The sequence below is a fragment of the Phascolarctos cinereus genome, unplaced genomic scaffold, assembly GCF_003287225.1.
Source record: "Phascolarctos cinereus isolate Bilbo 61053 unplaced genomic scaffold, phaCin_HiC Scaffold_5;HRSCAF=322, whole genome shotgun sequence".
NCBI classification, from domain to species: Eukaryota; Metazoa; Chordata; class Mammalia; order Diprotodontia; family Phascolarctidae; genus Phascolarctos; species Phascolarctos cinereus.
The window spans coordinates 182,450,828-182,739,185 of record NW_027555958.1 but is presented as its reverse complement, the minus strand read 5'-3'; the positions used below and the strand labels follow the sequence as shown (position 1 = coordinate 182,739,185).

The following is a 288,358-nucleotide window of genomic DNA, read 5'->3' as shown; positions in this document are numbered from 1 at the left end:
GCAGGATAGGAATTCTTTACTTGTAGTCCATAGAGGGTCTGCGGCTAGATTTCAAGGGGTTCATGAACATGTTTGTTTATTTATTTATTTAGTATTTTGATAACTGTATATCAATAAATTTTTGTAACCTCATTTTATTTTATGCATTCAAAAATTTGATTCTTAGAAGGGGTTTGTAGGCTTCCCCAGATGGTCAAAAGGGTCCATGACACAAAGAAGGTTGAGAAGCCCTAGTGTAGATGATTACCCCATTGTTGCCCACCCTAACATGCACTAGTCCATCCCATAGGACAGCTGGGTGGTGAAGTGGCCAGAGCATCAGACCTGAAGTCAGGAAGACCTGAGTTCAATTCTGGTGTCAGACACTTACTAGCTATATGACCCTGGGCAAGTCACTTAACTCTGTTTGCCTCAGTTCCTCATTCTGTAAAATGAGCTAGAGAAGGAAATGGCAAACCACTCCAGTGTCTTTGCCAAGAAAACCCCAAATGGGGTCACGAAGACTCAGATGCAACTGAAATGATTGAACAACTACCCCATAAATTCAATGGAGCATAGATTTAGAGGTCATCCAGCCTAATTCTCATTGTACATATAAGATAACAGAGATCCAAGGAGGTCTATTGACCTGCCAAATGTCATATAACTGGTAAATGGCAGATCTGGAATTTTAACCCAGGACATGAGCCTCCACACTCACTGTGGTTTCACCGCCCCAAGGGATGGCCCAGGTTTTTTTCTCTTAGGCTTCCTGCTGCTTCCTCCTTAAAGCACTGCAGACACACAGCAGGTGAGTCAGCATTGCTTGGATTCTGCCCATCTTCGTTTCCGGTGCAGGCTTGTTTATCCGTATTTGCTCAGGTCCTGGGGGATGGTGCAGAGATGCTTCTCCAAACTAGATCAGGAGGAGGTTGTAACTTCTTCTCCTGAGTTTATTTATTTATTTATTTTCCCCCAGCTGGAGGGCCTCCCCGCCTCCTGCCATGGAATCTTGCATGCATAAATCATACTGTTTTAGGGAACCCCAAGTGGCATCCCTTCAGTCCTTGTTGAAGTTTTGAGAGAGAGTGCCTGGTGGGGTGTGGGGTTGGAAAGTGGTTACTTGAATTGAACCACTGATCTATCGGTCCACATAAGCAGTCTGTCCATAGGTGGCATCTATTGTCAGTAGAACAAAAAGGAGCATCATTGGGACAGTGTCTGGCACACTGTGGCACAGAACTGTGGATCAGTACTTGAAGCCAAAGGTTAGTGAGCAACAGCTCTATGAGGCAGAGAGATACAAGCCACAATCTGTGGCTGCCCAAAGAGATGGCCTTTCAAGAGAATCAGAGCTTGATTCTGGATTGTAAGGAATTTCCTCTCCTTGTTTTCTCTTTAGCCGTCCTTGACCACTTTGACATGTTCTGCTATCAGAGGAAAACAGTTCTATTTTGGTCTGAGCCTCTAGCAAGCTCTAGTCTGGACAGAGCCTGAAAATGCTGTCTGCTAATCTATAGGAACACTGGCCAAGTTCAGGAGATGATAATAATAATAGCCTATGTTTATATAGCACTTCAAGCTGTGCAGAGCATGTGCGAATTCATTTGATCCTCACAAAAATCCAATGAGACAAGGTGCTATTGTTATCCCCATTTTACAGATATGGGGAAGGCTAAATGATTTGTCTAGAGTCACATGGCTAGTTAACATCTGAGGGAGCATGTAAGCCTAGGTCTTCCTGATTCAAAGTCCAGCACTCTATTCATTATATCAGCTAGCCAGCTAGGTGCTAATAAATTCCCAATGCCCCTGAACACAAATCATTAGAACACAGATCATTGAGAGCAGGGATGTGTGTGTGTGTGTGTGTGTGTGTGCGCGTGCATTTCTTTTTATTCCCACACATAGCACAGTGCCTGACACAAAGAAGGCACTTGCTTAATAAACACATGTTGACTGACTGACAGGTCATGAAAAAGTCATGGATCTTTCCAGTCTTGGCAGCTACTTCATGAATTCAAGAGTTAGTTGAGCTGGTGGAGGTGGTGTCTGCTACTGTAACACTTCTTGGTTAAGGAGATAACCACTGAATGGATTATCCTGTATCTGAAGGGACTGAAGGGCCAGCCTAGCTGGCCAGAAGTTCCAGACTTTGTGAATTCCTCAGACAGCAGAGGGGTACTAGCTATAACCAATTATCTTCAACACAACACCAAGTCATGTGGATTGGGGAAACAACCAGGAGCTGCCAAGCCATTCCTGTCTTTCAGCAAGGAGCCAGAATACAAGTCCCACTAGAAGGGGGTGGATTGAATGCCAGCTCTATGGGACATACTCTAGTCCAATCATGCTGCTAGAGGAAAATTACATATACACATATATGTATATATAGAGACAGACAGAGACAGAGAGAGACAGAAAGACAGAGATAGACACACAGAGACAGAAAGACAGAGATAGACACACAGAGACAGAGAGACAGGGACAGACACAGAGAGAGAGAGAGAGAGAGAGAGAGAGAGAGAGAGAAACTTTCCCTACAACAACCCTGTGAGACAGGTATAGTTTGAGTATTAATATCTTCATTTTACAGATCGTAGGATCACAGATCTAGAGCTGAAAGGGACCTGAAAGGCCATCTTTTCCAACTCCATTTCCAGATGAAGGAAGTGAAACTCAGAGCAGCGAAGTGACTTACCTAGGGTCATATAGTTAATTGGTGTCTGAGACAGGATGAAACCCAGCTCTTCTGACTCCAGTATAATTTCTCCTACTCTGCCTACCTTTCAGTAGTAGTTTCTTTCCCTCTCTCTCTTTCTTTTTCTCTCCCTCTCCTCTTTCCCTCTCATTCTCTTGCTTCTCTCTTCTCTTCTCTTCCCTTCCCTTCCCTTCTCTTCCCTTCTCTTCTCTTCTCTTCTCTTCTCTTCTCTTCTCTTCTCTTCTCTTCTCTTCTCTTCTCTTCTCTTCTCTTCTCTTCTCTTCTCTTCTCTTCTCTTCTCTTCTCTTCTTTCTCTTCTCTTCTCTTCTCTTCTTCTTCTCTTCTCTTCTCTTCTCTTCTCTTCTCTTCTCTTCTCTTCTCTTCTCTTCTCTTCTCTCTCTTCCTTTCTCCTTCTCTCCTCTCCTCTCCTCTCCTCTCCTCTCCTCTCCTCTCTCTCTTCTCTTCTCCCTCCTCTCCTCTCCTCTCCTCTCCTCTCCTCTCTCCTCTCCTCTCCTCTCCTCTCCTCCTCCTCTCCTCTCCTCTCCTCCCCTCCCTCCCCTCCCCTCCCCTCCCCTCCCCTCCCCTCCCCTCCCCTCCCCTCCCCTGCCCTCCCCTCCCCTCCCCTGCCCTCCCCTCCCTCCCCTCCCTCCCTCCCCTCCCCCCCTCCCTCCCTCCCCTCCCCTCCCCTCCCCTCCCCTCCTCTCCTCTCCTCTCCTCTCCTCTCCTCTCCTCTCCTCTCCTCTCCTCTCCTCTCCTCTCCTCTCCTCTTCTCTTCTCTTTCTCCATATATTATGTAAGTGTGTATGTATGTATGTATGTATGTGTATATACACATACATCCATATGTACTTGTGTATATCTATATCATCTATATCTATATCTATATCTATATCTATATCTATATCTATATCTATATCTATATCTATATCTATATCATCTACATATGTATCTCAGGGGTAGAATTGGTCTATAGGGGCCATTCTAGGAAACACGGGCTTGGAAGTTTTCAAGGGAAATCTGAGCACATGTTCCCTGGAATGTCTCCAATAGTCCAATTCAATCCCTACTACTCTCTTCTCCTGGTTAAATATTTGCCATCCTCTGCAAATCACCTGGGGTTGCATTTTGCACATTTGTCCATATTCCAAATTTTGGAAAGTTGTAGAGGGTCCTGGGGAGGCTTGAGCATTGTACTTTATACTAAAGTCTCAGGGCAGCTAGGTGGCACAGTGGATAGAGCACTGGCCCTGGAGTCAGTAGGACTTGAGTTCAGATGTGACCTCAGATACATAACACTTACTAGCTGTGTGACTCTGGGCAAGTCACTTAACCCCAATTGCCTCACAAAGAGAGAGAGAGAGAGAGAGAGAGAGAGAGAGAGAGAAGAGAGAGAGAGAGAGAGAGAGATACTAAAGTCTTAAACAAGATATGTAGCATAGTTCTTGTTGGTCCCCTAAATGCCACATAAAGAGTCTCACCATTCCATCCAGCACAGTACTTACATACAAGGTTCACAAAAATTACCAGTCTTTAGAAAGTTCCTAGGCCAAACATAACTGGTTTGTCTGGAGATCACAATCACTCCCAAACACGGTTTTGTAAATTTAACAGACAAACATGCTTTCTTGTCAGAATTTATCATTTAATTAATACTTATATAATTTTGTCATTTCTACCTTCATACTATTTCTCCTCTATGTCACCTTTTTTCCATTCACCGAGCTGCCACCTTAGCATAGGACAGAGGTGTCACACATGAGCCCTCAACACCCTCAATTTGGCCTGAACCAAATTAAAACTGAATTGGAAAATATTTAACAAAATTAAAATACAATTAAACATAACATTAATAAGTAATTTTCTAGGTTAACATGTGGCTCTCAGGGACCCTTAGGTACAGTTTGGTGCCCCTCCCCCATATTTTCTATTTGAGTTTAACACCACCCATGTAGGCTGTCATTACCTCCCACCTGGACTTTTGCAATAGCCTTCTTTTTGGTTTGCTTGACCCAAGTCTCTCCCACTCCAGTCCATTCTTTACTTAGGTGCCAAGGGCTCTTTCTAAAATATAGGTCTATCTCACCCCCCTCTCCTAATAATCTTTAGTGGCTCCCTATTGCCTCCAGAATCAAATATAAAATCTTCTGTTTGGCTTTTTTATAATCTGGATCCTTTTAGTCTTCTTATACTTTACGCTCCTCCTTATACCCTACAAATCTACAACAACCCCCCTCCCACCTCAGTATCCCCTTGATGGACATTGGCTCTTCCTTATGCCTGGAATGGTCTCCCTCCTCAACTCTGCCTCAAGGCCTTCCTGCCTTCCCTCTAAGACTCAATTCAATTTCCTTCTTCCGAAGGAGACCTTGTGTTCTCTTCCCCAGGACAACTTTCCTTCTGAGACATCTTCCATCTACTCTGTATAAGTATCGAGTACATACATAGCTGTTTGTAACGTGAGCTCCTAGAGAGCAGGAACTGTGTCTTTGCCTTTTTATGTGGCCCGAAGAAACAGGCTTTGGCCTCTGCGTTTGTTCTCAGTTCTAGGAGAAGGGAGCTGAATCTCCAACCCTGTGAGTTTCAAAGCTCAGAAGCAATCTACCAGTCTAGGTTGGACACCAGACTGAAGTCTGTAGTCAATGCTGGATTGATGCCCCAGAAACAAGAAGTAATTTTTGGAAGTACCTTCTGGACCCAGGCCAGAGAAAACTGAGATGAAGACTCATTTGACAGTAGGGCCATATCTGGACATGAACTTGGGCATCCAAATGCTATGTAGGAACTGGGCTAAGTAATACATATGCCCCCAGATGTTGTGGGAAATGTTTGTATTTGTTATTGCTGTATCTGTAAAATAAATATCCATTTGTAAAGGTAATTGATATTAAATGGAATGGCACTTAACAATAGAGGGAACACAGCTAGTTGATGCTAAAAAGGGATTAAGAAGAAGCTCTATGAATCCAGTAGTGAAAATCCAGACTAATTTTTGCAACCAGGCCGGCATCAATGTCCCAAGGAGCAAGGAGTGGTCTACTGGACCCTTTGTTAAAACTAATTGATGTTAAATGGTTATATGGACCGGGGCCACTGGGAAGATAGCAGCCTATGGGGAGGCTCCAGATGATGGTATTAGAGAAAAGAATGCTCCTAACCCCCTCATGATATGCCAGACACAGATGAGGAACCTGTGATCTCAAGGCCACATGTGGCCTTCTAGGTCCTTGGGTGCGGCCTTTTGACTGAGTCCAAGTTTTACAGAACAAATCCTTTTATTAAGGGGATTTATTTTGTGAAGTTTGAATTGAGTCAAAGGCTGCCCCTGAGGACCTAGAAGGCCACATATGGCCTCCAGGCCACAGGTTCCCCACTCCTGCCCTAGAAGGGTGAAGAGACGTAGCTTGCTTGGCTCTGAGGAGAGTGAGCCAGAGCATATATTCAACACATACACATACAGTCATGGACCTGTGATCTCATACATATCGTGAATTTTCCGGATTGAAAGTCCTTCTGCCTTACCCTTTAGTTACTCAGTCTTAGAAAATTGCCAGGGGCACTGACAAGTGAAATTACTTGTCCAGTCTCTGATCCAAAGTCCTAGGATGTCAGAGGCAAGACCTCAATTTATGTCTTCCATCCATTACACCACACTGCATCTCGCATATGATTTTAAGACTCTTTTTTCAACAGTTCTGTCCTCACTTCAATTCTCTACATTATTATTCCCATTTTATAGATGAGGGTTTTAAGTGGCAAATCACAAATCACACGATTGATACGTTTCGGCATCCATTCCGGATCTCCTGACCCTGAGTCCCACATGGTCCTCAAAGATCCAAGATGAGGATGAAAAGACATGGGAATTTCACTAGAGTGAGGAGGCTCCGAACCTTCCCGGGAGAGCGTTTGACCACCGTGCTCCCCTTGTCGCCCCTAGATCCATCTTCCCTCTCTTCAGAACTGGGGACAGGGTACACCAAGCACTACGGTCTCACTTTGCAGCAAGGCCAGATGCCTCGGAAGTGGAGGGAAAGCCTTTCTGCGAGTTAAGAGTTAAGGATTTGCCAGGGGAGAAAAAAAATGTGCTGTGCGCTTTGTCTAAGTGCAAAGAAGGCAAAACTTATTTAGGACTTGTAGATCTTAGTTTAGTCTCCCGATTCCTCTGAGAGCTTCTACCCCATTCCCCGCCCATCCTTCTTTCCCCACCCCTCTCCCAGGAGAGCCCAAAGGACCCTTTTAATTCATTACTGGACGGCTCCATCCCATCACCCAGGGAAGCGGGCAATCCTGCTGGGAGATGCTGAGACTGAATTCCTAGGACAAGGTCACTTTTTTTTTCTTTTATGCCTTTTAATTCATTCAGGATAGGGCACTCCCCAGAATTTCTGATCCCTCCCTCCCTCTCTTCTTTCAGTCCCCGAAGAATTCTCTCCCCCTGCCCTCCAGATTCCTTTCCCTCTCTCCTTCCCCACCCCTCGTCTCATTTTCCTCTCCTTCCTTTCCAGAGAAAGACCCCTCCCATGTCTCTTCACCCTGAGCTCGCTCCGAAGCCTGGGAGTCATTCACTTTCCCCTTCTATTTCCCTCCTCCCCTTTTTCTCCCCCTCCCCCTTCCCTCCTCCTTACCCTTCTTCTCTGGAAAGAACCTCCCGGCTTCAACTTTGCCTCCTTAGTCTCCTCCAGTGCTGCTTGGTGGTGACTCCAGCTCTTGCCTATGTCCTGGTAGCTCATGGCATTGGATCTCTCCTTTACCCACTAGGCTCCATGACCGAAACAGTAATTAATCCCCTAAACCAAGCTGGGTAGCATCTCTGCAGCCGTCATTCCACTCACATTTCCGGAGCCAACAGGTAGGGAGCAAGCCACCTTTCTCATGATGCATGTGCATGGCTCAGAATACCAGGTTGGGAGTCAGAGGATCTTGATTCAAATCCTGCCTCTTACTGACTTCGGCCAAGTCACTTCACTTCCTTGGCCTCAGTTTCCTCATTTGTAAAATGAAGGGGAGTTGAATTAGATGGTTTCTGAGGTCCCATCAAGTTCAAAGCTGTGATTCTTTGATCCCATGACTCTAATGCATGAGAATTTTTCTCGTTTTTGCTTAACTTACATTCCCATGCTCTCAAAGACCCCGTGAGTACCCATGCAAAAGGGATGTGACTCTTGAGACAGCAGAACTTTTAAGTGCCCCAACGATGAGGACCAAGCTCAGCACCTTCAGAAATTTTCTGTTGGGCAGCTTCTAGTCTGGGCAATAGAGTTGCAGAGAAGTTTTGTGCTACTGCAGATGCTTTAAATATTAAGTGACAGTGTTTCATTTGGAATCCAAATGAAACTCTTTCTAGTTAAGCAGTACCGAAGCATTTGCCTCCCTTTTAATTTATATAATTATTAACAGATGTCATTTTAAGAAAAAGGTGTAAAATCCATTCCTGGAAAGCCTACTCTTCTTGTTGAAAGTATCTTTGGCAGGTTTATAATGGGTGGTTTTCTTTTTCTCTGTTTCCCTTTTTCTATCAACCTAGCTGCACACAGACAAGCAAAAGGGCCCAGAGGGAGCATTCACAAACTCTTGCAGAGACTGGGCTGCCCATCCCCTTCACCACTTCTCCACTAGTGCCTCTGTTGGAGAGGAGACTGTAAGTACAGTCTGGCTTTCTTCCCTATCTTTAATTTCCCCTACAGAGTTCTGAAATAGGAGCTGCCCCTTTTAACCTGATGGCTTTCATTGCTGGGGAACAAGGGGTCCAGGGAATGCACAAATTTGAAAATTCTTGAAAATGACTTTGCCATCTGTATAATCACGTTTGGAATCAAACTGGCTCAACATTTGAGAGAGAGCACAGGAGACGTCACCCACATGAGACACTGAGGCTTGAAAAGTAACCAAGCACTTTACAAGACTTGATTTTGATTAAGAATTGTCAGAGGGTTTCAAGTCAAGCAAGAAGGTAGACTTGGAAGCAATGCTGGCAGTGTGGCATTTGGTTTGGTTATAAATGAATGTTCATAGAAGTGTAGGTTTCAAGCTGGAAAGCATCTTAGAGGCTCACTTAGTCCACTCCCTTCATTTTAAGGATGAGGAACCTGAGACCCAGAGAGGTTGAGTAATTTGTCTCAGAACAACCAGGTAGGGGCAGCTAGGTGGCGAAGTGGATAGAGCACCAGCCCTGTATTCAGGAGGACCTGAGTTCAAATCTGGCCTCAGACACATAACACTTACTAGCTGTGTGACCCTGGGCAAATCACTTAACCCCATTGCCTAGCCAAAAAAAAGAAAAAAGAACAAACAGGTAGTTAAATGATAGGACTAGAATTCAAACCTGGGTCCTCTGCCTCCAAATCCAGGGCTTTTACTTTATCTGTATTTTCTGTGGAAAGTGTTGGGAGGGAGGTGGGGGGGGGTGGAAAAGGTAATAAGTATTGGTTAGCATTGATTTTTTTTCTGATTGAATGAGGTATTTGTTTATTTCAATCTATCTTAGATAACCAAGGCATATTCACTACATTTAAAAGTGGTGTTTACCCACTGTGTGAGCAAATTATCTTTATGAGAAGGGATTTCTTCATCTCTAATATGCAGAGGTCAGAGTAGATGACCTCTGAGGTTCCTTCCAACTTGAAATCCTGTGACACAGAACACAGAATCAATCAATCAATCAACAAGCATGTATTAAGTACCTACTATTTGCTACTATTTGATATACAAAAAGAAAAATGTAAGTTTCTACCCTTAAGCAGCTTACCTTCTATTGGAAATAAAGGACATCATTATTTTATTAAATTCATTTCAATTCAATATGAGCCTACTATGTGTCAGACATTATGCTAGGCGCTGGCAATACAAAGACCAAAATAATAATAATAACAATAATAATAATACCACCAACCCTAAACAGTCCACTACCTCAAGAAGTTTACATTCTATTGCAGTGATTTGTATTTCTAGATTTCATGTTCTATTCCTATTTTGTGTGACTAGTTAAAAGTGATCAGTGTTTAAGTTAAAAAGCATTGTGAATTAAAGTAAATTGAAAAGCCTGGAATATAGCCTACCAACAAGAATTTATGTGTTTTCTGCTTTAAGAAAACCCAGCATGCCAAAACCTAGAGGGCATGCCTTATTCATTTTGATGGGTTTTTTTCCCCTCCTTATTCACTTGGCAGGAATCTTTGTTTTACAGAAGAACTCATTGCAGGATTTCTTTAATGAGTAAGTTCCAGGTTAATAGACCCAAATTTCTTTGAAATTAAGCTTTCTAGAAATGCATCTACTGTGTATAGTGAGACTGTACTGATAAGACTTTGAGGCACCCAAAACAATAGGAAGCATTTAAAGTGAACTGAAATAACCATACTACTGAATCACTGTCAGCTGTTCTCTGCCATCAGCCTTCCTCCCAAACTATTGCAAAATGTCACTGACATTATTTTGTTTCCATTCTTCAAAATACATTTAAAAACAGGCCCACAGACATTCCCAATATCAGTTGGAACAGTCTTTTGCCATTTGTTTTCATAGAGAAGCCAACAAAAAGCTTAGGATTTGTTTATTGATTCAAGTATTCCTAAGTCTGGACATACATGACACGGGGAGTTCCTTCAGCGTGATGAATGGGATGGGCTGTGCAACTTTAGAAGATCCAGCAGGGATCTGGGTCAGGGGAAATCAATTGGCACAACAGTGATGGTTGGCAAACATGTTGACTGCTAATGGATAACATGATCCCTCAGTTCATCAATTCATCCTATGTAGACTACATGGTGAGTTTTCTTAATGTAATACATTCCATGTGTGAGAGGCAAGGGATGGTGGGTTAGACTTGGAAGGCAGGGTTCAAGTCCCACTTCTGACAGTAACTAGTTGTACAGAATCATTTAAACTTTCTGAGACTTTGTATCCTCGTTTGTAAAGTAAGGATAATAGCACTTTCCTTACAGGGTTTGTCATAAGGTTTAAATGAGATAATGTATTATTATATTATAATATCAGTTATTATTATGAAAGCATTTTACTCTACTATGCTGTTAGCCATTTTTGTACTGAATCTTTCAAAGTAAAATATAATTCATAGCTGAGTGAATAATAGGCAGAGGAACAGAGATAGGGGCTACACCTATGATTCATTGATTCATTGATATGGGGAATTATCTAAAAAGGCACCTCCCTCTGCCAATGCAGGTCAGTACCTTGTCTGTACCTTAGCTTGGAAAGCCACCCAGAGCCCATAGAGCAGAGATTTTAAACCTCAGAGCTTCCTGGTTTGGGGCCGTTCTTTATCCACTGTGGCACACTGAATTCAAATTCAAATGAATACAGTAAGACTTAGTTTCCTCTAGTATAAAATGGGAGAGTCAGATTGGATGACCTCTGAATTCTTCCAGCTTGAGAATTCCAAGTCCCTGAATCCAATTGACAAGAATTGTTATGTTCTGTCTGGCTCTGCCACCTAGTGGTCTTGAGGTATAAAGCATGAGAATTTCTAGCTTAGAACCAAAACTTGTGTGTCATGTGCCCGCAAACTGGAAAATCGATGATGTTTCTCATTTAATAAGAAAATCAGAGAATTTTAGAGCTAGAAGGCACGTCGGAGATCACAATAGCTAAAAATGTGTCAGAGAGTTCTTTGTAGGAGGAAGTCTTGATACTGTTTCAATTCTCAATTTCTCTAGCAACAATTAATAAACATTTATTAATCACCTGTTATGTGCTAGGTACTGTGTTAAGCACTAACACCCTACTCCTTACGACTTTGACTTTTTCAGTCATAGAATCATAGTATATAGAGTAAAAAGGGAACTTAAGAGATTATGTAGTCTAACTTCCTCATTTCATAAATGAGGAAACGGCCTAGAGGGTTTTAGTGATTTACCCAAGGTCACACAGATAGTAAGCAGAGCCAGGATTTGAACCTAGATCCTCTGACTCTAAATGCAGTGTCCATGTACCACAATGCCTCCCAAACCACATGCATTTATTAGGCACTTACTATTCCGTATTGCTTAGTCTAGAGTTGTGGTGTGGTGGAAAGAGGGATCAAAGGACTTGGGTTCCAATTATACCTCTGATGCTTACTACCTATGTGACCTTGATCAAATCACTTAACCTTATGGGCCTCATTTTAGAAGGATGTATAAGCTCTAGGCCAATGATCTATAAATCTGAATGCCTCTGGGACAAAGATCATAATCTTAGACATAAAAAATAACTCTCTCCCCTTATAGGTCCTAAGTGTAGCGGTATGCTCCCTATGGAAAACTCAGTGAGGAAGATTTTTTTTTTTTGAGTACAATTACTAGATTTTTCTGGTCTTGGAGCTGATATTTTTAGTCCCCAAGGGCATCAGGGCTTAATTGAGAGCTTTACAAGTGAAGGAGACAAAACCCCTAATGCACTCCTAGGCAATAATTAAGGCACATGGAACCTGGCATAATATTACTGTTGAAGATAGGGGTTAAGAGTTAGGATTCCTTTAAATATGAAGAGGAAAATAGATTACACGTGTGTAACCAATTCCGTATTTTTTTTTTTGCAAGGCAATGGGGTGAAGTGACTTGCCCAGGGTCACACAGCTAGTAACATCAAGTATCTGAGGATAGATTTGAACTCAGGTCTTCCTGAATCCAGGGCCAGTGTTCTATCCACTGAGCCATCTAGCTGCCTCCCAATTATGTATTTTCTATCTGTAAAAAAAAGTTATTGAAATACAAATATCACTTAGCGAATAGGAATCTGATAATCTTTTTAAAATATCCTTGACTAGAAGAGACAAAAAAAGGATTTTAGGGAACATATATTTGTTTACTGACATCACCAATCTGAATTTACAACTGGCTTTAACTTCAGTAAAGTGTGAAAGACAATTCTAAGCTCCTGTGTTTGACCCCAGAGGGTAGAAGTAGGAACAATGGGTAGAAGCTGCAGAGAAACAAATTTAGTAGCATGTAAGCCCCTTGGAGGCTAGTATCGTTTTTCACCTTGCCTTTGTATTCCTAGCACCTTGCACAGTATCTTGCAGCACCATAGGCATTTAATGAATGCTTGTTGGATTGGACTGAATTTCACTTCAGTATAAGGAAAAGGAAAAACTTCCCAACAGAACTATCAGAAGTGGAATGAGCTGTCTTAGATCAGTTGAATCATTGCAGTCTGCTTGTTGTGAATGTTATAGAAGCTAAAGGTTGGGCTAAGAGCACTGGCTTTGGCGTCAGAGGCCCTGGATTCAAATCTCACTTCTCTCATTTATTCCTTTACCTCTATGATATCAAGCAAGTCACTTAATCCCTCTGGGCCTCAGTTCCCCGCTCTGTAAAATTTGGGAATTGGACAAAGTGGTCCCTGGATGTCCCAAGTGCCTCTAAATCTATGATTCTGCAGCCTTTGAGGTCCCTTCCAGCTCTAAGACTCCATGAAACATTTATTTGTTATTTCTAGAGCATTGTGCTGGTACTATTGCTGGAGGAGATAGGAAGATTTAAAAAAGACAACTCTTTCCTTAGTGGAGTTTACAACCTTATAAGGAGGCACAGACACAAATAACTAAAATACAAAATGCTGCATGATATGTTCCCACAAGAAGTAAAAACTAAGTGGTATTTGAGGTCTAAGGGAGGGAAGGATAGTCTGAGAATTATTAAAAGAGGCTTCATGGAGGAGATATCATTTGGAATGGACCTTAAAATTAAAAAAAATTAAATTAAATTAAATTAAAAAAATAAAATATTAACAAGTGGAGGTGGGAGAGAGGGCTTCACAAAAATCTAAGTGTCTATCCATATGGATATCAGAACAGAGGTCATTAAAATAAACCAGTGCTGTCCTCTAACTTCAGTTAATACCAAAACATATTACAAAACTATAAATTTATTCAATGTGTGAATGAAGCAATAGTTATGGGGTTTCAAAAATTAAAAATAAATATTTATAAATTAAATATATATTCAAAAGATAACATCATAATACACTTAGAACTGGAAGGGAACTTGGAGATGATCTAGTCCAATGATGGGGAACCTGCAGCCTCGAGGCCACATGTGGCTCTCTAGGTCCTCCCCCACCCTTTCTTTTTTTTTTTTTTTGCTAGGCAATGGGATTAAGTGACTTGCCCAGGGTCACACAGCTAGTGTCAGGTGTCTGAAGCCAGATTTGAACTCAGGTCCTCCTGACTCCAGGGCTGGGGCTCTATCACCTAGCTATCACCTAGCTGCCCCAAGTGTGGCAGCAATGTGGGGCAATGGATAGAGCACTTGCCCTGGAGTCAGGAGGACCTGAGTTCAAATCTGGCTTCAGACACCTGACACTAGCTGTGTGACCCTGGGCAAGTCACTTAACCCCAATTGCCTAACCCCCCCCCAAACGAAAAACTAATAGGAAGATAAAAATCAAGTATGCAAACAAAATTTAATGCCCCTTTAGAATGAAATTTGGACACTTTTTGGTATTGATAGGTCATGTACAAATGTCATCTCATAGACACATAGTTGTGCCATCACTAACTGATGTCAGACTATAAATATGAGTAATAATAATAATGAATAATAATAGCTCATGTGCATAGTGCTTCCAGGTTTGCAAAGCACTTGTATATGTATATATGCACATATAACTACATATATATTATGTATACATATATATGTGTGTGTGTGTATTTATATATGTGTGTATATATTTTATACATATTTATACTATATATGTGTGTGTGTGTATACATATATATATACATATATATATATATATATGTATTCTCATTTAATTACTGTAAGCCTCTCCCTTTCCCCATGTTCCCATCTGTGATCTGCCCACCCCATAATCAGCTGTGTAGGCTGACTCACAGTAGAGCATGACTGCTCTGACCTCAGCCTTATTATCCAAGGCTGGGGTTTGGAACAGACAGCTCTGGTCCTTTGGAAAGTCAGAATGGAGTACATGGTTACATAGAAGTTTGGACAAAGGAAAGGGAATGGGAGAAGGCAGGGTGCATACACTCGAGCCTTCAGTGTATGCCAGCCCCCACCCCCCAGGATGGGACTACTTTAAAAAATGAATGTCACTTGCAGGCTCTGTGAAGACAGGCTTCAGGGTTGCTTCTTTCATCAGCACCAGCTATCACTGATGCTGCATTTAAATTTCACCACAAGGCAAACTTAGATTTTCCAAAGTAAAGTGTTCTTTAGTGTTCATCCTATTTTAAAATATGCTTAATTATAGGCTAAATTAGAAAGGTTGACCAAACGTATGGTCTCTAATTGCTTTGATTTTGAGGCCACATTGTAAGGCCCTGTCTTTTGCGAGCTGACCATGGTATTTCTAGACTTGGTTTGTGTTATAGTAATATTGGACATACTCAAATATTGTCACATAGCTGGCAAGTGACATTTATTATGGTAATAGCTTTAAAAGACTGAAAGTAATAATCTACGGAGTGGCAAAATTTACTAAGCATTCACTTGAAACTATTTTAAAAAGTCATTCCTTATTAAATATGTTTAGCACTCAAATTTCCAGCTAGTTAAAAAAAAATCAAAACCCAGATTAAATTCAGATGCAATAAAACAACAGGGTGTTGTAATGGAAAGAGCATTAAATTAAAAATTGGGAAACCTGAGTTCTAGTCCTGCATCTGTCTCCAATTAGCTGCATGGCCTTTACCTTTTTAGGTGTGAATTCCTCACTTCTTCAGGAAGACTCATCTTTTTGAGTTCAATTCTGGCCTCAGATACTTACTAACTGTGTGACCCTTGAGAAAGTCACTTAACCCTGTTTGCCTCAGTTTCCTCCTGTATAAAATGAGCTGCAGAAGGAAATGGCAAACCACTCTAGTATCTTTGCCAAGAAAACCCCAAATGGTGTCATGAAGAGTCAGACGTGACTGAAAAACGACTGAGTGACAACATTCCTCACTTATAAGACATTTGGATTAGGTGATTTCTGATGTCTCTTCCAGCTCTAAAATTCTGTAATTCTATAATCAATTTTTTAAATCCAAGTTCACAGAGGGCAAAGAACTGTATTTTATTTACATGCAGCACACGAACCTCTCTTTACATCCAAGCAGAGGGAAGCTATCCTAGGTTAGTGTTCACTCAAACCACAGCTCACATGCTCCCACCCATGGTTTTTTTCCCCTAGACAATCAGAAGATACAGAAGTTGGAAAGGAACGACATTTGGTATAGCCAAATAAATTACAAGAAAGATTCCCCCTACCCCCAAGCACACATAGGTACACTTTCCCACAATTAGCGTCAACTATTTGGGAGAGAGGAAATAGAGGTAATACCTGCGAAGAGGCAGAGAACATAGTATAAGCTAGAGAATGTGAGTGGCCACAGCGACTCACACCTTCAATGCTTCAGAGTCATCAGTGTCTTCTGATGATGCCATCTTAGCTTTGCACAGTGCTTGGCACACAGTAAGTGCTTAATAAATGCCCATTCATTCATCTGTTCATTATGCTGAGGTGATTTGGTCTCTATTAGCCATCTCTGCTGAACTGCTTGCTCTCTGCTGCCACCTTCAGGTCTTCAGTCGGGAAAAAAAAATCTCTTCTCTTAAGACAGAAAGATCACCCAGCTTTTTGGTTTATATACCCCATGGGCTACATTTACTTCTTCAGTCAAGTAGACCCTCGTGAGCAGTACCCACTGAGTTAACTATAAAAGATTTAGTCATTCTTAGATATGTCTTTTGAACTCTTTTTCCCTACTGCTTTCAGTCTAAATATTACCTGAATTCTTATGATCTAAAATTTCTTTGAACTATTATACTACTGGGTCATCAGGGGCCATCTCCAGCCATCCTGATCTATATCTTGCCACTAGAGCCAGATGGCTTCAGAGGAGAAAGTGAGGCTGGTGACTGCACAGCCCTGCCTCACTTAAATCCAATTCCTTTGTAAGTCATGATATTACCTTCCTGATGTCACGGTACTTTTCGAGGACAAAGGAGAAACAACAATAACAACTGGGGCAGCAGTCAGGGTCCCCTTCAACTCATTCTAGGGGCTCCACTTAGCAAATCTGCAAAGGAGCTGAGTGGGGTGAGAGTGAGGAGATTCTTTTCAACCTCCATAATGCCCTTGGTTTCCATGCAAATCAACTCAGGAACAAGACCAGAAAGGGCTAGGTGGACCTAGTGAAGGTGGTGACCTTTTTCTTATTACTCCAGTCTCCCCTCCCTCCCCACAGCAATCAAAATCACTCCATAAACTTTGTCTCCTATGGTGCCTAGCATAGTGCGTTGGTATTAAGCATATTAGGTGCTCAATAAATGTTTGTTGAATTGAATCACCATCCTTTATGTTTTAAAATGATGCGTTAGGCGGTGACTTATTTTTATGTAGAAACAGCTGAAATGATCACTCTTTCCAGAGTAAAGTGTCAGTAAACACTTTTTCCAAAGCAGATGGGCAGTTTTTTACATGTATGCGGCTATTCAGATGAATGAAAGAAAAAGCATTTATTAAATGCTTACTATGTGTAAGGCACTATGCTAAATGCCAGAGATAGAAGTAGAAAAGCTGAGACAGTTCTTACTCTCTAAGAGCCCACAATCTAAAAGAGGGAGGCGACACGTATAAGAAAATTCAGCTTCAAAGTCAGCTGAAAAGTTCAGTGGTCCTTGATGACAAGAAGCAGGCTTAAATTTGATTCTGTACCCCCAAGGGACTGGAATATGCAGGAGTGCGCTGATAAATGTTTACTAGCTGCTTTCTGGGGAAAAAAATGTGCTTACGTCATACTTTTAAGTTCAACCTTCATTTTCTTCATCATTTTATAAAGTCGAGACAATCAGCAAAACAATAAATAAAGCCCTTGTTTGTAGCATTTGCCAATTTCCAACCTGTAAATAGATGCTCACCCCAAAAATTTAGCAGTTGTCTCTCAGGAAATGTTAGAACAGGATCCAGAACACTCCTGGGCATATATACTGGTGCCCAATGTTTTCTTGCTGAATGTTTACATAAAATAGTTTTACTAACAACATTGCTCTACCTGTGACCATAACAGAGCAAACAGTGCAGTTGACTTGTAGGGTAAGGAAGAAAGCAAGAGGGAATCAGCCCTGGGCCTTGCCCATCTAAGCCAGCATCTCTTTGCTTCTGGTTCCAGTGATTTCACCACTGACTACTTAATAATATCCTATCCCCAGCCCCACCCCCCACTTCCTGATCGCTGAACTCCACCTTGAGACAAAATTTCTCCTGAATTCTACTGGTCCTGAAGCTGCTTAGCTCCATGGGTTTGGAGATGTGTACCCAATCCATCATTCCCTTTCCCTTGTTCTCCTGCCACTGTAACTAGATGCCCAATTCTGGCATCTGTTCCCTCTTTCCCTTCTACTCCATTTCCACAAACTCCAGACCACAAGAGTATGTTTTCTAAAGTTTATTTATAAGGGAAAAGAAAATACAGTATACAAATTCAGAAATAATATGCCGCAGCAAGATAATTAGAAGTGAAGATAAAAATAAAACTCTCCATTGTTGGACTGGGTAGTACTTAACTTTTATGCTCTTCTCTATAGCTACTGTCCTTGAATCTAGTTTGCCTTTATGCCCATTGTGATTTTTCACAGTCAGAAGCATCTTTTTCCTCATGGACCCCATGAGCAGTGAACTCTTCTACCCCCAAAATACCACTACCAACACCATCCTGTAGCCAATTTGGAATTGGTCCTTCTGGATGCTCCCTATTAAACTAGTTGATCAAGTCTACAATGCTTGACTCAACTCAGCTAATGAGAACTCCTCTTCTTTGTGTGATAGAGTTTTGGTACACTACACACTTACGGTTATCTAAATTTTTTTTTATTTAATCACTAACCATTTAGATTTCACTTCTTCCTACCAAGAGGAAGACAAAGAAATATACACTGATACCAAATAATCCACTCCCTCCTAAAGTTGGCAGTAGAAGAGAGAAAAACTAGAGAATTATTCACCCTAAATTTGAAGATAGCAGATTTCAAAGGATTCAAAGGAAGGATAGGGAAGATCTATGGACTAAAACTTCTTTAAGGGAAGTCAGCCTAAGTTGAATAGGAAACGTCCAAAGATGAAATTCTGAAGACATTAAGAAAAGTAATTCTAATAAAGAGAAAAAACATGAGTTGTCTGATGAACAAGAAGTGATGTGGCTGTATAGGCAGCTCACCAATGAATTTAGATTTTCTGAAGATATGTACAGAAGATGCAAACAAAGTCAAGTAACAGAGGATGACTACAAAAATGCGGCAATGTAAGAATAATGTTAGAAGCATTAAAGCTCAGAATGAACTGAAACGTGAAAGCTAAGGACATCAAAAAGAGGACATGTTGTTGTTGTTTTTAAGTTAGAAAAGAGAAGGCTCAGGGAAGGAAGAGGACCATGGCTTTTGGGTGGATGGGATGATGATAAATAGCAATAGAGAAGGCAGTGCTGTTCAGTTTTTTTCTTCAGTTTTCTCTGCTAGGAGAATTCCCTTTGGACATTTGGAGGAAAGAACAAGAATGTCTAATGGGGAATTGGTGCTCTGCATGTAAGCAAGGGAGCATCTAACCACCCTTGGTGAATTCAAGTCACCTTGCCTTGATAAACTGTATGCTGAGATACCGAAAGAACTGGTGATTGAAATTGTCAAGCCCCCGTTAGTGATGCTGAGACACCATGGAGGACAGAGAGAGGCACTGGAGGACCAGAAAAGAGCGCATGTTATGATTTTCAAAAAAAGGTTATGGAATAGTCTGAAAACTGGAGTCCACTGTTTGATTTCAATTCCTAATGGAATTATTAAAAGGATGGTTAGTGAAAACCTTGAAAAGCTAACAGTTATCACAAACAGCCATTACTTTATTTAAGAAAAGGTCATTCTAGACTTAGAGATAGGCAGGATAAGATAATCTCTAGTAATCCTTAGAAGACAGCCAGTGTTGTGAAGTCAGGAAATACCTGGGTTCAAATCTTGTGCCTGAAGTTTACTCACTTTGTGACCATAGACGTGTTAGAGCCAGTGTGGCATAGTGTATAGAATGACTGATAGGGAGTCAGGAAAACCTGGATTTAAATCTTAACTCATATACTTATCAACCGATTGATGCTGACTGAGTCACTTAATTTCTTTGAGCCTCAGCCTCCTCATTTGTCAACTGTATATAATAATATCTGTATCCCTTACCTTCTATCATTGTTACGGGCATTGAATGAGATAATTTAAGAATTTAAGTAAGTCTGAGCAATTTTATTTCTTTACCTTTCTAAGCCTTGTTTTCCTCAACTGTAAAATGAGAATTATAATACCTGTGTTTTTATAATTATTTTGCCACTTTATAATTGAAGTGAAAATTTAAAAAAGAATTATAACACTCTACTACACAGGATTGTTGTGTAAAAATGGCTTTGAATACTATAGAAATGGGAGTGAGCAAATTACTAATTATTATTCTACCTCTAACATTCTAGGAGGGTTTCTAGTGAAGATTTCATGTCTCTTTCTTCTTGGCAGGGAGGTATTTGTGCCTTTTGTCCAGTTTCCCAAGGCACTCTTGCCCTGTGATTTAAGCCCCTGTTTGTCCCTTATGGCATGTGATCCTTATACATCTCTATTTAAATATATCTTTTACTTAAGAAATATCTAAATTTCATCCCTTCCTATCAAGAGAAAGACAAGTCTGAAAGACAAAATAGGATTGCTATGGTCTTTGGGGTGAGAAGAACTGTGTTCCAATCCTGGTTCTGCTCTTTACTGCCTGTGTGACCGTGGGCAAATCTATTAGGCCTTCCAGGGCTTAATTTTCTCACCTGTAAAATGAGGAATCTGGACTAAATTATCTCTGTCTTCCCTTCCAAATCTAAGTTCTATGACTGTGTTAACGCTAGCAACCTTCTGTCACTCTCAAATACACTGGCCGTCTTCGGGCGCTGCTGGTACAGAAGCAGCCGTGAGCTTTCTGGTACTGTGACATCCCAATCACACCTCCATGTGTCTGCTACATTGCTTGCCCTTGTGTTAACAGTACTGAGAAGGTCTCCATCCTCTGCCATGGATTCAGTCTGAGGGGAAAGAAACAGGCTTGAGAAGCCAAATCAGCCAGCACTCACTGAATCTCTATCTCATTAGAATGTAAATTCACTGTGAGTTGGGATTATTTGCATCACTGGAGCCTAGCCAAGCGTCTGTCACTACCAAGTACTTAATAAATACTTATTGATTGATTGATGGTGGCATTCACACCACCACTGACTGGTATTGTTTCTGCTGGGATCTTTGGATAGCTCTCCAGGACAGACTCACAATGCCTGCCCAGAAGAACACACCTTACATATGCCCTCTTGCTTGCCTTCCCTGGATGAAAGATGTATCAGCAGAGCACAAAGAATTACATGGAAAAGAAGGCATCTATAGATCTGAAACCACTACAGCAGGGCTGCCTTGCTCTCTTCCTCTCTAATCTACCTCCTATTAATTTTGCATTTTTCCCTATATACACACACATATCTATATATATACATACAGACATACATGCATATATACATATATGTATATAGATATAGTTAGGTAGTATTTTTCATCTGTCTGTCTCTATCTTTCTATCTATCTATCTATCTATCTATCTATCTATCTATCTATCTATCTATCTATCTATCTATGTGTGTGTATGTGTCTACACATGCATATTACCTCACTCTACAGAATAAAAACTCCTCGAGCTCAGGGACTATTTTTTGTCTCTTTTTAAAAATATCTCCAGCACCTGGCAGAGTGCCTGGAATATAGTGGGGGCTTAATAGATGTTTGTTGTTGCTTCATCGGTGATTTCTACAACAAAAGCTCTACTTTGCTTTTTCTCGCCATTCTCATACTCATTCTGCAACGTCAGCAGATGTGTGAGAGGAGTAATCCTCCTCAATGCTTAAGTACATGGATACCCCACTAAAGTCAGTCTCTGCTTTGCTTCCCGGTGTCCCGGCGTGTACCCAAGCTCTTTCCGTCCCTACCAGCTCAGCTTTATTGTTAGACTTATTTTTCTAATAATATCAGAACGTTGGTGATACAGTATGACCCCTGTGTACATCATTATACAATGTATCTCTGCTCCTATAATGCATACAGAAGGACTAAGGTATGGGTATATTTTTTATATTGCTATTTATTAAACATCAACACTGCAAACAAGAGATGGTTTAATTCTGATGAAAAAAAAAATCAAATTTTGCCACCTAGTGGTCATAGAACAACATTGTGGTCTGTGGCTGTTCCAGATCCCTGCACAGGCACTGGAACCTCAAATGCTGATTCATGAGATGTCTTGGGGACCCCAGCAATTTTATTTTTACTCCCCTGGAGCTAGAGCTATAAAAGATCTAGGAAAGTACCTCAGATTACCATTGCTGGGTCCCTGTGCTATGATGTTGGAAGGGGGTTTATGAGTGTTTCTTTGGTGCTTTGGGGCAATCCATGGAAAAGGATAATGCTTTATCTCTAACTTGTAAGTATACTAATTTTCTGGCCAGCAATCAGATAGACAAATAAAAAAATCACTTATAAACTCTCAACATACTTGGAAAGGTGAAAAAGTGGGGTTGCTGCTATCTTTAAGTGAAATTTGATGAGTATCTTTAGACAATAAAAAACTAACCCTTGTCTTTTTCTTTTTGAAGGACTAGCTTGAGTTGTACTATCAAAATGGAAAATCTACTATTCTGGCTGATCTTTTCTACCCCCGCTTGGACCATCATCGGTGGCTCTGAAACAGAACAGGATTTTACCTGGCACTTACAAAAAATACCTCGGGTAGTCAGCGAAAGAACTTTTCATCTTTCCAGCCCCAAATTTGAAGCAGATGCCAAATTGGTGCTAAATGGAATATGTGGTATTGAATGCCAAAAGGAGCTACCAGTGCCAGGCCTTTCTGAGCTGGAGGAGTCCCTCTCCTATGAGACTGTCTTTGAGAATGGCACTCGAACCTTGACCCAAGTCAATGTCCAGGGACTGATGCTTGAGCCTACTCAGAACACGACAAGAAAAATAACATCCAGGAGAAAGCGACAGGTATATGGCATTGATAGTCGCTTCAGTATCTTGGACAAGCGATTCGTAACCAATTTCCCTTTCAGCACAGCGGTGAAGCTCTCCACAGGTTGTAGTGGTATTCTCGTCTCCCCTAACCATGTCTTAACAGCAGCTCACTGTATTCATGATGGACAGGACTATGTCAAAGGGGGCAAAAAACTAAGGGTGGGTCTGCTCAAGATAAGGTCCAAGAGGAATGGCAAGAAACCCAGAGGTTCTAAGAGGAGTCGACGAGAAGCTGAGTATGTAGATCCACCACAGGGTACCCAAGAGGAGCTGAATATGAGATCCAAGGGAAGGAGAAGAAAGAAAGAATCAGGAAAGGGTCAGAGAGGTTCTGAGGGTAATCCCTCTTTCCAGTGGACTAGGGTCAAGGCAACCCACATTCCCAAAGGCTGGGTTAAAGGAGTAAGTGGAAATATTGCTCTGGATTATGACTACGCTGTTCTTGAATTGAAACGGCCCCACAAAAAGAAGTATATGGAGTTGGGCATCAGCCCAACCATCAAGAAGATGCCTGGGAGTATGATTCATTTCTCAGGTTTTGACAGTGATAGATCTGGGCAGCTGGTCTACCGATTTTGTAGCGTGTCAGATGAATCCAATGACCTCTTCTACCAGTACTGTGATGCGGAGCCTGGCTCTACAGGCTCTGGCATCTATCTCCGCCTAAAGGACCCCGACAAGAAGAAGTGGAAGCGCAAGATCATTGCTATCTATTCAGGCCACCAGCAGATGGATGTCAGTGGAGTCCAGAAGGATTATAATGTTGCTGTACGCATCACTCCTCTTAAGTATGCACAGATTTGCCTGTGGATCCATGGAAATGATGCTGATTGTACTCATGGCTAACTGTGCCCACCCCAAAAAGCCACATTCCCAAAACACAGCAAAAACCAATCTCAAGTTACTACAACAGCACCTCATCTCAGGTTATGTTTGACTTTGACATCTATCATCAGCATTTCAGCATTTTGGAAATTATTCCTAAAAGACAATGAGAATATTTTCATAATTTTTTAAAGGAGAATTTTAAGTCGGTATAGCTACTAAAATGGAACAGGTGCTCCAGTGCCAAAGTTTATACTTTTCTTTAAATTGTGGTCATTTTAAATTGTTTGTGAGTCAATGTGTTTCCTTCTGCCTTAAAAATATTAGGCAAATGTTGAAGCCTCAAACTGAAATAATAGGTAGTTTCTCAATAGATATGTTTTTAGGGTTCTGCTCTAGTTAGTATCTAAGGTAATGGACACTCCATAGAACTTGTGGAACTTATCTGCAAAAGCAGGTAAACCATGACGGACAGTATTTAAAATAGGTCAGCTGAGAAATACTGAGAACCCAAGAAGCATAAACACTGTATTAATCTGTATTACTAGGTGCTATTTTTTTCTCAAAGTAGAAATTCCGTTATTCTCCCTCCCCAAGAAACAATTATTTTTTTCTGACAAATATTATTAGCTTTCTGTCACATATGCCAGTTCTTTGGAATCTATTCCATTTTTAATATTCTCTGTCTCTATGTAAAAAACTTCATGTTTTTGAATGAACTGGTCATAATCAGATCATCTCCTTCCTGGGAGTATCCATATTAATTCACCCAAGTTCAATGTTAAGCCAAACACAACCCAGAGTGGGCATGGTCTTGGGACCCATTCTCTCAGAAAGATGAACCAAGTTAAGGATCTCCTAACTAGGAAGCAAATAGCCCAGGTAAGACCTATGGGTTTATGAGCCTTACTTGGCATCTGGAAGATATTGCTATGCTTCCCTCACTCCCCTAACCGGCACCCAATTTATACTCTGCTTAGCATAGAAATATTTTTGTCTTTCCTTCTAAGGAGACCTAGGCATACCTTTATACCATTGCACAAGTTGTATGTTTGATTGGTAATACCAGCTTCCTGAAATGTAGGATTCAGAGGAATCAACTTAAATATAATTCCAGCTCACATTCTTTTGTACTGTGTGTGAACTTGTGCGAAATAATTATATGTGTTTGCTGATTGGTGCTTTATTGCTGGTGCTCCATCAAGTACAAGAATGTATCGTTACGGAGCCAACAACTAATTATCTTTTCTTGGCCATCTTCTATATGATAATAACAGATCTGAAGGAAATAAACATCTTTGTGGTTAGATATATTCCAACTAGGCAAGAGGAAGCTAGGTAGCTGGCCATGTAGTCAGGAAGACCTGAATGCAAGTCTTACCTCCGACACATGCTGGCTGTGTGTCACTGGGTGGGTCATTCAATCTCTCAGTGCAATAGGGAATTTTCTAAGACTACAAATGAAAGACAAGTGTATTGGTAGAGGGTGTTCCTCATTAGGAGCTCCTTACATCTATGAAATCACAGGCCTTACTTACAAAAAAAGGGGGGGGCTGGTACTTAAGGTTAAATGTATTGTATTTACATACATTCGGGCAACTAAGTGGCATAGTGGAGTGTGAAGATTCATCTTCCTGAGTTCAAATCTGGCCTCAGAACTTACTAGTTGTATGACCCTGGGCAAGTCACTTAACCCTGTCTGCCTCAGTTTCTTCATCTGTAAAATGAGCTGGACAAAGAAATGGCAAATCCTGCTTTAGTATCTTTGCCAAGAAAACTCCAAATGGGGTCATGAAATGACTGAACAACAAAAATTTATATATCGCTCTGAGGTCATGCAGTCCACCCTTTTCCTTAACAAGATGCAGCTCCACAAGGCCCGTGTCAGTTGATATCAACCTGGAGAGAGGTCTTGGCTTAAGTGCTACTGGGCTTTTCCCTTGGATCTCTTCTGTTCAATGTTTTTATCAATGATTTTGACAAAAATATAAATCATGCTGTCATAGTTTTAGAGCTGGAAAGGACTTAAGAAGTCATTTATTATATCTTCATTTTGTAGATGCCTCATCTATAAAACAGAGGCCCAGACAGTTCAAGTAACTTGTTCAAGATCACACAAGTAGTAAAATAGGAGAATCGGGACTTGAATTCAGGACCTCTCATTCCAAATCCACCTTTCTTTCCATTCTGCATACCATGGTGGACTCATCAAATTTGTGGATGACACAAAGCCAGGAGGAAGAGCTAATGCACTGGGTGAAAGAACTGGTAAAAATCTAACAAGATGAAATTTAATAGAAGTGAACATAAAGCTTTACATTGGGGTTCAAAATATCAGCGGCATCCATATAGAAATGGCGTGATGGGAAAGAGACATGGATCAACAACAGTTCATAGGAAAAAAACCCCTAGGTTCTTAGTAGACTTCAAGCTCAATATGAGTCAGCAGGGTGACACATTAGCAGGGCCATCTTGGGTTGAATTAATAGATGCATGTGGGGGGGGGGCTGGGGGGGCTGTAATGTATTGTTGGGCTAACTCCATTACCACAGGACAGTCACTTGAACCTGAGTATCAGTGAGCTTGTCTATTTAGGGGTTTAGGTTAATACAGCATGGGATTCAGAATTAGGGAATCAATCAGTTGTACCACTATAATCTGCCTTAATCAGACCACATTTAGAATATTTGGTCCATTTCTAGGTGCTATAATATAGGAAGGACATTTATCAATGTCCTTGATGTTGTCTATTGACACATCCAAAGCTTATCAGCTAGAGTGTATAAAAGTAAAGGTAACCAACATAGTGCACTCACTGTCTTGAAACCATGCTACTTGAAGTTTGGTTGAAGGAACTAGAAATATTTGGCTTAGAGAACAAAAAAAGATTTATAGGAGGCATGCCTGATGACATTAGAAATATTTTTAGGGGATATCACGTATAAGATATAGACTTATTTTGCTTGAAGGAGTAGAATTTACATGGAGGATAATTTCAGTTTGCTATAAGGAAAAATTTCCTAATAATCAGACCTACCTCAGAATGTTACGTAGGCAGCTTGATGTCACAGTGGATAAAGTGCTGGACTTGTAGTCAGGAAGACCTGAGTTCAAATCTTGCGCCAGATGCTTATGAGCTGTATGACCCAGTGCAATTCAGTTGACCCATCTTAGCCTCAGTTTCTTCATCTGTAAAAGGAGGGTAATGATAGCAATCACTTCACAGTTGTTATGAAGATCAAATCAAATAAGGCAACACACACACAAAGTGCTTGGAAAATCTTAAAGTGCTATACAAATGCTAGCTGTTATTGTTGTAGTCTTTGTTGGGACATAGGGAGTTCCCTATCACTACAGATCTTCAAGTAGAGACTCAGGCCTCCCTCGCTTAAAACCTATTGACTTGCAAGTCACGGCATCATCTTTCTGATGTCATGGTCCTCTTTGAGAACTAGGACAAACCACAATCACAGCCACACACACACACACACACACACACACACACACACACACACACACACACACGACACAGAATAGGGAATCCTGGTTAAGTACAAGTTGGACTAGATGACTCCTGAATTTTTGGGTCCCTTGCAACTCTGAGAGCTTTTGATTATATGAATATCCTTTAGAAATTACTTCCCTTTTTACCAATCAGTTCTACCCATTAAGCTACAGCTTAATCCCATCTCTAGTGAAAATGTTTTGGTTACCTTAGTAACCAAGTCAAAGACTATAGCTTGCTTCACTTCTCAAAAGCCTTAGAGCTACTGTGTTAATATAATCGAACGCCTCAAAAAAATTCAGGATAACTTGAATATAGTATTAACCTCAATTTAACACTGAAGCCAGGAACGCTGGTACATACCTGTAATCTTTGCCACTGGGGAGGCTGATGCTGGTGGATGACTGAATTCAGGGGTTCCAAGCTATAATACAGCTAAAACCAGAGCTAAGACTGACACTAACATGATGAGCCCATAAGAGCAGAGGGCTACCAAGCTGCCTGACAAGTGGCAAACCAGCCAGATCAGAAAAATGGAGAAGATTAAAGCTATATGAATTAGTATCGGAACTGGGCCAGTGAGTGGTGACTGCATTTGAGCCTGGTGGAGATAGGGAGGCCCATATGATATGTGTGTGTGTGTATGTATATGTATAATGTGTGTGTATATATATATATATGTGTGTGTGTGTGTGTGTGTGTGTATGTGTGTGTATATATACACACACATACACACACACACACATATATATACGTATACACACATATATAATACAAGATATCACCAAAATCTTACTCTTTAAGCTTAATAGCTTAAAACTACACTAATACTTTTGGGACACCTTGTATATAGAGATCTAACTTTGAAATTAGTGTTACCAGTTGGTCGTAATTCTATAGTAAATTGCTTGATTTATGTGTGGTCACTAAAAATCACACTTTAATTTGGAAAAAAAGCACAGTTAAACATTTTCAATAGCTTTTTATTTAGCTTGAACCTGTCCCTATTTTAATGAATTTCATTAAAGCACCTGAGTTGTATCCTTTTTGGAAACAGACAACTTAGCATTTTGATTTGTATCTTCTCCATGATTAAAAGAGTTGTGATTTCACCAGGCAAGAGACTCCCTCCAACAATGTGAGTTGGGATTCCCCACATGCCATGGGATCACAGGCTCATAGACTTAACAATAAATCAATCAGTCTACAAATGTTCATTAAGTGCTTGCTGGTGCCCCAAGAGCTGTGCTAGATACTGGAGATACAAAGACAGAGGTAAAGCAGTCTTTGCCCTCAAGGAGCTTACATTCTATAGTATATAGTTTCGGTATGAGAACATAGACTTAGGGCTAAAGAGACTTCAGAGGCCATCTAGCATAACCCTCTCACTTTACAGATGGGGCAACTGAGGCCCAAAGGGGAATGTGACTTGTCCGGTGACCCAGGTAAATGTCACAGGCAAATTCCACAGGCAAGACATGAACTCAGGTACCACCCTGCCTCCTACTGTCTAGGGACAGCTTCGTAACATCAGAGGAAAATAAACTCAGGAAATCTCAATCTACCATTCCACCATTCTACCCTTCTCCATTTGCGGCCTTTCACATTGAAGTTCTTAAAACAGCATGTAAATACACACATGAGCTTGAGGAACAAAGCAATTCCCAGCTGAAAGGCAAGTCATTGGGAAAATCAATCAGAAATCCAATTCAATTCAATTAACATATATTAAGTACCTACTACGTGCCAGGCAGGTGCTAAGCTAAGAAATCAATCTCAAAGCTTAAATCCAAACAACTGTTTAAGTATGTAATTCAACCTCGTTCTACTTTAGTTCTGTTTTTCTTTTTCCAAATCATGCAGAGGAATCCCCTGGTTTAGTAAAGAGGGTACTACTTCTGGAATAAGAAGGCCTGTATGAAAATCCTGGCTCGGCCTCTTTACTACCCATTAGATGGTGAGTTCCTCAAGGGCAAACACCATCTTTTGCCTCTCTTTGTATCACCAAGTGCTTAGCTCAGTGCCTGGCACTGCTCGTTGACTGACTAATGGGTTGACCCTACACAAGTTACTTCATCTCACTGGGCCTCAGTTTCTTTATCTGTAAAATGAGAAAATTGGACTGGGTAATCTCTGGGGTCTCTTCCAGTGCCTGCCTCAAGGCCTGGTTCATATATAGTAAGCACTTAATAAATGCTGATTGATTGATTGTGGCTCAAAATTCCACAATTCTGTGAACTCTTTTCTCTCTCTCCCTTGTCCTTGTAGAGATGGTTATGGACACAGTTTCACTATGTTACCCCCACCCCTTCCCCTTCTGATGTATTAAAAAATTTTTTTTTTTATTTTTAGGCAATTGGGATTAAGTGACTTGCCCAGGGTCACACAGGTAGTAAGTGTCAAGTGTTTGGTCTGAGGCCGTATTTGAACTCAGGTCCTCCTGACTTCAGGGCCGGTGCTTTGTCCACTGCGCCACCTAGCTGCTTCTGATGTATTTCTTAAGGTCTCATTTTCTCAATTAAAAAAGAATTGATAATTCTTGTATAATAATTATATAATGCCAGGATTGGGGTTCTTGACACTTCCATGCCCTTATGTACAGTGCTCAATAATATTTTCAAAATGCTTATTTTTGCCTCTAAAATATTATCCAGTTATTAAAAAAGTAAGATAAGAAAAATAGAAATTATATATTGCTAATTTTGTTGTTATATAAATCAATAAGTCTACTCACTGCATGTTTGTTGAGCAATTTTCATTGAAAGCTTTTTGGTTTTTCTGTAGAGTCAGAATTGGCTCACAGAGACTTTTCATGCTTCTTAATGAATGATAGTGGAATTAATTAGATACAGTGTGGTATAGTAAATGGAATGCTGGAGTTCTATTAAAGAAGACATGAGTTCAAATCCCACTTCTGACATTTTCTAGCGATGTAACACATGGACAAGTCATTTAACATCTGAACCTTATAAGTCTTGTAAGAGTTGCCCAATTTTTATAGCTAGGTTATGATCTACCCAGGTGGAGGGAGTTCTCACACTGATGAACTCACAGATCCTTGATACATTGATGAAGGAGCTGAGAGACACTGTTTGATTTTCATATATTCCTGTGAAAGAGAACCTAGAATTGAGACTGTGCATTCCAAGGACAAGAGATATAGTTATTCGGAGTCATCGTTTGATCTCAGAGTTGTTTACATTAAGGCCCAAGAGGTTAAGTGACTTGCCCGGAGATTGAACACCATAGGCCCATAAGGGCTTGCTGATTGATTGCCAGAGACAAAGGCAGTAAGTGGCAGAGCCAGGATTTGCACCCAGATCTGAAGCACTTTCCTTTGCACCACACTGTTATATACTGTTAACTTAGCTCAAGTTAAGAGAATCGATAATTATGAAACTAGAATTCAAGGTGAGAGGGCTAATAAAAAAAGAGTACCCTGCCACCTACAGATATGAAAGCTAATGAAGCATGTAAAATCATCATAGGTCCAGAGAGGAACATTGGAGTTATATTTCATTACCCTTCTCTATTATTTTGGGACCTAGTGGGTAATCCTATATTAAAGCAATACCTTCTACTGTCACTATGGTGCAAAAACTAGTTACTATCCATTAGCCTTTATTTGTTACTCTTTTACTCTTTCCAAAACCTGAATTTCACTAAATTTGTCTGGCTTAAACTTTTACAGATAATCACAGCAACAGATTTTGAAATAAAAGTTGTTCCTCTGCTCACCTCCCTACGCCTACTTCTTAGCCCTCCTCCTCCCCACAACATCATGTTTCTTTTTGTACAAAATGTTGGCTTAACCGTAGGGGTTGGAAAGACCTCAAAGGACACAGTATAATTTGTGGCAAAACCATGTTTGAGTCACCTACTCTTTTTACCTCAAATCCCCTCAGGAGGTTCATATGTATGCTAATGACCACTTTTGGATTTATTAGAGAGAGCAAAAACCCACTACGGTGAGAGGCATGCATTGCATTTAAAAAAATATGTTTAGAGAAAAGAGATCCCACAGTCATCGTCTCCTTTCTCAATGAAGTAGCCCACTGCCTCACCTGTTCAGCTCAGTTGGTTGGAGAATCATGTATTCATGCACACACACATATAAGCATTTATAAATATATACACAAAACACATGTGTGTACTTCTTGCATGTATGTATGTATACACATATATGTTTATGTGTATGTATATATAGTCTTAAAAGTCTCAGTGTAATTTAAAGCTTTAATAGTGCTTAAAATTGTACTAAGAAACAGTATGTATGTATCTAGATGTAAATACATATGTATATAGAGGTGTATATATATACATGTGCATGTATACACAAATACACGTGTATATATACATGTACACACAAAGGCACACACATGATATCTACATACATACATATAATATAAACATATTTGTGCACTTATGCATATATGTATACATATATATGCACACATACATATCCACATACATATAGATACATTTTAGTCATTTGCCTTTTTATAGTAGTTATCTTTTCCCCCCTATAAAACTATAATAGAGAATCATTCATGAGAAAGATAGTGTTTTAGGCAGAGAATGAATCTACACTATGGTCCCAGCTCTCTCACTCCTGAATGTTTCCAGGCTTCATGGATCTTGGTCACATGCTGTAGCTGGGTACGCTGGTGTCCAGGTACATTAAGTCTCCATCCTTCTGGGCCAGTTCTACTGCTACAGAATAGTCTATTGTTCCATTAGACCAAAGCTTTGGTGTGGGGCCAGGCTCTTCGTCAAGACACCACACATGGGATGTTTTCATCTTTTTTGTAAGTCTAGCAAAGCTAGTATAGAACTGAAGATCATTGGAAATCCACAGAGAAGGAAAGCTGCAGGGTAGCTTCCAGTGCTGTCTACCAGCCATCCTGCGATGGGCAGGCTCGCACACATGTGTGTAGGTATGTATGTACACATAGGTATATATGTATGTGTGTATACACACACACACACACACACACACACACACACACATGCACACATGCCCATCTCCCACAAGGGCTTCAGTTCTGGGTTCAGTAGGACCTAGGTTCAATCCTGACCGCAAAAAAGAGTCTTTTCCTCACACTTTTTGCTCATTATGCTCCCATCACAGAGTACTGGAGAAATCTCTTAAATAAAGCTGAAGTTTGGCTCATGTTTATGATCTTCCCAAAGGGTGTTAACAAGGTCCTTCCTAGAAAAGCTACTCATTGTATAAACTAATAGATATCAGGTACAGGGAAGCTATTTATTCTCCTTCCTCCTCCCAAAGCATGCTTAAATCATGAAAGACTTAGATATACATTGATGCGTACTTAAAATGCGTAGTCCATGTCTTCCATTCATCAAGACTAATAAGCAAATATTTCATTCACTTTGGAACTTGACCTTCCAAGCAATAACTCTAGCTCCATATTTTCTTTTAGGCCAGGAATGATGTATGTTTTATCTTGTTCTATGGAAAGGATGTAGTTACAGAGAACACCTTCCACTGAGCATCCAGTACCCAATTCAACGACTCCTTCTACAGGAAGCCTTCCTCAACCCCTCTTAATTCCAGTGTTTCCTCTTTTAATTATTTCCTATTTATCCTGTATATAGCTTGCTTTATTTATATTTGTTTGCATGTTCTGTCCCCCATTGGAGTGTAAGTTTCTTGAGGGCAGGGGCTGTCTTTTGCTTTTTATATCCCCAGCACCTAGCACAGTGCCTGGCACATAGTAGGTGTTTTATAATTATTTATGGTTTGGTTGGAGCTTACAAGGTAGCTGCTAAAGCTGGAAACATCCATCTTGCTGGTTTGCTGTTTAGTAACCTCTGCTCACAGAGAGAAACACACAACAGACAGGGGCTAGATACTTGAGGTCCGCTCTCAATTTCACCCAGGCCCTGTCACATTCCCATTACCATATGTGGATAGTGTCAACCAACAGAGTTAGATCTAAGAAAGACAAATGAATTAGGTTGTCTGCATGTTTATTTTCTTTCAAGATGGCAGCTTGCGGGCAAGCGGAGTAAGGGTCTTGGGGTACCTTACTTAGATCGCCTAAATCTTGGCCAAAGAAGCATCAATTTCCCATCTCTTTTCCTGACAATAGGGAGAATCAACATTTTCTAGACCTGTCTGAGCAAACACAATGAGCAGGAATACACCTGTTAATCCAGACTTAAGTTTCTTCCTCTGTCTGCCCACACTGGTTAGTTTCTGGATAATTGTCCTTTTGGAGGAAATAATGCAAGGAATGCAGTTACATCCAGAATGATGGGTGTTCAGTCTGCCTCCTGATAAGATGATTTTACTTCAGTTCAGCTTCCTCTGGATAGCAAGAAATCTCAAGCCGATCAAGGTGGTTAGTAAGGTCATCAACCATGCCACTTTCACAGTTTCATAATTTTTACAATAGTCATTATAGCTGGGGCTAGACAGGGGAAAATGGAGAGGGGAAAAAAATCCCATTTATGCCCCACTACTACCGACACTGGAAGCCCAAGCTGGTTGAATCCCAAGTGATAAACTTGAAAAGAAGAGAAGCTTTTCTTCTCAATCCCTCATCTAACCTTTGATTTAGCTTCCACCGTTACGGTGACCAAGGAACCAACCAGGAGTCATCCATGTTATTTAGTTAGGGGCTGGGGCTTATGTATCACTAGAAAGACCCAGCTCCATGGGAAGACCTCCGGTCCAATCACCTGCTACACTGATGTATGTTTATGGCATATATATATATATATATATATATATATATATATATATATATATGGGATGTCTTACCCATAGGACATATTAAATCAAAAGAAAAGATATTTAGTCAAATAATATGAGTTGGCTGATCTATTCACGTTTATACCTAAGTCTAGTAAGTACCACCATCCATCACTAAGGGCACATGGATCAATCCAGTCAGATGACCCCAGGCTGTTTGTCCATTATTTTGTCTGCCTGTGTCTAGGGCTGATTCCAAGTCTACTGTCCCAGACAACAGTCTGACAGTGTTAGAAAATTTCTTGTAACGTCCATTTAACCCCTGATGGGGAGTCTAGGCTCCTGAAGCCTGTTTTAGGAAGCTCTGCCAAGACAAAACAACAAAACAAAAATGTTGGAATTGGGTTGGGACTGAGACTACAAAGTCCACTTTGCTTCAAAGATCCTCCCTGAATTGGCATGCAAATGAATCTAAGAAAGCACAAAATCTAAGAAAATAGCTAGCATTTGAAAACAGAGTTTTTTCCCCTCCACTCTCTCGATCCCCACATTCTTTTCTTTATTATGTTATACCTTCTATTAACCACTGTCTCTATACATCATGTCCAAGGTGAGTGAGTTAACAAAATGCACAATTCTCACCTCCCACTAATGAAGGGGAGTTTTGCTTTGTTTGGGAAATTAGTGGTTGGTTGGTGGTTTAATGGATAGAGTGCTAGACCTGGACTCAGAAAGATGTAAGTTCAAATCCCACCTCAGACACTTACTGCGACTCTGGGCAAGTCCCTGAGCTTTTTCTAGCCTCAGTTTCCTCCTCTGTAAAATGATGAAGATTATAGTAGCATCTACCTCACAGGAGTTGTTGTGATAAAGTAATATTAAGTAAGATAGTATGTTAAGTGATTTGCAAACCTTAAAGCACTATACAAAAGCTAGCTAATATTATTATTTTATATCTGTGGCTAATTTGGTTTTTGTTGTTCAGTCTTTTTTAGTCATATCTGACTCTTCATGATCCCATTTGGAGTTTTTTTTCTTTTCTTTTCTTTTTTTCTTTTTTCTTTTGGATAATTAATTAATTAATGTTTAGTTTTCAACATTCACTTCCATAAGATTTTAAGTTTTAAATTTTTCCCCCCTCCCACTGTCCTCCCCCTCCCTCCCCCCCAGGGTGTGCAATCTGATATAGGGTCTATTTATACAATCATAGTAAGCATATTTTCTCATTAGTCATGATGTAAAGAACAATTAGAACTAATGGGAGGAACCATGACAATGAAGCAATAAAACAAAACAACAAAGGAAAAGGAGAGCAAATAGTGTGCTTCCATCAGCATTCAGACTCTATGGTTGTTTCTCTGTGAATAAAATGTGGCTGGGGATGTTGCTTCTGCATATCGATCATCAGGGTGTGGATGCCTATGTGACAGCACACTGGAGAGCATTTAGAGTCAGTTTAAACTGGGTTTGAGGTCTGTGAGAAATTAGTTTTTGTTTCCACAAAAGTCACCTGAAACCTAAAATGCAATCTAAGGGTTAGGTGGAAGTTGAACAAAGGAAGCCGTAAATTAGAATAAGAAAACACTATTGGCAGGTGAATAGATTAACCTGCTGAAAATCTGTTCTGAGGTTAGGTATAGATTAACATGAAAAGGGGTGCTCCCAAATACAAGCAAAATGGTTGGGGCCTGGGTCCCTGAATTGTAGGGAGTGGGAGATGTAATTAAGGGTGGAGACTTAACGTGGGAAAATTAGGTGCTTTCCATAGGCTGTAACCTCTATAGCACCCAAGCCGATGGGGAAACAGGAGAGGGAAATTCCAATGGGGAATAGCGAATAAAAAGGGGTGTATCTGTCTGGGGTGTGTGTGTGTGTGTGTGTGTGTGTGTGTGTGTATGTCTGTCTGTCTGTCTGTCTGTATGTCCACACATGAACACCTGGTCTGGCCAGGTTTGGCCAGGTCATTAATAAAGTTTCTTCCTGGTTCAAACAATGGCTTCATGGAATTCGTGGTAAAGACCTTTTGCTGCTAACAACTGGATGTGGATAGCAATTTCCAGCCTGAGTCTTCTGGAGTTGTCTTAGATTCTTGCATTGCTGTGAAGAGCCAAGTCTATCAAAGTCAGTCATCGCACAGTGTGGCGGTTATTGTGTACAATGTTCTCCTGATTCTGTTCATTTCACTCTGCATCAGTTCATGTAAGTCTTTCCAGGATTTTTTGAGTCTGCCTGCTCATCATTTCTTATACCACAATAGTATTCCATTACATTCATATACCACAACTTGCTCAGCCATTCCCCAATTGATGGGCATCCCCTCAATTTCCAATTCTTTGCCACCACAGAAAGAGCTGCTATAAATATTTTTGTACATGTGGGTCCTTTTCCAGTTTTTATGATGTCTTTGGGATACAGACCTAGAAGTGGTATTGCTGGGTCAAATGGAGTTTTCGTGCCAAAGATACTGGAGTAGTTTTCTACTTCTTCCTTGAGCTCGTTATACAGATGAGGAAACTGAGGCAAACAGGATCAAATGACTTGCCCAGAGTCACACAGCTAGCAAATATCTGAAGCCAGATTTGAACTCAGGAAGACGAGTCTTTTCTACTCCAGGCCCAGCACTCTATCCACTGTGCCACCTAGTTGCCTCATGGCTAATCTACCTCATTGATATAGCATAGCCATAATCCCACTCCATTGAGGTAGCACAGAAGGACTTACTGACTGGGCAATGTTCTGGACAGAACTCACTATCAGCTCCAATCCTGCTTAGCATTAGGGCCTTTCTCCTAATTTACTGTAACACAGTGGCCAGTTAAGTTTTCAGGGAGGAAGGATTCTCCAGACCACTGGCTTCCTTAGGAATTGGCTACTGTGCCCACAAATTGGTTCAAATTAGGAACTGTATATCTGAGTGCAATACGTGGTTAAATAGAAGCGAGAGAATTTGAATGCTCCAGAAAAGCAGCCTTAATTGGAAGATGGTCAAAGAGCTGCTGTTTCATCTAGACTAAACAGTGAATGGCTCAAGTCAAGGCTGTCCACATGGCATCACGCTACCTTTGAGTCACCAGAGATGTGTCTTTAATTTCAATGTGCTAGGTGGGAACCTTGCAATTTTTGCAAAGACTGCCCTGACTGAATTCACTTTCTAAATCTGTTGATGAACCACGTTGGTTAAATACTGCTCTGGATTGAAATGACAAGTATCAAATTGAAGACTTCAGTTAGCATATGCCATTTTCCCAACCACAATGATGGTCTTATTCAGCATATGTTCTAAGTTCAGTGGTAAATTCAAAATTTAGTGTCATCTTCAAAACCAACCTTAATTTGAAGTATTTAATCAGTGCTACTTTTTTCTTGGCAATAGAGCCCTCACATCAAGCAAATCCTGGTTTAAAAAAAAATAAAGCCTGCATAAATGGTTCCAGGAAGAATATGAGATGAAGTAGAAATGACTTTTATCCTCCAAAACTCCTTCCATAAGAGGATGGCTTGAAGGAACTGAGAAGGTTTAGCCTGGAGAAGACAAGACTTAGGGTGGACATTACAGATGCCTTCAGCAGTTTGAAGGGCTGTAACAGGTTTCAAACTAAGCTCCTTAAATTTCAAAACTGCAACCAATTGGTGGAACATTGGTCTGCTTGGACTTCCAGAAGGCAGAACTCGGAGTGATGGGTGTTGATTTTAGCTTTAACTTCCTAAAATTGGAGCTATCCAGAAGAAAAAGAGATTGCCTCAGGAGTTAGGAGGCTCTTCTTCATTGGAAGACTTCAAGCAAAGACTTTTCAGGTAGAGGGGATTCTTCTTCAGGTACTGGGTGACCTCTGAGTTAAATGCCAACTACATGATTCTGTGTGTATCTGCTGAAATGAGTTGAGTCTCACCCAACCACCTCATTTTACAGATCTGAAGACACCAAAGCCCAGAAAAAGAGAGTGATTTGCCCAAGGTCACACAGTTAGTGACAGATCCAGGCACAGAAGCCAAGCCTCTTCACTTCCAGCAAAGCACTCTTTTCCACCATATACCTCTGGAGGAGTGCATCCATCTCACCAGAAATAGTACAAAAACCACACGCATTCCATAATTCTGTGAATTAATTTCAAACCCTGATCTGTTGCCTGTAGGATAGGGGCTGCATTTCTTCTCCAATCCCTTTGTGACAGTATGCATTTCTGTGAGACAGATAGCTAAGGTCAGGAATTTGATCTGGGTCAAGGCAGAGAATTTTTCTCAGTGCAAAACTAAGTGGAGCAAATGGGAAGAATAGAAAAGAAAACAAACCAAGCGCCTATGACTCTGACCCCATTGGCACCGTGAACTACAAGCTCCTTCCTTTATTATTGGAGTATATAACAGGATGATGATTTGTTTTCTTTCTTTCTCTTCCTTCCTTTCTTTCTTCCTTCCTCCCTTCTTCCCTTCCTCCCTCCCTTTCTTTCTTTCTTTCTTTCTTTCTTTCTTTCTTTCTTTCTTTCTTTCTTTCTTTCTTTCTTTCTTTCTTTCTTTCTTTCTTTCTTTCTTTCTCTTTCTTTCTTTCTTTCTTTCTTTCTTTCTTTCTTTCTTTCTTTCTTTCTTTCTCTTTCTTTCTTTCTTTCTTTCTTTCTTTCCTTTCTCTTTCTTTCTTTCTTTCTTTCTTTCTTTCTTTCTTTCTTTCTTTCTTTCTTTTTCTTTCTTTTTTTGAATAAAATCCAGTGAAAACCTTCAACCTCAGCATTAGTTATAGCTATAATTTCTCTCATCCTGGCCACTATCCATTATACTACATGGCATCTGGCTATAAATAAGTTTCTCTTGAGCCACTTCAACCATAAATCTCGTGTTTTCAGGAGTTCTGATATTTCAGTGACTTTTGGTCCAGAATAGTTCTGCATTTGACATGTGTCTGCTGTAGATACCAACTGGTCTAAGAATTTCCTTTGCCCAATTTTTACACTTTGCTAGGTGGCTTACTTAGCTATTAATTGAATCTACTGAGTGATAATCAGTGGGGGCTTAGGGCATGACAGCCTCTAACTCCATCACTGTGTGGGACCTTTTTGGCCTATCTTCATCTCCCCCTTTTATATAACAGCTTAAACTAGGGGAGTAGCCCTCAAGGATATCTATTTCTCTGAGCCGTGCACTGAGCTAGTTCAACCTTTTCATTTTACAGCTGAGGAAATGGAGGGCTAGGAAGGTTTAGTGACTTGCCCAAGATCATAGAGCTACTTAGTGAGAAAGGAGGATTTCAACATCAGTCAGCGATCAGTGTTCATGCAATCAGTGAAGTACCCTACCCTTCCCAATTCCCACAAGCAGAGTTTGGGTCCCTAGAAGGTATGACTACTTCTCAGTGTTCTTGGGTTGACCCTGAGAATTTGGGGATTCTAGTACTGCTGCTCATGAGATCCTATCCAATGTATTTTCTAATAATTATCAGCCAGTAGACTCAATTTTTAAGGGAAAAAACGTATTTACTAATACAGTATCATGAGAATAGTTGGCACAAAAACATCCCCCATCCCCAAACTCTAGAGCACACTCTTCCACAAATATACACTCAGGTCTATGGGAAGATCATGCTCAAACTTGCAGTGAAATGGTGGTGAGGCCAACATAAAAGATAGGATACATACGTAACAAAGAGGTGATTCACAGCTTCAGGTTACTAGAAATTCTTTTCTCCCTTTGCAGAGCCTTCACACATTTTTCCTTAGATAATAATCTCTCTTTTTAGTCCTGAGGATCAGTCAGCGTTCCTTGTAAAGTCTTGAAACTGCCTGCCCTTGCTGTGCTTAGCTTGCTCTTGATGCATCTCAGCTCTCAGGTGGATGTATATCTCCTACTTGTCCAGTCTCTCTAACGTCACGGTCAGTCAGGAAAGTGTTAACGCTCTCTCTGGTCTTACTTCCCCTCTTTTCTGTTGCCCTCTGATACAGGGGCAATGGCTTGCCTTCTCAAGGTGCTCCTGAACCTGGAAGTGTCCAGAGCTTGACTACTTTGTTTTGAATTGCCCAATTCCAAACTGGCTTTCTTTATTATATGTAAGCCCAGGGGTGCATCTGATTTTTCAGCCAATCAAAAAGTATTTCCTGTGTGGTTACTATCTTGCTTTCATCGATGATCAATGCACTTCACTCTTCCCAAACTGAAAAACGACTTGTTCATACATAGCTTTAATTGATTTGTTGATTGATCCAATCAAGAAATCTGAACCTTTTGTTTTTACATTAATCAACTAATTTCACATTAATCAATTAATTTCACCCACCCCCCAACCCTTACAGTAACAAATTGATGAAGTCAGATTTAAATGATGAAAACAAAAGATGGAATGAGAGTCCTTTAAGTAAATGAAAATGCAGAATTGCTTTTTGCAAGAATAATTTCAGGAAGGTTAGAGCTAAGATGTTGAGACTTGTGTAAAAAGCTAAGAACAATGAGAAAGACTTTTCAAAAATATTCAGAGCAAGGAGCAGCTCAGTGACATGGTGGATAAAGCACTGGCCCTGGACTCAGGAGGACCTCAGTTCAAATCTGGCCTTGGACACTTTTTAGTTTCATGAACCCAGGCAAATCACTTAACCCCGTTGCCTCCCCCCAACCCTAAATACTCAGAGCAAGAAGAAGATAGGCTCACTGCTTGGAGGAAGATCAGACAAGGCTAAGAAATTTTAAAAAATGTAGACATTTAATTCCCATTTTGTTTTAGGTTGTTGTTTTGTTTTGCTTTGCCAAAAAGAGTGTTATTCGAACTAGAAACAGTGTAAACATTATGATGATGGATAAAAACTCAAGTTAAGAGTGCTGATAATTATGGAAATTAGAGCTGATAATAAGAGGGCAATCTACCTTCTACAGATGTGGGAGCTAATGAGACATGTAAAATCATCACAGATCAGGGAGAAACACTGGAGTCATCTTCTATTACCCTTACCCATTGTCTTGCGACCTACCTATTAAGCTGTCCTGTATCCTTCAATTAACCAAATTTGGATATGTAAGTTATACATTGACCTCTGCTTTCACTTTTTAGCAGGGTGGTGATAATGATTACTACATAACCATCCATTTAGAGAACATTTGCTGCTAAATATTGAGAGGAGAGACTTGGTACCTCTCTGGCTTCTCAAATTATCTCCTCCAACCTAGGACAGGGAGGGGCAATGTATATAGACTTCTTAATTCCTTCTAAAGTCAACGTCTCTTTGAGTTCAAATTCTTTATAACTGGTCCAAATTGATCATAGCAGGGAAGCTGTCTACAGAGAAATACTTCTCTCTCCCATAATACCTTAGCAACTATAGAATTTTTATGGTTCCTAGTTGGTAATGATTCAATATGCCACATGAAATGGTTTGTCATAAGTAGGATGTTGATTATAAAATTAAAAAAATAATAAAATATGATTAAAATATCATAAACACCAGCTTCTCGAACTTGCTTTTATTTGGATGCTTCAAGGACACATTATGAGCACTTTTCTTTGAACACATAGTGTATGGGGCAACTAGGTGGTACAGTGGATAGAGCACCAGCCCTGAAGTCAGGAGGACCTGAGTTCAAATCTGACCTCAGACCAAACACTTGACACTTACTAGCTGTGTGACCCTGGGCAAGTCGCTTAACCCCAATTGCCTAAAAAAGAAAAAAAAAAGAATACACAGTATACAAGTGACACACCTCTTACTGCCATCTGCTGTCATCTTGTGTCAGAAGATATGGTTTAGCCTCAGTTAAGAACTCTAGAGATGCTGTCATCCAAAATCATCATGTAGTATTTTCATGGCCATAGATGGAAATGCACTGATAGCACAACTGCTTGGTTCCATGTGGAGGAACAATTACAGTGTGGTACAAATCAATTGTTATCTTCTGAATACAGGTTAGCTCTAGTGGGAAGAGGCAACCTGGAAGCATACAGAGTATAAGGAGACCAGTCTGTGATTAAATATTGGTTTCAGGTAAGTTATGAGTGAGAGTTATTCAACTCATCCATCATGAGTTAACTATATGGTCTTGCCTTTATTAGAAAATGTTCCCATTCAGAGTGTTGCTGGAAGAGGATGTATAACTAGCAATCTTACACATTTTACCTTACCCTTCTTTGGGTTACTCCAGGTGCCATTTGGAAGGGTTATTGATGTTCATGCTGGTAGCCAGTATGCTTAATAGATTCTCTCAGGCCCTCAAAAGGAGCCAACCTTTTTCTGTTGGACCACCATGGTGGTCCATTTAGTCTTGGTATTTCCAGACAATTTGTTCCTCCTCCTCCTCCTCCTTCTTCTCCTTCTCCTCTCCTTCTCCTTCTCCTTCTCCTTCTCCTTCTCCTTCTCCTTCTCCTTCTCCTTCTCCTTCTCCTTCTCCTTCTTCTCCTTCTCCTTCTCCTTCTCCATCTCCTCCTCCTCCTCCTTCTTCTTGTGCCACTTAGCTGCCCCCTTGTATTATTTCTTGCATTATGGAGTTCAGGTGTTTTTTTTTTTAATGTGTCCAACAGTTTCTGAAATGGCCCTAAACAGAACTGGAAGAGCTACTTGGAGTTCAGTCTCTGTGTGAATCACCAGGTGGTGCTTAAACTGAGCTACCATCTTGAGTTCTTTTGTGTAGAAACCTACAGGAACTCCTTACCTTATCTAGTTTCTTAACCAGGTTCTGTCTCATATAGTCTAGGGTATGAAAGTATGGAAAAGTATGGAAACTTTTGACCATAATTTATAACATGATTTTCTTGCCTTGTCTCCATTCTCATTAAGATTCTCATGGCCTTCATCAAGTTCAATGTGACCTGAAAGGACCACTCACTTAATCCTTCTACTGGTTGTTGTTCAATTATTTTTCAGTTGTGTCCAACTCTTTATGGCCTCATTTGAGGTTTTCTTGGCAAAGATCCTGCAGTGGTTTGCCGTTTCCTTCTCCAGCTCATTTTACAGATAAGGAAAATGAGGCAAACAGGGTTAAGTGACTTGCCCAGAGTCACACAGCTAGCACATGTCTGAGGCTGGAGTTGAGCCTTCCTGATTCCAAGTCCAGTGCTCTATCCACTGTGCCACCTAACTGCCCAATACTGCTATTAAAACATCAACAAAATTAGCCATATTGGATTTGTTCTAACAACAAATGGAGATGATCTGTTGTTCCTTGTAAGACATGAAATCTCAACTCCCCACCTATGCTTTTGTGCCAGGTGTTTTCACCCACAGACTCTGTTGGTGGAGGGACTAATCCTCAAGCATTTTCAGGCTTAGAAGCCAAAGGATGAGGCATGGAACTACTTTTAGACTCACCACAATAACCTCACACTGTCTCATTGTATGGTGGGTGACATTCATCTGGCCCCAATACCTGCAGGGGTGACACTTGCTTCCTGGTCAATTACCAGGTAAGTCAACTGGTCATTGGTCCAATCATTGGTTCATGGTTAGGATCAGACGACTGGGAGTCATCTTCCAGGGTTGTCACTGGGCCTAGGGGTCCTTAAATCAATTAAACTGGGTACCTGGTCAGTATCAGCTGCAAGTACACCATCTTTTCTCTTGGTCATGTTTCCTATAAAGCATAGAGACCCGATCTTTGTTTTTTACAGTCTCCACATAAAATCACTTTATGCAGCTGCTTTTAGGTCAAAATGACCCAGGCAATTCATCTTCTGGCCCTATATTTTCTGTTCTTTTCTGGTACCTAAAAGCACAGGAAATTACAGAGGAGAAAACCTAAGCTATTTCAAACATGAATTATGCATATGTAGCAAACAATCCATAAACCTGTTAAAATATCATCAAGGTAAATGCTTGACAAGTATTAACTTATCATCATTTTAAATTGGAGTAGACTGGAAGAATGTTATAGTTAAAAGGTCTCAGCTGAGCATGAATAAGAGCTACATAATTGGCACAATGGAGATATTTTCATTTAAAAATTCATTTTCCCCACACTTACATTTTTTAAAAATTCATTTTGAATTTAAATACAAAATGAAAAAGAACATTTCCCCCCACACTTCTGATTAATGCTTTGCTTTATTATGGACTAATGCAAAAATTCTCTATTCACCATTAGCTTGTGTATTTATAATGGTAGGAAAATCAGAAGGAGGAGAGAATGTTTAATAGCTCATAAAATATAGGAAGTTTTTTCCAGAAGCATTTGAGTTGGCTCAGGCCTCCATCAAATGCCACTTTTCTAGTTATTAACTTTGCATAGGAAAGGCAGTGCTACATAGTGGTCAGAATATTGGCTTCTGGAATCAGGAAGACCTGGGTTTAAATCCCTCCTCAGACACTGTGTGATCTTTGGTGTATCACTATGTCACTCCTCTTAGAATCGCTGTTGTCACTGCTCTTAGCCTCAGTTTTCTAATCTATAAAATGGTGAGAATTTCTGCAGTACTTATATCAAAGGGTTGGTGTTACACTCAAATGTGATCATATGTGCAAAAAACTTTGCAAATATTAAATCGTGCTATACATGCCAACTAGTTATTATGTTTATTTTTTCTTTCAAAGGACATTTGATGATTTTTATTAGATGTCAATTAGCCAAGTCCGAGTTTGTTCCAAATCTTCATTTTCGCCACATTGCAAAAATTGTATGAAGAGATAGGTGACAGAGGGAGAAATGAACTCTTTATAGATCCTGTTGGTTTGAACTTGGAAGATTTGAATAATAATCATCATCATCATCATCTTTTATTTTTTCCCCAATTATATGCTAAAACAATTTTTAAAGATTTTTTTTTAAGTTTTGAGTTCCAAATTCTATCACTCTCTCCTTACTTCCCTTCCCCTCCTCCAGATGGTAAGCAGTCAGATATAGGTCATATATGTGCAATCATATAAAACATTTGCATGTTAGTCATTTTGTACAAGAAGTCTTAAAAAAAAAGAAAGAAAGAAAGAAAGAAAGAAAGAAAGAAAGAAAGAAAGAAAGAAAGAAAGAAAGAAAGAAAATGAAAATAGCACGTTTCAGTCTGTGTTCAGACAATATCAGTTCTTTCTCTGGAGACAGATAGCATTTTTCATCATGAGTCCTCTGGGATTGTCTTGGATCATTGTATTGCTGAGAATAGCTAAGTCATTCACAGTTCTTCATTATACAATATTGCTGTTACTGTGTACAACATTCTCCTGGTTCTATTCACTTCACTATGCATCATATATAAGACATATAAGTCTTTCCAGGATTTTCTGAAAATATCCCGCTCCTCCTTTGTTGTAATATTCCATCACAATCATCTAGCAAAACTTGTTCAGTTATTCCTCAATTTATGGGCATGCCTTTGATTTCCAATTCTTAGTTACCACAAAAAGAGCTGCTATGAACATTTTTGTACAAATAAGTTCTTTTCCCTTTTTTTTGATGTCTTTGGGAAATAGACCTAGCAATGGTATTGCTGGATCATAAGTTCTTTTCCCTTTTTTTTTTTTTGATGTCTTTGGGAAATAGACCTAGCAATGGTATTGCTGGATCAAAGAGTAGGCACAGTTTTATAGCTTGGAAGTTTTTCAATGAAGTTGTCAAAGACTCCTTCATGTAGCTGCAGAATATCACAGTCTCTCACCTTCCTGAAACCAGAGAAGGCCAGAATTATCAAAGAAGTAAATGCATGGTCAGCAGGGCTATAGATATAGGGAAACTTTCTTGAAGATGGTATGGATCCAGAAATTAAAAATAAAAGAACTCCTCAAAAACCACAATAACCAAAATAAAGATTAATGTAGCTTTTCAACTAAGATAAACAGTAATTCTGATGTGTATATGATATAGTGGCTCTAAGATGCAGTAATCATTGCTGAACAATCATGCCTCAGTTTTATCCTCTCACAGTCTTGAGCAGTGGGAGGCACCTTAATGATATGAATAGTATTAAGATCGCTATTAAGAGCAGCCAAATGGGGCCCTAGGCCCTTATTTTCAGTTCCCTTCCCTTCTCATTTCCTAGTCCTTTATTCACTTTCATGACTCCCCTACACCTACCAACAACAAAAATCTTGGTCATTTTGCTAAGTTCAGTAAACAACATTGAAAAATCTTCATTTTGCCTTAGGTCCAGTGGGATTTAAACAGACCACAGATGCAATGACCACCCAGAATGGTACGCTAACAGTCGAAACAAATTAACTTAGTTGGCGGTCCTTTTGTAACACTGGCATCAGCAAACTTCTCTACTGACAAAGATGAGATGAATATAAAGACAGAGAGAAGGAGTTTCTAGGTAATTAATAATCAATTTATAATTAGGCTAGCTGATAATAAATTGATGGTCAGTGGTTTCCGTAACCAAAGACAAAACCATGGAGATCACTGAACGGTTAAATACCTTTGGAAAAAGAGGTGTCCCTGACAGGTGAAAATCAACCCTGATTGGTGTACAATTAATAAGAGGGTAGACATATTAATGAGGAAATGGTCTAAAAGTCTTCAGCTCCTCCTGCTGAGAACATGACTTGATCCTGAGACTCAGCTGCCTCCATCTATCTGGACAAAGGGATCCATCCCTACCACTCTGATTGATTTTCTCCTTCACAAGCTGAGCTCCCCTAGACTGCGATTGAGGGGTGCAAGGGCATGGGGCTGAAATGCACCTAGGTTAGATTCTGTAGATCATTCTAAACCGAAATAAGGTCCCCTAGTTGGGTGGGGTCTGCCTAAGTTTGAGGAGCATGTACCCAGAATGACCTGCAAGGGTTGGTCCCTGAATGAGGGTATATGATGGAAAAACCTTAATCCTAATTTGATAATTGGATATTAATATAATAGAAGAATAATCACTTCACTCAAAGAACAAGAGGTATGTTAAGTATTACTTAAAAGGGAGTAGCTAGGTGGCCCAGTGTATAGAGCACCGACCCTAAAGTCAGGAGGAACTGAGTTCAAATCCGGTCTTAGACCAAACACTTGACACTAGCTGTGTGACCCTGGGCAAGTCACTTAACCCCAATTGCCTAAAAATTGGAAAAAAAAAAGGGAGTGTCCCTTAGCAAAACTGTTCTCCAATCTTCTGTAGGATGAGGCCTAAACTAAAATTGTAAGTAAGTCTATACCAATGGGCCAGTTAGAAAACAAAAAAAAAGAGATTTCAGACTATACCTTTATCAACTGGGTCAAGAAACAGTACTGACATCCAGGATTTAAATCAGATGATTTCAGGAGGGATGCTATTTTTACTTAATAAAAAAATCTGATTTTTTTTCCTCCCTATATAGTAAGGCAATGTGGTGCAGTGTATAGAGTTCAGAATTGGGAGCCGGTGAAACTGAGTTTGAATCCTAGCTGAATGTGAGCAAGTTTGTGCTTTGTAAAATGTACTCTGTGGTACTTTGTACTGCTGTAAAATGAGAGCGCTGGATTAGACTATCTTTAGGGGCCTTTCAACTCAAAATCTATGATGCCATAAACTAGTTTACTTCTTTGCTCCTAGTTCTGTGGCAAGTACTGAAAGCCATGGGATTTAATCCCTGGTGGATGCTGCCCTCCCTAGTTATCCCCAGAAACTCTTTCTGTTTGGCAGTTGGAGATTATTAATTCAGGTTAGGATATGATAGACATACCCTGAATCATCCATAGTGAGGAGAACTTAGAAGGTTGGGTTGTTTCTAGGGCTGGTAGTGCAGTTTAGGCCTATTCAGAAGTGAGTTTAGGAATGCTGCCTGCCTTAGCAGGCAGGGGTTGCTCCCCACACCTAGAACGCAAGCACTTTTCATCTCTGGCTTACAGATTCTCTTATTTTCTTTAAGGCAGCTCAAACACCATTTTTCTTCATGAAACCTTTGCTGAAACCTCTTTCACCTCCCCAGCTGCTAGCATCCTCCTTGCAAAAACTACTTTATATTTACTTTTATTTATTCTATATACAGGGGCAGCTAGGTGGTGCAGTAGATAGAGTGCCAAGCTTGAAGCCAGGAAGATTCATCTTCCTCAGTTCAAATCTGGCTTTAGATATTTACTGTCTGTGTGACTCTGTTTGCCTCATTTTTCTCATCTGTTAAATGAGCTGGAGAAGGAAATGGCAAACCACTCCAGTATCTCTGCCAAAAAAACCCTAAATGAGGTCATGAAGAGTCTAACACGACTAAAGAACAGCATTCTTATATACTTGTATACATACATGTTGTCTCCTCTCATAGAATGGAAGCTTCTTCAAGGCAGGGACTGGCTTTGTTTTTGTCTTTTTTTTTTTTTATTCCTAGGGCCTGGAAGTGCCTGGTTCACAAAAGTCACTTAAGAAATAATTATAGATTAATTCTAGATCCATTGTAATAATAATAATAATAATAATAATAATAATAATAATAGCTATAATTTACATAGTGCTCTAAGGTTTGCAAAGTGTTTTACAAATATTAACCCATTTTCTCCCCACAACAACTCCGGAAGATAGGTGCTACTATTATTCCCATTTTACAAATGAAGAAACTGAGGCAGACAGAAGTTAAATGACTTTCCCAGGGTCACACAAGTAGTAAGTGTTTGAGGCTATTTTTGAACTTAGGTCTTCCTGACTCAAGACTCAGAGCTCTATTGCCTGACCCAGTGGCCTTTTATTCAACATGTGGTCAAGAATCAGTCAGACTTTCTGAGAGTCCTTGAGATGAATGGACTGGCATTTTGGTTTTCTTTTTTCCCCTCATCAAATTAGCTAATAGCTTATCTGTTTTGTTGTTGTCGTTCACTTTAAATTTTGTTAAAATCTCTCTTTTGGTTTTCAAGATTTCTATTTCGGTTTGTAATTGGGGGGTTTAAAAGTTTTTGGTTTTCTAGGTTTTTTTTTTTAGTTGCATGCTCAGTTTGTTGATTTACTCTTCCTCTATTTTATTCATGAAAGCATTTAAGGATAGAACATTTCCCCTAAGTACTTTTTCGGCTGCATCCCATAAATTTTGGCATGTTGTCTCATTATTGTAATTATCTTTAATGAAATTATTGATTATTTCTATAATTTGTTCTTTGATCCACTCATTCTTCAGGATTATGTTATTTGGTTTCCAATTAATTTTTATTATTGTTGAATGTAATTTTTATTATTTTATGGCCAGTAAAAGGTACATCTAATATTTCTGCTTTACTGCATTTGTGAGGTTTTATGCCCTGTCTAATACATGGTCAATTTTTGTGAAGGTTCCAAGCATAACTGATAAGACAACACCTCTTGATTATGATCCCTTCTCTCCTCTGACACTGTTTCCATCCTGATATAGACATTCATCACCTCATGCCTGGATTATTGCAATAGCTTTCTGGTTGGCCTCCCTGATTCAAGTCTCTCTCTACTTTGCTCCATCCTCTACTCCACTATCAAATTGATCTTTCTAAAGGGCAAGTCTTACCATGTCACATCCCTATCAATAAACTCCAGTGGCTCCCAATTACTTCCAGGATTGATCCTTGATTTGATCAAATTCCTTCTGTTTAAATTTCATCTTCTGCAAGAGCCCATTCCTGGTCTCCCTCAATGCATTAGCCTTTTCTCTGAAGGTAAACCTTCAATTTACCCTGTATTACCTGGTTGTAGTTTTTTTTTTAATCCTATCTTTCCCCATTAAATTGTGAGCTCCCTGAGGGCCTTTCATTGTATCTCCCTAGTGCTCAGCACAAAAAAGTTCTTAATCAATGCTTGTTTACTTCACTTGCTTGTTCTGAAAGAAAAAGAAAACCTGCTTTATGAACACTGAGAGAGGAGTATATCCATTTAGTTGGCTTACCTGGCAAATATTTTTAACCATATGAATGAGATTAGTCTCTCAATTCAAGGTCCTGAAGTCATTTTATGGATGCCATTGAAAAATGACTAGCTTTTTTTGGCCAAGCTGTCAATATGGAAGACTAGAAGAGCTTAAAACTGTGCTAAGAATTCATTCTATATATGGTAGTTGAAAAAAATCCATTCCTCTTTCTCCCTCTGATTTTCTTCTGATTTCCTCTACTGCATTTGAACAATAAAACACATGCCATTAATGCACTACCACTAATATTACTAATATTAATGCAAAACCACTAATGTTAACCACATTTATGATACCATCATCATCATAGCTAGAATTTACATAGTGTTTTAAGGTTTGCAGTGCACTTTACATGTATTATCTCATTGGCTCTCTTTTGATTTAAGTTTTACATATGTTATCTCATTGGCTCTCCTTTGATTTAAGTTTTACATATATTATCTCATTTGGTCTTCACAACAACCCTGTGAGGTAGGTGTTATTATTATCTTCATTTTGAAATTATTAGTGCACTTGAAGGCACATACACATACATACATATACACACATAAATACACAAACATGAAAAAAACTCTCAGATACAGAAAGCAAACATAACTCCTGTGAGATGAACACTTGGGGAACAGGCCTATGTCTCTTGAAAACAGAGAGACAATGAGAAGAGGGAGAAGAATGAAGAATCACCAGCCTTGGCCTCAGAAGTTTGAAGAGTTTCAGTAAATCCAGCATTAGCTGTGTCTCTGCTATATGGCTCGATTACGGAGTCCCTGTCCTGTAGAACAGTGCTGAGGGTCCCATAGCTCATACTCTCCTTCCACGGGTTCCCCAGGGGCTCTTCTCACTCCCCAGTACAGACAACAATGACGGTAGCTCTGGTTCTGCCTGTCAGGGGCACCATGTACCTGCCTCTTACTACGGCCTGTGTGCCCCTGTGGTGCCGCTTTCCTCTCCACATTGTGACTTTTGCCTTTGTCCTCTGTTAGGAACAGAAGTGGCTTAGTTTGTCAGTCATAATCTGGCCCCAGTCTGTCACAGGGTCAGGGAAGATTGATTAGAGGGATACTAGAGGTTTCTATCCACCAGTAGACATTCTCTAATGTCTTGGTACATTATCAAAATAAAGAAGGAGACATTACACAAACTCTTTATTATTTAAGAAGGCAGAACTAAATTAATTCAATACCCAAAGGAAATGGTGGAGCTTGTGGACTGTGGAAAAAAAGCACTGGTTCTGTAGAGAACCAGGGTTCAAATTTCACCTTTGGTGCTTATTATCTGTGTGACCTTGGGCAAGTCACAACATCCTCATTCCTTAATTTCATCATCTATAAAATTAGGGCATTGGACCAAATATTTTGCTACATTTAACTTTATTTCCTTTCCCCTTTTTATATCAATCTATATACAGGTCTGATTTTGATTTGAGTTACTTCACAAAGGTCTTTCTATAAATTTCTTGCATGCTTCACATTTATATATCCAGCCATTCTTCAAATATTGAAAATAAAAAGTTGCTTTCATTTTAAAAAATTATAATTTTTTTTTTACAAATGGAGCCACTATGAATGTTTTTGTACAGATATTTTTTTTTAGGCAATTGGGGTTAAGTGACTTGCCCAGGGTCACACAGCTAGTAAGTGTCAAGTGTTTGGTCTGAGGCCAGATTTGAACTCAGGTCCTCCTGACTTCAGGGCCAGTGCTCTATCCACTGCACCAACTAGCTGCCTATATATATATATATATATATATATATATATATATATTTTAGGATGTTTTGGAGGAATAAAGTTTTAGAAATGAGAACACTGGGGTGAAAGGCATGATTACTTTTGTGGCTATTATTGAATATTGCTCTACTACTCATCTCTAAAATGTTTACACCAATCTACAGGTCTCCCAACAATGAAGGCACTTCTCCTTGCCAAACTAACCCCTCTAACTTTTGTTCTTTATTCTATTTCTTAATAGGTTTTGCTCCCCTCCCTTTCATTACTTCATTTCTACCTCATCTTCAGTCTCTCCTCATCTACTGCTAGCAAATATATCCAGTTTTGCCCCATTTTTATATTCTCCAGGCTATCCTCAAGATGGCTTTCTGAAAACTATATCTAGGTTTAAAGTACCCATTGGGTCAGCATCTATTCAAAACCACTGCTCATGGATGCCCTTCCCTTTTATCAGACCAACCCATCAGACAAAGAATAGCAAAAATCCTTCCATATACAAGAGCACATTCTCCCACAGATTCCTATGCCACCAGTAAGGGAGGAAATTTTTATAGTCTGAAAAACTCATGTCCTTAAGGTTGCTTCCTAGATTTAGAGACTCCATTTCCAAATCTACTTGTTGCTTTCCCAGAGATGACGATGGTTATCTGCTGGACCGCTTTCTCAGTTGTGCTGCTGCTGCCACCTGTTGATCATCCAATGAATTGCCACTAGGTAGTTTCTTTCATCTGCTATTTTTCCTCCAAATTGCTGCAAGGTTTCTTCTCCCCAAAGAGAGTCAGAGGTGCATAGCTTCAGAGCTATTTCACGACTTCCATGAGAGAGACAGAATCAGTGTCAAGCCCCACCAGTGTGGTAGAATTCCCGAGTTAAGTCTGTCTTTTAAAAAATGACTCCAGTTTCCAATTTAAAAAATGACTTCCAATATCAGCAGATCTCCCCTAGATCAGTTTCATAATTGGCCCGGGACGAATTTCTTTCAGCTCCCATAATGCATTTGGCGGTAGTGTCAGGGGCATGCAGATTAACCCAGTGGTCTTAGGACCCCTTTATACTCTTAAAAATTATTGAAGACCCCCCCCCCCACTTCAAGAGCTTTTGTTTGTGTGGGTTATAGCTATTGATATTTACAATATTAGAAATTAAAATACCTTAGTTTCTTTGTGAAAATAGTTTCGACTTCACAAATTCCCCTAAAGGGTCTCAGGGACCCCCAGATCACAATTTGACCTAAAGCTTCAGTTAGTCATATGGGAGGGATGGATTGAAGGGGGAGGGAAGGAAATAAACATTAAATAGCAGCTACTCTGTGCCAGGCACTGTGCTAAGCATGTTACAAATATCTCATTTGATCCTCACAATAACCTTTCGAGGTGGATGCTGTTATCTCCATTTTACTGGAGAGGAAACTGAGGTTAGGAGATTGTCCAGGGTCATACGTCAGAGGCTGAGTTCCTGACTCCACACGTAGCACTCTGCTACGCCACCTAGCCTGCTGTAGCTGATAATCATTGTGTTGCATGTCTAGAACTAGACTCTAAGTGCTGTTGTCCTTAGATTTCTAAAGCCTTCACTTCATTTACCCTGCCATCCCCTGAAACTAACACCCCTCAAAGCTAGTCTCCCGAAGTCGTTTATACTTATTGCCTTCATTTCCTTGTTTCTCAATACATCACAATTTATTTTCCAACCCCAGCATTCTACTGAAACTGCTCACTCTAAGGTTAACAATAATTTAAATGCTAAATCAATGGTCCATGGTATTTGACCCACCCCTGTGGTTTATTATAATTGTCATTCAACCTCTCTTGGCCTCTTTTCTTGTTTTTTTCTCCTTTCCATCTGTTTGATCACACAGTCTCCTTTGTTGGATCAATATTCCTCTCTTCTCCACCAACTCTGGGTGTCTCACTGAGAATCTATTCTGGGCATTTTTCTTTTTTCTCTGTACACTTTCATAATGATCTATATGATCTCCTGGGTTCAACAGTACACACTTAATTCTCAAACCTGTATGATGTTTTAATCTTTCCTGAACTCCTGTTATGCATATGTAACTGCTGTCTCAAAGCCCATTGGTATGGAATTTTCTCCTTATTGAAGGAGATAAATGCCTGTCTCACAAAGAGGCAGAGTTGGTGAGAGCCCAAAAGAGCTTCAGTTCTCAGCCAGTCTTTGACAGGACTCTGAGATTTGAGTTCCTTCAGGGGCTTCTGGTTTCCAGCTTCAAGAAAGAAGTTGGAAGAAGCCAACCCCTTTTCAGGTTGCTGAAGGAAAATATTCTGGGAAAATATGAGAAGCTCTTCAGCTGGCAGTTTTCATCATGTTCCTACCCTTAGCTTGATATACTAGAGATTTTAGGGAGTTTCCCCCTTGGGTGAGATCAAGGATGCTCTCTTATTCAAGTTCCCAATAGGAGAGCACTTTGTATTATTGTCTGGTATATATTCTCCTACGTATATCTTCTCTGATTTCTGTCTTGCTATGATTTGGATAAATGGTGTTTTTCTTCGCTATTTGCTGTGTTCATTGTGGAACTGGTATTTGGTAGGAAAGGGATCAAGCCTTGGGTATAGAACTTGGGGCCCCATTCTTCCAATAACGATGAAGTAATCAGAAGTTAGATCATACCCACTAGAATAATAATATTTAAGGGAGCTGATAAATATAATTTTAGCCCAGTCTCCCCTCCCTCTCAGGAGAGCAGAGTGCTTCTGCCCCCAACTTCCAGCTCCTTTTCCATGCCAATCTCCCCTGGAGAAGAGGCTAGAGATGGTTATTCGGCCTCCCGTCAAGCCACTCAACTACAAGCCTTGCCACACACGGGCTTTGGTCACCACATGTCGGGTCCACTTTTGTTACATACCAATGGCTTTCTCTCTCTCTCTCCCTACATGGTTCGTTGGTATCTCAAACTCACAACTTCCAAAATGGAACTCATTCTTTTTTCTCCAAATTTCCCTATTTCTACAGAGTAAACCAACATCCTTCTAGTTACCCTGGTTTATAACTTTGGAGTCATTCTTGAATCTTGCCTCTCTTGCACCTCCCCCAACCTCCATGCTCAATCAATTGCCAGTTCAATAGTCACCATGATATGCCTCGCAGTATCTTCCTCTCTACTAAAATACACTACTTTAGTTCAGGTCTTCATCATTTCTCACCTGAACTATTCCAGTAGTCTCTTAATTGGTCAACCTCCTTAAGTCTTTCCTTTCCAATCCATCTTCTACTTGGTTGACAAATTAATATGCTAAAAAAAGAAAAAAGAAATCTTCAGTGGCTCATTATTGCCTGTGATAAAATACTACCTCCTTAGCCTGGCATTAAAGCCATCCACATTACAGATCCCATTTCCATCCTAGACTTATTTCATATTATCTTCCTTCACACATTCTATATTCCAGTCCCCAACCTCAATTCCCACAGCTACAGTTCAATTTGTAACAGTCTTTGCCTATGTCACCTCCCCTGTTCCAATAAAACAAAAGAAACATGAATTCTGTTTGCATTTTCTTTGTTCAAGGTGTTTATTGCATCTCAGAGGGCATACATACATGCACTGGGTTTTTAAACCAAAATACAAAGAAAAGCTGTTTTGAAATTAGCTTCATGTTATTTTTCCCCCATTACAGTGTATGTTATCCCCACAGTAAATTCAGATACAACCACTTGTAAATGGTACCATACATCGATTAAATAATTTGAAAGACTTAGGTGAACATCTTTCCAACCCAATATGCTTTCACAAAGAGCTGCCAAGCTACTTGTAACACTGATCAACAGTGACCTCATTTCTGCATTGAAATCTTCAGCCAAGCCATCAGCACAAACAGTATGAAAAAAGAAAAAACAAAAAAGGGAAAATACAATATGTACAGTGAAAGAGCATATTCATTGAATTAGTTTAAATCCTAATTATAAATGGTACAAAAGAAAAAACCCTACTCAGAGCTCATTTTAGGAATGGAGAAACATCAGTCTATGATACACACAGGCACACACAAAACTACTGAACAGATGTACATAAAAGGTGAAGTAAAAATAACAATCTTTGCAGTAATATTCTGACTACCTACATACCAAAGAGTGCCTCCACAATAACTTTAAATCCCTTATGAAAGAGCACAATTATGGTTGCTTTTTTTCAACTACATGAAGAGAAACTGACCATTTACTTATTCTTCAGTGCTTTTAAGTAAAACTGGATAAATAAGCCAATTTAGATGCAAAACTTGTCAAATATAATTAAAATATATATTTTAAAATATAACAATGATAGATATGGTATTCTTTCCAATATGATTCTTCATTCTTGGTAAGGTAGCTTCAAGGAGAAGTGTTTATTATGGAAGTTAACCTTTATATTCCTTTAAATAATATTTCTCAACATATACAGTGCCACAAAAATAAACATTTCTCACAACAATTGAAATTCCTGTGATTGGAAAAATGTACTCCACACCAAAAAAAGAGTTTTGTATATTTAAGAGTGTTTTCCTGATCATCTTATCATATATGCCTTGTGACAGAGATACAGAAGGAAACAGAACTTATGGAGAAAGTTTTAGGGTTTGTCCAAAAGTTATATACATTGAAACCTTCAAAAAACACAGACACATCGCTCCAAACAGCTCACCACACAACAGCTGCATAATCTGTCCCACGGGAGGTTCAGAAAAGCACTAAAGGCATCAGAAACATACATCCATTGTTTAAATTGTAAAACGCACAGATAACCCCAATACACTAAAAGTGAGAGAGTTGGGATAACAGCTAAGGTAGTACACATTCCTAATTTTCACTTTCACAGCTGGGCTACACATTTTGGAAGAGAAGATATGAAGAAGCACTGGGTGTGGTACTGGTGGCTCACTTTGAAACTCTTCAGCATCAAACTTTTTTGTAGTCTCCAAACTCACTTTCCCCGCCTTGTTCAGTCACAAAAACTGCAGCTGTGGAGACCAAAAAAAAAAAAATACTTCAATTAGAAAGTAGAATGTAATAGTATCTTCTAAAGTACACCTCAGATTTGTTTAGGTTTCCTCAAAGTCTCACATCAATATGGCTAAACCAAAATCTATATTCCTCTGAGATCACCAGTCTAGAGCTGGAAGAAACTTTGGAGGTTACTTAGTTCAACACCTTTCATTTTGTGGATGGGGAAATAAAGCCTGAATTTTCCTTTGAACTTACATATCACTGAAAATTTCTCCCCGTACCTCCCCAAAGCTCAAATAGTATATGTTCTTAATTATAAAAATGAGCAGAAAAACAATTGCAACGAGGATTAAAAAACTTCTTCAGAAAATATAGTGGGGGGGGACAGCTGGTTGGCACAGTAGATAGAGCACTGGCTCTGGAGTCAGGAGGACCTGAGTTCAAATCCGGCCTCTGACACCTAACACTCACTAGCTGTGTGATCCTGTGCAAGTCACTTAACCCCAATTGCCTCACCCAAAAAAAAATACTGGAGAAATATAAGTTATTTGAAAATCTTACATTATTATTTAGCTTAGTTTTGAATGTTTTACTTCTAAAACTCAGTAGAGCTATTAAAAAAGGCTGTGCCATACAACTGCTTCTTCCATTCCATTTAGTTTTATTGTAAAAGGGAGCTATGAACTAAGCCAAGTGACAAAGCAGAGAATACAGTGAGCCACTGCACCAAATCTCAGTGTGATAAAAGGCCTGTCAGAAGTAATGGTGTTAAAAAGGGAGGCAACACAGATCCTGGTGCTCCTCTCCTTAAACCCAGTGTGTCTCGCTTAACCCAGTCCAAACCAGACCACGTGAAAGCAGAGGGAACTGCAGGGAAATGACACCCGGGTTCTCAAAGCAGCAAATTTGGTTATTATTTTGCCAACTGACTGATGAATTTAGGTACAGAGTTGAGACACTAAATAAATATGAGTGCATGAAAACATAAAGCAGGAGCCCCCCAACTCTTGAAAATTTACAACATAGAGTAAACAGATTTTAATAAACATTTTCGAAACAAGGTTTCCCTTAATGCAAATGCCCACCATTAATTTTTTATAAGGTATAACTTTAAAAAATGATATAAACATTCCTGAAGAGATTTAAGGGGGGCAGTTTAAAATGAAAATAAGATTACTCAAAATCCAAATAGTTAAATTAAATACGTTTTTAGAATAAAATGTATTACCTAATTATAATATTGTAAGTTTTAATTGTCTATAATTCCTACGTCAAATGTGTGATCAAACAAGTCATTTTTTTTTTGGTGAGGCAATCCTTGTCCAGGGTCACATAGCTAGTAAATTACTCATATTTTTAAACAACTTGTGGAAAATGGCATTTGTGCTTTAGCTATATAATCTTGGAGCATAAAGTCTGGAGAATAACCCTGTTATTATTTAAATTACAGAAAGTTAAATAATTCATTGATAGCTTTTGTAACATTCTGCTCCATCCTCATCATGGCATAAAGGTGGCTGTGGGTTCTAGAAAGTTATGCTAGCGCACACATGCTTTGTCAGGTCCCGCCAGTGGCAGACTGAGTGCCTATTATTTGAGGACCAATCTTGTTTGGTGCAGAGAGACTCATTACAAATAGATTGGTCATAGAGTGATGAATTTTTTTTATTACAATTGAAAAAACCATCTTCTAAAGCATGGAATAGGTGTGATCTATATAGCTAGAGGGAACTACCACACCAATGAATCATGGATCTTTTGTAGCAGTATAATTACACTATACAAGTGTTCCAAAAGTCTTAGTTCCGTTTTAAGCATTACTAGGTTTCTTAGTAATATTATATGGGTTTCTACACCACTTAAATGTAATGATGTGAATACAAGAAATAGTTAAATACTATGTGATTACTGCAAACAAACCCACAAAAAGGCTCAATATTATATACCTTAAATTGTTTATAAGAAATCCTTGATGTTAAGATCCGCTAGTGGGTCCTTTGTTGGAGGTTTCTTGGGGCTCTGAGTGGCAGGTGTAGGGCTTGGAGAAAGCTAATGAAAGAAAAGCCAAAGAAAACAGGCGTAGAAAGCAAACCGGGATTACAAGCATTAGGTAGAACACAAACTACCATGCAGAACAAACATGCAAAAGATTAGATACCTAAAGTTTACAAAAAACAAAACAAAAAAACAAGAACAACAAAAACCCAAGACCCACAATACTTTGTTCTACTTAGTCAAAATATAATATTTGATTTGAGATTGGAAAAATATAATTTACATAACTTCAAATACCTCTTTTGAAGAAAAATAAAATTTGGGGACTTTGGCAGAACAAGACTTCAGTCATTGTAGGGATGATGTAAACAACTAGTCTTGTCTAGTAAGACATGTACACACACTTATATTAAACATATATAGTCAAAATCCATTTCTCTACATGAAGGAATTTTTATATCAAGATATTAGGATCACTAAGCTAAGAAAATTGAACATATTTTTCCATAGAATGAGTTTGAGGAAAGTTAAGTGATTAGTAAAGTGTACTTAGGATTTCATATTAACAAGTGCTAATCAAAGTTTATTCTCATTGGATAAACTTATCCAGACAAATCTTGTCTCTAAAAGCAATTTACTGTTATCTCTTGGCCAGTTAATTTAATTTTTTTAAGCCTTTAAGACAGAAGAGATTAAAGTTGATTACTAATAGTAAAATAACGTCTCTTAATTATATAGGTAAATATCCATATAGAATTGGAAAGAAAAATCTGGACTCTGTCTTGGTGTAGCTGCCATCTAAGCCATTTTATGATGTGCCTGGACCAGAGATGAGGGCTCAGGAACTTGGCAGTCCTTTGTTTCCTTTTTGCTAAGGGGAATGGGAAAAAACAAAACAAAACAAACTCCTTGTTTATAAAATAAAAATATGCTAAATGACATTTGTGTAGTTTTATAACTTTTGTCATAGGGGACAAGCGAGTTAGATGTGTCTTTTATGTTATATCAAATAACCAAAGCTTCAGAGAAACAAGAAAGGGGATTAATTGAGTGGAAAGAAGATTGTTCAGATACATTATTACAGCCAAGTTTATCTCTCAGTTTACTAATTTTAAAGTAGGAACAATGTCTTATGAAAGGTAGTATAGATCCACAGATAAAAGATCAATCTTAGAATTAGGAAGACTTGAGCTCATGTCTCTGGGGTATACCAGCCAGGTAACTATGGACAAATCACAACTTAATAAATGCATGTTGACTCGTTGGCTCGACAATCTCTTAATACCCCTAGGCAATCCTCTGAGGTTCCAAACGAGAGGATTTGCTAATCTGCATCGGTGGAGGGAGTTTCCATACTCGGACTCCCCCTGCTGATGAAATCGTAGGTTTGGACAACTCAAAACTTTTTACATGAAGATATAAGCTGGGTTTAGAGTGACTTAGACAATAAGGTCTATTGAAATTCAGGTATCATTTTATTATGAACAATTTCAAGTGAGCTGTAATCTTAACAACTGAACTGAATTGGAAAAGAAACCAAAAAAGGACTAATATTGGTGCTGAAAAAGTTGTTAGAAATTATAATAGCTCACATTTGTATAGCACATTAATATTTACAAAGTACTTTCCTCAAAACAACCCTGGGAGGTAGGTATTGAAGCGATTATTATCCCCATTTGACAGATAAGGGAACTGAGGTTCACAGAGGTTACCTTTAATATTAGGGAAGAAGAGGTGGCTTAAAGCTCTGCCTCCAGTCCTGACTGGCTGGTGTGACTATGGGCAAGTCACTTATCTTTTCCTAGCCTTGATTTTCTCATCTGTAAAAAGGGTTAATACTGTAGCACTGATGCTATAGATTTTGGCACTCAAATGAGATAATTTAAACAAAGCACTTAATCTTTTAAGCATTGTATGTTGGCTGTTAGCCGACATATTATTCTCTATCATATTCAGATTTCTGCTCTTTTTAGGATATAGGGAAAACAGTTCTTAAAACAATTCAAAGTTTCCCACGAAACAGGGCAAAACTATAACATAGAAGTTTACTACACAATCACGTTATAAGAAGAATCTTATCAACCTATTTTTTTTTGTTAAATTTGATGGTAGATAAGGAAGCCCTTTCCTTTCTCTTGATTATCATGTAGTGCCTGTTCCAAATCTTCTCTCTGCTTACAAGCCCTTATGTCATCCTTACCCTCCCACCTCTCTTCCTGAAGTACATTTGCTTTTTCCATTATAGAGAAAGTTAAGGTCATTTACGGTAAATGAGTTCCCTCATTTCCTCCTCTCCATCTCAAAATATCCTTTCTGCTTTTGCTGAAGTCAGGTTCTTTCTCCTTGCCAAGACAAATCTATCTGTTTGTACTTCTCATACCAATTCCTCTCATCTCTTGTTGGTCTTTGTCCTGTGATTATTCCTTCTCTCTCCCATCTTGACTTTCTTCCTATTCAATGACTCGTGTTGCCTATGGACAGCCCCAGGTCTTCCCCATCTTTAAAACCCCATCACTTGATCCCTTTTTCCCCTGAAGCTATCATATATTTTTCATATCTCTTCTTCATTTCACTGCCGAGCTCCTAGAAAAGCCATAGCTCTAATGTCTCCACTTTCTCATCACCACTCAGTTCTTGGCTCTTAACAATATAGACTCTAACCCAACCAACCTACTGAAATTGTTCTCTCCAAGATCAGCCATGAGCCCAGCTGCTAAATTCAGTGGCTTTTCTCTTCAGTCCTCAATCTCTTTGAACTTTCTGCCACTTTAGATTCTGCTAAACACTGCCTCTCCTTAGACTCCTCTCTTGGCTTCTGTGACAAGGCTCCCTCTCCCTGCCTGTTTTCTTTGCTGACCCCAATTATGGATGAATTTAATTGCTGATTTTTAACACCACCCTTTGGATTCAAGTATTTTCAATACACAGATGAATCCCATAGGTGTATGTTCAGCCCTAATCATTCTTCTGAGCCCCGGTCCTGAATCAACAACTGCTTGCACGCATCTACACCTGTATGTCCTACTGACATCCCAGGTTCAACATGCCCAAAGCAGAACTCATTATTTCCCCTAAAACCCATCCCTTCTCTAAACTTCCCTATTTATTTTGAGGATTCCATAATCCTAGTCACTCAGTTTCACAACCCTGGAGCTGTCTTTAACTTTTCTTTTTTCCTCATGCCACTGACCTAGTCAGTTGCCAGGTCTTGGAAATGTTACTTTCAGAACACTTCACTCTGTTTGCCAGTTTCCTCAACTGTACAATGAAGATAATAATAGAACTTCTCTCCCGGGTTGTTGTGAAGATCAAATGAAATAATAAGTGTAAAGCGCTTAGCACAGTGCTGGCATATAGTAGGCACTATATAAATACTTGCTATTATTGTTTTTGATATCTCCAAATACATACACCCATATATGTATTTATATATAAACATACCCACATATGCATGCATATATACTTCTGTATATATAGTATACCCCATTAAACTATAAGCTTCTTGAGAGAAGGGACTGTTTTTCTTTTTGTCTTGGCATCTTCAACATCTAGCAAGTGAATTGGCTTGAGAAGTGATGAACTTAATTCTATAAGGCTTACTTACCTCAATCAGCTCTGTTGGATGGAGCATGATGCTAACAAGGGTAAGACTGAGGGTTGTACTAGTTAGCTACATACAAAGAAGATTAAACTTTAGTGTTATTCTTACCCTGGCTCAACATTTTTAAATGTAGAATGTCAGTCATGAAGGAGACAAAAAATTAAGCAGGATCCTCTCTTGAAAAACAGTTTCAAGGTCATGTATTATTCTGTCTTTGTAGATAAAGAGAACATGCCTTGTGAGCTACAAAGAGATGATACTCTTTTCTGTAGGATTATACTAGTGTGTAACCTACAACTTAGCAACCATATTGACCCTTTTAGAAGAATGGGAACTCCAGGTCTGCACCAAGTGCAACTCTGACACTATTTATGCACTTTTCTTCAAGTAGTCTCAAATGTCCTTCTTACCCTTGCTGCCAGGTTGCCCTTATATTTGAAGTTGTAAGAAGAGATCTGGGAACGTAAATGTTTTTTAAACTGTTTGCAATGTCAATTAATATTCTTGCAACTTTATGTTACTATTTCATTAAAAAAATAACAAAAACTTACCTGTGCACCAGGTACAGAGGCAGCTCCAAATGGTGGCCTCATCATAGGTTGTGCAAACATAACTGGCTGCTGTGGCATCATGGGCACACCCGTTCCAGCAGAAGGCTGAAATGTTATTTAAAACTTAAGAACATGAAACTGAATCTATTATACAGAGAAATTTAATTAAGGTGATCTCTTACCATTCCAAATCCTGTTCCTGGCTGTCCAACAGGTGGTGCACCAGCAACAGGAGGAACTGTGCTAGCTCCTTGCTAAAAACATGCAAAATATGCACACAATTTTAAAGCTCATAGAATGATTTCAAACTGAGTGACTTAATAGTACGTGAATTTTATATTTTATCTCTCAGACTTCACAACTAAATATCAGACCTAACCACAACAAAGTTCCTACTTTTATGGTTTGATGGTACATAACATCATGTTACCAGCTGACCTGTAGCATGTCCTCACCAGTTTTTTCTCCCCTCTCATTCTCACATTTATCACTTATGCACAGCTCCTTTCTACCTTATTTTAACCTTTTCACTTTATGTATTTTCCCTATACATGACAATCCTCCCTGTCCCCTCTAGGGATTCAAGAGAGGGAGACAGTACAGAATTGAATTGGTTCACCAAGGGGCCAAGATGGGGAAAAGAAAAAATTTAGAGTAATGTCTGAATTCTCCCAAAGCAATATTTTATTTTCTAGTCTTCAATTGGAAAGACAAATACCCTAACATGTCTCATATATTCTCTCTTATTCTTTTATTAACATAGATTAAATTATTGTATCCAAATTCCTGTTAAGGAGAGTATTTCAGTCTTCTTTTTTTTTTTTTTTTTGGTGAGGCAATTGGGGTTAAGTTACTTGCCCACAATCACACAGCTAGGAAGTATTATGTGTCTGAGGTTGGATTTGAACTCAGGTCCTCCTGACTCCAGGGCCGGTGATCTATCCACTGCGCCACCTAGCTGCCCCAAAGAGTATTTCAGTCTTAAGGAGGATCTCCTAGATTGATCCCCATCTGAAAAGTCATCTTTTATACCATCCTTGACAGGTTATCATTAAGTGTTTGCTTGAACACTTCCTGATGTGTACAGATCACTACCTTACAAGTCTCATTCTATATACATAGAAAGCTATATCTGGGAAAAAGTTCTAAGGAGCTAAAAATTCTTTCTTCCTCTAACTTGAACCCACTGAATCTACAATTCTGACCTCTATGATGAATGACACCAAAGTCCACTCTCCTCTAGGTCACACCATCCTTAAAAAAAACCTTCACTTGACCTTACACCTTGTCAAGCTGTCATTCTATATCTCTTCATTTCATTGCCAAATTCCTAGAAAAAGTTGTCTACTCTCATTACTTCCATTTTCCTTACCTCTCACTAATTTTTAATTGCTTGCAATTTGCATTTTGACCCTGCCATTTGACAATGACCTCTTGAAAGATACATTTTTTTAAATTAGAAACTTAACTGAATTAGTTCTGCCTTTTAAATTATTTTGAATAATCTGAAGTCATTTTCATTTGAATCACTGATAATCAGTAAGGTTTAGAATTTTTATAAATAATTATCAACAATTTGCTTTCTCTTTTGAAAGATCTCATCAGCTCCCATGGATTTAACTATCATCTCTATCTATAAAGATGATTTTCATTATCTGTTTGTCTAACCCTTGCTTCTCTCCTGACCTCTACTTTCAAATCTATGACTGCCTGTGGAAATCTCAAACTGGATGTCTTAGAAATTAACTTAAATTCAACATGTCCCAAAATGAACTCATTATTTTCCCATCCAAACACTCATCTTTGAAATGTCATTATTACTGTTAAGGGCCCTGTCATCTTCTTAGCCACCCAGGCTAACAATCTAGGTGTCACATCCTTGACACTCTCACTTTCTCTCACCCTCCTATCTGATCTCTTGCTAAATCCTGTCAGTTCTGCCTTAACAACCTATCTAGTATATGCCTCCTTCTTTCCTCTTATACTGCCACTGACCTGGTGCAGGTCCTTATCATCTCATACCTAGACTATTTTAACAGCTTGCCACTGGTCTCCCTGCCTCATCTTTCTCTTCTCTAGTCCACCCTCTACTCAGCTGTAAAATTGGTTGCCCTAAAGCAAAGGTCTGATCATCTCATCCTGCCTGCCCACCCCACCTTGCTCTCTCCCTTCCCCCATTGCTTCTAGGATCAGATACAAAACCTCCCATTTGGCTAGTAAAGCCCCCCCTAAGCTAGCCCCCCTCTACCTTTCCAGTCTTTTTACACCTTAACCCCACCACATACTCGGTAACCTAGCAGCACTTGCCTCTTTGATGTTCCTCATACACAAAAACTGATTCCCAACTGAGCATTTTTACTGGCTATCACCCATATCTGGAATTTCATTCTCCATCTCCTTGTATCTTGGCTTCCTTCAAATCTCAGCTAAAGTTCCACATTCTGCAAGAACCCCTTCTCAGTCCTCCTTAATCTTAGTGACTTTTTTTTCAAATGATCTCCAATTTATCCTGTACATATCTTGTTTGTACATAGTTATTTGTATAATCTCCCCCATTAGACTGTGAGGTGCTTGAAACCAGGGACGACTACTTCTACCTCTTTTACTACTACTACTACTACTACTACTACTTCTACTACTACTACTACTACTTCTACTACTTCTTCTTCTTCTTCTTCTTCTTCTTCTTCTTCTTCTTCTTCTTCTTCTTCTTCTTCTTCTTCTTCTTCTTCTTCTTCTTCTTCTTCTTCTTCTTCTACCCTACTTCTACCACTAGTTCTTCTTGTTCTTGTTCTTCCTTTTCCTTATCTCTTCAGAACTTAGCACAGTGCCTGGCCTGGCATATTGTGGACACTTAATAAAGGCTTGTTGACTTGATATCCTTTTATAATTTATCTTCTATGTACTAAGAGTTAGCAGCGACTTTTCCTTATAGAATTTTAGATGTTGAAGTTTGTTCTGTCCCATTTGCCACAAATATTCATACTAGTTACTGATAATGAACTCTGTTGACTTGAACTATCTCTTTCTTGCTCCACTCTGGGACATTACCATTTCCTCTCCACTCACACAGCTACTTTATCAGCTCTTGCCTGGACTATTTTGATAGGTTTCTAATTAATCTCCCTGCCTCAAGTCTTCCTCTCCTCCAATCTATGTCCCCAGTAATTGTCAAAGTGATTATTCTAAAGCTTAGGTCTGACCATACCATATCCTATTTAATAAACCCTAGCGGATCCCTATTATCTCCAGATATTAAAAAATCCTCTATTTGTTATATAAAGTTCTTCACAACTCACTTTTTTTGTTTTTCTTACATTTTATTCCCTCCCACACAATCCAGCCTTTTTGCTATTTTTCTCACATCATAATTCCTCTCCCATCTGTACGTCTTTGCCTGAAATGCTCTCCCTCTTAACCTCTGCTCCATAGAATACCTGGCTTCCTTAAAGACTCAGTTTAAGTGTCATCTATTAGAACCTGGTCCAAGAAGCTGCTAGTACCTTCCCCTCTGTGTGTGTGTGTGTATATGCAAGCACATACATATGTGTGTCATATATACACATCTATCTATCTCTCTATCTACCTATCTCTTTATCTCTCTATCATCTCTCCCATTAGAATGTAAGCTCTTTGAGACCAGGGATTGTCTTTACTTTTTCTTCATATTCCTATTGCTTAGCATGGTGCTTAACCTACAGAAAACACTTAAAAGCTTGCTGATGAACTGAATGATTTCAGACTGCCTTTTCTAGACCACAGCAGCTCACTGGTACGATGTCCTCCACTAGGCAGGTTTAACTAGAACTATGTAGATTTAGAGTTGGAAGGTTCCTTACAGTTAATCTAATCAAATCATAGCATTTTAAAGGTGAGAAAACTATGGCCCAGAGAGGTGAAGAGCTTTGGAGAGAGTCCAGAACAGTAGATAAACAGCTGGACTTGGAGCAGGGAAGACCTAGAGCTGAAACCTACCTCAGACACTGACTAGTTGTGTGACTGTTGGCAAGCTGCCACGTCGCCTAATCTCATTTTGTCTATCTGAAAAATGGTGATAAAAATAAGCATCTACCTTAAAAGGTTGTTGTGAGGTTCTAATAAGGTAATGAATGTAAAGTTCTTTACCAATCTTAAAGCTTTATATAAATGTTACCTATTATTATTGTTGTTGTTGTTGTACTAAGTCATGCAGTGGCAGAACCAGAGCAGAATAATCCAGGTCCCTGTTCCAGTATGTGCTCACCATACCAGGCTGATTTTTAGTGTGGTTGGTGTCCCAAGACGCTAGCTGTGTCTTCCCTTGGCTTTACTCAAGGCCAGAGCCATGGAGAACAAGAGAGATTCACTGATGATGGAATAAGATCCATAGGTCTTAAGGACCTCTCTTATTTTCTTTATATAGACCTCTCCAGTTCTTTGATTCTCAAGAGGAATGGAGAAAGGTTTAAATGTGTTTGTTTCTTTGTACCTTTTCCTCTATTTATACTGACTGCTGGGCTGATTGGGTTGACTAGGCAGGTGTTCTTTCCCATCCTCACTACACCACACATATGCCTTCAAAAGTGAAGCACTTTGTGGAAGAAGCTAACTTTTCCAAATATTAAGCAGTGAGATTTAGTGGTTAATTTCTTTGGAATTGTTATTTCATAAAATAATTCCCATCATCTGTCTACACTAGAGGTATGTTCTTATTGTACTCTCAAGTCTTTTAGGGGAACAATGACTAGTAAATCAAGCCTGTAGTATTTATAACATTATGCTACCACAGAATGACACCAGTAATATATTAAATCTAGCAGCAAAGATGTTATACTCTCAAATTTAGTAAAAAAATTGGTAAGCAGAATTAGTAGGACTTTAAAATGAAAATTCCCTTACATAATAGAAACTTGCCCAACCTTTATGGTAAAAAAAGTTTTAATTACAACTGAGATAGACAAGTAAAAAAATTATATAGTTATAATGAATAAGATATTAAATGAAAACCTACAAAATAATGAATTCTACTAAAATACTTCCAGAAAGTTTTGTCAATATACGGATGTTTTAATGTTTGACTCTATTAAAATATTATATTTAACATAAAGTACTATGCCCACATTATTTTTCCTTGTTAAATAAAAATGTTAATGAAATTAAGATGCTAGTGAATTAAGTCTCTTGTTCACATTTATTCATCTTTCATGGCTGAAAAGTGGTAGAGCGTTGCAAGAAAGAATTTAAGGAGAAGTACAAGAGTCTCTATTTCGGAAATATTCTATTAAATCAGAGGTTTGGATGAGGATATACAGTACTACTTACCAAGGGGCCACTTGGTGGGACACTAGTAGACCATGTTGCTGGTGCTACTTTTGGTTGCCAGTTAGCTCCTCCTGTCAGTTTCCTTTCTCCAGCATTCCACTGAAGATCTCCCCTAAAGTATCATGTATAAGTGAATAAGCTAGTCAGAAAATAATTAAAACTGAAATTTGAAATATGCTAAAACTAGGAGGTAGAAGGATCCTACTTAAGTATCTATTATATATAAGATAATTTAATAGGATTTGAAAGAAAACATACATCATAGGATCTTTATTTCCTATTTCAGAATATTCCAATTTGCCAGTTAATTAAACTACATGGTCACATCTCTTACTGGTTATAAACATGCCAAAACAACTATAGGAAATACTGCATATGCTGTTCAATGGTTAGCAATTAAAATCAATAATCCAAAATGAAACTAAATTTTTAAAATTAATGATAAGTAATACCTCCCAATCATGAAGCCAGATACTTTAAAATACTTCTAAATATGTTTTAGTGATAATTGAAGAGAAATAAATATTTTATTCCCATAGGGTGAACAGTTAATATTTTTCCAATCTTAGGCTTAAAAGGACCTAATTTTAGAATGAATAAACTTCACACTCAACCTAAAAAAGCAATGAACTCCTTCACATTATCACTTAATGTACAAAAAGTAGAAGTTTACTTTGCTGGTTGCCCATAACGGTTTATGTATTTCATAGTAAATAGCTGAATTAATTATAGACTACGGTTATTACAAGAAAAATGCTTTAATACTTTCCTTCCACTCCTAGTTTAGTACAAAACAAAAAAATATGGTTCAGAGTACTTACTTTTTTGATGTGGTACCAGAAATCCCAAGATCTGCAATTAGATAAGAGGATAAAATATTTACAACTTTAAAAAATTTTTTAAATGGAATGATCTCACAACATATAAAACATAGCTTTAGAGACTGTTACTTTGCTCCAAGAAAAAAATTGCTTTCAAATCATCAAAGAAAGAACTGCATTACACAGCATATATACTTGTTTACTTACATGGATGTTTTTTTCCAAGCTTCAGAATTTATTCTCAAAATGTTATTCTGTTTAATTATTGCCAAATAATTAACAATAGTACTAATAACTGACTGTTACTATTACTCTTTGTCAATTCCTGATATTACAAAATAGGATTAGGTGTTTACAACAGCAGTTAAAGAATAATAACTATATAAGTAAATTTGAGACAACTGAGCTTGAAGAGAAAGGCAATTTTGTAATGGTTTAATAGTGTTAGATAATTTCCCCCCTGAATTAATGACAGGGGCTGAGAACCTATGGCCTCAAGGCTACATGTGGCCCTCTAGGTCCTCAAGTGCAGTCCTTTGACTGAATCCAAACTTCACAGAACCAAGCCCCTTAATAAAAGGATTTGTTCTGTAAAACTTGGAGTTGGTCAAAAGGCCGCACCCAAGGACCTAGAAGACCACATGTGACCTCAAGGCCACAGGTTCCCCACCCTGATAGCTGCTCTAATACTCAAAGTATTTATTTATGCTCGTATATAAGAAGTACACTGTGATTTAAGAACTGTCATTCTTAAAAAAATAATCTATTTGTATATACTAGATTACTATAATAATAGTAGACTGGATACCTCTCTTCATTGTATTACTATTCTGATAGCAGATTCATAGTGTCAATATTTGGGCTAAGACAAGTTTCTCCCCAGCCTCTCCACCAAAACATAGCATTAAGAGTTTGCTATACATACACCAAGCACTATGTGTGCTAAGTGTTGGGATACAAAAGTATAATAGTCCTTGCCCTCAAGGATCTCACATTCTAATGCAGGAAATAACATCTAAGAAAACCTAGGTACATACAAGATATATACAGTACAGATGGGAGGTAACCTTTGAGAGAAAGGCACTAGCAGCTGGGAAGACCATGCAAGGTCTCCTCTAGAAGGTGGGGTCTGAGCTGAGACTCCTGCAAGCTGTCTCTTAAAGCATCCCAAGATCACATTAGATTTTATGACTACAATATCAAACTGCTGATTTACAACGAGGCTGTGGTTCACTAAACTCCAGAACTTTTTTTTTGACCAAATGCTGTTTAACTATCTTATATTTATGTATTTTTTTTATCCAAATCTAAGACTTTACGTCTCACCCCATTTAATTTCATCTTATTAGATTCAACCCACTGTTCTAACCTGTCAAGGTCTTTTTGGATCTGGATCTTGTCATCAGGGTGTGTTAGCTAACCTCTCCCTGCTTTTTATCATCAAACATGCTGTGTATGCCTTTATCCAAGTCAAAAATAAAAATATTAAGCAGCACAGGGTCAAGCATAGATCCCTAGGGCATTCTGCTAGAGGCCTTCTGTCACAATGGCATTGAACTATTAATGACTACTCAAGTCCAGCCATCCTACCAGCTCTGAATCTAATTATACTATCATCTAGCTCACATCTCTCCATCATAACCACAAGAATAATAGATGTTTTTTTAAAAAGCTTTCTTACAATCGAGGTAAACTATACCAACAGTATTTCCCTAATCTCCTAGTTTAGTAATCCCATTGAGACAGGAGATGAAGTAAATCTGGCATGCTTGCTCTTGTTGGAGTCATGCTGTCTCTTTGTAATCATTGCTTCCCTTTTTAGATTTTTGCCAACCATCTCTAATAACTTATTCTAGAACTTTCCCAGGAACTAGTCAAACTCAATGGTCTACAGTATTCAGACTCTGCTCTCTTCCTGCTTTTCAAAATGGGAGCATGTAAAACTTTTAAAACACACATAAGTGTTTAGGTTGAGTCTGTTTTCTAGCTGAAATAACTTTGATAATAATAGTAGCTAATAATGGCTAGCGTTTATATAGCATCTTAATGGTTGCAAAGCATATAACACTTTATCTCATTTGACCATCACAATCTTGGAAGGTAGGTGCTATTATTATGGTAATTTAACAGATGAGGAAACTGAGGCACAGAAAGGTTAAGTGCATCAAGGACATGCAGTTAGTGAATGTCTGAGGCAGGATTTGAATACAGGTCTTCTGGACACTAAGTCTAACACTCTTAAGAACAAAGAGGAAAGGATTAATGGGAAGTAGGAAATGTTCCTTATGAGGAAATTGGTAGAAAAGAAAAGTCAGTTTTATAATTTAGCAATAAGCTGATAAAAATAGGCACAAAAAGAAAGATTTGGAAAAAAATTCCGAAATGAAACATGGAAAAGTTTTTTTTTTTAACTATCAGATCAAATTCATTCTTTTTCCCCCAGTAACTCAATTTTATTTTTCAGTTCCAAATTCAGTTCCAAATTCAGTGCCCATTGAGAAGGCAAGAAAACAAAGTCTTATAAATACGTATAATCATCAAAACAAATTCTTGCATTAGCCATGTCCCACTCTCTACTGCCCCCCCAAAAAAAAAAGAAAGAGAAGAAAATACGCTTCAGTCTGTACTTTGAGTCCATTTGTGTGGGCTCTCTCTCTGGAGGTGGATAGTGTTTTATCATGAGTTCTCTGGAACTGTGGTTTCTCGGTCATTGGGCTAGTACTCATTAGTACTATTACATGAGTCATTCAAAATTGATTATCTTTACACTGCTGGTGTTACTGTCCTAGTTTTATCCACTTCATTAGTGAATAGTTCATATGAACATTAGTTCACATAAGTCTTTCTAGGTTTTTCTGAAACTATCTACATTCATCATTTCTCATAGCACAATAGTATTCCATTGCATTCACATATTATAACTTGTTCAGCCATTCCACAATTGATGGGCATCCCCTCCTCTTTCAATTCTTTGCTACCACAAAAAGAGCTGCTATAAATATTTTTGTGGATATTAGCTTTTTTCCTTTTTCTTCGATCTCTTTAGGGTATAGACCTAGTAGTGACATTGCTGGGTCAAAAGATATGCACAGTTTAATAGTTTTGGGGTATAGTTCCAAATTGTCTTCCAGAATGGATGGACTAATTCACAGCTCTACCACTAGTGCATTAGCATACCTGTTTTTTCCCTTTTTGCCATCTTAGCCAATATGATAGGTGTGAGGTAGTACTCTCAGAGTTGTTTTAATTTGTATTCCTCTGATTATTACTGAGTTAGAGCATTTTATCATATAGCTATTGAGAGCTTGGATTTCTTCCTCCGAAAACTTCCTATTCATATCCTTTGACCATTTATCAATTGGGAAATGGCTCTTATTCTTGTAAATTGGACTGAGATTTCTACATATCTTTGAAATGAGACCTTTATCTAAGAAAATTGCTGCACAGGTTTTTTCCCCCAGTTTCCTGATTCTCTTATAGAAAGATGTTATAAAAGGAAAGAAGAACCATGAATCATCTTTAACTCTTTCCATAAGGGATGTATGTATCTCTCCAGATGAAGAAGCCAGAAATTCCCTATTATGCAAAATGAGAAGGATCTACAAATGCTAGTAAGTCCAAGGAAATGTTTTACTAGTTTTAAGAAGGAAAAAAAAAGACATTAATTGAGGTGGTACATAGGTGACTTACTGCTACGGGATGCAGAATCAGCTACAGGTATGGTTGAAAAGACAAGTCAGGAGTTATACTATCTTCCCAGGTAATAACCCAACACTTCATATGAGGATGAATGATACTGGTACAAGAAATCTGGAAAGAATTAAAGCCTAAGAAGGAAACCTAAAAACTCTGGAGTAAAGGTATTCTTTTTAGCATTACTTCCAAATGATACATTATATGTTAGGAAAAATATTAGAAGAACAAGGAGAATTGGGGAAATTAACAGCCCACTAATAAGATGATGTCAGGATTTGTAATTTAGTTTTTTGGACTACGGTTCAAGATGATGGAATGCGGAACTATTGAGTAGGGATGAAATGCATCTAAGAAGAAGCAGGAAAAAGATATTCTGGAGACTTGCTGATCTGACTAAGAGGTCTTTAAATTGGAGGCAGAGCCAAGACGACCAAGTAAAAGCAGTGACTTGCTTGAGCTCTTCCCCAAACCCTTCCAAATACTTGTAAAAAATGGCTTTAAAGAAATTCTAAAGCAGCAGAACCCACAAAAAGACAGAGTGAAACAAATTTCCAGCCCAAGACAACTGGATTGTTGATCAGAAAGGTATATTGTGCTGGGTGGAGAGAGGAGGGCAGTTTGGTGTGGGTGTGCAGGCAAAACAGGCCTTAGCAAACCTGGAGTAGCCCTCAGAGGGCTGAATCAAGGGCAGCTGTGGCAGTTTCCAGACTTCTCAACTCACGAATGCCAAAGACAACTTAAAAGGTCAGTAGGAAAAGTCTGTGACTGAGGTGAGAGAAAAGCTCAGTCCCAGCCCCAATCCTGGGGTGGAGGAGGGCTGTTGCTTCTGGAGCTTCTGGCCCACTGACCAAGGGGGAATCGATTGGCTGATCAGAGGGATATTGCAGGGATCTCTTTGCTGGTGCTGGGGCCATATTCTCTTGCTTTACCAGTGCTTGGATCTGAGTCACAGCTCTGGGTGGCAGTCTTATGGTGAGGAGGAGTGCTGGCATGGTGGAACTTGTAGAGGTGATAGACAGTAAATCCTTCTCACAGTTCCAAGGCAGAAAAGAGTGCTTGTGGTCACTCATAGACCAGGTGCCTAGAAGTATCTCTGAAAACCGATGCACAAAACCCCCGAAGCTTGGGACAGTACATTCTCCACATTGGAAGCAGACCCCTGCCTTAAGAAAGAGTTTATAACTTAACTAGTTGGTTGGGATCATGACCAAACCTCGAAAAAAAAGTCAGACCATAAAACCTTTCTTTGGTAACAAAGAAGATCTAAACATACAACCAGAAGAAGACAACAAAGTCAAAGCTCCTACATCCAAAGCCTCCCAGAAAAATATGAATTGGTCCCAGGTTATGGGAGAATTCAAAAAGGATTTTGAGAAGCAAGTAAGAGAAGTACAGGAAAAACTGGGAAGAGAAATGAGAGTGATGGAAGAAAATCATGAAAAACAAGTCAACAGCTTGTTAAAGGAGACCCCCAAAAATATTAAGAAAATAACACCTTAAAAAATAGCCTAACCCAAATACCAAAAGAGGTCCAAAAAGCTAATGAGGAGAAGAATGCCTTAAAAAGCAAAATAGGCCAAATGGAAAAGGAAGTCCAAAAACTTACTGAAGAAAATACTTCCTTAAAAATTAGAATGGAGCAAATGGAAGCTAGTGACTTTATGAGAAATCAAGACACAGTAAAACAAATCCAAAAGAATGAAAAAGTAGAAAACAATGTGAAATATCTCATTGGAAAAACAACTGACCTGGAAAATAGATCCAGGAGAGATAATTTAAAAATTATTGGACTATCTGAAAGCTATGATCAAAAAAAGAGCCTAGACATCATTTTCCAAGAAATTATCAAGGAAAACTGCCCTGGTGTTCTAGAACCAGAGGGTAAAACAGAAATTGAAAGAATCCACCGATCACCTCCTGAAAGAGATGCCCAAAAGAAAACTCCTAGGAATATTGTGGCCAAATTCCAGAGTTCCCAAATCAAGGAGAAAATATTGCAAGTAGCCAGAAAGAAAAAATTCAAGTATAGTGGAGCCACATTCAGGATAACATAAAATTTAGCAGCTTCGACATTAAAGGACTGGAGGGCTTGGAATATAATATTATGGAGGGCAAAGGAGACAGGATTACAACCAAGAATCACCTACCTAGCAAAACTGAGTATAATCCTTCAGGGGAAAAAATAGAGGACTTTCAAGCATTCTTGATGAAAAGACCAGAGCTGAATAGAAAATATGACTTTCAAATACAAGACTCAAGAGAAGCACAAAGAAGTAAACAGGAAAGAGAAATCATAAGAGACTTATTAAGGTTGGACTGTTTACATTCCTGCATGAATACATGATATTTGTAACTCATGAGACCTTTGTCAGTATTAGGGTAGTTGGAGGGAAAAAATTATATGTATGTGTATATCTATATCTATCTATCTATCTATCTATCTATCTCTATATATATATGTATGTATATATATAAATAGAGGGCACAGGATGAGTTGAAGATAAAGGGGTGATATCTGGAGAATAAAATTAAGGGGTGAGAGAGGATTATACTGGGAGAAAGAGAAAGGGAGAGGTAGAATGCGGTAAATTATCTCACATAAAACAGACAAGAAAAGGCTTTTACAGTGGAGGGGAAATGAGGGAAGGTGACAGGAAATGAGTGAATTTTATTGTCATTGGATTTGGCTTAAGGAGGGAATAACATACACACTCAATTGGGTATGGAAATCTATCTTACCCTACAGGGAAATGGGGTGAGGGGAAGGAGACAAGAGAGAACAAGAGGATGATAGAGGGGAGGGCAGATTGGGGGAGGGGGTAATCAGAAGCAAACACTTCTAAGGAGGAACAGGGTCAAAAGACAGAACAGAATAAATGGGGGGTGGGACAGGATTAAGGGAAATATAGTTAGTTTTTCACATGACTACTATGGAAGTGTTTTGCATGACTACACACGTATAACCTGTACCGAGTTGCTTGCCTTCTCAATGATGGTGGGTGGGGAGGGAGGAAGGGAGAAAATTTGGAACCCAAAGTTTTAAAAACAAATGTTTAAAAAAAATTGTTTTCACATGCAACTGGGAAATAAGATATACAGGAAATGGGGTATAGAAATCTATCTGCCCTATAGGAAAATTGAAGGGGAAGGGGATGAGAGAAGGTGGGGAGAGACAGAAGGGAGGGCAGATTAAGGGAAGGGATATTCAGAATGCATGCCATCTTGGGATGGGGGGAGGGATGATATGGGGAGAAAATTTGGAACTCAAAATCTTGTGTAAGTGAATGTTGAAAACTAAAATAAATAAATTAATAAGAAATAGGCCTTTAAATTGAAAATGATAGAGCTGGAGCTCTATCCACTGTGCCACCTAGCTGCCCCTATTGATGTCTTTTGTAAAAAAAAAAATTATCATAGTTATCCCCATTATTCCCCTCTCTCCTATCCAGACAGCCACCCCATATGGCAAATAGTATTTTTAAAGACAAAAAAGAAAAATAAGAGGAAAGAAATCAGTAAACTGATAAATATATTGGAAAATATCTGAAAATGCATGCATATGTAACACCTGTGAACTTACCACCTCCACCAAAGGGTGCGTTGGATGTGTTCTCTCCTAATACTTCAATCCAGTTATGCTTGATCTTTATAGTTTTGCTACATTTACATCTGGGATGTGTGGGTGAGTGCGTGTGTGTATGTGTAGGTTCTTTTTTCCATTTACATTGTTGTAATTATGGTGTATACTGTTTTCATGGCTCTGCTTATTTTTACTCTGTGTAAGTTCACATAGATATTTTCATGCTTGTCTATATTCAGCACATATATAATTTCTTACAACACAGTAATATTCCATTGCATTCACGTATTGCAAAGTATTTCAATGTATTTGTTTAGCACTACCCAATTAATGGGCATCTACTTCATTTCTAATTCTTTGTTATCACGAAAGTGCTGCTATAAATATTTTGGTATATATGGAGACTTTCTTCTTACCAGTGGCTTCCTTGGGGTATAAAGACCAGTATCTGTTTATATGTGAAGGACATGTTCATTTCCTTTAGTTATGAACTATTTGTTCATATCCATTCTTATCTATTGGGAACAGGCTATTATATTTACACACACACACACACACACACACACACACACACACACGCTTATTAATTGTTTCTATATCTTGGATACCAAATCCTTATCAGAGAAATTTGATGCAAAGATGTTTTCTTATCCTAGGTGCATCAATTTTGTCTGTGGAAAAGTATTCCAGTTTCAAGTAATTAAAGTTATCTATTTTATTTTTTGTAATTGCCTCTATCTCTTATTTGGTTAAGACTATATCCCCTACCCAGAGCTGTGAGAGGTCCATAATCTGCTTTTCTTCAATTTTTTAATAGTATGATCTTTAATATTAAAGTCAGGTATCAATTTGGACTGTATTGTAAAATGTAGCATTATATGTTGGCTTAAGCATAAGTTCTACCAGACTGCATTCTAGTTTTCCCCAACAGTATTTATTAAAAAAGGAGGTTTCTTCCCCTTCTGGGTAATTTATATTTTCTACTTTGTTAAACACTGGATTATTGAGTTGCACTGTTTCTGATTCTCCCTTGTCTAGTCTGTTCTACTGGTTTATCTCTACATTTTTAAACCAATACCAGATGGTTTAGCTCAGTTTTGCTTTATGATAGTCTGAAGTTTGGAAGTGCTAATTCCTTTTCATCCTTACTTCTTTTCATCATTTCCTCTAATCTGTGTGTGCGTGAGAATATTACATATACATACACACACACACACACACACACACACACACACACACACACATCCTGTTTTCTCCAAGAGCATTTTGTTATTTTATCAAGTTCTATAGAGTATGCCCTGGTAATTTGATTAGAGTAACATTAAAGGTATAAATCAATTTAAGCAGTATTGTCATTTTTATTATATTGGTATGATCTAGCCTTGAGCACTGAATATTCCTCCAGTTAAATTAATATTCTAAATGAATATTTATTTAGAATATTTAGAAGACACCTTAAATCTTTTAACTTTCGTTTCTCCAGTGATTCGTTCAGTTCCATATTTTCCTGTTTTTCTGTTAGATTTTTACAGAGAGAAGGATATTGAAGCCTCCTGTCATTATTGTGCTACTGTTTTCCTGTAGCTCAGTTAATGAATATTTCCTTTGTGAATTTAGATGCTAAGGCATTTGGAGTAAATAAGTTTGTTACCGATATTGGTTGTTGTCCATGGTTCCTTTCAGTATGTTGCAGTTTCCTTGTTTTTAGAATGTTTGCTTTTGCTTTGTCAGATAGCATGACTGCAATGCTTGCTTTTTTGGATTCACATGATGTGTAGTGAATTATTTTTCGATCTTCTCAGTTTTATTTTGCGTATGTCTTTGGTTCTTTGCATATGTTTCTTGTTAAGCAACAGATTGTTATATAGTTTAAATCATTCATATTTAAAGTTATGAGAGTTAACTCTATATTTTCCTCTGTTGTCTTTAACATTATTTTTTCTCCAAAGTATTTTTCCTCTTCTTCTGTTGTAAACATAGTGCGATGTGTCTTCAGTTATTTTAGCTTAGTGGTGGCCCTGTTCCCACGAGCTCTGTTCCCTGTAGCCCTGGTCCTCTCTCCAATTTGTTAATCCTTTCTTTTGGAGCTTTCCTTATTAATTCCTAGGAAGAATATGAGAGGTCTAAGAGTCTGATGTGGGTGCTGTAAAAGTTCTAAAATGATCTGAGATTTTAACAGGTCATAGACCAAAGATAGAAGCCAGGGCAGGTAACTCAGGAAAAAAAAAAAAACCAAGGGAGGGTCATGATCCCATAAGAATAAACACAGGAAAGCTAAAGCTTAGAATAAGTTGAGGCTCCTGAAAACTGTTAAAGACAACAGAAATAGCTGGGTGTGTGTGTGTGTGTTGTTTTTAAGCTTTGTTGAGAGCCAAGAACAATAAAAGAATAGGTCTGCTGTTTGGGTGGATAAGGTTAAGGTCAAGGAGAAGCCTGTTCAAATGGCTAAGAGGTAATTGAAACCAGTAATGAGCTAATAAGAAAATGAAATAGTAAAAAAGAAAACAACAACAAACCTTCCTGCCCTAAATGAGTTCAAGTTACCTGGTAGAGATCAGTTACTACTCATACACTAAAATAATTTGCAAAAATGACCATGGAACCAATATCTTATCTTTTCAGAATCATGGAGAATGAGAGAAGATACAGAAGATTGTAGACAATGATCCAGTTTTTAAAAAGGACAAGGTAGATTTTTGCTAGCTATTAATTGATGGCCCAATACCCATTTATGGAAAAATCTAGAATGGATTATTAAAGAAACTGTGTGTGAGCATTTAGGAAAGGAAATAGTCATCACTAGAGCCAGTATGGGCTCAATAATAATTAATTCCAGACTATTTCTTTTTCTTTATGGACAGGGAAGCTAAACTAGATCAAGAAAATAACACAGATATGGAGTAGCTGATTTTTAGTAAGGCATTAAGCAAAGTCCCATCATAGCCTGGTGACAAAACAGAGATACAGGCTAGAATATAATAGCACAGACAGTATAATCAGACTTAGTTGAATGACTAGACCTACAGAGTGTCAAACTTTGTTGAATTAGAGGAAGGTCTTTAGTGGCGTGCAACAAAATGCAGTCTTTGGCCCTGAACTGGTGAAAATTTTTTATCAATGACTTGTGTGAAGACATAAGAGTGATATTAACAAAATTTGGTGATAATGAAGAGCTGTGAGGGACAGCAAATACGTCATCTCAAAAGAGCTTGACAGGAAAAATGTGATCTATTAAGATGAACTTTTTATAGAGCTAACATGAAATCCTACACTTGGGTTAAAAAACTCAATGAATAATTATGGAATAGGGGAGACATAACTAGATAGCAGCTATAATAGATGGAGAAGTACAGTTTTTTTCGTGTTCTACACTTGTCAGACCAAATCTGGATTATATGTTCAATTAGGAAGCACACAGGCAATCTAGAAAGGCATTCCCTTTCTAGCCAAGGGAAATCATGACAGATACTGAGATCACTAAAAACCATAAGAACATCAGATGAAGAAACTGGGACTATTCCTCAGAGAAGATTTTGGGAAGACATGATTGCTGGCACAGAATAGGTAAAGACTTATTAAGTGAGAGTGGAATTAAGCTACTCTATTTCACTCTAGTAGGGATGGGTGGGTGGGGAACTAAGACAATTAGATAAAAGTTATAGAGAAACAGATTTTTTTAAAATTAAAGAAAAAACCTTCCTAATAATTTTAGTGCAACCTCTGAAATAAAATTGGCCACTTTTGGAAGCCATTAGCTCCTCATCAGTCTTAGAGGTCCTCAAGTGGAGGCTGGATGACTGCTTGCTATAGAGATATATCACATTTCAGACACAGACCAGATTCGATGATCACTAAACTCTCTTCCAATTCCGAGATCCTATGAGATAGTGTGTGCATATTTTGGTACCACATTTATTCTCTACTATTAAAAATGGAAAATATATGACTGAATGCCAGTGACTGAAAAGAGGTGTCATTGTTTGGGGGAGCTGAGTAAGTTTAACAAGGCAACATGGAAGAACACTTACTCATGAAGAAGAAAAATGGGATTGCAAGTAAAACAGAATGGAGAGCAGTCCCCAAGGAAGAGTGCAAGAACAGGAGCTACTATAATCTTAGCAGAAGGCAGAGGCTGAGGGCAAGTCTATGCATTATAGGCAGCCATTTTATTTTTCAAGAACACAATGAAAATAGCAATGTCTCTTGATGTGGGTTAGCATGGGAAGTGTGAATACCTTCCCTCCTGTTCTCCCATGCAGACACATACTTCAGAAGAAGGCCTCCTCAGTACAGGTGCAGTAGTAGCCAATTAGTCACTCTCCATCATTACTCTTCTGAAGGAGCTATTTAAGGTAACAGAGCCACACCTGATATCGGTGATTACACTTGCACGCTACTTTTCTGGAATAACTGCATTAGGCCAGGCCAGTAGATTTACAGCTTAGATAGATAAAGGGAGTTTTTCCACATTGTAGTTGTAATCCCTTCCTCTGTTCACAGCTGCAAATTGTTTAGTTTCCAAAGGCTTTGGCATCCAGGGGATTTGTCCTCTGTTACCAGGGAACAAGGACCCTGAGGGCAAGGACCTTTTCTGTCTCTTCTGTTCACAGGGCTGTGCAAACAATCCAGGTCTTTTTCTGGTCACAGGTGAGAAACCAGTCTCTGATAGAAACAGCCTTAGGCTCTACCAACTAACATGATTAAATTTACTAGACTAAGAAAGACTTTACTAGCTACTACCACCCTAAGTGACAGTGTTTGTTAGTACTTCCCTTCACCCACTCAAACAGCCCCTCCATGACCTTGTACTTACTTTGTATATATTTTGCATTTATAAATAAGTGTGTATACATATGTGCATATTGTATGTGTATGTACACACACATATTTCATACTAAAAAGCAGAGATATCACCCTGTTGTCCTTATAGTCAAAGGGATGGTTTCTCCAATAGCAATGTATGGATGTGAGAGTTGGACTATAAAGAAAGCTGAACGCCACAGAATTGACATTTTCCAAATGTGCTGGAGAAGGCTTTTGAGAGTCCTTTGGACAGCAAGGAGATCAAATTGGTCAATACTTAAAGAAATTAGTTCAAACTATTCACTAGAAGTCAAATACTGAAGTTTAATTGGTCACATAATGAGAAGATGTGGGGACTCCTTGTAAAAGATATTGATGTTGGGAAAGACTGAAGGCAAAAGGAAGGGGACAGCAGAGGATGAGATGGATAGATAGTACCATGGGAACAATGAAAATGAACTTGGACAGATTTCGAGAGATAGTGGAGGATAGTGGGGACAGCATGTTGTGGTCCATGGGGTCACACAGGTCGGACACAACTGAAAAACAAAAATCAGTGTATATGTAGTTTTCTCCTAGTAGAATGTAAGCTTCTTGAGGACAGGTGCTGTTTTCACAGAATTGAAGATTTAGAGCTGGAAGGGATGTTGGAGTGCAACCCTCCTCTTTTTACAGATGAGAAAACTGAGACTGAGAAAGTTTAAGTAATTTATCCAGGGGTCACATAGCTATTATATAAGGCACATCTTTTGGACTCCAGCGGTCTATCCCCTGTGCCTCCTAGCTGCCTCATTTTTATCTTTGCCTCTCTGGTACCTAGCACAATGCCTGGTACACAGAATGTATTTGATAAAAGCTTGTTGAATTGAAGGAAATCAGTCTTGAAGACTGAGATAAAAGCATATGAAGAGAGACTGAAGGCTGTTGGTGGTTTACTAGTGCTTAGTAAATGTTATTGCTATGGACCTATATTAGGAAAAACATTTATACCCATTAATAGATAATCCTACTTGCTCTTGGTCTTATAAGTATACACATCAGAAGATGAATACTGGAAACAAAAATAACTTTCATCAAATAATTTTACTTAATTTTATTTAATTTAAAAGGCAATTATGTTACTTACTGCCTACTAAATTTGCAAGAGATGAATCAAGATCACTTCCAAGGGCTTTGCTTGCTGCCATAGCAGGACCAGGTGTTACAGCCGAAATAGGTGCAGGCTGACCAGCAGGGATCATAGTTGGCATAAGAAGATCCCCTAGACCATCAAACACTGGAATTCAAAAAGACCAGGTTCAGAATATATATTTTAAAAATAACAATAGAATTGAGTTGCTTCTTTTATTTCTTTCTTGGAGTGGGTAGGGGTGAGCGTGGGAGTTGGAGCTTTGATTTCATAGGTGTACAGAGCTCCTAGTTAGGAAACTCCCTTTACCAATGCAGATGGACAACTCTCCCGCCTTTTAAAGACTTCAGAGAGAGTTTCTTGTAATTGAAATTACCTTTATTAAAATTGTGGGTGCAAGTAAATAATATACTTTTACAAAAAAGTAAAAGTATTTTACTGTTGGCAAGAAGATAATTTGAGAGTTAACTCATACTTTTTCAAGTATGGAAACACAGACCTCTCAAAGCTGAAATAAATTTAATGAACACCTAAACAATCACTGAAATGCTTTGTGTGTAACCTAGGAACGCAAATGCAAGTCAGAACTCTTTATTCTGAAACAACAACAACAACAACAAATTCCAAATACAGATTCACAGTAGGATTTGTTGATACTATGTCCATAGGTTCTAGAAAACCATATTGCTAAAATCCAATACAAGTAATATTTGCTAGACATCTATCATAAATACTGCAATACTAATTTAAAATGAGGGAAAACATAGCATTCAATTACGCACTAGCTACAGAAGCAACTGAATCATCAGGCGAGGAATATAATTACGGTGCTTTTTAAACTCACTTAATTGCCAAAAACTCACCAATTGTAAATTTGTAGTAAGGACCCAGCATAGGAAGAGTAGAATGGAAGAGAATACAAACAAAATGACAGCAGGGATGAAAGGTTAAAGGCAGGCAAAGAACACTCTGTATTTGTATCTCAACTTTGAAAAACTGAATGCCATGCAAGCTGGCATGCTCTCTCTGCCAAGAGCAGTGAGAGTACACATTCAGATACTGACTACCTGGCACAAAGAATTTGTTTTCTCTTAAATTCTAAAACTCATGCAAAGATAAGCACATGCAAAGAGATGATGTGCATGTTAAATTAGATTTCTGCTAAAAATTAAAAAGAGATTCAGAGAGGGTTTGTGGGTCATTCATAATGCTACCCACAAATGTACTAATGGCAAGTAACTATTAAAATTAGTACTTCAAAAATACAGAACAAGAGGTAAGTTTGAGATGATAAGGTTCTCAACACCCAATATTTGTTAATTTCTTGATAATTTAAAGAATGAATAAGCTAAGTTATTTTTCCAATGAATTCAAATAAATTAAAAGTCCAATTAATTTCCTCACCTGATGGATCAAAGGAGCTGCTGCTAGTAGTTGATGGTGATGTTCCAAAAGCTGCTTCAAAATTAGGCTGCAATAGGTTGTTCTGAGCTGGTGTCACTGGTGATGGAGAGGGTGCAATGAAAGAACCTCCAAAACCTGGAAAAACAGGTGAAAAGGGAAAAAAATATTTAAAGCAATATTATATACAAACACTGTGGTAAATAGGAGTTAGAGGAGTATAGATACAAAAAAAATGTGATTTCAATTTAAGAATGGATAAAAAGTCACAAAAACCTAGTAAATTGATTGTTTTGAGTTTTTCAAAGATCACTGCCTAATACAGAAGTTAAATTACAATAAGAGAACTGGGGAAATACAATATAAGATTAATAGTTTTATTGAAAACAAGGAAGAACTAGCCTATGATCATTGATGCTTTATGTTTTAAAGAAAATTCAGGCAATAACTTTATTCTGTACACTTAAGTTTCATTTCTTTACCTACCAATCAAACAAGTATTTATTATACACTTATTGTGTTCCAGACACTGGGCAATGTTCTGGGGATACAAAGATAGAAACAAAAATTTCTGCCCTCAAGGGACTTAAATTCTTGGAGAAAGGATACAGAATCTCAACAACGTGCATATATGCAAGTAAACACATGTTAATTTCAGGAGGGAGGCTAGTGCAGTTTGTTGTGTAGCTGGGGGGATTAGGAAAAGCCTCGTGTAAGAGGTGGTCCTTGAGCTGAGCTTTGTAGGGACTCTGTGACATGGAGGTAAGGAGGAAGCATAAGTGGAATGTGTGTATGATGATCAACCAGCTGGCCAATTTGGGCTGGCCTCAAAAGTGAATGAAGTGGAGCAAAGGCAGGCTGGAAACTCTGAGGTTTTACGTGCCCAATAGAGAAATTTGGATTTGATTAAAGATGCAATAGAAGGACAGGAAATGACAGAATCAGACTTGATTTCAAGAGCATCACTTGAGCATCTGTGTGTAAGATAAACTGGAGAGGGATGAAACTTGAAGCTGAGAGATCAACTAGTAAGTTACTGAGCTAGTCCAGGAGATAACTGATGAGGGCCTGAAAGAGGGTGGTACATGTGTGAGTAGAAAGAAGAAGAGAGATGCAAAAAATATTCAGGATTACAAAAAAGTTAGAAATTGCTTATTAAGTACAGAATGGAAAAAAATAGCATTCAACTAAGACCAAATGAGTAGTATTTTTTCTTTTTTAAAAATCTGATTTTTATTGATACCTTCTGTTTTCATATTGCTTTAATTTCTGAATATATCCCTTATTTACCTAACGAGCCATCCTTCAAAACCAAGATTGAAAATGAGGGGTTATGGGTATATAATTCAGCAAAAACAAACACATCAACCATGTCCAATAACATACGCAATATTCTAAACCCATAGTCCCTTACCTTCACAAAGAAGAAAGGGAAATGTATTTTCTTAGCTTTCCTCTGCGTCAAATTTATATAGTATTCAGCTTTCATTTGCTTTTTCTTTCATTTTACAATGTTGTAGTTGTGTATACCGTCTTCTTGGCTTTCCTTATTTTACTGTGCATTAGTTCTTCCTAAACTTCTCTGAATTCTCATATTCACTATTTTTCTTTTTAAAAATTCAATTATTTTAATATCTAAATTCTTTCTCTCTCTCCATCCTCTTCCCCATCCATTGAGAAAGCAAGAAATATGATACCCATTATATATATATATATGAAGTTGTGTAAAACATATTTCTGCATTAGCTATGTTCTGAAGCAGGGAAAAGAAAAGTAAAGGAAGAAATATGCTTCAGTCTGCAATATGTCCATCTGTAGGTGGATAGCTCTTGTCATTATGAAGTCCTTTGGAGTTGTGGTAGATCATTGTATTGAACAGCATACGAATTATTCCTTAAGATCCAGTAATATTCCATTACATTTATGTGCCATAATGTGTTTAGTCATTCCCCAACTGTTGGGCCTCTATTTTGTTTTTAATTCTTTGCTACCAACAAAAAGGGCTGTTGTGAATATTTTTGTGTATATAGGTCCTTTGTTTTTGTCTTTTGCCTTTTTGGGGCCTGGCGGTAGGGTTCTCTGGGTCAAGGGGTGTGGATTTTTTAGATAGGTAACTCTTTTTCCTTTTAAATTTAATTTTTTTCCCAATGAATAAAAAAATCCATCTTTTCTCCCACCCCAACCCCCTCTGAAAAAGAAAAAAAATCCAAACTCCACAACTCTTATAATATACATAGTCAAGGAAAACAAATTCCTTTATTATTATGTCCAAAAAATATGTCTCAATCTATATCCTGAATCCATCACCTCTGTTGGGAGGTAGGTGGCATAATTCATCATGAGTCCTCTGGAATCATGGTTTGCCATTGAATTGTCTTTCAAAGTTGTTCATCTTTATAGTGTTATTTGTTACTGTATTCTTTTGGTTCTGCATACTTAACTCTGCATTAGTTCACACTAGTCTTCCTTGGTTTCTCTAAAACCATCTCTTCATTATGTCTTATACCACAATAGTATTCTAATACATTCATATATCATAATTTTGTCATCCATTCCCCATTTGATAGGCACTCTCAGTTTCCAAGTCTTTGCTCTTTATCACAAAAAGAAGTGGTATGAATATTTTTGTACATAAAATATACAGGTAATTCTTAAAATAATACAATTAAACAAAGAAGTGTATTGGGTTTAAAAGATATCTTAGTTGGTCAATAACATTTATTAAGTACATACTGCATGACCAGGTACTGTGCTAAATGCTGGGAATATAGAGACAAAAGATGTTCTCTGCTTTTAAGGAGCTCACAGTCTAATAGTTGCATAGCAAGGTGGTCTACTAGAAAAAAATGCTACACTTAAATCAGGAGGCTGCAATACTAGAGGAAAGAATAGTCCTATATCCCCACTGGAATTACAAATTCTTAGGATTCAGAAAATCTTCTGACCCTACTATTAAGAAATAACAATTGACTAAAAATAATATTATAATATTATATTAATAACTAATTATTAATTTGTGATCCACTCTTTCCCTTCTTATTTCTGTTGAAATCTCTTGAAAAGGTCAGTTAGCCTCTGAAGGGCATGGCTTAGTGAGATTTGCTTCTAGCTCTCAAGACCCACCCAATCAGGAGATGCAATTTTTGTTTAGAGTATGAACAGAATCCAGTCTAGGTGAGCCTTTCCCTGGAGGTACCCCATGTCCTTGGTGCTCTCCATTAGAGTTTAGGGCAACTCAGCTCATGAAGGACAAAACTAACTAGAGAGGTCCAGATGGAGATAGCTTCCTCTTGCCCAGATGCCTTCAGGCATTTTAGGGTCTTCCTTGGCTTCTTTGGTTGCTGAGATAAACTACTGACCATTTTATTGATTGCTGGCTAGACTAATTAATACATTGATTATTAATTACCCAGAAACTTTGTCAGGGTTTTCATTTTTCTCACAATACAGTTTTAATCCATAGCTTTATTGATTAAGTCCATTCTCAATTAAGTCTAAGAATTTAAAGTATTAAAAGTGATCAAAGAATTTACTTTTTAAAAGCCATTTTTGCCAAATTTCATAACGCTGAATTTTAAAATCAACACATACCAAATATAGTTATATAATTAATGAGCTCAACAAATTATAGAATTCTATGAGTTCAATAAATAACAGAATTCTATATTTTTCACAGCATATTTTCAAGCTGTTTATCTTTTATGTCAAAAACAAAATCACTCTATCTAGCTTTGAAGAGAGAGGTAGCATTACATAGTCCTAGACTTAAGAGTTAGGAAGACCCGAGTTAAAATCCTATCTGAAGCTATACAAATCTCACTATGTGGCTCTCTCAGGCCTAGTTTTCTTATCTATAAAATGGGGAAATAACAGTACAGCAATAATAGCAATAGTTGGGAGGACAAAATAAAGTAACATATGGAAAGCTTTTTGTAAATCTTAAAGCACTACATGTTAGCAACTATCTATGTGTAACATAAGTCACCTTTTAAACAGTAGTAGAATAGCTATTTCCTGGTTGATATACTATATAAAGGTGCATTCAAACATTTGCCTGCCTTTCCTCTGCAAATAAACAAAAATGTTCTTACACCATGAATGTATGAAATTCTCTTTTATATCTTAGATTCTTGTGAAGAGCTCAAAGAGTTGTGTCTACTCGGTTGGTAATTTTTAGGCCTTAGAAACCCAAGTTTATGTTAGAGGAGTCTACATTTGAATTGGCCCATTTCTACATTTGAATTGAAAATAGTTTAAAAACTGCAATCCTGTTTCTGCCTTGAATCTAGGGTTACGAAGTTATGACTGATTGGGATATTCCCATGCCAAAATTTAGATTGTGTTTAAATGAATGAAAAATAGACTGTAACACCACAAAGTGAATCACCATGGTTCACACTTTTTAATCACCAATTTTCCTTCATGGTCATTTGAAAGCAATCTATGGCAGAAAAAAGTAGTGAACTGACTGTGGCAAATTATATACAACAATCCTGCTATGCTAAATAATGAATAAGTTTATTACATGACAGGCTTCATGACTTAAGTGAGGGTTAAACAAAATGTTCAACAATGCAAACAAACATGTATTAAGTACCTACCATACTCAGGTACTGTACTAGGTACAAGGAGATACAAAGGTGAAAATAAGATAGTCCCTATCTTAAAGGATGTTATAATTTAATTAACAGATTATTTTTTGGTAGTAGAAAAACCAAGACAAGTATTCCAGTCTACCTGAGTGAGTCAGCTTCTTGTTCTTTTATCTCTTAAATTAAGGAATACTGTGAGGTAAGGGATGAGAAGTCAAGGATAATGCTGAGGTTTCAAATTTGAGACACTGTAAGGATACTGTTGTCTTGAATAGAAACAGGGACATTCAGAAGAGGGGAAACCACTAATCTTCTGAATCAATCCTTTCCACTTAAGTATAACTCTAATTGTCAGAACTATAGTCTACACAAAAAGAATGAAAACACCATACCAAACTTTTTCCAGCTTTGAAAACCACTGTAGACAGCAGAAGCTGGGGAGATAGTAATAATAATAATAACTATTCTTATTATCATAATAGTTAACAAATGCCTACTAAATGGTGCAGTGGAAAGTGTTGGGGCTGGAATCAGGAAGACTCGTCTTCCTGAGCTCAAATCCATCCTCACACTCTTACTAGCTGTGTGATCCTGGGCAAGTCAATTCTGTTTGCCTCAGTTTCCTCATTTATAAAAGAAGCTGGAGAAGGAAATCGCAAACCACTCCAGTATTTCTGCCAAGAAAATCCCAAATGAGGTCACAGAGAGTCAGACATGACTAAAAAACAACTTAACAAAATATGCTAGTCACTATGCTAAAAATTTATAAATATTATCTCATTTCATCCTCACAACTCTGTGAAGTAAGTGCTACTATTATCCCCATTTTACAGATAAGGAAACTGAGGTAAACAGAAGTTAAGTGACATGCCTAAGGTCACATAGCTAGTAAGTGTCTGAGGCCAGATTTAAACTTAGATCTCCTATGACTCAAGACTCAGCACTGCACCCACTGTGCCACCTAGCTGAGATGGCAGGGTGAGATGCCATCAACATTGTGACTGGGGCATGGAACTTTTTCTTTAGAGGTTTCCCCAGCTCCTGGTGCCTCTACTGAGAAGTACTTGAACTTTCTGAAGTAGAGAAATGCCTATCTCAGAGTCCAGGAGTTTATATGCTTACTGCCAAAGCCCAGTCAGTGCTTAACAAATACTTGCAGACAGAAGATACCATAAGTCTTACAGCTCTAAATTTGACAATAATTTGTTCATTTCTATATTTTTCTTTTTATTTTCCAACTAGATTTGTCTAGCTCAGATTAGAAATCTGCTACCTCTACTTTTTTGCAATTCAGTTAACTTTTATGTATTTAGGCGCTATGCCATTTTTTGATGCACATGTGTACAATACTGATTTTGGGTCACTATGGTTCCTGTAAGGATAATGTAATATAATTTTTATCTCTTACTATTGGAAATTTTTATTTTTGCTTTGTCCAATTAGCATGATTGCAACTCCTGATTTTCTGCATTCATTTGATGCATAGCAAACATTTCCATTTTCTATACACCTATTTTTAGATTGCTGGGTTTTGCTTTCTTTTCCAGTTTGCCACTATCTTTCATTTTATTGGCTTGTTGAATTTAGTTACATTTAAAGTTATGATTGTTAGGCTTATGCTTTCCTCCATTTATTTATTTTATTGATTTTTATTCTCTTTGCCTTTTAAGTCAGTATTTTGTCCCTGTTCTTTGTTTTGTTTAAATTATTTTGATGCTAGTCTATTCCCAAAACTCTTCCTTCATCCTATTCATACTCTTTGCCTTTCCAACCCCAGTTCTTTTAATTTAAATTGTGAATTTCTCCTTCTTTTTTGCCCTCCTTCCTCAACCAGCCAAATGAGTGGGTAAATATCTACCCTTACTTCCAAAGTCCTATTTTAATTAATTTCCTTTTTCTGAAGGCATTTTCCAAGTAATTTTCCTTTACTCCATTCTCATTGTCTTCCATTTCTATCTACTCTGAACTTTATTTTCTGATCCATGGATTATACCATAACTTGTTTTTACTTTGTTCTATGTTGCTCGAGGGGATAAAACTTTTGAATTACTAAATTTTAGCTCCTTCTATCCAATTTCTAAGTTACTGCCTTGGATGATCTTACCTCACGTTCCCTACACTGAGTGACACATCTCTCTTAGAAATACAGATTCGTGAGGGGCATGTCATATGGGAGCAACATTGTATAGTAGGAATCATTCTATGTCTCAAATTATGAGGCCTGATCATACCCCCTGACCTTAGTAGTCTCTACTCCTAAGGTACCGTTAGGCTATATCTGGCTTAATGTTCTCTTTCTACCTACCCTCTCCCAATTTCAGTGCTAGAATCCTTTCTCAGAGAAGCCGGTCTCCCATAGTGTGAACTCTCCTCAGACAAATAAAAATACATTTTAAGGTCCCTGTCTCTTAATGTAGACATGTACCTTCTTTCCCAAAGAAATGCTCTTAAGTGGCACTCTTTCATTTACCTTCTGGGACAAGAATCTCATGTATCCTCAAATCGCTCCAGTGCACTCCATCCACTGTTTTAATCCTATTGTCCCACAGCCACCTCTTATTGAAAGACTATAGAAATTATTATTCTTTCATCATTCACTTATGAATTTGGTAGAAGTGCTTTACCCACTTCCATCAATCCCTTACCTAACCCTCTCCATCTGTGCAGTTTCCAACTCTGTATTCTCTCTCACGTATCATTAACCACGGATTATTAATTCAACTTTTCTATCTTCATTTCTCTTGGTTCAAATTCTCATTGTAAAAATATTTGGCCCTTTAGATTTTTTTTAAATTTAAAAAAAATTTTTTTAGGCAATTGGGGTTAAGTGACTTGCCCAGGGTCACATAGCTAGTAAATATCAAGTGTTTGATCTGAGGCCAGATTTGAACTCAGGTCCTCCTGACTTCAGGGCCGGTGCTCTATCCACTACTCCACCTAGCTGACCCTCCTTTATATCTTTTTTATCTCGTACTGAACTTCGTTTTTTTTTCTAAAAAATACCTTATATATTAAACTTCTTCCCCAATAATAACCTATAAATATGAAAGCAGTGATTTTGTTATTTAGTCTTTTCTTGACAATTTCTTTCTTCCTCCCTCCCTCCTTTTCTTCCTTTCTTCCTCCATCCTTCCTTTGCTCTCTTTCTTTTTTCTTTCTTTCCTTCCCCTGCAGCTTTCCATTACCTCCAATAGGTACTATGACAGCATATCCTCTTCTCTGGCTGAATGTCTTTCTAATTCTGAATTTGAACCTGGAGATTTGTGGTGCCTTCTAATTCAATGGCTGAGCTGATACACATTTAATGGTCAACGGGCATCTTCCCTAGTTTCCAGCTGTAGGGTGATGAATCATGACTTAGATTAAGTCCTTCTATTCTGGCGAATACCATAAGCTACCTATGTGTTTTACCAATGCATGGGCAACACTGCCATAATAGCATATACTTATTCTTTATTTTCTTTCATGAAATAATTAGACAGAAACATTTTTTACCATATTCAATTATCCTTTAGAATTCCAAAAAGTGACTTATATAAGTAGTTTTAAAATTCTATACTTAACAAGAACTTTAAATTTTCATTTGCCAACTTATAACTTTTGACACAAAATCTGAGTCTTGGCCAGAACCAGGGATAAGTTTCTTTCAGAGCTGCCCAGGTGTAACTTGATGCAGCTACCACTATTATCCCTGTATCTTCACTGCACATTCAAACTGTTGCTTCAAAAGCATCAGAAGCAGCACTACTTATGGCACTTTGACAAAATGACTAAGCTTGAAATCCTATGAATATAGCTAAAATTCATCCACTCACTGGCATGAAGTGAACTCTGAGGAAGTATTAGTAGCCAATGGGATAGACAGGACAAACCTAGGCCATAAGTGGTAGGGATGACAAAGGAGAAGTACCATTTCTTCTAGCATGTTGACAAGGACATATACCACCACCAAATTCTGACACAGGTAACTCCTCTAGGTATAGATATGAAGGCTTTTTTTCCCCTCTCTCTTAAGGGCTTAAAATTCTCAAAATTTTCCCTTTGACTCATCTAGCAAAAGAAACTAATGATTTATAATTTATTGGTGTGTCTTCTATTATACACACATGGTGGACTGGAATTGATTGTAAATTACAGACAGAAAAAAAAATCTATATTGGTTACAGAAGCAGCACATGTAACAAGCCTCAGAATAACTCAGTAACAATTTCTCCTCATGTGAGTCATATGATTCTACAACCAACGTCAAATTGCTGGCACAAAAGAGAAAATCAAGGCAAGAGTAATATGTCCAGATTCATTATAATATAGCAACTCTTTAGAAGAACTATAAAGAAAATAGCCTAATAGAAAGATCACAGTGACCTATATAATCTATAAGAATGGTTTTGCATATAGTAGGATTTTGAAACTAATTTCATAAAATGCAATGAAATTTATTCAAGAATATAATGAGCAGTTTTTGATTATATCACTTTGTTTTCAGTTCTATGAGATCAATGGGAAAGGAAAACACACATCACTTTATTAATTCACATCTTAAATTTCTATAAAGCAAAATTTATTTAAAAATTTTAAATCAATTACCAGCTAGTAGGTCTGCTGAAGCTGAGGAACTAGAAACAGCCTGGGTAGCAGGTTGGGGTTCAGAAACACTGCTTCCAAAAGCATCTATTGGATTATCCATTATGCAGCCAGAAAGGTAAAAGAGTTTAAATAGTGAATACAATGACTCAATGTTATGCAAAGAAACGCATAATTGCAGCACCTTGTATTCCCTAGTGATATATACCCTATAGGTATGTAAAAAATACAAACTGAACTTTTTTCAAAATAATGGATTGTTGAAATTGTCACTGAAGAAGAGTGAATACCCCTTAATAAGAGTTGTGACCTTAATCTTAGGCTTGGGAGAGAGCATTAGGAGAAAATGGAAAATTTTTTTTCCACAGAGTAAATATGTGGATTAAGTCCTATATTCATCCATATATAACAAAAATTGCCAATTTTTTCTTTAATTAGAAAGACAATAATGGTTTTTTCCATTTAGAGATAGATCAACTTTTGGATACTTGATAATTTTAGATTGGTACAAGAAGTAAACTTGATTGTATCTATATTTTCAGCTCAAAATTTAGCTTTCCAAATTTGAATGTAGTGATTGATATTTTAGTGCTTCAATTATGCTTTGATAGCTACATCAGAAATTCAGACTTGCACTTTTTGATTCTCAGCTATGGCAAACCACTGAGTACATATTGTCAAAAGCTGTAAACTTTGTAGAGTACATTCACTTATACTTTTAGGCATAAAAGTTATGTCATTCCCAAGAATAAGAGTGTTCTAAATTATCAAAGTATCTTCTAATTTTGTGGGAGGATTTTAACAAATAAGCAACTTAATTCTGATTGAACTGGAGAATTTTTCAGTCCATTACAAGTTTTAACACTTCAAATCTAGGTGCTCTAATTTTTTAAGGCTTGCAATGATTTTTTAAGAATTAGGCAAAAGCTGATTAAGGCAACAGAGATGGAAAAGAATCAGGACAGACAAATTCAAAATCAATGCATTTTATATTAAGACAATGGAAAAATTACCTGGTTATGTTTAAACCATGTGATAAAAATGATGAATAGATGATAGTAAAGAAATGAAATGCATGAAAAGTATAGCTTTGAAAATCATAGTTACATTCAAGACAGAAAAAATGATTTTGTAAAAGTGAGAAAATGATTGAATTAAATGAAGATGAATGTATAAAAATAATCTGAGAAAAAAGTGATTTAAGTGGTGAAGAAAGATTAATACGCACCACCAAAAAGGTCAATCACACCTGAAGAATCCACCTTTGCTGGAGAGGCAGTGGCTACAGGAGAGGCTGCTGCAAATGCATCCACTGCAGTTAAGCAGAGAACAGATCATATTGTATGTCAAAGAAAACTGAGAGCCTTGACAGTTCTTTTGAGATCTATATTTATACTCAAGATTAATAAATCCTATGAGCAAACTCACTGAAGAGGATACTATTAATAGGCAAAAGGAGATTCACATTTTAAGATATAATTGATTTTCAGAAGAAAAAATAGCTCAAAATATCAATTTAAAAATTAAGGATTTTGACCCAAGTTATTTTTTCCCCACCTGTCTAGATTAAAGAGTATGCATGTAATTTAATGTAACTGATAACAAGATGGGGAATGGTAAATTTTACCAATAGACAACAGCTCATCCAATTTCTGCTGGGTGGTTAAGAGAAGCTTGAACTGAATTCCTCATTAATTGTATCTAGCCTAAAAGACTCAAATATCACATATGCAAGGACGTTCATTATCTGTCCATACATAATGATGCACCAGCCAACTAAGAGGATTGGAATTCTGCAAAAGAACTCACCAGATAAGAGATCAGCAGTGAGAGCACTCTCAGGCACAGGAGAAGCCCCATGTGGAGGAGATGAGAAAGCATCTTCCAAAAGTGAAACAAACCAAAATCAAGCAGAAGTAAGTAGAAAGCTGAAATCAAAGTCAAAAATCTAACAAACTTATCATTACAGATGAGAGTCAGGAGCTTAAACATGAAAACAGCCAAGAAATCAAAATGAAAGAAAGGATCCATTTATTTTTACCTGTACCAAACAAGTCTATGCTAGGAGTAGCATCTGGCTTAGGCGCTGCAGCAACATCAGGAGCAGATTCAAATAAATCTAAGACCAAGAATATATATGCCTTTACTTAATTTGACTAAACTGAAAAAAAAAACCCAACAACATTCATTTCCAGTTCTGAATTCTGATTAGGAGAATTCTGAGGTATGTTGCAAATAGTTTGTAGCAAATAATTTAAATATACAGTATACATGCAATGTTATGTGTGTATGCTGTATGTGCATTTGACAAATCAGAATTCGATTCACCAGAATCAAAGAGCTTTAAAGAATTACCACCAAAGATATCTAGAGCAGGAGGAGCAGTGGTTGTGGTGGTAGTGGCGGGTGTGGTGGCGGTGGTGGTAGTGGCAGTAGCAGCAGTAGTAGTAGTAGCAGTGGCAGCTGCAGCAGCAGGAGCAGGAGAAGGAGTTGTTGCGGGAATCGTGGGGGCTGCACTAGTTGTAGGGGTAACTACAGGAATGCTGGTCTCAGGTGGCTTCATTGCAAAAAGGTCCAGTTCAGGTGCAGTCTCTGCACTACCTTCAGATGGGGCAAAAGGGTCTTGTAAAAAGGAAAGTGGAGAATATATAGAAAGGATCAGTAAGGAAGGAAATAAGAGAAAATAATCACAGCCAAGGATAACATACACCATACACAGATATACACATAATCTAGGTGTTTAAATGGGGCTCTATTCCAGTGTAATCCTAACCAGTGTAAATAATTAGTATGCTTTTTTATCTTTTTAAGAAATTTACAAGTATAAAGGTGAAGATTTCAAACTCTAATTGAATAAGATCATAATGAAGTGTGAGGGGAGTACATTTTCAAACCCTCAAAACCCACCTGACAAACAGTAATTTTTTACATTTACAAAAACATGCTGTTTATTAGTTAGACTAGTGTAATAAAAAGTACTCCACAGCATTAGAGAAAAAAACATTAAGAAAACATACTTACATTGACAAAAATTGTCAATCTTGAGAAATTGCCAATTTTGAGAAGTATGCACATCTCTATCTTAATGTTTTAAGTGTTGGTCTTATTAATTTAATTTAATGAATGATACTTTCTATCCACAAGAAACAAAAATGACTGGTAAATTAAAAAAAAAAACTCAACAAAACAACAACAAATGGCCACATCTGACTATAGGATTTAATACTAAAACACAAAACGAGAGACTCGCTAATGACATTAAACCCACCATTTCCTGAACATGCATCATCAAGTGCTGCTGCTACAGGGGTTGGGGTAGCTGGTGCTGCTGCCCCTTCAGGTGCTGCAGGGGCTTCACCAGGAGAAGCTGCAAAGGCATCTTGAGTGCAGTATTTTTTTAAACAATAGAAATTAAAAGAATAAAAAGAGAAGAGAAAATATAGTAAAAGAACCAAGTTAAATTGCAGAAGGCTCCCTTATACAACATGAATTTTTAGAAATGTTATTTTTATGGGTCATGCACTGTTGACAGTCATGGAGTAAATTTTTCCTTGCATTCCTTCTAGTCAGTTACATACTATGTGGTTCAGTTTTGTTACTGCCAAGGCACATTAAAGTCCAAAAGATAACATGATTCTCATTGTATAAGGGTTCTGAGCAGCATGTTTTATGTATTATCAGAAATTAGAATGGATGTTAAAAATTAAAATACAAGAGTAAACTAATGTCAGTTAAGACATTAAAATTTTCATGTTCAGTCAGACTTGCTTAAGTAACTATTATGACACATCTGACTAGTGGCTTAAAGCAAACGTGAATGTCTTCTTTAATGCCAATATAGGTAAATAGATACTTATAATGTATACATCAGCTATAGTCTAGTTCCAAATGTTTAACAGGGTGAAGCAATAATGTTAATAACAGCATAAAAAGACTTCTTAGTTACCAACAAAGTTTAGAACTTTCTTAGTCAATAAAAGCATTTCTAGACAAATATAAAAATTTATTTTAAAGAAATAAGGGGCATGACTGAGGTGCCCTTATTTCTATTAAAATAATTTAATTAGCTTTCATTTTTAAAATGTTACAGTAGTGCTCCAATTGGTATGAAAAACCTATCTTCAACTGCTGAAAAATTCAGGCTTGCTCTATCTATTCATATGTAATCTTCTATCCCAACACTTATGTCTTTATGCCATCAGTGAACTACTTGTATCTAGAAAGCTTATAATGTACTGTACTTGTCAGAGCTTATTAATGCACTTGCCAGAAACAGTTTCAATACGTTTAAGAGCTTAGCATTAAACCACATTCAACATTACTATCATTTCATCCTACAAACCTTATTTTTGATTAAGTTGGCACATTCTAGAAAGAACATCTGATAGGATGCCTACTATACGGAATCTAATGACAAGGTAATCTATTTCAGTGTCATACCATATTTTGAAGATTATGCTATTTAACCTTTTTGTCAAAGAACCTTAAATAAATCCTGAAGATGGGCATGCATATGTTTAATAACATCACCATTTTAGAAAAGCAACTTAAAATGTGTATAATAGTAAAGGTACAATTTTTAATGAATGTTTCTCTAAAGTTGACCATTTAAACCATTTTCAACATTTTAAAAACATAGAAGCTCAAATTTTTATGGGTTTTTAAATACGAACATTTTTGCATAAATTTGGTATAAATAATATAAAAACCAATGTGATGTTTTATTTCTAGAAATAATGCTAGACAAAAGTAGAAAATCACATATCCAAGTCATAGAAATATATACAATACATACCCCTACCAACCCAGCTACATATATAATGTCCATGTACTGATATTTAATGACTAATTCTTTAAGTGCTTATTAAGAGTTATTAAATTACATAAAATTCATTTAAAATACTATCTACTGAAAAGGAATCCTGCAATTTCAATAATGTTTTTAAAGTTCATATGTACAGGAAAACTTTCATGGTAAAGTTTATATTACCATGAGTGGAATGGAAGAGAATGGAAAACATTTCTCTAGAAAAATTTTTATGGGGGCAGCTAAGTGGCACAGTGGATAGAGCACTGGCCCTGGAGTCAAGAGGACCCGAGCTGAAATCTGGTCTCAGACCAGATACTTGACACTTACTAGCTGTGTGACCCTGGGCAAGTCACTTAACCCCAACTGCCTCACCAAAAAAAAAAAATTTGTGTCATGTCAATACAAAGCTCAACAAAAAGTAAGAATCGTCAATATGCCCTCAAACTTCTTAAAACAAATAGTAGTCAATAGTCAAATATTCTTGAAAATTAAACAACTCAAAACTAAGACAGAAATGGGTACAATAATAATTTCTTAACAATATAATTAAATTTAATGCAAACATAATTGAAATATTTGTGAAATCAAGAGGACACTATCCATGCTGAAATATGTTGCCAAGTAAGTCAGTTAAGCAGGTTTATTTTCAAAACATTTTGCCAACTTGGAATCCTTTAAAAGTGGCTTATATATTTTCTAGTTAAAAATTGGCTCTAAAGGCAGTACTTTTCACCCCGGAGTGCCTGAAAAACTTATCAAAGTACGTGAAATAATTGGACAGCATGCCTTGTGAAACCTTGTTTAAACATCTGAGGGGGAAATATTTCAGTTGAGAAAACATTTAGTAAAAAACAGAAAAGACTATGATTTTAAAAAAAGACCCTAAAAACTTATGAGATATATTGTAAAGAGTTCTTAGACAAATCTACAAGCATTTATTTCCAATGTAAAATGTGCTGAACATTTTCCAAAACTTTCCTTTTTAAATGGTATTTCAACTCATTTAATTCATCAGAAAGTCTCAATTACATAATCATATATTAACACTTATTAATAACTTTTTTTTACAAGTTGAATAAGTTCTTGTCTGTGGGAAGGTTTGCAGTAACTACCAGAGATGGGGGACAGTATTCTCTCACAAGTTGCACTAGGGATGGGATGGTAGTTGAACTTATGTCAGCCTATGCATGAAAAAATAAAAATGTAGAATTCAGTGAATTCTCTGAACAGTATATACAATAGCAATGTATAATTACTGAAGAAAAATTGGCAACTACCTAAATCTCACTCCTACTATATAATTTCACAAAATCACCAAGGAATCCAAAATAAGTAGAAAGTAACAATGTTTAAGAAATACAAAGTAGGGTTTTGATAGAGTGGATTTCTCTACCTTTCAGGTATCTAAGTCATTTAAATTCAGCAAGTATTTGAGAAACCTACCAAGTCTTTTTTCATTTTAAATAGCTTTTAACAAATTCAATTAAATACAATTTCATCCACCTTAAAAGTTGACTAATGCTTGGCAATTTAGCTCCAGGCAACCTAAAAAATGTGGTAACTGATGATTAACTTTCATCTGAGACTATGCATATATTCCAATATAATATTTAAGACTACTAGCAACATTTATTTAAAACAACTCAGCACAAACACTTCAAGGTGGCTTTCAACCTTATTAAATATGGAAATTGTTTTCCCTCAGATTACAAATCATCTCTTCCTGGTCCAATCCACTAATTTATACAAAAATCTATATAAAAGGATCACTATAAATTCACTATTACTAGGGAAAACCCTCAAAGTTCAGGTTAGTGGTAGAATTTTCATATATCAGGTACAGCACATTTACATCATGTTTTATGGTTTTTCTATTTCTCACATCTACTGGAATTTACAAAAATTTTCCTGAAAGTCTCTAGCTATAGTAGACAGTGAGCTAGCCTTGGAATTCAGAAGCCCAAGCCCCACCTTTCACTGACACTGTGAGACTCTCTGTGATCTTGGGCAAGTTACTTCACCCTTTAGGTGCTTCAGACAATGCCAGTGAAATCACACATCCAGGTCTGGTCAAAGTCCCAACCCATGGGTCCCATCCATGAATCTATCCCGTCTTGCTACTGGTCTACATGTGTCTCAGGGGCAAGGACTGTAATTTCTACTTTGTAAGTTGTTAAGAATTTACATGAGATTCTAATTTCATTCATAGCATTTCAGATTGAGAAAAGAAAACAGTAGAGGGTGACTGGGAAAATGAGAAGACAATTATTAATGGCTTGGGCAGCATAAAGTGCTATTTTAATTCTACCAGATGTACTCTACCCTACGTATTATCTCAAATTCCCAACAGACAGTTAATGAGACAACTATTTTTTCTTAGGATCAAAGGTTCCAAGGATAGAAAGGATGTTTAGGGGGCATCAATTTCTACCCTTTAACTTTGCAATTGAAGAAACTGAGACCCAGAGAGAAATTATTTGTGTAAGAACACATATGTGATAAGTAGAAAAGTGGAATTTGGACCCAGGTCTTCTGACCCAGATTCAAAGATCTTTCCTGTACACCACACTGATCTCTGATCTCTTATTATTTGATCTCAGGTCCATTATTTATATTTTTTAAAGTTAACAGATTTAAACAATCAAAAACTTTTTTGAATACCTGAAAACTGAAAAAATGATTTAGGTTACTTATATAGACAAAACTAAAGATTATTATTTTTGTATTAATCTGAGGTGTTACCAAACTTAATATAAAAGCTTAATATCTCACAAATTATGAAGTAATACTAACACTGTAGCATGAGTTTTGGCTAATTATTACCCATAGAGAAATTTTAAGTTCTAGCTACACATTCATAAAATGTCATAGTCTATAATTAAACTAATGTTGGATAACAAAATTGTCAATCCTTAACCAATGAAATTTACTAAATTTATTTTCCAAGAACCACACAATAGTGCTATTATTCTAAGTAGACAAGGCATATTAAAAATATAAACCATAAAAACACAGTTGATACAATCACTACACACATGAGGTTCAGCAATTTAAACTACTCTTAAAGCAATGATGCCAGTTTATTGATTAAATAAAATACCACCATTAAATAAAAATACTGAGCTAATGTAGGTAGATACTCAAATTTTCACTATGTATACCTAATTATGCCAACAGATAAGGAAAGAGGCACAAGTCTTACATAAGGAAATGATCATTTTGGGGACTTCAGGCCACTATGCAACAGATTCTATGTAGTCTAGGATGGTATTCTGTACTTGAAGGTAAAAACTGTGGAATCTCCTGGAGTCACAAAAATATTTCCAGAATATTCACATTCTCCTTAGAGAATGAATTGGTCTTATGACTATTAAACTTTAATGCTTCTATAGTTGGTATAATATCATAGAGAACCTTTCATTGTAGAAAATCTTAGGTCATTTATATTAAGAAGGATGAAAACTGGTTTCTCTCTTTTTTTGAGTTGTTCCTTAAGAGTAAATACCAAACTCCCTGCACATTACACAAAATAAAAAAGGTAGCTAAAGGTCTAAAAAGCCCACTTTCAACACAAAATTCTTGCCCAACCTATCCATATCTTCTGTCTCATGAATCTCTCCTAGTCCTCCTATTTCTTATCTCTAGGCTAAGGGGATTCATGCAATAAAGCAGGGGACAAATGAAGTGAAAAATGAGGACATGACTGAAAAGTCATAACATTTAAATGATCTTTATAGTTTTCTTAGTCCCAAGATACTTGGGTATGTAACAAAGTAAAAAATGTGTTAAACATGTAGCCAGGGGGAACATGCTGCTCATAACACCCCTGAGTGCTTCTGAGCCAGCCTAACCGTAATTGGGAAATATCTAACAAAATAAATACAAACACAATAAAACATAAATAATATTAATGTATGCTTTTCTAAGTAGATATGTCACCCGCAGGGATTTTTATGTACAATCTGGTGGCCCCTGTTTCTACTTGAGTTTAACACCACTGCTTTATTTTGTGGGGTTTGATGAGGAAGATAGTCATTGGGAGATTCTGAGGCCATATTTCCTCAGCTGGAAGAGGGAAGGAATGCTGCTTCTGGCTATCTCCAGGCATCTCCACCCATCCCCCCCACCCCACCCCACCTTCTCTCCACTTCTGGGGGTACCCTGCCAAAAGGAAGAAATGGCAGAGATATGTGGGACAATAACTGCCCACTTGGGTATCTTTCAGGTAAGGGCTGGAGAACTAGATTATTGGATTACTGTAATAGCATCCTGACTGGTCTCTCCGTTTTAAGTCTACTACTCCACTTTATCTTTCACATGGCTGCCAAAGTGATTTTCCTTAAGCACAGATCTGACCATGTGATTCCCTTACTCAACTCTAATGGTTCCTTATTAGTCTTTAGGATAAAATATAAACTCCTTCACTTAGCTTCTAAACCTTCATAACCTGGCCCCAGTCTATCTTTCCAGACTCTGTACATTATTCCCTTCAATACTCTATGATCCAGGCATAGCAGCCTACTCTCTGATCTTTATGGAAGATACTCCATTGCCTGTCTCTAAGCCTTTTCACTGGCCAAACATAGCCTGGAATGCACTCCCTCCTCACTTTCTCAGAGAATCCCTCTTTTCCTTCAGGAAGCAGCTTAAGCTCTACCCTCTACATAAATTCTCTCCCATTTTCCCCAACTGCTGGTGTCTTCTTCCCCAAACCATTTAACTACTTAGTATTTATATATATTTTTCTCTTTATATTTACTTGGCTTATACTTATATATGTAACTGTCTTCCCCATCAGAATGTAAGCTCCTTATGAGGATGGACTGTTTTGTTGATTGGTTTCGTATCTCCATCTTCCAGCACAGTGAAGAACAAGGTTAAGTATTTCATGAAGACATGTTGATTGATCTTACCATTTCCTGCTCAGTGGGTAGGGAATCTATTTTAATGGTACTTTTAGTATTTTAGATGGTCAGCTATGTGTGTTTTCATTCATTTCCTCAGATAATACCAGGAAATGATAAGTCACAGGTAAGTTGACTGATTTCTCCTCTACTCCCCTTATATTCTACCTAATTCTTAAAAAGTTAACAAAACCTTTATCCTCCTATTTTCTAATGCTAATTAGTTCTCTGTATCCAAAGAAGGAAAACCTTGTTTTCCAACTAGAAGATGCAACATTATAACAATATTTAAAACTGTAATTCAGTTAAACTTCAAGCATTCACTAAAAAGTGTTTGGTGAGATACAATGATAAAGTAATAGTCCTTGGCTGTAGGAAGTTTGTAATATAGCATAAAACCATATAATCCAAAAGACAACACAAGTGCCTGAGAGGTATCAAGTGCTATGAGATTTCAGAAAAAGGAAAGGTCATTTTTTTTTTTTTTTGCCTGGGGGACAAGGAAATGCTTTGTGGGTTATGGAATGAAAAATTAGTGTAAGTCTTCATTCTAGCAAACATCCAGAAAGTTCTATGCAAACAAACCTGGATCTGAGGTGGCAGGAGGATTCCTCTTGTTCAGGTATAAAATGCTATTGAAGTAAATTCTATTCTATCCAAGTCGATGCTAGAACTTAAAACATGAAGACCAGACTGTCTATGCATTTCTAGACATAGACCTCTGGGCCTGGCCTAAACACACTCTTCATCTCAATGTTTCCTTAAAATCTAGGGCCAAAGATGGTAAGAGAATAAGGCACAGACCAAACCACAAGGAAAGCTCAATGAACATTTAGAAACTTTCAACCTCTACTCCTGAGTTCTTAGGAGAGAAATAAGGATAGCACCATCCCCAACTTGCTCGTGTCTTCTAGGTTAGACAATACGATTCCATAGCCATTGGGGTAAAAATAGTCCTGCTGCCTCAGGAATTAGAGAGTCCAGGCCTGTATGTGACATAGAAATCAGATATCCATGATGTTCCTGTTTGTGATAGGATCACTATCTGCAAGGGCACTCCTTGCCATATAGATTAGGTTACTTATATTTTCCCCCTTAAAGTCTACAACAAAGCTCTCCCTGGACCTTCAGTGACCCAGAGGGCCATGGCTCAAGCTGTGCATCCCTTAATACAACTTCCTGGTGGCTTTTAGCCAGAATTATATAGCTTTTTGGTCTCCTGAGGGCATAGATGGTCTTCTCATGCACAGTCAGTATTTCAGATTTTGTGGCTCTCTCAAGACCTGTCCCAAGATCACAGAGTCACCATACCCTATTCTGCTGGACTAGGCACATTTGGAGACAAGGGATTATTGTAAAATGCATCTTATTACTGAAATATCTTTGTGGAATACCTCTTCTATGTTATGGCTAAGTAAATCTCCTTTTTTTAACAGTTGAATGACCTACAATTAGCTCATTTTGTTCCAACCACAACTAAAGTACCTACCTGAGTCACCACCTCATCCCTAATACTATCCAGTACCCATTTACTATTTAATGACAAAAGTTTATGAATTTCAGGCCAAGTTTTAATAGTAAGGAGGAGACAGAGCAGAGACAGAAACATACATCAAGAAACATGGGTTCAAGTCTATCTTATCATTAACTTATTATATCACCTACGGTAAGTCACTTAATAGCTCAGGGAAGGGAATTAAGCTATATTATGCCTAAGGTAATTTGTACCTTTAATGTTTTAAAAATTGTATTTGACCATTTAAGATCAAAGAACTGGATTAAACGAACTGCCAGCTCATCTCTATTGCAAGTTATTCTAAAATGGAGGTGAATCAGTACAATGAACTATGTATACACACAGTTATTTGGACCTTGAGCCTTTGCTTGATTCTATCTATTTGTTATAATGGTTTTGTTTTTCTCTTAAGTAGCAGTGGGATGGGAGACAGCAAATAATTACTTGTTAATTGAAAATAAAATAAAAAAATTATAATTTGTAAATGAGGTGCCAATTTGCATAAGTAGAGGGAGTTCACACTGGGAGTTCTCTATATTTATGGGAAAACAAAACAAAACAAAACAAAAACCAATTCCAAGCCCTTCCCCAAAATGTATGTAAAGTCTTTAAATACTTTTATTACTAAATCATTCTAACAGTCCTGTAAGAAATTTATTTGAAAGAGGTAATGCATCTCAACTAACCTCCAAAAAGATCCACTTCAGCAGTGACAGCAGTAATAGTTGTGGTAGTTGAAGAGGAAGCAGAAGCAGTTGCAATTTCAGCCGTGGTAGGAGGGCTAGGCTCTGGAGCAAATGGATCTGAAATCTGTGCTTCAGAAGTAACAGTGGAAAGTGCAGCCAAAGAATCTAGGTCCACCAAAGATGAGGATTAAATGGAAAAGAGGAAAAGGAGAGGAAGAGAAATATACTGGTCTCCAAATAATAAAAATGATCAGACTATTAATCAGTTCAAAACTTTAAGAATTAAACATTACTTACCCTCTCCCAAAAGGTCTAATAATTTCCATTATATGATTGCAGTATAAAGAAAGAAAAGTTAAAACTGAGACATTGATAGTAGTAGTAGTAGTAGTAGTAGTAGTAGTAGTAGTAGTAGTAGTAAAGCTACTAGTAACAAAAATACTTCTGTATAAGGAATATCAGCAATGTGAGGCTATCAATAACAAACAAGAAAATGACCAGAATCAGACCAACTTTAAACTGCATTTTAGAAACATAAATGCAGATCTAAATAAAGCCTGAGAACTTCAATAACTGTACTAAATTCAATGATTTCTTGTTCAAATACATAATTTTATCTAATTGAATGGTTTCATCATTATAAATGTAGATTTTGAATAGACTTTGTTTATTCTCTTCTTATCTAGCATTTAAGTAGTCACATGTACTAGAAAACTAGCACAACTTTGTATACTGTAATTGAAGGTAAACCTATCATATAGGAAAGAAATAGACTCAAGGAAAATATCATATTTAAGAATTCAAAATAAAATAAAAGCAATGTATAAGATGTTATAATAAAACTTTTCAGATATCCTGAGGTGACCTATCAATCAATTGTTGCCTCATACTTAAATAATTAGAGGTAACACCACAAATTAAAAGCTGGGGGGATTAATTAGTATTATTACTACTTGTAATTATTAGTACTAATAAGGTATTAGTACAATTGAAGGTATAATAGGTAAGGCACCCTAATGGGGCACCCCATTACTATCACCTAAGTCCTATCACATTCAATAGTACTTAAAACTACAGTCACAGGTTATTTGGTTGATAAGCACTACTGGCAGCTTATATAAATAAATTAAACAATTAAAATGTTATGAAACAAAAATCTGATTATTTTCAACGTAAAACTGCCACTTAACTAGACTGATGGATCAGAGGAATGCTGTTTACTTAAATTTTACTGAGGTATTTGGCAGTCTTTCCTAATATCACTGTGAACGAGATGTACAGGTTAGATTATGGTACAGTTAGGGAGATTAAGAACTGGTTGAGTGACCAGATCCTTTTTTAAATGCCAATTTGGAGGAAGGCTTCTAGGGGAGTGATTCCTGGATCTGTGCTTTTGCAGTTTAATATCTGAACCTTAATGCTGAGCTTTACATTTATCCTTATTTAATTCTGTCTCTTCGATTTAGCCTATCATTTCAATCTAGTAGGCTCTTTTTTGATCCTCTATTATCCAATATATTAGCAGTTACCTCCATTTTCTTATCAGATAATCATGCTATCTATGTCTTCATTTAAGTGACTGGTAAATCAGCTATCTGCTACTTAACCTTTTTATCAATTACTTGTATAAAGTCATAGACACAAGCTTATCAAATCTGCAAATGACATAAAGCTAGGAGAGATTGCTAGTAAAGAAGATAGGAAAATAAGGGTAAAAAAACAAACAAAAAACCCTGATAAGCTAGAATATGGGCCACTTCTTTTAAGAAGAAATTTAAGATGGAAAAATGTAAAGTCTTATACTCAGGCTAAAAAAACAAGGTACCTTCCTAAGTACAAAACTGGGGACATGCAAATAGATAACAGTTCATCTGAAAAAGATCTAAAGGTTTAAGAGAACTACAAGCTTAACATGAATTGCTAGTATATGGCAACCAAAAGAGCTAATGTGATTTTAGAGGTATCATGTTCAGGAACAAGAAGATAGAGTCAAATCATATCTGAATTACTGGGTTCAATTTGGGGGGTATTTTTTACCAACAGCAATGAAAAGCTGGAGAATGTCCATGATAATCTGTCATGGCTAATTAGGTTGCATCCCTGGGGAATATATGTAGTACAAAACAGAGAGCTGCCTGAGGTTTACCAAATTTATTGGCCCCTATTTGTTAATTCAGGATGAAATGATCATACCCCCCCAAAAAAAATCTAGAAATAATCTCCAGGAATTATGATATTCTGAACAAGAAACTGAAGAACTTGGGAACACTAGTGGTTTTCTCATTTTTCTTTTCAATTTAAGGTTAGGACTTTAGAAGAGAAGAGAATATGAGGAAGAAGAAGTAGTTAAAAAGTTGGTGCTAAGAAAGGAGATTTATGTTTTCTGGGCCATAGCTTCAGATACAGTAAACACTAATTGTCACAGAAAAGACATATGATAAAGAAAAGTCTTAACTTATCCTAGACTTTATAATTATTAAGCAAATGCGGTCATGTTAAAAGTGGTGATTACTTGAAGATAGCATAATTTTACTGAGACCATGTTATGCTAAACTAGCCTTATTAAAAAAAAATTACAGAACTGGTAAATTAGGTTAATGTCATACACATAGTAAACCTCTGTTTCAGCAAGGCATTTCACAAAGTCTTTCACAATATTATATGAACAAGATAGAGAACTATGGGCTGAATGACTACACAAAGTCTTCTTTGCACTCTCTCTTCCAGAGTCATCTAAGTCCAGAGGCAAGACAAAGGTCAAGAAGACTGGTGATGACCTGGGATGCAGTGGATGACCTTGGGGTCTTCAATGTCTGACCAAACTCTACAGTGCTTACTTCAGCCACTTGCATGGCTGTTGAAATAAGTTATTCTCATTTGTGCATTCTGCTGGGGGAAGCCATCACATACTTGCGGTACACACCCTCCCGACTCACTGATAGATATGCTTGAGGTATATGAGTGTTTACAGAAGACCTCTGGTGTGAGGGTTATTTTCCACCTTCGGTGTTCATCTGCCACCCAACTCTCACCTGTGGGTCCAAGAAGCTGTTACACGCACAGTGGCTGCATCCTGGTAAACTATCTCAGCAGACAGGCTAAACCAGGTTAAGGGTAATTGGCTTAGGTTTAGGTATTAAACTGTAAAAGCACAGACTGGAAGAAATTTTACTTGACAGTAGTTCATATGCAGAAGAAATCTGAACATAAGCTAGGAATACAAGTTTATTATAATTTAAAATCGCCCAGATTGAGCCAATGATTAGCTGAAAGGAGACAAGAATACCAATGCATTCACAAAGGTATAAAATATTTAAAACCAACTATTGTTTATCCTTAATCCACTCAATAATCAATGGGCAGAGTTCTCAAATTTAGAGTATCAACAACCAAGTTAAAGTTTATAGATAGTCTTAAGAATTGATTTTTAGCATCTTCTACCCCCTTTTCCAAAACTTTCCAGAAAGGGGAGATGGCATAAGACCACAGACTATTCTGAAGTTTTATTTTAAGAATATCATGAATATATTATACTCTAATGTTGAAATGAACACTGGAAAATACATGTAACATTTAAAAATGAATGTTGCCAAGACTAGATTTATCTAGAGCCCCTGAAGAGAACTAGCATTAAATGTTTTGGTCTTCTACTATGTAGCATCTATTTTACCAAAAATTAATATGTTTATTACAATTCAATTGCTAAAAGTTAACTGTAATTGCTGGTTCACGTCAAGGACAACATGAGGAAAATGCCCATTAAAATCTAAATGAATCTACAATCAAAATAAATAAGAATTTTAAGTTCTACTTATATTTGAGTTAATGCTTTGAGTTAATTTTTGCTATAACCTAATATCTTATTTAAAAAACCTCAGAATTGAGATAAAATATTTCCTTATATTGCAAATTTTAACTCAAGCTAAAAAAATACACGCATGTAAAATTTTAAATGTAACACAATTATATGCCTATGGATGTCACTTGTGGTCCTTCCTCTCTCCTCGTTTTCTACTACCATTTAGAAGTGTGAGATTATAAAAGAGGCAAAACATTTTTTCCAAAATGGAAAAAAATTATATTTTAGACTAACCTAGAAATAATAAGAGACAGGAAGATATAAATTGTTTCCTCTGTTTTCTCTTACCTCCCCATGCAGTTGCCCCTCCAGAAGGTGCTGGAGGAGGTGCTGCTGCTGCTGCTGCTGACTGTGCCCCAGATGAAAAGTCTGGTTGGAGGTCAAGGAGATCACTAGATGGTTTAGACGTACTAAAGGAAAGAAAAAGAAGACTTTAAAATTAGTTTAACATATTTTAAAGAATCATATATTTGAACATTTGTTAAATTTGGCTAACAGATATAGCAAAAATATAGAATCTAATTAAGACAATAGCTTCATAAATTGGTTATTAAAATACTGTATTCAAGTCCTCTGGAAATTAGAATATAAATTAGAATATGGCAGCAAGGTAACCCTATTCTTCTCTGTAGTTACTGTTATTTGGAGTAAGGATCTTTCTACTATGTAGCATAAAGACTCCCTCAAACACCTTAGCTTCATGGTTCCTCAGCTTACTCATGTCACATGACCTCATCATCCAGCCCACCTCATCCACACACAGAGATGGTCATATCTTTGATCTTGCCATCACTCAATACACCACTTCCATGTTCTCGAACACTGAAATTCCCTTATCTGATCACAATCTATTGTCACCCCATCTCTCCCTCTGCCTTGCAGCCCCAAAACCTGTTGTTTTTTAAGTCCAGTGCTCAATTTTTATTTTATCTTTTTACTACCAACTAGTTAACAGGCTCTTTTGATGGCTCTTCCGGGTTTTAAACATTGCCTTGATAGCCAAGAGCTCTTTCTCTCAGAGCAGAAAACTTGAATATCAGGCTTTTACTTTCTATACCCAGTAAGGGTGGTATAAAGAGTAAAATTCCTACACAAATAAAATGAAAATCAAACTAAATATCAACAATTCACCAATAATAATTAACTAACCTGATGGGAGCTACTGCAGATGAAGCTGCAAATAAGTCAACTGGTGGGGATGTATCAATACTTTTAGCTGGAGTAGAATTAGGAGATGTAACAGTTGTGGCTGGAGAAGACTGAAAGTAAAGATGTACAATATATAATACTCTAATAAGCTTTTATACCACACATATGCTAAACTTACTGCAGAAGTTTACCCTTTGCAATGACAAAGAGTAATTCACCACAGAATAAAAAAAACTGTGAAGAAAGTCTCAAATGACAAAAGTTTAGTTTACCAAACACCTTACATCTAATCTCGTAGTAACTTCCATTTCTATATTTACAATCATATTGTCAATGCCTAAAAACATTCCTTCATTGGAAAATTAGTTGAAAACAAAAAAAAAAAACAACTAGTGGTTGCCAAAACTTAAATATTTGAAGAAACACTTGAAGTAACTGCCAAGACACTCAGTTCACTTAATACACTCACCCCCGCCACTCTTTTCCCTTTCCTTCCTACACCTATTTCTACTGGGAATCTTCCTGCATGTCTTTAGTGTCTAAAAATCCAACTTACAAAACAATTCAGAGATGGCAAAGCATGACTCATAAGCATGATTCAAGTCACTGGCAGCTTGAGGATATCTTGTGCATATCCACCCACTAATCTGACACAACCAGCTGAAAAAGAACAACAAAGCCTATAAATCCTTTTTCTGGATTAGTTCCCTTTGAGGCAGACTAGGTAAATATCATGTGAGGACAGTTGAAACACTAAATAAATACTTAAAGTTGTGGTTAGCCATCACACTAGCTCTGCTTCCTTTCATGAGATAATTCCACTTTCCATATCTTCAGAAGAATAATATGAATAGGAGGGGAGAGCCTGCCTGGTATCAAAGCAAATCAGACATGGAAATCTCATTTCTGCTTAAAAAATTAACAGCACAACAAATACTTCAAGATAATGATCAAATAAATATATCACTAACTTAACTGGACAATCAAATAAAAAAAAACAACTAAACTCTTTGTATTATTTTGTTTTGTTTTTAGAAAACTACTCCAGAAAAAGGATTTAAAAGGTGAGTATTTGTGGGAGACACCTCAGTAGTTGTGCAGAGGCAAAACAGTACTTGTTTCAAACCTACAAACTCTGTAACCAGAAGGTCAGAATTAAATAGATAGGAGTACCAGTTACAGAACACTTAAATAAAGAAACAAAAGCAGTATATGGATTTCTGTTGTGCATAATGCTATTCAAATGTTTTTTCACCCCAAATAAGAATTAGTATATAGTTCAAATACTAATAGTATCTTCAAAGTGATAGAAAACTGCTAAGCTAAATATGGTTTGCATATAAAAATTAGGCTAGTTATGCTAAATTTCAGCTATGGGCATTAATACACCTAAATAAAACTCAGACATACTCTCAACCATAGCAATATGCTTAATATAGGTGCACCAATATAAATCAAAAGTGACATGTCATTTTTGTCACAAATCTCGTAACAAGTGTTTAAACAGTTATAAATGTAACACACAAAAGCAGGTAAGAGAAATATAAAAAGGTGACTTTGTAAAACTGTCTGTCGACCATATAATTCTTGGCGGGATATATGATAGCTGTAGCAGCCAAGCAAAATTTCTGAACATTACAAAAACAAAGACAAATCAGACAAATTTCAATCTGATTTGACCAATACATGAACTTGATCACAACAAATAATGCTAAAACTACCCAGTGAATACTCCTGAAACTTTGTTATCCTTTGCATATGATGTCAGGAAAACTTTATATCCTGCTATTTAGCAGTTTTACCTATTAACAGTATATACATATAGATAAAAAAGCTAAAAATGTTCTAGGATAACAAAGGAAAAACAATTAGATTATTTCTGGGTCAACATCCATTAATAATAGGGGAAAAAAAGTATATCAAAGTGTTAGGATCTTGGATCATGGATTTAGAATTGGAAAAGACTTATGAAGGACCTAGTCTAGTCCAATCCCCTTATGTTCAAGATGAGGAAACTGAGGCCCAGGGATTTACATGACTTGGCCAAAGTCACACAAAGTAGTAAATGTCAGAGGCAGGATCTTTTATTATGTTGTCATTGTAAACTTAATAAATACTTACTGATATCCTGGGTTGCTTAAAAGTAACTGACAGTAAATTCTCTTGTATCTGATATTGTAATCCAGGCATTTAAGATGTCTGGCACAATCTCCACTATTTGAGTAACATAAATCCATCAAAGATAAGATTAAATCATACAAAGTTAAGGATGTTTCATAATTGTGACTAGAGTAAGAAACATAGCTAAAGTTAATAATGTAAATTTAGAGAGATAGCTTTTAAGATGAAAAAGCCAAGTAAGCAATGCTTTGCTACATTGTTGTTATTATTTTTCTAATGCAGAAAACATTAAGACTTACCTTACTCAGCGGAGAGGGAGCACCAGATCTAAAATTTAATTGAGAAAAATTTAAAAAGGAAAGTATATTAATATGCACAAAAGCATTTCAAATAACATCAAAATTGTGAAGGTTTAACTTGCTTATGTGTAAACATGTAGTGTCTATGTATAAAATGGCATTTCAAAGTCATCCATTAGAAATACCAACTTCAGCATAAAAACAAAGTTCAGTAACAACATTTTCTAGGACTTCAAGATTTTCTACATTAAGTTATGCTACCTTCTTTAAACTTTGTTATTTTATCAAATCATATGAGTTTTAGAGCTAGAAGGGACTTTAAAGATCTATTTTATAAACAAAGAGAGTAAATAAAGCAGAGAATGGTGGAGTGACTTGGACATAGTACCAATTAGTTAACATCATAATTTGACCTAGAACCAAAGTTTACTGACCTGATATTATTGGTGATATTGACAATTTGAATTCATAGAGAGATGTACGATTTACAAAGTGCTTTCCTTCTAACAATCATGTTAAAGTTGCATGGATTTCTATAAAGCAATATCTCAATCTCATTTGTATTTCAAATATTTCCAGAACTTCAATACCCTACTCACCCCTTATGAAAATTCTACCACATCATAAAACTGACCGTACTAAAACTGGAGAAGCGCCTGCCCCAGATGTAGAAAAATTTATTAAAAAAATATAAAAAGGAAAATAAAAATGAACATTGTGATTCTGCGAAAACTTCATTTTATATATTTTGAAAAATAAATAGATAAATAAATATTAAAGAAATGAACAAATGATAGAAAAATTATAAAGAATAGGGTCTACTAACATTTATTTACAAAGGTAGAACTAATGTGAATGTTTCCGGCCAAACTTTTAGAGGAATCATGCCATAATTTGCACATCCTGATGACTAAAGTCTATTTCACTTGATGTATCTACAATAAAACTCCTCCAGGACAAAAGAAAACTCCCTCTACCTGTCACCACATTTCCTGTATTTTCTTATACAATAACCTCAAAGTTTGTTTCTGGTTTAATAAATGAATATAAAGAGATAATAAAGCTGTTTAAGTAGCAGCAGACACCTAGCAACAGTACTTTTCTAGCAAAAAAAAAAGCAGTAAAAACACTGAAAGCCTAAAACTTCCCACATTCTATAGACCTTAACATAAGAAGCTATTGCACCATAATATAGCGAGGGAAAGGTTGGGATTGTGAGGTGCTCAAATGATAACTGGAGTTTGGTGTTATATAAACTCTCTTTAGGAAGAAAATGAGAAGAAATAGCCATTCCACAAAAATAGCAGTCTCTCTACTAGGATTTGATGCATGCCAGAGTTTAAAGTTTGGGTTGTGAATTGTTTTTAAAGAAAAGTAGATTGTTAAACTTCTATTGTAGAATAATCTTCAACTTAAATCTACAAATATGTAGGACATCTAAGAAAGAACATGGATAAAATGTATTTTTTAAATTAAATTGTTTTGTTTTGTTTTTCCTTAGCATAACAATTACCACTAGAGTAAAGGCACACTGGCTAAATGATAAGTTTACAGGCTTAACTAACCAACCAAAAAACATTCCTAGCATTCCACTTAAAGAAGCAGTTGGATAAATGTATATTTCTTAAAACAAAGGTCCTAGAAAGAAATCTATATATTTACCTGCTGGGGATCACCTCAAAAAAGTACTCTAGAGACAAAAGAATTCAAATTATGTTGCTCCTGGCATCTGCAAAACTCAAACTCCAGAACAGTATGTGAACATTTCCCCAGTGAATTTGGTCAATAACTTCTTTCATACTTCTTTTTATGTTGTGAAAGTGGAACAGAAATTCAGATGAAATAAAAAATTGCAGAAAATAAAGCCCTAAACCCTATGAGGAAAATGGAGAAGCCATTACATCTGAGTGTTCAGGGAAGGAATGACAGGGAATTTATTCATTTCTGGAAATAATTTACAGGAAGGTATTCTTTAAAGGGATCAGCTGAAGCTACTGGTTAGAATATTAGCTGATGAAGAAAAACTCAGATAATAAATAAATACTTAAAAAAAATTGCTTCCTAACTAGTACCTAAAAAATTAAACACACACACATATCCCTATATACATATATATATATACACACACATACATATATATATATACATATATATATATATATTCTATTCTTAGTCTAGAATTTAATGTGAAAAAGTCAAACTCATTCAATTCATACATAAAATCTCAGTAAAAAAACCATCCTTTTCTTATTAATCATCAATATGTCAGTCTTACATATACGCAACTCTAGCATGACAAGCAAATCAACCTTTGCCTTGGATTAAATGAACTCCTGAATCTATATTACAAATTACAGTTAGACAGTCATTTACGTGTGGATATTAACCCACACATGTTATTTCCTAGAAAAAGGAGTAAAGTGAATGTGTTGGACTTCTTTAGTGAACAAGTATGGCTAAAGAAGTGAGTGAAATGTTTTGGAATACTGTTGTCAAACTGTGTGTGTTTGTGATATGAAGTAGGTCATTCTACTTACTGAAGATGACTGAGATTGAACTTACATGATATGAATCTAATTGATTAACAGAGGTTCATTGAGGCCTGGAAGCCACAGATATCTATCCATTTTTCAATTTATTCAGCAAGTATTAAGACCTTAGTATATTTAAGATATTGCTCTAGGCCCTGAAAGGAGCTATACAGATGAATAAAAGAGATTAAAATCCAGAAAAAAAGAATGCATGTATAAATCAATATTACACAGTTATCTATAAATTTTTATTTACATATAAAAAATGCCAAAGAAAGGAAAGTAGTATGGATATTCGGAGGACAGAGAAATCAAATGTAATGGAGGATAATCAGAGAATATCTGGAAAAGGATATATGTAAGCAAGATTTCAACAGCTAGAAATAAGGTGCAGAGAGCAGGGTAAAATAATAATCTAATAAGATGAAATTCAACATGGATAAATATTAAAGTCCTATAACTGGATTAAAAAGATAAAGTTCACAAAATATAACATGGGATAGGTAATACAACTACAGTTTGATCTGGAGGCTTTAGTGGATTATATTCCCAGTATGAGTTAGAGAGAGACACGGCTGCCAAAAAACACCCCGAAAACAAAAACAAAACCCACATGCAACATCCACTCCACCCTGCCAAACCCTAACGTAATTTTAAACTGTGCTATGAGATGCAGAGTGTCTAGAATGAGTAAGATACCATCCTGTACTTTCCTTGGTCAGGTTGTTTCTTAAGTATTGTTCTGTGTGCCACGTTTTTTTGGAGGTATATTGATAATCTAAAGAACGTCCAGAAAAAAGCAACAAGAAAAGCAAGAAGACTCAAGATCATGTCATACAACCTTCAGTTGGAGGAACTAAGGAAGTATAGCCTATTGAAGAGAAGATGTGTGTGGCACAAAATGATATTATCTGCAGGGGTATCAAAGAAAGAAAAATCAGATTTGGTCTGCTTGAACCTAGAGGCAGAACTGGCAGTAATGGGTAAAAATTCCAGAGTTTTACAATGAATATGAAAAAAAACCCCTAACATTCCTATTTATTTGCACAAACTATGGAGGGAAATTTTGTTCATGTAGAGATTGAATTAAATGAGTTCTCAGGTCCCTTCCTACTCTATTATTTCTGATTAAGAGGGAACAAATAAATATTTTGAACACAGACTCAGAAGGTTTTCAGAAATGATTAGATATAGGAAGAGGGCATAGTCAAATATTAATCATAAGTTTCAGGTCTGGATGACTGGGAAAATGGTGATGTTATTAATAAAAATAGAGAATAAAGGCAGTGCAACAATTCAGAGGAAAAATGACTAGATTTGAAGTAATAAAGCCTGGTATAATAAGTAATAAAATACTCTGTTGTCTCCTGGCATACTTGTTGTGTTCAGATTGTAGATGTTGTGGCTATCCTAGATCTTAGGGTTGGCCTCCTCAACCCTGTGCTCTCCTGCGAAAGATTTTCTGACATGGAATTTCATAGGATTTCACTACTTTCCTGACCAGCTAACTCCTTTGTTCCTCCTATCTGAGCCAGGGTTTTGTGTACTGTATGTTTTTTGTATTTTTTAGTTTCATCTCCAGCCCTTTGACTACTTGTAGTTTGTTTGGTTTTGGGCTGAAAGGTAAGAGCAGCCTAATTTGACATCAGAGCAGTTCCAATGGGATCTCCTTTGGGGAGAAAAAAGGATTTTCATTTGCTTGAAGGAACATATGGGGATGTAGTTTAGATCTTTTTTTTTGTTTTCACCATGGGTTTATTTTCTAGGATTTGGAGTTTGTGCTATCCTGGATCCAAAACACATTGGTTATGCAAACTGAATAAATGATTGTGCATTGGCCATGGGAGGTAAGCAGGTGGGAATCCAAGACAAGGAAGGAGGAATAAAAAAATCTTTTCTCAAAAACAGAAAAAGAAGGGTCAGCTAGTTGGCACAGTGGATAGAACACTGGCTCTGGAGTCAAGAGGACCTGAATTCAAAACTGATCTCAGAGCAGACACTTGACACTTATTAGCTGTGTGACCCTGGACAAGTCACTTAACCCCAATTGCCCACCCCCCAAAACAACAACAACAACAACAACAAAACAGAAAAAAAAATGCTTGTTCTGAGATTTACCACTGGTGTGACCTCAGACAAGTTACTCAACCCATCTTGGCTTAAGTTTCCTCATCTGTAAAATAATGGGATTTGAAGAGACTCTCTAAGATCTCTAGTAGTTCTAAATCTATCATTAGAAGGAGCTAGTTTTTTTTCTCTTTGGGTTATAAGCATTTAGAATGATGACATCTATTAAAAATGCACATTTTTATGGATCAATATTAAGTACATGTGATCATGGGCAATAGTTCAGTCTACGATAATGTTCTGGATTTGGTATTTGTAGTATGGGAATTTATCAAATCAATAAATGGTAGTGAACTTCTGATGTATAATTCTAGTCAGTAGACTGTCTTGTTAGGTATTCAACAGGTGCAAAATTTTACAACCTGAAATGATGTGTTTTACAATTTTTTACCATTTCACTGCATCATCTTCATTGATTACTAAGTCTAGCCTTGTTAAGAATAACCCTTTTATAAGCTCTGATTGCAATGACAAGGTTATAAATTGCCATCATAAAACTCCATATCCACAAAGAAATTCACATGATTCAGTCATTTGTCCAATGCTACTTGGTCAATATTATCCTTAGTTGAATTTATTTGGATGTTTTCCATTGAGGGCCTTTTCACTCTATCTTAACCTTAACCATTTCATAGATTCCATGTAGAGATAAATAACTTTCGGCAACTGACATTAGACAGTGTAATGGCATTGTACCTGATACAAGTGCCTTTACCAGTCAGTCAAGAAGCATTTATTAAGTACTTACTAGATACCACCCATTGTACTAAGTGCTGAGACACAAAAGAAATGCAAAAAAAACAATTCCTGCTCTCTTGGAGCTTGCTCACAGTCTAATGGGGGGGAGGGGACAATTTACAAACAACTACATATAATTAGATATATACAGGATAAACTGGAGATGATCAACAAAGGGAAGACATTGGCATTAAGGGGGAATGGGAAATATATCTTGTAGAAAGTGGGATTTTAGCTGGGATTTGAAGAAAGCCAGGGAAACTAGGAAATAGAGATGATGAGGGGGAGAATTCCAGGAATGGGGGACAGCCAATAAAAATGCCAGGAGTTGGGAGATGGAATATCTTGTATCAGCAACAAGGCCAGGGACCTATCTTCTGCATACACAGTATATGTAGAGGGGATTGAGGTGTAAGAAGAATTGAAAAATAGGAAGGGCTTTGACTGCTAAACAGAAGATTTCATATTTGATACTGGAAATGAGGGAAATACTAGAGTTTATTTAATGTGGGCAGGGATGTTACATAGTCAGTACTTTAGGAAGACTGATTTGATACCTGAGTGGAGGATAGACTGGAGAGAGGAGAAACTTGAGATAGAGAGACTAACTAATACTCTACTGTACTCATCTAGGCATGAAGTGATGAGGCCCTGAACCTCGGTGGTCACATGCCAGAGGAGAGAAGTGGGGGATGTATCAGAGATGTTAGGAAGATAGAATCCAAAAGACTTGGCCACTGATTTGAAATGGAGATGTCACTTAACCTCCTTGAATCTCAGTTTTCTTATCTGTGAAATGAAGGGGTTGGACTCAGTTGGTATCCAAGGTCTCTTCCAATTCTAATTCCATAAATGTGTAAATACTTTGGATTTAAAGTTAGACAGAACATCAATGAGCTTAAACTGATGAAAGATGTCATTTTATACAGCAATTATTCCCGATGGCAATTATTGTGTTAGTGGCATGTTTTAATTGTTCTTGATAGCAATTATTGTATTGGTAGTAATATTTTAAATATAGCAGTTTTCCATGTGAATATAAAATATTCTAATATTCTCACCATAATTGGGTTTATTTTATGTAATTGTAGCACATGGATAAGTTATAAGTGCAGAACTGGATTAAAAGGTTTTGTGATAGATAACAAAGGTAATATAAATATCATGGTGCAGCTTGTTCAATAATTACTGACTTGCAAATAAATTGCTTTTTCTGAGACTCTTTAGTCACATCTATTTTGCTCATTTGCCAATATACTGCATTCTTTTGTATATATATATATATATATATACATATATATATATATGTATATATATATATATATTTTTGTGATACAAGCATTGAACACTTTGTATAAAAAACCCACAAATAGTAACTGGCCTATTTTTGGATAAGCTGCTGGTGTTCTTATGTTATGGTAATAGGTATTGATGCCTTATATTAAAAAATGTGGTGCCTTGCTAGTAATTTGTGTAGTACTGAGAAGTGTTTCAGCCAATAGTTAAGATCTTAACTAGCTCTGTAGCTTTCTTGTTTTGCCTTTTTTTTTTTTTTGGCTAGGCAATGGGTTAAGTGACTTGCCCAGGGTCACACAGCTAGTAAGTATTATGTGTCTGAGGCTGGATTTGAACTCAGGTCCACCGTGCCACTTAGCTACCCCAGCTTTCTTGTTTTGCAGAGAAGTGATACTTCAGTTATCTCTCTTAACATAATTGTTCTGTCACTGATTATATAAATGGTGTCCAAACTTTTTAATTCTTATCCAGGTACACTTGCCTTTTCATTGTGTTGGATTTTGTATGACCATATAGATGACCAGAAATTTTGTTCATCCTTTCTTTGGCAGAAGATGGCACAGTACAGCAGAAAGAGCAATGGATTCAAAATAAAAAACAAAGCAAAATAAAACGAGTTTAAATCTAAACTCTGCCACTTATTGCCTATGTGACCTTGGTCAAATCCTTTAACCTCTCTGGGCCTAGTACAGCACCTAGGCCCTGTGAATGCAAATACACAGTAGAGACAATCCTTACTCACAAGCAACTTATATTCCAACAGGGGACACAAGAGCATATATGTGTATTTGTGTATGTTAATATATGAATGTATATATATTTTATAGATATGAATGTACACATGCACACATACATTTATGTATATTTATATATGATCTAGTCAAACTGGCTTTTTCTTTTTTTCATTCATAATACTCCATCTCTCAACTCCATGCTTTTGAAGTGGCCATTCTTTATTAATAGAATACACTCTTTCCTATTCTCCATCTTAAGAGTTCCTCTCTTCCTCTAAGATTCTCTCCTGAGCTCCAGTCATACCACCAACTGACTTTTGCATATCATTGGTTGGATTTTCAGTAGCCACCCCAAACTCAATGTTCAAAACAGAACTCATCTTCTTTCCTCTTATAACCCTCCCATCTTCTGAACTTCCCTATTACTATCAAGTGCACCATGATCCTCCCAGATACCCAGGCTTGCAACCTCTGCATTCCCTGACTCCTCACTCTCACTCTACTTATCCAATCTGTTGCCAAATTCTGATATTTCTACCTTCACACATCTTTTGTATATATTCTCTTCTTTCCATTTACACAACCACTTTAGTTCAGGCCCTGACTATTTCTCTTAGATTAATGCAATAGCTTTCTCTCCGCCTCTAGTCTCTCCCAATTCCAGTACAACTCCCATTCAGCTGCCAGCATGATTCTTCTAAAGCATAGTCACCTCCCCAGCTCAAGGATTTCCAGAGGTTATTACCTCCAGCACTCTTTTGGCAAAGCTTTTCACAACTTGGCCTCCTCCTACTTTTCCAGTCTTCTTAGACTTTACTCTCTATCTACTCTATATTCCAGCAATATCGTCCTACTCGCAAGTTTCTTGAACACGACATTCCATCTATGTCCTTGCACTGGCTATCCCTATGCCTGGAATGCCCCTTACCTCTGCTTCTTGGCTTCCCTGACTTCCTTCAAAACTCATCTCAACCTACTGAAGAAGGCCTTTCCTAGTTCCCCTGGTTGCTTATGCTTTCTTCACTCATTCAAATTGCCTTCTATCATTTACCTGTTGTATTTACCATTAAAATGTAAGTTCTTTGAGGGCAGGAACCTTTTTTTTTGCCTTTATTCATATCTTCAGAGCTTAGCAAAATACCTCACGAAAAGTAAAAAGTCAATAGATGCTTATTGACTTGACTCTTATATGGCAATAGCCACTACATATATTGCTGTTGGCAGGGCCTCAAATGATTTTAAACTTTCTGTCAAATATTGTGAGAAAATACATTCATTTGTGATAGTTATGGTAAATAACGTTCTTTTTAAATGTTACTCTGTTTTGGCATAACTGGTCTAGCTAGTTGGAATCATGCCATCAAATCCATAGGCATTTTAGAATTCTCATCTAAGTATTCTCATTTCCTTTTTGAAATCATCTAAGACACTGGAACTGTTTTTGTCACCTGTCTCATTATTAGGTATAATTTCTAAAGTTTGTATTAAGTGAAATTTCCAATGACCTCAGATTTTCCAGCTTTCCCACTTCTGGTTTTGGTAGCTCTATTTCATCTAAACTAAACTTAGAGATAGTTATTTTTATTATTGTCTCATATTGGTCAGTAATGCACTGTTGTATGACTGGGAACAAAGGGTATTATTGATACAAAGCCCTTGCCTGCAATTTCTAAGCTCAGTTTCTCAATTATGGTATATAATGAAAATATTCATGTCTTCAATATATTTCATACACACTTGCTGTTTGCTTGCTTTGGTGGTCAGCACCATATGCACCAAAGTATTTCTAAAAGGTAGGGTATTAGTATGATTTTTTCCAATGTAAGTTGTCTTCTTGTAACAGAACATGAAGGAATACCTGTGTCAAGCCGATCATCATGGTTTCAAGTAGGGCCAGCCTATTTCTTCGAAAGAAGCAGATGAATTACAATGACAGGGATCCTAGCCCAACCAATTAGAATAATCAAAACCTAATTCACCAGCATTTCATGGCTCCAGGGATCCTGCTAGGCTTTTACAATTCAGGGCACACAAAGTTCCTGATCTCTCTCTCTCTCTACTTATCTCTCTATATCTAAACACAGATATATAGATATATATATACATACATATATATATACACATATGTACATATATGTAGATATGTATTATATATATATTTATTTCCCTTAATTTGCCACAGACATGGCATTTCCCTAATTTTCCACTGCTTCCCCTCCATCATGACATGGACTTTGGGCTGAACTAATTCAACAGAGGCTAGACCTTGTAAATTAAGATTTTTCTATTGGCTAAAAATATGGATTCTAAGTTGTGACTAGATGGTGGCAAAGGTCTACTATACAGGTAAAATACTGTGAAGCTATGATTTTGTAAGATTGGAATGTTATTGCATAAAAATAGAGCATTTTATTCATTAAATGAGATAGAATACTTCACATTCTACAAAGTAGAAAGCTCAAGTTTTCCCATTAAAAATGACAAAAAATAATTTCAAGAATCCTGGGCTTTCTAAACTTTAAATAAGAACTAAAACCCTTCATAAACAAATGAACAATTTAAAGTATCAATATTTTCTGAAAAAATATTTTAAAATTAAGTGCTATCTTTGTGCTTCAGAGACCTACTTCCATCCCATCCCCCTACACAAACCATGGCTTTTAAATGGCTTTATTCTAGAACTCAATAATTTTTTAACAAATTGTTGTTAGCCATATAATTCAATATAAATGAGCTGAGTTTTATACTCTGTTTTTTAAATTTCAAAAGTGTATAAGTAGAACATGCTTTGTTCTTTATGTATAAACATAGTCCTAAATTGGTTTCATTTTCTGTATGTGACATTTTCCCTTAATAAAAGGAACAGCTTCATAAAGTTGCCACAGTTGCCTTAGATAATAAATATTTTAAGACAATATTCAAATCACTAACCTAATGATAAATTTTGTTTCCCTGCCTACCTCTCCCCACCACCCCAAAAGGACGGTCTGGCATACTGAAAGAAAATAGAATGACTGCTTCAGATATTATCTTATAGCACTTGGCATAACTTAGTATGGATCCTTGATATTCCATGAAGAGCATTAAGTAGGACAGGGATTTCCCCCAAAATATTAACATTAAGGAAAGTAATGTATGGCAAAAATGTCCTAGAAAGTGAGTTAGAGTAAGTGGGGATAAGTGACATGAAATTCCTTCCAGATCTAAAACTCTAAACACACAGCTATAGAAATTTCAAATGCTTCAATTCTACTTGCCCAATAAATCTGATACTATTCTTGAACTAATATTGAGATAAAATTAAGTATCTACCTGATAATCCACATGTCATTAAATATATCCTAGGCCTTTACTCTCAAAAGGAAAGCTACAGAAAACCAGTCGGGTTTTCCTCATCAATAGAACTTAAGTTAAAGTAACTCAAGATTTAAAAAAAATTTTAAAAAATAAAAGCACATAGAATGAAATACCTTTTTGTCCATTGGGAGTTTTTCAAGAGATAAAACACAAAAGGATTTTGTACAATGTTATGTAAGGATTCTCAGAAGAATACCAGAGAATAGGTTATATAATCCTGGAGATAAACAGGTCATCAACATAAACTTGTAGGTTTCCTTCTACGAGCATATAAATCTCTTCTCAGACTTACAGATCAGACTTATTCTATACTGATGATACCAAACAAAAAAAATCTATTTTCACGAAATTGTCCTTTGATAACTTTGTCAAACTTGTTTTTGTAAAACTTTACAAAAAAACACACTGTAAAATCTTTGAGATTTTAGAACCAAAGACCAATATATTTCCAGGAGAAAGTTATTAAAAATTTTGCCCAGTCTCAAGAAGGCACAAATAGCAACCCACCATAAATCTATGCCATCTATGCTGAGAGACCGAAAAGCACCACTGAAAAAGATAACACATAGAAACTTGACGTTTAGATATTCTAAATATATTAAGTTCTACTTTATGAGTATTTTTGCATACACAGTAATAACTGAATGCAAAGTAAACACTCAATATAGTACTTACCCATCACTTAAGTCCCCAGGTAAGCACAAATATAGAAAAACGAAAATAGTTAACTACTCAAGTCTGTTAATTTTAATTAGGGATAAGAAGATTAACATAAGGCCAAAAATGCACTGGACTAACTCATAATTCAGGGGGAAAGGATTTTTGATAGATATAAGGTGAGCTGAAATGCAAAGGGGAGAAAAAGCATCTACTCCATTCAAAGGGTGATTCTAAAACAAAATAATTATATTATGAACTTTTCTCATATAAGGTTATACAGCCTTTTGTACTGTAAAAAATGTCAGGCACTAGCTCCCATAGTAAATTATATTTTTTAATAATACAATCATAACACGTGGACATATTAAAAATGTCAGGAGAAATGCATAATCTTTTTCTCAGGATAAAATTCTGAGATCTAGGAAACTGGATAGAAAAAAGGAAAAACATACTGTGATGGAGTATGGCCCAGCTAAAATCTCTCAACAGGTCAAGGTCCATCAATCATCTGAAACTTATTGGACTGTCTCCATTGACTTTTCTGTTCTCAACCTAGTATGTTTGTTTAATTGATGGTTCTTATAACCACCAACAAATATTGATTATATAATTACTGTATGCAAAGTACGATATGGAACACATAAAGAACAGTATATAAGGCACAACAGTCTCAGCTCTTTTGACACAAAAAATATCTAAAAAAAGCAGAAAAATAATTAAGTATGTTAGAGTAGGGAGAAGAACGACTTCACATAAGTGTTAAGACTTGAGTTAGATTCTTATAGGCAAAGAAGTTGAAAAAGGGAATTCTATGGAAAAGGAATACTTCCTTCAAACCAAGGAAATAGCAAAATGTAAGGCCTGCTAAGCACAAGGGTTTGACTGCTGTTAGAGGGCCCAGACTTCTCTAAGTAAGCAGCAGGAAATAAAACTAGAGGTGTAGGGTGGGGTCAGGGCCTTGAACTTAGGCTAATAAGTTTGGATTAAAGGCCATAGTAAGCTTTTGAGTAGGTGACTGGCATGACATAAATGTAGAAAGATAAAATCATCAGCTTCATGAAGAACAGACTGAATGGAGTGATCAGAGACAAGGAGACAGGTTAGGAATTTATTTCTATATCTACTATGGAACTAGTAGCCAATTAAAATGATGTTTCCAGAACCTAGTTAAGGTAACAAATTGTATTTGTGTTCATTTGTCTTCCCCAATATTCAGTTAAGGTCCAAGGCAGGAGGGGAGACAGTTGCTTAAGAATCCCTACATAGGAAAAGTGAATAAAAGAAAATAAACCATTAGGCAGAAAATAGTGTCAACAAAAGCTTTTGGGTGATTAACTCAGAATTGCATTCTGCCAACACAGAAACTCACATTTTGCAAGTCAATTAAAAATCAGTTAACATAAAAAATCATTAAGATTCATATTGAGCCAATCTGATTGCTACCAAAACCAAAATTCTATTATTTCAGTTGAAAAAATTTGAAAAATCTCCTAATAATAAGAATTGGAGAAGGAAGGATGTCATTTGTAAATGACACTATAATTTTGTTAAAAATAACTTTTTTTTTAAAGCTAGTAAAGATCCCCCCACAACACATACACATACAAACTTTAGAATATACAACTAAAGCATACTTGTTTCCAGTTTTCTTTCCTTCTAATGTATTTAGATGCTGTTCAAGTGTCTCCATAAGACTGCTCGGAGCCTATAATGAAAAAGTAAAAGTGAATGTCTACATTCTTTTCCCTTAGCCTGCCAAAGTTAAAAACCCTGGAACTAGACTATAACCATGTCCTAGAAATCCACAGTTGGGTTCTACTGAACATGTAAGGTTCTCTCAGATAAGGTTCTTTTGATATTGTAATAATTAAACCCTACTATACAGGATCCAAGACAGATTCACATTATACTTAATTTGACCCTATAGTAAATAGTGTTATTGTGAGGTTTGTTGTTGTTCAGCTGTTTTCAGTCCTGTCCAACTCTTTGTGACTCCATTTGGGTTTGTTTGTTTTTTTAACTTTGGCAGAGATACTGGAGTGGTTTCTCATTTCCTTCTCCAGCTCATTTCACAGATGAGGAAACTGAGGTAAATAGCATTAAGTGACTTGCCCAGGATCACACAGTTAGTAAGTGCTGGGGTCACATTTGAACTCAGGAAGATGAGTCTTCCTGGCTCCAGGCCCAGCACTCTATCCACTGTGCCACCTAGCTGCCCTTTGTGAGGTTCCAGCATATCAAAGCACACAAGGCAAAAAAAGTTTAATACTTATACTCAGAAAAATTTATCAGCTAAAGTTCAGCACATCCATTCCCATACTAAGAACATAAGAATAGTTAAGTGAATCCAAGATAGAAACATATTCCCTAAGCAAATTTAAAAAACTGTAGTAAAATCTTACTGCTGCACACCTGAATGAAAACACTAAGGACAGGGGAAAAATAGGGAAAGAAGGAATCATGGTAAAATAAGCACAAATCTTTTAAATGGTTAGTAAGCACAAAAATGTTCTTTTGTTGAGATATAATTTAATTTAAACAACAAAATAACTTTAGTCTATGTAACCAACAATACCAAAAGATAATTAAAAATATCTCAAATTTATTTGAGACATTATCTTTTTTTTTTTTTTAGAAAGACTCAAAGATTACCTTAAAAATATTCTAGGCAATACAAATGTGCAGAATTTTGCTGCATTTGAAAGAATAGGTCCATACAAATATTCTAATCAATTTATCTTAAAACTTTAGAAATTTTAACATTATCTTCATCATGCTAACACTCAGATCCAAAAATTTCACAGACATTTACAGGACCGTTAAATTACCTATTCATAACTACAAGTGAAATGGTATGTAAACTAATCAGGATTTCTTTAGATATGAAGATTATTTTTAAATGGGCTTCAAGGAAGCAATCATTTTTTATCATATTAACTGTCATAATAGAAAAAAATATAATAAGAAAATTCCACACTAAATAATTATACAAGATACACTAAATTAATTTTAGGTCAAGAATATAAAAATATATTATTTTCATAGTTTTGGAAGTTCATGCTTATATAATAGCTAACATTTACATAGCGCTTACTAAGTGTCAGGCACTGTGCTAAGTGCTTTACAATGACCTTATTTGATCATACATCACCAGAAATAGGAAAAGTTTCAAACAATATGTTCAATAAAATTATAGCTAAATCTGTAAATAAGTCATTAATACAGAAGAGAATGCTTTGGAGTACAACTCCAACCTATTCAGGATATCCATTTCCTCAAAGAATAGGTCTCTTGGCAATGGAGAGGCAGAATCCTGGGGTGACTCACTTTGCTAAATCTTCTAATTTGCAATTTATTGTTAATTTGAAATTGTACATTTCTATTCCAAAAGCAACTTACACTACTAGTTAATAATAAAAGTTAATATTTACATGTCACTTTAAGGCTTTAGGTTCAAAGTTTGTGAAGTGTTTCACATATCTTATTTGATCCTTACAACTCTGTGAGGTAGCTGCTATTATTATCCCCATTTTACAGATGTGAAAACTGAGTCTGAGAGGTTAATGATTTTCCAAGGATCATACACCTAGTAAAGGAAATGTGACAAATTTTGTCAAACCTAGTTAAGTGAAGAAGTCACAAACTCATCGGTGTAGTATACATTTTTTTGACCCATAAAATATAAGACCCTTGAGGGCAAGACCTGTTTTTCATTTTTGTCTTATCCCCAGCATCTTTTACACAAGTGGTTAATATTTATTGGACTGAATAAAGTTTTCAGTTGATCAATTTGATTTTAATCACATCAACTACTTAGAAAGAAATTTTAGGACTTATTTTTTGAAATGAGAAACCTTCCCTCAAATATCAGTGTTTCTTATGGTTACTATTTGCTGTAACAATCCTGATATTACATTATAATTTCAGATACATTGTCAAGAGAATAAATGTATATGTACATATATAACCCCCCCACATACACACACACACACACACACACACACACACACACACACACATATTGCTCTTCACTTATCACAGAATCAACTCTTTCAGCAAAATTAAAATTTGGGTTTTAACTATGAAGACAAATGTTAAATGACTATTTTCTAATTAAAAAAAATTAAACAGTAGTGTAACAAAGTAGAAAGTGGATAGAAAGCATACAATTTACACTTGAATAAAAGGTTGACTTTACTTTTTGTGCTTAAAATATCAAAATGCTTTTTTTATTCTGAGGGGCAATGAAATTCATTTCAAAGCTTATTCTTTAAAATAGGCTGAAAATCAGATTATGTAATTTTTATTGTCTTATTTCAACTTTACTCTGCATTACAAATTCTTAGGTAAAAGAATTAATTATGTATCAGATTTCACAATATATAGAAATAGCTAAAAGACAAAAATATGTTAGTATATCAATAAATTTGTTGTTGTTCAGTTGTTTTCAGTCCTGTATGGCTTTCTGACCTCATTTGGCATACTGAAATGGTTTGCCATTTCATTCTCCAGCACATTCTACAGATGAGGAACTGAGGAAAAAAGGGTTAAATGACTTGCCCAGAGTCACACAGCTTACTAGCTGTGTCTGAGGCTGCATTTGAACTTAGGAAGTTTAGGCTTCCTGATTCCAAGCCCAGTGCTCTATCCACTGTGCCACCTAGCTGCCCACATTAATAAATATCAGGAAATAATATGGACCAATTTAGATACTAAACATAAAATTCACTGATTATTCTCTTGTAATATTACTTAAATGTCTAATTTTTTAAAAAGTCTAAATAAAAACATTATTTGAATTCAAAGAGATTTCATTTTAACAGAAGAGACAACACTTACATATATAAGTATATACAAAATATACATAAGATAAATATAAAGCAATGGGATTCGAGGAGGGCACTTGCAACTCTGTTTTGAAGGAAACAAGGGATTTCAAGAAGCAGAGGTGAACAAACCATGCATTTCTGACATGGATAGCGGCCAATACAAAGGCACTGACCTATAAAGAATAGTAAGAGAGCCAATTTTTCTAGATCATAAAATGTGGCATAGGGAACCATGTACAGCAGTATAATAGGGCTGGGAGGAAGGTTGGAACCAGGTAAAAGTCACAGAGGAATTTACATTTTGTCCCCGATATAACTAGTAAAAACTGGAATTTACTGAGTGACATGATCAGTTTTCACTCTAGAAAAAGTGCTTTAATAACTTCGGGAAAGATGGTTTGGAACAAGGCAGGATTTGAGGCTGTGAGGTCAGTGAATGAATGAATGTAACATGCCTACTACATGTCAAGCATTGTGCTAAGCACTAAAAATACAATAAAAATTAAGAAACCACTTCAAGAAGTGATGAGGGCTTGAACTGGGGTGGTGGCCACTGGAGTAGAGAGAAAGGGAGAGATGTTCAAGACCCTGTGGAAGAATAATGACAAGATTTGGTAATTAAGTGCACATATAAGATGAGGGAAAGAGGACTCAAGAATAATGCTGAAGTTGAGAACCTAGGTGACTGGATGGTGGGGAACCTGGTTGAAATATGGAGGTTCAGAAGAGGTGTGGGTTGGTGGGGAAAGATGATGAGCTCTGTTTTGGAAAGGCTGAGTTTGAAATGCCTACAGAACACCCAGTTTGAAATGTCCAATGGAGACCTGCTAATTATGATTGGAGGTCAGGAAGAAGAGGATCAAGTTAAAAACAACCTTTTTACTACCATATATGGCTTAGGAGAATTTCTATCTGATCATAACTTCAATATGGCTGATACAAAAGTAAATAAAGCCAACATTTAAAAGAAACATAGAATGGAAAAGTACCTCAAAAGTTAACTATTTAAACCCCTGCATACTAACAATTCTACTTAGGAACCAGGTAGAAATAAGTTCATCCTTTTCAGTGGAAAAAGAGAAATTACTTCGACTTTTTTTCTTGAAAAAAATTTCCCCCCAACAATTCAAGGATTATGTCTCAAATCTCTGGTAAGAAGTTCACCACAATGTCCCTGTCATTGTTACAGGAAGCACAAGAATACTCAACAGTATGCTGGGTTACTCAAGTAAAATAGTGTCAATCTAGTAGACAGTAATTGAATTAGAACACAAATCCAAAGAAAAAAAGGATAGCTTTTGAGAAATAGAAGATATTAGTAACAGTATATCAGAGTCACAAATTCACAAGTGTCAGTCTTTAAAAGAACTTTTATTACTAGTAGTTTTCAGATCAGTCAGAAAAGTCTAAGAAGCTTTTCATAAGTAGAGATCATAAATTTAAAATGTGTACCCAAAAAGCAAATTAGTACCTTCCCAATAATCCTTTTGGTGGAAAATAGAACTGATTACAAGAAGAAATATGATAAATAAGTCAAAAGCAAGAGGAACTGACTTACAGATTATTCAGATTAATTTGAAAATTTAAAATTTTTTCCTTGGTCAGTTCTTTAAAGAAAGCAAACAATATTAAGTGTTTAAAAGAAAAGTAGCAGTTCTGATATCAATGTAATCTTCAATCTTCATCTTCTCACACCTAAAACTTGTATGTCTCTTCGAAAAGGTTAGTAAGAAATTTCAAATACATAGCTACATTTACAGGTAGTTATAATGAAAGTTTAATGAGATAAAAGGGCCTCAGATAACCAGTTTGATTTCTCATGATTCTCCTATATTTTCTTGGTAAAGAAAGAAAAAGGTACCCATGTAATCCCTGCCACCTCTTTTGCATTCCTGGGGTCATCAGGAACATTTATTTTTCTCAGGTTTCAAAAAATACGTATTTCACCTTCAAATCAAGGTAAATCCCTGCAGACCTCATGTTCTCCCTTCTCCAATAATGCTTCCCCTCCCCCACCCCCACTTTCTAGACAAAGATCAGACAAAGATAGAAAAACTGTCACAGAAGATAATTACTTGGATACAACTCATCTATATCACAGATTCAGAGGTCAACCAGATTCTACTCTAAACTTCTAAATCAGGCTTAGAGGCTCCACTCCAATCAAAAGGTATAAAGATTTCTGCCCAGTCTTGGGACATTTGTGAGTTCTAGCTGACCCAGGGTTTCAAATATTCCTGAGGACTGCCTCAGAATCCAGTTTAGTTCACTTCCTTTGAAGTTAATACAGTTGTTACGGTGAATCCAGAATTCTAACTGAAGAGAATTCAACTAGCCTCCTTAGGTTCTCCAAACCAGGGGATAGGGGCACATGCCAAATTATATTCAGTTCACTTTAGAGTACAGCATTAGGATCTGTAACCTTTTAAAAAATGAGATATTAATAAATCTTAAACTTCAAAATTCTAAAATCAGGCAACAATTATTTATTGAACGTCCTGCAAACAAAGCAGTATACCAAACAACTGACTTGTGTTTTAAAGGATACCCTCCCTATATATTTAAAATTAAATGGAGCTTAGAGGGGTTATGAAGTATGATTCACGATTAACTTTTTAAATTTAAAATACACTTGGGTTGTAACTATAAGAAGCAACAGCAAGAACAGAAAGTAAAGTGCAACTTTGGTTCTAATCTATTTGTAGCAAAAATCTTTGTATAAAAATCACAGCATACTATTTAAGTTCTTTCTGGTTGCTCTTCCCCATATGTAAAAAAACACATTATGTGAATGTGAGAATAGAGATAAAATACGCATATATAAAATTTTTTATGTGCTTGGAAAAAAGGTGTTACTCAACACAATATTAGAATGTATCTATGATCTCATCAATCTGGATGTTCCCTCTACTGATTTCACCTCAGCAACATCTCTCAAATATGTCCCCTTCTCTCCTCTGACACTGGCATCACTCTGGTGCAGGTTCTTACCATCTCATGCTTTGATTACTGCAATAGCCTGCTGGTGGGTCTGCCTGCCTCAAGTCTCTTCCTCTTCCAATCCACCTTCCATTCAGCTACTAAAGTGAATTTCCTAAAGCACAAGTCCAATCATGCTGCCTCCTTTCTCCTTCCTACTCAATAAACTCAATATCACCTCCAAGATCAAATACAAAATTCTCTGTATGGCATCCAAAGCCCTTCATACTTTCCAGTCTTCTTAAACTGTACAACATGACCCATACTCCTCAATTCAGCACTGGCCTCCTGGCTACTCCACAAAACAAGACACTGTCTCTTGGCTCCAGCCATTTTCTCTGGCTCATTCCCATGCCTGGAATGCTGTCCCTCCCCATCTCTGCCTACTGACTTCCTTTAAATTCTAACTAAAATCCCATCTTTTACAGGAAGCCTTTTCCAAACCTTACTTCTAATGCCTTCCCTCTCTTAATTATTTATTCATTATACTGTATATAGCTTACTTGTATACATTTGTTTGTTGTCTCCCTCATTAGACTGTGAGATCTTTGAGGGCAGGGACCGTCTTTTGCTTCTTTTTTTTCTGTGTCCCCAGCTCATCTCAGTGCCTGGCACATAGACACTTAAAAATGTTTACTTGTCTGAGACTGCCCCTTCTGCACAAATATCCATGTTCTCCTTTAAGTTTGACATAGGGGTTCACCCAATGTTGTTTTCTCCTAACTTTACCAAATTACCAGTGGATCCTTTAGGCTGTCCACTTGTCATCCCTCACTGTAGCTGAATTAACTTATTTTAATTTATCAACAATCACTTCCATAAGCTTTTGAGTTTTAAATTTTTCTCCTCCTTCTCTCCCCCCCACCCCAAGATGGTGGGCAATCTGATATACATTCCTATTAAACATGTTTTCACATTAGTGATATTGTAAGGAAGAATTAGAACCAATAGGAGGAACCACAAGAAAGAGAAAATAAAACAGAAGAAAAAAATAGCAAATAGTATGCTTTGATCTGCATTCAAACTCCATAGTTCGTTCTTTGGATGTGGATAGTATTTTCCATCATGAGACCTTTGGAGATGTCTTAGATCCTTGCATTGCTGAGAAGAGCTAAGTCTATCAATGTTAGTCATTGCACAACGTGGCTGTTATTGTGTACAACGTTCTCCTGGTTCTGCTCACTTCACTCAGCATCAGTCCACATTAGTCTTTCCAGGTTTTTCTAAAGTCTACCTGCTCATCATTTCTTATAGCACAATAGTATTCCATTACATTCATATATCACAACTTGTTCAGCCATTCTCCAATAGATGGGCATTCCCTAAATTTCCAATTCTTTGCAACCACAAAGAAAGCTGCTATAAGTATTTTTATACATGTGGGTCCTTTTCCCATTTTTATGATCTCTTTGGGACACTGCCCTAGAAGTGCTATTGCTGGGTCCATTTTCTTTTCTTATCACACACTTGCCTAATGACACTTTTTTTCTTCTTCTTTGAAATTCTTCAGTGGTTACATATTATAACCTATTCACATAGGCAAGGTATTTCTCCATTGTCCTCTGTGTGATATTCATTTTAATTTCTTTATCACTATTATAGTCTACGACTCCTAGCCAGAAAACATTGGTAAAATATTTATATTTAAAAGATCTGCCTTGGTTTCTGGAAGAAGCTTAGGATCACTGGTCATTGAAGCAGTTTTGCAATTTCCTGAAAGCCATCCAGTCCACTCTTCTTCTCTCATTTAATCCTGGCCCCAATTTACTGTTCATTTGTGTAACCTGTTCCAGATACAAATACACACACATATATAAATATATGTGAATGTATATATATGTATCACATATAAATGTGTGTATGTATATATATATATATATATATGTATATGCTTATCCATCAGATCTATATATTGTCTATTACACTCTGGGCAATAGGCATTCTTCACTCACATGGAGTTTCTTGTGTGGATAATCTGGACAAGCTCTCAAGTGATCATAACTCTCTTTCAGGAGGAGATTCTTCCACGTTCTGGGGCTTGGTACATCTGGCCCAATGTTATTCACAAATAGGAGCATCTGAAAGACCTCACTATGCACAAAGAACACTTCTTGAACTTTGATCTCTATCACAATAGTAAATAACTTTGGCAAGAACACATCTCTCGGTTTTACACTTTACCTGATCAAAGGGTCACTGAATAAGACTTTTTCTGTTTATCTTTGAAGAAACCTTAAATGATTTTGGTGTATGGATGAAACATCATATTCAAAGAGTGCCCTTAACATGGTACTTTGTTCTACTAAGTCAATACTTATTTTCATAACTAACCTGAAAAGTGAAATGTAAATTAAAATTGGTATTAGTGCTACTGGAAAATGAAACCCAAACATGTCGATATATCTTTCTGTAATAAAACCATAAATGAATCTCAATTTCTAAAAAGAAGGATCCTAAAATAAGGAGTAGATTTTAGGCCATTTCCCAATTTTAAAATTATACTACACCTAAATGAACTCAGATGAACATTTATTTTGCTTAAAGATCTCTAGATAAATTTGCCCCTTCAATATATCAAGCACTCCATTATTATTTTACAGCCATACTTACTAGCTAACTGCCATTAAAGACTATTCAACACTTCTAAGAGCTGCTCTGTTAAAATCACTACATTCTATGTTGTGATTATTTTGTAAATAAATACAACTTGAGAAAATGTGTCTAAAATTTAATTAAAGCATATTTGATAATCTCCAATGAAGTTCTATTCCAGTGCCTCCCTCCTTCTGGAGGTGACTCTAGGTTCTCAAAGGTTTTGCCAGGACAGCATAAACTGTGGCAGGTGCTTCCAAATTGTAAACAAGTATAGGTCTAATAATGAACTGTACCTGGGTTGTACTGAGGCCAGCTCAAATTGGCTCTTGAGACACAACTGTTAAATATTTAGGGTAAACATTTTACACCTTGGAAATCAGCAAAAGCTACAAATCAGGCCTTGATACATTGTTCTGTTGAAATCTGTTTTTCAAATTTCAAAAACAAATTTGTTTTGTGAAGTTTGGATTCAGTCAAAGAGTCACACTTGAGGACCTAGAGGGCCACACGTGGCCTTGAGGCTGCTGGTTCCCCACTACTGGTGTAGACTTAACAAAGTGATGGAGAAAATGATAATAATGAAGATTAAACTTAAATTTAATTTCTATACAAAACTGACAAAATTTAGTTTTAACCACATTTTCATTTCTATAATCATCTTATTTAGTTACGAGTTTCAAAAATCTTACTTTAGCATAAAATATTCACACTAAATATAGCTACCATCAACTGGAAGCAAATATAAAAATCTGTAAGATGTGAATTATTTTAGATAACAATGCAATAACATTTTAAATTTTAGATCTAATTCTCAGGATGGAAAGTGCTATCCACAGCCAGAGAAAGAACTATAGAGTTTAAATGAACATCAAAGCACACTATTTTCTCTTTTTCTTCTTTGTTTCTTTTTTCTTGTGGTTTTTCCCTTTGGTTCTAATTCATCTTTACAAAATGACTAATATGGAAATATGTTTAATGTGATTTCACATGTACAGCCTATATTAGATTGCATGCAGTCTTGGGGAAGGGGAAGAGGAAGGAGGGGGAAAAAATTTAGAACTCAAAATCTTATAGAAGTGAATGTTGAAAACTAAAAATAAACAAACAAATAATTAAAAATTTTAGGTCTAATTTCTGAAACTTAATGTTTAATTTAACTCTTAAGATTTCATTTTTCCAAGTTGTTCTACCTTGAATTTTAAAATATTGCTTAAGGATATCATTTAAAATAAAGCTGAGGACCAAGATGTCAGATAAAAATATTCCATTTTTTTAACTTAAAATTACATGTTAATATAGTATGTTATACGCCAACGCATATTATGTAATATTATAAAAATGTAAAATTGGGCCAATTTCCAACTGCTACAATGCCTTCTTGGTTTAAAATGAAATTTTCTGTCAAAAGCACTACTATAAGATGAAAAAATCGCTATTAGATAATTTTTATAAGTGCTACTTAAGACTTCAGTTTAATTCCAATGTGACCAAAAATGTTGTTGGATTTAACCAGAAGAGATGAGACAGTAATTGAACATAAAAGACTTAAAATTTCAGCAGTTCTGCATTTGATAAAATGCCATGTTTGAGACACATCTTCTGAGGAAAATTATTAGTATTAATTAAATTAAATTAATTAAATATTAGAATTAATGAATTCAATTCTCCTAAGAAAGTTGTAATTCTGTACTCCAGACACATAAATGGGAAAAAAAGTACTTCCTTCTCTCTGAATCCTATCTATCTGAACACGAAAAAACCAGGTAGCACCCAGGAAAATCTTTCAGCTGTCAACACAGTTATACCTCAGGCCATGCAGTGCCTGTGAAAAACATTACATACACTGAAATTCCTACTGGTATGGGGAAAGCAGGAAGTAATATGGTAGATTTGTGACAGGAATGTTTTTACTGGGCTTGGCCCTCTTAATCATAGCCTATCTGTCAAAATGAAAAGTGTGAGGTGTAGAAGCACAAGCAGGGAATATGTTCTTATTTTTACATATATGTCATATGGAGAGGTGTTACTGCTAACAAGAACATTTTATATAAGCATTCCTACTTAACAGTTTTGTTTGATTCAAGTTTTGGCAACCAAAACTGACATATAAATCAATAAACAAATTTAGTGGTCATCTATGGAAGGAAAAAGAAAGCATGCGACAGGTCCTCCTACAAATATAATCACATACACAGTAAAATTAAGGTGAGTTTGAATCATCTCCAACAGAGCGGAGTAGAAAAAGTATGTGTTATTCACAAGATCAGTCTCTGTCAGGACGGTGCACCCTATCTTTAAATGTGTCCTGAACTAGACACGTATAATTGACAAGTCATGAAATTTCTCTTTAATGGCCTAGTTACCAGTGGCATGTACCAATTTGGCCTCAAAATAAAGTAATCCATATTTTATCTTTTCCCCTAGGGATTGCTTACCTGTGTAAGATCTGGAATATCACCTTTATCAATACCAACTTGCTGTGAATAAAAAACAAGTAATTTAGTGGAAAGTTTTTATTCATCCTTTCATAATTTAAACTGCATCCATAAACAATGAAAAATCTATTTTTGCCTATTGTTTGCCTATTGTTAAAGTATTATAGTATAGGTCAATTTCACTTGGATCACATTCATTTTCTTGCAAATAATAAGTTAAAAAATGATTGTTTCTATATCTGGGTATACATCATATACACATTTTAGTAGAACCCAAGAAAAATGTTACAGAGTTCTGTTAAGTAACACAAACTTCTAAAACTTCCTGATTGGTCAATTAATAATAATGATTACCATCACAAGTAGGATAACAAAAACAATAATAAAACTGACAATTATATGGTACTCCTTCACAAACATTTTATATGTGCCTCACAGCAGTACTGTGAGAAAGGTACCATTATTACCTACATTTTTTTTATAGAAAAGGGAACTGAGGCTCAAAGAGGGAGCATGGCTTGTGCTAGACTTGGAGTCAGGAAGACCTGTGTTCAAAACTCCTCTCTTACACTAGCTGTGTGACCTTGGGTAAAACATTTAACCTCTCTGGGCCTCAGTTTCCTCATCTATAAAATGAAGGTGCTGGACTGGTAGGTCTCTAAGGTCCCCTTCCATCTCTAGGCCTCTGTTCTTGTGATCTATCATCCCTGGTCAAGTGATTCGTCTTGGGTCAGAGAGCAAGTAAGCATCAGAGGTAGGACTTAGAACCTGGGTCTTCCTGATGACGAGTCCAATACTATATCCACTATGGCTATTAGGACACACAGCAGTTATTTTAATTGACTTGATTGCTATAGGAAGTCATATTGAAGAGATTTCGTCTTCTAATAAAAATCAACAGTACCTTAGCAACTAAGAGACCTCAGAGTGGCCTGGGGCTACTACTGAGAGGTTAAGTGACTTGTCTGGGATCACACAGCCACTAAATGTCAGAAGTAGGATTTGAACCAAGGGTGGCTTCAAGGCTAGCTCTTTAGCTACTATACCATGGCTGTCTCAGAGTTTGACCATTGCTTACTTAAATTATAATTGGTTAGTTTTCTAAAGGGTCTTTTTATTTTGTTTTTAAAGTGTCTAGAATGGGGTATGATAGTGCTGCTGTATTTTAGCCTAGGCAAATCATATCCTTGAGTAGTGTGCTCAATTCTATATGCTATGCTTTAGGAGCCCTAAACATCTAGCTACCTACCTATATCCTATATCCAAGTACCAGACTTTGCATTTACTAAATCATATAGTTTCAGTCCACTGTTAAAGATTATTTTACGTCCCAATTCTCCCAACCAAGTTTTAGTCATGTCTCTCAACTTTGTGTCATCCCCAAGTTACTAATAAAATGTTGTCATTAATAGTACATATAAGATCTTTAATTTCCCATCACTTATTAAAAAATTTTATCACAAATATACAACTTAAAAATGATACTCTCAAGGTTGGAAAAATATATATATATATATATATATATATACTTCTGAAACACTGTCTTATTATCATCTGTATTCCTATGCACACATGTTAATCTAAAAAAAATGACTCAATTATCTGGGTGATATTTATATAGTGAATGTACTGATACTGTACATACAACTAGGTCTCAAATATCAATATAAGCTACTATAAAGATTTTCAAAATGAAAATATAAATTACCTAAAGAAGAAGAAGAAAATCATCATGTAATCATACAAGTAAAGTAAACTCTTATTTAGAAACTATAAAAGAAAAAACCCTCAAGGATAACGGATATACATTTTTTACAAGTTAGAAAACCATATGCTTTTAAAATATTTTTCACTCCACTATTATATTTAAGTAAATGGCAAAGTGATGATAGCTCCATTTTGTAAATAGGTTATTTCCATTAACAGATTGACGAACTACCTCATACGAAGACATTACAAGAAAGTATATGTACACAATATGGGAAGAAATAAAAATTAGATCTGGCCACAGAGGAAATGAGCTGCTTCTCACAGTAAAGAGGTTCCCATTACTGTAACTATTAGGATATAACTATTAAAAATAGCAATCTGGTGACTTTGTCAAAAATGCCACAGAGAAGCTATAGCTTCTGCTTTGGGCGGGAAGTTGGTCAAGATGACTTATTTCCTTACAATTCTAAGATTCTATGATTCTATTACTGATTTTTTTTTTGCTTGTTTTTAAGGTCTATTACATATTCTGCTCCCTTATATATGCTGCCACTTTGACTCCATTCATAATAAAATTTAACCTTACTCACCTCTGCAACTTTTAGAAATTCTGAGACTCGTGTCATTCTTGTTAGAAACCGTTTGTAAATTTCTAGGGCATCTTTGCATTGCCCCTTCTTCATTTCAAAAAATTTTTCTAGGAATAATAGATAAAATAATTAGTAATCTGGAAAATTAAAGTAATATAATTTAACTCCACTTTATGGTTGTGTTAACTAAAGTTAAGCCTGATGTTAATGGTAGCATGAAACATATTTAGATGGCCTTTTCTCTCTAGGTTTAGCATGACATTATTCTTATTGGGCTACGCCAAACTTTATATTCCTCTTTGTTACTTGCTCTCACTTAACCAAGTTCAATAAATTCCAATTATGCAAGTAAGGACCAACATTAAGAAAACTATTCAGATAACAATTTTAAAAAGATTTTTTTAAAGTCACAGTTAAATGAATAGATGCAGAAAAAACTTGAGAAAATAAATAATTTATGTGAAAAATACTAAAAAGCATTTGCTTCCTAAAAATGAACCAAAGGACCTTTCTTCAACATAATCAAAAGCATTCCTCTAAAACCAAGAGCTAATCATTGCTTGTAATGGAGAAATACAGGAAACTACAGCAGAAAGACGCCATTTCTCCCAAGTAATGTTTGACAGAGCATGAGAAATGCTATTGATAACAATGTGAAATGAAAAAGAAGGTACAATAATATGGATAGGAAGTACAAAAGCCAAAATTATCTCTATCAAAAGAAAATAATAATAGTAATAATAGCAGCTGGCATTTACATACCACTGTAAGGTGTAAAAAGTACAAAAGAAGTGGATTTGACGTCACATCACAACAAAAATGTAAGGTGGGTGCTACTGTCATTTTACAGATGAGGAAACTGAGGCAACAAGGTCAAGTGATTTGCCCAAGGTCACATATTTACTAAGGGTATAAGACCAGATGAACTTGGGTCTTACTGACTCCAAGTCTAGAACTCTATCCACTATGCAATACTGCCCACAATATGAAAGTAAATCAGAAACCCCTAGAGAACAACAATAATAACAAATTACTGAAACAATTAAAAACTTCAATAAAATACACTGTAGGAGACAAAGTAAATCTATAAACTATCAGTATTTCTGTATTTTTCAAACAAAATTCTGGAGAAGTTATTAAGGAAGTTCCATTGAAAATATTAATAACATGAATTAAATATTTAACTTACCAAAATCCCTAGGACACAAAAAGCTAAGTACAATGCCCATCAACTGAGGAATGACTAAACAAACTGTGGTACACGAATTCAATGAAATATTGTTTTATAGAGAGAAATGAGGAATATGAACTTCAGAGAAGCAAGCTAAGACTATGAATTGATACACAGAAGTAAGCAGAACCTGGAAAACTATACATAATACATTATATATATATATATGTGTGTGTGTATATATATGTATACACATACACATATATAAAAACTATAACAAAGCAAAAAACAAAAAAGGAAAAAGAAAGGAAAATTTAACACCATGTTATTATGTTATTATGACTAAGCTTGACTCCGGAGAAGAGTTGAGAAAATTCTTCTTCCCCAGGTAGGGAGCTATAGGTATAGATTATTATATGTATATAGACTAAAATATACAAATCATACGTATACAAATTAAAACAACTCTGAGGTATCACCTTTTGCTACTAAACTTAAATGATGAGTTGGTTGATTTTGGTGAACCACTCCCCCACCCCACCCCAACCTTTTTAAAAACTTGTTACAAAGGACAGCTCACTGGGTAGAGGAGTGATTGATATAGAAATGAAGGTGACATAAAAATAAGTTATCACTAAAATTATATTTTTAAAATCTACCTACAAATTAAAATCTATTTGCAAATAAATTTTTCACAGAAATAAAGATCTATACCATTGGTTAAAGTATTTGCTATTCAAGATGATCTGTGCCAATAGAAATCTACTAAGTTTAGCATGCCAAGTTACCAAGGCAATGCTTTAAAGAACACAAAATATTTTAAATGCATGTAGATTTAGAAAGGATCAACAATACAAGGGGAAAACAGAAGAAAATAAGAAAGAAATGGGTTTAGCATTATCAGAGTACAAATTATATTATAAAGCAGTAATTAGTAACAAAAAAAAAAAAGAAAAAGAAAAGCAGAACTTTGGCCCAGATTAGAGAAGGAAAAGGTAGAAGTAAAAGTATACAGTATAGTAGCACAGAGCACGCAGAATATAGTAGAATACTGTTTGATGTAACCCAAAGCAAAAACTACCGGAGAAGGGAGTGTTAATTCAACAAGAAATACTAGAAAAACTAAATGGCAGCTTTACAGTTAATGCTTTTAGATCAGTATCTTATTTAAGTTATCTAAATAGAGTAACAGAAAAATAATCACAGAATGGAAGTTTGTATCTTGCACAATTTGTGAAAAAAGAAGAATTCATAATTTGGGTAGAAAAGAATATAAAAACAAAACAGATGCATTTCAATTAAAATTTTAAAAGCTTTGCACAATATGTGCAGGCAAAATTAAAAGAAAGGACATTTATTGGGAAAAATATTTGCATTAAAACATCTCCCCCAAAATGCTGGCATCCAAAATCTAGGGTAATTTTCAAACTTTTAAGATCAAGAACTTTTTAATAATAATAATAATAATAATAATAATAATAATAATAATAATAATAATAATAATAATAATAGATAACCTTTATATAGTGGTTATTATTATTATATTATTATTATTATTATTATTATATTATTATTATTATTATTATTATTATTATGTGCCAGGCACTATGCTAAGCATTTTACAATTATCTCATTTGATCCTCAGAACAATCCAGGAGGTAGGGGCTGTTATTATTCCAATTTTAAGGATGAGGAAATTGAGGCAAACAGGTTAAATGACTTGCCCAAGATCACATAGCTAGTAAGTGCCTGAAGCCAAACTTGAACTCAGGTTTTCCTGATTCCAGGCATGACATTCAATTCACTGAGCCATGTAGCTGCCCCCAGTAGACAAAAAGATAAAACATATAATTTTTTTAAAATTAGAAATTGTCAAAAACCATCTGAAAAGATCAGTTAACATTACTAACAAAAAATGCATATTAAAATAATCCTGGGGTACCATTTCTTTGCCAAATTAGCAAAGATAAGAAAAGATAGGAAAATTCAATGTTGGAGTGGCTCTAAGAATATAGGTACACTAATCATACTAATTCACTCAATTTTGGAGTTATGCATTGATTCAATCTTTCAAATATGCACTCCCCTTCAAACCCCACTTTTAATAAACCATTAATATGCTTAAACAAAGATAGCACTACTGAGCATATATCCTAAAGAGGTTAGCGACAACAAAATAAGACCATATATACAAAGATATTCATAGGAGCAGTATTTGTAATAGGAGGTCAGAAACAACATATACGCCCAATGTCTGTAGCATTACTAAACAATGCTATATAAATAAAATGTAATATTTATTGTGTCATGAGAAATTATTACTATTGTCAAATATTTCTGCAGCATTCAACCCTATTGATCACCTTCTCTTTCTAGATATTCTTTCCCTCTTTATTTTTATGGCCCTGGTCTCTCTTGTATCTCTTACCTGGTACAGCACTCTTTCTTAGTCTTCTTTACTGGATTTTCACCAATGCCAAGCCTACTAACTGTGAGTAACTTGGGTAACTCCAAGCTCCTGTTCTGAAACCACTGAATCTCCACGTTATCTCACCTGGTGATCTCATTGGCTCCCAATGGGTTTAGTTATCATCTTTATGGATATGGGTCCCAATTATATCAATCCAGCCCTAGATTCTCTCTTGAGTTCCAGTCCTATATCACATGTTGCTTAATGGACAATTTAAATGAGATATCCTATAGATGTCTCAAACTCAACACGCCCAAAACAAAATCTTTCCTCCAAAATCCACCCCATTTCCAAACTTTCATATTAATGTCAAGGGCATCTTCTGGTTACACAGATTTGCAACCTCAGTACTATCCTCAATTCTTCATTCTCAGGTACTAAAATGCATGTTATTAACAACTGGTAAGCTTAAAAAAAAGTAAAGTGGGATATGTTATCAGTTACAACCACTCTATTAGACAGTTTTCATAGAATCATAGTTAGAAGGAACCTTTGAGGTCATCTAGTTCAACTCCATTTTACAGAAGGAATAGTTCAGGTGTTTATATACTATTATTCTTTATAAAAGTAGAAATGTGTTTTCTGCTTCTTAATACTTTCATAATGAAAAACTGTATTCTATTAAGGGTTTCTTTAGTTACGTAAGTACATTAGGTTACTGTCTTAATGAATCTATTTACAGTGACCACCAAGCACTATATAAAAAGGAGAGCTGAGAGCCGACTATCCTTTAAGTATTATTTTAATACATTTGTACATGATGGCTTATTTGCTTCTTTTTTGTTTCATTCAAACTAGTGCAAGATCTTCCTATATTCTACTAGCACAATATATTACTAATTAAAAATCTGGTGTTTTAACTTCCCTAAGAATTACATGTAGGCAAATGAATTAGTTATTCAGGTCCTTTGTCTGCTATGTAATCAAATGGATTAGTTATTCAGGACCTTCGTCTTGCAATAAGAGCCTTTTGGCAATTTAACTGTTAATTTATGCCTCCAATAGAAGGCAAGCAGGGGAAACAAAATAATTTTGAACATAAACTTACAGACCTACAAAGATAAGCATGGTCAGCAGAAAATACAAGCTAAAATGAGTTTTAGAGATGCTGGGTTTCTTTTATCTCTTCTTTACAATTACATAAATAAAATGATATAATAGACTGTAAAGATTTTTTCTTTTTTCCTTTTTTTAAAAAAGTTTTAATTTATGTTTTTGACATTATCATGGTTTGCCAGTATCCCTTCCCCTTCCAGAGAGACAGCCTATGTAACAAATAGTATAGTTTAAATTTAAAAAAAGGGAGAAAAAAAAATCAGCACAACTGATCAAAAGTGTAAAATCATGAACAATGTGTAATACCTATGGACCTCCTACCTCCATGAAGTGGTAGATTGGGGGTGTCCTCTTATGTTTCTTCATTCCACTCATTCTTGATCTTTAATATTTTGTTCTAATCACTTTGGATTTTTTTTTTTTGGTTGGTTAGGCAATGGGGTTAAGTGACTTGCCCAGGGTCACACAACTAGTAAGTGTTATGTGTCTGAGGCCGGATTTGACCTCAAGTCCTCCTGAATCCAGGGCCAATGCTCTATCCACTGTGCCACCTAGCTGCCCCCCACTTTAGACTTTTGATTTGTGTGTAAGTGTGTGTATTGTTGTTTTTTCTATTTACATTATTACAGTCATTGTATAATTTTTTTTTGGCTTTGCTCATTTTACTCTGTATAAATTCATGTAGATCTTTCCAATTGTCTGTATTCATCATTACTTATAATGAAGGAATAGTCCATTCTTCATGTACCAAATTTACTTAGCTATTCCCCAATCAATGGACATCTACTTTATTTCCAATTTTTTGTTATTATAAAAAATGCTGCCATGAACATTTTGGTGTATATGAGAACTTTCTCCTTATTGAGGACTTTTTTGGGATATAAGCCCAGTAATGAAATCTCTGGTTCAAAAGTTATGGACATTTTAGTCACTTTATTTGCATAATTTCAAATTACTATATAAAATGGTTGTACTATTTCACAGCTCCACCAACAATACACCAGTGTGCCTATAATTCCACAGGCCCTCCAACACTGACTGTTGACATTTTTGGGTCATCTTTGCCAATTTTCAGGGTGTGAGGTGAAACCTCAGAATTTATTTCATTTTCATTTATCTCGTTATTAATAATTTAGACCATTTTTCTTCTAAGAACTGTTTGTTCATATCTTTTGACCATGTATCTATTAAGGAATAGCTGTTAGTCTCATACATACATTTTAAAATTATTTACATGTGCTGGATACCAAACCCTTATCAGAGAAATTCTATTTTTTCCCATTTTATTGCTCCCCTCTTATCGTAGGTGAATTCATTTTGTCTGTGCATAAATTTTCCAGTTTCATGTAATCAGTTATTTATTTTAGTTTTGTAATTGTCCCTCCCTTTGTTTAAGACTATATCTCCCAACCATAGCATGAGAGGTATATGATCTGTTTCTCTTCCTTTTTAATATTATTATCTTTAATATGAAGATCACATATTCATTTAGAATACATTGTAGAATATGATATGAGGTGATGATCTAACCCTAATTTCTGCCAGACTTCTTTCTAGTTTTCCCAGCAGTTTTTCTTAAGTAGGGAGCTTTTTGCCAAGTCATTTGTTTTCCACTAAGTTCCACTGTTTCTGATTCTCCCTTGTCTAGTCTATTTATCTCTTGTCTATTCCATTTATCTATTTAAAAAAACCCCAAGTATCAGATGGTATTGTTGACTTTATAATATGTGGCCTGGAAGTGCTATTACTCCTTCATCTCTACCTCTTATTATTTCTCTTAATACTCTAGATCTTGTTTTCCAAATAAATTTTGTTATTATTTTATAAAATTCTATAAAGCATACCCTTGGTAATTTGTTTGGTATAATATTAAGCTGATATTATTTGGTATAACATAAATGAGCTTTGGTAATGCTGTAATTTTTACCATATTGGCATGACCCAGCTATGAGCATTTAATACTGTTGTTTAAATTTTTCTTTATTTCTTTAAGGAGCACTTAGTAATTAAACTGATACAAGTCTTGTGTGCTTTAGTAAACTGATCCAGAGATATTTTATGAATTTTGTAGCTCTTTGGAATAGGATTTTCTTTTCTATTTTTGCTTCTTGGGTTTTGTTATTGTTACATAGAAATACTTTTTATTTCTGAGGGTTTACTGAAGTTATTGTCTCAATTAGTATCTTCACTGATTCCCCTAGGAAATTTCAAGTATACCATCAAATCAGCAAATAGAGATAGTTTTATTTCTTTAACTATTGATACACCTTTCTTCTTATTGTCTTATTGCTGCTGCAAGCATTTCCAGAACTATATCAAGTAACAATGGGGACAGTGGGCATCCTTATTGGAAAAGATTTTAGTGTATCTCTAGTTTTACATAGATGCTTATTATATTTTTTAAAATTTCCCTTTATATCTTTATACTTTGTAAGGATTTTAGCATAAATGTACATTGTACTTTGTCAAAGGCTTTTTCTGCATCTATTTAAGGTGACTGTCTTCCTAATATTGAATCACCGTCTTATACTAGAAATGTGTGGCCCACAACTCTCTTGGATGCAGCTCAGTCCAGACGAAAGTGTAACTGGTAAATATTTAATAAAGTAAATAAACTATTAGAAAAAGAAATAAACATGTGGTTTTCTAAGTCAATATGCAGCCCACAATGGACCCTTATATGTGGCTTAGTGGCCCCCTGTTTCTATTTCAGTCAACACCATTACTTCATACCATTCTACATAAATCCAATTTGGTTGTAAAGAATTGTTTATTGTATAAATCACTGGAGTCTATTTGACAGGATTTTAAAAAAGAATTAATATTCATATATATTGGCAGAGGTAGGGAACCTGCAGCCTCAACGCCACATGTGGCCCTGTAGGTCCTCAAGTGTGGCCCTCTGACTGAATCCAAACTTCCCAGATCAAATCCCCTTAATAAAAGGATTTGTTCTGTAAAACTTGCACTCAGTCAAAAGGCTGTACCCAAGGACATGGAAGGCCACATGTGGCCTTCAGGCCACAGGTTCCACACCTCTGGTCTATTCTGTGCTTTATCTAAAATTTTTTTTCTATTTTTTTCCCCAGATAGTTCCATAATTTTCTTGGTAAAATTCTACTTTCTCATATTTGAAAAGAATGTCTTCTAAAACTTTATATATCTCTTCTGTTATAATTTAAAATTGATTCCGTCTTGTGTTTTTCTTAATTGAAATAGTGAAGTGATAAGCCCTTAATCATCAACTCTTCATATACTTGAAAACCATTAAGTTTATTTAGCTTATACATAACCTTAACTCCCCTAATTTTTCTTTGAACAACCAATTTCCTCAAAAACACACAAGCAATTCCCTTCCTCTATCTGGAGTTTTAGAAGTTTTTTTTTTAAATCACTACATTTTAAACTATTCCTAATAGTCAGAGAATTGTGGCATTAGGTCAAAAAGTCACAATAACTTCTACAATATCAGACACTAGCATTAAAGACTATTTGTGTTGCCTAGTGTATAGCCAGTACAGTACACATTCAAACCTTGAGGGAGCTTTGTTTCACGCTCCCTGAGAGGCTCAACTAGCTGGAGGTTTATCAGTGACATACAGGGTATGTGGGCCTAGGCAAGATTTCAGTTAAATCCTTTTCTGAATTTGAGATGCAAGAATCTTTCATATCCAGGGCATTCTGTGGCAAATGCTTTTAAAATAATTTTAAAATTAATTTTTATGTAACTTTTTAGATTTTAAAGCTTTGAAAACTTTACTCTGCATAATCATATTATTCACTAAGATAGAGTCAGGGCAACAGTGTATTTAAAAAGGAACAATTTCACAGAAAGATAAATTAAGATTTTCAGTGTTAATTATTATTATTATTGACTCCCACCAAGTGATTCATTCCTTCTCATTAGCCAGTAAAGGATGCATCAATTTCCATATCATTTAGGAACTTTATTACTATGATAGTGAACACATGCAGCATCAACATAATTTTTTTTAAGGCAATTGGGGTTAAGTGACTTGCCCAGGGTCACACAGCTAGTAAGCATCAAGTGTTTGGTCTGAGGCCAGATTTGAACTCAGGTCCTCCTGACGTCAGGGCCGGTGCTCTATCCACTACGTCACCTAGCTGCCCCTAACATCAACATAATTTTAAAATGTGAAAGAACAAATTGCTAACAGAGTTTGAGTGAAAATGGCCAATATTGTTTAATGCCTCTAGATGCTTGTAATATAATGATTAACATCATTAATAAATGGAAAAAGTAAGGAGCTTTTCTAGATCGGCCATCTTAGGAGCTTCTCATGAATTTAAATATGTCTTCACTCTAGAACTAAATTTGTCATTTGGGGGAAAAAAAAGGAAACAATCTGTTTTTCAAAATAGCCCACAGAATCAATATTGGAAGACTTTGGAGGCCACCAGTCCCCCTCTATAGATTCACCAAGTGGTTATGTAACCTTTTTTCTAAGTCCTCTGCAGGGCTTCTTAAACTGTTGGTCCCATAGGTGTTAGTGACTCACAGCTTAAGAGCAGAGTGAACAAAACCCCATTACCTCTCTAGGTAGTCCTTTGCAATTTGGGATAGCTTGAATTGTTGAGAAGTGTTTCCTTACAATAAACTTAAAACTACGTCTGAAACTTCCAGGCCCTGTTTTTAGTTCTGCCTTCTGAGGCCAAGGAGAACAAGTCTAATCCTTTGACCTTGCTCTCCTCCTCTTCTGCCCCTTTAGTCTTCTCTTCTCCAAGATAAACATTTATAGTTATTTCAGTGGATACTCGTATGGCATGATTTTCAATTCCTTAAGCATTGGTTACTCCCCTTTCTAGCTGATTGATGTTTCTCCTAAAGTGCTGCACCGAAAACTGAAAATAATACTCTAAAAGGAGCCTCATCAAAATGAATGTATTCAATATACATACCCATTCCTGTGGAATATTCTGATAACAAACTGAATTATTAATACAGCAAATTTTGATTAAGTCAAACCAATCTTTCCCTCTCTTCCTATAGCCTAATGTTCCCCACCCCAAAAAAAGATACACTAAAAAGACAAACATGAGGAATTTATAAGGTTTCCAGGTCAGTCCAGGGTACTACTTTTGCGTTGTAGATACTCAAATCTTGCTCACAGATTTGGCAATGATACTGAAGGTAGATACTTTAAATGGTGGTATTATTAGAAGAAATAAAGAAGAAAGAGAAAGGAAAGGAAAAAAGTCACTTTTAGATATCTTAAATTTGAGGTAATGACAGAATATCTTAAAAAGAAATGTCTAACAAGCAGTTGGAAAAGTAGGTCTGGAATTTGGAAGAGGGGTCAAGGATTGGAGAGCAAATAAGTGGTGTCAGAGAAAACTGTTAACATTTATCATTCAACTCATGACTGAACTCTTAAATTATCAATCAAAAGTTTGCACATAAGGGCAGCTAGGTGATGCAGTGAATACAGCTCTGGCCTTGGAGTCAGGAGGACCTGAGTTCAAATCCGTCCTCAGACACTAACACTTATGACCCTGGGCAAGTCACTTAACCTCAAATGCCTCACCAAAAAAAAAAAAAAAAGAAAAAGAAAAAGAAAAATTTGCACATGGTACCAGGTTGCTAATGTTTCAGTGACAAGTACTTCCCTGCTATTGTTAGAAAATCACCAATCTGACACATGTAAAAGGAGATCAAAATTAGATTGTGGGGTATCAGGGCTGCATTTTCCAATGTTTCCTTGAATGACGGATATAGTCGAAGGAAAAGATTTCGGCAGTTTTACATACCTAATAAATTAATAACTCCATCATTATAGCAAGCAAAAAGTTTGATGAGATCTTTAAAAAGAAGCATAAATGCAGCATTTATGACACCATTTGTCAGCTCATTTGGATGAACCTATAAATAGATATAAAAAGTAAATTAACCACATATTCTAAATTTACAATTTTCTTAAAGCTTTTAAAATCTCAGTTGAGTACTTAACAACAATGCATAAATACAAGGGAATATTTTTAATTGTCCTACCAAAGTGTTTTTAAAAACTCTTCAATTTAAGGAAATTTAATAATTCTTATAAGTTGCAAGATTAATTATTCCATTAAAGGTTTCCATTTTATTGGTGACCCACATTGTAGATGCAAAGACAATAGCTAATTGTGTCCCAGTTTGCATTCCACTGCTCTGTTCATTCTATGGAATCTAAATTTACTCTTCAGCATCTTTACCTCACTCATTTGTCAGTTCCTATTGAATAGTCTGGAATGAGAAGGGATCCAGGACCCAAAGAAGATGATACCCACTCCACCACACCAAAGCAAATAAACAAAAACAAGTCATTTTTGGAGTATGTATTCATATAAATCTTCCTATAATTCCCTTACCACCATGAATTTTAAAAATCTTCCTCACTTCTATGGACCTGATTATCATCCAGCTATATGTACCTCTACTAATATAAGATCTGGACCTCACATTCAGCCAAATCCTGACTCAGATAATTGTTAGATTAGTTCTAAGTGACTAGGCAATGGATTTAGCTTGGGTATAGGTGTCTGGGTCCTTGTAAAATCTGTTTCACCAACTCCGAGGACTGGGAAGAACAGTTCCTGTCCCCTTCTACTTTGATTTGTCTTCTGCCTATCCTGCCCTTAACTGCAACAAAGGCTTTTCCCTTGTAAGAATTAATTCTTGGTTCTGTATTTTATATTTGATTTTATTCTGTAAACATATTCTGTATTCTATGTAATAAACCTAAGCCTTTTCTTTGTCTGAGTGAGTGAAGAAGCTCATGGGTTCAAAAGTTCAGTCTCTCTCTCAGAACTAGACATAAAAGTTAAAACTTTCCTACAACCACTGTCAGAGAAAAGCTTTGAGCTAAGGGAGCTGTTATCTCAACAATGCCTGCAAATCATCCCTTTCCAAGGAATCTTTGTCTTCCCCTATAACTTTAACTCCTAAGAAACAGCACAGCATTGGTGTGTTATCCTTGGGCACAAAACAAATTGACCATGTCCCATTGTTAGTCCCACCTTGACAATTAAAGGTGGTTTTATCTAATTTTCAGGTACCTATCAGTTTGTAGCTTTTGGTTCACAACCAGGATGTAGGTTGGGCCCATAAATTCACAAAAGTATTCCTTAGAGACAGAGAGGTAGTTTTCCTTCCATGTGTGTGCTATGCCCGCCCACATTGTTTTATGTAATCAATGATGATCCCTTAACCCCATGATGTTGCCAATTCCATAAAAAATGACATTGTTTCTGTTCTGTTCTATGCTTATAAAAAAGAGTTGCATCTTCAATTCTGGGTAATGATCTCAACTTTTGTTCTAAGGTCATTGAAATGATTCTACATGCCTCTACTCATCATAGGGAAATTTCAGAGGAAAAAAAAGCATCAATTCAAATTCTTCAGACCATCTAAGAAGCTTGATGATGCATTTAAATCATCTCACCAAAGTCCTTCTAAAACTCTAAGGCGGCAAAAATGCAATTGAAAGTGTTTATCCTGTTTTTTGTGTTTTAACTTTTTAAGCTACTGGAAATCCTTTTGTAAATAGAGGGGTACAAATCCTAAATCTTAAAAAAAACATTAAAAGTTACTTCAGATAGGATATGACATTCAATTGATAGAATAGCTTTTTGTGTGCCACATGTACATATATCTAGAGTAAAGTCCTAATAAGATGCTCATTAGGTTCTTGAAGGCTATATCATCAAAATGTAAGCTCTGGTAGGTCCCATGCCAAGCTGAAAAGGCTCTGTGAGTCCAGTGATGGAATGAATTTCTACTGTCCACGGATCAGCCTAACTGAATTCATAAAAGGCCATTAGCAAGTTGGCTTCGGAACAATATACTTTTTGGCCACAGCAACTTGAAGACCATTATCAAGTTCTACATACCTTACAATCTCCATTAACATAGGCAGTAACCATATTGACAAAATTATATATCTATGAAGTATTAAAGTATGTACTCTTTATAATCTGTTAAGGCTCTTTGTATAATCAGTGCATTAAGAAAATTTAGGCTTGCTCTGCAGGATTCAGAAAAGAATTTTTATCATTTTAAACTACTGCCAGGTGGATTTTCTTTCCTCTTTACTTTTAAGGCACACTATACTTTTTATTTATGATTCATTTAATGCCAAATCCTTGGTCAAAAATGCAAAAGGCAAATCGAATATTGTTCTCATAAGAAAATATCATCTGCTTTATAATGATATTTTATAGTATAGCTTCAGGATGCACTTTGGTGAAAAACATGGACTGCTGACAGCATTGACAGGAGCAGTATAGCCCCAGTTTCATATTCCTGCATTTTTTTCTTTTGTATATGACAAGTAAAATCACTACGGTAACAAATTTATTCTTCAACCAGATCTTAACATCAATTTGCAAAGAATACTTTTTTCCCCCATTAGGTCTATACATCTTCCAGACCAAATTGGCTTTTACTCATATTATTTTTTTCCTTTTATACATTTTCCTCCTCCAATTTTAAAAGCTTGATTATTTTCCCCTTCGTGAATTGCTGTTTGTTAATAGAAACTGTAATAAAAGCCTGGTAAGAATAACTGATGCTGTCTGAAAAATCTACTGAATATAAAGTAAAATTTTTAACATTATTCAAACTGCCTAAAATATTATAAAGTTTTGCAAGGATACAACCAGAGAGAAATTAAGTCTTCTCTAACATGCTATGGGGGTGGGGAGGAGAGGAGAATCACATTTAATTTTATTATACCATGTTTCTAGAATCCAAAGAAAAGCATTTCTCAAAAATTTTGGAAGCATTAAAATATTTAAAAGTTTTTTCACTATTGTAAGTGAATTAAATCAATTGCCATTATTCAACTTAAAAATACAAGAATGATTTTTTTTAAAGTAGGCTTTTGTTAAGGGTGTTTTTGTTTTTGTTCTGCACATATGATTTAATCAATATAGGGCAGTCCCTTTAACAATGAGGATCAGCAATAGCTCTGCCACCTAAGGTCTTATAGAGTGGCCCAAGATACCCCTCTATCTACTACTCCATGATGCTTCTTTTTGATAAATCAAAGTGAAAAAAATCCAAGTTTATGGATACATACATCAAATTCAAGCAATGCATCAATCTGTCCCTGCAATATTGGCATACTTTTCAGTAGCTTTTCAGGAACCATTGTTCTCATTACACCATCAGCTCTGTAAGACAAAAATGAAGACAACATGTTAGATTTTACAAGGATGTAATTAACTCAAGACTATGTACATAACATCCAAATATTTTCCACTATTACTTCACTTACCCTTGCCCATGTGAGAGATGATCTCTCAGAAGTAAAGCCTCCTCAAAGGGTCATTAGTTCTTGTTAATGGTTCTGGTATTGCTGCTTTTGAGTGGTACATGTGTACCAACACTAAGTGACGACCCCTCAGAATACAAGACCCCCTCCCCTAGCCTTCTCCCTCCCGTACTCTTAGATAATGTTAGCAGAAATTCCTGAGCCATAAGAACATCCTGTCTATCTCATCCTCTAGCTAGTTATATGACCTTGGGTAAAAGGCTGCTGAAACTGTGAGACCCTGAAAAGGGGAACATGCTAACATAATTTCTATACCTCTTTGTTCTCTCTGTTACTGGGGTAGTTTTTACACGAATAGATTGTATACCTGAGGCTCAGTCAATGAGCTGACGGGAAGGGGTTAGGGTGGGCTGCTGCGTTAGGGTCTACATAATCTTGCCTTAAACAAAGGGCACTTGCACTCTCAGGGCAGCTTAGGCAGCATGGGGGTGCACTTTCTCAGGAAAGTCAATAAAGAGATCTCTCCTTTTTGCAAACTTTTGTCAAGGCTCTGGTTTTTAACTGGGTAAAACAATGTAAACAATGTGAGATCTCTCAGGTGGACTGAGTGTAGCAATGTCTTAGACTGTTGCAAACTCCAGGTTGGTTACACTAACCTGAATAGGCCTAAGTTTCAGGTTCCTAGAAATCACATGATTTGTATTGTTACATCAGCATTAGGTAATGGCTAATTACTAAATAAGGATAAATAGCTAGGATTGGTAGTATTATAATGTAGCTTCTTGTTTCTGGGGCAGATTTTTGCGTTTTAGATTGTAAGGCTGAAATTCCTATACAATGGGAATTCAAAGCCAATGGTGGGTGGGTATCTCTGCGTTAGGGCTATATAACCTTTGTCCTGGCCTTTGTGCCTTGCCTCGCTTCCCTCGGACTGCCGGACAAAGCAGACACCCGCTTCTCGCAAGAACGTAATAAATCTTTCACTTTATACCTAGAAAATCTCTGAGTGTTATTTTTGGGCAGCTGTACCACACACCCACATACAAGGTATAGAGAACTATGATATCTTAACTTGTAATTAAGTACTCTTTCCATGAGACATAAGTTGGATCTTTGTACAGTAAAAGAATGGAACTAATGTTGACCTTAATCACCTTTTGTTATTATCCAGTTGTTTTCAGTCATATCTTTTTGTGACTTCATTTGGGGCAAAGATACTGGAGCAGTTTGCCATTTCCTTCTCCAGCTCACTTTACAGATGAGGAAATAGAGGCAAAGTGGGTTAAGTGTCTTGCCCAGGGTCAAACAGCTAGTAAGTCAGCATCTGAGGCCAGATGAACTCAGGAAGATGAGTTGCACTCCATCTATCGGGCCACCTAGCTGCCCTAATTAGTACCTAATGCTACAAAAATAAGGTAATAAGATCTCAAGTAGCATCTCCACTGAACACGAAGACAACTAAAAAGACTACATTTAACTTGATCTTTGGTGAATTTTATTTTACCTTACTTTTATGAGGGCTAGGGTAGAGGAGATAGACAAAAAAGAATTTCTAAAGCATTTAAATTTGAGAAAATAAACATAATTACTAGTTTGGGACTCTATAAAACAAGTTATATTACTTGAGTACAGTTACAAGAGTCCCATACCACGTTAATGTTAGGACATCTACCCTCTTCAATTAAAAAGTGGGAATGTCCCCTGAACTGAGAAACTGTGATCTCTAAAAGCAAGCTCTTATCTTATGGAGTACACAAGGACTAGAGCTTGAAAGCTCTAAACAGTTTTTTTGGTGATAGTAATCACAAACCTTAAACCACATAAGCTAAGCAAGCCTGACTCCTTTAGCTGCTGAGCTCTTTCTGTCTTCAAAATCTTTTATGGGGCTAAGGAAGGGATAGAATAGGGTTTGTGCTGGATTTGTGCTTAAAAAGAGATAAAGATATTTTAGAAAATATCTGTGAAAGCACTCTGAAAAGTATAAAGCAGGAGTCTATCATTATATCTCAAAAATTTACCTGGCAGATCTCTAAGCCAGTTGCCAATAATATGGCCCAAGTTTCTACAGTTTGCCAGTATCCCAAAGAAATGTTTTCTCCTCCCCATGTATACACATGGGATAGTAAAGTCAGTTCCCCATCATAACTTACTCTTTTGTCCCCTGATTATCTCAAAGCTTTGGGAAAATGAAATAAAAAGCTAAAGGCATCTCGGGTGTAGAGCAACACACAAATAGATATAAGATGCTATTGTTATGTTTTATAAGGTAGAAAACTGATTTACTCTAGCTGGAGCTGCAAAGAAGGAATGAACTATAAACAAAACCCTGAAATACTTTCCATGGCAGTTTGTATTATGGTATAAAAAAATCTTAGAATTCATTGAGTTGTACTGTTTTCCTCAGACATAGTAAAATGTTATTAGCTGCTCACTAACTTATAGTAGGGAGATTGCTTTAAGGAAGTTGCAATCTTTCTTTTTAACATTCTGTGGCTCCTTAATTTAATCAAACCAGACATTTCTAGGTTATGCAATAATTGTTACTGTGTCGTAGTTTGGGTTCAATTTGAGGGCTTCTCTCTACCTGACAAGCAAAGTATAATACTTTGACTTCTCTATTTCGTAGTGTTTTTAGAATATATCTCTGTAAGTGGGAAAGCCATTTAGCATAAAATAATATATAAAGAGTATTAGACTAAGGCCATAAACTTAAGGGCAGGAATTATGTTATCTTTTATCAGAGCATTCCCAATACCTACGCAGATTTTCATCATGGCATTCCCAGTACCTACCAAGAATATGTTGCATGAAATAATTTACCATTAAAATGTGACATGCATTAAGTTAATGAAAAAATACACTGCTTAATAGTTATAAATTACATTGTAAAATATAAGAATATCAAAGTATACTTTGAAACATATTACTCAAGCACATGACTCCTATATATATATAATATGTATATATGTATATGTGTATACACACACACACACACACACACACACACACACACACACACACACACACACTACCTCTACAACACTGAGTACATTCATCCCCTTTCTCTTCACCACAGCATGACCAACCTAGTTCAGGTCCTCAATCCCTCTTTCCTGGACTATTATGATATCCTTTTAATTGGCCTTCTTCCTTTTTAGTCTCCTCACTCTATCTTTCATTCTCCATACACCAGCCAAATTTGTAATCCCAAAAGCATCTAAGTGACCTTGTCACTTCCCTGGTCAAGAAGCTTCATACTAGTGAGGAGAACACAGTAACAGCAACATTGTGAGATGACCAAATTTGATAGACCTAGCTCTTCTCAGCAATGCAATGGTCTAAGACAATTCCAAAAAGCGCATGATGGAAAATGCTATCCACATCCAAAGACAGTACTACGGGGTCTGAATGCAGATCAAAGTATACTATTTTCTCTTTTTTTTTTTTCTCTCGAGGTTTTCTTTTGTTCTGATTCTTCTTTCACAACATGACTAATGTGGAAATATATTTAATATGAGTGTACATGTATAGCCTGTATCAGATTGCTTGCCATCTTTGGAAGGGGTGAGAGGAGAGAGGGAAGGAGAAATTTGGAACTCAAAATCTCATAAAAGTGAATGTTGAAAACTATCTTTACATGTAATTGGAAAAAACAAAATACTATTAAGTGGAGAAAAAAGCTTCATACTTTTTATCTCTACGATAAAATACAAATACCTCTATTTGACATTTCTTTAAATGTACAGTCTGACTCTGACCTATTTTTTCCAGGCTGATAGCACATTACTTCACCTCACACACTCATCATTCCAGCCAATCTGGCCTGTCTATTGTTCTCCATACATAATATTTTATCTCCTGCTTTTGTGTCCCTGCTCACCTTTGTATCACAGAATCATTAGTTAATCCATATTATAGTTCAAAGGCTACCTCCTTTCCTAACCCCCCAGTTATTAGCAGTCTCTTGACTCCAAAATTACTTTGTATTTACTTTCTATATTTTGCTTATTGTTATCTATATACATTCCATTTCCCTTCAAGAGGAAGTAAACTTCTTAAAAGGAAAGGCTAATTCTATTATCTATATCCTGAGGGCCTAGCACAGGGCCTGACACATAGTAGGTCATCAATAAATGGATGATGAATTACATACTTTGCACACAGTATGTACTTAAAATATATTGAATTGCATATATAAATAAGTGGCAGTCTGAATGAGGTTTTACTAAAAATCTTATACTGACACCATTTGGTAACAAGCTGAAGAAGGAGAGTTGTCATGTGAATTATTGAACATTAACTTATTTATATGAACAAAAAGATGCTGTAGCCTACAAAGTTTAAAAATTAAATAAATCATAATAATAATTAGACTACTGTGCCATAAAGAGAATTTTCTGCCAGAAAATAATCACATCATTAGTCTCTATAATACATTTTAAAATCCTATTAATCAACTTCTTTCAAAAAGAAGAATGTCATTAAAATATCTATTTTTATATACATATTTTCCCATGTTTTTAAATTATCTGTACTCTCAATTTATACCTTATGAATAATTATTAAAAATATTAAAGCTTTTCCATGACTCTAGTATGCTATAAAACTATAGGGTAATACTTTTAATTTTCTAGTTCTCCAACTCTAGGAATCCTTCTGTATTTAGGGTCAGAATTTGCTTTTGTTACATGGCACCCATTAAAATATATGATACTTCAGCATCCCAGTTAACAGAAAAATTATTCAGAAAGATAGAAATATTAAATGCACCCTTCTCAGACCATAATGCAATAAACATTATATTCAATAAAGGACCTTGGAAGCATAGATTAAAATTAATTTGAAACTAAATAATCTAATTCTAAAGGCTGCATCATAGAGTAGAATCATAGAATGAAATCATAGACTCATAATAACAAATCATAGAATTATAGAACCAAATAAAATAGAATAATTTCTATTATCATAATTAAATCAAAGAATCACAATAACAAAATCAAATAATTATAATCAAATCATAGAATCAAAGAACAAATCCCAGAAACAATTTCATCAAAGATAATGACAACAATGAGACTACATATCAAAATTTGTGGGATTCAGTCAAAGCAGTACTGAAGGGAAAAATTATATCTCTAAACACATCAACAAAAAAGAGAGAGCAGATCAATGAATTGGGCACACATGATTAAAAAAAAACTAGAAAAGGAACAAATTAAAAATCTCCAATTTCCAAAATGGAAATCCTGAAAATCAAAGGAAAGAATAATAAAAATGAAAGTAAAAAATTAACTAGTAAATAAAATTAGGAACTGATTTTGTGAAAAAAAAACTAAAATAGACAAACCACTGATTAATTTGATTAAAAAAAAAAGAAAACCAAATTTTTAGTATCAGAAAGGAAAAGGGTGAATGCACCACCAATAAAGATGAGATTAAAGCAATTATTAGTAGCTATTTTGCCTAATTATATGCCAATACAGCTGATAATCTAAGTAAAATAGATGATTTACAAAAAATAAATTGCCCAGATTAACGGAAAAGAAAATTAAATACTTAAATAACCCTATCTTAGAAAAAGAAATTGAACAAGCCATCAATAAGCTCCCTAAGAAAAAATCCCAAAGACCAGACAGATTTACAAGTGAATTCTACCAAACACTTAAAGAACAATACTATATAAACTATTTAAAGGAAAAAATAAGTAAAGGAGGAGTCCTACTAAATTCCTTCTATGAAACAAATATAGTTTTGAAACCTAACTCAGAGAGAGAAAAAACAGAGGAAGAAAACTGCAGACCAATTTTCCTAATGCATATGGATAAAAAATTTTAAATAAAATGCTAACAAAGATATTATACAATATATCATAAAGATCATATACTATGACCAGGTGGGATTTACATCAGAGATGCAGAGCTGGTTCAATATTAGGAAAACTAATTGGCCATATCAATAACAAAAATACAAAAATCATGCAATTATTTTAACTGATGAAGAAAAAGCTTTTAAAATGATACAATATCTATTCCTATTAAAAATATCAGAAAGCATAGGACTTAATGGAAATTTTCTTGAAATGAAAAGTAATATCTACCTAAACCCAGGAGCAAGCATTATTTGTAATGGGCATAAGCTAGAAGCCTTTTCAAGAAGATCAAAGGTGAAACAAAGATGTCCATTATCACTACTATTATTCAATATTGTACTATAAATTCTAGCTACAGCATAAAACAAGAAATTGGAGGAGTAAGAATAGACAAAGAGGAAACAAAACTATCACTCTTTTCAGATGATATGATGGTATACTTAGAGAATCCTAAAGAATCAACTAAAAAACTAGTTGAAACAATTCATAACTTTAGCAAAATTGCAGAATATAAAATAAATGCACATAAATCATCAGCATTTCTATATATTACCAACAAAGCTCAGAAGGAAGAAATAGAAAAAAAATTCCATTTTAAACAATTGAGGACAATATAAAATACGTAGCAGTCTACCTGCCAAGACAAAGGCAGGGACTATATGAACACAATTACAAAACACTTTTCACACAAATACAGATCTAAAACCCTAGAGAAATATTAATTACTTATAGTTAGGCTAAGCCAATATATTATAAAAAAACCTAAGTTAATTTACTTATTAAGTACCATACCAATCAAACTACCAAAAAACTACTTTTTTAGAGCTAGAAAAAATAACAAAATTAATCTAGAAGAACAAAAGGTCAAGAATGTCAAGGAAATCAATGAAAAAAAAAGTGAAGGAAGGCAGCCTAGCAGTACCAGATTTCAAATTATATGATAAAGCAGTAATCATCAAAATAATTCAGTATTGGCTAAGAAATAGAGTAGTGGATCAGTGGAATGGACTAAGTAGGTAATACACAGTAGTAAATGACCATAATAATCTAATGTTTGAGAAACCCAAAGATTTAAGCTTTGGGGGCAAGAACTCACTATTTGACAAAAATTGTTAGGAAAACTGGAAAGCAGTTTGGCAGAAACTAGGGATAAACCAACATCTCATACTATATATCAAGATAAGGTCAAAATGGGTACATGATTTAGACATAGTGATACCATAAGCAAATTAGAGGAGCATGGAATAGCTTTAAATGTAAGACCTATGGACAAAGGAAGAATTTATAACCAAACAAAAGACAAAGTGGATCACAGGAAGTAAAATGGATATTTTTTTACATGAAATAAAAAAGATTTTGCACAAACAAAGCCAATGCAGCCAAAATTAGAAGGAAAGCAGGAAACTGAGGGAAAAAATCTACCATAAATTTCTCTGATAAAGGTCTCATTTCTCAAATGCATAGGGAATTGAGTTAAATTTATAAAAATAATAGCCATTCCCCAGTTGATAAATGGTCAAAGGATATGAATAGGCAGTTTTCAGAGAGAGAAATCGAAGATATCAAGAGTCACATGAAAAATTTGATTAGATCTATTGATTAGAAAAATGTAAATAAATACAACTCTGAGGTACCATCTCACACCTATAAGATTGTCTAACATGACAGAAAAGAAAAATGACAAATGCTAGAGGGGATGTGTAAAAATCATGACACTAATATATTGTTGATGGGAGTTGTGAACTGGTCCAACCATTCTGGAGAGCAATTTGGAACTATGCCCAATACCCTTTGACTCAGAAATACCACTACTAGGTCTGTATCTAAAACAGATCAAAGAAAAAGGAAAAGGATCTATAGGTACAAAAATATTAATAGCAATTCTTTTTGTGGTGGCAAAGAATTGGAAATATGGGGGTGCCCATCAACTGGAATGACTAAAAAAGTTGTGGTATATGATTATAATGGAATAATGTTGTGCTATAAGAAATGATGAGGGAGATGATTTCAGAAAACCTGGGAAAACTTATATGAACTGATACAAAGTAAAATGAATAGAACCAGAACGCTGTGCATAGTAACAGCAATATTGTAATGATGACTTACTGTGAAAGACTTAGCTACTCTGATCAATACAATCATCTCAGATAATTCCAAAGAACTCATGATGAAAAATGCTACCCGCCTGCAGAGAGAGAAGTGATAAACTCTGAATACAAAGTGAACCACACTTTTGGGGGACACAGAGATAATGCCCAGAACAGAGATTTTCTTTTTCACAGAACAACAAAGAGACCAGTGTAACTGGATCAAAGAGTGTTGGGGAGTAAGGTTTGAGAAGAGTGGAAAATAGGAGGAGGCTAGGTCATGAAGGGCTTTGAACACCAATCAGAGGACTTTTTAAATTTAATCCTAGAGATGATAAGGAGCCACTATAGTTTATTGAGTGGTGTGGTGTGGTGTGGAGTGGTGTGTATGTGTGTGGCAGACATGATAGGATTTGTGCTTTTAGAAAATCACTTTAGTGGTCAAAGGAAGAAAGGATTAGAGTGGGGGGCGACCTGAAGCAAGCAGAACCCCCCAGGAGGCTATTGCAATAATCCAAGCATGTAATGATGAGTGCCTGAATAAGAGTGGTGACAACGTCAGAGGGGAGAAGGGGGTATATTCAAGAGATTTTGCAAAGGTGAAACCAACAGGTTTCGGCAACAGGTTGGATGTGGGGGTGGTGGTAAGAGATGGTGAAGAATCAAAGAAAACACTTAGGATGTAAGACTGAGGAACTGGAAGGATGGTGTTACCTTCTACAGTAATAGGAAAAGTAGAAGGGGGAAAGTTAGAGGGAAAGATAATAAGTTCCACTTTGGACATGACGAGTTTAAGATGTCTACTGGACATCCAATTTGAGATATCTGAAAGGCAGCTAGAGATGAGACACTGGAGGTCAGCAAAAAGGTTGGGAAAGGATAGATAGATTTGAGAGTTGTCAGCATAGAGATGGTGATTAAATCCATGGGAGCTGATGAGATCAGCAAATTTAATATGGAGAGAGAAGAGAAGGCCCAGAACAGAACCCTATGAGACATCTACACTTAGAAGGTGTGAGCTGGATGAGGATAGGAGGCTGAGAAGGAGTGGTCTGATAGGTAGGAGGAGAACCAGGAGACAGTGGTGTCCTGAAAATCTTGAGAAGAGAGGAGGATCAACAGTGTCAAAAGTTACTAAGAGGTTGATAAGATGAGGACTGAGAAAAGGCCTTTGGTTTGGCAACTAAGAGATCAATGGTAACTTCGAAGAGAACAGTTTTGGTGGAATGATAAAGTTGGACGCTTGACTGCACAGGGTTAAGAAAAGACTTGAAAGGAGAGAAAGTAGAGGTACCTATTATAAATGGCCATTTCAAGGAATTTAGCCACAAAGGGCAGAAGAGATGTAGGATAACACAAACGGACAAAACATCTAATAAGCAAAGTGAAATAGAGATTTTTACTACCCGGGAGCAAATTTGACCTCAGAAGTAACAGAGACATATTGGGATCAGATTAGTGGCTAGAATAAAGATAGATAATGGTCCTATCTTATTCCAAAGGAACAGAATAGATAAACATAGTGGTATAGTAGTACTGTATATTAAGAATATATACTAATTTAAGAAAATCAGAATGGGGATTCAAGGGAAACAGTATCTGAATGAAAATAAACAATAAGAGAAAAATAAGCAACACTGTGAAGGAGTGTCCTCTTCCTGAACAGGAAGAGAAAACAGGTGAAGAATGGACACAGATCACAAGTCTGCCATTAAGGTATAATAGAGCAGTGATAGGAGACTTTAATTATTTGGAAATCTCCTGGAAAACTATGTCAAAAGTAGGGCAATTAATCAACCCATGGCTTACCTTAACGACAAGTTCACCCTTTAAAAGGTTGAAGAATTAATCAACAATCATATACGTCACTAGCAACTAGATGATAATATAATTAGATGAATTCAGAACTGACTTGATGGCTGTATTCAAGAAGTAGCTACTGCTGATTCCTTGTAAATGTACTAGCAGTTCTGCAATGGAGTATCCCAGGGATCTGTTCTGGGTTTAACATTTTTATCAATGTCTTAAATTGGTGGTTCTCAAATATGGTCTAAGGATCCCTTGAGAGTCCTTGAGTACATGAGGACAAAATTATTTTCATAATAAAACCAAGACATCTTAATTTCTATGGTAAATATTGATAAATATAACTCACATAAACTAGAGCTCTTCGAGATATTAAATTACTTTTAAGAGTGTAAAGTGGTACTGAGACCAAAAAGGTTGGGAATGATTGACTTCTAAAGCCATGGATGGACAAGAATTGACCCAGGATGATAGTATCCAAAAAACCTTGATAATCTGGAAAATTGGGGTAAGTCTAATAAGATGAAATTCAACAGGGATAGGTATAAAGTCTTAAAATAGGTACAAAATAATCAGTTTCATAAATATAAGATGGGGCTGAGGTATAGTTAGACAGCAGTTGTTCTGATAAAGATCTTAGGATTTTAGTATACAGTAAGCTCAATATGAGTCAGCAGTGTGATGTGGCAGCCAAAAAAAGCTATTGCTATCTTGGTTTGTATTAAGAGAGGCATAGTTTTCATGAATAGGGAAATGTAATTCTATGTACCCTGCCCTCATTTGGGATATGCTTTCAGTTCTGGACACCATGGTATCAGAGTTACATTGGTAAGTTTAAAAGTTCATAGAGAAGAGCAAACATAATGATGTAGGGCCTTGAATCCATGTCTTATGAGGATTGGTTGAAGGAATTAGGCACATTTAAAGAGAAGATCTGGGGGAGAGGTGTTAAGGAGGGGAGCATGATAAGCTATCTCTAAATATCTAAATGGGAAACCTCAATATCCTACAAGGTCAAATCAACATTGGTGTTCACATCTCATCAATATCCTCTTCCCTTCTGACTGGAGGGTAGGGATGTTGAGTTCCAAAACTCCATTTAAGAAGGGCACCCAGGCCAGCCATCCCTTCATTTCCCTCCTTCACTCCTTTGGACTACTTCATCATCTCTCTACTGAGTACTTTCTTTCACTCCCTAGTTCAGCTCCTTTCTGTGTGTTGTCTTCCCCTATTAGTTTGTAAGCTCTTTCAGGGACTGTTTTTCTCTTTCATATTTATAAACCCAGAGATTAGCCCAGTGCTTGGCAAGTAACAAGTGCTTAATAAATGGTCATTGACTTAATGGCTATGATGTAGGGAGGGAATAGACTCTTTTTATTTAGATGCAGAGAGCAAAATCTGAAATAATGGGTGTAAGTGGCAAAGATGTAAATTTAGGCTTGATATCAAGAAAAAATTTCCCATAATTAGGGCTTTCCAAAAGTAGAATAGCATCCCTCAAGAGGCAGTGGGTTCTCCTTCTTTGGAGGTTTTAAGTAGAGGCCATAACACCACTTGTCAGGTTGTTAGAGTGGGGACTCGTTTTGTGTATAGGTTGGACTACATTGCTAGTCTCAGATTCTTTGACTCTGTGATATTACACACCAGGCACTGTGCTAGACACTGGAAATACAAAGACAAAAATGAAAGAGTAGGTACCTTCAAGAACCTTACGTTCCATTCAGGGAAATAACATGCACATACATAAGTAATAATGGGAAACTATCCTGGCTCTGGTTCTCACCAAAAAGATGGAGATGGCTGTTGAACTATAATAAATAATAGCAATTTTATACCTAACTTTAAGATTTACCAAGCACAATATGTTTGTGCATGTGTGTATATATGGACACACACACTCATGTATATATGAATGTATATATGTATGCACAATTATCTCATTTGACCCTGTGAGGTAGGGACAACACAGGCATCATTAGTTCCATTTTACTACGGGGAAACAGTCTCAGAGGTTAGATGAATTATTCATAGTAAAATATGTTATGTGTAGTGTCTATTAACTCCAGGCTCAGCACACCTTACAGAAAATAATCCCTCCAACACCTTTGCAGATGTGGGAGATCACAGGATGGAACCCTGCATATAATGCTCTAACCTAGTCCAAAACTCTGTCATAGTAGACTACTAGCTTCAAGTCATTCTTCCTTTCTCAGGGAGTTCAGTATGTAGTTCAAAGGCTTCTCTACCCTTATTCCTTCACTCATATGTGATTGGCAGAAATACCTGATTAGCTGTCAGACTCTTCAGCAGCTATTCTCGATTTTTTTTTCTGAGCTCCTCAAACCTCTTATACCAGACCTCCTCCCCAAGCTTTCTCAGCAGAGGACCTTCCATCCTCTTTTATTTAGAAAACAAGTGATTCAGCATGAGCGCCCTCTTCTCCTCTACTCTAACACCTAAAAATTCCTCTTGATCAATCCTGATTCTTTTTTCATCTGCTCCAATCTCTGATGAAAAGGTGAACAAATTTCTCCTTGACAAGGTAACTTCCTTTACTTGTACTCTTAATCCCACCCTTTTCCTTCTTGAGCTTGACCCCTGTCCTAGATCATTCTCTTTTTCTTTCAATCTCTCCTTAACTATTGCCTTCCCCATTGTCAACATACAAGTTGTTTTCCCTGATCCTTCTAAAAAATCTTTTCACTTGATCCCACCATCTCAAGCCACTCTCTCACATCATTTTTCTTTTTCATAGCCCAACTCTTTTAAAGTACTCATGACCTACATTGTCATACTTCCCATGCACTTTACAATCTATTACAATCTTGTTTCCCAATCTACCACTCAACTGAATCTGTTCTCTTCAAATTTACTAATGACGTCTTAACTGCTAAATGCAATGTCTTTTCTTAATCCTCATTAAACTTGACATCTCTACAGCTTCTGACACTACTGACCACTCCATCTTCTTAAACATGCTCTCTTTCCTTGGTTTCCATAATATTTGTTTCTCTTAGTTCTCTTCCTACTGAACTGAATTAACTATTATGGTCCTAGAGAACTGAAAACACTTTTTACTCTCATTTGAGAGATGGGGGATTACAGATGGAATGTGATACACACTGTCTTTGTGGAAGGACAATGTATCAGATGCCAATGATCTTCTTGCTTATGTAGTTACCCCTCCCCAAATTTGGAATCACTCTCCCAGGTCAGACTCAAATTGGCAGGCCAGGTCCCAAATGGGCAACTGATTACTTTTCCCTTCACAGTTCTAGGGGTAATCTTGAGGGCTTAAGGATAGTTTTCTAATAGTGTTGCTCACAAACCCCTATCTAACTTGCTCCCCATTAATTACTAGGCTTAAGCTTGTAGAAAGGGCTATTTCTATGGTGGTATAAAAAGAACATGTAATACAAAATGAATTTCCCCAAATTTTCCCACATTTTCCCACAAGTACATACTGAGTTCAGTAAAGAGTGGGCTCAAGCCTACACATGTGGTAAAGAGGCAAATTCACAGCTCTTGGTTACTGAAAACTTTTTCTCCTTTTGCAGAGTCCTCATGAGGTTCGCCTTAGTGTAACTGTCTGCTCCTCACTTGGTGGGATTCATAGCTACACTTCTCTCCACCTACAAAGAAGTCACACTCATAAAGCTGCCTTTAGTTAGGATATAGTTCGTTCTCTCTCAGTTCCCAGATAGATGTATTGTTGCTATGATAGTCCAGTCAAGTTGTTCCTATGATATGGTTAATGGAGAGTGGGAGGTGACTCTTGCTCTGGGCTCTCTCACAAGGAGTCTGATTCACGAAGGTGCTCCCAAAGCTTCACTAACTCTTGCAATACTCTCTTTTCTGAACAATCACAAAATATTTCCTCTGTAGAGTATTCTGATTTCATCCAAAGGCTTGAAAACTTGTTTGGATCTAGTTTATACCTTTGATTGATGGAATGATTATGCAACTCACAAAAGCATTCCCATGTGATAAAAGTATCAGAGCTAGAACATCTTTTAGTTACATTAATTGGGGCTGGGGGTATACCCCTCTTATACTTTATGTTTTACCTTTTACAAGGAAAGGTTCAATGGAGGTTGTGAGAGAGGAGTTAAGGGGAAATTACTATGGTTTAAAAGCAAGAGGCAACAATACCACTTAAAACTAACTTAAACAACCAGTCCTAATTTCTCTTACTCCAATCCCCCATTACCAGCATCTCTACATGAACAGCCCATAAGCATATCAAATTGGATAGGTCCAAAACAGAATTCTCCATATTTCTACCAAAACACATCCCTATTTCCATTGAGAACATCAGTGTGCTTTCTACTGGAAGCATCAACCATATTTACAACATTGCAATAATTCTTAATTCTTCCCTGTCCCTCATCCCTATCTCAAAGTCCCTATAGGGTTGGCAATAAGACAACAAGTTCTTATTAAGCATCTATGTGCCCGTGTCAGACACAATTCTGGCATGGGGGGAGGGAAGGAAAGAGAGGCAAATAAGCATTTATATAGCACCTACTATATGCCAGACACTGTGCCAAGCACTTCAAACAGATATAGAAAGTGAGAGACACACACATAGATACAGATATAGATATAAACTCATAATATGAGTCTCACAACAACCTTGGGAGAGAGGTGCTATTATTATCCCCATTTTACAACTGAGGAAACTGAGGCAAACAGAGATTAAGTTTTTTTTGCCTAGGATCATACAGCTAATAAGTGCCTATAGCTGTATTTGAACTGGGGACTTTCTGACTCCAGGTCTAGCATGTCAGGGAAGAGATAGAAAGATAGAAATTATGTTTAGAGAAGGGAATTTAAGAATTCAAAATCATGGAGTTCAAATAGCTTTGGGTATTCATGAAGTCTAAAGTATGACCATTCCCTATGAGAAGCTAAGGTAGAATTGGAATATAGGTTTCAGAAGTTATAAAGGCTAATGGCCTGGAAAGACTGGGTGTTTGAAGGAACTTTAACACAAATATTGACATTCCCAAGGGTAAAGGCAAGAGCTGGGATAGAGGGGAAGAATATGGGCCAGGTACTCAAAGGAAAAAAGAAAAATATTTGGAGGCATGAGTGTAATAAGGATTTGGATAATGTATTATAGACAGATGGAGTGACCCTCAAAATGAAGAGAAATTATTGCATGATGGCAGCATAAGAAGGTTCTGGAAGTGGTAGCAGAGAGCAAGAAACACTCCTCCTCCAAGCCAAGTGTGGGTAGGGCATGACAAAATAAGCAATGAGAATGGTCTTCTGTAGAAAGCTGAATTTCCATGAGCATAGTAAGATGAAAAGAATGAGAGATGAAAGGACATTTGGTTCTGATAGAGCACACATTTTAGAGAATGAAGTGGAAGGAAAAGGAAGAAGAGGAAAAGGGTGGATAGGGTAGGTCTAAGCTGAATAGTGATGAGTTTTAGAGTGGAGTATGGGATTCAAAGGTTTTTGCCTTGGTAAATTGTGACAGTCACAGGGATTGAAGGGAATCAGTGGGAGTTTGTTCACCATTGGGGAAGGTGAAAGCAGTTGTTCAGGGAAATGAAGATGATCAGAAGAAAGGATGGCGATGGGCAGCTAGGTGGCACAGTGGATAGAGCGCTGGCTCTGGAGTCAGGAGGACCCAAGTTCAAATCTAGCCTCAAACACTTGATACTTACCAGCTGTGTGGCTCTGGGCAAGTCACTTACCTCCAACTGCCTTACTAAACACACACATACACACACACACACACACACACACACACACAAGAAAGGATGGTGAGATCAGTCACTCTTCTGTCACAAACTCTGAGAGGGGTTGGTACTAGGGCAAGAAGGGGCAATGGTAATGATGTCTAGGAGGATCATGTATTATAAAAGGTCTCTAGGCCTAGGCAGCCTGTAGCCACTTCTCTCAATCCGCTCCTCCCATCCCAGTCTTAGGGGAGGCCTGTATTTATGGCTGAGAATAGGACATTGGTTTGGCAACGGTGGCTGTGGCACCTACTCTTTCCTTAACAGCATTAGTCAATGCCTGGTGACAGAGAGTAGAAGAGGTACTGCTTATGCCTATGCTAAGGAGGCCAGGGGGATTTTATGTTGAAGAGATCTATGACCATAAGCTAGGGACCCTGCTGCCAAAGGTTGGGGATGAAGGAAAATAGAATGAGGTGTTAAAGAAATGGCATATAGCATCATCTCATCCCTCCTCAGTTGGGATGTGCAATACTTGGCTGACATGCTTCCCTCTGTGTGGACACAGCAATGGCTGATCAACTCAGGCTAAGGTATTCAAAGCTGATTTGTAACTAAACACACAACTCACACAGCTAATAAATGCCAGAGCAGGCATTCAAAGCCAGGTCCTTCAGACTGTAAGTCTAGTGCTCTTATTTCCATACCTCACAGCCTCTACAACTTGATACAAAATAACCTGTCACAGAGAACTCTCTGTTTGCCTGCTCTCAGCAATGCCAAGGGCAGGGTGGGGAACTTGCGGCCTCAAGGCCACATGTGGCCCTCTAGGTCCTCAAGTGTGGTGTCTTGACTGAATCCAAACAATGTGAAGTTTGGATTCAGTCAAAGGGCTGTACTTGAGGACCTAGAGGGCCACATGTGGCCTCGAGGCTGCAAGTTCCTGACCCTGGCCCAAGGATTTCGGGGGAAGCCTGAAGGCAGGACTTCAAAGGAAGCAACAGTTCACTCTAGAGTGGATTCACAGGATTAGAGCCAGGAAGAACATTGGAAGGCTTCTCATCTAACCCCATGGGAAGGGAGCAGTGCTGGCCAGCTCAGGAAAATAGGGAAAACCAGCTCAAAGTCCTCAGGGTCTTGGAAAATAATATCATGTTTAATATCTATAATCTAAAGGTCACCCCCACTTAAAATGTATGTTGCTTTATTTTCTCTCAACAAAAAATTGTAAAAGTATTATTGTATTTAGCATCAATTTAGATTGGTGGGTGTAGAGGAAACATTTAAATATAATTACCTAAGTCGTTACTTCCTGATACAACTTCTAATAGCAAACCTGACTTTAGGGCATTAAAATACAAAGATGTGCTAAAAATAATAATTAACCCAATACTAACCCTCATAGTACCACTTACAGCAAGAACTTTCCCCCCAGAGGAATTTTAAATGTTCAAATATTAGCTGCTGTTTCTTTTCAAGCTTCTTAGCAACTCTATAATAAATTCCTTAACTAATGGGTGAGTAGAAACCAAGAATGCTTCATTTCCTCACTATGCTAAAATAGAAATATGAAACGCAAGTCATACCCCTTCTTCACTCTGGCAAAGTCAAAGGCCATTTGTCTGTAGGAGAAAGCCTTTTCATTCAAGTATCTACTATAACGTCTTATAAAGGTAGACATATCATAACCTGTAAAAAAAAAACAACAAAAATTTATTACATAGGAAACCTTTAACTGTAATTTTGTGTACTAAGATAGAAACTGTATCACCCAACTACAGTCAAATAGTTCATGTGAAGTCTTGTGAAGAACGAAAATGTAATCATGAATTTTTTTAAAAAGTATTTTCCCACAAAAGAGGAAATTATCTTTCTAGAGATCTAAACCATTATTCTACTTAATGATGCAGAAGGATATCATCTTAGGAGTCAAAAATAAGCCAATTTTGGGTCAAAATCAGTGCCAAGAGCTATAAACATCCAGACCCAAGTTTGATCATAACTCTTTACTTATAAATCTCAAGTAATACATTACAAAAATATTCTTACCATGAGATCCACTCTTGTCCAAAAAATTGCTGAGATTGAATAATGTATTTCTAGAGGCCAAATACTGAATAAATCTCTGAAAAACAAATCATAATTAAATGCTCTGTTTATCTGAAGCTTGAGTGAAACTGAGCTGTCATTCCTCTAAGCATACTCTTCACGAGCATTATCACAGACGTGGAAAGACAGTGTTCCTTACACTTGGAATGTTCTTTCTATTCCTGCTCCTCACCCCCAAATCCTACTATGATCTCTTGTCAAAATCTTACCCTTTCTCTTCAAAGACTATCTCAAAAGCTTTTCCCAGAAATCTTTCTTGATCTATCTAGCCAAAAATAATTTTTATTTTGCCAGGTCTCCCAAAGCACTTTGTTTTAACCTCTAATTTCACTTATCTCTCAATTATTTTAATAGTTATTTATGAATATGCCTAACTTTCCCTATTAAATATTAAATCTTTGAGGGCAAGAAACTTATCATATTCATTTATATATACACAAAGTAACAGCACATTCACATCCCGCCCTATCAAATGTATTTAGCATGGTTCTTTATATATAACAGGTACTTCATTTTTTGAACTGAATTCAATTACAACTGAACTAAATTTCAATTTATTACCTAGCATTTGAAATAGTGTTCCTAATGATTTTTAAATACATTTAAAACAAAGGAAAATATTTAGCTTAAAAATTTTCTTTGGAAAAATGGCTATATGAAGATCCAATAATTACATTCAACATCTGATACAGTTTTTCTCTTTATCTTCTAATATCCAAATCCTAACAACCTTGAGTCATCACCTAATATTTTTTCCCACCAAGACACCTAAATATTATACAAATAATGACATGGGTGTAATACCAAGGAAAACCTTTTCTGGAAGAAATAACAACCACCCTCATCTTATCAGTGGCCACTTAGGGTACATTTCACTATCCTTTTAAAGCAATCCCTCCAAGAACAGATAAAAATAAGTACATAAAAAAAAAAGGAGAGGAGGGGATGAGAAATGGCTACTAATTACTAAACAAACTTAGCTGCAATATTCTGGTTAACCTTCCCTCTTATTAAAAAAACAAAACAAAACACTAAACTGAGAAAACTATAGCTCACCTCATTACCGTGGACCATTAGATGGTGTGTTGTCACTAAGGCTTTGAATACAACCACCCAGCTACTATTTGTTGCTCTTTCAAAGAGTGTGTCAGCCATCTGAGGGATATTAACATTTGTCTCATTGGTAGCCTGAATCAAATCTATAAAAATCAAGAGATACAGTGTTAATTATATCTTTACTGTTATCTACTTTAACATTCATAATTCCTTTGATACTAACTAATAATAAAGTAGGCTCATGAAGCTTTTTTTTTAAAATAAGAGGTTTTCACAGAACTTTATATAGCAGATATACATGCAAACACATATATAGCTTACCTTCTAAACATAATGTATTTAATTTATTCATGAGTTTTATTCATTCATTTGCTAAGTCAACATTTCCTTTTACTTTTTCTTACCCACATCTTTGTTCTATGATTTAGATAATAAATGCCAACAGACTTGGGATTTATGTTAATTTTCAATATTCAGATGATTCCATTAACATGTTAGCACTCTCTTCTTAACTTCTTTGATGGCAAAATACAAGTGTACTTATTAAAAAGATACTTCACATTCTTCACAAAAAAGTTGAAAGTAAACTTCATTCTGCTCTTAAGTGGAATAGCAGCATCAGCTGCTGAAATTCATGCTATCAACACCCTTGAGAACATCCCCTGTTAAAGTAAGTAAGAGTGATAGGAGGGCCAGGTAGAATACAAATTCCCTCAAGACCTCATATGAAGGTACAGCTGCTTGGATCCAAGATCTGACAGAATAATATGGAGGGTGTAAATGACTGTAATCTGACCTGCTAATCCTTGTAAAGCCCTGCATACTTTTATTTTAGTGAAAAGTATCAAAACATATTACCTTAATTTTTAAAATCTGTAGTCCTTCTACTCCATAAGCAGTTGAATACCATACTTGTTCTTTCCAATAAATTCCATTACTATAACATAGACAATTGAATGCCATAAAATATCACTTTACTTTTATTTATGGTCTGTTGCTATTCAGAGTCACCTTCTTAAAAGAATGCTTCTTAGAAAATGAGGAATGTAAGGAAAACATACAGACTGTCTAGTTAGCAACCTCATTTTGCCAGAACAAACAAAACCTCACCAAACCTCAAACCTTGAGAGAAGATAAGTGACTTGCTCAAGGTGACACAGTTGGTTAGTAGCAGCCCTATGCCTAGAACCTGGATCTTTTTCCTTTTATGTCATCTAACTCAACTGAATGGTAATCTCGACTCTACGACATACACAGCAAGTAGTCATCTACTCTCTGATTAGACATTTCCAAAGATAGGAAATCCCTTAAATTCCAAGTTTGTTCATTTCACTCTGGGATAGTTCCAACTGCTAAATGTTTTCTTATATCAAGGTGAAATCTCCCCAACCTCCACTCATTTTTCATAGTTCTGCCCTCTGGGAACAAGCAGAACAAGTTTAAGTCCTTTTTCACTGCCATTCAAATATCTGAAGAAGCTATCAGGTATGCCTCCAAGATTTTTCTTCCCCAGGATAATCATTATTAGCTGCTTCAAATGGTGTTGACATAGCTAGCAGTGGTCTTCTGCCCATCTTGGTCACCCTTCTCTGGATTTGCTCCAATTCATCACTGTCTTTCCTAAAATCTGGCCTTTACAACTGAACACAGTACTCCAGGTATTGTCTGATCAAAGCAAAGTACATTGGAATTATCAGTACCCTTAATATTTGAACTATTTTGTAGGACACTGCATGCTGCATTCAGATTCATGTCAATTTAGAGTATAGTGATGTAGTGTTGTATGATTCTAGATCTAGGCCAGTAATCAACAATCGTTAACCAAAAAAGCCAAATGACTAAAGACCCTGTGTAGAGTTTAATGTACTAAAATATGCTAATCCATAAATTAAAGACCTTAGTAGTCACATACAAAAGAACCACATGAAGCTCTGAATACTACTGTTTTGTGAGTGCTTTTTCAAATTACAATTTAACAAGTTATTAAAATATACAAAGCTACTTCATTTCATGAAAAGAGGCAACACACTATTTTAAATACGGGTTTCAACTAGGCCTACATAAGAATCTCTACCCACAAACTACCAAAAGATTATAAATGAACAACAACAGCAGCTTTATTCTGCATTTCAATTTCTTTGTACATAGTATCCTCACATTTACCAAAGACAGGCTGAGACTTTAAAAAAATTCACCACAGCTTACACTTTCTTTTGCTCAATTTTCAAAATTGACTATGTGCTAAATTCTCATAATTATGGATAAACACATGTAGTAGGATATGGAGTTGAGAGAAATCACACCTCTGACACTCATTAGCCTGTATGACTTAGGACATGTCCCAACTTCTCAAAGTCTCAGTTTCATCATTTTTAAAATGGAGTTAATACCAACAGTATTACCTCAAACTATTGTGAAAATAAACAAGAATTATGCAAAGTACTTTATAAACCTTAAAGTGCTATATGAATTTCAGTTATTATTTATATTTATTCTTATAAATATTTGGTAAATAAGCCCCCCCCACCTTCCTTGAGTGTTGAGAAATTAGTTCTGAAAAGAGGCTTAATTCCTAACAAGAGCTTCAAGTTTCTAGAAATACAGAGGTATTCTCCAGTCATACACATAATCTAATAGTTAAAAAGGAATTTCAGAGGGTATCTAATATGTAACCTCAAATGGAAACTCTTATGCAATATTAGTCAATAAATAAGCATTTATTAAGCACCTATTATGTGCCAGGCACCACCAGAGGTACTAAGGGTATAAATGCAAAGTATGAAGCTATTCCTATTCTGAAGGAGCTTACATTCTAACAGTCTATGGCTACAGATATAGATAAATGGCTAAGGATATAGATCTATGTTGTTACTGTTCAGTTTTTTCAGTCATGTCCAGCTAACACTTTGTGACCCCATTTGAGGTTTTCTCGGCAGAGATATCGGAGTGATTTGCCATTTCCTTCTCCAGCTCATTTTACAGATGAGAAAACTGAGGCAAACAGGGTTAAGTGACTTACCCAAAGTCACATATCTAGTAAGTGTCTGAAGGCAGATTTGAACTCAGGGAGATGAGTTTTCCTGGCACACTATCCATTATGCCACCTAGCTGGCCAGACAGATAGATGGCTATAGATGTACAGAAGTTAGTCAAATAGAAGGTAGTATGGTGGGGGTAAGGGAATACTAGCAATTGGTGGGATCAGGTAAGGCTTCATATGTAAGGAAGTGCTTGACTTGTGCCTTAGAAAGAGGGGTTTCTTTGAGGTGCAAGGGAGGAGGGAATTCATTCCAGGCACAGGGTATATCTAAGGCAAAGCCACAGAAATCAGAAACAGAATGGCATGTATATATGGAACAGAGAATGCCAGTTTGGTTGGATTACAATGTGGAAGGGAGAATAGAGTACAAAAAGGTTGGTAAGGTAGATCGGAGCCAGAATTTGAAGGGCTTTAAAAACTAAACAGAGGAGTTTATAATTTATCCTAGAGACACTAGCCAGTTACTGGAGTTTACTGAGTAGGGAGTAGTCAGATCTGAAGAGGGACTGGAGAGGAAAAGACTTAAAGAAGGGAGACAGATTCGAAAGCTATTGTAATAATCTATAATATCCCCTAAAGATATTCATCTAGTCTTTGCCTAAAGACTTTCACACAGACCTTTACAAAGCAATCCATTTCCCAGGCTACCCAAACTCCAAATAAATCAGTTCTTCTGGGAGCACTCTAGGCATTCTCTCCACCTACACAAACAGTCTGTCCCTGAGCAACCCACTTGTTTGCCCCTCTATCTTATTGAAGAATTTGCCTTGCCAAGAATTCACTGCCTTCACTCTTAAAGATTGCTACTGAATGAATGAAACTAGAGAAATATCACAAAACTGCATTGACTGGGTCCACCACAAATATATGTTATATAATTTTAACTGGGCTTTTGCTGCAGCAAGGCAATCCTTTTATGCCTGCCTAATTGACTCACTATCCTACTCACCACAATGGCTTTTTCCTTCCAAACGTTCCATCCTTTCACAATCAGCCCATGGCCCCCTATTCCTACCCCACCCCCTCAGCTGAGAACATTTCCTCATAATTCACTGAAGAAATTGAGGCCATTCTTTCTCTTTTCCCCTCCTCATCTCTAACCCTTCTCACACTTTCTTCCTTTACTTCTGTATCACATGCCCTTCACTTTGCCAATGCAAATGCCTCTACAAGCACAAATAATCCTATTCTATTCAATCTGCTCCAGCAAATTGCCCTCTCTCTTATCTCTATCATTAATCATCAATCTCTTCCTGTCTACTGGCAGCTTCCTTACTACATATGGAATAATATGGAGACATAGCCATGTCTCCTTCATCCTCGAAAACTTCTCACTTAATCTAATGTTCCTTGCTAGCTATTGTCCTATATCTCTACTCCATTTACTGGCTAAACTCCTTGAGAAGGCTGTATACATTCAGTCCCTCCACTTCCTTTCCTCTCACTTTCTTCTTAATTCTCCATAGTCTAGCTTCTGATATCATCATTCAAATGAAACATCTCTCTCCAAAGTTACTAATGATATCTTAATGGTCAAATCTTGGCCTTTTCTCAATCCTCATCTTTCTTGACCTCTCTGCAGCCCGTGACACTGCTGATGGCCCTCTTCTCTCTAGATTTATAGGACACATCTTTCCTGGTTCTCCTCCTTCCTTCTCAGTTTCCTTTGCTGGATCTTCATCCAGATGATGCTCATTAACTGTGGGTGTCCCCCAAGGCTCTGTCCTGGCCCTGCTTCTCTTCTCCCAATATACCAAGTTTCCATCATATGAGAAGGGATGAATATATCAAAATGGAACAGTTCCAAAATGAAACACTCTCTCCCCTGAATTTTGTGACCCTGTTCTTTCCCAGTTCTCCACCTACCTGACTAACCATTCCTTTAAAGTCTCCTTTTACAGGATCATATTTGTCCTGCTTCTTTTGCATTGGTGTACCCCAAGGCACTGTCCTATGCCCTCTTATCTCTTGATTATCTCCTTAGTTCCTATAAGTTCAATTATCTTTATGCAGATAAATCCCAAATATACAGATTCCAGATTGCATATCTCTGCTAAATTCCAGTCCCACATTATGAAATGTATGCTGTGTATCTCTATCTGGATGTCTTTTGAGTATCAGCATATCTAAAACAGAATTTATGAGCTTTTTAAAACAAATCATCTTCCCCCCTCCCCAACTTCCATATTTCTGTTGAAAGGACCACCATCTTTCCAATCATCTAGGTTTGCAACAGCCAGATCTACTTGAATGAACCACTTTAAGCACTTATTAAGTGCCTATTGTGTGCCAGACACTGCACTATTAGAAATACAAATTTTTAAAAATGAAACAATCCCTACTCTCAAGGAGCTTACATTCTATCCTTGACTTTCATCATACCTCACTCTTTTATTGCTGATCATTTATTAAGACTTGTTGATTATACCTCCAAAACATATCTCACTTCCATTCTCTTTTTTCCATTCATGCATCTAGTACCCAAGGTCTGGTCTTTATAATTTGTCATCTGGACTACTACAGTAGTTTTTAAAAATTATTTCTAGTCTCTCCCATCTCCAACCCATTCTCTATACGCTCAAGAAACTTCAATAGTGCCCTACTACCTCTAAGAAGTACTTCATTTATTACTGTTAGTACTATTGAGTAGTTCTATAGCACATCCAAAATAATAAATATGCAGTATATTGTGGTTTCTTTTTACCACTTTTGGCTTAAATGATAATGTACTTCCTCTTACATCACTTCACTTAAAGGACTAAAAAAGAAATCCAGAATAGGAAGCCCAAAAGAGGCTAAATAGAAAACTCTAGGCGGTTTTTACATACTAATGAGAAAGTGAATTCCATCTGGTTTTCTACAGTTTTTTCTGTCTATATGAATCTGGTGGCCACCTTCTTTTGGTTATTGGTAATTTATCTCCACATTAGGGTTTAAAATATACAAAGGAATATAACCTGTCATATCTGATTAAAATAACACCAATTTCTTTAACCTTTCTAACTCAGGAGTATTTTCAATGAAAGACATAGTCTATGCTCTTATGGAATTTAGAGTCTAACAAATGAATCAACACAGATTATAATACACAAAAAACAAAGTCTTATTAGGTCCAGAGCAAGAGGGTAACATAAGCCTTTTCTAAAAATCACATTATATGATTTTTGTCACTCTAGGCTCCAGTTATGTCAAGGGGCAAAATTTCCACAAAATTCTCAAAGCAAAATTAAATTTTAATTCACAAATTTTTAGATTACTTAACATAAAACACTTCAGGAAGATCCACTTTACATTGGTTACTTTGTGTGCTTTCTAAACACTAGGTGTCGCTAAAGGTTAGGCTCATGGTCTGATGCAGCCTATTGAAAAGGCTCAGGTTTGTAGTAATTCTGTTCTTCGGAGTATAATTATAAAATATATGAATGGTTTGTGATTATGCCCTCAGAGAAAGAAAGGTCTTTAACAATGGGCTGGGAAGGTGGGGTTGGCTTCACAGCCCTTTGATGGTAAAGGTCTTTCTCTGCTGTATGGCTTCCAAAGTTGCCCTATACCCTTACGCCACATAGCAACACAAGGAAATAAAGGGTCAATCACAAACGTTTATGAGAAATAACATTAAATCAGTCAAATACAGTCTTTAATGGATATTAGCTGCACCTAGGTGGAGTAAAATAGTAAAAGAAGATACGGATCCCTCAGTTTCAGGACATTTCCTGTAACTAGTTTTTATCCTCAGCACTCCATCCACTGAAGCCAAAGCTTATTTCAAATACAGAAATATATAGAAAGGTGGATAGATAGCGATCTAGAGATACAGATATACATACATATGTATATACGAGTGTGTGTGTGTGTGTGTGTGTGTGTGTGTGTGTGTGTGTGTGTGTATGCATTATACCTTATGGCTTACACCTTTAACTTTCTTTTCTATAACCTCCTCATGGTTATGGATTTGAAGGAGGAGGAATTACCAGTGTCACCACCCCTACTCTTGGGACACTACAGACCCTCACAGCTGGGAGAAGGGCCACTATCACACCCTTTTTGGTGTGTCTTCTTAATTTTTTTCATGGGCTCTCTTCCTAGTCAGGAGATAACTAAAAAACTACAAATCCCAGAAGTCTATTCAGATCCAGACCATTCTCTATTTCCTGCCCCTCCCCCACAGCAGACATGACTACATCATATACATATCCTTACATATATATATTTGTCTCCCCAATAGAATGTTAGTTCTTTGAAGGCAAGACTTTCATTTTTTCCTTTGTGCCATTTTTCATTTACCCCCTTGTGCTTTGTAAAGTGCCTAGCACTTAGATGCTTAATAAATGTTTATTGTATGACTGATGAGGTAGAGTCATAAAAGTAAATAAGGTATTGCTGTATAATCTGAATCCTCTCCTATGTTCTGCTGTGTACATGACATGTTTTTTTCTTATGTTTTTTCTTTTCTTATGTATTTAAGTTTTAGTATTTGTCTAAAATAAAAAAGATAAAAAATAAAAAAAATAAAAAAGAGAAGAAATTAAATTGGCAAAATGAAAAACCAACAGTAAGGCAATTAAGAAAATAATCAGAATTTACTAAACAAAATTATATGCCAACAAAATCTATAATTTAAAGGACATAGATGATTATCAATAAATAAAATATCAAAATTATCAAAATAAGAAACAGAAATTGCCATCTTGTTGAAAATAAAAAAAACAGTAAAAGAAGAGGGGAACCTTTTTAGGCCAGATGAATTAAAAAGCAAATTCTATCAAATGTTTAAATAACAATTAATACCAAAGTTCCAAAAGGTATTCTCCATAATAGAGAAAGAAAGTACTCTACACCAATTTTTTTTGAGACAAATATAGTCCTGATACCCAAACCAAGGAGAGATAAAACAAAGAAAGAAGTATAAAAAATATCACTAATGAATACTCATGAAAACATTTTAGCAAACTCCAATTATGAGAAACACCAAGTTCCAAGTCCTTCTTTCTCCTTTCTATACTAGTGTAGTAGTTTGATACCACTGACTTAAGAGTACCTATACTTTGCCCTCTCTTTTTTCACTCTTCAAATCTTCAAAATAGACCCCATCTACTTCTCTATTTTTCTTATATAACTCTCTTAATACCCTTTGAAGACTGCTTCTGAAGAGACTCTTGTTTCTTCTTATATTAGTATGTTAGTACTACATATCAACATATAGCTCCTTCTAAGTGCTCAAATAAATTTATCTTTCTAAGTTTCTCTGACTCTTGTATTTATATTTCAAAGTTCCTATTTGGCTTTGTCTTTTCATAACGACTGCTTGAAAAAAACTTCTATTAAAATCTTCTATTTTCTCCCACTGGATTATGCTGACCTTTGCAAGACAAATTTTTTTGATTGTAAGCCCTTCTCTTTTGTCTTTTAGAATCTTGTATTCTGAGATGTATTATAGTTTTTAGCAGAAGTTGCCTAGTCTTGTGTGATCATGACTGCAGTACCTTATTTTTTGAACCACTTCTTTCTAGTTGCTGGTAGGATTTTTTCTTTGATGTGGGAATTTTTATTTTGGCTGTGACATTTCTGGGACTTTTCCTTTGCAATTGTGATCTGCAGATTCTTTTGATATTTACAATATTAGTATTTGTGTCTCAGAAATTAAAGAGCATCTTCAATTCCCCAATACATTTAAGTGTCTGTTTACTACGCAGACACACACACACATATATATACACACTAACATTATACAATAGGGTGGGTATAACACTTAAGCCAGAAAAACTTTTTTCCCAACTCTGGATAAAGATGGTGTGAGGAGAGGGGAAATAAGAAATATGATTCTGTATGCTCTTTTGTACTGGAGTAGGTAGAAATTATGGCATCATAATTTTCGGGAGAAGGATAAGAACTTTGAGGAGACATGTGAGCACTGAGCAGAACGAATGAATATTGATCCCCTTCATATCTATACCTACTCCAATGAGTATCAACTCTATCAACAACTTTCTTATTTAAACTTCTCCTGCTATAGCTAAATTCTTGTTCTGTCCTCAACAGAAAATAACTGGTGACATCCCACCAACAACTCTTCATTCACAGGAAAACTAGCCATAACACTTTCACATTACTATCAATATTTACTAGTTTCACTACTGTTTCAAAAAGAGTAAAAAGAACTGTCTTAGTGAATAATGCTAAAAAATCTTTTAGAAGAAAGAATCCCAGTTAAATCTAGGATTATTTATTAAACACCTACTATGGGAAAGGCAAGTTCTCCTATTCAAAAAACAAACCACAAAAAAAAATCTACTCTTTCACTCATTTCTTAATAGACTACTATTCATAGGCATAGAGTTCCCAGAGATAAAAGCAGAAATCTATTTTATACAGCTTTTCTACCCAAAGCTTTCAAAGCAGATCCTAACTGCTTAAAAAAGCCTAAATAACAATTAACACATTCCTAAGCACTCTCACAATAAAGTACTAAGACCATAAAGACTTCCAAAAAAAAAAAAGCTGCACTTCTTTCTCATTTATACCAGTTAGGTCTCCAGAAATTAGAGTTCACTAGATCACATTAACTTTTTTTTTTCCATCCATGCGTATACCACTACCTATGTGTGAAACTTTAACCACATTAGTAACCACAGTATTGGTCATTCTAATTAGCTGTGTAATGTGAGGGTAATTGATTATTAAAGTTCCAACTTTTTTTTCATAACTACTTCTCTTCTATCATTCCTGAGTCCTTAATTTTCTTCTTACCAAATAGCTCAAAGAAAAAGACTGGGGCACTACCACATAGCACTGAAAAATAATTCTGTAATCTAAATATTTAAAAAGGGTCAGTGTCTAAATACTGCACAATGTTTATATATAGGACATTTAACTACACATGTAAGGCAAAAGAAATCCCATACAACTCTCTCCAAACAAATCTATCATTATTCAGAGAATTTACTAGTTCCTTTAGAAAGTCATTTACTTATAGTAACTACTACTGACCAATGTGCCTACTATAAGGAGTAGATGGCGATCTAGCACCCCCCTCTCAGCTCAGTTGATTTGGTCACAGGATTATAATGACAGATGATGAGGTATAAATGTTGCAACAAGGTATTACTACCCAGTGATCCTTTTAGGAAGCTGGCACACTTTTATCTAATGGAATTAAAGGGACCCTAGTTACTGAAAGAGCAAACAAACTGGCCATGCCTCTGGAGGCTTTAAATAGCTAAGCCCTGGATACTCTATGCAGCTGGACAGTTGGGATCAGTATAAGAGAGGCAACAATTTGGAAAGAAACTAGCTCTTCATCTCTGGAGTGGATTTTCTATGACTGCTAACTCTCCCAACCACTTCCAAACCTTCCAATTTTATTGCGGACAGTCTCCGAGGGCACAGCCTATTTGCCTTTGTTCTTCCTAAGACCAGGCTCCCTTTAATTTTATCTGAGAAGTGTGTGCAGGTTTTTTTTTTAAAGGATCAGATCTCTTGTTAATACCTTGTTACCTCATTTATACTTCCTCATCTGGTATTATGTCATGTGACTACCTCACCTAGGGAGGAGGGGTAAGAATCAAATTCCACACACACCCATACATCTTAGACAACCTCATCTATGTAAAGTCTTTATGATACTAATTTATACACAAAAACAAGGATATCATTGATGAGAATATAGTAAGAGACAAACAGGGCTTTTACAAGTGATATTCAACAATGGACCACACATTAGCCATTTCTCAACTGACTGAAAGATGTAGAGGATATAAGATCTTACTGTACCTGTTAGATTATGAAAAATCATCTGATTCAACAGAAAAAAAGGCCAACTTGAAAGTGCTTTTCTAACAAGGTGCCTCCATCAATTCATCAAAATTAGAAAGACCAGAATTTAAAAATACCTCTTGAAGGACTAAGCTGCATCAATTGACACAGTGGATTTTTTTTTTATCCATAAGGCAAAGAAAACAGAGATAGGATGAAAATTTTTATTTCCAAGTAAAATTACAATAAAATTTTTGCATAAATTGACTAGCCTGTCTTTCCAGTGTTAAAGATATAACAAATAACTCCAATTGGCAACCCTCTTCCTAATTACAAATATAAAGCAAGGTACAAAACAGGGACATGTATGTTACCTAAAGATTTTAGCCAATGTGATGGAGGGAATCCAGTTCAACATGATGAAGGCCCTCCTGTGGATAGAAAGGTCCTTCATAAATGTCTATTTGCAAATAACACTGTCAGTTGCATCAAATCACTGGAATATCCCACTAATATCTTTTCAAGAAAGCAAGGAAGGCCTCCAGCACTTTAGGTGCACCTCCTGTAGTGGTTCTTTGGGACAGAAATTGTATAGACTGGCAGGCATGTATGAGTTGTGAGCTGAATTGTTCAAGAGATGACAGATTCATTTGAGTATTTTGAGCATGTCCATATCGCATATTATAAAGTGAGGCTCACCAAAACCATTTTGTACTAGTTAAAAAAATAAAAAAGTAGATCACTGGAAGAAACTAACTGAGCTTATTAGCTAATACACAATAAACTAAAGGACAACTGGGTTGGGGGAGGAGGAAGTCTTTCTATTTAACAATAACTGTGTGGAAAACTGGAAAGAAGCTTGGCATAAATTAGCTTTGACTAGCATTATAGTATCTACCCGAGTAGGTTCCAAAAAAGATACTTGACCCAAACATAAAAGGTCATATCATTAAAAAAATGAGAAGAAAGTAGAATGAAATACTTTTCACAACTATGGTTAATGTAATATTTTAACTAAATAGGGCTAATGGACATTATAAAAGACAAAAATAAATTCAAGTATATAAAATTTAAAAGGCTTATGCATGAAAAAAGAGCAGAGAAACAATTTTAAAAGCTTTTATTTTAATTTTTATTATGAACTTAAATTTTCATATGTAAAAACAAGAAAAAGAAATAGAAAAGAAACTGAACTGCTGTTCCATACATTTTAAAGCATGTTGAATTTGAACATATTTGTATCCTCTTATAATTAATATCCTTTTATGAAACTTGTTTTTCCTCTGTATTTTAATTTTTTTTTTGATGATTTGGGGGGATATCGCTATCACTACCCACTGACTCGATACTCCCTTTAAATAGAAGCCCTTTGTCATTAACAGATATGTAGAATCAAGCAACCACAGATCAACACATTGGCCACATCTAAAAATGCCTATCTCATTCTGTACTTCTAGTCCATTAACTTTCTGGTGAGAGGTAGGCTTCATTATTAGTCTTCTGAGGTCAGAAGCAATCACTGCTTAGATCAGGGTTCTGAATTGTTTTCTTTAACATTACTATGGTCATCATGTTAACTGCTCTGGTTCTGTTCAATTCCCTCTGCATCAGTTCATGCAAGCTGTGAATGGTTTCAACCATTCAGGAAAACAATTAGGAATTATCTAAGAAAAGTTACTATCTATTCATATTCTTTGACCCAGCAATACTACCACTGTGCATGTACCATAAGGAGGCCAGGGACAAAGAAAAGTTTTCTATATGGATCAAAATTCTCATAGCAATCTTTTTGCATTAGAAAAAAAAATAGAAACAAAGCCCATCTGTTGGGGAATGGCTGAACAAATTGTGGTAGATGAATGGAATATTATTACACTTCAAATAGTAATGATTATTAGAAATTCAGAGATGTAGAAAGATTAACTTGCATGAACTGGTAAAGTGAAGTGAGCAGAAGAACTAAGAGAACAATAGATATAATTACAATAATGGGAAAAAAACCCCATTAAGATGAAGCAGAATTTAGTACATTAAAAGGAACCATTTTAGTGCTGAGTAATAGAAAAAGAAATAGACCTTGCTCATTTCTTTCCTTATGTAAGGGAAGGTGACTTTGTAATTAGTTTTGCTTAACTGTTTTTCTTCGCTACAACCACGGGCTCTTCAAAATAAGGTTTATCTTGAAAAAGGACAAGTAGCTCACATAAAGGATAACTTAGTGTTACTTTGATAAATCCAAATCCAAATTTTAATTTTTTTCCCCTCTTTTTGCTGCTCATTCTCAAGTACCTATAGAATTAAAGAATCTTACAGGTTAGAAAAAACCTGGTTGGAGTAGTGGATAGAGATTTGGAGTCAGGGTGACAGATGTTCAAGTACTGCCTCTAGGCAAACATGGCCTGTGAAACTATCCTGGACAAGTCACTTAAACTCTCTGTGCCCCAGGCAAATCTCTAAGACTACAAGTTGTATAGTAGGTGCAGTTTTACATCCATAGGGGAAGTTCCTCACGTGAGTTCAGTAGACGGTTTAAATCCCAGGTCCATTTAAAAAAACAAAACAAAACTATTTTACTGGTTGTCCAGACTAATCCTTACCACATCATAAAGACCTCCTCCTCCACAACACCCAAAGGCATAATATAAACAGTTTGACACTATGTACTATTCGATCAATCAATAAAAATTTAATAAGCACCTACTATGTGGCACTGTGCTAGTGAAAAAGCGATACCCTCAAGAAGCTTATTTTCTATCAAGGAAAACAATGTGTATACAAATAAGGAAATATGAAAGAAATATATACAAACTAAATACAAGTTAATTTCTGAGAGAAATATCATTTGGGGGAGGGGAGTTCAGTAAAGACCTCAAAAAGGAGGTGGTGATTAAGCTAAACACTGAAGAAAGCTGAGGATTCAAAGAGGTGAAGGAGAGGAGGCATGGACTTCATGAAGAGGGGTAACCTTTACTGAATTTAGGCATTGGGAATGCCATGTACAGAGAACAAAGAAGCCACAGTGCATGATGGAGAGTAATCAAAGTAATTAAAAGGAATTGTAAACTAATAATAATTATATGAAAGACTTTTAAATCACTAAAACTAAGAGAAATGCAAATCAAAACAACCTTGGGGTTCCAACTCATTCCCAACAAATGGGCAAAGATGATATAAGATTGGCATACTCAAGGTTGGAGGGCCTGTAGAAAGATAAGCACACAAATACATTTGTTGATAGAGTTCAGAATTGGTCCAATTATTCTGGAAAAAGCAATTTAGAATCATTCAAATAAAGTGACTGAAATATGCATACCCTTTGATCCAGAGGCCCTCTTGTGAGGCACATACCTTTAAGAAAGACTCAATAAACACCAAATACTTATAGCTTCACTTTTTTATGGTAGCAAAAAATTGGAAACAAAGTAAGTGCCTATTAATTGAAAAATGGCTAAACATTATGGTACATGAGATATATGTGGTAACTCAGCTCTGATATTATTGCACCATAAGAAACAATGAATTTGAAGAATGCAGAAGCTTGAGAAGATATTTACAAACAGATGCAAAGTAAACAGGACAAGAAGAATAATAACCACAATCACTATAACAATGTAAATAAAAAAACAAACAAAAAAAGAAACTAGACACCGCAATTATAATAAATTAAAAATTATATAAATACAAAATTAAAAATATAATTATATAGGGACCAAAACTGTCCCTAAAGAAGGAATGAGAAAATACACCTAACTCCATTAATTTCAGAGGCAGGGGCCTACTGGTATGGAACATTATATATACAGTTATATTCAGAGTGGACTCAATTTTGAGGAAGTGTTTTTTAAATTTTGTCTTTTTTATTCTTTGTTATAAGGAATGACTCTCTGGGCAGGGGAAAGAGGCAGATGTATTTAGAAATGATACTGTGTGGACCCGTTTTGCTTGACCATGATTAGTTGATACAAGGATTCTCCCCTTGTCCCAGACCCTTTCTTCAAGTTAACTGGAAATTTTGTGGGGGATATGTTAATAATAGTGATGCTAAAAAAAAAAAGGCCATTGTAACACTTGAAAAAGCACAGAAGGGAATTTAGTTTAGATGTAAGCATGGACAATCAGGGCAGTTTTGAAAATAATGTGTGGACTTTATTATATACTTTTTTTTAAAAACAAACTGTGAAATAGAGATTCACAGTTTCACAAAGATTCTCTTTTTGTGTTCTGCTATGTCTACGGAAATGTTCTTTTTAGTGTTTAAATTTAGAATTTAAAAAAATTTAAATAAAAAGAAATGTGTGATATGAAAACCAAGAATCTGAAGCAAAATTTGAAAATGAATAGTTATGTAAATATAAAACCAAGCAATACTAAAAAGGTTTGCAAATAAAGATGGTACACAATGCAATTCAGATACACCATAACAAAACATTTTAAATTCTCTACTTAGGCAATAGATTTTCCTGGTTATTTAAGTAACAAATACACGGAAACTGTTTTTCTATAGTTGGTTGTATTCATACAAACACACCTCAAAGGAAGGATGACAGCTAGAGTCAGTGCAAAAGCACAAGGGGAGATGGAGTGTGATACTCCAGCAACTCCAACTAAGCCAGCACATTAGATCTTATGGGGTAGAGAGGGGAGTAATGTGTAAAAAGACTTGATAAGTATAAAAAGTAGAAAAGGATCAAGTTATAAAAAGCTTTACATGCCCTACAGAGAAGTTTAATATTTGAACCTGGAGATACTAAGGAAGCACTGGAGCCTACTCAGCACAGGGGTTGGGGTGGGATGGTCAGACCTGAACATTAGAACCACCTTGGCTGCTAAGTAAATTGAAGTAGGGAAAGACTATAGGGAGATGAGTTAGAAAGCTAGTGCAGTAGTCCAGGAAAGAGGTTATGAGTCTTGGAATACAGTTATGGATGTGTGAATGAAGGAAAGGGAACACATGTGAACATATGTGACATGTAAAGGGAGAAACAAGAAGACTTGGATTAGATTAGATTCACAAGGAGGGGAGATGAATGAAAGTGAAAATTTGGGCATAACACTGCAATCACGAGCCTGAGTGGCTGAGAGGATGATGATGCCCTTCACAGTAATAGGGAAGTTCATTGGAAGGGAGGTTTTGAGAGGAAAGAGAGTGAATTATTTTGGACATGCTGATATGCCTACAGGACATCCAGTTCAAGTTATCCAAAAGGCAGTTGGTGATACATCACTGTAGCTGAGAGGAAAGGTTAGAACTGAATATATACATCTAGGAATCATCTGCATATAGATGAAAATTGAACCCATGAAAGCTCACCAAGTGAGACAGTATAGAGGAGTCAGTAATTTTTTTTTTCTGTAGGCAAGATAGTAAACATGTTAGTTTGCAGGTCAAGAGACAAAATTGAGGATATTGTTTAAGTACTTATATAACAAGAGAGAAAGCAAGTTTCTACACGATTTTGTTGACAAAATTCAAAATATAATTATAATTGAGTATTTTTTTTTTGCAAAATAGGTCCATGAGAATGAATGAGAATGGAACTCTCTGTTTTTTGGAGATAACATTTCTTGGGGTTCAAAGTTAGTGATCCCTATCATCAGATTTTATGTATTTCAAATCTTTGAAAATTTTCTTTCACAGAGGTAGTTACTTCCAAATATTGATCTCAACCCACTGACATACGATTTTAATTGAGCATATTCATCACTTGGAATGCATTTAATAGAATTCTATTAGATTGTTCTCTTGACATTTCCCTTTTAGCATGTTATTACACAGCAGATTAATCACTTCCATATGCAGGTTAGGTGGAAGATCCTAAATTGCAGGGTTGACTGGGTTTTGAAAGATGGAAATTTCTTTTGAACTTGCACTGAGCTCTGAAAAACACTTCTGGAATTGTAGTTTAAACTCAGAAAATATATCTGCTGCAAATTTGTGTGAGAATGTAGATCTAGTTACTTGTTTTAATTTTTGACAGCATAGGAAGTGTATAACAGCTTGACATGACTTGTAATTGAAACAGTTATCAAATTGACAATACTGTAGTATAAGTTTTACATATAAGCACTATTTTACCTTGTAATTTTAGGTTGCATTCATTAAGAAAAATTATAAAGTCTGCCCAAAAGCTAATTTCCAAAGCCACTGAGTGTTTAATAATAATGGTTGAGGGTGAGTCTCATTGAGAAAAAAATTTCAATCTTGGCCCTGGGCTTAAAAAGTCATAATAAAAGTTTTTTCTCTTCTTTTCTTATTTTAACATCATAGGTGTTAAGCATGATGCTAATTTAAAAAATATCACAATATAGTGGTATGCATGGCACTCAAAATGCTGTTGAGTCATAATTGCATCATTGTGATTTGTAGTATACCTCGAGGTATACAAATGCAGCCAGTGCACCTTTGGTCCACAGGCCACAGTTTGCCAATCCCTGGGATAAAATAAAAGAGACAAGAGGGCCCAAGACAGAGCCAAAGGAGATATACAATGTTAGTGTGGGTGACATGGATAAAGATCTAGCAAAGAAGACTCAGGAAGAACTATCGTAGAGGGTAATGTCATGAAAACACAGAGAGGAGAGACGATCTAAGGGGAGGTAATCAACAGTGAAAAATACTGCAGAGAGGTCAATAAGTTTGAGAAGTGAGAAAAGGCCATTGGATCTGGGATTGACAACTTTGGAGAGGGCAGTTTCAATTGAATGATGAAGTTGGAAGCCAGACTGCAAAGGATAAAGGACAAGGGGCAGTTTTCTTGAGGACTTTTTCTACAAAAGGGAGGAGAAATATAGGGTGAATCCTGGTGGGGATGGTGTATCAAGTAAGTTTTTCAAGGATGAGAGAGCCACGGGTGTCCAGAGTAGCGTAGAGAGAGCCTGTAGGTTAGGAGAGACTGAAAATAAGAGAGAATGGAGATTAAAGGGGAAGCAATCTGCCAGAGACTCTAGAAGGGGTTGGAATGGAGGGTATATGTAGAAGCACTTGTCTTGGCAAAGAGAAGGGCCACTTCTTTAATCTGAGTGAAGCAGATAGTGGAGGAAGATGTCTACATGACATAAGATGGGGAGGAAATAAAAGAGCTCTCAGAAAATGACTTCAATATTTTCAGTTATATATGAGACAAGGTCTTCAAATGAGAGGGTCATAGGAGTTTTAAGGAGAAGTGACGCAGTTTTTTGTTTGTTTGTTTAACAGCCTTTATCTGGAGTGCAACAGTGAATAAATTAGGAAAAGAATGTTTGCCTTATTGCAGTAGGGGCCCTGATGAGATGACAGATTTGTTGTAAACTGAATCAGCATGATTTCTTGATTTCCTCCAGCTCCATTCAGCAACACATGAATAGGTAAAAAGGAAGCAGATACTGGGAAATTTGGCAAAGTGTGATAGGACAAAAGGGCAAAGGCAGTGTAAAGTCAAGTTGGTTTACATGGAGTTGAGATAGGGAAAGGAGGCCAACCTAGCCAGTACAGGGATAATAACTGTCTGTGAAGGAATGGAGGTCACAGTGAAGATGAAGAATATTACAGTATTAATCTTACCAGTATCAATTGTTAAAGCCCTTCACCAAATTCAGCTAAATTACCATTTGGTAAAAGTAGTTCAAATCAAGAGAATTATCATAAACACTGGTCCTGTCATTGTTCATTTATCGTTTTCCCTAGAAATGTTTAGTGTTATTTACAAATTGTCTTCAATTCTTCCCTTGTTTTTTTTTTTGTTTGTTTCTTCCCTCAGTGCCCAGGCTGTATCCAGGCAGGAGAAGACCCACTCCCCATGGCACCTGCCCTCCCTTCCCTTGCCTTTGCTCTTTCTCTTCCTTGGGCCACAGACCCCATATTCAAGCTGCCTTATGGTAAGATACGAAGGACCACCAAGCCTTACTATTTATTCTGCAAATGCATCCCAATGTCCTCCATGCCTTACCATATGTACTGCCTCTAGGTCCTCCAAACTCCCAGACACTATCATCTAAGCCTAATGATGCAACCTAAGGACCCCTGAACTATATGTTGGTCTTGCTACTACACTCTTAGGACCTCAAGACCTTTCCATCTGTCCTGCAACTCATATTTCTTTTATGTATTATCTTCCCTAAATGGAGTGTAAATAAGCTCCTTGAAAGAAGGGACTGTCTCACTCAATTTATATCCCCAAGATTTAGCACAGTGTTTGGGACATAATAATTGTTTAATAAATGTTTTTAATTCATTCATTAAAAAACCCAGAGGCCACCAAATGTTTACCAAAAAATAAATTTTTGTAGTCTACGTCCTTTTTATTTGAAGCTAAGACTATCATAAGAGTACAAGATATTTACCATAAAATACACAGAATCATCAATAAGTAATGTCAATTTTCCATTTTTAATGTGACACCTACTATACTAGAACAAAATTATAAGATATAAAGAAGCTACAGCTAAATGGAAGAATGATTAACTCTTCTCAGAAAGGCAAATAAAAGAGCTGGAAGAGTTGGTTTTATCATGCACCCAACAGTTAGAAGAAACATTTCATGGGACACTAACTAGGTCATATCATATTAAGAGTGTTCATGATAAATGTTTGCAAAATACCTAGCAACAAATGCACAAACTCATGGAAAGAGTAGAGAAGGCAGAGAAATTCTAAGAAAAACTGGATAAAACCCTCCATTTAAATCTATACTTTAATACCTGGTGGGCACAGGGTATAGGTCTGTGAAAATATTGGAAAATATGTTCAAGATTAAGAAATTAAAGAGTACAAAAGCTAGTTATGAAACAAGTCCCATATTATATATCATGAATATGTTATTCAAGAAGAGAGTTAAGAAACACAAAAAATGCCATCATAAAAAATTTTAAATACAAGAAGTGAGTAGTTAAATCTCATATGAATATTAAGCAAGGAATAATTCAGAAAAATGTATTCTCACCAGAGGTATTTGCTATTGTCATAGAGGAAGTCCAAATGGAAGTATGATTCCCTACAGATGAAGAGGTCTTCTCTTACTTAAATATGACAGGATGCTGATTGTTCCAAGTCCCAGAACACTGGTCTAACTAGATGCATAGGAAAAAAGCAAGTGGATCAGAGTGTCCAGATAAAGATATAAAACTGGAAAAAGACTAACACAACTAGTCCATAAATATATATATTATGGACAGAAAGGCAGTATGAGATCAACGAGGCCCAGAATTGAAGGCTGATCAGCTAGATGGTGCAGTGAAGACAGCTCTGAGCCTGGAAAGGAAGACCTGAGTTAAAATCCAGCCTCAGATACTTACTAGCTGTGTGATCTAGGGCAAGTCACTTAATCTCTGTCTGCCTCAATTTCCTCAGCTGTAAAATGGGGATAATAATAATACCTACCTTCTAGGGTTATTGTGAGGAGCAAGTGAGATATTTGCAAAGCACTTTGCTCAGTGTCTGGCACATCATAGGCGTTTAATAAATGCTTATTTCCTTTCTTCCAGAAAATATAATGCCCTTTTAATTACCACAAGCTTTCCGCTCCCTCTAAAAATGCCCATTGACTAAAATCAATATTCTTCTGGTGATATTGTATGACTATAAATCACATAATATCATGGTCTCCAAGAATCAAAATGTATGAGCCATCTATGAGTCAATATAGAGATGAATGGGGAGCACATGCAGGCTACAGGACTACAGCATATTATCACTGCCTAATTGCACACAATAAGTGGTATAAAAAGAGATATCATCAGAGAGATGTATCATGGGAAAAGGTGATAAACTGGTCAAGTAATGAAAGCAAGAGATAACTAAGAGATAGCCTATATACTGTATTAATATTCAAATAATGTAAAGGGACTTACAGCAAGATCCTAAGCATGGTAAGCAGAACTACTGCATAAAATTATTGAAGGATATACATAATAGTTGCACAAGATGAAAAGTATGGATGTGTTGCAATCTGAAACACTAGGGGAAGTACCAGCAAGGAATAAAATTATGTCTTCACTAAAGTACTGAAGTAACTACTACACATAATAAATTTAGTATTAAAGATTTAGACCTGGAAGGCACCTTAAGGATCACCTAGTCCAATTCCTTCATTTTATAGATCAGAAAACTGAGGCTCAGAAAGTGAAATGACTTACCTAAGTTCACACCAGTATTAAGTTATAGAGCCAGGATTAAAACCCAGGTACTCTGATTCTAAATCCAGGGCATTTTTTTTATAAGTTCAATGGTCACCAACACCATTTCTCTTTTTCCCAACAGAAGCAGATATGAATTCAGAAATTTCTGCATTTTAAGTAAATGTAATTTCTCGATCTATACGAACAGGAAAGCCATGATATGGATTATTTTAAAAATAATTTATTTGGTTATGAGATTATAGTTAACTATGAATGTATCTGAAGTACTATGAATTACTAGAACAGACAAATGGGACTATGCAGTAAAGGTCTAAAAGACCAGACTCTCTATCTCTTTCTTCTGCTAGTAAGATTGCATCACCCTCTCAGGCCTCTAAAGCCTTTTAAGCAGAAAAAAGTCAACAAAGATTCTTAACAAATGAGTTTAATGTGTAAGAAACAATTAGAGATAGAAGGCAAGAAGCAATTATTAAGTGGTTACTACATGCTTAGCTCTGTGCTAATTGGAGGGAAACAATTATAAGCAAAAGAGAAAAACAGTCTCTACCCTCAGAGCATAAATTTCTTTCTTTCTTTCTCTCTTTCTTTCTTGTTTTTTTAGGCAATTGTGATTCAGTGACTTTCCCAGGGTCACATAGCTGATAAGTGCCAAGTGTTTGGTCTGAAGCCAGGTTTGAACTCAGATCCTCCTGACTTCAGGACCAGTGCTCTATCTAATGAACCATCTACCTGCCCCAGGAAACTTCAACTTAAATAGGGGAAAGACAAAACACACACAAAAAGAGCTATACGGGGTAGGGGGTGGGGAGAGTCTGGAAGGTTATAATCAGGGCCAGCAAGGGAATGAAAGTTGACCAGGCTAGGTTCCTCCCCAAAATGGAGTACCTAGGAGAAGTTCACCAATGAGGGATACATGGTAGAGAGATGGTCCACGAAACAATATTTTAAAATGACAAGCATCTGTTTATGGTTATTTCCAATTTGGTTAATTGAAAGTTAAATGTAAAGAGAAGTATTTCATAAGCAAAGACTAACAGAATAAGAATTGAATAATAATAATAATGAGAATAAGAGTTGTGAGAATTACATGTGTAGCAAAATATTTCTTTAAATCAACATAAAAATACCTATGTAAAGTCCAAAATGGCATTTAAGGTCCTCAACAATCTGATCTCAATCTACCTTATCTCACATACACCTTCCTTTTCTCTAGACCAGAGGTTCCCAAACTTATTTGGCCTACTGCCCCCTTTAAAAAAATTATTCAGTGCTCCCCTGGACTTTCTTTAATGCTTTAATGGTTTTTTGAAATTTGCATCATTTCAAAAAAAATATTTTTTGAAAATGCCGCATCTTAAATTTAATAATATATTGTAAATTTGTGGGTTTTTTCCTACATTGAAATTTTGATGATGCAATACTGCATCACGTAACTGTATCATATGGTAAACAAGTCATTACACACACATATTCCAGTGGATGCATATTGGACTTCCCGACAACGTACGACACGGTTGTCTGCCAACACCTGCTTGTTAAGACCTGTCAGTAGACTTTACCACTGGACAGTTATAACTTGCATTTTGTGTGTTTATTTGGAAAATAATGTAATCACTACAACTTTAACTCTGTCACACAACAGATGAAACACGTATGAATGGATTTTCAAAATTTTCTTTTCTCTTCTTTCCTTATACTTCCACCGCCTCCTTATTTTTATTCAATGCCCCCCAACTACCACCCCCTCTTAGATTGTTCTAGCACCCCCTGGGGGTGGTATCACCCACTCTGGGAACCTCTGCAGACCAAGTAGACAACCTGCCACTCCCTCAAATATATCCCAAACTTTTCTACTTCCACCAGTTTGCTGAAACTATCATATAAGCCTGAGCTGAACTCTTTCTTTCACTGTCAAGCTCCCATGCTATTTTCTTCATGAAGTGCTCTCTGATCCTCCAAGAGATATGATCTCTTCTTCCACTGAACTCCCACAGTACTTTAGTTTATACCTCTTACTTACTGATTAATCAGTTTCTATTTTATATCATAGTTTATAACTAAGACACATCCTACATACTGTATTAATATTCAAATAATGTAATGTTTATCTTCTTTTTGTTAAAATATAAATGCAGTTCAATGTTTACAGTGGCATAGGAGTTGTTTTTGTTTTTCTACGTCTGGCTGTTTGGGTCAAAACTCTACAGATTGTCACCTTAGTATCTGAGAAGAACAAAATGTGGCCCAGAAAAAGAAAAATAATGCCCAGCTTACAACTAGGTACATAACACCAATGTAAAGGACCTACAGTTCTCAACTCCCTGATCTCAACTCCAAGAACAATATTTTCATCTTTTCCTGCCATTTATGCCTCACATATTCACGTGTTCAACAGGTGCTTGCTAAAGGCATTCCCTTCATCAGACAAAGCTCAATTCATGCACTGTGATAAGTTTGTTTCCCTGATCACCTAAGCTCATAATGATTTATTTCTCTTAACTGGTATAGCACTTTTTGTACTCTTCATTTAACAATGATCACTCATTGCTTTTTGTAACTATGTTTTGCTTAGGTGAGGGCTGATCAAAAAAGTTCTTTGATAAGCATCCAAGATAGTGAGCTTTTGGCAATTTTGATTGTATTTCCCTATAGAGTATAAGGTCACATCCCATGGAGTCCTTCAGGTTTTCACTGATGGGGATTGCCTCCAACATGAATTGGGTTTTTTTTTTTGCCCTTTCAAGTGGTCTAATAAAGGTGAATCTTCATTAAGGCCCAAGGCCCTTTTTTCTATCCTTCATGGCATATACCAGAAGCCACATGTTTCTGCTCACATGGCCTAAGCTAGGAGTTCCTCTATTAGAGGAAAGGGGTATTTCCTTGCCAACGTTATTCTTCTTGAAAAAACCAAACTGCAAGTAGACATAAGATCCTTGAAGGGGGGGCAATTTCATTTTTGTCTTTATAACTTTAGTAAGTGCTTAATAAATGTTTACCTTCTTTTTGCTAAAATATAAATGCAGTTCAATGTTTACAGTGACATAGGAGTTGTTTTTGTTTTTCTATGTCTGGCTGTTTGGGTCAAAACTCTACAGATTGTCACCTTAGTATCTGAGAAGAACAAAATGTGGCCCAGAAAAAGAAAAATAATGACCAGCTTACAACTAGGTACATAACACCAAGCCTACTGCAAGAATGAAGCCACAGGGAAGCCTTTACTCCCTGTTACTTGTTTCCTTACTTTGGATCAGAGCTCACAATTTCTATACAATCCTAGCAAATTATGTAAATGCGTATGTTGTGACTAATGTGATATAAAGCCATCATTCAGTTTTCAGTACCTGTATCTTTTTGTTCTAACAATTTCATGGTTTATTCATTTATGAAAGCATTTCATAATGTAGGTCACAAGCATTGTGATTTGCTTGAGGTTCTCAAATTGTAATGTTCATGAAGCTAACCTCTTAGAAAACTATATCTGTCCTTGGTGCCTCATTCCTAAAATATGGGGAAAAAATAAAATACTGACAACAAAAAGTTGACATTGACAACTAATTTTCTCCACAACTGATGATCAGCAGTAGCAACCATCAGCTATCTCCCTCTTCTCCCAAATGCTAAAGAAATGAGGTTAAGCAAAGCACACTTTCTTTCAAAGTCTAAATTCCAATGCACAATGGTTTCTACACCATACTTCACAGGTCTGGAAAACATGCAAATACTATGAAGGTCAGACATATATTAACAGATGTCAACTAAATAAGGTAAAAATATTTTGTCTTCATATTATGTTCTAGTGAAATGAATTAATTGGTCAGATAAAGCAACATTAACATAAAGAGTCTAAAATTTCCTTTTGCTGATGTTAATATGAGTAAGAGATTTTCCCAGCTGGTGCTTGGTTAGTTTTCTTTAAAAAACAGCATCAAGCCCTTTTTGGGTGTGTTATGGTAGGGATTCTTTGTGCATGGATTGAACTAGGTCCCTTCCAACTCTCATATTCTGTGATTCTGATACATAAATGATGCCTCAAAAACAGGGGTTCTTAACCTTTTTATGTCATGAATCTTTTTGGCAGTCTGGTGAAGTCAACAGACCCTATCTCAGAATGTTTTAAAAATATATATGTATGTATATATATATATATATATACACATACATATGTATATATATATATGTATGCAGCTACATACATATATACACACTGAAGAAAATGATAAATTTTGATTAGAAGTAAAGATATATATATATGTGTGTGTGTATGTGTATAGATAGATAGATATTTTTTCTCTATATAAGTTCATAGAACTGAAATCTATATGAACTGCTTGGGGTTAAGAACCTCTGTTATAGAGAAACTGAAGCAACTATACTCTGAAAAATGTTGGGTTTTCTTAAATTTAAATATTTTTACTTGAAATCTTGTTGACATTCCTAACTTAATAATGTTTTCCTCCCAAAAAAAGATAGTTCAGTAAGCTTCCAGTTTACTGAAGTGTAAGTTACAAATTTACGGAATTCAAATTAACAATATATTACTATATAAAACATTTCACAGCTCCTAAATGGAATCTATAATCACCCAAGAGTTTGACCTACCAACACATGAACAAAAACCCAAATAGCTGGAGAATGTCTATTGTACAGACTATATCATGCATTTGAATAGACATATGATAGAAATGGCCCATCAGCACATATATCTTGAATACACAATGTGGAAGGCCAATGGAGTAGGACCAAAACTGAATAGCAAGCTGGACTACATTTTGGAAATTATGCAATGCTTTTAGTGAATTAAGGCTTCTCCTTGAAACAAATGTTCATCTTTTAAACATCAGTATTGTTCTAGTGATGCTATACAGCTGTGGGTCATGAAATGTTACAGTTCTCCAAAAATTAAAATCGAATGTTGGGCAAAGGACAACAGAGAGGCACAGAGTGGGCAAGAGTAGGCTGTGGCATATTACTAATTATGACCTATGCTGAAGAAGTAACAATCAATCAATGAGCAAGCCTACATTCCATCAGGGAGAAAGCATGCATTTTGTGGGTATTTGCATGTCTGTGTACAAATACAAAAGAAGTAGAAGATAGTTTATAGGAACATAGATTTAGAGCTTAAAGGGATTTTAGAAACCAGTGGGTCCAACCTCCTCATTTTAAAGATGAAGAAACTGAGCCTGAGAGAGTTAAGTGACTTGCTCAGGGTCATAAGTGCAGGAGGCAAGATTTGAATCCAGGTGTTTCTCAGCAAAGGATAGCCAAGGAATGCTCATATGTTCCATTGGTATTCACATAACGTAAAGATCTGGAGAAAGGCCCTTTGGCTTGGCCCTCTACACAGAATTTATGGAAAATATGAACAAGATTCATTTCTCCTCTACAGTTACCTTTCATCCATTCTGTATCTTCTACATACCTGTTTATATACATGTTGTTTCCCCAAGTAGAATGCAAGCACTGTGAGGACACTAGCAGTGTTTTTTAGTACTCCTAGCCCTCAGCATTATGCCAGGCACATATTAAGCTCTTAATAAATGCTTGTGAATTATGATATGCATATATTCACATATTAATGAGATCACAAATCTATAAATATTTAAAAGTGTAGGGGTATGAGTATGAGACTGTTTCCATAAATCATACACAAAAATCAGTCTATAGCCTTATAATTTCAATTTCAATAATGATAACTGATACTCTTAAATGTTATGCCTTAGGCAGCAATTTTTCCCTAAGATTTTATAATACAACACTGTGGATATAAGTAAACAACTACCATTGATATTGGCTTTAGCATTATATATACATGCAAGAAATTTTAGAAGATTAATTGAAGTTGAAGAGCAATTAAACTATAAGCTTCTTATGTCAAATGCAATGTCTTAAGATTTTTCTTTTACCATTCCTAGCAGGCTATTAAAATATAATAGTAACTTAGTGAATATTGATTGTGTTCCCTGATTTCAAATTTTCATTTATAGTAAGAATCCATTCATCTTGTGTCTAGTGTTACATTAGTATCTGGTAAACTTCTCACTACTTTTACTACTTCCATTTAGTTTTTTAAATCAATTTTGACTTATTTTCATATTATGATTCAAAGAAATCCCTGACTAAATTAGCTATTATATACATAAATATACAACAGATGGGCTCCTGAAAAGTTGTAAGCAAACAGAGTTTATGTAAATCAAATAACATTTTAATGTCCTGGAGAACTACTTTAAAGAAATTGATAATGAATCCTTTTGTAAAGTAAATTATTCTCAATTTTAAATATTCCAAAAATTAATGTAATTTATTCACTTTTTATAAATCCTTTACAGATAAGATGGAGGCAGCTGTAATTACAACATAAGCCTGGAACATATTTCCTTTAGTAGGCTACTAATGGCTATTAGCATTTTACCACATCATAGCAAATCCTCCAAAGGCTTTATAAGAATTAAAGTGATATTAACTCTTTCAATAAAGTAAACACAGTCCAGCCCTCCAACACCAAATGTTTTCACTGAAGAAATTATGTAGACAAAAATGTAATGTGATTTCTCATTAAAATTAGATAGCAAAAACAAGTTAAGAATGAAAGGTATTACAAATGATTAAGAACTCAAAATATCCGTTTAGTTTACGTAACTAAATGGAATCATAATTATTTTTAAAAATCAATTGGTAGATTAGAATGAAAAGTATGGGTAGAAGTACTATTTTGTAGCACTAGTCATAATTTTTAAATCATCTTTTATGCCTAGCAAATTTTTATTTTAAAAAATTAGTTTCCTATAAGCTCTAGTTATATGGAGATAAGATTTAAACTTTCATTTTACTAAATCAGTGCTCAATTTAAGATTACCGAACACAAAAATAGCACACAAGAGCTGTTACTGAAACAAAGATACAAGGGAAAGATTGTTTCCTTTTTTTCTTTTAATGTATTTCTATCCTCAGTGCCCCACACAAAGTAGGTGCTTAACAAATGCTTGTTGATTGTTACTTTCATACTTTCCATACCTGTGTAATGTAGTAGGAAAAGTCCTGAACTTACACTTTCAAAACTGAGTTTTCTGCCCCAGCTTCAAAAACTCACTAGTCCTGTTACAATGAGCATGTTTATGTCTTTGAGCCTCAAATCCCTCACTTATAAAAGAACAATGATATTTGAACTACCTATCCCATAGGATTGGGACCACATTACTTTGTAAATCTTCAAGTGCTATAGAAGAATCAGTTGTTATCACGATTATATTTTGCAATGGATCTTAAAGGTCTTTGGGTATATCAGAAAGGAATTTGGATAATGATCCTAAATACCAATTTTTATCACTTACTTGGATTATCATTGCTATTGAAACAAATATGAAGTCAGAGTAGTTTAACAGTGCTTACTATATGAAGAAAACTTTTATGAAATGGTACATCTAAGATAACTAAGGTTCATCATGTATTTTTAATTAATACCTGCTAATTACAGGAATACCATTATGAATGAAATGCTTTTCTCCAATAAAATAATATTTCATTCCAAAAAGCAAAATTTAGGAACCAATCTCTATACCTTTCATTTCCATCCAATCATTTAATTCCTGCCCAAATATTAACAATGCTCTTATCAAACCTACAAACTCAATATGATTTGACAAAGAAAATGGAGTTCAATCTTCATTAAATTTGCAGAAAATGAACTTCTTTTCTTTTGAAATGTGTGTTCAAAACTAGTGGTAACCAAGTACTTAAAATAAATCAATCAACCTATTTTAAAAAATGGACAAACTTTCTAAACAGCTTTAATCTTAGGCATCCTATTTACCTTACTTCAACTCCAATCAAAAAGGATTGTGTAAAAAATTTTTTTTAAAATTTCTTGATCAACCAGGTTGGCGGGGGGAAGAAACCATATGCACTGCCACCTTAAATATTAAACATTTATTTCACAAATGAATCCCAAATTCATGCACTTCATCTGACATGTTACAACCAACTTGTTTTTATCCAAATTATTTAGTTTCAATTCCAAATATTAAAAAATGTATCATGATGCAAGTCAGATTTTTCCTTGATATAGGCATTCTATTTATTCCAAATTCCAGGTATATATAAAGCACAGTACTTAACCATTAATCTATAGAATCCCACATTCTTAATATAATATTAATACAATTTAATATACCACATGCCTAAAATTCTCTCAGTTGCTACTTTGAACCATTAAGCTTTGGTCATCCAATGACAGATGTGCTTCATCTATGTTCTTGAAGTTATATCCTAGTCCTTTCAAAGCAGAATTGTTTCATTTTTTTTGTCTTTGTATAGGCAGTGCCAGGTGTGATTGGCACATAGTGTTTAATAAATACTTATTGGTTGGTTAATTAAAATTCAAAAAAATCAAAATTCAAACTATAGGACACTACTGGTCAAAAGAATCCTGCAGTGACTTATTTTTATAAAACAAAGCCTTTGTTGTATATCTATATGTATGTACTTACATTCTAATATACGTGTGTTTATGTATACATATAGTATACACAAAGTAAATTGGGGGGAGAGGGTTAAGAGCCACTTGGGAGGATCAACAAAGGCTTTCTGTAGGTGTCACCTGAGTAGAGTTTTGAAGGAAACTGGAAATTCTAAGAAGCAGAGGTGAAGTGAGAATGCATCCCAGGCAGAAGAGAGTGCCTGTGCAAAGGTACAGGGATGTGAAATGAAAGTGGCAGGTAAATAACAGCAGGAAGGTCAGTTTGGTGAGGGAAGTAACATGAAAAGATAGGAAAAGTAGGTTGATACTGGGTTGCAAAGGGCTGTAAAAGTTAAAAAGAGGATCATCTATCTGTTACTAGAGATAATAGGGAGCTACTGAACTTTAGTGAGCAGGGGAGTGATACGGTAACATTTACTTTGGTAGCTGTATGGAGAACAGATTATAGAAGAGAAAGCTTTGAAGGCAGGGACATCAATCAGGAGGCTACTTCAATACCTCAGGTGTGACGTGATGAAGGCCTGAACCAGGGTGGTGACTATGAGAAAAGGAGACAGTTATAAGAGATATTGTGCTGGGTATAAAACTGTAAGACTTGACAATTGATTAGATATGTGAGTAGAAGGTGAGTGAGGAGTTGAGAAGGACACCCCACTTACAGATGTGAGTGACTGAAAAGATTTTGGTGACCTTGACAACAACAGAGAAGTTTATTAGAAGGGTGGATTCTGGGGAAAGATAGCAAGTTCAATTTTGGATACATTTGGGATATATTTACACAGTTAGAAAAGCCTCTTGGACATTCCAGTTTGAAATGCACAACATACTGGAGCTCAGTAGAGGGACCTAGGACTGGATATCTAGATTTAGGAGTAATCTGCACTGAGATGACAATCAAACTCATGGGAGCTAATGAGGTCGCCAAGTGAGAGATAACAGAAGAGGCACAGAACAGTCTTAGTGAACATCCACAGTTAGAGGAGGTAATATGGATAATAAATCAGTAAAGGAGACTAAAAATGAGCAATTAGATCAGAAGAAGAACAATGAGTAGTGTCATGAAAATTCAGGGTGGGGAAAGCATCCAGAAGGAGAGAGTGGTCAATATTGTCTAATATTACAGGGACATTTAGAAGGATTTCAGCAAAATTAAACTACTACCTCTCCTTAAACTTAACAGTCTATTTTCTGGCATGGGAGTATTCCTTTAAGCCATGCCTTCCCCCATACCTGGAATTCACTGCCTTTTCAACTCCAGAAACTTCCTACAAAGCTCAGCTGTCACTTCTTCCTTGAAGACTTCCTTGGCTCTTCTAGCTGTTAGTACTCTCTTTCCTCAAATTAACTAATATTTAACTTATTTATATACATGAAGAACTTAAGTTCCTCAAAGTGAGTGACTATTTCCTTTTTCTGTGTATCCCTAGCACCTAGTATACTACCTTCCCTGTAGTATACTGTAAACAAACTGAATGTCTGTCAAATTTGAATATATAGAAAATATGACTATAACATAAAAAACACTGTAAATGAGAAGAGTAGAATGTTAAGATTAACAATGCAAACTAATTTAATAAAGATTATTGATAATGTACAGAAAAAAACAATGCAAAAATCAAATGCTTTTATTTCCTTTATTAAAAAATGACACGTGCTACTTGAAGCTACACACCTCTAAACCATTCCATTCACCAGTTATTTTTGAAAATAATGGAAAGAATGTTCTCATTCTGCATAATTTTTACTAAGCTTTTCCAGATCAAAAAATTCCCCAAGAAAAATAAAATGATAACACCTAAAAAAAGGGCTAACAAACTTTACTATTACTTCCAATGATACCCCTAATTCTATGTGAAATATCATTCTCCCATCATTCTTTAGTTCATCCATAAGTCTTTCATAATTATCAGGTAAAATTCTTGTACAAATGAAATGAAAGCTATTCTTTGAAATAAATCTGACATTTCTGCATAATGTTATTTAGTATTTTTGTAATGTTTTATAAATATAAATTTTACAATTTTCAATACAAAAATTTTTATTAAAAATCATTAAAAGGGAGATACACTCCTTTTAAAGTCCACGAGTAACATATGGGTTAGTTTATCAGGTGGATAGTATATTAAATGAGTCCATAATTTTCATCATGTAAGCAGCAAAACAACTAATTCACAAATTTATAATTCTCAATTACTTGTTTAATATCATACACTACATAGCCCCATCCATATTATGTTGCTTATACCATAAAGCATATAGTAAAACATATATATTACAAAGCATTTATTAAAAAAGATTGAGTTTATAGCTCTCAGATAAATCTAAAAGGAAAAATTATTCAATATTATAAGGCCAGAGGAATGGACATACTTTAAAACACTGTTCTATTTTGAGTATTGGCAAGTTTGTATTTATGCTGCTAATGGGTCCAGGGGTAAATGCTAATACCAGTGTGTGAGAACAGCAATTCCTTCCAGAAACAGAATCCAAATAAGAGTAATACAACCTAGATAGTGCAATTCCTGACCACCCAGTACCACCCTTTCAAAATGATGAAGGAAAGTTGGGATCAGATTGTTGATAAAATTTGTCAATGGCAAGAATTTATACATGGCAACAAGTTCCACTGAAAGCCCTAACTAGGTCCAGCAGAGAATAAAAGGCAATTTTGGAAAATATCAATTGTGTAGCTTCTTACACAGAAATCTCTGCTCACACAGGTACACAGGTAAGTCTTTTCCTTTGAGATTGTTTCCACAGTATTATTATTATATTTCTTTATTATTCCTCCAATTAAAATTAAGATTTTACTACATTAACTGAGTCAACAAAAATGTTTTATCATTTCAGCAGTAGTTATTTAGAACGAGTCTGAAAGTTTTCCCATAAGGTCATAAATATAAAAAAAATATATATTACTTCAAAATTCTGGGAAAACTTCCATTTTGTATCACAAAATATAATCTACAAAAGGTTCTTCCACATGCAAAATGAAGTATTTCTATTAACACTTGCAAAATGCATTTTCAATGTTCAGTCACAAAGGCCAACTAGGCTCTCAGAACAAAACACACACAAAATGAAAATACAAAAAAAAACACCCCGGCCTAAAATGCATTTAAAGTCACCTGGGGTGTTCATCTTTTCTTTCTGAGTTGTAATTGTACCACCCCAGAATTTCCTGAAGTAGCCAACTCTTAAAACAAACAATAACAAAAACCCACAACAAAAACTGTAAGAAAGCAGTGAAGCTTGATTCTCAAATCTCTCAATAGCTCACATCAGACTTCAGCTTTCTACACTACAGCCTCCCCTTAGTACAGAAATTGAAGACCAAAAGGAAGAAAAATATAACTGGTAGGATATGGAAAGTAAAGAAGCCACTCAAAGACACTCTGCAACAGCAGACTTTAAAAGATTTCCACAGCTGGGAATACCAAATGCTGCGGCATTATTGACAGTAAGCCTAGACAGCCTCTACTTAGTCTCTGGAGTGTCTTTGGCATGCGCATATCCCGCTTATATAAAGAGATGCTTACAGTCCAGGTGCTTTTTCTTGGGCCCCATTACTTCATGAGTGGTTGCTTTGCAGACAGCCCTTGCTACAGCAGAGCCAGTCACGCTGTACTGAGCAGCCGCGATTCGATCTGTGAGCGTTTGCCCCGACATCTTCGGCTGCTGCTTCTACTGCCTCCTCTTCTGCAAGAAAGAGCAGATAGATGGCCTCTTCATTAGCCCAGGGCTCCTGCCTTTGGGCAACAAGGGCCTATCCCTCTCCGCAGCCTCCCTTCTCCACCCTAGAAGGACCTCTGTAGGCACTGTCCCAGTATCGCAGTCCCAACAGAACTAGAGGTTGTAAAGACGCGTCCATCAGCCTGAGATGCACCCACAGAAAATGAACTCATTATGGGTGCACTAATCTTGGGCTTTTCTCTACCCTGCAATATACCCTCCTCCTTTTTTTGCTTCCCCACCATCTCTAAGTCCTCCACCCTCTTGTCAATCAGCAATTTTTCTCCCCAACCAGACAACCTTATTCCACACTAGACCCTTCAGGTTTCAGGGTTACTCCCTAGGCACTGTACCCACAAGGCGACCTCCCCACTGCTGCTGCAACATGCCCTTACTCCTCCCCCACCCTAATCCCCAAGAGGCTACGGAGACGGACTGAATCGGATACCCAACCTCCGCCGCCCTGCCCTCCCCCCTCCCTTGATGCTGCTTCGGCGGCTGCAGCTCCTGCAGCAGCAACGGGATCTTCCTCTTCCCATCTCCTCTGAGCTGGAGATTATCGTTGCATTGCGCCATATTATGCCCTCTCTCCCCGTTCTCAGCTGCCACCCCCTCCCACATCCTTAATCCCTCCTTCCCGCACCCCTTTCCTGGTCCCCTTTATGCCCCGACCCTGCCTCCCCCCCACCTCCCACCGCAGCCCTCTCAGGGCTCACTGCAGGGGGCCCGCCCTGGGAAGGAGTGGTGGGAGGGCTCGATGCGGCTCACCCTTCCCGGGTGCGGGAGCCAAGGATCCTCCCGACCCCCCACCGCTCCTCGAGGGTGGGAAGGGGCACCAGGCCCTTGGGCGGTGGGGGGTGCCGCACCGCACCCGAGCCGGTGGCGGGGGGCGGACCTGTCACTCCCCGCCCGCCTCCTTCTGGGGAAGGATAATCGCCTCCGACAGAGCCCTCTGAGGAGGCGCGGCGCGGCACGACGAGGTGGGCACAGCCTGAGCCGGAGAAAGAAAGAGGGGAGCCGGTTGCGGGCGGTGTGCAGACGGCTGCCGTGTAGACAGCCAGCCGCAAGAGTCCGTTACTCGCCCCCGCCCCCACCCCCACGGCGGCGCTGCAGCTGCCACGGCTCCCGCCGCTCCCGGGCCGCGGGGGAGAGACAACGTGCCCGCCCGCCTGCCGGTCGGTCGGCCGTCCGTGGCCTCGGGGCGGAAGGAAGGAAGGAAGCCGGCGGGTGGGCAGAGAGCGGGCGGGTGTCTCGCGCGGAGAGATGTCTCCTGAGCTCCCCCGCAGCGCTTGGCCCTACTCCTTCGCCCCTATGGCGCCCCACCGCCCAGGCCCCCAGCCCTCCCGCCCCGGGGTGCAGCATGTACCAGCCCGCCGCTCCCCGCCGCCGCCGCCACCTCCACTGACGCTGCCGCCGCCGCCGCCGCCGCCGCCGCGTCTCTCTGGCTCTCCCCGGCAGCGTCCCCATCCCCCCGCCCCCACCTCAGCTTTGGTTCCTCCGACAGAGTCAGGTGACAGGCGCGGACAAACCGGTGCAAGCCCCTCCGCCGCGAGGATCTCCGGAGCGGGTGGGGCGCGCGGGGTGGGTATGGGGGGGGGCAGCGCGAGCGCTAGCGCGAGCCCCAGCGTGAACCCCAGCTTCCCCGGTGCCCTCTCCTCCCCGCACCTTCCAGACACACAGACAGACATGCATGCGTTCATGCATACATACACACTCACACGTACACCTTCCTTCGGTCCCCGCTAGGCTTGAGCAGCTTTCCCAGGAGCGGTCTTCACCGGGAAGCGAGCATCCTCTGAAAGGCTGTGCTGGAGAGACTGGGAGGGGAAGCCTCACCTCCGGCCCTTCCCCTCCTCTGGCAGCATGCGCACGCGCAAGCCGACCGCCGGCTCCCGTGCACCTGCCTTCCCGACTCCGCAGCAGGCACCGGGCGGACTAGAGGAGGACCGCCGCCCCGAGCCCCCAGCTCCGCGCCTGGCTGGTTTCGATGCTAAGTGGGCGAAGGCCGATGCAAGGGCAGAGCCCCACTGCTGCCCGCTGGAGGGCAGTCACACTGTCTCCTTCGTTGGCGCTAGTCATGGCTGCCCGAGCCACTGCTGGACAGTTCTGCTGCATTTCTATCTCTGCCCGACAAAAGCCACATGGCTCTAGTGCTGGCGCGGGTGGGCACATCTCAGTGCGGGTGTTAACACCTGCCACATTTGCACCATGTATTTAAACCTGGAAAAGTAGCTTAGAGGACCTCTAGTCCAACACCCCACCCCCAATTTTACAGGAGAGGAAACTGAGGCCTGGGAGTGAAAAGTGACCAACCCAAGGTCACACAGGCAGTAAAAGGACAGATAACTGCTGGCAGCCTGAACTTGGAATAACAAAAAATCATAATAGCACAAATGTGTTGCTTTTAGGTTCACACAGCAACCCTGTGAGGTAGGTATTGGACAGTATTAATGTCCTCGTTTGACAGAAAATTTGCCCATAGTAAATAGCAGAGTCAGGCTCTGAGCCCATATTTCTGGGGTCCAAGTGACATGCTTCAAGACACCGCAGTCCTCTCAGGAATAAGTAGAAAATTTGTTAACTAGGGTCCTGATTAGGGTTGATAATATTTGCAAATATTTATTGTATGAAATTAAGCCTCTGGTGTTAGTACCTGTCAGTGATGGGGTACTTGGATTTTATAAATATGCTTGAATTGGCACTTAAATGGCATGGGACAAGCCAAGCATTAATATTCATATAGTGATACTTTTAAAACCCTATTTTGGATCTTAAATTCACAGTAAAATATTTTGTCTTCAATTTATGAATGTTAATTTTCATTACCTCCTCCTATAGGCAACTTCTGTCCAAACTTCAGCCATAATATGACTTCTTTATTTAGGTTTTATGTATATTCCTTTTATACCTATTTATCCACTTATCCTCTGTTCCCCTTATAACTTTCCATGGCAGCCCTTTGCTCTGTGTTCTGTTGGTGCTCCATAAATAATGGTATTTATTCATCATTGCTCTTTCACTCTCATCCCAACATGTATACACACATACTCCCTTACCCTTCCTTGATTACAACAAGGCTCTAGAGGAACAGAAAGTAGCTCCTACTAACAAAAAAGACTGGAGACCTTTGCTATATAAAGTTATCCTTTATTTAGTATCATGTTTGTCAAGATAGTCTCTGCCCTTCAGAACTACAGCTGAAATGACATCACCTTCAAATCTTATTACATCAAATTCATTAGAGAATTTGAAATTATGATATCCTGGTACCTTTCCTCCAAGAATAAAAACATTTCTTTTCAGTAGCAGCTCATTACAGGGAACAGGGATTTCCTTAGCAGTTGCATGGCTCCCTTTTCAATGCCTGTTTTTCTGGCAACTCAGTTGGCAGGAGGCCAAAAATTTTAAAAGGTGGAGATAGAGGAGGAACATATGGTTAGGCCCACAGGGTCACACTTATAGGGAAGTACTTATATTATTATCCCAACTTTTGTAACTGCTTTTAGTGCTGTACAGTTCTGTCTTGAGTGTCCAAACAAAAGTACTCATGGAAATTCATTAGCCATTTATTATTCAACACCCTCATTGTGTTAGGTATCATACTGAAATACCAGGGCACAGTCCTTTAAGTCCACATGTGGCAATCTTCTAAAAGGAATGGAGTAGCATGCAACTTCCTATTATAGTATATTAAATTTTTTTTAAAATTATGTTTTGTTTATTTATACTGACATCCTTCAGATTGATGAGCATTATTGCTTGTTTCAGTAGTTTAGCCCCTTCTTTCTCCAATGCATTTTAAATATGCTAAGTTCTCATGGCAGAATAGATGTGGAAAGCTGGCCAAAAAATGAGAAAGACCTAACTAAATTCAAGTCCCACATGACACATACTGACTGTGTGTCCCTGGGCAAGTCACAGTCTCAATGCTTCAATGCAACTTTCTCTCTCTCATCTTCACTGGCAAAAGAAACTTTCTGTAAGGATGGAAATCACAGGGCAAGTAAAAAAAAAGTTCCATTTAAGGCAGTTTAACCGTCCTAACTTGCAAACAACAAGGCTAATGCTATTCCTTCCATCTATATTGATTCTGCTTGCAGTATTTCACATTTATACAGCACTACTGCTGTTGTCTAGCATTTTCTTTTTAAGTCATTTTAAAGAATCAAACCCGTCACAGGCTGGAGCATCTTCTGTCCATGAACTCTTTGGGTTGTGGCAATGCAGTCTTTGAAAAGAGTTGTCCATTTGGTATTTTAAAATATCTTGCAAATATCCCTAAGATACAAATTTAGTTATGTGTTGTTTTTTTTCCTGTGGCAAAAATGTCATAGATACCCTTGGTGAAAACAAAGATCTTGGAATAAGGGTCAAAGTAATGCCAGTTGCTTTACTAATATGAATATAGGCCATACCCCTAAAATATGATCATTTTACATATGATACTGGAAAATAATTACTTCCTACAATCAATCTGTTTTGGAGACCAAGACTTCAGATCTTCAATAGCCCCCCTAAACCCCTTTTTTAATTTAAGGAGGCTAACCCTAAAGGGTCACTTTCAAACACTTATTCTCCTTCTTTTCTAATTCCTTCAGTTTCAAAGCTTAGCTACTTCATTAAACAATTTGGGACTCACTATCCCCATTTATTCTTCCACTCCATGTGCCTTAAAGCAGCAGGCTTTGGGGAGGAAGAGAGGATTAATTTTTCTACAAGTGCAAAATGATGATGGAACTGAAGAATATAGTAGAAATTCTTTGGGGAAGGGAATTCTGGAGGGCTCCCCTCCCACTATTGATTTCTAATAGTCCTCTCCAATCTTGTAGGTGTAAAGGAAGGAACTAGTTGATGGGCTTTGCAGTTATATTTCTAAGGGAAGACAAAAAGTCCCTGTGATTAAGGGGGTGGTATGCAGCTCACTTACTTCACACAGGGATGTAGAACACAGGTTATACCAATGTAGGGTGTAGGGATCAGAAAAAAAGCTAGTGCTATTGTTGCTTCTGCTGCTTTTAAGACCAACAAAGCTAAAACTGTGTCTGCGGTGCTAAGAAGACATTCAGATTTATGCAAGCCAGATTTGAGGGTGGAGGTAGAATGGAGAAGAGAGTGTATCTTATGTTTGGTCCAGTGAAATACTTACAGAAATGATAAGCCAGAATTGGACATTGTTAAGTTTGGCTACTTTACACCTGTTGCTCTCCAAGCAAAAAAAGTGTAGAGATTGAGTTGTTAATGAACATTTGGTAAAACAATTGAGATCATGTGAAACATTTAATCTAATAAATACTTATCATTAATAATTAACAAGATACTACTTATAGTAAAGGTAAAAGTAGTTACTGACCATGTAGTTAGCCTTTTAATGTTTAAAGCAGTTAGTAGCCCTGAGTCCTCAATGTCTTTGCCAGAGGAGTATAAGCTCTGGCAGGTTTTTACCAAGCTGGAAAGTCTTTGAGTAAGGTCCTGGTGACAAATTGGGCCTACTGTTCAAGGACCTGCCTAGCTAATTATGAAGGGGCTCATCACCAGTAGGTTGGCCACCAGGTGATGAATTCTTTGGCCATTAAAACTCATGAAAATGTCTACACCACCACTAATTTAGATGAGGTAATTGTGGGCCTGAGAGAAGAAGAGTTGTGACAAAGAAATAAGTTATTTAGAGCTGGAAGGCATCTGAGAGGTTATCTAGTCCAATCCCCTCATCTAGATGATGGACCTCAGGTCTAGGGGTTGAATGACTTACTGAAAGTCACACACATAGTAAGTGGTACAGTCCACCAGCCTGCCTCCCAGTTCAGCCAAGGGTGCTAGAATATTTTTTTGTGATATCATACATTTTGTGGCATGAGCGAAGAATGCTTGCCAGGTTGTAGGGGAAAGGGTGGAGAAAATATGTAAAGACTGGAAGGCAAAGGATAGTGGCACTGTGGTTTTCTGTTTTAAGTTTCCGTACCTTGAGTCATCATTATATATGTCTGAGAGTTCACATGAGAAGGATTGAAGGCAAAAAGAAAAGGCGATGGCAGAGGATGAGGTAGATAGATGGTATCATGGAAACAATGAACATGAACCTGGACAGACTTTGAGAGATAGTGGAGGATAGAAGGGCCTGATGTGCCATGGTCCATAGGGTCCTGAAAAATTGGAAACAACTGAACAACAGCAAGAGTGCGTGCTGATCTTGGTTCCAAGAAATATACAACAATGAAGCTGTTTGTTCACATGAAGAGTAACATCCATGGCACTCCCTTTCAAAAATGGGGTGTCAAAATAGCTCTTCCAGATTCAAGGTTCTCTATAGATCCATATCTACTCAAAATAAAAACACATCTCCCCACTAACGTGTATGCTTTTTTCTCTAGCTCATTAGAAGACATAATTAGTCTAAAGCAAAGGCATTTAGGGAAATAGCAGCAAGATTTTCAATAGAACATCCCCTCCCCCCCAAATGGGGCACATCCTTCCCATAAATAAACACTATCAATTGGGAGAGTAATCATGCATGAAAGACAATAAGGGCCCCACATATAGGAATACTTTATAGAGGGGCTTTATAGAGCCACACCTCCAGTGCTGCAAGATGATGCCTTCTGATATTACTGTTTTTTGCTCTCAGCAGCTCGGTTCCTTGATGCATGTGACATCTCTACTGAACACGTGGCTCCATTGATCCCTTCTGGGAGCAGTAGCATCATTGCTAGGTTTACTCCTTGCTGGGTACTGTAGAGTCTCAGCTAGGCCTGCTCTTTGCTACACAAGGAGTTTCTGCCTTACTATGCCTTCTATCTGCGAAGGTATGGTAGGTAGAACCTGCCATGTTAAAGGATCCTGTTTGATTCCTACCCCTAAAGTATAGATTAGTTTTCTATTCATCCATCCCTATCTCCCTCCCCACTTTACCCCTCAACATACATACCATTATCCTCTCTAGCTGAGCTACAAATGAATTTGAGATAGCACAGAAGGTAATCTATGGAGGCAAGGTTAGTGGACTCTAACCATCTAGTCCACTTGTCTATCACGTGGCCCTATATGCCTATGCATATCTGTCAACGGGAAAACCTGAGTGCTTTGATGCCATATTTTAGCCAATGAAAAACTAGTCTCCTTAATAATAGTATAAAGCTACCCACTGACATTTCTTCCTGTGTCTTATTCCTTAAGCAGGATGCTGGAGGGCTAAGAGGAAGTTGCCCCATAGTAGTATAAAGAAGATGGTAGTATTCCTAACAATTTGGCACATATAGTATCATATATTACAGTTATTTTTAATTTTAAAATGTCTTAGCTCCTAAATGTAATATATACTTTTGTTTCATCATGTCTCCCATTGTGCTTTGAAGGTGACAATTTTATGCATCAATTGTTAATGACAATGATTATGATTATCAGATGGCACAGTGGAGCAAGTACTGGACTTGGAGTCAGGAAGATTTGAGTTCAAATCCAGCTAAAGACACTTAACTAGTTGATCCAAGCAAGTCATTTAACCTCTCTCTCTCTCTCGGTCTCAGTTTCCTCATTTGTAAAATGGGAATAATAATTGCACCTTCCTCTCAGGGATGTTGTGAAGATTGCTGTAATATTTATGAAGTACGGGGCAGCTAGGTGGCACAGTGGATAGATCACAGGCCCTAGACTCAGGAGGGCCTGAGTTCAAATCTGGCTCAGATACAAAACACTCACTAGCTGTGTGATCCTGGGCAAGTCACTTAACCCCATTGCTAGCAAAAAACAAAATAATATTTTTTAAATGCTTTTCGTACCTTAAAACACTATATAAATGCTAGTTATTGTGACAATGATGATGATTTTTAGATAAAAAGCTAGGTTTTTCAAAGATCAATCACAAAAGGGAGGTATTCACATCAAAAAATGGTGTACATGGCAAAGGCTACCAATGATTAAAAGAAAAACTTACTTTGGAAATGCTCCTTTTAAGTAAAAAAAATTCTGTGTGGTATGGATTATGGATACTTGACTAAATCCTAATGACTCTTTGATCAAAACAAAACTAGAGTTGTTGATGAATATTGCTGTTGTGAAGTACTAACTTAAAAATCCCATACTGTTCTTTGAAGGGAAAAATAGGATACCATGAAGAATTGCTTAAGTATAAACTTGAGCATTTAGTTGTGACATCATTCAGGAATTAAGCTAGAAAAGAATGTAATGGAAAGGATTTAATTGGTTATTTCAGTTGAAAGGTGAGATTTAAAGTCTGAATATATCTCAGTGGATTATCTGGACACAAGACCTCATTGATTGCTCTTTTAGAGTAGTGAAATTTACCAAATGGCTAAGTAAAAGAACTGGAGGCTAGATCAAAGAATTCTATATTCTCAAATTCAGAGATCTCCAGAAGTAGGGATGGGAATTTTAAAGTAGCTACAATAAAAGAGGGAAGGAAATGGGAACAAACATTTATTAAGTGCCTATGTGTGCCTAGCATGGTGCTAGGCATTTTATAAATATTATCCTATTTGATTGTCATATCAACACTGTCAGGTAGTGATATGATCTCCATTTTATAGTTTAGGAAACGAGGGTGAGAGAGGTTTAGTGACTTGCCCTGGGTGTCTGAGGCCACTTTTGACCATTAGGTCTTCCTGATTCTAGGCCCAGCACTCTAGCCACTGCAGCATTTAGCTGCCATATAATAGTTAATATTTATATACTACTTAAAGGTTTACAAAGCACTTTCCATATGTTGTCTTATTTGATCCTCACAACACCTTGTGAGATAGATGCTATTGTTATTATTATTCCTGTTTTACAGATGGAAAAAACCTGAATTTAAGAGGGTGGCTTGCCCTGGGTCACAGGACTAGAAATGTCTGAAGTAGGATTTGAACTCAGGTCCTAATTCCAGATCCAACCCTCTATCCACAATATCACCTGAATACCTGATAAAAAAGATGGGAGGAAAATCTCTCATTCAAGATTTTCTCTTTGAAGGCCTAAATACATCATTAAAGAATGTTTAAAAATAAAATTTAAAATTTTAAAAATAATGTTATAAAATTATACAATATAGTTATAAAAATATAAAATATTTAAAAATAAAACTGTACTGAAAATGAAATTTTACAAATTCAAACTTGTTTACCATTGCCCTCCCCATGAGCAGGAGACATGTAAAAGTTTCTATGCTAGTACATGCAAACTTAATGACCATTATTTAGTGCTTAGTAGATACTTATGTGGATTAGATTGGCCATTGAGGTTCCTTCCAACTTTAAAATTTTGTAAGAATGATCTCATTCGTTTGGGTCCATGCCCAACCAGTGGGGCTCACAACCCCACACCTTCTTATCTTTCAAAATTCTTGTCTGTGTCTTTCAGAAATCCTCCAAAAGGACACAGCCAACATGTTGAGACCTTTTTCTGGTTCTTTTTTTTTTTTTTGTCTTGGCAGTATCAATGTAGCACTTGGATTGGGTAGCTCCAGGCTCCTATTCTTTCAGCATGATTAGCCAACTTCCTTTTCATGTACATCCTTGATGTTACTGTCTTCTTTCTGATCTACTTGCTCAGACACAGAGCAGGTGTTTTTTTGTTTTTTGGGGGGTTTTTTTGGTGGGGAAAGGGAGTTAGTTAGTTTTGTTTTGTTCTTTTTCCTTTCTGCTAGGTTGAAAATTTAGCTCTGAACTTGTTAACTACAACTATTCAATCACTAGACCACACTGTCTTCCTGGGTAAGAACATCATAATTGCCCAACTCCCGTAGGGGTTATAGAAAAAGCATGAATTATGTACAAATTATACCCATTTCCAGAATGGCTCATTATTTTGTGGAAACTTTGCAAATAAAAGAGGAGCAGAAGTAAACATGTTGATTCTGTTATTATTTGGACATGAATAGAAAACCTGATTCCAGAGCAGACATCAGATAATTGAGGTAGACAGCAGCTTCTACACAGCACTTATGGTGATAATAGCCTGGATTTTAATTCCTGTTAACTTTATTCTCCTTATAGATATTGACTAATGAGAGTATGAGTATGCTATATACTCTCTGTTCATATTCCCAAAGGAAAGATATCTACATCTCCCTCTCAGGGTGTAGGGGTTCCCCAGACGAGTTGGGATGTCTTTCTCTAATGCCATTGACTCAAGCCCCTACTACACCTGCAACACACACACACATACACACACACAGTAGCCCCTCGCTGCACCAGTCAGTAATATTTCATTTCCATTTCTATTTAATCACTTTACATCTGATATTTACCTTGAAATTATAGCAAGAGCAAATGTACAAACATTTTGCCCCACCCTACCCCGACACTGAGGGACACACTGTCTCCTATTCCACTTAAGTCTCTGGGGAATGTAGGTTCACTCTTAGCATAGTTCTTATACAACATTGGTCCCAAGAAGTTCACATCCAGATGGAGCATGACTGCCAGATAAGTTCTCAACTCAGCTACCCTGGGCTGAGTCTTGGAGGTTGTTCCTGAAGGTTACATTTATCCTTGGGACATCAATGCTGAGCTGACTTCAAAAACCTGGATGCCAGGACATATTCTCCCTTCACTGAAAATGAAAAAGCAAACATGGAGGCTGGGAAAGAACCTATGCCTATATTCACAGGGCCACACGGCAGACTCAGTGGGGAAGGCCCAAGGCCATTCCCATTACAATATTGCCTCTCACCAGATGCCATTAACAAGAATTCCAAAAGGTCCATCAAGGGTACTGCCAAGGAGAAAATGGCCAAAGGGACTAGGCCCATTTGAAGCTGCTCCCCAGTTGTAGCCATGCAACTAATCACAGAAGGCTTCATTTATCCACATGTTGAGGCAAAGAGGGTTAAGTGACTCACCTAGGGTAACATAGTTATAATAAGTACATACAGTGTCTTATTTACCAATCAATAAGGGGAAGTAAGCCATGCCACTGTCAGCCATTTAAAGTAGGCCTTTAAAATCATTGCCTATCTAAATACACATGTGGCTCTGTAATGTTCCTTGAACCAAACGGTAAAGATTCGGTTTATCAACTCCAATTGAAAGGAAGAGTTAAATAAAACACCAAAATGCAAGGTAATGCTATTGGATGGTAAATATGAATGCTTCACATGCATAAACACAAAGATCAGGGTTTTTTTCCTGCCCCCTTAAAACTGCCTATTCTTTGAAAATGGTTCTATTTAGTTTGCTTGCTTATTTTTATAAAAGTGAATATTGAATGAAAGATTTTTTTCATCTTATTTCTTTGGTTTATGAGGTAGAAGCAACATTTCATCCTTCCTAGGGCGCATTGAACTAGAGCTGAAAGGGAAATCAGAATTCATCTAATCCAAGCCCCTCACTTCACAGATAAGGAAACTGAAGCTTAGGGAGTTTCAGGGACTTACCCAGAGTTACACAGTAAATAACAATCAGAAGCAGAATTTGAACCCTGGACTTCTAAGTCCAAACTAGTGCTTTTTCTACTGTACCTAGTTACTGTTTGCTTTATATTAACAAGATTGAAGTCTAAAGATGAGAAAAAACAAAATGCTTTAAAAACTTTGTTTATTCAAATTCCCTTCTCTACTTTCTCCTGAAATATTCTAGTTAAATTGTTAAAATATAATGACAGATACCTCACTTTGGACTTGGGTAGCACATTGGATAGCACATTAAACCTGAAGTCAGGAAGACCTGAGTACAAATGCTTGTTAGCTGTGTGACCCTGGGCAAGTCACTTAATCTGCCTCAATTTTCTCTTCTGTAAAATAAGGATAATAATAGCGCTTACCTTCCAGGGTTGTTGTGAGGATAAAATAAGATAATATTTGTGAAGTGCTTTGAAAACTTTAAAGTACTTTTTATATTCTAGCTATTACCATCATTGTTATTATTTAACAAGAAAGATATTTTTACCTTTTATCTTCCTAAACTTAGCATATAGTCTGTCTATCTGTCTGTCTCACATGATTTTCTACCTACCTCACAGAGCTGTGAGAAAAGTGCTTTGTAAACTGCAAAGAAATCTATCAATGTGAGATATTATTATATATTATGATATATAATACATTGTGATATATTATTATACATTTATAATATATTATTATTGTTAGACACTAATAATGTATTGATTGAATTGCTTAGCTGGGGATAATAATCACCAAAGTTGCTATAGTATTCTGATGAATATTATTTTGCTGGCTTCATTGTACAGGTTGGGAAGGTAAAACAAAGACAGATACAAGGACCTGCTGGGTTAGCGTCAGCTTCAGAATTACAACTTAGAGCTTCTAAGATTCAGAATCACTTTGGTTTAACACCTTGTGGGAGTGTCTAGGTAAGTTCTGGGCACAAGAGAAAAGATATAGCGTCTGTAGCACTTGGTTGTGGCAGCCTTTACATACCTTTTATATCTTTTACTTGAGATAATATGTGTAAAGTGCTTTGCCAACCTTAAAGCACTATGTGAATGCTAGTTTTTATCATTATCATTATTATTTATTCTGAGAAATCTAGACCAGACAACACGGTCACAAGCGAATGTATAAAGAACTTACATAGTATGAAAATGTTAGTTCTTTTCTTCAAAACAGAGATGGAAGAAAGGGAATTTTTGTAAATGAGGAGTAATTTTATATTGTTAGATGCCTTTGGCTATTTGACAAAGGCAAGACTCTGTTGATTCTAAGCTGAACTCCCAGCAAAAAGAATAGCATTAGCTAGCATTTATTCAGAGGTAAACACTAGGACAGTGTGCCTTCTATCAAGCATGTCTATTGGCTTTTCTCTGCCCTTCTTTCTGTGTGACTGTATCTACGTATGTCTGTATCTAAATATTCTGAGCTGTTGAAGGGAGTGACCTTGTCTATGTATTCTACTGCTCATGGGATGGATAACATGGAAGATAGGTGTGTGTGTGTGTGTGTGTGTGTGTGTGTGTGTATTAAAGGACTGGAATAAAGATAACTATTCATTATTCACCCTTTGATTTAGTCTGGAATCTCTTGTGAGGCTATGTTGTACATGTGTATGTGCATATACTAAACATATTCTGGTTTAGTAAAATGGGCTTTGCAGATGAGAATAATGAAGAATAAATACAAAATCACACTAAATCAATCATCTTTCCTTTCTGCTGCTTTTTCCAACAATGAGAAAATTAATGTGAAATTGGACCATTGTGTTAATATTTCTAATTCTGTGTAACAATCTGAGACTGGATTCATGTTTTATAGCTTAAATGAATCTTGGACAAAATAACTATGACCTTAATGCTTTTTACAAACAGAATGGATTAGGAAGCCCTGAGTGGTTTGGTTCTATTTTGGTTTTTTTTCTGTTTGCCTTAAGCATTTTCCATGGCCTAAGTACTAATTTACTTACACAACAGACAGAAGAGAGGCATTACACAGTAGAAAACAACTCTGTGTTAAGGTTTGAAAAATGCATAATCTAAATATGTAGCCTTTTCAGAGTCATAGGGAAGCTCTATTACAATAAAGTTTCAGAATTAATATTCTGGTATCAATTGATTCAAAACCAAAAATAAAAGATCTACTTTAAAAAAAAAACCAACCTAGTTCATACTGGGCTTCTTAAGAACTTGGGTGAAGAGACTTAAACCAAAAAAAGTCTCTCTTTTGTTAAAAGGGTAATTGTTAATACCAAAAGTTTGGATTTTAAGAAACTATAAAAACGTGTTCTAAAAATTAGTAATAATTCCCATGAGGAGATTACCAAATGAATTGCCAATATCTTTAGCTCAGATGTCTAATTCTCACTGATGTGATTGATGCATCTTTTGACCTTCTTAAAAATCTTCCTTATTAATATGAAAATTGGATGGATTCTTATTTCTGTTGGATTTGTAAATGATTTTGAATATATTCACAGAAACAAAACTAGAGAAATGCCCTGTCATTACATAGCACATCACTCAGGCCTTTAGAAGTAATTATTTCTCATTGTGTCTTTTTGAATCTACTTCTAACTGAGTAGTGTATTTGATGTAGTGACAACTGCATCAGCATTAATAGTGTATCTATTATATCTGGTAGATAGAGAGGGAGACAGCTAAATTTTCTCATTCTTACTCATTTCTTCTCTACAGCCACTGTCAAGTTCAATCTATTCCTTATTAGTAACAAGAAAGGATGCTGAATTGCCAAGAAAATTCCAAGGCTTCCATGTTAGTATGAGCAAAACAAAGGAAAATTGCCCAAAGTTGTGTTGAATCAGTGAAATAGTGATATTTCCCTAGTATCTTCTAAAGGGCCATGTGCATTACAAAGCTTCCTTAGTGAACCTCATAGCAATGTTAATGAGATTCAATCAACCATTTATATTGAAAAACACAGTGGATAGAAAACACATTACCTAGTCTTTGGGCAAAAAGGCCATTGAATTAGTTAGTTAGTTAGATAGATATAGATAGATAGATAGATAGATAGATAGATAGATAGATAGATAGATAGGTAAATAGATAGAGGACAATGAACTGAACTCTAAATTGAGTAGGGATAGGGTTAGATTGATTGTGGGGAATTGTGCCATTCTGTCAGTGATTCTCAATTGCTCATGTAGCAAAAGCCCATTTCTTTAAAATCAGTAGACTTCCAAGGATTTACAAGACTGCAAATCACTGTACACCAAAATCTTGGAAGAATCAAAATGCCAATCCAAACCACAAACACAGATGGTGGGCATAAATGGGCTACAGCATATTACCAATGATGACTGGTACATAAAAAGCAGCACAAAAGACATTGTTGAGAATAAATGCAATTAAAAAAATAAAAAGAGGAGCATCTTTCAAGAAACAAGAATGATATATGCATATATTTAGATGCACATCCCCTCCCACCAAGGGACTCTCTTCTCCAAACTACCTATGAAGAGGTGAGAAAATGTCTGACTCAGCTGACTGATATGCTGTCAGATCTGACCTCTCACCACTCTTCTTCATTTCATAAACACACACACACACACACACACACACACACACACACACTATGCATATATATACACACACACACACTATGCATATATACACACACACACACACACACTATATATATACACACACACACTATATATATATACACATACACACACTATATATATGTATGTATATATATACATATATACACATATCTATATATGTATATGTCATATACATATGGAGTAGTGGAGAGACTAGGACTTTGGCTTCCATACCTTCTTAGATCATAGTAGCTTGGTCTGGCTGAAGCACTCTTTGTCTGTCCTTCATTCCCTCTTTCTTCCCTCTTTCTTTCCAGCATCACCACTGTATCACCTCTTTTATTCACTCACTCCACTCTACTTACTCTTTAAAAAATTTTATTCTTAAATATTATTTTATTAAATTTTTATCTAAAATTATTATTTATTAAATATTAGACATGTATTAAATGTTATTTATTTTTTCAAAGAAATTATTATTTCTCTCTTTCAGTGCCCCTTCCCAATTGAAAAGTAAAAAACAAAAACAAGCCTCACAACAAACTCACATAGACCACCAAAGCAAAATCCTACTTTGGCCATGTCCAAAAATTTATTCCTCATCCTGGATTTTAAGTCCATCACCTCTGGCAGAAGGCGGCTGGCATGATTCATCTCCAGTTCTCTGGACTCATAGTTTTTCATTGAATTAATCCATTCTTTATCCTAATTTTGTTTCTAAGTTTCATTCTAACTTGGTCCTCCTCATTCCATACAAATGCATTTTTAGCCACTCAAACCCTTCAAGATTATTTCAATGTAACACTGACTCCTGTCAGAGTTCTTTCCTTCACTACAACCAGCCCAATTTCTGATGACCAAAATCATCCCTAAAGCTCCTTTGTGACATATTTAAAGAAGTCCAAGAAACCAAAGGCAGCTGTGTTTGTCCTGCAGCCTCAGGGGTACAACTGTTCCTCCTTTCTTCAACTTCTGATGTGTGAATACTCCCAAGATATTAAGGGAAGAGAGAGAGGGACACAGGGAGAGAGGGAAAGAGAGAGAAAGGGGGGGGAGAAAGAGAGAGAGAGAGAGAGAGGAGAGAGAGAGAGAGAGAGGAGAGAGAGAGAGAGAGAGAGAAGAGAGAGAGAGTGGCTTTCATCATATTGGATTGGGAGGATCTATGGAGAGCTATGAGCAAGGATTATAAAAGATAAGAAAATAAGGCTGCCACCTCATTGGTAGAGTAAGTACCCACAACAATTAAATCACAATCAATTAGAGATCTTTTCTGAAAGCACTCAAAGCACTTTAAAATTTCTCACTAATCTTATTTGTAGTCTTCTGTAAGATATAAATAAATGTATATACACATATATATTTCATAGTTTTCATGGTATGTGCATATGGTTGCTTTGAGAGTACCATGGACTAATGATATCCTATGATGGGCATCAGTAAACAGCAGCTCTACATAGAACTACTCATTAAGAAGTTCATCATTAGTGACCCTCTCTTGCATTTAGAGTTGCTCAAAAGATCCAGAATCAATTAAAAATAGGCTTACAGGATGCTGATTGTGGCATTGGGAAAAGAGAGGTTGAGAACCAATTGTAGGATGCAATAAATGAGAATAAAAACATTTTTCAGTTCATTGGTGTTGAGAGAATGTGAGAATGCGGCTTGGACTTGTTAAGCCTTTTTTGTTGTATGTATAGAATTCAGTATAACCCAGGTAAAAATTTCCCCAGGAGAGAGAACAACTTAGCTCATCCTCCAGAAAGCATAATCTAGACTCCCAAGGGACCAGTGTGTGGTTTTCTGATGCTCCAACCACTGCCAAGAGTCTGAGGTGGCAGGGGAAGAACAGAGAAAAGAATACCTCTGTGAGAAGGGCACAAAGCAACATGCCCCTAAGGGTAGAATAAGCATGGAAGAAGCATCCCCCTAATGTTAGTGTACTAGTTACTCATTATTATCATATCATTCTATGTGTAGAACTCATAGTTACCTTGGGATTGTTCTGATTAAAAGACGAAAGAGTATTGCTGAGTTTTAAGGTCATGGAGATTGATTATGTATTCTCACACTATGTCCCTTAGGCCTTCCATTGGTAAAAGTACAGTGGGTTGAATGCACCATAGGTCTGATCTAGTGTGGCAATCCTATGTTCCTATAAATCCAAAAAACATTATTAGGGTTCATAGCAGAAGCACCATCAATATTTCACATTTATATAGTACTTCAAAGTTCACAAAGTGCTCTCACAACAAGCAAATGGAATGTATATTACCCTGTCTCATGAAGATTGCCACATAAACATTCATTTTCTTTGTTTTTAATAGAAGATTAAATGTAGATGTTGACTTGGGCATATAAGCAATATTGTCCCATGAATATCAGTGTAACAGATTCTCTTCCTCACCCTCACTTCCACGCCCAAGTTTGAGCAATGTACAAATATTCTTTGCCTTTCTCTGGGGAGACCAACGAGGTACTTTAGTATATATATACAGATATCTTCTGCCTGTTACCAGCTATGTTTGACATTGCCGGGTTGAGTTCCCTGAATGGTTTCTGATCCAGAAAAAAACTGATGACACAGAGTGCCATACCTGGAAGGCAGGAGGAAGGGAAGGGAATTAGCATTTATATAGTACTTACTATGTGCCAGGTACTGTGTTAAGCCATTTTTACAAATATTATCTCATTTGAGATTCACAACAACCCTATGAGATAAGTGCTTTTGTTATCCTTTTTTTATAGCTGTGGAAACTGAGGCAGACAGAGGTTAAATGACTTGCCCAGGGTTATACAGCTAATACATGTCTGAGGCTGGATTTGAACTCAGGTCTTCCTAAGTCCAGGCCCAGCACTCTATCAAAGTAGAAGAACAGATGGTTTCTACTTGATAGGTCTCTTGGAGGTAGCTTATGAGAAAAGATGTAACTCTAGTGAGGTATAAGGGAGGAGGTAGATAGGAAGAAGAATCCTTCCTTATTTCAGCATAACGTGGGGCTGGGCTCTCTGAGCCCCCATTTCTCATATGGAATGTTGACCCAACTAGCCAGACCTGTACCAGAGGGCCCTGGCTTTGTTGCTGCTCCTTTTGTGTTTTTTTTTCTCTACTATCAATCTTGTGAGCATTAAATGGTTGTACAAGGTTTGTGAGTATTGGCAATGAGGGCAGCATCCACTGGAAAGTTGGGTTTCAGTAGTGATATCAGGATCTGGCTTGCCACAGAAAAGGAACAGGCACTGGAGAGTTGGGCCTATGGGCAGAACATATGGCTTAGTGTTTGATCAGACAGTGCTCAGTGGAGGTAAAATATGAACAGGCTAATTAGCAGTCTGGGGTTGGGGTGGGAAGGGTCAGGAGGACTGTTTATATCCTAACCTGACTTGAATATTAACCTCCCAAATGACTGTACTAGTAGTGATAAATTATGCATTCTGTTGTAATCATTTTATGATTCTTCATTGCTGATCATTTCCTTTTTCTGGGTAGGAACAAACTGCCTGTTCTATACCTGATTCATGTTTGAACACTGGATACTTTTTTTAAATTTTCCCCTTTGCTGGGGAGAATTCTTAGACTTTAAGCCCATAACTATTTCTATATTTAGCAATTCTATAAGTAGTAACTTTCCCAAGCATCACTAGGGTGAGAATGAAAAGCCAATGAATGTGAGAATTAGGGAGCCTACTTTCCTTATCTGTATAAGAGTCACACAACCATAGAGGAATGAACCCAGGGAAAACTGGGTTGATAGCAGGTCAAGAACAGAGTCTGGCACAGGTTGCCAGACAGCTTCTTTCCTAGACTGATGTCAAACACTTTCCTTACTTATTCTCAATTAATTTATATAGTTTGATTTTCTGAATCAGAAGTCTTTGTCTCTTTCACTTTTAATCATTGCTCCCCACTTAAGATTTCTATTGTTATGTGAGAAACAATGAGGCAACTTGGCAAGGTGGATAGAAGGCAGGCCCCAGAGTCAAGATTACTTTAGTTTAAGTCCTGTCTCTGACACATACTGACTGTGTGACCCTGGGCAACTCACCCAAACTCTCAGTGCTTTAAACAAATCTTTAAGACTGTGAATTGCCTAACCCTGACAGTTCTGAAATGGTTGAAGAACTTACCTCCATGGGAGTTCCCCATACCAATGAAATCACAGGTCCAGATATAAAAATGACTTAAGGTGTGTTTATAATATTCTATTTAAAGTGCCTTTATCACTTTTAAATCGTATAGGGTTTTTGTAGCAAATTAGCCTGCTGATGCTAAGCCAATTCACATTTCCTGTTGATCAGATAGTATGGACCCTCAAATCAGGCTTCAAAAGACAAACCTCTACTGTAATCAATGTGATTCTGGGCCAAGTAAAGTGAATTGTTTACTTAAATATTCTGGTGCCTTGCCAGTGCTTGAAAATGAAATAAAAACCTAAATGCTGCAGAAATGAGAAAAAGAAACATGCCCCAGTGTTTTAGTATGAAATGCCACAGCAATATTGAGAGAGAAATTAAATTAAGTTCAGGGAGAGAGAGAGACAGACACAGACACAGAGACACAGAGAAAGTGAAAGACAGGAACAGAACCTAAGACTTCATCTACTCCATTCCCCTGCCTCCTGGCAAGACTAAAAGCATCCTGTATAAGGTTGCACTGACCAATATGGTTTTACAATAATGCCATTAATAATACATTAGTGCCAAACCTCACTGTAAAGTCATGAATCCCCACTGACCCTGTTATATTCATCTATCAGCAAATTGTCCATTTGTATCATTGTTTCTATAGCATTAACAATCTCCTGTTATTTCATTTAATGTCAAGTTTTTGTAAGACTAATTAATAGCAGCAGGTGGAATAGTCCTATATATTTTAATCATTTTAGATGGGTAGAAATTTCTCCTATTTTCAAAGACCTCTTAAAAATAGATTTCATAGTCTCTTTGGTATGCTGTTCTAAAGTTTAACAACCTTTAGGAAGAAAAATTTAAAGCTAGAAGGGATGTTAGGGTTTATCTAGTCCAAACCCCTCATTTCACATGTGGGGAAACTGTGGTCCAAAGAATTGAAATGATTTGCCCAAGGTCATACAAGTAGCAAACAAGAGAGGCAGGATTGGAACCCAAGTCCTCAGACTCTAATGCTCATTCCATTGTATCCTGCTACCGTTTGATTAGCCCTAGCTTCTGTCTCAGAGTTTTCTTTTTTCTTTTTTAGTAGCTTTAAAATTTTCCTGTTATCATAGGATTTAAATCTACTTTTTGAAAATTTGGTTTAACCAACACCACTATGGTTGTTTCTTCCTAGTTATCTTTTGTCAAAAGTAGATTTAGGCTTTCATATAATTATGTCAGGATATATTTTCCAAAAAGACTTACCATTTTCATTGAAAAAAGTGTATTCAGAAATAAGGTATATACAATAATGCCATAAAACTACAGTATCTCATACTGTTAATAATGTCTCTCAACCTTCGTTAGTTCAGGAAACTAAATATGAAGCTTTTTTGACATGAGAAATATAATTTTTAGTAATTCAATAGTTAATAAACATTAAGTGCCTACTGTTTGCAAGGCGCAGTACTAAGCACTGGGGACAAATAAGAAAAAGAATAACAGTTCCTGCTCTCAAGGAGTTTATAATCTAATGGGAGAAGAAAAATATACGAAAGGAAGCTGAAAAGCAGGGAGGGGGGATGAGAGATGGTAGGGGAGGAAAACAATGTGTGTGTGGGTGACGTTCACAGAGTTGAAACCAAGCAAAGTAGCTGATGGGAATGAAGAGATAGCTGGGAAATCCTGAGCCCTCTATAAAAGGAGGCTTTGGGTGGAGTTTATTGTTCTACAGTAAGAGGGGGAAGGCAATTTCATTATTTCACTATTTTCTCATGAAAAAAGTATACTTTTTCTGTCTTTGAGTTTATTTCACATAACATAAAGTGGAATTAGTGCTTATCTCTGAATGGATAGAAGAGTTTAGTGGGAGAAAAACCCTCAATAAAAATTCATTTCCCACCCTCCCCCATTGTGTTTAATAAAAATTTGTGAAGTGGACTGCATTGGATTTCGTAATTCCCCAAAGACATTGGCTTTGTATGACATGGTCGTCCCTTCTTTTCTTTAAATTCTCACTTTAAGAATCAAGACTTTGGGACAAAATTAATGGAAGATGCCATTCTTAAAATGAATATTTGATTCCTAAAAAGACGACGCAGAGAGAAGAAGAAATGGAGGGAGAGAGAAGAAAGAAAAAGATAAGAAAAGGGAAGAGAGAGCTGGGAATGGGAGGCAAGAATGGGTTTCCTATGGCTTTCCATTTTCTCTTTTTAGCTTATTGCACAAGGCTAATATATCAGTCAGCTGAGCCAATAGTCAGTGTGCAATCGGGAGAAGATGAAATGCAGAAGAATATTTAAAGGTGGGGCATCAAAAAGTCTTTAACACTAGTGCTTTCCCTCTGAGATTGTCTCCAATTTATCATATATATATATATATATATACATATATATATATATATGTGTGTGTGTGTGTGTATGTATGTATACACACATTTTGTTAGTACATAGTAGTTTACATGTTGTCTCCTCCATTAGATTGTGAGTTTCTTGAGGGTAAGGACTATTTTTGCCTTTCTTTGTATCTCAGTACTTAGCATTCTGCATGGCATGTAATATACACTTAGTAAGTACTTGTTAACTTAATATGTAAAACAAAGGGATGAGATGAGAACACTTCTGAGGTCCTTCCCAATCCTAAAGCTACGACCCTATGTGAGAGACCATGTCTTATACATGAATCAAGTAATCAATATTTATTTACATAGATGAGCTATGATGATTGGTGACTCCATGATAAGAGATACAGTGGTAAAATGCATGAGAAGGCGTTCTTTACCTCTTTCTCTATATGTACCCCAAGTATAGTTTGTAAAAACCTGTCATAGTAAAGATGTAAAAAGAGATGAGTGAAAGATTTCAGAACATTACATTCAAGGTCATCTTTTCTTCCAGTTGAAGTTACTGACAAGAAATGAAAGGAAGTGAACAGCCAGCTATAGAGATGATGCTGAAAAATGGAATGGGTTCCTGGAAAGGTATAAAGTATACCTTACAGAGATTAAAAAGAACATGTTTGGCAGTAGACTTGATTAATATGGCTTTAATAAAAAAATTGAAAGTTAGGTAGAAAAATACCCAAATAAAACCATATCTTGAGATCACAGAAGACGACAGGAGCAAGGCATAGACAAGCATACCAAAAACTAGTTTGTTGCACATTTTTCTGTTTTGAAGTCATTAAAGGAAAGATGGAAGCAGAAACACTAGTGCATAGTTCTGCTTTCTGTCTCCTTTTAAAGCTGTACTATACTTCATTCAAAAGTAGCAGATCTAATCAAAGGAGTGGGGAAGTGGCACTTCATTGACTTGTTGATGATTGAGGAAACAATGAGGGGAAGTGATACTCTGGGGATTTTTTTATTATTAACAAGAAAGAATAGGGTGGTAAAATAAAATTGATGGGAGCCTTAGAAGAAAGTGATTGTCATCATCCTTACCAGCCAACCAAGAAAAGAGTGAGCATAGTCAGATAATCCTAAGACTTTAGGAAAGCAAATTTCAAATAGTTCAGAGAAAAAATAGCTATGACCCAATGGCTGCGATTCTTAAAGGTCACATGACTCAAAATAGACAAGAACTTGAAAAAACAGAACTGTGATACTCCACACACAAATGATCCAGATGAAGAAGAAAGGGGGTGGCATCTACAAGAAATAAGGTGGTTGTACAGGAAGTGCTCTACTGAGCTCAGATTTTCAAAGGACACATACAAAAGCTGAATTGGGGGACACAACCAAGCATGGCATAAAAAGGTGGCAGAACCCTGTAAGGATAGTGTCAGGAAGGATAAAGTACAGAAAGAGCTGAGGCTTAGGGGGAAAGCTGAGGATGACAGAAAGGGCTGTTTTGGGCCAGCTTCAGAGCAAAAAGCAAAACAAGGAAGGGATTAGACCATACTACTTGAGGTAGTAGAATAGTGTTAAAAGGTAAGAAAAAGCAGAACCATACAAATTTATGATTTTTTGCTTCCATCTTCCCCATCAAGGAGAATGATTTTAAAACTGGTTAGGAACAAAGATGGTTAATGAATGAATGAATAAAGCAGTTGTTATTAATATTGATTACCATTATTATTAATACTATTATTAAAAATTACTCTGTGTGAGGCACTTTGTTAAGCAACGGGGACAAAAATTTTAAAAGCAAGACATTTACAGCTAAAACCTTCTATCTGAGCTGTCTCTCTACTGGAACGTGGTCCCATCTCCACAGGAGCTCTCTTCCTGGATGCTGGTGGTGGTCGAGCTGCATGTAGGACTGGTGGTCTGGGATGGAGTTGGGGGGGGGTGCTGCCACTTCAAAGGCTCTTTATCTGCTGATTGGTTGAAGTAGGTCAAGCAATTGTTGCTGGTGGTGATTAGTAAAGTGGGCCCTTTTCCACAATGATTTCTCCTCTTACTGATTGTTAAGAGGTATGGTAATAGCAAGAGTAGTAACCATGGGGCAGCTAGATGGCACAGTGGATAGAATACTGGTCATGAAGTCAGAAGAACCTGAGTTCAAATCTGGCCTCCGATCAAACACTTGACACTTACTAGCTGTGTGACCCTGGGCATGTCTTTTAACCTCAGTTGCCTAAAAAAAAGAGTAGTGCTCTAAATTCATTCAGGATGGAACAAACGGCATCCCCTAGTTGGAGTAATGATAATAATAACTCATATTTTGTGTTTTACAATTTTTTTGGCTTTTTTTTTTTGGTGAGGCAATTGGGGTTAAGTGACTTGCCCAGGGTCACACAGCTAGTAAGTATTTGGTCTGAGGTCAGATTTGAACTCAGGTCCTCCCGACTCCAAGGGCAGAGCTCTATCCACTGTGCCACCTAGCTGCCCCATAATTTTCTTTTTTTAAACATTCTTAACACAAATATCCCCCCCAAATTCCATGTGCAAGTTAGAACAGAAAAATATTATGTGTAAAACTGTGACTCTCTATTGCATACATCATGCTTTTTAAATGTATTTTACATTTTTCAAAGCAATTTTATATATATTATATCATTTGATTCTCAAAACAACTCTGAGGACAGGCATGATATTATTATCCTCACTTTACAGATAGGAACAGAGCTCAGAGAGATTTAGTGACTTACCTAAATTCACATGGCTGATAAGTTATAAGGCTAGGGCTTAGAATTTGCAGCTTCTGAATTCAAAACAGTGCTGTTTCCAGCATACAACACAACCTTTTTGAAATATCTCTTTCAGGATACTGAAAATAACTTGCAGATGCAATTGCTATATCATGGAGAATAGAAAAGGTACTAGCAGCCTGGAGTGGGCAAATGTTTTAATTTTGAAACAGAGAAAAAAGGTAGATTCATGAAACTACATGCTGATGAATTTAATGCTCATTGAGTAAAAACCTGGAATAAATTATTAAATAGAAGGTTTATGAGCACTCACAAAAGCAAGAAGTGGTCACTAGGAATCAGAATGAGTTCACTGGGAATGTCAGGCCAAACCAACCTCATTTTCATTTTTTATGAAGTAACAATTCTGGTAGATTAGAGGAATGCCATATAGTATATTTTGATATTAACAAGGCATTTGGCATAGTGTTTTATGATACTTTTAATTATATAGGAAAATATGGACTGAAAGATAGCATGGTGAGGTGGCACCTGGCTACTTGAATGTCTATACCAAAAAGTATTAATTAATTAATTCATTTCAACCTGGAGAGAAATCTCTAATAGCAGAGCTCATAATCTGAAAAAGGATATGCCATTCAAATAACTATAAGACAAATGGAGTACAATAAGTTCATGATAGAGGTATAAACAAAGTGCTATTCAAGGACAAAGGAAGGAAACATCATGAGGAAGAGGAATTAGACTCTAAAGATATGAACTAGAAACAATGAGTAGAAGTTGTAGAGAGGTTATTTTGTGAGATAAGTAGTTAGTTCCCTGTCAACAGAAGCATTCAATCAGATGTTGAATGACTATATGTCAAGGATGGTGGAGAAAGAACTTCTTCATTGGAAGAAAAGATGGATATCCCTTCAGATTTATGATTCATAAATTTTATGATTGAAAGTATAGAATATATTTTGAAAGTTTGATATTTAAAAGTTTAAAGAATACATTTTCATCACTAAAATGGTTATTTACATTTTATCCTCCTTATCAGAGCACTGAACTTGGAACTGGGAAGACCTGAGTTCAAACCCTCATTCTGACACTTATATGATCATACTAGCTATGTGATCATGGTCATTTCATTTAACCTTTGTGAACCTGTTTGCTTATTTGTAAAATGGGTATAACAATATTTGTAGTATGTACCTAACAGAGATTTTGTAAAACTTGAGTAAGATAATGTACTGAAGTGCCTTGCAACCTTTAAAATGGTATCTAAAGTTCAGTTATTATTATTACTATCATCAACAACATTATTATTATCTCCATTTATGTTGAAAAGCTGTCAACATAACAAGGGTGGGTTTACAGTAAAATATTAATGCTGAGTACATGGCATAGGAAAGATTACCTTTCACAGGGGATTAAAATGTGGGTGCTCTTATGTCCAGGCCGATGGTCCTCAGCTGAAATTCCTACACAGAAATCATCTACCAACTAGACTCCAGTTTGCCTGTCTCTGAAGAAACATTCCACTTTGGATCAATTGGAGTTCAAGACTGGTCATCATCACATAGGCCAATGACCATTCACTGAGTTTTTATAGGGCTGTGCTAAAGACTATGGTATACTTAGGGGCAGCTAGGTGGTGAAGTGGATGGAGCACCTGCCCTGAAGTCAGGAGGACCTGAGTTCAAATATGGCCTCAGACCAAACACTTGACACTTACTAGCTATGTGACCCTGGGCAAGTCACTTAACCCCAACTGCCTAAAACAAAACAAACAAACAAAAAAGACTATGGTACACTCAATTGCTAGGTGGCACATTGGTTGTCATGCTAGACCTGGATTTAGGAAGACCAGAGTTCAAATCTGGCTTTAGACACTTATTAGCTGTATGACCCTGAGAAAGTCAGTTTTTCCTTAATTATAAAATGGGGAACATAATAACGCCTAGCTCTCAGGATTGTGAGAATCAAATGAGTAAATACTTTTAAAACTTTTAGCAGTGTTTGGCACATGATAGTTGCTTTTTTATTGTCTGAATCCTTTTTGCTCTTTTCAAACATTGTTCTCAACTAAATAAATTAATTGTTCTCAACTCAATAAATTAACGCAATTTATGCTACGATAATGGAATAGCTTTATTACAATAATACCAAGTCAGTCCACCAGCACTAGACCCTGGCCAATGAGAGGAGTGGAAGTAGAATTCCACTATCTAGAATTCCACCAGTTGACCAAAAAATCACCAGGTTTCTCCCTTCTCTTAGAAAAACCCTCACTAGACCCTACTAATCCTCAAGCTATATCCTTCATCTCTCTTCTCTTTTGTACTCTCCAAAATGCCATTTACATTCATGGCTTCGGCTTCCTCATTTCCCATTTACTTCTCAACACCAGGCAATCTGGCTTTTGATCTGACAACTGGAGTCAAACTTTTCTTTCCAAGGTTGATTTTTAACTATTACAAGAGAGCCCTTTCCTCATTCTACTGCTTAGCACAGTGCCTGGCACATAGTAGGCACTTAATAATTGACTAATTGACCTTTTTTTCTTGGCCTTTCTGGAGCTTTTGATGCTTTTAGCCAACCCTTCCTCCTGGCCACCCTTCTCTCTTTTCTCCCATGACCTGTTCTCTTCTAATTTCTCTCTTACCCATCTGGTCAGTCTTTCTCAGTCTCTTGCTGTATCATCATAAATCTCCTACTATATAAGTAGAGGTATCACCAAGGCTCCTTTGAAGGTATCTCCAAGGTTCTTCTTAAAGCTATCTCCTCTTCTCTCTCAATACCCTCTCTATCTCCTATGAGTTCAGTTATCATCTTTATGAAGAAGTCTCAAAATCTACGTATCCAGTCCTTATCTCTTTCCTGAGTTTCAGGTCTACATGACTAGCTGCCTGGTGCACATCCTAGGCATCCCTCTGGCATCTCCTCCAACACATCCTAGTCACCCAAGTTCTCAGCCTCAAGGTCATCCTTTATTATTTTTTTTTTTGTGGTGAGGCAATTGGGGTTAAGTGACTTGCCCAGAGTCACACAGCTAGTGAGTATTATGTGTCTGAGGCTCGATTTGAACTCAAGACCTCCTAACCCCAAGGCTGGTGCTCTATCTACTGCACCACCTAACTGCCCTAGTCATCCTTTATTCTTTCCTATTTCTCATCCCCTATAGAAAATCAGTTGTAAAATGTTGGTCATTTTGCTTCTAAAATATCTCTTGTATCCACCTTTTTCTGTTGTTACTACCTTACTTCAGGCCCTTATCACCTCTGAACTATCACAATAGCCTCTTAGCCAGTCTTTCTGCTTTTAGTGTCTCCTCTCTCCAAACCATCTTCCACATGACTACCAAAATCATCTTCCTGAGGCCCTGGTCTGACAGTGTCACTCCCCAGAAACCACCCTACCTAGCAGACTCTTCATCTCCTTTCTAAACACCGAGATATGACAGCCATATTCAACTTGGTTTACTATGTAAACTCATTTGTAAATCTCATGGAGGAGACTGCTAGAAGATTATGAGCAGTATCAGCTTGTAAAATGTCAAAAAGTGAAAAAAGTAATAAGAGGTGGTGGTGGAGGGGGAACACCAAACTTACATAAAGTTTCATGTGAGATCCCATTAATCCACATCATCCTGGGAACATTTAATGACGAAGTTCGGTGTTACACAACAAACATGAAAAATGGAAAAGATCTGTCAAGATTTCCATAGCAATCTTTTTTCTCTATCAATGATAGTGAATCCTCTCTCCACATTTGGAGGCTAACATCACTGTTCCTGATGTACTGCAGAAAGTGGAAATGGCAAGAAGGAAAATAAAGAGAATAAACAGAAAATAAAATAAAGAAAATAAAGAGAAAGAACACCTATAAAAAGCCAAGTATACACAGAGGAAGTCTGCGGCAGAGATGATGCAATTTTGAGGGAGCTGAGGAATTAATTCTGAAGACATCTGAGGGAAGAGAAGATACTAAATGATTAGAAAAGAAAATCATAGATATTACTATCAAAAATATAGTTGAGGATATTAATACAACTACAACCCTTATGTCTAATTTCTCATCTTTACAAACATTTTATAATAATAAATAATTTATACAGGCAAAAAGAGTATCTTGTGCAAAGAAAACAAGATTTTTCCAACTGTATTTTACAGCAGAACATACCATTACAGCCCACAAGTAGAGGAAAAGGACAAAGAATAAAAGATCCCACAATACTTGTTGTTTTCTGACTTTTAAAAAAGTATATGAGAAAAAAAAATACCTTGAAGGTTTTTCCTTCCACAAAGTGAGCATACATAAGGTAAAACAATGTAAAACTCCTTGATAGATGTTACAACAGAAATAATCTTATTTCATGATCTTCTGGTTATTAACAAGCAATACATTAAATATATCTCTTAGGACATATGTTATTTGATTATAATAATAAACTTGTGCATACTGCATCTTTGTAATTTACAATTAAATTTGTAGCCTGGTTGTCTCTTTACGACTTAAATATAAAGGGAATACTATTTAGGACCAGCATATTGCAATTTTTAACTTTATTGGAATATGTTAAGACAATGACCATGCACAGAAGTCAGATTAAATTTTCCTCAGCATAAAAAAACAAAAACAACCAGGCAATAAATAAAATAAGAAAATAGTATAACCACTACAGGGGATTGCCAGTGTCATGGAGGATGTCGGAATCCAAATTGAAGAGAATGCCTTACAGATGGTAAGATCCTCCAGATGTTTCTGTTTAAAGGTGACATTAAGCTGATTGCATCTCATCTTTGGATATGCCAAAGATTCCTAAATTAGATTTATAATAAAAAAAAAGTATTTTGGCCTACTTATCTATATAGGAAAAACAAAGTGGATGAAGAAGGCTAATTAACTAGATCATATGAAGTTGGATGAACTACCAATAGAGCTGGCCATAAGAACATATATCTTAGAAAAATGATGCAGATAAATGGCGAGCTGGGTGTACAAATGAATAGGAGAAAGGTCTGGTTTGCACTTGGAAATTGTACAGAATTTTCAGTGAATCCCAAGCTTACATAACTGAAATAAGATAGCATCTTTTTTTAAAAAAAGGAATTTGGTCATTTCCAGCTTTCATTGAAAATGTGGATTCGCCTGATCTACTCTGATTCTAAGTCATCTTAGAGTGGATAGAGATCTGGCCTCAGAGTCAGGAAGACCTGGATTGAAGAACTTCCTACAACCTATACTAGCTATGTGACCCTCGGCTAATCACTTATCCTGTCCAGCAACTCTCTAAGATTATAAATTGCATAGAAGGCACTGATTTATATTGGTAGATCCTCCTCAGCAGGAGCTCTCTATACTAATGAAATCACAGGTCCAATTGAAAAAAAAAATCAAACAGTGATGCAACATGATTGTAAATAATAGAGTAATACAATCCAGGAAGAATCAAAGGGCAATAAAGAGAGAGACTTGTTGTCTATGTAAATAGGCAGCATATTATGAATGACAGATTGAATTTATGAAGCATCATAAAATACATCATTAAAAGACTTGGGTTCAAATCCTGGCTTTTTCACTTATTACCTGTGTGACTTTGGACAAGTCATAACCCCTCTGGGATTCAGTTTCTCCATCAGTAAAATGAAAAGGTTGTGTTATATGACTTTGAAGGTCCTTTCCAGCTCTAAATCTAGGACGGATTGATTGGCTCCCTTTGGATTCTGTATATGGGATTCAAATCACAGAGGCTTAGTCTCATCTGTGTATGTCCTAGAAGAGTGGAGGGTGTCTAAGGGCATTTCTATTGATCTTACCTCTTTATGGGTCATAGGAATAAGATGGCAATATGATCTGACACTATAGGAACTAATGGTTTTTGACCCCAGCCTTGACTGATAAACAAGGACTTGATAGTGACTTTTGAAATATTTCTTTACTCCATATTTTGAGCATAAACTTGGGTAAGGTAGGGATAGTTAAAACTCATAATCTAACAGAATGGACTTAGTGGAAGTGTGGACTGCCTCATTTCCCAAAGATGAGGGAAAAATCTGTGCCAGTCTCTCTAACATGCCATATGGACAGAACACTGACTCTGTAGGTTCAAATCCCTGCATTGAAACTGGCTATCTGGGTAACCCTAGATAAGTCATTTAGGCTCCCTTGGCATCAATGTCCACATTTGTAAAAAGAAGAGCTTCATCATTCTACGTGGCCTCTGAGGTCTCTTCTAACTCAAAATCTGTGATCCTAGGGTATGTCTCTTTAGTCACTTACAGATGAAGATAAAAACACTTACAAAACAATAACAACAACAACCAATTATCCTACCTAAGAGTAGATGGTGATTGTCAGGAGTCAGTAAGTAATTTCACCTGACTCCAAATTGCCCCATTTTTCTCAAGACACCAAACTATATCTGGCAATAAACTGTTAGACAAAGTAATTAACTAGAGGTACCTCTTACAGAAAGTGAGGCCATCCATTCTGAAAGGAATAATTTTGACTTTAAAGGAGTTTATGATAAAAATGAGACTATGTGTTTGAGATGGCTTTCATAGATGGCACAAATTTACAACAAAAAATTTACTATTCTGCTCTTTTCTTATGGTAATCTATTAATGGTGAATAATGGCTTTGTTGAGATAACTGGAGAATAAGACAGCAGATTTTGATGTCCCTACAAGAAATGTATTTCTGAATGAGCTATTAAGGTTCTTGGATTGGATTTCAAGAAGTGAGGGTAGGGAGAGGAGAGGTAAACAAAGGTAAATACCAAATATGTACAGTAATTGTAGATATACCTCCCACTTGTTAGTTAATACTCTTAAAGACTTCATTCTTCCCCTGGAGTGCTAAGCTCAATCCCTTTGTCACATGTGCTTTTGAATTGCCATCCTATTAGATACTGGGCACATTAGAAAGCTTCTGTTATTACTCCTTTGCTTCCTCTAAAAAAGGAACCAAGGTAAGGCTTTATATGAGTGTCACTAATTATGGTGCACTGACCACAGTGACTCCATCAGTCTAAGTGTGGGTTTGTTTTGCTCAATTATTTGCATCTGCACAAGACATAATTACTCACTCCCACAATGCCAAGGTTTATTCCTTTTACCATTGTAATTTACTAATATAAAATATATAAGAGGGGCAATATGGAATAGAGGATGAAGAACTCACCTCAGATTCAGAAAGTCTGCTGTTCAAATTCCACACCTGAAAGATGCTGGCTGTGTGACCCTGGGCAAGTCACTTAACTTAGTATCCCAGGCAACTTGGTAAGGTTATAAATTGCAGGACTGCCAATCTTATTGAAAGAGAGTTTTCTACACTGATAAAATCATGGGTCTGAGTGTTCTTTTTAAAAGTATAAATTAGGCAATTATTTCCCCAAACTGTATACAGTGATGAGCCTGGAGAAGTTTATTCACCATTAAATTTCTCATTTCATCCGTCTTTGGATTCCTTAGTTGAAATAAAGTTAATTGTAGCAAAGTGTAGAAATTCACACCATTAAAATTTAGCACCCTTTAGTTAAGAACATAAAGATTTTGTAGTAGAATCCTAGATTTAAAGTTGGAAGGGACCTCAGACCTCCTAATTTTACAGATGAGGAAACTGAGTCCCAGAGAGGTTAAGTGACTTGCCCAAAATCACACAGTGTTAGAAATGAGATTTGAATTCGATTCCTCTGACTTAAGATCTAACGCTTTTTCCTCTGCACCTTGCTCTCTATTACTATAATTGCTCATTGTTGAGGCTTACTAAACTCAAATACATGTTTGTTATTTTGAAGGAAGCACTTTATATATCCTATAGTACCATGAATGTGTGAGATAATATGTGTAATAATACTGGCATTTATATGGCACATTAAATTTTATAAAGTGCTTTTCACCTCATCTCATTGGAGATTGGAGTAGGCTGCTACAATAGAGATAAGACAAATCTAAGCATCTTGTCTATAAGTTCAGTTTTGAAAGATCCCTCAATGATTTCATTCTGATGACTCAACCTTAAAGGAAACGGAGGAAGATTCCATCCTACTGCCATGTAAACAGAATGGCCTCTGGTGACTAAAACTGACAGTGTATGTTTTGTACATGTTACTCTTGATAGCATGCTCAAGTAAGCAATCCCTTTCCTAACAAGAGCTGAGCTGTTCACTTGCTGCCATCAGTGAATCATTTATCCACTAATGAAAGACACCACATCTGTGGAACCCCCAAACAGTACTGGCTTTTCTTCCTGCTTTCTAGGAGCCACAGGGCTATTCATTTTAAGCTTCCTAATTAAAAAATGCTGGTGTTTTCTTGCAGAAGTAAGAGAGCACCATAATTCAGTGCCAATAAAGTACATGTTTCCCTAAGAAATAAATCCATTTAAAAATAAGAGCCTCTGTATCAGATGTTACATAGCTTCTGGGTGGCAAAAATGCTGGCTAATTGTTCTCTCCTTGGAATTTGGCCCCTGAAAAGAGAGGAAGAAATGTCATGAGTGCTTGCTATATTAGTGCTAAGAGAGATGAGCTAACTCCAAGACCAGTACATGAGTTCAGCTAAGAAAAGACCCAGAATAATAGAAGAATCTTAAGAATTACATACGGAGACAAGAAGTTGCTTTACTCTTGTTGGGGTAAATTTTCATCCTGTTGTTGGAATTCAGGTTGAACAAAATTGAATTTTGAAAGTGATATTCCTAATAGGACTTTGATTCCAAACTAGTATGGTGTACTGGAAGAGCATGGAATCTGGAGTTAGAGGACCTGGGTTTAAAACCCAGCTCTCAGCCACTTAATACCTATGTGTCCTTGGGCAAGCCACTTAACTTCTTGTTCAACATGTTAAGTCAACAAGGAAGGAAAAATGGATGGATAGAAGGAAGGAAGGGAGGGAAGAAGAAAAGGAGGGAGGAAGCAAGGAAGAAAGGAAAGAAAGAAGATGGAAAGGAAGGAAGAGAATAGGAAGGAAGGAAAGAAGAAAAGAAGGGAAGAAGAAAAGAAGGAAACAAGAATTTGTTAAGTGCCTGCTATATTCTAAACATTTCTAAACATTTTACAAATATTATTTCATTTGATGCTCAGAACCATGAAAGAAATGAGAGAACTGAAGCAGATAGAAGTTGTGAATTACCCAGGATCACACAAGTTCAGCCAGATTTGAACTCAGGTGTTCCTTTCTCTGGGCCTAGCATTCTAGCCATAGCTTCACCAACAGCCTCTGCATTTATTAAGCATTTACTAAGTGTAACAGGCACTCTGCTAGGTGCCGGTGATATAAAGAAAGTCAAAAGATCGTCCCTGCTCTCAAGGAGCTCCCAGTCTACTAGGAGAGACAACATAGAAATAACCAAGTACAAACAAGATAAATTTATGGGATAAATTAGAAATACTCCACAGAGGGACCAGGAAAGGCTTCTTGTAGGAGATGAGATTTTAGCTGGGACTTTAAGGAAGCCAGGAAGCTTGAGAGGAGGAGGGAGAGAGTTTCAGGCATGACTGATAATACAAATGCAAATTGCACAGAGTCCAGAGATGAAGTGACTACATGGCTTCTGAGGTTTCTTCCAACTCTAAATCTGTGATGCTATGTACATGGTTGTGAAGCTACTGTCTGAAGTCTGGGTCATTTGGGGGCTGTTTTACAAATAAATATAAGGGGACAATAACTGATGTTTAATGGACCTTGTAGGAATACCAGTTGGAACACAAAATCACTGTGGAATCACAAGCTGAAGGGTGATAAGTGATCGGTCCTCAGTGTGAAGGACCTTGAGTTAAAAATAGCTGAAGCTTTCTGCCTACCACTTTCATATGAAAACTATTTTCAAACTAGTTGCTGGAGTGATATGGGAGAACAAGTGAGATATAATGTCATGAAAGGAGATCTACCAGGCCCTACACATTTCCCAAGTCAAGGGTCTTGAAATTCTGACAGGCCATGTCCAACTTCAGAAGGAAACGGTCACCTCTGCCCTGGCTGAAACAATTTTCTGTACTCTCAGGTCCTGCTTTGTTTTTGAAATCTGACTCCAACACCTCATTATCAAGATCCTGGCCTACTGCTCCTTATTTTGGAGGCTACTATAGTTTATTGATCTACTTTATTTGTTTATTGGCCAAATGAAATAACATATCTAAAATCCTTTGTAAACTTCAAAGAATTCTATAAATGCTAGTTACCTGTCTGGAATGTTCTCCTTCCTCTTCTTTGCCTCATGGAAACCTTGATTTCCTTTAAGACTCAGATCATCCACCATTGTCTGCATGAGGACTTTCTTGGTCCCTATAAGGTGCTAGGGTCCCCCTGCTCTTCCCCTCACCGGGGCCTCATATCTGCTTATTATGTGTTTTGTATACACGCACACACACACACACACACACATATGTGTGTATATATATGCACGTATCTGTGTGTGTATATATACACACGCACACACATATATTTATATATACTATTTCTCTCATTAGACTACAAGTCCTCTAATGGACAGTAATTTTGTTTTTGTATCCTTAACATCTGTGTAATCCCTGGAGCATAGCTGGTGCTTAATAAATGTTGTTGATTGATTTATTACCTATGGTGACTTAGAAAAACCATAGCCAGAGCCATAACCAGCATGAGGGCAAACAGCACTTCATTCAGGGAGCCAACATGTGAGGTGAAGTGCTGGGACATGTGTAATTCCTTCCCAGGAGTTTCTTGTGGAGTAAGAAAGCACCATCATTCAGTGCCAATAAAGTACATGTTTCCTTAAGAAATAAATCCATTTAAAAAGAAAAGCCTGTGTATCTGATAGTACATGGCTTCTGGATGGCAAAAATGCAAACCTACTTGTTCTCTCCCTGGAATTTGGTCCCTGAAGAGAGAGGAAGAAATGTCACAAGTGCTTGCTATATTAGTGCTAAGAGAGATGAGCTCATTCTAAGACCAGTGCATGAGTTCAGCTAAGAAAAGACCTAGAATAATAGAAGAATCTTAAGAATTACATAGGGAGACAAGAAGTTGCCCTATTCTTGTTGGGGTTAATTTTCATCCTGCTATTGGAATTCAGGTTGTGAATAGAATGGAATTTTGAAAGTGATATTCCTAATAGGACTTTGATTCCAAAGTAGTGTGGTGTACTGGAAAGTGCATAGAATCTGGAGTCAGAGGACCTGGGTTTAAATCCTAGTTCAGCTACTTACTACCTGTGTGTCCTTGGGAAAGTCTTAACATCTTGTTAAAATTTAGCAAGTTTTGGCAAAACTTGGCAAAACTTAACTTCGTGTTCAACATGTCAAGTCAACAAGGATGGGAGGAGGGAAGAAAAGGAGGGAGGGAGGAAAGAAGAAAGGAGGAAGGAAAGAAAGAAAAAAGGAGGGAAGGAAAAAAGGAAGGAATAGAGTGGAAGGAAAGGAAGGAGAAGGAAAGGAAAGGAAAGAAAACAATCTTCTTGTGATGATTGGCCCTGTTCTGCTCACAGTCTTTCACTCTCCTGGGCTACTATCTGGTACTATCAGCCCCTAGGGTCCCATTGCCTTGGAGAACCACCTTGTCCCCAAACACCATGAGGGCAAGGGCTATATTTCTCCTTCTAGTGGCATGACTATACCCATGATCAGACTGTCCTATGCGCCTTTTGTATCTTGCCTTCTCCTCCCACGGTTTTATCCGAGGTGAAAAAAAAATCTATATATAGCAATAATTATACCTGAACCCTTTCCCAGCCCTGTAATCTCCCAGACGGACAGCTGGCCTATGTGTTTTACTCACTGTTTCAATACTTGCTCTAAGCTCTTGGCCACCCCCTAGAGGTCACTTGCAGCATTACCTCTCCCAGACTGCAGGTCAACCTTTGGTAGTAGTTAATTCAGAACTGATACCTTGCCTTCACTCAGTTGTGTGACTGCCCTTCTGCGCATGCTGTCAAAGAAAAACAAATGCTGTTCCATGTGGAATCTAAGAGAGACAAATGTTCCCCTCCAGAGAGAAAAACAAATGACTGTAAACTCAGGCTTCCCCTTCCTTGGGGAGCCCTTTCAGGGACTCTAGTATTATAAGCAGAAATTGGATCATTGGACTTGGAGTCAGAAAACTTGTTTTTTTAGTTTCTACTCCATCATTTGCTAGATATATGGCCTTAGCCAAAAAGTTATTTCTGGCCCTTAGCTTCCTGATCTGTAAAATGAAGGGTTTGGGCTATCTGGCCTCTAAGGTAAGCCCTCATGTTCTACGGTTTTACTCTTCTGAAATATGTGTGGCCCCTTAGCCTCCCAGAAAAATCTGATCTCCCCTCCCTACCTTGGAAAATATTTTCTCTTTCCTCAAATTTCCTTAGAGCACTTTATGTTTTTCTTTTGTCCCATCATACCCTTCCAAGTATTATACTTCTCTACTTTCATGTTGTATCCCTGCTCATAAAATATAAGCTTTTGGAAAGGAGGGTCTATATAATTTTTATTTTTATAGCCTGAATGCCTTTCAAAGTGCTTTGACTGTAGTGGCGGCTTAATGAATATTTGTCAAAATGTAAACAGAAAGAACAAAAAAGATGAAACTGAATGCTATGTAAACCGTAAATGATCAAACTTGATCCTGGAGAGGAGTTGAGAAAATGCTCCTCTTCTTTGAAGGGGTGGGGGACTGGAGGTGTAGAATGTTGCACATACTGTCAAAACCTGGTTGGTGTGTTGGTCAGTTTTGCTGAGCTGTTTTTTTTTTATCCTCTCTTTTAAAGTTGTTATTACAATGGATGGAGTGTTTGTGTGTGTGTGTGTGTGTGTGTGTGTGTGTGTGTGTGTGTGTGTGTGCGCGTGTGTAGGGGATATTCAGAAATGAAAATGATGTGGAAACAAAAGATAACAATACAATCAGAATTTACAAAATACACATTTGTTGAATCGTTGCATTTCTGGAGCCATAGAAGTAATAATCTTGCCCAGCTCTGATTCCTTACAGAACCCTGATTTTGAGTTTTTTTTTCCCTCAGACTTGCCGCAGGTGGTGATTTTCATAAACCACCTCACTACCTAAGCTAACAGAGGACAAACCAATTTATGTAAACAAGACAAGTAGGCTATGGCAGAGCTGAAGATGCACATGGGTGGTCACAGGAAAGAGACCACTAACCAGGAGATCCTGGAACTCCATCAGGGACATGCTAGAGTGTACTATTTCATTCCACCAGCCTAGGTGGCACAGTGGTTAGAACACTGGACAAGTGTCAAGACGATCTGAGTTCAAATCCAGCCTCAGACACTTACTAGCTATGTGCTTCTTGGCAAATCACTTAAGCTCTGTTTACCAAAGTTTCCTCAACTGTAAAACGAGGATCATGATAGCACCTGACTTGAAGGGTTGTTGTGAAGATCAAAAGAAACATGTGTCAAGTGCTTAGCCTCGTGCCTGGTCCATAGGAGACCCTTAATAAGTGCTTGCTCCTCTTTCCCCCTCCCTTCCAGCTTAGAGTATAGACAGAAATGGCACTGTACTCGCTGATTGTGGTCAGGAAGGAATACAAGTACAGAAGTGAGACAGTCCCTGCCCCCAAGGAGTTTGTATTCTACTATGTAAGGAGTTCTTAACCTGTATCCAGGAAGGGGTCTGTGAACTTGGATGGGAAGAAAAAAATTACATTTTTATTTTCACGAACTTCTAACTGAAATTTAGCATTTCTTTCACTTAGGAATGTAGGCAACCAAGCATTATTCTGAGAAAGGGTCCATAGGTTTTAGTCAGTCAGTCAAAACATATCTATGAAATACTTATTATGTTCCATGTACTGTGCTAAGTGCTTGGGTTACAAAGAAAGGCAAAAATAGCTCTTGTACCTGAGAGGCTCACATTCTAATGGGTAAGATAAAATGCAAACAACTATGTACAAACAAAGGAGTCAATGACACCAAAACCAAAAACAGGTGAGGAGCTCCTGCTCTAGATGGAAAGAGATGCAGAGGGGCCAGGTAATAGATGAACTAGTAGTATGAAATGTACTCGCATGTGCAGACCTTGAAGGTGAAAGAGATCAACTTAGGGAATTAGCCTCTGGGGCATTTTACAGGCACCCCATTTCCGTGCTGAGGTTGCAAGAACAGATTAAAACATGGCATGCTTCCGGAGGCTAGTGAATGGAGTTCCTAATAGACACTAGAACCAACTGACGTGCTTGCTATCCTCTTTTTCTGTGCAGCTTTGAACTCTGAGCATCACAGAAAGGTCAATAGTTTCTTCCAAATCAGTTGTAATTTAACTGTAAGTATAGTCTTTTTCCATAGGAAGATGGTCAATCTGAAAGTGAGATACTGAACTATTAGATTAGCTCTGTCCCTGGGCTGGAAGATTGAGAGAGAAAGAGATGAATTCCAGCCCAATGGGAGGGAGTGTGTCTGGGGGGTCAAATAGAATGTACCTATTTTTGTGTATGTTTAATTTTTAAAAGTCGCTGTCTCACTTATTTGTATTTCTATTCCTATGCCTCGCATGCACAGTACCAAGCAGTAAATATCTGAACGTTGACTGTTGATTGATTGGCTGAGAACAAGATAGCGGTCAATTATTTCCAAAGATTGTCTAGCTCTTCCTAACCACAGTCAGCTAGTATGGCATCATTACTGTCCATGCCTTAAGCTGGAAGATGGAGGGAAACAGGAACAAGCATTTAAGCAGTTAATGCATACTGTCTTGCAGGTACGTAAATCCTACAACTTCACATATATGGGTTAAATGTAATAAGTTAACTTTAGAAAGGTATTTATTATAAATATCAAGATTTGGCTTGCACATTGACACTGATTAGAAAGCTAACAAGCTACTACAAATAGAACCTATGAGGGATAAGGTGCATTAAACAAACAAATCCTAAAACAGACCTCCAGAGACAACACATTCCCATTTTACAGAGGGGTTAGGGCTAGGGTTGTCTTACATAGTAGTGATACTTATAATTTTAATTATCTTTAACCTAATCCAGTTAAACAGTATATTAAGCAGTCTACCAGTAAATTTACTACATAGTAAATTTACTATGTATTGTACAGAAACTTTTTATTGACAGCTATGAAGAGGAGGTGGGAGTGACTAAGTAGGTGAGGGCCAAGTCAAAAGTTTTTTATTGGTGGATACAGCCATATGCTTAGACTTATTTTTTCATTAAACTTTCTTCAATATTTTCATGTAGCTTTCCAGTTAATTTTCTTTTATATTCTCTATTAATTGATATTATAATAATATAGTACTTCAAATGATCTGTGATCTTCTTTATGTGATCCCTCCAGTGGTATAGATCATTACCTAAGAGGCAGCTAGTGGCACAGTGGTTAGAGTGCTGGGCCTGGAATCAGGAAGACCTGAGTTCAAATACATCCTCAGATTACTTATGAGCTGTGTGACAGTAGGCAAGTCATTTAATTTCTCTCTGCCTCAGTTTCCTTAACTGTAAAATGGAAAATAATAGCATCTACCTTCCAGGGATGTTGTAAGGATCAAATAAGGTAATACTTGTTGTTTTTGAAGGGGTTGACCACATAAATGTTGTTTAACAGCACACAATTCTCTATTCGTACCCATAGAAACAAAAAGAATAAAATTAGCATATTAAAATTACCACGTGAGGCAAAATTTGTAAAGCACCTGACACATAGTAGGTGCTAGTAAGTGCTTGTTCCCTACCTTGCTCCCAACCTGACCCCTCATGAATGTTTGTCCAGACTGTAATTGTTCTTATATTCTTTATAGGTCCCTCACAGGCATTCTATCCAATAAGATCTTTTTTCAAACAACTGGAGAGAAAGCCAGCCTATTTTATTGACCTAGGGTAGAGTCAAAAAGGCCAACACCCTTAGCCTTAAGAACTCAAAGTATCCTAAGGGTTGTGGAGCGGGACTGATGACCCAGTGTATGAATGGTGACATCTGCATTTCAGTACTGACTGAGAGAAAGAGGTCCATTGGCTTACACCCACATCACTCTCCAGTAGTCACATGTATTTAAGAACATATTCAGGTATGGATTAGACATTCAATATGTCAATGAATATTTGATCTCATTCTGAGTTGCCTCTTACCCTGTGCAACTCTTGTCCATCTTGTAAATCTTGTATGGGGTGTGTGTGTGTGTGTGTGTGTGTGTGTGTGTGCGCACGCGCAATTCTTCCTCTAGGTCTGTCAACATGTACATAGGCGCTAATGAAGAATACAGGCCATCAGGGCAGCTAGGTGGTGCAATGGATAGATCACCAGTTCTGGATTCAGGAGGACCTGAGTTCAAATACGGCCTCAGACACATAGCACTTACTAGCTGTGTGACACTGGGCAAGTCATTTAACCCCATTGCTTAGCCAAGAAAAAAATTAAAAAAAGAATGCAGGCTATCCATCTGGTATTACTAGGTAGGCAACATGAATGGACCGTCTCCTTTTTTAAACATATATATATGTGTGTGTGTGTGTGTGTGTGTGTGTGTGTGTATGTATATATATATATGCATACATACATATGTGTGTACATATGTGTGTATGTATATGTGTATATATACATATATCTATATCTATATATGTTGTTGTGGTACCATGTGTATGTATATATATATATATATATATATACACATACATATACATATACATATACATATACATATACATACATATACATATACATATATCTATATCCATATCTATATATGTTGTTGTGGTGCTGTTGATCAGTCCAATTCTTTGTGACCCCATGGACCATACTATCCATGGGGTTTTCTTGGCAGATACTGGAGTGGTTTGCCATTTCCTTCTCTAAGGGATTAAGGCAAACAGAGGTTAAGTGACTTGCTCAGGGTAACAAAGCTAGTAAGTGACAGACCAGATTTGAATTCAGGTCACCTAGCTGCTTCAAAGAGACTTATCCAAGGTGAAATAGGTAGTAATCATTAGAGGTGATTATCATCAAAGTAATCATCAGAGATAGGATTTGGACTCAAGACTCCTGACTCCAGAGTTAGTGAATGCCAAGGACCATCTTAAAAACTGGATAAATTCAAAGGCGCATATCTACCCATTGTCTGCAGAGTGATGAATTTTTCAGCCACAGCCACTCTCAAAGACTGTGAGTAGAGGGATAGTGATCTCTGTCTGTGGAGGAAGGGCCCACACCAACTGGGGTCTTTTGAACACACTTCAAACAGCCTCAAGCTACCAGACAATTTACTAGGTTCATTAGTATCTTGGTAATAGCATCTCATTCTTCAGTCAGTTGCTTTTTCTTTGTTGTCACTACTTTAAGCTCTTATATTGGTATGCACAGCACAGCATTCAAGAAGTTTATAGCTGAAAATATCACTGTCACTGCTACTGCCACGTTCTGCCGGAAGCATTACACACATGTCCTATGTACATATAGTTATCATTCATTGCCTGTCGTGTTACACCCAGTCCCACTCAAAGGGCAGGACAAATTGAATCAGAAATAAATCTGTTTACCCTTCATGATGGGAACCTGCCATGAGTCTTGTGAGGGCTCTCAATGGTACCAAATGGTCAGAAGCAAATTTCCTTTGCTCATAAATTCATGAGGCCCAGTTCTGGCCTCATCATTGCTCTGCTCAAAAATCTCAAGAGCTTTCCTATTGCCTTTAGGGTTAAACACAAACTTGCCAGCAACATTGAATAGCCTCAGGGGCAGTTGGGTGGTGCAGTGGATAGAGCACCAGCCCTGAAGTCAGGAGGACCTGAGTTCAAATCCAGCCTCAGAAAACACTTGACACTTACTAGCTGTGTGACCCTGGGCAAGTCACTTAACCCCAATTGCCTAAAAACAAAACAAAAAACATTGAAGGGCCCCCAATCTGACTCCAACCCATATTTCCAAACTTAATTCATATTACTTCCCTTCCCCTTTTATAGGTTCCTCCCAAACTGGCCAGGAGCTGCAGGACTCAAGATTCCATCTCCTATCTCCATGCCTTCACAGAAGATGACTGTCTCACTGCTCAGAATTCTTGGCTTCCTTCAAGGTTCAACTCAGGTGCTTCCTCCTAAGAAAAATCTTTCTTGATCCTTTGAATAAGAGTTATTTTCCTGATTCTATAGGAGCTTTTTCTCTTAAAATGAGGAGAGTCTGCTACCACCTCTTACTTATTTTAATTCCCACATTTGGCTTCTCTAATGCTTTTTTTTGTGGCAAATTAATGTCCTAACTAGGAAAGGAAAAAGGAGACCCACATACAAAACTTAGGTATCTGAATATTCTTTACTATGCACTGAAGGTTCAAGAGGGATAGAGAAGGGGATGTTAAAAATCAAATGGGGGAAGGGGGAAGAGCAGAACCAAAATGGCAGAGAATAGAGAGCACTCAGCTATGCTCTCAACATTCCCCTCCAAACAATTTTAAAATAACACCTCAAATTGAGTTTTGTAGTGGCACAGCCAATATGAGGCCCAAGTGAGACGTTCTGCCAGTCTAAGACAACTAAGAGGTCAGAAAGAAAGATATGTGACACAAAGATGAAAGACCAGTTGTAGAACCAGGTGATGGCAAAGGATGCAACAACTTTGAGAACTCTCAAACCAGAGACTGTAAAGGGCCTTGACAACTAATCAGAAAAAGATTATAGGGGGCCCTTGTATTACCACTGGACTCAGGACCAAACATTGTTTAGCAACTCCATTGCCTATACCCACTTCTGGGTCATAGTTCAAGAGCAGAGAAGAGCACTTTTGGGTCAAGAGGGAGTGAAGGTCCTGAGGAGCAGAATCACATTTGCTCACAAGGGATCAGATATCCTGATGAACAATATCACTTCCAGTCCCAAGGGATGAGGGACCCTAAGAAATGGTATCATTTCTGGTCCCAATGAATCAAGGGCACTTCCTGGGTAAGTACTGCAGTACAGAACAGGAGAGCAGTGACCATACACCTCCCCAGATCACACCACCTGGGAAGCACTGAAAACTTTCAAACCCCCAGAACTAGTTCTGAAAAAAGCAGTGTGAAAAAGCCTGATGTTTAAGACACTGTCCCTCCCCCACTATGCCAGGAACAGAACTCAACTTTAACATAAAGTTCAAAATCAAGAAATAGGGTGAGAAAATGAGCTAACAACAGCAACAAAAAAGAACTTGGCTGTAAAAAGCTACTATGATGACAGGGAAGATGAAGACACTAACTCAGAAGAAGACAACGAAGTCAAAATAGTTACAAGTAAAGCTTCAGAGGAAAAAACAATGTGAATAGGACACAAGCCCAACAAGAATTCCTAGAAGAGCTTAAAAAATGATTTTCCAAATCTTACTACCATAGAGTAGAGGAAAAATAAGGTAAAAAAATGAAACCAAAGGAAGAAAATTATAAGAAGACAATTAACAGCTTGGTAAAAGAGGCATAAAAAAATACCGAAGAAAATAATACTCCAAAAGGCAGAATTGGCAATGGAAAAAGAGGTACAAAGGCTCACTGAAGAAATTAATTCCTTAAAAATTAGAATTGAGCAACTGGAAGCTAATGACTCTATAAGACATCAAAAACAATAAAAAAAAGTCAAAAGAATGAAAAAAATGGGGAAATGTGAAATATTTTATTGGAAAAATAAATGATCTAGAAGATAAATCAAGGAGATATAATTTAAGAATTATTGGATTGCCTGAAAGTTATGATCAAAGAGAGGGCCTAGACATTATATTTCAAGAAATTATCAAAGAAAGTTACCATAATATTCTAAAGTCAGAGGGTAAAATAGAAATTGAAAAAATCCACTGATCACCACCTGAAAGAGATATCAAAATGAAAGCTCCAAAGAATATCATAGCCAAATTTCAAAATTCCCAAGTCAAAGAGAAACTACTTCAAGCATCCAGAAAGAAACCATTCAAATACCACGGAACTTACAAGATTTAGCAGGTACCATGTTATATTAGTGGAAGGCCTGGAGTATGATATTCCATAAGGCGAAAGAGCTGGGCTAATAACTAAGAATAACCAACCTTTCAAAACTGAGTATAAAACTTCGAGGGAAAAAATGAATATTTAGTGAAATAAAGGATTTTTAAACATTCCTGATGAAAAGATCAGAGCTGAATAGAAAATTTGACTTCCAAATAAAAAACTCAAGAAAATCATAAAAAGATAAATGTGAAGGAGAAATCATAAGGGACTCAATAAAGTTAAACAGTTTACCTTTCTATATGAGAAGATGATACATGTAACTTCTAAGGCCCTTATCATTTTTAGAGCAGTTAGAGGGATTCTACATAGAAGGTGAGGGAATGAGTTGATTATGTTGGGGTGATGTAAAAAAATGGATAGATGAGAAAGACAGATTACTTTGGAGAAGGAAGGAAAGAGAGGAAGAATGGGGAAAATTATCTCATATAAAAGAGGTACAAAAGGAATAACTTTTACATTGAAAGGGAAAAGGTCAGGGGAGGCAATGTTTGAACCTCATTCACATCTAAATTGATTAAAAGAGGGAAAATATGTATACATACTCAATTGGTAACAGAAATCTATCTTATTCAACAGGGAAGTAGGAGGGGAAGGGAATAAGAGAAAAATAGGGTGATAAAAGAAGGCAGCTGTCAGAAGCAAAACAGACTTGAGAGGAGGGACAGGATAAAAAGGGAGAGAAAGATAATCAGAAGCACATAGGATAGAGGGAATTGCAGAGTTAGTAATCTTAACTGTGAGTGTGAATGGGATGAACTCACCCCTAAAACAGAAGCAGATAGAAAAAATGGATTAGCAAACAGAATCCAATAATATGTTATTTATAATAAGTACACTTGAAACAGAGAGACATACACAGAGTTAAAATAAGGGGTTGAAGCAAAATCTATGCTTCAGCTAAAGTAAGAATGGCAGGGATAGTAATCATGATTTCAGACAAAAAAACAAACAACAAAACAAACCAAAAACCAAAACCCAAAATAGACCTGATTAAAAGGTATAAGCAGGAAAAATACATCCTGCTAAAAGGAACTATAGACAATGAAGTAACGTCTGTACTAAAGAAATATGTACCAAATGGCATAGCTTCCAAATTCTTAAAGGAAAAGTTAAATGAGTTACAGGAGGAAAACAGACAATAAAACTATACTAGTGGGAGACTTCAACTTTCCCTTCTCAGAACTAGAAAAAAAATTTAACCATAAAATAGATAAGAAAGAAGTCAAGGAGATGAATAGAATCTTAGAAAAGTTAGATATGATAGACCTCTGGAGAAAACTGAATGGGAATGATAAGGAATATACCTTTTTCTCAGCTGTACATGGCATTTTCACAAAAATCAACCATATATTAGGGCACAAATACATTACCACCAAATTGCAGAAAAGCAGAAATATTAAATGCACTCTTTCCAGACCATAACACAATAAGAATTACATTTAATAAAGAGCAATGGAAGAATAGATTAAAAATTAATTGACACTAAATAATCTAATTTGAAATAATGAGTCAAAGAAAAAATCATGCAATCAATAATTTCATTAAAGGGAATAAAAACAATGAGATAATATTCCAAAATTTGTGAGATGCAGTCAAAACAGCACATCAATAAAGGAGAAAGAGCAGATCACTGAACTGGATGTGCAACTAAAAAAAAACCATAAAAAGAATGAATTAAAAATCCCCAATTAAACACCAAAATGGAAATCCTCAGGGGCAGCTAGGTGGTGCGGTGGATAGAGCACTGGCCCTGGAATCAGAAGGAGCTGAGTTTAAATCCAGCCTCAGATATGTGATACTCACTAGCTATGTGACCCTGGACAAGTCACTTAACCCCAATTGCCTCACCAAAAAAACCCCAAAAATAAACAAAATGGAAATCCTGAAAATCAAAGGAAAGATTAATAAAGTTGAAATTGTTTTTAAAATGAACTAATAAATAAAACTAGGAACTGTTTTTATGAAAAAAAAAGTTTAACCATTGGTAAATTTGATTTAAAAAAGAAAGAAGAAAATCAAATTACTAATATAAAAATTGAAAAGGGTGAATGCACCACCAATGAAGATGAAATTAAAACAAGTATTAGGAGCTATTTTCCTCAATTATATTCCAGTAAAACTGACAATCTAAGAGAAATGGATGAATATTTACAAAAGATATAAATTGTGCAGGTTAACAGAAGAGAAAATAGAATATTTAACTAACCTTATCTTGGAAAAAGAAATTGGATAAGCCATCAATGATCTCCATAAAAAAAAAAATTCTTAAGACCAGATGGATTCACAAGTGAATTCCAGTGAATATAATCCCAACTATATAAACTATTAGAAAAAAAACAAAGGATTCCTACCAAATTCCTTTTATGACACAAATATGGTTTTGGTATCTAAACTAGGGAGTGCAAAAACAGAGAAAGAAAACTATAAACTAGTTTCTTTAATGAATATTGATGCGAAAATTTTAAATAAAATACTACCAAGAAGACTACAGTAATATATCAAAAATCATACATTCTGACCAAGTGGGATTTATATCAGGAATGAAGGGCTGGTTCAATATTAGGAAAACTATCAGCACAATTGACCATATCAATAACAAAAACAAAAAAATTATATGATTGTATCAATAGTTGCAGAAAAAACTTTTGACAAAATAGAATACTTATTCCTTTCAAAAACACTAGGAAGCACAGGAATAAATGGATCCTTTCTTGAAATGATAAGTAGCATGTATCTAACACCAAGAGCAAGCATTATGTGAACTTGAAGCCTTCCCAATAAGATTGGTGGTAAAGCAAGGGTGTTCATTACCACAACTATTCTTCAATATTGTACTCGAAATGCTAGCCATAGCAATAAAATAAGAAAAAGAAACTGAGAAATAGGCAATGAGGAAACAAAACTATCACTCTATGCAGATAATATGATGGTATACTTAGAGAACCCTAGAGAACCAATTGAAAAACTAATTAAAACAATAAACAACTTCAGCAAAGGTGCAAGATATAAAATAAACCCATAAAACCACCAACATTTCTATATACTACCAACAAAGAAAGAGATAGAAAGAGAAATTTCATTTAAAATAACTGTAGACAACATAAAATACTTGGTAGTCTACCTGCCAGGACAAAGCCAGGGAACATATGAACACTATTATAAAGTACTTTTCACATAAATGAAGACAGATCTAAACCAGTGGAGAAATATTAATTGTTCATGAGTAGGCCCAGCCTATATGATATAATAAAAATGACGGTTCTACCTAAGTCAATTTACTTATTCAGTGCCCTATCATCAAACTACCAAAGAATTATTTTTTAGAGTTAGAAAAAATAGTAACAAAATTCATCTGGACAAACAAAAGGTAAAGAATAGTAGAAGAATCAGTGGAAAAAAATGTGAAGGAAGGTATCCTAGTAGTTCCAAATTTTAAACTATATTACAAAATGATAATCATCAAAACAATCTGGTACTAGCTAAGAAATAGAGTGGTGAATCAGTGGAATTGGTTAAGTATACAATATACAGTAGTAAATGACCATAGTAATCTAGTTTTTGATAAACCCAAAGATCCAAGCTTTTGGGGTAAGAACTCACCATTTGACAAAAACTGCTGGGAAAACTGGAAAGCAGTTTGGCAGAAACTAGGTATAGACCAACATTTCATACCATATACCAAGATAAGGTCACAATGGATAAATTATTTAGACATAGAGGGTGATATTATAAGTAAATTAGGGATCATGGGGAAATGTGTCAGATCTATGGATAAGAAAAGAGTTTATGACCAAACAAGATATAGAGAAGATCATGAGAAACAAAATTGATAATTTTGATTACATGAAATTAAAAAACTTTTGCAAAACAAAACTAATTGCAGCCAAAAGTAAGAGGAAACCAGAAAACTGGGCAATTTTTTTTTTGCGGCAAGTTTCTCTGATAAAGGCCTCCTTTCTCAAACATATAGGGAGCTGAGCCACATTTATAAAAATAAGAGCCATTCCTCAATTGATAAATGGTTGAAGGATATGATTGGGCAGGTCAGATCAAAGCTATTAGTAGTCACTTGAAAAAACACCATAAATCACTACTGATTAGCAAAATGCAAATTAAAACAACTCTCAGATACCATCTCACATGATCAGATTGGTTAACATGACAGAAAAGGAAAATGACCAATGTTGGAGGGGATGTGAAAAAAATGGGACATTACTGCACTGTTGGTGGAGTTGTGAATTAATCCAACCATTCTGGAGAGCAATTTGGAGCTATTCCCAAAGGGCTATAAAACTATGTATATCCTTTGATTCAGAAATGCCACTACCAGGTCTGTATCTCAAAGAGGTTAAAGAAAAGGGAAAGGGACAAAGCTCTTTAGTGGTGGCAAAGAATTAGACATTGAGGGGGTGCTCATCAACTGAGGAATGGATGAATGAATTGTGGTATATGATTGTGATGGAATATTATTGTGGTATAAGAAATGATGAACGGGATGGTTTCAGAAAAACCTGGGAAGACTTATAAGAACTCATACAAAGTGAAGTGATCAGAACCGGAACAGTGTACATAGTAACAGCAATATTATAAGGATGATCAACTGTGAAAGACTTAGCTACTTTGATCAAGACAATGATCCAAGACAATTCCAAAGGACCATGATGAAAAATACTATCCACCTCCAGAGAGAATCGATGAATTCTGAATGCAGATTTAAGAATACTTTTTTTTACTTTATTTTCCTTGTTTAATTTTTTGTCTGTGTTTTCTTTTGCAGAATGGATACGGAAATATGTTTTGTACGGCTTCATATGTATAACAAATCAAATTGCTTGCCTTCTGTAGAGGAGGGGCTGGAAAGGAAGAGAGAATTTGGAACTCAAAATTTTTAAAAATGTTGAAAAAATTTTACATGTAATTGGGCAATATTTAATAAAATAAATGAAAAATGTGTTTTTAAAAGATCAAATCTGCAACAGATTAACTCTGTTTCAGGAGTCTGGGACTGAGGGATGGAATCATAGCATCTGGGGAAGGCCTCATCTCTGACCTGTGTTTGTGATGTTTCACAAGTTCTCATTTCCCAAGGGGTCCAACATACTAATTGGTGGGTAAGCAAGGTTTTATCTATTATTTCTACTTCCAGATAGGTTCTTTGGGGGTTTTGAGAACTCTAATTGGTTGAGAGTGGACAAAGGCAATTAAAAAAAAGGAAAGGGAAAGAGAGTCAAGTTTACTCCAGGATAATTTGGCAGGTTTAGTGGGTCTATATTCTTAGAGGCAGAGACTTTCTCTCTTCACCTTGACTTGTTTCTGAGCAACTTTCTCAGAGCAACTTTCTCTTCTGCAAAGTTATGAGCTCATAATGGACTACCTGGCAAAACAAACAAACAAACCAAAAAGCACCCAACATGTACTAAACTTTGTTCATGGCCTGCGTTGTTGATTTAAAATCCAACAGTGTGCTAGTAAACTTAACAACTGGATTGCCAGGGGAAAAAATGGTATACACAGCATACTTTAGAAAATATAACATACACATATATGTATAGATAGGAACTTTATTTTTTAAATATATTTTATTTCATTAAATATTTCCCAAGTATGTATCAAAAAATTTAAACATTCATTTTTAAAAAACTTTGAGTTCCAAGTTCTCTCTCTTTTCCACTCATTTCCTATCCATTGAGAAGATAAGCATTGATTATATATGTGAGGTCAGGCAAGACATATTTAGGTGTTATCCATGTTATAAAGGAAAACGCAAACAAAATAAAACAATAAAAATAAAGATAGAAAGAATTATGCTTCAATCTGCATTAAGAGTTCATTATTCTCTTTCTGGGGGTAGATAGCATATTTTCATCATGGGTTCTTTGGAACTGTCTTGGATCATTGTCTTGATCATAGTAACTAACAGTTGATCAAGCTTACGATATTGTTGTTATTATGTACAATGTTCTCATGTTTCTGCTCTACATGATACCTTTGTAAATATATTTATTATTATTAACATTTATTTATTACACTAGTAATGTTTTCTACATCACTTTCTTACAGCCTGGACAGTCAATAAATTAAATAATGAAGCCCTGATTTGCATCCTCAAATTTCTGAAGTATAAATATTCACACTGAAAATTTAACAATACATTCTCTTATCTGGCTCCAACACATATCCTGTATTTAACTCAGTTTTCCTGAGCCATCTCTCAACTCTAAAGCATACTAAGAGTACAATAAAGCATAAACATTTATTAAGGGTCCTTTGCTTAATACCAATCTGTTTGCTTGTTCTATCCTACACTACAATGTAAGCTCCTTGAGATCAGGGGTTGCTTCATTGTTTTGTCTTTATATCTTCCAGCAGCTAAGAATTTTTCCTTGCAAACAGTAGGTGCTTAATAAATGCTTGCATATTTGAATTAAACACAGATTTTAGAGCTAGAAGGATTCTGAGGTCATCTAATCCAATTTCTAACATTATAGATGAGAGAACTGAGGCTCTGAAATTGAGTGGTGAAGTGAGAGAAGGAATTCTTTAATTTTTTTTTTAAATTTCATATGCTCACCATTTAGCACAGTACCTTGCACATAGCAGCTAGCAGGGACAGTGGATACAGCTTTGTGCCTGAAGTCAGGAAGACTTGAATCCAGATCCAGCCTCAGATACTTAGCTACATGACCCCGGGCAAGTCAATTATTCTATGGCTGCCTCAGTTGCCTCAAGTACAAAATGGGGATCATATTAGTACTTACCTAACAGGGTTGTTTTGAATGAGATATTTGTAAAGTGCCTGGCATATCATAGTCATTATATAAATGCTTGCTCCCTTCCCTCTTTCCCCATATGGCAGGTGCTTAATGACTGTCTGTTAAAATGAGGCCATCGCTATCAATAGAGCTGGGATTCGAATCTTAGCAACCTTAAGTAATTCATTTAACAACTCTGGGCCTCAGTTTCCTTATCTGTAAAAGTAGGACTAGATGACCTCTAAGGTCCCTTCCAGTTCTAAATCTCTGGTCCTGTGATATTTATCACCAGGGTGAAGTTCTAAATATCTTTCCTATGCTCTTCTGGAAATAGTTTCTAGAATTTATGGCTATAAGAATTCCTACAGAATTATGTTACCATAGTTTTTTGAAAATGGTTTTCATGTGAAACCGATGAACCCAAAGCTTCTTTGTTTTAAAAAATAGTAATTATGAAATCCACTTCCTGAAATATACTTATTTTCCCAATAAAAAAGTATCAAACTTAGTAGAGGCTGGGGGAATTGTACAGCTAGAAACCTTTGCAATAAAAGTTTCTTCTTTTGAAAATCACAGTGACTATGAAGCTAGAGTCATAATCAATAACCAGTTGAGAACCACTATTCAGTCCTCCATGAAAAAGCTTTGTGGTGGAATATTATCAAAACAAAACTAAAATTGAATCTTCACTAGGCACAGGAGGACAGTGAGTAAACAGTTACCTCAACAAAATTTATTTTCAATGCTTTCTATGTACAAGGCACCATGCTAGGTTCCAATTGAGCTATTTGACTATGCCTTTAAACCCAAATCACTCTGGCCAATATTAGGGCCCAGCCTAAGCCTAGGTTGCTCATTGTTTGGGTTTTGATGGCTTAGAGTTGAGTGTGAATAGCAATTTTTTTCTGTTCTGACCAGAAAGTCTGAGGGTCTTCCCCTCTCAGGTCGATATCTTTGGGATGGTAAATTGGTCCATCTTTTGTCTCAATTCTTACTTAGTCCTTAGTCACTGAATGGGCACTGCCTCCAACAAACCGAGACCTGGGAAAGACCTTAATTTAAACAGGCCAATGTCACCTGCTGTATCCTGGGCTATCAACAGTAGTCTTGACTCTTGTCTTGCTACTTGACTCAGACGACCCTAGAGGAGAGAGTGAGGCTTTGCACAATTCTGCCTCACTTAAACCAAATTCACTCAAAAGTTAAGACATCACCCTCCCAATGTCATTGGTCCTCTTCGAGAACGAAGGATGAACAACAAACCACATTCGGGGCCTCAGCTGTACTTGAGATCAACAAAGAGAGGAAAATACAGGCTCTGCTCTCAAGGATCTTATTAGCTAATCAGAGAGAAAGAGGTTCACCAAGAACCATCACAGGATCATTGATTTAGAGCTGGAAGAGACTTTAGACATAATTTACACCAACCCCCTTATTTTCTACATTAGGAAACTGAAGACTAGGTTGGCATGACTTGCCCAATTGAAGGAAATAGCAGAAACAAAATTTCAACTCAAGTGCTTTGACTGTAGACTCGGTACTCTTTCCATTACACCACTATCTATCCCTGTACAAGAGAAAATCAGACAAGTGCAAAGGATAGGTGTAGGAAAAGTGTTTTGAGAAATCTAAAGGAGAGTTTTGTCTCCATTTGCAACTTAGAACTGGGGACCCTTATATTTGGGAGCCCTGTCTCTTTCCTGAGTCTGTGGAGCACTATTGCTCCTCCTTAATTAAATGTCTAGCAAGCTCCCAATAGACTAACTGTGGAAAGCTGGACTGCTGTGAATAGTAAAGGTGAAAAAGTTGAGGAAGCTAGCAGGGTGACAGCTGCAATGAATAACATTGATGGGAGTGGAGGAAAATGTTCACTTGTCGAGGATTTGCTTCCAAATCTTTAGGTTTAATTAAAAGTAGGAAGAAAAGCAGAAAGCTATAACTATTCCAGTCATTGAAATTTTGCAGTGAGGTACACATTGATTAAATCTCATTCCATTAAAATTAAATCCACTTAAATCCTCTGAAGGAATGTTGATGTAGCAATGGGGGAACTAGAGAAACGGTTGTAAACTTGTGTCGTTTTGCAGTTTTAGAAAATGAGATGAAGATTTATTTTTGTGGAAGGAGTAGGGGAAGAGACGAAGATTGATAATTCTTAGAAAGCTGATTTCCTAAACAAAAATTAAGGATGGTTGATTGATTATTATAGAAGATTTGTATTCACAAACCTCTGAAGTAATTGAAAAATGAGTATAAAATACCTTTGAATTCTTCAGAGAAAAGATTCTAAGTAAAAATTTTTTAAAAAGGCAAATTATTAACTTTCTTTTTTGTTTTTGATATGTGTATGATTTATATCAACTCCCAGGGACAAAGACCAGCCAAAGAATGTTCTATCCCTTGAGTTTTGAGTATGACCTCTAACGTGATATACAGTTAAATGTATTGATGAATGTCCATCTCCCAAACTCACTCTTTTGTATGGGAATTCACTTTACTCATAGATTTTTTAAAGGTGTCAGATGTGTAAAACGTTCATCACAGGTGATTTTAAATATTTTATTTACTTCTTTAATAAAATTAAAAGAATATTGTAGTAAACTGGCTTAATTAAATTTTTCTCTCTTATTATTGACATATATTCATTGTGTCAACTTGAAACTGATGACCTATGTTGCACCCATCCATTTCAGGCCAGTTTGTCCCTGCTTCTTCTGTGTAATGAAAGTTTATTTATTTAAGGCAGTTGGGGTTAAGTGACTTGCCCAGGTTCACACAGCCAGAAGTGTCAAGTGTCTGAGGCCACATTTGAACTCAGGTCCTTCTGACTCCAGGGCCGGTTCTCTATCCACTGCGCCACTTAGCTGCCCCTGAAAGTTTATTTTATCAGGCATCCTGTACTCTTGTTGTCCTTAAAATTTCAAATCAAGTCAAAATATATAATCTCTCTGATGAAAGCAAGTATCAGTTATCCATTTGGCACACATTTGTATGCCTGACCTGCGATTTCCGAAAACAGTCAAGAAATAATAATATCACAGATAGAAGGAACCTTAGAAGACGTGGAATAGAGCTCCTCATTTTACAGACAGGAGAAAAGAAAAACATGGAAATTAAGTGACTAACCTAGGTTCACAAAGGTAGTAAGTGTTTAAGGGATGTTTTGAAGTCAGGTCTTCCTTATTCAGAATTTCCACTATGTATTGCTGCTTCATAATGTTTCTTTTATGGTAATTGCTAGAATTAGTTTTTATTTTTAAATTTTCCAGCTTATCAAGTCTTAAATCTTTTGAAGATAGATATATACATATATAATATACATAATATATATGTATATATGTATATGCATGTATGTGTAAATATGTGTATGTATGTGTACACGCACACACACACACACACACAGAGCTCACAAGGAAATAAAATTAAAATAGACCCATCATGGATAACTTAAATATTGGAATGTGCTATAATCTGCATCATAGTATCCATAAACAGCTAAAACCCTCATTCCTTTCAGTAGTCATGTAAACCCACAGCAAGTGAAAAGGATGTGAGATCCTTGATTATGCTTGACTTTCATTTACAGAGTGAAGAATCTTATTCAATGGCTTGACATTGGCCTCTAGGCATCTGACATTGGCTTCTGGAATTATGTTGCCTTTTTATACTCTGAGAATGCCAGGAGAAACAGTAATCCACTGCCCTTGGAACTGCCAGCTTGTCATAGCAGGAATTTGATCTGCTCTACAAAGGAAACCTGATATTCGGTAGGGAAAATATGAGTCAAGAAGCATTTATTAAACACCTACTACGTGCTAGGCATTGGGCTGAGTGATGAGGATATAAAGAAAGTCAAAAACAATCCCTACCCTCAAGGAGCTTACAGTTTAATGGGGGAGACAACACAGAAGCAACTATATACAAATAAGATACATTAATATGTATATATGTGTAATAAATTGGAGATAATATCAGAGGGAAGGCACTAAAGCTAAAGAGAACTGGGAAAGTCTTCTTGCAAAAGGTGGGATGTTGGCCGAGACTCAAAGGAAGCCAAGGAAGACAACAGATGGAGAGAGAAACAGCAAGGTGGGAGAGAGAATTCTAGGCGTGGGGCACAGCCAGAGAAAATGCAGGAGGGTAGGGAGATGGATCATCCTGTGTGAGGAACAGCAAGGATTGTAAGGTACATAGAATGGAGTAAGATATGAGGACTGGAAAGGTAGAAAGAGGCCAGATACTGAAAAGCCTAACAGAAGATTTTTGTCTTTGATCCTGGAGTTAAATGGAAGCCCTGAAGTTTATTAAATAGGGGTGTGACACAGTGCTTAGGTAAGTCACTTGGATAGGTGAATAAAGGATGGATTGGAGTGAGAAGAAATGAGGTAAGGAGACCAGCCAGAAAGCTCTTGTAAGGAAGCTGGAAGGCTTATTCTCTATCTGCCATTCTAGATGAGGTGAATTGAATCTCTTAAAGGGGGTTAGCTGTTCCAAATGGCAATATTCAAACACATTTGAGTTGGACTATAATGGAGATTGTTTTAATGAGTAATTGAGTTGCTTTAAAATTATTGTATTGCACTTCTATATGCTGTTTAAAATATTTAATTAATCAACAAGCATTTATTAAGCACCTACTTCATGTATTTGTTTATTAAGTCAGGCACTTCCATAGGTGTTGAAGAAAACAATACATAGAATGAAACAGTCTCTACATGCAGATGATATACTTTCTAATGGAGGAAACAAGTACATATATAAATGTATATAAACAGAGTAAGTACAAATAAATATTAAGTTGTTAAACATGAAGTGATTTGGAAGGGAAGACTAGCACCTGGGGTGATCAGAAAAAATTTCATGTATATAAGATTTGAGCTACTAGTGAAGGAAACAGCAAACCACTCCAGTATTTTTGCCAAGAAAACCCCGAATAGGGTCAACAAAGAGTCAGACATGGCAGAAATGATTGAACAACATCTGAGCTGCATTTGGAAGGATGAGAGGTCTTCTATCACAGGGAGGTGAGGAGGGAGTATGTTCTAGGTATGAAGGTATGACAAAGGCACAGAGATATATAAATAGTGAGTGTCTAAAGCAGATTTTAAACCCAGGGCTTCCTGACTCTAAATTGTGGGCTCTATCCTCTACTTCAAGTCAATAAATTATGGCTGAATCTGTGGATTATGAAGAAGGTACATAATAGAAATTATGGAGGGAGTTGGTAGAAAGGGGGGTTAAATTGTATTTGCTAGTTCTATTTGATTATACAGGCACTACTTCCATCTCTATGTGTTGTTCTGCCACCCTAAATCCTTGGAAAGCTCCACCTGCTTGCTTCCTCATTGTTTTCTTCTTTCTGACCACTCCCTCTCCCCATATGAATGAGGTCCAGGGCAATCATCCTAATTGGCCATATCCAAGGAACTGCTTTTTCTTCTATGTTCTTAGCTCAGTGCTAGGTGCCATCTGGAATCCAACAAAAGGAGAAGACACAATCCTTGTATTCACTGTGGGTGTGTTGGCAGAGGAACACAGATGGGGCCACATACATGAGATGAACTTCAGAGACTTTGATCACACCAAGGTTGGAGATGATGAAATGTTTTAGCTAGGTTCATTCTGCATTCAGGACTAGTGTACAGTCGTCAGACTCATCCATCTTTTCTCAGGATCGTGGTATAGTGCTTGGGAGGGTGTGGGAGTGAAAGACTAGGAATGACTCCAAAAAACTCACAGCATCTCAGCTGCCCTAGTCTGGGGCTCCTCCTGCTTTTCGCTGTGCTTCTTCTGTGTGTATGGTTCTGGCTGCATCTGCCTCTGGGGAAGGCATTCAGGAGCCGCTGAAGCTGTTTATGTTCCCCTGGGTGTCTGCATGTGCTTCCACTGTTGATTTTATTCTGTTTCAAAGCCTAGACACAGAGTACAACAAAGGCAGAATCTGAGTGATGACAAGACCTGCAAATTTGGCTCAAGAACTGAGTATCTGATTCTCCATGACTGTGCTTAATTCTCTGTTTACTGGAAAAGGCTACCTAGTATCATGTGTGACACCTTGTCTTTGATTTCGAAATCTGATTGGGAAGGAAAGACTCACCAGTGTGAAATAATTAGAAAACAGAAGCTGAGGTTGGTATTAAATCAGTTAGCCTGGTGGAGCAGGATCCATGCTGGTAGGGAGAAAAGACTCAATCACTTAATTGACAATCAAAGTGCCTTCATTAAAGCACATTTGTGCCTTATTTATTTATCTGTTTGTTTATTAAGGCACTTTGTGCCAGGCACACTGCTAAGTGCTGGGGAATGCAAAGAAAAAAACAAAAATGGTGGCCCTTGCCCTCAAGGAGCTTACATTCTAATGGGAGATTCAACAGGCACATAAACGGGGCACCCAAGATACATACAAAATAGATGAAAGGTAACCTTACAGAGGAAAGCAGTACCTAGCAGCTGGAGGGTCCAGGAAAGGAGACCCTTCCTACAGAAGGTGGCATTTGAGATGTCTTCAAGGAAGACTGGGATCCTAAGAGGTGGAGAAAAGGAGGGAAAATATTGCAGGCATGGGGGACAGCCTCCATGTACAACGACAGGTGGGGTGGGAGATGCATTATATGTGTGAGGAACAGTAAATAGGCTGTATGATTGGAACATAGAATGTGTAGATGAAAGAAAAGTATAAGAATGGAAAGAGGCATTGTGGTACAGCGGAAAATACACTGGCTTTGGAGTCAGGGTTCAAATCCTATTTCTGATACTACCTTTGTGACTTTGGACAAATCACTTTGCTTCACTCTCAGTTTCTTCCTGTAAAATAAGGAGTTTGAACTCCATGGCTTTTGATGTCTTTTATCTCTATATCTATGGGTCCAATTTTGAAGGGCTTTAAATACCAAATAGTGACATTTATCCTAGAGGTAATGGAGAAGCTATTAGAATGACTGTGGTCAGTCCAGGAAAATCACTTTGACAGCTGGGTGGAAAATGGATTGGAGCAGAAAAGACTTGAGGAAAGGAGATTGATTAGAAGATCCCTACAATAGTACCAGGTGAGAGGTGATAAAGACCTGAACTAGGCTAGTAACTGTGTGAGCAGAGAGAAGGGAATATGTTAGGAGATATTTTGGAGAAAGAAATGATAGGACTTGGATATAAGGAGTGAGGGAGAATAAGAAGTTAGTGAAAACTAGGTTGTGATTCTGAGTGACTGGTGGTGCCCTTAACAGTAATAGGAAATTCAGAAGAGGGGTGGGTTTAGGGGAAAGAATGAGTTTTGTTTCGGACATGTTGAACTTGTGATGCTTATGGAAAATCAAATAAGAGAGCAGCTGTTGAGTTGTTATGGAATCAATTAGCCTGGTAGATCAGTATTGACCTTGTCTGAAACAAGTTTTGGGTGGTATCTTCCAGCTATCATGTTTGAAATTAAAGTGAAAGCTGTTTTGGAAAATGAATAATGGCCTAATAAAGGTTGTTTAAGGAATGCTTTGTTGTTTGGATTGTTCCCAATCAAATTAATTGAACAAAAGGATGAGGTCCCAGAAGACCTTGAATATTAACAGGAAATTTCCTTTTTGCTGTACAGGACAGAGACCTCAAGAAACTCCTGAAACCCTTCTTGAGTGAAATTAAATCTTTGAACATTTTTTTCAAAAATGGCATTCTAATCTAACTTTATGAATGACAACGTGGGTATAATAATGCCTCTTGTGCCTAACCTCATTGTGGTAAGATTCGAAGGATATAATTTTTACAAACTTTACTGCTATATAAATGTCAGTTATTATTATTACTTTAATCACTCAGTATCCTGAGTTTTAATTGCATTATGTTGAATGTTAAATTTTTCTTTTTAAGATCTGATGTAAAAGGCAACAGAATGAACTTGGCACAATAAGTGGCACCTGAGGGAGGGGGACCCAGAATTGGTGCATTGACAGCAAACTTGGCAATTGTTTGCTATGGCTGAACATCTTAGCCCCTCAAGTTGTCACTGAAAAGAAATGGGGGGCAGGTAGGTAGCACAGTGGATAGAGCACCAGCCCTGAATTCAGGAGGACCCTGAGTTCAAATCCAGCTTCAGACACTTGACACTTACTAGCTGTGTGACCCTGGGCAAGTCACTTAAACTCCGTTGCCTAGCCAAAAAAAAAAAAAAGGGAAAAAAATGGCCTGGCTTCAGACCTGCAAAATTTGACTTTCTGAAAGCAAATTCACAGAGAAAGAACAGCTTGACAAATAGCTCACAGAAAAGTTTTGGCATTGTTACTGATGTTAAGTAGTTGGATTTTTCTTCTTATCTATAAAACCCACACACCAGTTGGTAGTCACTGCACCTAGAAGGAAAACCTCTATGACATTTATTCAGTTCATTTTAATGGGGAGGCTGTATAGTCCAATAGACTGAAAGTAGGCCTTGAAGTACTGAGTTCAAAGGTTCCTCGAATTCCTAAGGAACTCAGTTTAGTATGTTGCAGGGTTCAGGGAAACTTTAATACCACGAAATAGTGCTAAAGTTCAATTGTAGCATTATTTTGGTGAAATTCTCCAAATTTCATTGGTGCCATAATTGAAACACTTTGGTCCCAAAGCCATTTGGAGCCTTTAGGATGTCACATGGAAATATTTTACCCTGCAGAAGACTAATGATTCTATCAAACTTATTTTCTCTCTGTTTTTTTCTCAGAGATTTCACCAAGTTCTAGTCATTTAGGGATGTAGCATATAGAGTAACAAGCACACTGGATTTGGTGTCAAAGGACATGGCTTAATCCCAGGTGTTACTAGTTATGTGACCTTGGAAAAGTCATTTAATTAATAATGTCTCAGTTTCCTCATCTCTAGAATGTTTTTCTTTTAAAGTTCACTTTAGCCAGGGTGTTAATGTTTAAAAACTGGCTCTCCAGAAGGAAAAATAGTTGAAGGACACACATTTAACATTTTTAACACTTTCTCTATCACTTTCTCCAGTCTAGACCAGCAGTGGGGAATCTGAGGCCTGGAGGCCACATGTGCCCTTGTAGGTCTTTGGGTGCAGCTTCTTGACTGAGTCCAAGTGTTTTAGAACAAATTCTTTTATTAAGGGGATTTGTTCTGTGAAGTTTGGATTCAGTCAAAGGGCCACACTTGAGGACCTAGAGGGTCACATGTGGCCTCAAGGCCACAGGCTCCCCGCCCCTGGTCTAGATAATCAACAAAATAATGTATCAATCTCTGATTTGCTGGTTTCCAAAAGTGAAAATACTCACCTTGAAAATATAGCAATAGACATTCTGAGTTGGTCAAGCTAGCTCATGCCTTCTTATAGCCCCACATTTTATGATCCTATAAATAAAAAGAATTTGGGTCTGATTTCCAGTGGTGTTTGGGCCCAGTTCCTGAGATTATAATTATGACTCACATTTATATAGAACTTATGAGTTTACAAAAACCTTTACTTGCCAAGATCCTGTGAGAAAGGGTAGGACAAGCATTATCATCCTAAATTTTATGCAATTAATAGAATTTAAGCCCCTTGTGAAGGAACTACTCTCTCTCCCTTCCCCACCTCCTTGACTGAGGCCACAGGGACTGACAACCTGCTCCAATCTCTGTCCTTTATGTGCCCTCAATGTTTGCCCTGGGTTCATTGCTCTGGGGTTGACTGACTTCTCAATATGGGATTTAGGCTTCCCAGTACGTCATTCCCCACCCCCAACACCCTTCCCCCCCCAAACACAAACACTTTGGATTCTAGAAGAACAAATCTATCTTTGGTTCCAATCTAGGGCCCCCTTTTGGAAGGGAGAAGTAAAGGAAGTACCTAATATGCAAAATAAATCACATATGAAAGGGGTAGTTTATTCCCACATAGCAAAAAGAATGCTAAGCAATAAAGAATCTTGGAATGATTAGAAGAGCATCTAGTAACTTATCATCACTAACAGAATCAGTGGGGAGGCTAATAGCAGCCTCAATAGCACACAGTTGCTTTACAAGGCTGCTAATTAGCCACATGTGCCCTCCTCTGAGCTAAGAGCCATCCAACACCAAAAGGGGCCTTCTTCACCATTGTCAGCATTTTCTTTGTTGAAAGCCTAATTTTGCTATTGCCATGGCTCCAGTGTCATCATATTTGTAGCTGCTTTCAGGCTTTGCAGTACCTTAGATTTCACAAAGTCAGTGCTAGAAGAATGGAAATATAAAAAAGGAGGAAAGGAAATCTGAAAAGAGAGGCAAGATAGCAATAGATTTTCAGAACAAGTGGAATAATTGAGTCCATGCTTCATGAAGAGAGGAGGTCCTCAGGCCTGCCATTTTGTTGGGTTGGGAAAGGATGCTCCATTCTTTCATCACAAGACTGGAGTAACTTTTTGCCTTTTTGATGCCTGCCTCTGAGAAGCCTGCCAGCTGGAAGCCGCCTCTTCAACCCAGTTTGGCACCTGATGTCATCAGCTTCTCCAGCTCAGCAGCAACAAATTAAAAGGCTTTTCAACATCACATGGCACAAACCCTGAGTCATCATGGCTGACAAAAGGCAGTCAGAGTATATCTGTATATGCCCTGAAGAAGGGGAAAATCCATATTTGATACTGGAATGCCTTCTGAGCATGCTCTAAGAAGAGTGTTATTAGGAGGTGCTATACTCTGTTAAAAAACAGGAAACAACAAAACAAGAACACCTGAATTTGTCCTAGGCATTGTTTCACATATTCAAAGCTTTGAGATCCCCCCCTTATTTTGTAAATCAAACTCATACAACCACATTCCTAAGTAACCAAGCCCTTGTGCTTATTGGTATATTCATGTTTCCAGGCTGTGCTACCAGTCAAAATCATTGGCACCTTGTTATATTCTCACTATGTTCCCCTTCCAGTAGTCAGCTGCCTTGCAACATTTTTGTTGACTTACAAAAACTTAAGAATCACTGACCATAAAATACCATTTCCCCCTCACAACCATGAAGTTGAGTGGTGTAGTAGGAAGAATGCTGGAGCCAACATTAAAATTTCTGGCTTTGAGTCCTGACTCTAACTTATTAGCTGTGGGATGCTAGTCCAAAAACCAGAATTAGAAGAGAATTCTGAAGAATTTGTTCATTCGTGGCTATACTTGGAGAGGATGTTAGATATAAGTTAGCTCAACCCCTTCATTTTACAGATTGAGGAAACTGAGGCTCAGAGAGTTAAAGTGATTTGCCCAAGGTCACTCAGTAACAGAGTTACAGCTTAAGCCTGGGTCTCCTGATCATGACAAGGTCTGCTTTTCTGGTGTTCTCTCCATTTCTGTCCCATCCTTACCAGTACAAAAATTGTTCTTGTTAAATAAAAGGGAAATAGACTAAGAGTTGAATAGATTTGCCTTCTCTCCACCCTTTGTTATGATCTTTGTCCTCAATGGGCTTCTGTTTGACTCTCAGACAACTCTCAATTTATAGATGGCAATTAATTAATTAATAACTGGCATTTATATAAGACTTTAAGTAAAATGCTTTACTTTTGAGTCCACAACAACCCTGTGCCATAGGTGCTATGATTATTCCCACTTTAGAGATCAGGAAGCTGAAGCCTGAGAAAGTTGTGACTTAACCTTTGCTCACATAGCAAGTAAGTATCAGAGGCAGGATTTCAATCCATATTTCCAACTCCCATTCTAGGGCTCTTTCTACAACATCATGATGATAATCACTTAAGACAGGGACCCCATTTGTTTAGACTGAGTAGCCTTGGTTGAAAATTGGAATAGATGCTGAGGCTAGTGTTATGAAGTAGATGACACAGAGATTTGTAACAGAACTAATCTTCACCCTCTTTGTATTGCAGAAGGCCAAAAAGAATCTTGATTTAACAATGTGGTAGCTAGTAGTTCTTAGCCAGAGAACTGAGGCATAGTGGGAAATTGAACATGAAGCTAACAAGTGTTTCTTCATCATGTCTAAAAAAAAAGAGGGACTGACATCCAAATATGGCCAGTTATGTCCCTCCAAAAGCCAGTTAAGGCAGGAAATAAGGCCAATGAAATACTAATTCCTCAGCATGTGAGGAGGCTAGGACAGCTTTGAGTTTCATCCATATCTCCCCATCACTACCTTGAAGAAATGATCATGAAAGGGGAAGGAGTCAGAAAGTGAATAATACAAGAATATAGGGAGAAAAAGACTGAAATTAACAAACATCTCAGAAGGAAGACAATTCAATTAAAGACTCTGAGCACAAACAAATTAACCAACTGAGATGATATTAATAACAGAAGGGAAGATGGCCTCCATATCATCTGAATGAGTCCAGACATCTATAAGTAAATATATTAAGATAAAAGGAAAATGAATTGCCATCTGATGAGGCACAGTACCTTGTGGATTCCCAAAGAAAGCATAGAACCATAGCAGGATATTAACAAATGTTTTAAGAAAGAAAGAAGAATTTATGGCCTACATAGTAGAAATAATTGGTATAATAGAAAAACTTGAATCTGTGTTGACAAATCTCACCAACACATAGAAGTAAAGGAAAATCTGGAAGAAGAGAACCAAAAAATAATAACATTAAAAGTAAACATCTCTATGAGAGCAAAACATATTGATCTCACATACAGGATGCATAGAGGCAACTTAAAGGTTATATGTCTTCCAGAAGAACATAAAAAGTAAAAAAACCCCTGAACTTCTAAATGCAAGAAATAATACAAGAAAATTGCCCAGAACCTCTGAATGAAGGAAAAAAGTTTCTACTGAAAGAACTCACAGGTTGCCTCATATTCTGTGCTTCTTGTGACACAGTAATGTAATATTCTATCATATTCATTTACCACAATTTTATTTTAACATTTCCCAATCAATAAACATTTATTTAATTTTCAGTTCTTTGCTAATACAAAAAAGGGCTATGAATAATTTGGTACATATTAATATAGTCAAATATTTGTATTTATATGAATATATACATATACACATATATATATATATACTATATATGTATATATATATATATATATACTATATATGTATGTATACACACACACATACACACACACACACACACACACAAACTTTCTATGTTTGACCTCCTTGGCATGTATTACTAACAGTGGAACTTCTGGGTCAAAGAAAATGGACATTTTAGATACTTAGCACAATTCCAATTTGTTTCCTAAAATCTACACTTTCTCCTTAAAAAAAAAGATTTGATACTACCTAAATGAAGAATGTCCATGAAAAGAAGACAGAAATTACAGGATTTGTCCCAGACTCTACAGAAAATTAGCCTAATTTATATAATGGCACTCCATACAAATCTTCCATTTTTTAGGGCATGGTAAGGGTCTCTGGCCCAGTAAGGGAAGAAATTATACTATTGGAAAGAACAATGGACTGGAAATTATAAAACTAGGGTCCTCATCTTAGTTATGCCATCATAGTTCTGTGACCTTGGTCAGGTCATCTGGCTGGGTCTCCTTTTCTTTACTTGTGACATGAGGATTTGACTTATGATTTGTCATCCTATTTTCCAAAGCTAAATAGCTTGCAGTTCTAATATTGCCATTTTAAGTTACAGTATTTTATACTGTATGAGTAAATGTCACAGATATTCCTTGTGAAAGCACAAGTGAAGGAAATAGCCTAATCTTTCTCTGAGCTATAGCTATCCAAGGGTCTAATAAATAAGAAAAATATTGAGTGAGTGAATAAGTTCTTTATTCCCCTGACCCATTCCCTAAAAGTTCTCATCCAAAGAATAGGAGAAAAGGAAATGTTAGGTAAAAGCAGCTCCCTGAGAGCTTCTTCTTCCCTCTACTTTCACTAAAGAAATCTAGGCTAGGGGCTGACTCAAACCTGGAGTAAAGCCTAGGCCTGCCTACCTCTGTCCAAGGGGACTTAAAGCATTTCATATGGCTTCCTTTCTCATCTCCAAAATGGTCTAGGTGACTTCTTAGTTCTCCTTCAGCTCCAAATCTATTATCCTGTGATCTTATGACTAGATTCTCTGTAGATGGGAGCATACCAGTCTTCTGTGGGAGCTAGGTGGCACAGTGGGTAGAGTGCCAGAAGATCTGAGCTCAAAGTTGACCTCAGACACTTACAAGCTGTGTGACCCTGGGCAAGTTACTGCCTGCCTCAGTTTTCTCAACTGTAAAATGGGAATAATAACAGCACTTGCCTCTCAGGGTTATCGTGAGGATTAGATGAAATATTTCTAAAGATCTTAGCGCTGTTCATGACACATAACAGACATTTAGTAAATACTTATTCCCTTCCTCAGGCTTCAGGGGTTATGTTTTATGGTACTCCATAATGCACACTTCTAGCACCCATTGGGAAATGCTGAAATAACCTACTAGTATAGCTGCCACCCTCATCACTTTCATTCATTTATTCTCCCCTGGGGCTCTGGGCTGCAATTGCATGGTCTAGGATTGGTTCTTACCCTAGCAGAAAGTATATGAGAAGATTCTAGGTCAAATAAAAAGATCCTGGCCTTTGGCTGGGCCTTCTCCCAGAATCCAAGTACTCTTGGTTGTTTGTGCCTTGCTCTCTTTGCCTTGTGCACTGCTCCTGAGTCTTCCTGAGTTCTGCCCACCCACCAACCCACCTAGAGTTTTTGGGTAATTTGTCAGCCTTATGAGAACATGTGATGATATTGGACAATCATTGAGTCTCATCAGAAAATGGTGGCTCACATTCAAGCCCCAGAAGGAAATGGCCATGGTGTTTTAAAAGGCAGGGGCTAACATGGGCTTTCTCCAAGAGACTCGTTTAAGCAGATTAAGACATAGCAAGCTTTGTAGTTGAGTGGGTGTGATACACATTTTCTCCTTTCTGCACACAACAAAGCCGGAGAGCAGAGACTTGTGATTTATATATTTATTTGTTTATTTGTTACACTGCTAAAAATGTGCCCTTTGCTAACAGTCCTCTCACTGTTTGTTCAGAATTAAACGTTGTAATTAAGTCAAAGAGATCACATGCCTTCTTTGTACTGTTAAGCTTTTCATTTTAGGCAGAAAGGGCTGTTGCTCTCCTTGGGGCAGGGGGGCAATGGACATTCAGAACCCGGCTTACACCTTTTTTGTGTTGTAGATCCTTTTTTCACCTTTTTTGTGCTGTAGACCTTTTTGAGAGTCTGATCAATCATGAACCCCTTCTCAGAATCATGTTTTCAAATGCATAAAATAAAATACAGGTACTTACAAAGAAAACCAATTTTATGGAAATAATTATCCATTAAAAAATAAGTTCCCAGACTCTAGGATTGCAAGCCCTAATTTAGACTATCCAGGTCCAAGGCCAAATGTCATCACACCTTCATCCTTGGCTATAGGAGGATGAAGGGAAATAAGTGGATTAGACTGAATGACCTTAAAAATCCCTTGCAGCTCTAAATCCTAGGGCTATCTCCAGCCTCATCGCTCCAGTAGCATTAGCCCTGCAGCAGGTAGGAATTTTCCTATGCTATTTTTCTGTGAAATGACAAGAGGCTGAAGTATAGGTACTGGATAAATCGTTCTTTGAAATGAAGATGAGTCCCTTGATCCTACAACTCCTGGCAGGGCTTCAATGGTGCAGGAAAACAGTGATGGATCTTCTCTCCCCTTGTCAGCCAAGGGACATTTTTTAGCTTCCTCCCCCCTTCATAATATCCGTTTCTCAAAAAGTTATCAATTCGATTCAGCAAAATTTGCCAAGAGCCCACTATGTGCCAGTTATTGGGGGAGGCAATATGAGAGATAGAGAGATGCACAAGATGGTAACCTTGACCTTGAGGAATTGGTAGTCCAATGGAGAACAATATTATGAGGCAGCTCTAGGTGATACATTAGAGCAGTGAATGGAGCTCCTGACCTAGAGTCTAGAAGACTGGACTTCAAAGCCTGACTTTACTATCTATGTGACCTTGGGAAAGTCATTTAGTTTGTCTTCCTCCAATGTAAAAAAGGAATAATAATAACGCCTATCTCCCAGAGTGGTTATGAGGATAGAATGAGATAATATTTGTAAGGTGTTTTTCAAACCTTGTATAAACGTTAGCTATTATTATGATTAAATAAGTAAAGCACAAAAGACTTTGAGAATTAACAAATACAGGACTTTTTGAATTCCCAAGAAGAAGGGATCATTTCTACTTGACATATGTGTTTGTAGGGAGTGGGAAAGGGAAGGGTTAGAGAGGGCTGCGTGTTAGAGGTTATACTTGAATTGGGATTTAAAGACTGGATAGGGTTTCTGCAGAGATGTGGGGGAGGATATAGCAGGGACCAGAAACAGCATGAGAAGACAGCCTGGTACAGTGAAAAAGGAGACCTAATTTGGAGTCAAGGACTGCGTTTGAAATCCATCTCTGCTGCCTATCACCTCTATGACTTTGGACAAAGTCATTTCCACTTTCTAGGCCTCAGTTTCCTCATTAATAAATTCATGACCTCTAAAGTTCCTTCTCAGTGCTAGATGTATGACTCTAAGACATTGCATCAGAAAACTATATGGGAATGAGCAAGATTAGCCAGAATGTAGAGTACAAGAGGAAAGGATAGAAAGGTTGCCTGGAGCCAGACTGTGGAGGTCCTTGAGTACCAAACTAAGCAGCTTGGACTTAAGCCACAGGGAAACAATAATAGCTTCTGAGGAAAGGAATATGTCAGAAATGACCACACCCCTCCAGTTGCTAGTGACCTCTTCCCCCAAACTACATACCTGATATTTTATTTTCTATATACTTACATGTCACATGTTCTCCCCTAAAAGAATATAAGTTAATTGAGGTTGGTTTTATTTTTGTTTTTGAATCCCTAGCACTAGCATCATAAATAGTAGGCATTTAACAAATGTTTATTAATTTATTAGTACAAAATATCAACATGTTATACTGATATAAAGTGATAAATGTAGTGATAGCTTTATCAATATAAAGCAGTGATAAACACTGCTAGGGTTTATCTAGCAGTGAGAGACAATGTAGCATAGTAGACAGAAAGTCAGCCTCAGCGTTAAGAAGTCTTGAGTTCAAGTGCTGCCTGACACACATTGACTGGGTGAGCTCTGGGCAAGTTAGTTAACCTTCAGTGCCTCCAGGTAACTCACTTGATTTAGGACCAGAAGGAACTCTAGAGGCCATGGACTCTACCCTTTCATTTGATAGATGAGGGAACTAAGGTACGTAGGGGTCAAGTCACTTCTCCAAGATCACACAGCTCATCAGGATGTCTGACAGGATTTGAACCCAAAGTCTTCCTGTCTCCAAGTTTGCAGCCCTATTTACTTTGCCACCCTTCCTTCCTCTGAGACGATATTTTTTAGAACAGTTGCTGAACAACATTGGTGGAGTGAATTTCCTTAATGGGAGTTCCCTATACCAATGAAATCACAGGTCTGAACCAAAAATTAAAAAAAAAAATCTGGCCATGATGAAAAGAATGAAAGGTGAGACTCTAGGTGGTAAGATTGGTGAATAGGTTATCCCAGTAGTACAGAGGAGAGGAAATGAGGGGCTGAATTATAGAGGTAGCAGTAGGGATGAAGAGGTTTGATGTAATAGATTTTGGAAGCAAAATCAACAGGACCTGGTAGCTAATTGGATATTGAAGGCAAAGAAGGGAGGGGAATAAGCATTGGATAGTGCCTATTATGTGCCAGGCACTGTGATAAGTGCTTTTTACAAATATTAACTCATTTGATCCTCACAACAATCCTGTGAAATAGGTGCTATTATTATCTCCATTTTATAGTTGTGACAGATAGAGGTTAGGTGACTTGCCCATGATCACACTGCTAGTAGGTATCTAAGGCTGGATTTGAACTCAGGTCTTCATGACTCTAGGCCTGGCACTACCAACTACCTTTTTTTTTTATAGGCAATTGAGGTTAAGTGACTTGCCCGGGGTCACACAGCTAGTGCGGGTCAAGTGTTTGGTCTGAGGTTGAATTTGAACTCAGGTCCTCCTGACTTCAGGGCTGGTGCTCTATCCACTACGCCACCTAGCTACCCCTACCAACTACCTCCTAAGGAAGAGAGAATACTCCAAGACTGTTGTAAAATTTCAAACATTGGTAACTAGAAGAATGATGGTGGTGGTATACCAGCAATGGGAAAGTTAGAAGGAGTAGCAAGTTTTCTATGGAAGATGATGAGTCAAGGTTTGGACCCATTTGTTTGAGCTTGAAGCACTAGTGAGATATCCAGGGACAGGTGTTCAGCAGGCTGTTGGAAATGCAAATCTGGGACTTGGGAGAGAGGTCACTGCTGGAGAGAGAGATTTGGCAGGCATCCCCGTTCAAATAACAGTTGAAACCACAGGACTTGATGAGATTTCTGAAGGAGGGCTTATAGGAAAAGAAGAGAAGAGGGCCAAGGGCAGAGCCTGGAATAATGCTAGCTGTAAGGTGCTGGCCATGCCTGGGCTACACTTCCATTAAAAGGATTGGGAGAAGAAAGTGGTGCCCGTGAAGGAGACAAAGAAGGAACAGTCAAAGAAGAAGAAGAGCTATGAATGTACAGTGTCATCAAAGTCAAGTGAAGAGCATTAGGAAGCTAAGTTCCACTTTGCTCCAAGCTGTAAAAAGGAACAGCTCTTCGGATATAAATACAAGCAAAAAGAAAACTAATTCCTGCCCTCAAGGTGCTTACATTCTAATGAGGGTAGACAACACACAAAAAGAAGCTAAAAAGCAGATGAGGGGGAAAAGTAACTCTGAGGACTTATCAGGAAAGACTTAAAGAGAAAGTCAGAAGCCTAGCTGGAGGGGAATAAAGATTGGTGATCCTGAGTACTTCACTAAAATGGAGACATTGCGAGAACTAGGGAGCTGGCATGGTGTTGGAATGTTCCAGCTGAGGAGGCACCAGACACTGAGGGAATTTCCAGTATGTGAGTACAACTGAGGCATGATGTTGAAGTTCAGGAGGTCAGTAGCACAGATGAAAGGGGCAGCCTGTGCCCCTCCCTAAAATGGAAGTGCTGGGAGGAAGCCACCAATGGGAAAAGGAGGCCAACATGACAGAGGGATGTTCTAGGGCTACAGTGGCAGATCGATGTTTCAAAGTGAGGAGGCCAAAAAGAGGAGGCCCAGAAGCTTAAGGAAGTTTCAGAGTGAAACTGCAGCTGAGTCTTGGTGTTAAAGTTCAGAGAAGTGAGACCCTGGAAACTATCAGCAATGCACAGCTCCCCTGTTCCCTTGAAGGGCCTTACTTCAAAGTCCTTCAAGGATGTACCAGAGAGCAGTCAAGATATAAATCCCAGAAGGGGAGAAAAGGGATGAGATCAAGGACACAGGTGGGATGTTTAGCCATGGAAAGGAGGAGGGTCACTAGAAGAAAGGGGAAGAGAATGGGTAAAGATATAGTGAGGTATAAGGATATGAAAGGAAGAAGTTTGCATCAAGTTACTTCAGTCTGATAAGAAGTAAGGTTATGTGCTGTGACATGGTAGAGATACCATGGTAGATGAGATGATAGAGATGTGGTAGAGATTAATGACAGAAAGAAAGGTCTTTCCATGTATTTCTACCGAAGACTGCCTAGAACTACCTTTGTCTATCTCCAAAGTTCTGGTGCTCTACCCCCTTATACAAGTACTCAACATCGTGTTGTATTTAGCATTCTCTCCATCAATTATGAGTCTATGAAGCAGCATGCAAAATGCTCCAGGCTTGGTTGGAAACCTGGTTACAAGAGAGAAACCTGAGAAGACTGACCTGAATTGAATGAAAGCAAAACAGGACCTAGACCTATAGACACAATGTAAATGACTTGTTTTATTTGTTATTGTTTAGTTGTTTCAGTCATGTCTGATTTTCCATGATCCTATTTGGGGTTTTCTTTTTTTTTTTTTTGGCAAGGCAATTGGGGTTAAGTGACTTGCCCACAGTCACACAGCTAGTGAGTATCATGTGTCTGAGGCCAGATTTGAACTCAGGTCCTTCTGACTTCAGGGCTAGTGCCCTATCCACTGCACCACCTAGCCGCCCTTATTTGGGGTTTTCTTGGCAAAGATACTGGAGTGGTTTTGCCATTTCCTTCTCTAGGTTGTTTTATAGATAAGGAACTGAAGTAAACAGGGTTAAATGACTTGACCAGTGTCACCCAGCTGGTAAGTGTCTGAAGCTGGATTTCTAACTCAGGTCTTCCTGACTCTATCCACTGCACCACTTAGCTGCCCCATGTAAATGAGGACAACACTAAGAGACAACAAAACTTAGACCAAATGCAATGGTCAATGTTCATTCCAGGTGACTGATGATAGAACATCCATCCCCTTCTTAGTGAGGTGGTAGACTATGGGTGCAGAATATTGTAAACTGTGTCTTTTGCAGCTATCTGGTTTTACTTCTCTCTCTCTTTTCCCTGTCTCTCAGTTGTTATAAGGTAGGGTACTGTGGCGGGGGGTGGGGGTGGGTAGTTATTGGGAAGTGATTATATTATTTAAAAACACATCAATCAACCCAAAAAGAAAGTATACACTGAAGAGTGTGCCTGAAGTCTTCCTATAACAGCTTCAGAGAAGGGGAAGTCAGAGCCCAGGAGCTTCCTTCCCATTGAGCAGGGGCCCACACCTCCACAGCAGATTCATAAACCATTAGAAATGGAAGTAGCAATAGCAGGGCTGTAAGGGGGATGGGGAGAAGGGAGGACCGTGATCTCTGGCTATGGTCTGGATGGTAGAGATAGAAAGCAACCCAAATGTACAGCTTTTCATTTGGGAACTCTCCTGAGCCATGTTTCATTGTACTGATGAGTCGGGCAAGAAGAAATAGTTCACTGAGCTTCTAATGAATCCTACTTTACAATCTGCTCAATTAACCATTCTCACATCAGTGTCACTTCCTCTTTCCACCCCGATAGTAGCATTCCTGCCTTCTCTGTCAGACACGAGTTCTTCCCAGCTGTCAGCAGTGATGTTAAATTGTTCCCAGCTGCACTTATGAGTAACCTTGATATGTTTCATTTGACAGCCAAGGAGATAGCAGCCCTTATCTCTGATCCTTATGAAGCAGTTGTTGTAGTATTCTGCTATTAGCATTTTTATGCTAGTGTTTTTCCTTTTATTCTATACCTATGAATATATGACTTTGTCTTTCAGAGAGGGATGGCCCTCTGGGACAATCAGAAATACATCCCTTTTGCAACATGAGATAAAATGCCTTCTTATGTTGGTAGTATAGATGGATTTTTGTCCAGGCAGACAGGATCACTCTAGGACTTGGCATTACAGGATAAGCTCAAAACAAAGATTTTTTTCTCCTTTTTCCCTTTCTCAATTTTCTGTGGTTGAAGAAAGCCTTTCAAAACTAGTTATTGACATTTATTGGTGCAGAGGATAGAGTACCTGGCCTGTAGTCAGAAAGACCTTGGTTCAAATCCAGCCTCACACACCTACTAACTGTGTGACCCTGAGTAAGCCGCTTAACTTTGTTGGCCTCAATTCTTCATCCATAAAATGCGCTGCAAAAGGAAATGAAAAACCACTGTAATATCTTTGCTAAGAAAACCCCAGATGGGGTTATTCAGTCACAACTGAAACAACTAAATAGCAACAAAAAATGCAGCATTTTACATACGTTATTTATTTGACCCTCAGAATAAGCCCATGAGATAAACACCATCAATATCATCATCCCAGTTTCATGGATGAAGAAACTGAGTCTGAGAAAAATTAAATAACTTGTCAGTGGTCATATAGCTAGTAAGCCTCAGAAACAGAATTTAAACCCAGGTCTTCCTGATGCCAAGTGCAGCATTTGATTTACTGTGATCTCTGAGAAAGGGTTCATAGGCTTCACCAGACTGTCAAAAGGACCCATGATGCAAAAAAGGTTGCATTTTATGGGGAGAAGTAAAACATCAAGGCATTGGGTTCCTATCCCTAGGAGCCCCTCTGTAGGTGGCTGTGTCCACTCCTTCACATAATACACTTATACACACATAAATATAAATGTTTATATGTATTCCTATATATATGTATACATATATGTATATTTATTATGTATATACACATATGTATATATTGTTACATGTGTATATATATGACTATTAGTATATATATATGATATATATGCACACACACTACTATTTGTATTATATATAATAGTATATATATATATATATATATATATATATATATATATATATATATATATATATGCATACATACACTGTTGGACAAGCTCTATATATGTGATGTCCATCCAAATTTGTGTTCAAATCTGGGTAATAAACATTCTTTATTCATTTGTTCTTTCCCATATGGATGGATAGGCCAATTTGTTTGAGTGATTATAGATCTCTTCCAGAAGGCTCTGGAACATCTCAGGTCTGATGGAACCAGCATAGAAGCATTTATAAACAGGGGCATCTGAAGAACCTCATTATACACAAGGAATTTCACTTCTACCTGAAATCTGCGTTGAATCTTCTTATTACAGTGGTGAATAATTTTGGAGATAATTGACGTCCCTGTTTTATGCCTCAATTGATTTTTATTACCCAAGGGTCATTGAACAGAGCTGTTTCTGTTACCTCTATGGATCTTGGATGGACTGATAGATGGGTGACACTTTGTAAAAGAATCTATAAGGTAGTGTTTTGTTATATAGAATCAAATGCTTTTTTATAACTGGTATACAATGTGACCTTACATTCTCCACATCTTTCAATTAACTGTGAAATGGTAAAGATGTGATACATTGTTAAATAGTACTTGCAGAAGCCTATTTACTTCCTACTAATGCCCTCAATCAAGGATGCCCTTGACTCATGTAGACATGATTCTTGTCAAATGTTGAACAGATGGCAGAGTAGGCATAGAGGGTAGTAGTCAATGTTCTCTTGGTCACATTTTTTGGTATCAAGATGGTCCAAGATCTTTCCACATATTTTGTATCTTTCCTTCCTTCACATCATTTGAAGGGAGTTCCCTCAGTGCCCTCACAATTGTACCACCTCCATCCAGCATGGATTCTCTTCTCTTCTCTCCTCTTTTCTTCCTTTCCTCCCTCCCTATATACATACATACACATATATACATGTATATAATATTGATTACATATATAATGAAAAGTACTTTGCAAGCCTTAAAGCATTAAATAAATGTCTATTGTTATTATTGGTATTACCACAAGAAAGAGTAAGATAATATTACATAAGTAAGGCAATTTTCTAAATTGGAATCATACATTAAAATTAGATGGAACCCTAGAGATCAGCTCATAGGGGAATTATTTTTTGAGAATGAATTGGATGGACTATATTGCCAGTAAGGTAGCTTCCATTTCTAGAGCTATGTGACTCTGTGATATCATAATCCTTTAAAATCACCAATGGGGAAATAAGCCCAGGGATTTTTACCCAGGGTCACACAGATAGTTGTAGATCTAAGACCAGAACCATATGCCTTGATTCCCAGTCCAGCCAGTCCCATGCTCTTTCTACTGTAACACGCTCTGGAGAATTCTACTCTGAAATGGAGATGAATTGGGGGAAAAGGGAGCTCTTTCTACCATTATATTTTTTGTTAATTTCAACTCTTATAAATCATCAAAAAATTGAATAAACAAAATTTTAACAGCAACTTGATGTCAATCTTTCTGTTTTTTCTATTTTCGTACTACTGATTATGTCTTAGTAGGGTCCAGTAGTACAATCTGAATCAATGACAATTCACTATAATGGTTGAGTTATGTTTTAAGAGGTAGAACTGAGCCACTCTAAGTTCAGTTCTATTTAGAGTGCACATGTGATACTAAGCAACATACATGAATTTAGTATTTTGCTTCATTTATTTTTATTATTTATTTATATAGAAATTACATTATTTATTAAGTACCAGCAAGACATCAGATATAGTAAATTTTCCCTTATAGAATGAAGAAATAAAAATCTGTTGACTACATAATGATATGGTACTTTGTTGTTCCTCCTAAACCAAAATGTAAATGATATACCTATATAGATATCATATGTATACATATGTAAGCACATATCATACTATATCTGTGTGTACATATATACAGATATGATAGTATTTTGTATTTTCTGTTACATTTGGTATATAACACAAAATATGTATAAATTTTCAGTGCTTCAGGAAGAGAAACAAACTAAACATTATTTTTTGTCTCAATGGAGAGGAATAGCTCTCATAACAAGGGCTAATTCTAGGTTTTTATAGACATGACTACATTTCTGTCAAAAAGCAAAATGAAAAATTCCTCCTTTTTTGGCTATTTTTTCAACTTCAGAGCAGCCATATTTATAGAGATGCATTTAGATATTGATTCAAAAGTGAAGACAAAGGCTCCACATATTAAACTATGCTCAAATTATGATAATCACACCTTCATTTAATGATTTACAAAGCATTTTCTTTATAGTACCTCTGGGAGATACATAGTTCAAGTATTGCTATCCCAATTTAGGATGATAGCCAAGACAACAAACATTTATTAAGTAACCACTATGTGCCTGCCACTGGGGTAAATACTAAGGATGCAAATACAAACAGAAAGAAAAACAGTTCCTGCCTTTAAGGGGCTTACAGTCTAATGTGGTAAGACAACATATAAAAGGAAACATTAAAGGGGGACAGCTAGGTGGCACAGTGGATAGAACACCAGAGTCAGGAAGATTCATTTTCCTGAGTTCAAATCTGGCCTCAAACACTAACTAGCTATCTAGAAGGAAATGGCAAACCATTCTGGATACTCCTGAACAATAACAACAAAAGGTAGGGTGGGGGTGGGGTGAAGTGAAGAAGTAGGGTAGGGAGAAAGTGCAAGAATCAAGAATGGAGCCTGGAGAGGAATAAAGACATGGCAAACCTGGGTATTTTCCTTAAAAAGGAAGTTCTGAGAGGAACTGGCCCATCAGAAGAAAGGCCATAGAGGTACAGAGTCCTTTCAGTGTGAGAAATCCAGGGGTGAAATGAACCTTCAGTGTGAGAAGGCTTCTGTGGCATAGTGGAAGTCCAGAGAATCAGAAGTGGAGATTTAGAATTGCAAGGTCTTAGTCTTCTGCACCCCCCCCCCAAATGCTAAGGGCCAGTAATATTGGGATCTTCCAGGTGTTGGCCAATAGAACTGAAAAATGAGACACAATTTTGCTGAGAAAGGTATTTAAAGGGGACAATGAAGCACATGGATTGTAGTGGTGAATTTTTAGCTCAATAATGAACATAGTCCTACAGTAGGTTAAATCTTACCAAGTATATGTATTGTCAAGAGGATTTCTGATTCAATAAAAACATACATTTGTACATGCCTATACACACATGTATTGTATATATGTGTATACACATATGTGTGTTGTGTATCTATACACATACATATGTATATATATATGTTTATATGTATATATATATATCTTCTAAATAATGAAAATGAAGCCAATAATAGTCTTAAAAACATAGGGCACAGCATTATTTCTGAAGAATGGAAGTAATTTACTAATTGAATCTGTCCTAGGACCTCTGGTACCTTTCATGCAGGTACCAGGGAGAGAAGTGGAAAAGAGTCAGCCTCTGCATTCTTTTCCACCAAAAATAAAAAAAAGAGAACGAAGTCAAAACATAGGCAGAAGAAGGCCTATACCTTGAAGCCCTGCCTACTACTTCGGGTTAAAGTGGTTCATTTAGTCCTAGTTATGTTCTTTCTTGCTTGGATATGAGTCTGATCTTCAAAATTTCCCTCAAAAGTTAGAGTCTTTCCAAGACTCCATACGTTTGAAGCTCTGACAGGTGTGAAGGTTGGTGAATATCCCTCATCATTTTTCTAAATGAAAAGTCATTTTGAAACTGAAAATAAAAAGAGAACAATTCATTCTAGTCTACACATCTCATTGGGAACCAAAGTGTTGTAATCAAGGGGATCTTTCCTTATTCATAAACAGAAAGCCACCTGCTCAGTCTGTGAGTCTTTAGGGACCAACAGCTCTTCCCTGAGATCTCATTATCCTGACTGGAGCCAAATGGGGGAGAAATGAATTATTCTGTCCCTCAGCTATTCCAAATAGCTGGCAAGTAAATTGACATTAGCTCTTAGCTTAACTGTTGACTAGTTGTTCCCAAGTCTGGCTGAGAAGGTAGGTTGGCTCATAACACATTCCTCTAGTTGGTAGGTGGATGAGACCAATACATCATACCTACCATATATCGTGGCTAAGTGGGCAGCATTAGTAGTCAACTGGTCTAGTCCCTTCATTTTACAGATGAGAAATCAAAAGTGGCGAATTCATGGTAGAATGAAAAGAATGATAGATCCAGAGTAAGAGGACCTGAGAGTTCAAATCCTGGTTCAAATCCTGATTTTAGGTAAGTGACTTAACCTCTCTGGGCCTCAGTTTCCTCTTCTATAAAATGAAAGTGGTAGACTATATCATCTCTTCCAGTTCTAAATCTATGATCCTAAGTCAAGGAACGAGGAGGCAAGCTCATTTCCTCAGATTCCAATTCCAGTGTTCTTCCCACTACAGTTTACAAATAAAGAAAAGGAAGCTTAGAAATTTTAATTGACTCGTCCAGGGTCATACGACTTGTAAGTGTTGGAGTCAAAACTCAAACCCAGATCTTTTGACTCCAGGCCCAATATTCTTTCTATTGTGCCATGATGATAGTGATTATTTCAAATTCACGAAGGGGTGTTTTTGCTTTCATTTGCTCTATTCCCAAAGAGTTACCTCGATTTTAATGCTTTTCTTGACAACTCTTCCTTTTGACTTCATGATGGGGGTATTAGAAGCCTCAGTAATGCATCTTCTATGGAATGATGCAAACAGATGAGCTGTAGCCTGGATACTTTTCCCTCTGCACACTATATTCCCTGTTCTTTAAAAAAAATTACACTGTCATGTTTAAAAGGACTTTGCTGTGTTATGTAAGAAATTCAGTACAATGTATAAATAATTCCTTTCGTCATTGATAATGACCCAGCTTTATTGACGATTTTGATAGCGTAAAAGCTATCTCATTCTGTACCATGATGATTATTTTGATAAAAATTAGATCTTCATTCTGTTTTCCAGGTCATTTTCTTTTATTTTTTGATCTTTTGACTTTGTTCTTATATTTCTTGATATCTCATTTATTTAATTCTAATTTTCAGTGAGGTAATTTCTTGGGTAAGGTTTTGGAACCTTTGTTCTAAGCTCTTAATTCTCTTTGCATCTCATTTCTTTTCCCATTTCTCCTCTAATAAGAATAATAGCTAGCATTTATTTCATGCCTGCTATGTGCCATGCTCAGTGCTAAGCAGTTTTATAAATATTACTTCATTTGATTCTCACAGCAACCCCATGAGGTAGGTACTATTATTATCCTCATTTTACAAGTGAAGAAACTGAGTCAGACAGAGGTTAAGTGATTTGCCCAGAGTCACACAGCTAATAAGTGTTTGAGGCTGGATTTGAATTTAAGTCTTCCTGACTCCAGGCATAGCACTCTATTCACTGTGCCATCTAGCTGCCCCTACCATTTTAATTTGGTTTTTAAAAATAATTTTTAATCTATTTTAAATTCTTTTAAAAACATCTCTGCCAGGAATTCTGGCTGGACTTGTGCCCAACCGTGCTTTAATTTGAGGCTTTACTTATAGATGTTTTGGAGTCATTCTCTTCTTCTAGGTTTGTATCTTGAACTTCCCTGTCACCATTTATCCATTAATAACACTTATGATGGAATTCTTTTTTTTGTTTGTTTGCTCTTTCTTCCAGCCTGTTTCTTGACTTTGGATTTTATATTAAGGCTGAGCTCTGCTCACTTTTGGGAGCAATGTCTGAGTTGAGCTTGTGTCCCTTTGATTCCTTCTGGTGCTTTCTTTGGGAAACAGCGTTATATTATTCCGGGATCTCAGGGACAGCTCAAGGTGGGTATAAGCTTTCAGTGCTCCCAAAGAGATGTGCTTGGGGGCAAAATCTTCTCATTCCCCTGCTGGTTTGAGCTCTGCAAGTTCCTGATCTAGATATGGGTCTGAGCAAGATGCTTATTGTCTTGCCCCTGGTTAGAAGCTCCAGTAGATTGTTGCTGGACTCAGCCTCTATCAGGCCTTTGGGAGCTCTCCAAGGTTTAGAGTGACCAAACTGCAATCTCGCCTTTGGTCTGAGGTTCCTGCCTTGATTATTCCACCACAGGCTTCAGTCTGAGCTGGAGGCTAGTACTGAGTCACTGCTTTTCTACTTAGGTCAGAGCCACACAATTATTTACTTCTGACCTTGTTTCTTGCTTAGTACAAAGCTAGGATCCCTGACCATGACTGCTACTCCTAGCTGCATATCCCCTCCTCAGGCCACCTTGGATATGTGACTTGGAACTGAGTAGTAAGCAAGAGAGGTACCAGATGGCGCCCATTTCTTCACTATTTCAGGGACTGCTTGGTACCTCTTCCTGCCCCAATGCACAGCATCTATTCTATTTTAGTCTCTGGGTGTTGGAACATGTACTCTTGGCCAGACTTTCTCCCAGGGTCCATAGACCTCTCTGTCCATCTCCCTATGTCAACTTTGGATGGAAAAATGACTCACTGTGGGCCTTTTTCCCCCTGGATTTTCTGATCAGGATTTGGTTTGGTTAGTGTTCAAGATCTTTGTGGAGGAGGTGTGGTGGGGGAGATGGGCTGTATTTCTTCCTGCTACTCTTCCATCTTGATGCCACCTCATCTCAACCATATGTCTTAATTTATGTTTGAGAAAATATGGTTGCCTTGTTCCTGATAAATATATTCTGGTAACAAAATAACTTAGAGGGAAGCATAGCATAGTGGAAAGAGAGCTGGCCTCAGATTCAAGAAGACTTGCATTGGAGTCCTGCCTCTAACTCATACAGTCTGCGTGACCCTGGCCAAGTCATTTAATATTTCAATACCTCCCAACAACTCTCTAAAACTCTAAGTTTCAGAACAGGTACTTATCTGCATTGGTAGAGAGAATTTACTCTTCTGGAATTCTTTACACTGGTGACATCATAGATCTAGGCCTTTCCCAATAAAATAAACTCTTTTTTTGTATATAGTCTCTATAGCACCTCCTCCATTGAAAAAAATCAACAGAAATCTGTTTTCTTTCCCTCCCACCCTATTAGGAAGAAAAGAAAAGAAAAACAAATTTCTTGTAATAAATTTGTATGGTCAAGCAAAACAAATTCCCCTATTGACTATATACAAACACACATATGTCTCATTCTGCACCCTAAATCCATGATCTCTTTGTAATATATAGCATGTTTCATCTCAGTCCTCTGGAATTATGAATAGTCATTGTATTGGTCATAGTTCTTATAGCTCTCAAAGTTCTTTATTTTTATAGTATTATTATTGTATACATTGCTCATTTCATTCTTCATCAGTTTCTAAAAGTCCTATAAATTTTTCATTTTTATAATTTTGATATTGTAATGTAAATTTTCCTATGTGCTCTGCATACTTCACTCTGTATCAGTTCATACAAGTCTTTCCATGTCTTTTTGAAAAGATCTATTTCCTCATTTCTTATAGAACAAAATATTCCCTCACATTGACAGACCACAACTTATTCAGCCAATTCTCAACTGATGGACATCCCCTTACTTACTAATTATTTTTTTGCTACCACAAAAAGCTGCTATAAATATTTCTGTACATATTGGGCCTTTTCCTTTGGTTGCTTTTGAATATAAGCCTAGCAGTAGTTTGGCTGGATCAAAGAACATGCATTATTTAGTAATTTTAAATTATAAAGTACTTGGGAGTCTATGTTCCAATATATATGTACATATAAATATGTGTGTACATAATAAGTATATAGATACAACTACAAACAACTATTTACAGAAATACAAACCAATATAATTGGAAAAATATTTATTACTTATGGATAGAATATGCCAACATAATAAAAATGACAGTACTACCTAAATTAGTTAATTCACTCAATGCCATATTAATCAAACTACCAAAGCATTACTTTAAAAATTATGAAGATTACTATCCTCCCCAGCTGGCAGAAGTGACTCTATGCTTAACCACTGATTGGCCCACCTATGTAATGGGAAGTTCCTATGTACCCAATACTGGTTGAGTCAGCTATATTTAGGCAAGAAATGCAAAACTTTGTTGATCACAGTCAGTTTAGCAAACTTCAACCAATCCAGCATGCAAGGTTAGCAAATTTTCTGAATCACAACGCCCTTGTATTCAATGAGAGAATAACAGGTGATCACAACTCAAACCACTTGTTAATTGACTGCCCCTGAGTCCTCCCTTCCATTTCATCCCAGCAATAACAATAAGATACAAGGGCAGAGATTCAAATATCTGGGCTCTCTATTCTTGTACACATCCCACAGTACAATTGTGCCACAGCCTGTGCTGCCTAACTGGGGGCCATGGGCTTACATACCTGGGTTGTTGTTCATCTTTTATTATTGAAGAGGGCCAATGATATCATGAGGGTGATATCTTGACTTATTTTTCTTGAACTGGATTTAAGTGAAGCAGAAGTGCGCAAAGCATTGGCCTTGCTCTCTTCTCCAAAGACATCTAAGTCCGGTAGCAACACAAAAGTCAAGATGACTGAAAATGGCTCAGGATGTAGTGGGTGACCTTGGCCTTTCTAAATTCACATGCCTGGGAATAATAAACTCACTGACTTGTGATGTTTTGAGCACTTATATTCTTTCCTGGTACCTTACCCATGATCTCACAAAAATATAATTTAAAATGGAGGAGAACAAAGAAGACCTAGCAGTGACAGATCTCAAGCTATACTACAAAGCAATAGTTATTAAAAATAATTGGGGACTATTAAAAAAGAGAAATTGATCAGTGGAACAAATTAGACATATACCATGCAGAATCAAATGTATTGACTCTAGTATGTACTCTAGTGTTCGATAAATACAAAGAACACAGCCACTGGGATAAAAAACATGCTATTTAACAAAAACTGCTGGGAAAATTATACAGCAGTATGGAAGAAATTAGATTTAGATTAACACCTCACAAAGATAAGCTCCAAATTGGCACATGACCTAGATGTAAAAGGTCACATCATAAACAAAGTAGAGAAACACAGAAAGAATTACCTGTTAGATCTATGGATAGGAGAAAAGTTCATGACCAAGGAATAGAAAAGATTACAAAAGATAAAATGGATCATTTTGATTACTTAAAGTTGAAAGTTTTTTTTGCACAAAGAAATCTAATAAAGCAAAAATTAAAAGGGGAAGCAATTAGCTGGGGGGAAAATCTTTGCAGTAAGTTTCTCTGATAAAGGTCTCATTTCCAAGACATATAATTAATGGGTTTAAAATGATAAGAAAAAGAACCATTCCCCAGTAAATAAATGGTCTAAGAAGATGAACATATCATTCTCATGGGAAGCTATCTATAGCCATAACAAAAATGCTCCAAGTCACTACTAATTAAAGAAACACAGATTAAAGCAATGTTGAGACTCTGTCTCACACTTATCAGAGTAACAAAGATGACAAGAAAGGAGAATGATAAATGCTGGAGGGGCTGTAGGAAAACAGGCACATTGATACACTATTGGTGGATTTGTGAACGAGTACAGCCATTCTGGAGAGCAATTTGGAATTATAGCCAATTATACATATAGATATGTGTGTGTGTGTGTGTGTGTGTGTGTGTGTGTGTGTGTATGTATAAAATTAAATTATAAATTATAGTCAATTAAACCTTAATATGAATACACTTTCTCCTCCTCCAGAGACAAAACTGAAGATTTCATTGGAAAAAAATGCCTATTTGAAAAATCTCAAGCTAAGTGTCAACTAGAGAATGCACTAAGTTGTAGCCCATCATGGCCTCTCTATGGAAAGCCATGAGACAAAGGAAGAGCTTACCTTTCTGAAGGCCTCTGTGCTTGCTCTCTCACTCTTGCCAACTTGTGACAGCTGAGGAGCAAGGGCTGAATTTAACTTTCCTGTAGGGCAATTCCTTATGGAACAATTTATAGAGGGAAGTAAGTCCCACAGCCAAGAAGAGATGACTGTACTTTAATTAACATAAGCTCTTCTCAAGAGTAGCAGCCTTCCTTCCCTCTATCCATTATGCTTTAATCAGATCAGACTTTGGTATAGTTGCTCATCTTCCAGTTCATAGGAGTGGCTTGGGAGCTCCCTGATGGCTAAAGAAGAAAAGTTTAGCTAGATTTATGCAGAGAACACTTGACAGTGATTATACTAGTGTCCCATTTTCACTAAATACAGGTTTAAACAAACTTAAATAATATTTTTAAAAATGTAAAAATCATTCTTAGCTTGTAAACTGTATAAAAGCAGGCCAGAGGGCTAGAATTGGCCCTTGGCTTGCAATTTGGTGACCCTTGCACTAAAATTATAAAATTATTAATATTAATAAGCCCAGTGAGTGTGTTAAACCAGGGAGGATAGAATTTATTACATGAAGTATGGCATTTGTTAAATTCTCATTTTCTGGAAGGAAAGGGAGGCTTATTCCATAGAGAAAATGTAAATTTTCTGCTGCAAATTGCAAAACACTATTTGGAATGAGCTAATATTTCCTACTCAGAGAGTAGAGGCTGACCCATGCCCTCGAAAAGCATACAATGCCTCATGCTAAAATTCATTCAGTCAGTCACTGACATTTGAGCATCAGTTATATGCCCAGCGTTATTCTTGGCACTTCTCAGAATCCTCTACTGGCTCCCAATTGCTTCAGAAATCAAACTCCAGAAGATATTTCACTCATGCCATTTACTTCCCTTTCCTCTTCTCATTAAAAATTATACAAGGTAGGTCACTAATGTAATGCTCTTTCCAATACAAGTTTTCTCACTGCCAAATAATGCTTCTACCACCACTTATAACAACAATAATAACTAACGTCTACATAGCACTTCAAATTTTGCAAAGTGCTTAATATACATTATCTGATTTGAGCCTTGCAACACTTCTTCAAGAGAAGTGCTATCACTACTCCCATCTCATAGATGAAGAGCCTGAGACTCAGAGAATGACTTGTCCAAGGTTGCCCAGATAATAAGGGTGGAACCAGGAGCAATGAGGAGAAGTTGCAAAGAGGCATATTTAAAGCCAATACTAGGAAAATTTACTAAAATTAGAGTTGTTTAAAAATGGAATGGATTGCCTAGACAAGCGGCCGGTTCCCTCTCCTTGGAGGTCTTCAAGAGGAGGCTGGATGACTATTTATTGGGCATATACTAATGGGATTAATTCAATGTAGAGGTTGGTGTAGACAACTTCAACACTCAACTTCTATGAAGTTTCAGAAGCAGGATGCTAAGGCAGGTCTTCCTGACTCCTAGGCCAGTACTCTTACTAATATGCCAGACTTCCTTACTCACCATCCCCCATCCTTCTCTCCAGAATCAGTAAACACTTCAGGAAAACCTATTCAATTAACTATTCCATATACAGGCTGATCCCATGGGGAGTGGCAGATCCTGCATGCTTCTCCACCTCCCTGGCCATCAGCTTCCCAATCTCTTTTTGCAGGTCATCGTGGAGTAACCAAGCATGCAAATGTGAACTGCAAAGCTGTTAAACAGAGACATTACTTAAATTAAGTCAATCATGTAAGAGTGTAAAATAAATGAGGCCCTAATAGAAATTGGTCAGCAGGACTAAGGAATACTGAGTAAGCCCTGCCTCTCTGTACATTTTTGTTGGACATTTATATAGCCGAAGCAGGCAAATAATTGAACCTTCTTAAAGACAAAACATCAACAGAAAAGTTGCGAAGCAGCATTCAAAACTCTGAACATTTTGTGGGTATAACCCACAA

The 288,358-nt window shown here is 36.9% G+C and overlaps 2 protein-coding genes across 16 annotated transcripts; one reads left to right on the top strand and one right to left on the bottom strand.

Annotated features, from left to right (window-relative positions):
* Positions 1-6,941: 6,941 nt before the first annotated feature.
* On the top strand, positions 6,942-26,028 carry PRSS35 (serine protease 35). Its single transcript, XM_020969936.2, has 3 exons — positions 6,942-7,529; positions 8,205-8,318; positions 22,317-26,028. The coding sequence occupies exon 3, from the start codon at positions 22,342-22,344 to the stop codon at positions 23,578-23,580; it is 1,239 nt and encodes a 412-aa protein (XP_020825595.1). The 5' UTR covers positions 6,942-7,529; positions 8,205-8,318; positions 22,317-22,341; the 3' UTR covers positions 23,581-26,028.
* A 28,691-nt stretch (positions 26,029-54,719) lies between these two features.
* Positions 54,720-205,670, bottom strand: SNAP91 (synaptosome associated protein 91). 15 transcript variants are annotated; one of them, XM_078155253.1, is made up of 29 exons: positions 205,563-205,668; positions 203,652-203,811; positions 170,729-170,871; positions 169,613-169,688; positions 169,150-169,252; positions 151,914-152,007; positions 148,606-148,717; positions 138,140-138,246; positions 135,840-135,881; positions 124,636-124,706; positions 111,559-111,586; positions 109,139-109,248; positions 108,278-108,399; positions 104,428-104,442; positions 104,131-104,295; positions 95,483-95,593; positions 94,570-94,836; positions 94,256-94,333; positions 94,024-94,095; positions 93,443-93,526; positions 92,218-92,301; positions 83,042-83,176; positions 81,635-81,784; positions 68,430-68,460; positions 67,609-67,720; positions 62,490-62,561; positions 62,308-62,412; positions 58,107-58,209; positions 54,720-56,174 (listed from the first exon to the last, which is right to left on the bottom strand). In XM_078155253.1, exons 2-28 carry the CDS (start codon positions 203,779-203,781, stop codon positions 58,117-58,119), a joined length of 2,712 nt encoding a protein of 903 aa, XP_078011379.1. In that variant the 5' UTR covers positions 203,782-203,811; positions 205,563-205,668; the 3' UTR covers positions 54,720-56,174; positions 58,107-58,116. The 15 variants fall into 15 exon arrangements, with proteins under 15 accessions (XP_078011379.1, XP_078011380.1, XP_020825568.1 ...); XM_078155254.1 differs by having other exon boundaries at positions 205,569-205,666; XM_020969909.2 differs by having other exon boundaries at positions 205,555-205,662.
* Between the last annotated feature and the right edge of the window lie 82,688 nt (positions 205,671-288,358).

Bases quoted from the DNA above. Each gene is read 5' to 3' on its own strand.
- SNAP91 (XM_078155253.1), bottom strand. From the start codon at position 203,781: ATGTCGGGGCAAACGCTCACAGATCGAATCGCGGCTGCTCAGTACAGC. The intron at 124,707-135,839 runs GTAAGCAATCCC...TTTTCATTATAG, and splicing joins ATATTCCAGATCTTACACAG to GCTCCGAGCAGTCTTATGGA. The intron at 95,594-104,130 runs GTTAGTTGAGAT...ACTGCACTCAAG, and splicing joins TGAAGTGGATCTTTTTGGAG to ATGCCTTTGCAGCTTCTCCT.
- PRSS35 (XM_020969936.2), top strand. From the start codon at position 22,342: ATGGAAAATCTACTATTCTGGCTGATCTTTTCTACCCCCGCTTGGACC.